The sequence below is a fragment of the Chiloscyllium plagiosum genome, unplaced genomic scaffold, assembly GCF_037043375.1.
Source record: "Chiloscyllium plagiosum isolate Xiang-an unplaced genomic scaffold, Cpla_swu_hap1 HiC_scaffold_25, whole genome shotgun sequence".
In the NCBI taxonomy this organism is placed as follows: Eukaryota; Metazoa; Chordata; class Chondrichthyes; order Orectolobiformes; family Hemiscylliidae; genus Chiloscyllium; species Chiloscyllium plagiosum.
Genome location: NW_028270163.1, coordinates 26,455,102 through 26,743,459, shown reverse-complemented (window position 1 = coordinate 26,743,459; position 288,358 = coordinate 26,455,102). Strand labels below are relative to the sequence as shown.

General features: G+C 40.2%; 3 protein-coding genes across 5 annotated transcripts; 2 read left to right on the top strand and 1 right to left on the bottom strand.

Annotated features, from left to right (window-relative positions):
• Positions 1-69,430: 69,430 nt before the first annotated feature.
• LOC122561921 (urotensin-2 receptor) lies at positions 69,431-70,745 on the top strand. The gene has a single exon (XM_043714244.2). It carries the CDS (start codon positions 69,596-69,598, stop codon positions 70,709-70,711), a length of 1,116 nt encoding a protein of 371 aa, XP_043570179.1. The 5' UTR covers positions 69,431-69,595; the 3' UTR covers positions 70,712-70,745.
• A 42,398-nt stretch (positions 70,746-113,143) lies between these two features.
• On the bottom strand, positions 113,144-258,435 carry ogfod3 (2-oxoglutarate and iron dependent oxygenase domain containing 3). 2 transcript variants are annotated; one of them, XM_043714605.2, is made up of 9 exons: positions 258,271-258,426; positions 249,929-250,143; positions 215,268-215,343; positions 202,055-202,097; positions 187,447-187,511; positions 186,916-186,972; positions 179,035-179,188; positions 153,545-153,668; positions 113,144-115,929 (listed from the first exon to the last, which is right to left on the bottom strand). In XM_043714605.2, the coding sequence occupies exons 1-9, from the start codon at positions 258,351-258,353 to the stop codon at positions 115,793-115,795; spliced, it is 954 nt and encodes a 317-aa protein (XP_043570540.1). In that variant the 5' UTR covers positions 258,354-258,426; the 3' UTR covers positions 113,144-115,792. The 2 variants fall into 2 exon arrangements, with proteins under 2 accessions (XP_043570540.1, XP_043570539.1); XM_043714604.2 differs by lacking the exon at positions 113,144-115,929 and adding an exon at positions 148,842-150,687 and having other exon boundaries at positions 258,271-258,435.
• LOC122562089 (hexosaminidase D-like) lies at positions 258,024-282,198 on the top strand. Of its 2 annotated transcripts, none has more exons than XM_043714601.2 (13): positions 258,024-258,159; positions 259,293-259,452; positions 263,285-263,394; positions 267,568-267,655; positions 268,154-268,318; positions 268,435-268,618; positions 271,784-271,855; positions 274,018-274,219; positions 276,610-276,692; positions 277,559-277,634; positions 280,270-280,374; positions 280,895-280,984; positions 281,143-282,198. In XM_043714601.2, the coding sequence occupies exons 2-13, from the start codon at positions 259,318-259,320 to the stop codon at positions 281,315-281,317; spliced, it is 1,485 nt and encodes a 494-aa protein (XP_043570536.2). In that variant the 5' UTR covers positions 258,024-258,159; positions 259,293-259,317; the 3' UTR covers positions 281,318-282,198. The 2 variants fall into 2 exon arrangements, with proteins under 2 accessions (XP_043570536.2, XP_043570537.2); XM_043714602.2 differs by lacking the exon at positions 258,024-258,159 and adding an exon at positions 258,269-258,443.
• The last annotated feature ends 6,160 nt before the right edge of the window (positions 282,199-288,358 follow it).

Sequence of the window (288,358 nt, the reverse complement as noted above, 5' to 3'; positions counted from 1 at the left end):
GAATTCCACAGGCTCACCATTCTCTGGGTGAAGAAATTTCTCCTCATCTCAATATTAAATGGCTTACTCTGTATCTTTAAACAGTGATCTTTGATACTGGACTGCACAGTCATCGATAACATCCTTCCTGTATTCACACTGTTATAATTTTGTAGGTTTCTATGAGATCCTCCTCATTCTTTTAAACTCCAGTGGATGTAGTCTGAACCAATCCAGTCTCTCTTCTAGCCCTGCCATTCAGTAATCAGTTTGATAACGCTTTTCTGCACTACCTACGTAGACAGAATGTTTTTCCTCAATAAGGAGACAAAAAGTGCACATAATTCTTTAAGTATTGTCTCACCAATGCCCTGTACAACTGCAGCAAGTTATCCCTGCTCTTGTACACAAATCCTCACGATTTAAAGACCCACATACCACTTGCCTTCTTCAGCACCTGCTGTACCTGCAAGATTACCTTCAGTGATCTGTTCATAAGGATACCCAGATCTCATTGGACCTCTCTCTTTCCCAACCTATCACCATTCATAAAATAATCTGTCTTCCTGTTTATACTACCTTACGCTAATCCACATTATACTCCATCTGTTATGCATTTACCCTCTCAGTCAACTTGTCCAAATCATACTGATGCATCTCGAAATCCTCTTCACAGTTCGCTCTCATGCCCAGCTTTGTGTTGCCAGCAAACTTGGAGATAATTATTTCCCTCATCCAGCCTGGTAATATAAAACGTGAATAGCTAGGGTCAAAGTACTGATCCCTGCGGTACCCCACAAGTCACTGGCTTCCATTTGGAAAAAGACCCGTTTGTTCCTACTCTTTGTTTCCTATCTGCCAATCAATTCTCTGTCCATGTCTGTACATGACCTCCAAGCCCATACTCTTTAATTTTACATGCTAATCTCTTATGTAGGACATTATCAATTGCCTTCTGGAAGTCCAAGTAAACCACATCCACTGGATCCTCTAATCAACTTTCCAACTGATTTCCCTTTTGTAAATACACACTGATTATATCAATCCTGTCATTGTTTTCCAAGTGCTCTCCTATTAAACCTTTTAAGATTAACTCTAATATTTTCCCATTATCAATGTCAGGCTAACCGGTCTATAATTCCCTTTTTTTTCTACCTCCTTTTTTAAACTGTGGGTTTACATTATCTGCCCTCTAATCCATGCCAACAGTTCTAGAGTCTATAGAATCTTGAAAAAAATGACCACCAACCCATCTATTTTTTTCTAGAATTAATTCAATATGTGCTCTGGGATGTAGATCATCTGGCCCTGGTTATTTATTGGTGTTTAAGCTCATCAATTTCGCCAACACCATTCCCTATTGATACAGATTTCCTGACATTAGATTTTGTGTTCCCCAACATTTTTGGGGTGTTATTTGTATCCTTTGTGAAAAGTGAACCAAAATATGTACCTGCACGGGTGCAGTTATGCCTGCCTATTTGTTGGTTACATGGAACATTCCTTGTTCCAATCCAACTCAGGTCCCCTCCAACAAATATTTCTTCAATACATTGATGAGATCATTGATTTTTTTTCTCTTCCTTATCCAGAATTATAAAATTTATCAATTTTGCTTCTAATTTCCATACTTCCCTCACCTTCAACTGGTCCATCTCTGATTCTTCCTTTTCCTTCCTTTGACATCTCAGTTTCTATTTCCATGGACACGTTGGATGCCAATTTCCAATACAAATCCATTATCTCCCATAGTTACCTTGCCTATACATCTTCACACCCTGCTTTCTGTGAGGAACTTATTACATTCTTCAACTTTCTCTGAGTCTATCTCTGCTGCATCTGTTCTGATTTTGCTTTTGTAAGGGGGGCCTCAGAAGAGTTATCATTTTCCTCAACCGAGGATTCCCACCATCATGGTTAACAGGCCTCTCATCAAGTCCAATCCATTTCCTGCACTTCTGCCAAAACCCCTTCTTTTTCTCCTACAACATCAATAGGGCCGTTCTGGTCCGCACTTCCTCCCCCACCAGGATCCACAACCAATTGTACCGAGTCACTGAGCTCATAAGTTTAACGAATACTGAGTTAGCCAATGGTGTCATATTTGAACTTGTAACATTCAATTACGCGCTTATCCATTGTCATTATCAACCTTCTCAACTTAGATATAGCTAATCTGCAAACATTATTCTATTGTCTCCAATGATGCAGTAACAGGGAGCACTCATTAATTGAGCTGTATTAATATATAAAGCCAAGAAAGTTGACGTTTTGGGTAAAAGCTCTTCATCAGGAATGATGAAGGGTTTTTGCCCGAAACGTCAACTTTCCTGCTCCTGGGATGCTGCCTGACCTGCTGTGCTTTTCCAGCACCATTCTAATCATGACTCTGATCTCCAGGCCTATAAAAAGCCAAGCCTGGATGATGAAATAACCAATCATTTCAGCATTCCTTAAGGCAGCTAGGGTAGGTGCAAAAGGAGGGGTAGCGATAAAACTTGTGAAAAGTCTTGGGAATGAGAAAAGATTAGAGAGCAAGATTTGGAATCATGGGCTCCTTTATCCAGTGAAATTTGACAACTTTCATTTGACATGTAACCTGATAGAAAATAACAAGTTGTCCAGTCATATCTATTACAGCTTTCGAAATCTGGCAGAGAAAGCCCATTTTCCTGAATTAACTACAAGATTGTGTGGTTAACAGTTGGATGAATGATATGGTTACAGTATGACTGGGAGGAGCAGGCTCAATAGTCCTTTGCCATTTACATGTATGGAGTTTTAAATTATAAAATGTTTAAAAATGAAAAACTAATAATAATATTTTGCAGTTATTCAAAAGGTTACATGTCAAATGGATGTTGTCAAATTTCACTGGATAAAAGAGCCCATGATTCCAAATCTTGGTTATCTAAATATTAATGCTAAACTTAAAACTTATGAACATTGTGATCTTAAAATGTTTCTGATACTTGAAGAGTGTTTGTTTAAATATGGTTTCAAAAGCTAAGTAAATATTACAGCTGATATGGATTCATGAGCTGAAGTGAAATGAGTTTACTACTTCTGAGGCAGCAAACAAAGTCTTACATAATTTTAAAATATCCAAATATAGTTTCTAAAATATCATAATCTGGTCATTTTCTCTAGGCTGTTAGTCAGACTTGTTTTAAGAAACTCAACAAAATGCATTTGCAGGTAGAATATTTCTGCAGCAGAAATATGAATCTTATGTGACACCCTTTTAAAACTAGTGATTTATTTCTAAACAAAAACATATTTGACAGCATATCATAAACCTTTGCCATGTGCTTAAAGTCATGTGTTTCACATTTTGACTCCATTATGGGAAAAGCCAACCCATATCATTTGATACTCAATCAACAAGAGAATTTATTTATTTTACAACTTTAGTTTATTTACTTTTTATTACTTTTCTGTGTGACAAATATGGATTTGGTTCATGAGAGTAAGTTAGCTTGTAAACCAAAAAGCTTATCTTTATTGTGGGAGACTGTTTATAGCCCAGCTTTAAACATTCCTATTTTAAAACCATCACCTTTCTTCAAGAAAAGATGTCAGCTACTTGACGACAAAAGAAAACATTAGTAATTGAATTCTTCCAAATGCATTAACACATTTTTAAAGAAAAATAAAAGATTCCTTTTGTGAGCAGAATAACAGTCACTGAAGGACAAAGTATTCCTTTCAATATTTCAAAATCATGGGATCTCCAACAATTATAGTACAAATTATGGCATCCTGCTCTCCAAATCTTGATCTCCTGTTCACTCCCATGGTCTCGAATATCCCTCTTTAACCAAACAACTACATTTTAAAAGGATTCATGGACTGTTTCAGTGTCATTTATAGAGAATTGACCTGTCTGTTGGAACTGGTTCTTTTCCCAAACTCTCCATAAAATTCACTAATTGAACAAAGCTATAAGAAATTTTCTCATAACCCCTCATAATCTTAACGAGTATCAGCAGGTCACTTGTAAAACTTTGCAGCTCAAGTGCCAAATTTCCTTTATAGCTGTAACTCATTACACCTCCTCCTTTCACTTTTTGTTAATTTTCAAAGACAAGGATAAGCATTTTAGTGCAAAATCATAATTCCTTTGTTCTTTGTGTGTGGACAATGCTGACAAGATCAAATACATTACCGACTTGACCAATTCTGAGCAAATGCAAGTTGGCCTCTTCTTTGAACTGCTGCAGTCGCTGAAGGTGTTGAATAGGAAATTTGAGGATATTCATATGCAATAATGAGGGAAATGAGATACTTGCCCAAGTAGAGATGGTGTGCAACTCAGAGGGGACCTTGGATGTGCTGCTGTTCCCATGACATTGCAGCTCTTATCTTCTTGATGTTAACCATCAATGTTAAGAGAGGTGCTTGAAAGCTAATCTCATTGAGTTATAGAGTCAAAGAGTCATACAGATGTACAGCATGGAAACAGACCCTTCGGTCCAACCCGTCCATGCCGACCAGATATCCCAACCCAATCTAGTCCCACCTGCCAGCACCCGGCCCATATCCCTCCAAACCCTTCCTATTCATATACCCATCCAATTGCCTATTAAATGTTGCAATTGTACCAGCCTCCACCACTTCCTCTGGCAGCTCATTGATACTACATTCTGTAAACTTAATTCTACTGTCACATTCAAACAGTAAGTTATTGACTGGACCATCTTAAACATTGGGGGCATCTAAAATTGGACTGGAGATGAGTTCTAAGTGGTCTTCCCCGAGGATTGGTGCTGGAACCCTTGTTTTTTCCAACTTATATAATTGATTTGAAGATGGGTACTGAGGGCAAAATTTCTAAATTTGTGAATGATTCCAAGCCAGGAAGAATAGGGAATTGTGAGGATGACACTAAGCAACTTCAGAGAGACATTAACAAGTTGGCCAAATGGGCAGACAGCTGGCTGATGAGTTTCACTGCAGAAAATGTGAGGTAATTCATTTAGTAGATGAAGCATGGAAAGATAATACAGGCTCAATAATACAACTTTGAGGGAAACACAGGAGCAAAGGGACCTCAGGGTTCAAGTGCATAATTCTTTGGAAGTGGCCAGGCAAGTTGTTGAGATGACTTATAGGATCTTTGGATTTAGACATCAAGGCACAGAGTATAAGCGTAAAGAAGTGATGTTACACATCTACAAATCATCGGTCAGACTACATTTGGAATATTGTGTTCAGTTCTGGGCACTTTATTTAAGGAAGGATGTTGGAACCCATGGCATAGGAGATTTCCAAGAATTTTACCAAGAATGAGGGATGTTGGTTACGTGAAAATAATAGAGAAATTGGACTCATTCGATCTGGAGCAGAGAAGATTCAGAAGTGGCCTTATTGAGGTGTTCAATATGGTGAACAATTTTGACAGAGTAAAGAAGAATATTCCGTTTCTACTAGTTGGTATGTCAGTAACAAGGGTACACAATTTCAAGATTGTCAGCAAAAGAGCCAAGAGTGAGATGAAGAGAAACTTCATTGCTCAAAGGAGTAATGATTTGGAATGTGCTGCCTGGGAGAGTGGTGGAAACAGATTCCATTGGAGGCTTCAGAAGCGAGCTGTTTGTATATTTGAAAGTGATGCTAAATTTAGAGGACTGCAGGAATAGGATTGGAGAATGGGACTAGCTGGATAGCTCTTCGTGAGCTGGTATTGACACAATGAGTCAAACAGCCTCCTTCTGTACAGTAAAATTCGAAGCTGCTATGATTTTAGAATTGTAGAATGCAAAGAAACTAAAAGTCACTGAAATCAGGATTTTCAAATACCAAAATAGTGCACAACAGTGTATCCTCAGAAACAATAAAATATGAAGAAGGGAAAGTTTGATTTCATTATTTATGTTGAATTTTTGTCTCCCATTTTATTTAAAGAGAAGCAACGTGAGTAGTCAGTGTCTTGTATTACTTAAGAAATAGAAGTGTTTAACAGATATAACTGAACTTGTATTGTTCCAATGGTTGGGGTTATGCAGCTTGCTTTAAAGTGAAATTCTGCACTCAGATTTGGATAAATGAAAAGGTTGCTTCACAATATATTGCTTGCAATGGGGTGAAGTGATCCTCCTGCCATGTTTCCAATCTATTAACCAATCCTTCCATTAGAATGGGTCCTGTGATATAGAGTCATAGAATTATACAGCATAGAAACAGGCCCTTCAGCCCACCATGTCTATGCTGACAAACAATCACCAAACTATACTTAACCCCACTTACCTACAGGGAGAAAATGAGGACTGCAGATGCTGGAGATTAGAGCTGAGAGTGTGGCGCCAGAAAAGCATAGCTAGTCAGGCAACACCGAGGAGTCAACATTTTGAGCATAAGCTTTTCTGATGATTCTCCTGCTCCTCGGATGCTGCCTGACCAGCTGTGCTTTTCCAGCACTACACACCCCACTTAGCTACACTTGATCCATAGCCCGCAATGTCCTGACATGTAAGGTGCACATCCAGATGCTTCATAAATGTTGCTGGAGTGTCTGCCTCCACCATCCTCTCAGACACTGGGAGATATGACTAACACATTTTCTTCAAAAGCACAGCATAGAAATTAGTTTCAAATAATTTGCACATTTTCTTAGGTGCTTTTCCTCCAAGCTTTGATTACATTCAGATTCACTTTGAAATCTTAGGTATAATGATGATTACCCATCACTAATATGCAAACTCAGATCTCCCTAGCTGATCAGACATTCAAAAGGATATGAATGGCTTCCTTCATCTCTGGCAATCATTTCCATATTTCCCAAAAAAAGTAATAAATATTTGAGGATTTAAAGCTTAAGAGGAACTTAGTCAAAATTTTGAATAACATTGAGCAATCAAAGTTAAGCAATTGTCAGATCTTCTGAGCACATGGTATTCCTAGTTTTGAAAGTTTTAGCACAGTGTTGACTTATGCCAATTAGAATTTTTTTACAAAAAAAAATAAAATGTCTCTTTCAGGCACTGTGGAATATATATTTTGATTTCACTGTTCGTGACACTGGCTGAGCGGTTTAAGAAGAATTTTTATTGTGACAATTACTTTGAATAAAACGATTCCTTTGTAATCAATTAAATGTATAAAAGATAGCAATCACCCCATACAAGCAATGAATCCAACTATCTACTTGCAAATGTCTACATTCCTAAATGACAAAAGAAGATTGGTTTAAATTGTAAACTGCTAGGGAGCAGGGGGACATTAACTTACAATTGTAACACTAACTAGGCTAATAATACCATAAGACCATGTGAAATAGGAACAGGAACAGAATGCTTGGCCCCTCAAGGCTGTTCTGCTATTTGATAGGATCATGGCTGATCCTACATTCCTTACATCCACTTTCCTGCATTTTCCCCGTAATTCTTAATTCCCTATTGATCAAAAATCTATTTATCCCAGCCTTTCCATCTCAGGTTCACTTGGCTGACCTTAGTGTCGGTGTGGTGGGATTGTCTTAAAAGTAAATGTTAAACAGGTTGAGACTCTACTCACTGGAGTTTAGAAGAATGAGAGGTGGTCTTATTGAACCAACAAGGATTCTTAAGGGGCTTGACAAGATAAACGCTGAAAGAATGTTTCCCCTCATGGGTCAGTCTATGACCAGAGGGCATAGTCTCAGAATTAAGGGATGCCAGGTTAAGACTGAATTGAAGAGGAGTTTCTTCTCTCCGATGGTTGTGAATACAATGCCTCAGAGAGCTGTGGGGGTACAGTCCTTGTGAACATTTAAGGTAAATCAGTTCTTGATCAGTTGGGGAATCAGGGAAAAGGCAGGAAAGTGGATGTGAGGGAGGTTGGATCGGTTATGCTGCTGTTGAATGGTGGAGCAGGCTCAAGGAATCAAATGGCCTACTCCTGTTCCTATTTCTTATCGCCTTATTGATGATGACAGCACAAGTCAGATAAGAGAATAAAGAAAAGTTAATGCAATCCTCAGTTCTGTATACATGGGTGTAGAATACAGAAGTTAGGAGGTACCTTTGAACTTAGTTTAAAACATTTAGTAAAAATTGACTAATAGTTTATACAAAGTATTTCCAAATGGCAAAGAGCTACAATTATTTCTGACTAATTTTATTCAGGATTACCATGGAATATTCAAATACAGGGAGAAAGTGAGGACGCAGATGCTGGAGATCAGTCAATAACTGTGGTGCTGGAAATGCACAGCAGGTCAGGTAGCATCCGAGGAGGAGAAGGAGAGTTGATGTTTCGAATATAACCCCTTCATCAGGAATGCGGGGGCGGGTGGGCTGGGTGTGTGCAGTGGAGAGGCAAGGGGGCTTATGCTCGAAACGTCAACTCTCCTGCTCCTCAGATGCTGCCTGACCGGCTGTGCTTTTCCAGTATCACACTTTTTGACAATATTCAAATACAGTCAAATACATTTCTGTAATAAGGGAATCAAGGAAACCATGTTGTGATAGTTTGAAATACATATCAAAACTAAATTAATTGTCAATTAAAATAAAATAATTTCTCCTTCTCTAAGAACTTCCATGCCCAGTAAATGGATAACAAAACCCAAAATTGAAATTTGCAAATTATTAAAATGTTCCATCATCCAATAATTATAACTTCTTTGCTTTCTATATTTGTTCATACATATTTATTAAAAAGTATTATATTGTAGAATTAAATCTATTTTTTGTGAATTGAAAATAATCAATACTTTTATTGCCCATATATTGAAATTAAGTAACTCATATAATATACAATATCAAATACGTTATTGAATTCATAGAACATTATGTTGATTTACTTCATGTCAGGACCAATAAATCATTTACTCTTAGCCAGATACTGGCAATACTATTTTATCATTTTAATCTGGAACATGATGATAGCAGATAGCAAATTGTACAGAAAAAGAAGATTTGGTGCATTGTAAAGTTATTATAAACTAATAGCCTTCAATAATTTGGTGTGCTTCAGTTTTGTCAATGTTATAAAATACTTTATAACTAATTTACTATAGCATTTGGAAGATTGTATTGTACAATTACTAATTAAAGTGTAAACTTAAACTGGAGATTTACTTTGTAATATTTCCAAAATATAATGCAACTATGGCACAGAACAAGGTGGAGTCTGAAACAATAGCTTAAAGTCAAGACTATAATTTTTTTATATTGTGACTTCAAGTTGACATTTGTGTTAAGCCTTAAAAATCCTATGAATGGCATTTCATTAAAAATTGAAAAATCATTCTTTGTAGCTACCTAGAAGATGGAACAAAAAGCAAAATCTTAAATTTAGCCACTATCAGAAAGCAACTTTTAAGAAGAAATACAATATAGAAAGTAGAGTTGAAAGTAAGTGGCTATAATCTTTAAATTGAATCCAGAGACACAGGGTGGAGTACAGCATAATTGCCAGTTTGTACAACATAGAAATGTAGCAAAGAAATTATCTTTAGCAGCCTGTGTTTTAACAGTTGTATACTTACACTTCTTTAGTTCTCTTCCTAAAGGCAAATCCAACCCACGTTGCCATGAATTCACCATCGATTGGGTATTGAGGCAGACCTTGAACCTACCTTAGCCATAGCAGGCATCAAACCCAGTGTTGTTTATTCCAATCTGATCAATACCTGCCACCCAACCAAGTGAACCAACCAGTCCACCAAGGAGTCCCAGTTGCTGTTCCAACGAGGACTTATTCAGAACTATAAATATTGATTTTGGAAGCAACAGTTTTCCTATCACCACATGGTTGACCAAGAATTTCTCCCACCTCTAACTCCTGCCTTTTGCACGCTTTGGAAAAATATGGAGATTGATACTCAATCTGCTCAACTGTTACAAATGCACTTTCCCGAGCTTCTGGCTCAGATGGAGCAAGGTTCCTGATTACACCACCACATATACAATAAAAAAGCAAAAATGATGATTGCAAATATGACATGATATTATACAAATGATTTATAAATGATTTTATAACACTGTTCGGTAACATCAGCATTTCATATTCATCTTCAATATGACCTTTAGTCTATTTTTGCTCATCATTGCAATAAAAACAAAGAAAAATAAATACTAAAAACTGTTGTTTAGTGGAGCTTTTGTGTTGTGAGGTCTTGCCTCTCCTGAAAACAATAAACGACTGCTATTTCACCGTGAATACCAATACAAGTGCACAGTATGGATATTTATTTCCTTGTTGGCTATTAATGTAGCAAACTCTTTTGAAGCTACCTAATAATGCAGCTACTAAGCTTTTTTCAACATTGTTATTTTTACTTTATACTGAATCTTGAATAAGCCCACGCCATATATCACAATAACTGCAGTGAAACTGTACCTTAAATATTAAAGCTAGATATAATAATAACAGAATTCTGAGTATCCCTCTAACGCATTTATTATAATCACTTAGACATCTAGTAGGCACATTCATGCAAAACAAATTATATTACATATGCTGTACTATACCTCATCTATGCAATAGACATACCCCAATAGGAGAAATAAAATAAAAGGATATTTGGCAATGTGTTTCATAAACTATGCAGACAATATATCAACCACAAACTACTCCTTGAAAACAGGAATTTGTGGTTGCCCTAGTTAGAAGTCAAAGCATAACAAAACCAGGATAAGCCAACATAATACAGTCCCAATTTTACAGACGATTCTGTCATTATTTTTAATGTGTTGTACTGATTTATATTATCTATAATGAAATATCGAAAACTACAGCAAGTGGGGAAGCGCAGCTGTTTGGAACACATGAGCTGTACCATCACACTAGCCAGACAAATGGATGCATGACCACAACTGGTAGGAGAGTGCAATTACAGCAAGGCAAGATCACACAGGCATTTTCAGTGCTAATGTAGAAACATGTACAGCCAGATTGCATGCAAACACAAGATATATATTTCTTTTTTTCCTGGAAAGTGAACGTATCTCCAAATTAAAGGAAAGGTACTTTATGATAATAATGTTTCAATTTAAGATATCGGGTTTATTTTATTCACTAGTGATTGACCTATTCCTGCTCCTGATCTTCAAACTATTATATTTTACTTTGCAAATTATAAAGAATAAAATAGGCTAATGCCCTATCAAACCCGATATGGTCGCAGAAATCAGACACTTCTGGTTTGCAGACTTCATTACTTCAGTACAGTTTGCAATTATTCAAGACATTTATATGTATAGTAATTGCTTATAATTGCAACTTGTTATATTAAAATGCAAATTAATTTACTTAAGCAAACAACATACGCTGTATGCTTGACTTCAGTTTTATTCTTTAAGATCACAAGGAAGTTTGGTATTGATCCACTTTTTGTAACCAGATTGCAAGTCTCTAAAGTGCTTCAGATTTTTTTACATTGCAAATGCAGTACTAATGTATGCAGCTTTTTAAAATTACTCAGTTAAAAAGAAGCAAAGTGCAACTAATGAAAATGTGAAATTATAACGGTATATGCTAGAAATCTTTAGCGTTTCCGATTCAAAAGATCAGTTTATTTTTCAAGCACATTCATCTTTATTAATATTGAATTTTTTTCCACCTGAATTTTCAGCAATATGTGCAGAACACATCATTGTTTTGATTTGAGGTGAATCATTCAAATGGTGAAAACACCATGATCAATATATTTCATAGCTCCAAAGCTACGTTACATTTGTTACAGTTTTCCACCTTGTCCAGTTTTAGTCCATAAATATCAGCATAATTTTGCTGCTGGCCTCAATCACAAATTCCTTCAGATAAGCATTATAACAAATAATTTTGTGATGTAAGGTGTGAGACGTATATACATTTTAATGCTACTTATTTTCACGTTTGTGTTGGAGTTAGTCCTGTTGGGTATTTAATATGTGCATCTGAAGGGATTTAATAATTAACTTGTTTGTATTTCTGCAATCATACTGATTTCTTTTAAAATACCGTATTAAGGGAATACAGTATGGAGATTTTGTTGACATTGGGAGAATTTATGAATGAACAAAGTAACAGTATAATGCATGAGGCCTTCAGATAGAAGATTCTGGATTTTTTGAGGGTGCTTAGAAGAAATACCCATAACTGGAAGGAAAAACTTTACACTTTCAGTTTGCAGTAGTTTTGCAGGAGTTTCAACTCAAGCTGAATGTGTGAACTAATTGTTCCTGAGAAAAGGAGATAGTTTAGGATGATTTTTAAATACAGTATTTCAAGGTGAGGATTTTAGTTTAATCATTCCAGAGCCGAAGTGATTGGTTAAAACCAGGAAAAGGGTTATTTAAACCTGAGAAAGTCTAAGCTTAATCTAGAAAAGACCATCAGCTTTTCAAAATGGGGCTTAAAGCAAAATTAAAATAAACCCTCTAGAAATTAAATAGAAGGGTGTGTGTTTGGTGTGAATACTTGTAATGATGCTGCTCCTTTAACAAGGTTATGTTGTCCTTGTTTTTTTTCAGAGAGATCATAAAAGAAACCGGTTCTGAAGAGTCTGGCTTTTGATGGGTTTTAGGGCCAATTTGATCATAGCTAACAGATACTGTCTCAGAAAAAAAGGCTTTCAAGTTTTAAAAAATTCTTGTGCAATTACAAGGGAGTGGCTAGTTCTCCCAGCTCAGCTTTTTTCTCTGGTTTGGTTTGATTAGCAAGCAGTAGTGTTGAAGCTGCTGGAACGATAGAAGCAGGTCCATGCTGGTACTCTCTCTCTGACGTCTCTCCTGTAAGACCCTGTGTTGGATTTTACCTTTTGTGCCAGGGGGTGTTCAGGGGGATTATTGCAAGTATTGGGAGCAGCATCATTAAGTTGGTATAATTTGTGGGGTTTTCAGACAGGTTACATTATTTGGTATTCTGTTCTCTTCCATTTGGTAATTATTTAAATAAATTCTGTTTTGTTTAAAACTAAGTGGGTTGACCAGCTGCATCACTCCCAGAATTTCTGTGTTACACTTGCTTATAACAACTGGGAAAGTTAGGGTCTGGGCTACTTTCTTCAAATGTTTTGAGGGGTTCTGGCCTGGTTTATAACAATACTGTAAAGAAATGTTTTTAGGATGTAAATAGCTTAATAGCTTGGCTTATTCTAAGTTAGCATCATTTCTTTCACATCATAATCTTCTGTTTGAAACCAAGTCTGCAGCATTACATATTTGTATTTCAGTTAAAGACCTTTTCAATAAAGGAAAAACGAAAGATCTATCGAGCTGGATTTCAGTCTTGGATCCGAATCTGCAGCATTAACATCAATTGGGAACAGAACAATTTAAGTATAATTTGAAGTTCCAATTAGATTAGAAATAGTAGCAAATTAATTATGTTAATTATGAATTGGAGTCACACCCATTTCTGAACTAGAGTCACAGAGATGTACAGCATGGAAACAGACCCTTCGGTCCAACCCATCATGCCGACCAGATATCCCGACCCAATCTAGTCCCAACTGCCAGCACCTGGCCCATATCCCTCCAAACCCTTCCCATTCATATACCCATCCAAATGCCTCTTAAATGTTGCAATTGTACCAGCCTCCACAACATCCTATGGCAGCTCATTCCATACACGTACCACCCTCTGCGTGAAAAAGTTGCCCCTTAGGTCTCTTTTAAATCTTTCCCCTCTCACCATAAACCTATGCCCTCTAGTTCTGGACTCCCCGACCCCCGGAAAAAGACTTTGTCTATTTATCCTATCCATGCCCCTCATAATTTTGTAAACCTCTATAAGGTCACCCCTCAGCCTCCGACACTCCAGGGAAAACAGCCCCAGCCTGTTCAGCCTCTCCCTGTAGCTCAGATCCTCTAACCCTGGCAACATCCTTGTAAATCTTTTCTGAACCCTTTCAAGTTTCACAACATCTTTCCGATAGGAAGGAGACCAGAATTGCATGCAATATTCCAACAGTGGCCTAACCAATGTCCTGTATAGCCGCAACATGACCTCCCAACTCCTGTACTCAATACTCTGACCAATAAAGGAAAGCATACCAAACGCCTTCTTCACTATCCTATCTACCTGCGACTCCACTTTCAAGGAGCTATGAACCTGCACTCCAAGGTCTCTTTGTTCAGCAACACTCGCTAGGACCTTACCATTAAGTGTATAAGTCCTGATAAGATTTGCTTTCCCAAAATGCAGCACCCCGCATTTATCTGAATTAAACTCCATCTGCCACTTCCCAGCCCATTGGCCCATCTGGTCCAGATCCTGTTGTAATCTGAGGTAACCCTCTTCGCTGTCCACTACACCTCCAATTTTGGTGTCATCTGCAAACTTACTAACTGTATCTCTTATGCTCGCATCCAAATCATTTATGTAAATGACAAAAAGTAGAGAGCACAGCACCGATCCTTGTGGCACTCCACTGGTCACAGGCCTCCAGTCTGAAAAACAACCCTCCACCACTACCCTCTGTCTTCTACCTTTGAGCCACTTCTGTATCCAAATGGCTAGTTCTCCCTGTATTCCATGAGATCTAACCTTGCTAATCAGTCTCCCATGGGGAACCTTGTCGAATGCCTTACTGAAATCCATGTAGATCACATCTACTGCTCTGCCCTCATCAATCTTCTTTGTTACTTCTCCAAAAAATTCAATCAAGTTTGTGAGACATGATTTCCCATATATAAAGCCATGTTGACTATCCCAAATCAGTCCTTGCCTTTCCAAATACATGTACATCCTGTCCCTCAGGATTCCCTCCAACAACCTGCCCACCACCGAGGTCAGGCTCATCGGTCTATAGTTCCCTGGCTTGTCCTTACCATCCTTCTTAAACAGTGGCACCACGTTTGCCAACCTCCAGTCTTCCGGCACCTCACCTGTGACTATCAATGATACAAATAAATCAGCAAGAGGCCCAGCAATCACTTCTCTAGCTTCCCACAGAGTTCTCGGCTACACCTGATCAGGTCCTGGGGATTTATCCACCTTTAACCATTTCAAGACATCCAGCACTTCCTCCTCTGTAATCTGGACATTTTGCAAGATGTCACCATTTATTTCCCTATAGTCGATACCTTCCATATCCTTTTCCACAGTAAATACTGATGCAAAATATTCATTTAGTATCTCCCTCATTTTCTGTGGCTCCACACAAAGGCTGATCTTTGAGTGGGCCTATTCTGTCCCTAGTTACCCTTTTGTCCTTAACATATTTGTAAAAACCCTTTGGATTCTTCTTAATTCTATTTGCCAAAGCTATCTCATGTCCCCGTTTTGCCCTCCTAATTTCCCTCTTAAGTTTACTCCCACTTCCTTTCTACTCTTCTAAGGATTCACTCAATCTATCCTGTCTATACCTGACATATGCTTCCTTCTTTTTCTTAACCAAACCCTCCATTTCTTTAGTCATCCAGCATTCCCTATACCTACCAGCCTTCCCTTTCACCCTGACAGGAATATACTTTCTCTGGATTCTTGTTATCTCATTTCTGAAGGCTTCCCATTTTCCAGCCGTCCCTTTACCTACGAACATCTGCCTCCAATCAGCTTTCAAAAGTTCTTGCCTAATACCGTCAAAATTGGCCTTTCTCCAATTTAGAACTTCAACTTTTAGATCTGGTCTATCCTTTTCCATCACTATTTTAAAACAAATAGAATTATGGTCGCTGGCCCCAAAGTGCTCCTCCACTGACACCTCAGTCACCTGCCCTGCCTTATTTCCCAAGAGTAGGTCAAGATTTGCACCTTCTTTAGTAGGTACATCCACATACTGAATCAGAAAATTGTCTTGTACACACTTCACAAAATCCTCTCCATTTAAACCTTTAACACTATGGCAGTCCCAGTCGATGTTTGGAAAGTTAAAATCCCCTACCATAACTACCCTATTTTCTTACATGTAGCTGAGATCTCCTTACAAGTTTGTTTCTCAATTTCCCTCTGACTATTGGGCGGTCTATAATACAATCCTAATAAGGTGATCATCCCTTTCTTATTTCTCAGTTCCACCCAAATAACTAACCATGCCCTGAGTTCATCTGCCTTCCATGTTAGGCCCCTTGTATTGAAATAAATGCAGTTCAATTTATTAGTCCTACCTTGTCCCTGCCTGCCCTGACTGTTTGACTCACTTCTGTTCTCAGCTGTACCCATCTCAGATCGATCTCTTTCCTCATTATCTCCTTTATCCTTGATCCTGGCACCAGGGAAGCAACACATCATTCTGCTTTTTCTCTGCTGGCCACAGAAACGTCTATCTGTACCTCTGACTACAGAATCCCCTAACACAATTGATCTCTTGGAAGCCGACGTACCCCTCATTGCATTAGAGCCAGTCTCAATACCACAAACTTGGCTGTTCGTGCTACGTTCCCCTGAGAATCCATCACCCCCTACATTTTCCAAAACAGTATACCTGTTTGAAATGGGTATATCCACAAAAGACTCTTGCACTAGCTGCCTAACTCTCTTACCCTTCCTGGAGTTAACCCATCTATGTGACTGTATCTGAGACTTTCCCCCCTTCCTATAACTTCCATCCATCACATACTGTTGCTGTTGCAAATTCCTCATCGCTTCTTTCTGTCTCTCCATCCAATCCACTCGATCTGATAAGATTCGCATCCAACAGCATTTATGGCAGATATAATCCACAGTAACCCTTGAATTCTCTTTAAACTCCCACATCTGACAACAAATACATATCACTGCAAAGGTCATTTTTGCTCCTTCACAATCTACAGACCCAGAAAATAACACCATCTTATTCCTCTACAAACACTGCCCAGGTTAAATTAATAGCTATGGCTTATATTTTAAGTTTAATCAAGAGACTTATCTCCAAAAACATATAATCAAGAAAGAATCCACTATACTCACTACTGCAGCCTTTCTCTTGGACAGACTTAAAACAACAATTAACTTATCTGATTCTGTGCTGTGAACTTCGCCCAACAGATCCTCCAAGATTAGTTGTGAATTTCACTGTTTGTTAATTTTCCCAGATGCACTCCGATGTCCAGCGATACACGAATTCAAACAGCAAAGGCGGTAACTGTGCAGGCTCTCTCTCTCTCTCTCTCTCCTGCACTGTCCTCACCATGTGCTTCCTTTGTCTGCTCTTCTCCCTGTTAAAACTGCTGTTGTTTTGACTTTTTTTTTTCAAAGTTCCAAAACAATGCAACAGCATATAAAACAGGAATTGCTGCTCCTGGAATTTGAGGAAATCACCTCCAACACCTAAAATACCTCAAAAAAAAGGAGCAGCTCTTACAGCCAGAAATTTTTCCCATCCTCCATCTACTCTGAACATATTTTGAAGGGACAATGTTTTCAAGAGTATGTGCTTGTCAAAGATTTTCATGATACAAAGAAGAATGTAGGCAATGCATCCATGTTTGTAGTGACTCACAATATTACACAGTGACTTTGTGAAAAAACAAAGATAGTTAAGCCAAACAATTTTTCACCAGGCTGAGATCTTGCTGTCTTCTCTCACTCTGGAACAATTTCATCTCAAAGCAGATTGCAGAGTATTTATGCAACAAACACATACCACTCTCATTGCTGAGATTCTTCTTTATAATTTGTAAAGTAGGGCAACAAAAGTAAGCAATTGGCCACTTCTTATTGGATTGAATTCACCCAGGGCTTTTGACCGGAATTTGTCATCATATTTGAATGATTTGTGATCTGACTGACTGAAGGTACAACACAACAGTTTACATCATCGTGCATTGCAGAGAGATAAAAATTTTAATTATCTGGTTATGTCAAAAGATAATCAGTGAAAAACACTCATCATTGATGAGAAGAAAGTCTTACCAGGTAATCATCTTTTCCTGTTTCTGAAATTGACATTTTCTGAATTGAAATGCATTAACACACATACTTAATAAGATACAGTCTGCAATCAATTACGAGTGAACATACTCTTTCAAAGCACACTTCTTTCCATCCTTTACTTTGTTGCAAGGTTGCGAGTCCAATTACAACTCCAGTGCAACAATGCAGAATCTAGGATGGCATTGCAGTATGATTGTGAGAGGTGAACTTTCAAGCATGTTCCCATTCAAATTGAGTTTGTATGAAAGTTTTATCTATGTTATTCAGCCTGAGGGGTCCTTCGCACTAGTCAATGAAAAGGAGAGAATTACTTGTGTTGAGGCTGGCATCACTCCCTTAATTAACAAACTATCTGGTCATTCACCTCATTTTCTGTTTGTGAAACTTTGCTATGTGCTAGTTACTCCTACAATAATAGAGATAGCATTTCAAAAATGGATGTAAAATATGTTGGGATGTGCTCAAATATATGATAAAGTGTTCTTCAAATCCAAGTAAATTCCTTTTAATTTGATGTGCAGATATTTTACCCATAATGAGTGCCCTGGCAACTGTTTCAGGAGTGAATTACAACAAACCATTTACAAAGTCAAGACACATCTGGAACTCATTGTCTTAGGTTATAACCTTATAAGTTTTAACTAAAAGAAAGTGTAAAATTAGGAATTCTAAATTGGAAAACTCACAAGTAAAAAGTTCTTAAGAATGGCCATTCAAGTGAATTTGGATTTCAAAATTATATGAATAACATGTCACTGTTTTGAAAAAGGCATCCTGTCTCAATTTTGCCTGATTCAATGATGAGTGGATAAGTGGATTATCCTCCAGACTGGAATTGAAGCAGACAGCATAACAGTATATCCAGCAGCCAGGTCTATAATCAAGTACACTTTTGGTCATGGAGAAAATATTAGGTTTAATAATGAATGACATTAAATAGTGAATATTCATAAGACATTGAAAGTTAGCAGAATGCATTCAAGAAACTGTTTTCCAAACTAAAATATACATAATACAGAAATAAAACCAGATGATTGGAATATAGCTGACATGATTCCAATTATTTAAAATCTTAGAAAAATACTTCATAAACCTGTCAACTTGGTATTTACAGTGTGACAAAAGATTGGAGTCTATCATAAAGCAAGCAATGCACTAATATTTCATTTGACTCTACCTAGAGATCCCGAGCCAAGTTGTGAAACCATTTATTGGATTTCTTTTGATAATCCAACAGAAACTACAGATTAGGATGTAGGCATTGATAATATTGTACCTATAGATTTCCGAAGGCATTAGGATCAATTTTAACAGCTGGCTAACAATAAAGCCACTCAGATTTACTTGCTATCATACAATTTGTCATAGGATTTGTAGCACGTTTTCCATGTCACCTATGAGTTTCATATGTTAAACAGTTTTACACTTCAGGTGAGAGAAAACATGTCAGCTCTTCTGCTGAAGAAACCAACAATCAAAGGCTACAGTGTGCCAGGAAATTCCAATGGTAACTCAGGCTGAGAGCAACGGCCCTAGATTTTGTGTGAGTCCAAAGGCATTCCAAAAAAAATTGAAAGAAGTTTCCTATGAGTAGCCTTCACTTTTTCCTTCCTCATGCTCTGCCCACTTGGACCTTGAAATTGCCTTGAGGGTCCTATACTTTTCATTGGAACCAAGTTGCATTTCTTGATAATGTTCTGCTAAATTCCAGAAACCAATCGAGCCAATTTAGTAAAGGATCTGGAAAAAATATGTGGGTTATGTAATATCAGGCAGTTCGTATTTGAAAATGTTAACTCACTTTCACAACATAATCTGCATCATCAAGATTTAAAGGATTCTTCCTGTGAGGAGATAATTAGTGTCCAAACCAGATCAGCTTCTTGTACTGTGAATGAGGTTTGCTGAGATGATCGTCTTGTTTGTTGGGATTTGTTGTCTGCTGATCTCACTCTTCCCTAGACTTTCAGCCCAACCAACATGTGAGTATTACATACTGTCTGAGACACAGTGGGATGTGGAGTAGTGATAAACATACTTCACTTATTTGAAACAATTTTATGAAGAATTTAATTATTGGGAAAAGAAAGCTTTGGGGAAATATTAAAAAATTCGGCTAGGACCTGAAATAGTTAAATGAAATCATGAGCTGGGCAGTGCCCATCAGGAATTAAAGAACTGTTCCTGGGAGGAGTTAATCAGTCACCTAACATGTTCTGCTTCTGGTTCTGGGTTTGTCACACAAACTGTACTGCGTGTTGATGTTTTGGGAGCTGCAACATGACCTTACTCATAGGTGGAACTGATGTCTTAGAAGAGACAATTATGTCTCTTAAATAAAATGGAACTGGCTTTTTAAGTAATGTTTAAGAAACAAACTCCCTGTTCATCAAGATTAAGTCTATCTTCTGCCTAACATATTGTGTTTGCATCCTTCCCCGTATGGTATCAATAGATGAATTCAGGTAAGAAAGAATGATGGCAATGGATCTACTCAAGTTATTCCACATTATAAGCTGTAGTATCAGAGTGGGAACACATCAGTATCTCTCTGTTCCTGTTAGGCAGACTAAGTTAAAAGTTAATCCCTTTTTTTTCTCCATCAGTTCATAGGATATGGGTATCACTGGCTAAGTCAGCATTTTATTGCCCATCCCCTAATTTCTACTGAGAGTCAGTTATGAGCAATTGCATCATTAGATTTGCAATAATAGAAAATTCACATCTGTTTTGCCTGCAAAATCAACTGCATATTTAGTGTCATTGGCTCAGATTAATTTCTAACTTGTAAAACTACATTTCTTTCTCAGTTGTATAGGAAAGAAAAATGCTTGGAGAAAAGGCAAAAACATGATCCTGGAAATGTAAAAACAATTCACAGGAATACGAAAGGTGACTTGAAGAGTGAAGAAAATTGGCAAGTAAAAAAAATGGATTACAAGAAAAATGATTTAATCACAGATGAAGGGGCCATTAGTTAAATAAGTATTTTGGCCCAATGTGAGTATAGATTCAGGTGAATGAGGCATCTGCTCCACCTTCCTAATGACAGCTATGAAAGTATTTGTGGAGCACATTGAGAGCAGGATGAAGTTCCTTTCCCCTCTACTGTATGTCAGATGTTCAGTCAAAGTAGCTTACTGAAATTAGACAAATTGGGCCTTCAATTCATCCAAATGCAGAGAAGGAATCCTTTAACAGATACACTGCCATACACTTCTATATTTTTAACACTGAGTGGTGACATGAGAATGCCCTTGTGATATAGTGGATTAGAATGCTCTTATGGCAAATTCTGAGAGCACAGGCAGGAACTTTTGTAAGTGGTAGGAATAACCCACAAAGCAGTTCATTGTAAGCACATTTGCTGATAAGGACAGAAGTGTGGGGTTCAGAAAAACAGTCTTTGGACTCGAAATGTTAACTCTTTTTTTCTCTCCACAGATGCTGACAGACCTATTGAGTTTCTCCAGCAATTTCTTTGTTTCAGAAGTGCAGAATTTAACTATCTTCAGAAGCAAAATATCACTGATGCACCAAACCTTGCGAAATGTGTCAAGCTGCTTGCGAGGCAGCGATGACCTTGACTACAACATATAATCCCATGCAAGTTGTGGCAGTTGATTGCAGGACTTGATGCAGAGTTCTGACAGCCTCACAGCAGAAAGATTCCATCCTTTTCATGTATCTCTGTTGTAATGGAACAATACGGGAGAATAGATGTTCCTGGAAGCATATAGTCTTTTGTTTATTCTCCCTGCCGTTCCCCTTGTTTCTTTCACATATTGTTGCTGATCCTCCTCATTTTCCAGTGTGGAATTATCAGAACGACACACAAAGAGAAACAAAAGAAACATTGCCAGCAACACTAAGAATACAGAAGACTAACAGTAACTATAAACACTTTAAAATCACCTAAGCAGCCAAAAGCCATTACTTAGTGTTTCTGTGTATAGATCTTACTTGCATTGAGCAAGTGACTTGTGCCCTGTTTGATAATGCAGACACTTTCATCATGTTTTCATTGACTCCAAGAAACAGCTAGATAAGCGAAACAACTCTCCCCACAGCTTTGCAACATGTTAATTGAGAGCAAGTGAGTGTACACCTTGCAAGACAAGAAAAGTAGATTTGAAATTGATTTGAAACTCCCAGATCCCAAGCCTGACTCCACAGCTGTCTCATTGAATGATCTGATTTTCATTCCCAGAGATCAGGCTGCCAGCTGGAGTTGGGTCATCAATCAGAGGGCTGCAGTAGCTCGGCTTGCATTCGTCTGTGGGACTTCATTCACGTCATAACAAAATAGTAAAATATGCAACAGCCCTCCATCTAACCTTCATCCCCCATAATCTATCACATTCCCCAAAACATTCACAATGCCACACTCTCATGCCACATCACACCTCCTTACCTACTTACCCACCCCATGGCTCCTTCATGCTTTCCATGAGTAATTAAATGCCAACTCATTCCAAGCTATGATATCTTCTCCCTTCCCCCTTCCCACCGACCAACCCCAACCACTAGCCTTTAACTTTACATCCTCCATGCCAATTAATCTAGTATCTGCCAGGGCTGAGAAAAAGAATGCTCTACCTATCTGTAACAGATTTCACTGTATTAGAAGGAATTCACAGAAAAAAGGCTATTTAACACATTTAAATTCATTAAATTACTAAATCTCTTAAAAATAAAAACAATCATTGCCATGAAATGTAGTAAAATCCCACTAATTACATCTTCATCATTCACAAATTTGTTTATCTTTGCAAAACATCTTGCATTCCATTCCATTCACTGGAAATCTAAAATTCACTCTTCTTCAATTTTCAGAAAATAAACTCAGAAAACTTGGAGGAAATGTCAAAAAGTGAAAAAGAAAATTGAATAGAATGTAAGAAATAAAATGAAGATATGGAGTATGCTCAAGACTTACTGAATTGTATTGTCTGGACAAAAAAGTGGATGTGGAACTTGTATCTATCTTTCTTACTAGAATGTTTACACATGGATTGTGTATTGTTGTTATAATCTTTCCATCCTTTTGGACAGACTTAGAACACAAGTAAGTATGACAAGTCTTTCTGTTCATTTTTTCATTTTACGTAAATTTTTCCAGTTGGATATTTCTGAATGTATTACTTGTTTTTACATTTTATCTTCTCCTGTAAGCTGTACAAATCTTTGGTTTTTTTTATTGCTCCAATCTATCCAATTGATTCTACTATGATATACGTTCAGCTTCTCTGAATTTGCCATTTGCAAGATCTTTCAAGTTTGGAACCCATGCAAATGGCAAGGGATGTTTTTGTAAGGTACTAAATCTCTTGTAAAAACAAAAATTTGAATTCATGGTCTCATGTCAAAAACAAATATCCATTGTATAATGCTTGGCTCTTTCAACAAACTGTGCATTTGGAGGCTCCCATTTTAAAATAATTACAGGTTGTAGCAACATTCAAGCTGTGCTAATCCAAAACTGATGGCCCTCAGACTTATGTCAACAATAGCTAGTAAAATTGCAAGCACTGATTTATTTCAACTGAGAGTCACAGCAGGCTGTTTTATTTTCTAATTTGAAAGAACGAGGATTAAAATGCCACGACAACTTGACAGTTCCACATCTTCTTATCCACTTCTTATACACACTAACATCTACTCTGAACAATCCCAAAGTGATACTTGATCTCTCCCAAAGGAGTATATGAACCATTCAAAGAACTCTGGTAGTTTTGAATCATCAACTCTTGGAATCTATCCCTTGGCACTTAAATGAACCTCTGCTGATTTGGCTAATTGTGCCTTTCATTATGCCAGGTGATTTCATGCCTGCACCTTTCTCACAGTGAATCTTCATAATAGAGTCAGAGAGTCATTGAGTCATAGAGATGTACAGCACAGAAACAGATCCTTCAGTCCAACCCGTCCATGCCTACCAGATATCCCAACACAATCTAGTCCCACCTGCCAGTACCCAGCCCATATCCCTCCAAACCCCGTCTATTCATGTACCCATCCAGATGCCTTTTAAATGTTGCAATTGCATTAGCCCCCACCACTTCCTCTGGCAGTTCATTGCACACACGTACCACCCTCTGCGTGAAAAGGCTGCCCCTTAGGTCTCTTTTATATCTTTCCCCTCTCACCCTAAACCTATGCCCTCTAGTTCTGACCTCCCCCACCCCACAGAAGAGACTTTGTCTATTTATCCTATCCATGACCCTCATGATTTTATAAACCTCCAAAAGGTCACCCCTCAGCTTCTGATGCTCCAGGGAAAACAGCCCCAGCCTATTCAACCTCTCCCTATAGCTCAAATCCTCCAACCCTGGCACCATCCTTGTCAATCTTTTCTGAACCCTTTCAGGTTTCACAACATCTTTCCAATTGGAAGGAGACCAGAATTGCATATAATATTCCAAAAGTGGCCGAACCAATGTCCTGTACAATTGCAATATGACCTCCCAACACCAGTACTCAATACCCTGACCAATAAAGTAAAGCATAGCAAACACCTTTTTCACTATCCTATCTACGTGTGACTCTACTTTCAAGGGGAACTATGAACCTGCACTCAAAGTCCTCTTTGTTCAGCAACAGTCCCGAGGACCTTACCATTAATTGTAGTTTACCTCACTTGGAAATACATGTTTCCAAGCATTCCAAACAAGTAAACTTCAAAACAAGACTTCAGAATCATCCTCACCATTCACAATTAAGTGAAATCATCATGGTTTGAATATACATTGGGGAGATACAATATAGAAACTAGATTAACTTAACAATTTTAGCACATGAAGAGATAAATCGGCTCTCCCTATTTGCATTTGATTCACAGTCGTTTTAAGGAATATATCTACAAAATCCATATGCATTCCTTTCCTCAAAACAGTTAGATTTCCTTTTCCTTAATTCCCATCTCATTTCTTATTCCTTTAATCATCCCTATATCTTTTGAAAGCTCAAATCAATCAGACATCCATCACTACTCATATCAAAGCATTTCATATTCTATAAACTGTGAAGTGCTTTACCATAAACTCCCTCCTATTTACCTGTATTTTTTTTTCACTGGAAGTTATGTTATATTTACAAGTTAATTGTGAATCCAATGCTTTATTTATTTCATTCAATATACTTTTCAGGATAGAAAAAGTGATTTTAAATTCATCTTTGGTTTTTCTAAAGCAAAAAAGAATGCTAATCCTTCTCATTTCCATCATCAAGGAAATGGATAATTTATGCTGAATTAATGTGTGATTTATTCAAAGCACTTTTGGATACTCTTTCTCACAGAACAGACAAAATACCAGAGTCAAATATAAGGCTTTATAGAGAAAAGTGAAATGTCAAGCACTGAAAAAAAATATAAATGAGGAGAGAAACAAAATAAAATGCATTGAAAAATCACAAGTGACTGTATAATTTATTACCATTTATGCACATAATTTTGCATTATGCAATTCTAACGGTATTAATAAGCCCAGCAATTAGCACCAGTAATGTTGGGAACATTCCGCATCTGAAGTAATTACTTCAATTTTTATGTTCCAGCAAAACTGAATTGAAAAATCATTTGAATCATGGAAAGGAGACAGGAACTGTCAATGATATGATTACAGTTGTCAAATGCTTGATACGTTCTTCTTACATTTCATATTCTGGGCTCAAGGGACATTAAGAAACATTGTCATAGAACAGATTGGGCCTCACACATACTTTTCACTCCTGTCCCATTCCCTTTCAAATTGATATTTAAAATTCCTCCCACTTATTTTTAATGACTTCTTTTATTGCCTGTTTATTCCAATAGAATTCTATTTAACTAAAACTTCTACCCTTCCAAAGAGACCCACACATTGCAACCAAGAGAGTAGATCCCAGCCAGTGACTGTTATTGTACCTATAAGTCTCACTAGCCCAATACAAGAATGGAAACTGCCGCTTAGACTTTCTCGAGTCAGAACAGGAACATGAAGGTGTGCCAGCAGAGGCAGGTTGTTCAGATCATTGAGTCTGCTCTGTCATTCAGTGAAATCATAGCCGATCTGATAATGCTCAACTCCACTTTCCTGCCTTTACCCCCCCCGAATCTTTGATTCCCTTACTGAATAGAAATTATATTCCAGGTTGTGATAACGTAAGGACCCAGTCTCTACAACGCGCTGCAGTAAAGAATTCCACAGATTCACTAACAGAAACAGAAATTGCTGGAAGAGATCAGTAGGTCTGGCAGCATCTGTGGAGAGAAATCAGAGTTAATCTTTCGGGGTGTGTGACCCTCCCTCAGAACTTGATGTGCTGGAATTCCATTCCTTTTCCAAATCCCTTGTTGCCTGGTTGGATTGAATTCAACAGCTTACAGCTTTGGTGTTCTATTTGATGCAGAGCTCACCTTTAAAGTTAATGTTCTCTGGAGCTGATCATGGACAGAGCCACACTATAACATGTACAGCTACTTTCTTGAACCACCGATGTACAAACCACCACCTGCCTCCATTGCCCTGACAAAAACAGTGGGTGCCAGGTTTAGAACATCGAACATAGAACAGTACAGCACAGTATAGGCCCTTCGGCTCTCGATGTTGTGTCGAACTTTTATCCTATTCTGAGATCAAACTAACCTACATGCCCATATTTTACTATTATCCATGTGCCTATCCAAGTGTCGCTTAAATGTCCCTCATGTATCTGACTATACTACCACTGTTGGCAGTGCATTCCACGCGCCCATCACTCTCTGCGTAAAGAACCTACCTCTGACATCTCCCCTAAGCCTTCCTCCAATCACCTTAAAATTACATCCCCTCAAGATAGCCATTTCCACCCTGGGAAAAAGTCTCTGGTTATCCACTCTATCTCTGTCTCTCAACATCTTGTACACCACTACAACATCTTGTACGCCTCAGGCGACTGACTGTGTGGAGTTTGCACATTCTCCCCGTGTCTGTGTGGGTTTCCTCCGGGTGCTCCGGTTTCCTCCCACAGTCCAAAGATGTGCAGGTCAGGTGAATTGGCCATGCTAAATTGCCCGTAGTGTTAGGTAAGGGGTAAATGTAGGGGTATGGGTGGGTTGTGCTTCGGCGGGGCGGTGTGGACTTGTTGGGCCGAAGGGCCTGTTTCCACACTGTAATGTAATCTAATCTAATCTAAAACTATCAAGTTACCTCTCATCCTTCTTCGCTTCAGTGAGAAAAACCCTTGCTCCCTCAACCTTTCTTCATAAGACATGCCCTCCATCCAGACAGCATCCTGGTAAATCTCCTCTGCACTCTCTCTAGACCTTCCACATCATTCCTATAATGAGTCGACCAGAACTGAACACAATATTCCAAGTGTGGTCTGACCAGGGCTTTATAAGGCTGCAGAATAATCTTGTAACTTTTAAACTTAATCCTACTGCTATCAAAAGCCAACACACAATAGGCCTTCGTAACAACCTGTCACCTTGGTGGCAACTTTGAAGGATCTATTGACGTGGACCACAAGGCCACTCTGTTCCTCCACACTACCAAGAATCCTACCTCTAACCCTTCCAAAATGAATCACTTCACACTTTTCCAGGTTGAATTCCATCTGCCACTTCTCAGTCCAGTTCTGCACTCTGTCAATGTCATGTTGCAACCTACAACAGCCCTCCACACTATCCACAACTCCACCAGCCTTTGAGTCATCAGCGAACTTATCTACACACCCTTCCACTCCCTCATCCAAGTCATTTATAAAAATCACAAAAAGCAGAGGTCCCAGAACCAATTCCTGTGGAATACCACTGGTCACCGAGCTCCAGGCTGAAAACTTTCCATCAACTACCACCCTCTGTCTTCTATGGGCTAGCCAATTCTGCGTCCAGACAGCCAGATTTCCCTGTATCCCATGCCTCCTTAGTTTCTGAATGAGCCTACCATGGGGAACCTTATCAAACACCTTGCTACTATCCATGTACACCACATCCATTGCTCTATCTTCATTAATGTGTTTTGTCACATCCTCAAAGAATTCAATAAGACATGTGAGGCATGATCTGTCCCTCACAAAGCCATGCCGACTATCTCTAATCAAGCTATGCTTTAATCAAGCTAAGCTACCCAGGTTTGTGGGGGATCTTTCTGGATTGGAGCCCCAGTAATGTACTCATAAAAGTTCAGGCCTGTATATTCAAGGACCGAACACAAATTAACAAATAGAAATCCCTAGATCAGTCATTATCTAGCCAACTGTAAATATGTTTGTTCTAGTTGTATTTATTTCACCGCACTGTACACAATGGAATCTTCCCTCATGACTGCACATGGCTGCAGCTGTTTAAGCTAATCGAGCACCACAATATCCAAATTTGTAATGAACATGGCTTTGATAATTTGACACTACTCCCATTTTGGAAGATATTGAAAAATATACGCCTTTAAGTACATCTTTCTCAAAACATGGCAAGAAAAGTACTTTTTAAAAAAAGGACTTTATTGATTCACAGGCTGTGGATGTCAAAGCCTATTTATTGCCCATCCCTAATTACCTTTGAGAAGGTGGTACAAGCTAATTTGTTGAAACACTGTAGTCCATATAATGTGAGTACATCCACAGAACATTTAGGAGGATTTTCAGGATTTTGACCCAGCAACACTGAAGAAACAATGGTATAGCTCCAAGTCAGGATGTGTGTGACTTGGTGATGATGGTGTTCCTATGTATCTGATATCCTTGTGCTTCTAGGTAGTATAGATGATGGGTTAAGAAGGTGCTGCTGAAGAAGGCTTTTGACATGTTTCTGCCACCATGTGTTGATGGTGAAGAGAGGGAATATTTAAGCTAGTAAATGGATGTCAATCAGGCAGGCTGCTTAGTCCTCAATGACTTTGAACATCTTGAGTATTTTTGGAGCTATGGGCAAGAATCCCATCACACTCTTGGTGTGGTGGACAGGCAGTGAGGACTTAAGAGGCGACCTACTCAAAAGAATTCCCAATCACTGACCTGTTCTTGTAAACACAGTATCTATATGCTCAGTCAAGTTCAAATTCTGATTAATGATTAATGCCCAAAATGTTGAAGATGCAGGTTTAAGTGATGGTCATGACATTGAATGCCAAGGGGAGATGATTAGATTCTCTTTTTTGGGGATTTGTGTAGCACAGATATTACTTCAACTTATCACCACAAGCCAATAACAAAGTTGGACAGATCTTGCTGCATTGAACAGTGACTGAGAAATTATAATGATGTCAGTTCCCAGATTCTGTACTGATGGGAGTTTCACACATTTACAACCAAAAGGACATTGAAGAAAGCAAAATAATCTATTTAGCTACCGGAGGAATTAACATAAATAAAATGTGATGTAAAAGAATTCAGAATTACTGAAGTAATTTGCCACCTGGTACTATTATTCAAGTTATCAAAGTGGTAACTCCAGAAAAGCTTCAACGTTTATTTACAGTCAATTCTACAATGTAGTCGAGATTCCAATATTGATTTTCAACATTTATTTCCACTTGTTTAGAAGAGAAAAAAACAGATGTCACCATGTTTATAAAATAATTCTTGAGAAATTATTTATAGAGTCCCGAGTAATGATGGTAGTCACAATTCAACACTGCTCAATGGTTTCTGGTCCAAGATATTTACTTCACTTAATATTTTAGTCAAACAAAATATACATGTTCTTGGATGATAACCATATTCCATTTTGGGTGATATGTATTTGTGGCTTAGTGTGGAGAAAGTGAGGACTGCAGATGCTGGAGATCAGAGCTGAAAATGTGTTTCTGGAAAAGCGCAGCAGGTCAGGCAGCATCCAAGGAACAGGAGAATCGACGTTTCGGGCATAAGCCCTTCTTCAGGAACAGGCTTAGTGTGGGCCAATATCAGCTTGTGTGGGGACTTTGCCTACACTTTAGCCTCTTAATATAAACAGTGGTGGTGTTAGATCCTTGAAGCTGTTTCTTAAACATTCAAACTTTTGAATTGTTGGAAATCTTTCAATATTTGTTCATTTTAGCCCTTAAAATATTTACATACCCAGAAATTAACTTGACTTTAATATGCTTTAAACGAAACAAGATTAATCATACTTAGAAAATGTGCAAACTCAGTTCATAAAAGCCTGCATATGTTTTCAACAGTTTCTACAAGGAACAATATCATGACAACTCTAAGCCAAAATAATGCCATTGATCATTTAGAGTTTTAAAAGGAATGAAATCACAAATGAAGTTTCATGTCTAAAAAGGTTTTCTAAATCCAAACATTATGATTGGTTCAATTAACCACCAGCAGTTAAATCAATCACACTGATTGGTTCAACTATGCAATTGAATAATTAAAAACTTCATTGAAAGCCAATTGGCCCATTAAGAAAATCAAATTACTTTTCGCCCCAAGGCTACCATTTTGGTTAATTGCTCAACAATCAACTTTTTACTCATACACTAAGAATCAGCCAGATACAGAACAGACAACAGACTGAAGCATGGAATTCAACTCAACGGTGATGTAAAGTGAATCAAATGTGATGTATGATTCCTGTCATTGATGTATGATCTGGTAATTGTCATGAGTTTTTTGATGCTTGTGATCTTCTTGAAGACACATCACCTGGATCTTTTTAAGTGCATGTTTGAGCTGGGTCCACAAAATAAACCAAAATGGAGACATACTCACCAGCATCATTGTTGAATGTGAGTATGAATCAAGTTTCATGAATAATGCTAATTATGTGCAGGGAATATTTTCAATTTTTCAATAATAGTAGCTGACATTTAAAAGCATTTAATGAAGTTTAAGTGCTGACCCAGATTATCACAAATAAAGAACAATTTAATGTAGGGGAATAAGCTGCTTATGTACATTAAGATTTCACCACAAAGCAAGTTTTTTTTTCGGGCAAGTGATCTGTATTTTATGATATGCCGTGCAACATATTTAATTCCAAACCTGGAATGTGAGGTTGCTGCTTTACTTCATTTATCTCAACGTAAGTTGTGTGAATCTTGTTATATTTTCCTCCATCAGTGTTCCTCCCATGTTAATTAATGCAGAAGCATTGTTCTCAGAAATACTATTGAGGTTTGGAGGCCACTAGCCTCCTCATTCTCCTGAACTAATCAATATTCATTACCATAAACATCAGTTCAGTTTAAGGCAGACACAATCTGAATGTCAACAATGTGAAATTCCTGAAGTATTTAAAAATGGCAGAGATTTTTTGTTCATTTTCTCTATATCAAAGCTAATCTGGATAATGGGACATGAGTAAAATATGATTGAAAACCTTTATCTATCACATTTTTATTAAATAAATGCAGTTTCCCTGACAGCTGCAGATTGAATTAACATGTTTCCTCAAAAGCATTGATTGGTTTAGGTTCTGAAATGCACTTTAATTTGTGGCATCATATTGCATAACCTGCTGTGCTACTGAACTAGTCATCTTCCAATAAAAAATGATAAATTTAAATTTTAGTTCTAAACAAAACATGTGAAATATAAAAGAAAATTTCAATGTTGCGGGAAAAAGTGCAAACAAGTTTCTATAAAATTCTCATGCTGGATATCATAGTGTATAGTTGGAAATAATTAAAGAAATTACACTCAATAAGATTCTGTGTCCTTTGCTGCACTCTTTTATTCCTGAAACCCTTAGAAAAATTGGGAACCTGCCATGCAGTGCATCATGGATATGAACCTGTATTTATCACTACCACATTAGCTCCGTGATAGCATACACATCAGTAGGTCACAGGTTCAAGCCTTCATAAGGTTTGAGCATCTAATCTCAACTATTGTCAAATGCAGTACTAAATAATGCTGTTGGAGGTGCTGTCCTTTAGCTAAGACTGTAAACAGAGATCCCATGTGCTACCTTGGGTGATTTAATAGATCGCATTACTCTATTTGAAAATGGCACAACTATATATTTTTCTGACGTGTTTACCATCCTTTATCCTTTAATGATTACTAAAACTCAAATAATCATACAATTCATTGTGTTTATGGGGCAAAGCAGTCAACAAATTGGCCACTACAATTCCCAATATTACAAAACTGACTACACTTAAAAATGTTTAATTTATCTATAAACCAGACTGGAACAACCTGGTGTTGAGAGTGGCTGACTGAATGCAATGGAAAACACGTTTTTTTTTTGTTTCCTGATTCCAACAGAAACATGCCCTGGAATTGTTTTTAATTGAAAATCACATCCCATTCTCATCTTGTCTCTGATCATAACTAAATTCCTGAGTGGTGTAAATAGTTTAGAATTCAATTGTTCATTATTTGATTATGTGAGTCTGCTGATTCTTCTCTGTGCTGTGTTCTATTAGACCAGTCTGGGTGTGGTGACTGAAAAACATAAACTAAACTGAAGGAAGAAGTTATCAATATGAGACCAGCATTTTAAAAGCACTATAATTAAAGCCCCTATACACAAAACAAAACCTTGTTTGTCATCTCAGATCTTCAAGGCATGAACCTTAAAAACTGGTGATGGCGATGAATAGTTTGGATGTATAAGGTAAAGCACATTTCTTTTTATCACCAGATATCCACCTCTGTCATGGGATGATGGAATTCAAGGTTCATACCTACCTCCTCATCTGGTGGTTGGACCATCTAGATGTAGCAGTAACCCTCAATTATCTTGCAGCAGAAGGCCACTGGATAGTTGAGCAGCTCACAGAAGCAATGCCTTCATTTGCAATGGTGATAACAGTTCTCACGTAATACCACAAACCAAATTATAATGTGATGATTGTGTTACATAATTACTCCCAGATATGCCAGAGAGTCCCTCACAGTCAAATACATGCAGATTGTGGTGGCAGCTCAGTTTTTTTAATACCACGTCTATATTGAAAAGAAAAGTGCAACTCATACATAAAATGCAACCACTTTTCAAAGCTGTGCAAGTTGAAGAAGAAGGTTTCATTAATTCAATACAAAAGGGAGTATTTTTCAAGATTGAGATGGTAAAGGATTTAAAGGAATGCTCAGTCGAGATTGTTAGCATTTGGATGTCATTTCTCATCAATTTTTGGAAAGCAGCGTCTATATTGAATGATACATTTTACCAGTACAATTTCACGCAACTTTCTCTGACTCGTACGACAGGTTCTCTTTAAGTTTATGATGACTCTATTAGTCTGGTTTCTGGAGTGGTCCCAGTTCTAATGCACTACCAAAATACCAACCTGAACCAGTTCAAATTTTACATAGTCAAAATCCTTATGGAAGAAAACATGTTTGGCTTTAAACTTGAAGATCCTATTGAGAATGTATCTCCTGACCAACGCCACTAACTGTGCACAGGACTGTCCTTTTTATTGTCTGGGCTTGGGAAATTAAGGAGTACTGTCATGATCCCCGTGTCAACAGTATGTATTTTTTCAGTTTAACAAAACTTGAGGCAGTTGTTTTTTGCAATTTGATAGGACAATTGAACAAATTGACTCATTGCCACTGATATCGAACTTAGTCATCAACCTTAAGGCCACCAACAAAGCTATCTTTCCACACCAAGGATTCACTTCTAATGATCCAAGACAATGGCATCATTACATGACTTAATAGTCTTTACAAAGATTGACAAGTGACAGAGACATGTTCAGTTACCACTAGAGGAATGAAGGCAGTATCCTGTAGCTTTTGTTACAGATGAAGGTGCATTTCAACACTATAGAATGCTCCATGGACTATGTCCCACAAAAAGTGCAATGCGGAGAAAATGTTCATTTAGTTTATCAGATGGAGTAACGTCACTCTCCAGGAAAGAGATAAAGTAACAGACGGTCCATGGCCATCAGATGTGATCATTCAACTTGCACAATATATTGTGACGCTCTTCAAGAACAAATGCACACTGGAGGCATCCGAGATTGACTTTCCAAAGTACAGAGTGACAGCAACTGGAGTAAATCCTAGACAGGACAATGGCAAAGCTATTAATGTATTGGAGCTGATATCATTCCTGAGTGTTATCACAAACTCATTTCCAAGTATGCAGAGATTGTGAAGCTTCTTCAAAATCTACTGCGTAACAATATGCAATGGAAATGGATGATCACAGTGTTTGAAACATTAACGGTCATGCATCTCCACCAGCTCTTGCATATTTCAACCCACCCTCAGAAACCATAGGTAACAATAGATTCCTCAGAAAATGCGAGTGAAGCTGTACTCTCACAGTCCATCGAAGGAAATGTAAGACTATTCCATTACGCCTATTGTCTGAAACAGAGCACTTTTCTGCTTGTGAATACTGACATTTAACGGTACATGTGCCTGTAAAGATAAAGAGTTGAACCAAAAGTTCCAGAGAAGCCTGGATATTGAGGAATGTACAGGATTGGATAAGGAATAAAAGGAAAGCATTATGATGGCTACCAAGGGCATAGAACACCAGAAATTTCTCCTCAGCTCAGTCTTAAAACGTTCTCTCCTTAAAAGTTAAACTAAGACCCCTGGTTCTGGCTCCTCCACCATCGGGAACATTCTTCCTGTATCTAACCTGCTTTTTCCTGTTAGAAGTTTATAGGCTATTATGAGATCTCTCATTTTTCTAAACTGCAGTGAATGCAATCCGAGTTGACTGAATGTCTCCTCATACGTCAGTCCGAGCATCCCAGTAATCAATTTGGTAAGCCTTTATTGCACTGCCTCTATAACAAGAACATCCTTTTCAGATAATGAGACCAAAACTGCACACAGTATTCCAGATGTAGCCTCACCAGTGCCCTGTATAATTACAGCAAGGCAGCTTCGTTGCTGTACTCGAATTTATAAAGTCCAACATACAATTTGTTCTTTACCGCCTGCTGCATCTGCATGCTTTCTTTCACCAACTAGTGTATGAGGATACCCAGGTCTCGCTGAACAGCCATTCAAATAACAATCTACTTTCCTATTTTTGTTATCAATGTGGATAACTTCACATTTATTTCCAAATTATACAGCATCTACTATGCATTTGTCCACTCACAACCTGTCTGACAGTATAGATGGGCTGGTCAGATGGATAGATCAATAGAAAATGGAATTTAATTCTTTAAACCAATTTTAATCAAATAGCAGTATTAAATGATTAAACAGTTTGATAGTCTGAGAGCTAATGTGTTGAAGGGGAAAATGTTTGAACAATCCATTTTTATGCTCCTGGGCATGGATCGATTCACCCCACACTCTCCAATCAGAAAAATAGCAGCCAAACCTAAGACTGGTTATAGTTTGCATGCCATGACTATTCTCAAAATGTGTAACTCAATGAGCATATCACAATGAAGGCAAAAGAAAGCTAAACCTTGAGGTAGAACAAAAGGGCATTTCAGCAAGTGAATGTTTGCCAGGAGACCAGGATTTAAAGTTGGGGATTTAGTTTGTATCATGTGGCTAAACTGCAGCCAGAACCTTGCATCAATGGGAAGCAAAACAAACTCAGTGCTTGCTCGGTATCAACACTTCTCTGTTGGATAACAACACAAAGGGTAACATGAGACGCTTGATAGTGCCAACAGCAGGATATTTGAAGGACACTGAATCAGGCTGTATTTGCTTTCCTGATCAATGACTGTGATGTTGGTTGTCATTACCTCATCAAGGTGAGAAAACATAGCTACCACCTAAGTTCGCAGATCACAGAACCATAACAAAATAAGAGCACGGGTAGACCATTCAGCGCGAGAGTGCGGTGCTGGAAAAACACAGCAGTTCAGGCAGCATCCGAGGAGCAGGAAAATTGATGTTTTGGGCAAAAGCTCTTCATCAGGAGCTTACCTCCAGCATCTGCAATCCTCACTTTTGCCTAGATCATTCAGCTGTTTGAGCCCACTCCATTATTCACTTTGATCATGGCTGGTCAACCAACTCAGTTCCCTGTTCCTTCTTTCTCCTCATACCCTTTAGCCCTGAGAACTATATCTAACTCATTCTTGAAAATGTTGCATGTTTTGGTCTCGACTGTTTGCTGTAGCAGAGAATTCTACAGGCTTACCACTCTCTAGGTGAAGACATTTCTCCTCATCTCAGTCCGAACTGGCACCCATGACTGTGACCCCAGGTTCTGGACTCCTAGATCATCGGCAACATCCTTCCCACTATTTAGTCCTGTCAGAATTTCATAGGCAGCATCAATAACCATTTCTGTACTTAGAGAAAATGGATACTTTGAATTCCAAGAATTCACGCAACATACATTTACTTCTGATTTACAATGGTTCAATGTTTTTTTAAATTTCAAACAGTTTGGTGTTGACTATGTGTGCCATTGACTATGTGTGCTGTTAGTCAAGTCTAGACATAGTTGCTGAGAAAGAAAAACTCAGAAAAACTGAAGCAACATCATTTTAGGCATGAGAGCAAACTTTTTAAAAGTACTGAAAATAAAGATCCCCCCCATACACACAACCTTTGCAAATCTACAATACATAAAACACAACAAATATGAAAACCACAACAATGATGGCTTTATCCAATCAGTTCATTAACGAAAATGTTTGGAAAATGGATAACAATTTCATGCAATTGGATTGTGATGCAAAACATGATTTATGTATTAATATCACTTTTAGAGTTTGCATTTTAAAACTGGGTGAGTTTCTTTTGTGAAAATTTTCCAAAAGAAAATTAGGTCAGACAGTTCTTCTACATGTGTCAAAGAGCATGGATTTCCTGAAGTATTAATGAGATATTGATTTACTGTGGTGATTTAGGAGAGGTGGGGTAAACATTTAAGGTCATGAGTTTGATTTTGGTTCAGGGTAATCAAAGATTAATCTTAGTTTAGGAAACATGGATATTAAAAGCTTTTAGGCAGTTTTGGAAAGAAATTTGACTGTAGTCAGAAATAAATGTAATTTGGCTCCCAGAAAGGAGTATAGCACAATTCAGAGAAAACACAGTTATATAATTATAAAAGTTTAGTTTGTGAACCTTCCAAACCAGGAGTGTTTAGTTAGAAATCTACAGGTTATTAAAAATTGAGAAATGCTAAGCTTTCAGTTTCATGAATATTCATGTAAGACGGTTTCACAGTTAATTGAAAAGAATTAAAGATAATCAGTTAAGCTAAATTTAAAGATTTGTTATTGAGGGATAATGTCTCCAGATTTGAATTTGTAATATATAACATGGCAAATGGATGAAACTTTTGCTGATATTTTAAGTTCTTCTGACTGTGTCACATACTTAGATAGCTTAGCTGTTTGTTTTCCTTCTTTTGTCTAATAAACCTCTGCTCTGTTATTTAAAAAAATCTGCAATCGAATTACCATCATGTTAACTAAACCTTTTTAAACATTATCTATCAAACTCATTTTCAGTCTGCGGTCTGACTAGTCCAATAATACCATGAGCTAGCATCAAAGTAGCATTTGGATGCTCCGAAAGAATGGGCCAAGTATGCCACAGATACAGGAGCACTGTTATACATTTTTTTCAGGACCCACACCAAGTATCCTTATATTTTTTACTGATTCAGAATAAAACTGATTATTAGAGTAAACATACTAGCTATAATTCACAATTCTGCAATAGTTCATGACCAATGCCAAGTGGCTATATCAAAAATGGATAGGTATTAGATTGGGATAACACACACCATTTTGTCATTAAACAAAACCTTAATTAGACCATATTTGGAATATTGTTTTGAGTTTTGGTGTCTGGAGAGCTATATCAAAGGCTCAGAAGAGGGCCACAAGAGTGCCATTCATCTTAAATAAACTCAGACAGTTTGAGGTTTAAGAAGGTATATCTATTCCTTTCAGAAATAGATAGATATAGAAATAATTTGCCTGAAGTATAAATGGTAGATGACTGAACTGTGTTCCTATTAATAAATTTGGAAAGATCAGTGGTCGTACATGGAGGGGCAGATCGAGCTTAAATGTTGGCCAATGTTCATTTTTATACAAAGCACAGTAGACTTTTAGAATGATTTTGTTGATGGAATGATTTCCATCTCTTTGCATGTATTCAAGACAGTCTGACAAGCTCCTAGGCTGGAGTTCACAATCTATAAAGCTGAAAGATAACTCGAGCCTGCACAATGTTCTCTTTATTGTACAAAGTATAACACAATAGGTTATAAACCTGAATCAGATAGATAAACATCAAAAGATATGCAGTAGTTGTTTGGCAGGACAGAAATTGAGTTTTTCTGGAAAAAGACATTTTGACAAAAATATTAATTTTGCACTCATCAGGACAATTTGCCAAGAAATGCTAAATTAAGGGAAAACAGCTGAATGAAAATGATGTCTGATATTATGAGGTTGGTTTATAGCACATGCAGCCTACATACACACAGGCATCAAACTGGAACTAAAATTCATTTACCAAATTATTCACTTGCGTGATGGATCATCTTTCTGATTTGACGGCAGACCCCTGTTAATGGCAGAAACTTTGCAGTGTGAAACAACTAGCTTCACTTGTTTCCCAAGCATTTGAGACACCTTACCCTTTCAGGATAAGTAGATTGGGCACTTTTCAGGACCAAGAACGACAGCCTTGGGCCTATTTATGAGTTTGAGCAATATGCAGTGAGGAATGATCTGAAGAGGAGCAAATTATGCTGGAATCTGGACAGGTTGTTCTGCTATAACATGTGTTTCGTTAATGTGAATTCGCTATAATGCAATTGACAAATTCGGGAACACTATTTCTAAAGTACAAACTTTTAAAGCGTGTATTGGTTATAACAATTCCAGCCCCATTAGTTTAAATTGTACTGTTATTACGTGATTTTCTGATAACACGGGATTGCACAAGAACAGAATTACCGTGTTATAGCAGAACCAACTGTACTGAAAATCTGTATTCTCTCCACAGATGCTGCCTGACCTCCTGTGATTTCCAGCATTCTTTGTTTTCAGTAACGATCTGAACTGTTAAATATTAATATTAAATTAAATATTAATAGTTTTAATATTTCAGTAGAAAGCTTAGACAGTGATAAATTGGCTTGGGCCCTATTTATGAGATAAAGCTAATTTTTTTTAGGTCAGATGCCCTACAGTGTGGAAACAGGCCCTTCGCCCCACACCGACCCTTCGAAGAGTAACCCCACTTAGACCCATTTCCCTCTGACTAGTGCATCTATCACTGTAGGCAATTTAGCATAGCCAATTCACCTAACCTGCACATCTTTGGACTGTGGGAGGAAACCGGAGCACCTGGAGAAAACCCACGCAGCCATGGGGAGAATATGCAAACTCCACACTGGCAGTCGCCTGAGGCTGGAATCAAACCTGGATCCCTGGTGCTGTGAGGCAGCAGTGCTAACCACTGAGCCACCGTGCCACCCCTAATCTTATGGCATGTGGAACTGTCAAAATCCCAGTGAATATCATTGACTAGTGAAGGTAGATGTGCACTACAGAGTAGAAATGAACCACTTGGCCAAGTTCTCAAATGGGACATCAAGGAGGGAGAGTTCATTTGGCTGCTGTCGTTTTTCAGCACCACATGATAAAATGCTAGAAACAGGACTAGACCATTTAACCCTGCAAGCTGCTCAACTATTGAGTTTGATCACAGCAAAAAATTCAATTTTATCCCAATGCTATATTTCAGCTTTCTTTCCATATCTCTTGAGCCTATTATAGTTAGCACAGAGCAATACAGAAAAAAAAAAGGAACTCTGGAAACTGCCAGCACACAAGGGTGTGTTTTGGCAGAAAACTTAAAACATCTGCTGTGGATTTAGAAAATGAGTTCACAATGCAGAAGTCAGTGCAATTACCTCCTTATTCTAAATGTATGCTGAATGCTCCAGGCTAACAGAGGGCTGTGATTAGATTTGTCTGCTTCAGGTAATTTAAGCATCATCAAATCATCTCTATAAATATTTATAGTCTATTTAAAACCAACATCTTTGGTTACTCAAATCCTAGAAAATTTGTGAATACAAACTTATCTGACCATATTCAGGCCATCTGTGCTCTAACCAGAATAAAATATATGGTGCAACATTGCCATCTATTAGTGTAATAACATATGACATAACAAGGTCATGATAACTACCTCAAACTTCATAAGCTCAAAACAAAGTCACCTGGAACTGCTGAACAACATTATGCAATAAATAAATATGGACCAATTTATTTTTTCATTCTTATTTGCTCATGGGATGTAGACATCACTGGCTAGACAAGTAATTATTGCACAGCTGTGAATATCCTTGAGAAAATAGTGCTTTTCCCAGTCCTTCTGGTGCAGGTACATTCAATGTGCTGTTAGAGAGGGAGGTCCATGATGTTGAACTAACTACAGTGAAGGAACAGTGATAAACCTCCGAGTCATGGTGTTGTATGAATTTTAGGGAAACGTGCAGATGGTGGTGATCCTTGTATCTTCTGCCCTTGTCCTCGGTGATAGACATTGGAAAGGGCTATTGATGGAACCTTGGTGAGTTGCCTCACAACATCTTGTAGATGTACTCACTGCTACCACTGTGCATAAATGGGGAATGGAATAAATGTTTAATGCAGTGAATGGGGTCTTACTCAAGTGGGTTACTTTGTCCTGAATGTTGTTGACCTTCTTAATTGATGCTGCAGCTGAACTCACTCAGGCAAATCGAGACAATTCCATCACAGTCCTGACTTGTGCCTTGCATGCAGTAAACAGATATTGAGAAGTCAGGAGATGTGTTACCTACTACAGAATTCCCAACTTCTTAGCTGCTCTTATAGTCATAGTATTGATATGCTGATTCAAGTTTAGTTTCAGGTCAGTGGTAACTCCCAATTTGTCCATAATGGGGAATTGAGTGATAATGATACTTTTGCATATCAAAGGAAGTTGGTCAGATTTTCTCTTGTTGGTGATGGACAGTGCCTGGCACTTGGGTGACTTGAATGTTATTTGACACTTTTCAGTCCAAACCTAAATGTTGTATGGGACTTGTTTCAATACAGATTGCTTTATTATCTGAGGAGTCACAAAATGGTGTGGAACATTGTTCACTGGTATATGTACATCCCTACTTCTTGCCTTATAGAGAAAAAGTCATTGATTAAACAGCTGAAAATGGTTATTCACTATTCTGAGAAACATCTGCAGTAATGTCTTGGGACTGAGATGAATGACCTCCATTAACAACAACCATCTTTATTTGTGTTAGGTATGATTCCAACTAGTGGTGAGCTCCACATCACCCCTCCCCACCCACCCCCGCCGCCATTCTCATTGACTCTTGGGCTTCTTGATGTCTCACTCAGTCAAATTCTGCCTCAGTGTCAAGGGCAGTCATTCCTTCCATTCGGCTCTTTTGTCCATGTTCAGACTAAGATGGCAATAAGTGCAAGAGCTGAGTGGCCCTAGCAGAAACCAAACTGAGTATCACCAAGCAGATTATCATTAAGTAAGTGTCACTTGGTAGCACTGTTGATGTCACTTACCCCATTTTGTCGGTGATTCAGAGTGCTCTGATGGAACAGTAATGTCCAGGTTGCTATTACCTGCTTCTTTGTAGGAAAGGTATGGTCCTACCAGACCATAACATGTTCGCTCATTACAGCAAGACAACCGGCGGTGGTTTAATCTAAGGGTCACCACACCTCAAGTGCAGTGTGAAATTGAGAAGTACAGTCCTTCACGGTAATCTCAGTTGGAGCAGTAATTGAACCCATGCAGTTTACATCACTCTGTATTGCAAACCAGCTATACAAGCCAACTGAGTTCACTGAGCCTCTCATTTTCAACCTTTTCAGGTAGATGATAGTGTTGTAGCTTTACTGGAGCAGCTTGGTTAGGGACACAGATAATTTTGGAACACTGATCCTCAGGACCAATGCTGGAATGTTATCATGGCACACAACCTTTTCAGTATCTAGTGCCTCCAACTCTTTCCTGTTGTCAAGAGGAGTGAATTGGTTTGGCTGAAAACTGGCATCTGTGATGCTGGGACCTCTGAAGATGCCAAGATCAGCATTTCTGACTGAGGATAGTTATCAATACTTCAGCCTTCATTTGGCACTGATGTGCTGTTCCCTCCCACCCCTATCATTGTGGATGAGGATATTTGTTGAACCTATTCCATCTGTTGGCTGCTTAATTGTCCATCATGATTCACGACTGGATGTGGCAGGATTGCGGAGGTTAGGTCTGATCTATTTGTTGTGAAATTGTTTAGCTCCATTACATATTTCTTCTGTTGTTTAGAATTCAGGTAGTCCTGTGTGTGGCTTCATCAGGGTGACACCTCATTTTTAAGTGCGCTTGGTATGTGCCTCGCATACATTCCTGCACTGTCACTGAATGAGGATTGACACCTCAATTTGAGAGTAATGGTGAACTGGGAGGTAGGTTAGGTCATGAGATCATAGATTGTGGTTGACTACAATGCTGCTGATAGCCTACAGCACCTCATGGCTGTTCTGTTTTGAGTTACTAAATCTGTTTGAAATCCATCCATTTAACCTCATGGTCGTGTCACACAACATGATGAAAGGAATCTTCAATATCAAGATGAATCTCGCTGCTATGCAGTGGCCACTCTTGCCACATAGACAGATGCATCTGTGGCAGATAGATTGGTGAGTGTGAGGTCAAGTAAATTTTTTTCCTCTTATTGGTTCCCTCACCACCTGCTACAAATGCAATCTAACAGCTATGTTCTTTGGGGAATCAGGCAATTTAGTCTGCAGTGGTGCAACTAAGTCATTCTAGGTGATGGTCACTGAAGTCTTCTAAACACAATATATTCTGTGCCCTTGTCACCGTCAGTACTCTTCCAAGTGGTGTTCAACAGAGGAGGAACCGATTAATGAGCCTAAGTGGGGGTGATAGGTAGTAATCAGCAAGAGGTCTCTTCTCCATGTTTGCCATGATACTGTACAATGCCATGAGGGCTGAAGGTAATGTTGAGGATGTCCAGGGCATTCTCTTCTTGACTGACTTTTAAAACACTGTGCCACCAATCCAGGAGATCTGGCCTGCCGTGGGGAACAGGACATACACAAGGATGCTGGTATCTGGGACATTGTACAGTATGATTCACTTACAATGACTTGAACAGCTCTTCCATTTCTGGCAGAAGTGTCCAGATGTTACTAAGGAGAACTTTTCAGGGTTGAATGGACTGTATACATTATTGTTGTTTCTGCTGACTAGGTCAATGTCATGTGGTCTATCTGGTTTCATTCCTTTTAGGCATCAAAGACTTTGTACAACTGAATGCTTTGATTGGTCATTTCAGAGGGTAGTTAAAAGTCTGTGAGTCTGCAGTCGCACATAAGTCAGCCCAGGTATGGACTGCAGATTTCTTTCCTTCAGGGGCATTTGTAAACCAGATGTTTTTTAAGGACAATTAATAAAGGTTTAATTGTTATCATTATTAACATTTGCTTTAAAATCCATATTAACTTTGGCTGCCAGATTGGGACTTGAACATCTGCTCCCTAGCATTAGCCTTGCCCTCTGAATTATTAGTATTTGATTATTTGATACAAAATACTTGCCTGAATAGTACTGTTCCAATTCTGATTGTTATCCTACCTCAAATGTATAGATGTATGGAATTTCTTATTTTGGCCATTAATAGTAATGAAAAAAATCAATGTCTTTGTTATCTGTGATGTGCGCTTGCCTCCAATTTGGTGTTTTATCTGATGTGGCAATGCCTATTTTGTCTCATATAACATGAGAAATTTGGCATGGACATCATGGTATTGAAGAATCCAACAGATATTTATTACAACTAACTATTTTGTACAAACACTACATTCATAGGCAAATAAGATTCTGGGTAAACAGTAAGCTATTCGGTTGCAACAGAGCATTGTCCTTTGAGTAGACTGTCTTGCCTCATGTGATCTGATGTAAAATGGAATAGAAAACTTTTATATCCTCAGGTCAAGTGCCATCATACCATAATGTCATAAAAGTACACTGTAAGAGACACGCTTAACAATATAAAAGTTCTGCAAAGGTTGAAAGTATCAGTACACTATGAAACAACACAAAAGCATGAAATTGTCTTGAGAATGTAATTTTTAAAATCATTTTGCAATTTAGATATGAAAGAACTGAAACCGACATGGTCATTCTAACAAATGAGAGACTTAACAAACAATCCACATCTTTTTCATAACATAATTTCAGTCACATCACACTGTAAACTTTTGCTATAAATTCTGTGTCTTACAATCTTATACTCCACAACCACTTGATGAAGGAGCAGCACTCTGAAAGCTAGTACTTCCAATTAACCCTGTTGGACTATAAGCTGGTGTCGTGTGATTTTTAACTTTGTACACCCTAGTCCAACATCAGCATCTCCGAATCAAAAGCATGATGTATATAATGTGGTTTGGTCTCCTGTAATAATCTCCTTGATTAGCTTTCAATCAAACAGAGAATTCTTTTCACAGATTCAAATTCCACCATAGTAGCCAATGAAGAATTTTTGTATTTCCCACCTCATTGGCTTTGTACTTTTTTTATACTTGTATTTCTCCAACAGGAGTTTACTCCGACTGCTGGTGAGCACAAATCATTTACCGTCAGTGCTTTAGGCTTCATAAGTATGCAAAGCAGGTGCATGCCCATCATTTTAATAAACATTATCAACTCGAATAATTGCTATTTGATTCCACTCACGTTCTTCTTGAATTACAAGGATGAGCTTAATTGATGACAATCTGTCTACGAAAGAAAATAAACTTCTCTAGTTTGTTTTTATTTAATCTTTTAAATTTTAACATTACCTAATATGCAAAGGATATTACAACGATGTGCTTCCATTCAGATGAACTAATGTTTTCTTTCTCTTTCTCTCTCCTTTATAAACTTGTATATCAAAGTGTTGGGCATGTTATCACATTAACTAGGCAAATGCAATCATTGCATTTGAAGTTGAATCTATTAGATGAAATGCCAGTAGAAGTACCAAGATCCTCAACAAAATACAGGTAATTACATTTACAGTGAGGGATTTAATATGATTTCCGTATTGATGAGGAAAACCAGATGCATTATGATGTTGAAAAAGTGGTGTCTGTTATTGCTGGAGGAGTGGACTCCTTTCCATATATACGTCACTCCTTTTATATCAAACTCTTCTTATTATTGCCCTTTAGCAGAGTCATTTTTGATCATACCAGCAGCAGAAAAAGATGCATATTTCATGACCAATTTTTGAAAAGGTTGTGGCAAGACATACTATGCCAAATTAAGAAATTACCTTAAATATACATTAAAGAGTAAAGCCAAATCACAAATTTGTTCAATCATGTAATATGGCTTTTTAAACTCTGAACATAATGACATAATGAATCCATTTAAAGAATCTGTCCAAGTTCTATAAAAGGTCCATAGACTTTCTGCTCTTCTTTACAGTAAAGAAGTTATATTTTCGTGACCAAAGCATGAAGTAACTATGATCCACTTCTGCAGGCATTTCAGGCAAACGTCAATTCAAATTAGAACACATTCTCTTACAAATACCAATACTTATTTAAGAATTTTAGCATGAGTTCCCACAGCATTTTTCACTGGATAAAAATGCACAACTCCCCATTCCACTACACTACACTTGGACAAGTTTAAGTTTCAGTCAATAGCGAGTTAGGAAGAAAGTCACCACTGCATTTGGCTTGGAATGCTGAGCTGGAATTGGGGGAAAGTAGTCAATATTCTTAACAGTTATCAATAATTGATACAATCATCATCCCTTTACCCCCTGTTGAAGAAAGTGCAGACTCACGTGTTATTTAAGAAGCGCATCATTACCATTGGCAGTGATGCTCTCAGTTTGTCAATATTCCACTGAAACACTCCTCTCTCTACAAGAATCTCGGAGTCCCTCTCCCACTGCAACTCCCAGGTCATTTCTTCTGCCCTCAAGCTCTTCAACCATGTCCTGAAACTCTATGCTACTTTCTCCCCATCCCACCCTCCTCTCACTTATCTCTCCACCCTTCAGGCTCTCTGCCTGTATTTCTGATGAAGGGCTTTTGCCCGAAACATCGATTTTACTGCTCCTCGGATGCTGCCTGAACTGCTGTGCTCTTCCAGCACCATTAATGCAAAATCTGGTTTCCAGCATCTGCAGTCATTGTTTTTACCATGCAGAATTAGCAGCCAATTACATTATGTAACCAGACCCCCACCAGAATCGGATACTTTGGGAAAGGATAGGGAACGTTTGTCAGGATAATGGCAAAACTACCACCATTTCTTTGAAGGAAGATAGGAGGCAACCAGCTATCGTAGGCCATGAAGCTTTGTTTAAAAAGTTGTCAAGTTTCATTTCTAATAACAGTTAGCCTTTCCCAATTATCAATGATACATGGGAAAAAAGAGACACTTTTTCAAACTGAGTTGGGACATTCTCAGTATTGATTAATCAAGTAATTTAGGATGACCTGGAATAGTAAGGACATTAGTTGTAGAAGCAGCAGTAGGCCATTCAGCCCGATGAGTCTGATCATGCCTGATCAGATTGTGGCATTAACTCTTCATTCACAGCGGCCCCTACAATCTTTGACTCCCATGTGTATCAAATATCTGTCTCATTACTCCTAAAATATATTCCTTGACAAATTCTCCACTGTCCCATGGGTAGAGAATTCCAAATATTAGCAACTCTCTGAGAAGACATCCTTCTTTTCTCTGTCTTAAAATGGGATGCAAGTTATTTTGAAACTGCTGCTTCTAGTTCAAGATTTCCCCATAATGGAACACATCCTCGCAGCTCTAGACTATCAGGTCTCTTTTAAATGCTTCAATAAGATCACCTCTCAATTTTCTAAACTCAAATGAGCACAGACCATAACGGTCACAGACAATCCCTTTAATCACAAGAAACAGGCTACTGCCCCTTTTCCAACGTAATTATGTTCCTCCTTCTATAAGGAGACCAAAAGAATCTATTACTGCAAGTGTGGCCGTACCAATACTCTGGTTAATTATAAAATGATCCACATTCACAGGAATCCGATTCACGAGAGAGGAAGAAAAGGACAACCAACTCCCATTCCTAGACGTGATGGTACAGAGAACACCAAACGGAGAATTCACCACAAAGGTATACAGGAAAGCCACACACACAGACCAAGTCCTGAACTACGAAAGCAACCACCCCAATACACACAAACGAAGTTGCATCAAGACACTATTCAAAAGGGCCACAACACACTGCAGCACACCAGAACTGCAAAAAGAGGAAGAGGAACACCTATACAAGGTATTCGCCAAAAACGGATATCCTCGCAATTTCATCAACAGATGCCTAAGGGAAAGACAACGGAACGAGAACATGCCGCAACCCAAAGGACTAGCCACACTACCATACATCAAGAACATCTCTGAACTGACAGCCAGACTACTGCGACCATTAGGACTTATAACAGCACACAAACCAACAGCCACACTCAGACAACAACTCACCAGAACGAAGGACCCGATACCCAGCATGAGCAAAACTAATGTAGTGTACAAAATCCCATGCAAGGACTGCACAAAACACTATATAGGACAAACAGGAAGACAGCTAACGATCCGCATCCATGAACACCAACTAGCCACGAAACGACATGACCAGCTATCCATAGTAGCCACACACACAGACGACAAGCAAAATGAATTCGACTGGGACAACACTACCATTATAGGGCAAGCCAAACAAAGAACAGCCAGGGAATTCCTAGAAGCATGGCACTCATCCACAAACTCCATCAACAAACACATCGACCGGGACCCAATATACCGGCCACTACAGCGGACAGCTGAAACTGACAACCGGAAGCGGCAGGGACAGGCCACTATAAATGCCGGAGGAAACACCACAGGAGCGCTTCACAGGGGGCTCCCAAGCACTGAGGATGTCACCTAGACAGGGGACGAAACGTTTGCAACAAAAACTTCCAGCTCGGCGAACAGAACCACAGCAACGAGCACCCGAGCTACAAATCTTCTCACAAACTTTGAATTATAAAATGAGTTTCCTACTTCTATATTCCATCTCCCTTGCATTAAAGTCTAACATTCTATATACTGTTGTATACATTGCAATGTCAAACCACAACTAGCTTGAATTTGGGGTAGAATGCTGTCACTATCTCTCTGGCTGGCTCTCAGGATGCACTTTGTTTACTGTAGTAGAGGAAAATGACTGTTGAGACTTAATAAGAGAGCTTTTCTTAAACAAGATTAGTTTATTGAATGATAGCAATCAGATATAAGTTACATTCATAAAATAGACTGTTTCATAGCAAAGAGAAGACCTTCAGTAACAGGTTCATCCTCTTAAAGATCCAAAATTGTTTGGCCTTCCCTGACCCAACTCCTTATGAGGTGAAAGTGAGTACTACAGATGCTGGAGATCAGAGTCAAGACTAGAGTGGTGCTAGACAAGCACAACAGCTCAGGCAGCATCCGAGGAGCAGGAAAATTGATGTTTTGGGCAAAAGCCCTTCATCAAGAATCCTGCACCACGTTTCCAACACCACTCTAATCTTGACTCCAACTCCTTATGACACCATCTTATCAACTGGAGCTTAAGACAATATTCTATATCAACTGTTTCTGAGTTGTTACCTTATATAACATTTAACTTCTTAATTACTTTCTATGACAGGATGCAGAATTTTTTTATAATTCACCAAAAGGCGATTCAGACCCCTCTATACTGCTGCATACTACAGTTTCCATTTAAATAATATCCTTCTTTTCTACTGTTCCCGCCAAAATGGACAACTTCAAATTTTTCCACATTATATCCCATCTGTGAAACTCTGTGTCTCCTGACAACTTGCTTTTCATCCTATCTTTCTAAGGTCAATGAATTTGATTACAATGTATTTTGCCCCTTCCGCTGTGATTAATACAGATTGCAAGCACTTGAAGCCTCAAGATTTATGTTTTCCCAGCACTTTTGTACTCTCATTTGAGACAGAAAGATTTAAAGGAGCTAATTGGATGTCAAAGTGAAGGAAAGCTGTTATCCCTCTAGAAATTCTATACAAGCTGTTACTTTGATTTTCCTGCCAGCTGCAGTGACTCAGTTGAAAGCACACTTCCCTCTGAATCACAAAATTCAGATTTCAAGGTCCTTTCCAGGATTTGAACACAAAAATAAAGGCTAATACTCAAAGGCAGTACCAGGGGAGTGCTGTACTATCAGAGGTGCTGTCTTTCAGATGAGATGTCAAACAAAGGATCCATCTGCATGCTCGGGTAGATGTAAAAATTCCCAAGTCACTATTCTGAAGAAGAACACACGAGTTCTCTCAAATATCTTGGCCAATATTTAGGCCTCAAATCAATACTACACAAACAGATTGTCTGGCTGTTATCACATTGCTGTCCGTGGGAGTTTACTGTGTGCGAATAGGTTGCTCCTTTATCTATGTTACAACAGTGGCTACCTTTCAAAATTACTTTGCTGGCTATGAAACACTTTGAGCCATTTGGAGGTTGAAAACAAATACATTAGAAATGCTAGCCTTTCTCTTTTGATGTTGCTTAATTTAAAATTTAGAAAATGCAAAAAATCTGCATGGATCTATTGAAATTGCTCAAGTAAAATTGTGGATAATCCAATTTTCTTCATTAAAAGAACTTTAAATTTTCATTTGATAGGTAACTGTAGGGATGTCGGAGTTATATTACTGGACTTCTAATCAAGAGGACCAGATGACTATCCAGAACAGGGATTTAAAAGGGTGTCCATAAGAAGAGTTTCAAAAGGTCTCCTAAATTGGACATAAATATTAACAAAATACATTCAAGCAGAAAGGCCGATTGTTAAATGAAAAATAAATCTGAGGCAAGTGACTTGTGTAATGCAGGTGCCAGCACATAGTTTTAACAGGTTCACCACAATAGGATTCAGGGACCAGAAGTCTGAACAGATTATTTCTGCTATCATTGGGTATCCTTTAATTATAAATTCAAAACACAATTTTCCATTTTACTGTGATCACCCCATCCAGCCAAGCTGAAGCCACACTGGTTGCTATTGTCTGCCCCAGCTCCACAAACCCTTTGACCTGTTTTTGATTTGGAAGAGCTACAATGTTTCATGTCAAAGTTATAACTGAGAAGGTCAGGGCAGCATACTTGATTCATAGGGGATCAACCATTTCTCCCTCTTCTACTGCTTGATTGAGTAGGTGCTGTTAGCTATTAGATTACCAACCAGTCAGTCAAAGCAAAACTCAACTGACTGCAACCATACAACTCAGGAGAAATACTTTATGTGAAATTATTAATCGGTGCAGCATGGTGCCTCAGTGGTTAGCATTGTTGCTTCACAGTGCCAGGGACCCGGGTTCAATTCTGCCCTTGGGTGATTGTTTGTGTGGAGTTTGCACATTCTCCCTATGTCTGCGTGAGTTTCCTCCAGGTGCTCAGATTTCCTCCCACAGTCCAAAGATGTGCAGCTTAGGTGGATTTGCCATTCTAAATTGCCCATAGTATCCATGGATGTGCAGGCAAGGTGCATTGGCTATGGGAAATGCAGGGTTATAGGGAACTGGGTTGGATGTTCTTCAGGGGGTTGGTGTGGACTCATTAGAACGAGTAGACTGTTTTCATACTGTAGGGATTCTGCAAGATAACTACTGACCATTATCTACTGAGGCCAGGTCTCATTTACATGCAGGGTCAGAGCCAGAGTGATAACACACTATCCTTTCAGATAGCTCATCCCTGCTCCAATTGAATTTAGTTAAAAATTATATGAAGTGGTCATTTGGTTGATCGCATTTGTGCTGTCTCTTTGAAAGTGTTGTCTTCTTATTCCCCATTGCCTTTATTTGTTTTTCCTTTTCAAGTAATTATCCAGTTCTGGATGTAGGTTTGCTCACTGAGCTGAAAAGTTCATTTCCAGATGTTTTATTACCTAGTAAGGTAACTAAACATCTGGAAGTGAGCCTTCCAGCTCAGCAAGCAAACCTACATCCAAAACTTCAACCTGAGCGACAAATCTTCTCAAAACTCGCTAATATCCAGTTCTGTTCTGAAAGTTGCTGATGAAACAGCTTCTATCAACCCTGCTGAACGTGTAGCGCTTCACTCTCTCTGCACCAATCACCGTTTCACCATCAAACCCGCTGACAAAGGCAGGGCGGTGGTAGTCTGGAGGACGGACCTCTATGTGGCAGAGGCCGAATGCCAACTCTCCGCCAGGTTCTACCTCCCCCTTGCCCACAACCCCACATTGACCCATCATGCCAAAGTCACCTGCACTGTCCGTGCTCTCATTGCCTTTGGTGATCTCCCCTCCATTGCCTCCAATCTCATAGTCCTCCAGCCCCGCACTGCCTGGATCTACCCGCACCCCAAGAACCACAAGCCCAACTACCCTGGCCAACCTATTGTCCCAACATGCTCTTGCCCCACCTAACTTATTTCTGCCTATCTCAACTCTATCCTCGCCCCCTTGGTCCAGACACTTCCCACCTACATTTGCAACACTAAACACACCCTCCATCTCTTCAGTAACTTCCAATACCCTGGCCCCCAGCACTTTATCTGCACTATGGACATGCAGTCCTTATACACGTTCATACCCCACAAGGATGGCCTCCAGGCCCTCTGCTTCTTCCCCTCCAATAGCCCCATCCAGTCCCCTCCACCAATACCCTCCTCCACCTCGCCGAACTGGTCCTTACCCTCAATAACTTTTCCTTTGACTCCCCCCATTTCCTCTAAATCAAGGGGATGGCCATGGGCACCCAGATGGGCCCCAGCTATGCCTGCCTCTTTGTTGGCTATATTGAACAGTCCCTCTTCAGTATGTACACAGGCACTGTGCCCCAACTCTTCCTCCTTTACCTCGATGACTGCATTGGTGTAGTGCCCTGCACCCAGGCTGAACTGGAGCAGTTCATCAACTTCGCTCACAACTTCCATTCTGCCCTTAAGTTCACTTGGTCCATCTTGGACACATCCCTCCTCTTTCTTGATCTCTTTGTTTCCATCTCCGGCAACAGTCAATGGACAAACGTTTACAAAAAACCCACAGCCTCCCATAACTACCTGGGCTACACCTCCTCCCACCCAGTATCCTGCAGGAACGCCATCCCATTCTCCCAATTCCTCCACCTCCGCCGCATATGCTCAGAAGAGGAGGCATTCCACTTGTGAGCATTCCAAATGTCCACCTATTTCAAACAACATGCTTTCCCCACCTCTGTCATCCAGACAGCCTCCACCACACCTCTTCCATTCCCCATTCCACTGCTCTAAACCCCACCCCCTCCAAATGCAATAAAGACAGAGTCCCCCTTGTCCTCACTTACCAACCCACCTGTCTCGGCATTCTTGCATCATCCTTAAACACTTCTGCCAACTCCAACTAGACACCACCACAAAGAACATCTTCCCCTCCCCATCCTTCTCTGCCTTCCAGAAGGACCATTCCCTTCAACAGTTCTTGGTTTCCGCCACTCTCCCCACCAACTCCACTCCCTGAATCCCCGGGTACCTTCCCCTGCAACCAGAAAAGAACCAAAACCAGCTGGCACACCAGCCCTCTCACCTCCATCCAGGGCCCGAAACTGTCTCACCTGGAAGGACTGAGGTTCACCTGCCTTTCCTCCAACCTAGTTTACTGCATCAGGTGTTCCCGATGTGGTCTTCTTTACATTGAGAAGACAAAATGTAAGCTCAGGGAACGTTTCACAAATCATCTCAGCCTGACCCTTAAGGGTTGACCTGACCTCCAAGTCACCGCCCATTTCAATTCTCCTTCCCATTCTCTTTACGACATGACCATCCTCGACCTCCTTGATGGCGAATCAGACTGCAAATTGGAGGAACAACACTTTATCTTCAGCATGGACATCCTACCGTCCAGAGGACTCAACATTGAGTTCTTCAATTTGAAATGACCTCCCTTCCTATCCCCTGGCTCCCTTCCTGGCCCCTCCCTTTCATTCCTCTGATCAACTCTTCCTTCCAGCTCCCAACCAGATCACTGTTCCCATCGACCAACCAGATCATACCCTCCACCTGTGTTCATTTATCTCTACCTCACCATCCCGTCCCTCTCCCCAACCAGAACCCTCCCCTACAACCCCCCCCCCCCACCTTTATCTACAGCCCCCATTACACCCAACCCCACCCCTGAAGGGTTACACTCAACACGTTGACTTGTCCACCTCCTGGTGCTGCCTGGCTTGCTGTGTGCTTCCAGCCTCCTGCCTGTCTACCTTGGATTTCAGCATCTGCAGTTTTTTTCTCTCTATCACTCACTGTATGAAAAATCCCTCAAAATTATATGCCTTTTCATTTAAAATTCACTCACAGGATATAGGTGCTTGGAAGTGACCAATACTGCTTCACCAATGTCTTTTAAGGAAGGGAAATTGCTATCTTGACCTGGTCTATCCTGTATTTGCCTCTTCCAGTCCCACACCAAGCATCAGTGAATTTTATGGCTCATACAGTCCTATTGTATTAAACAAGCAGAACCTTCTCAGGACCACTAATGTTGTATAATAAATGTTGGCTTTGCCTTTGATTCCCATATCTCCAGGATTTTTCTTTAAAAAGCTGCAGACATTTGTTAAAAATTATTCATTCGATATGGATATTCCCAGTTAGGTTGGCATTTCCTGCCTATCCCTAATTACCCTTGAGAAGATGGCAGTAAGCTGTCTTTGAGAGCACCTTGAAACCTATGACCTCGCCCATCTTAGAAGGTCAAGGATGGGAACACCACTACCTGCAAGTTCCTCTCCTAGCCATTGACTTGGAAATATTTTGTCATTCTTCACTGTTGCTGGGTCAAAATCCTAGGACTCTTGCTCAAAACACTAATGTACCTAACCTACAAGGACTACAATGGCTCAAATGGGCAGCTCACTGCTCCATTCAAGAGCAAATACCAATGAGTATCAAGTGTTTGCCCAGGAAATGTTGTCCACATCCCGCGAATGAATAAAAACAACCAGTGAATTATTTTGGGCTGTTCTACACGTTAAAAAGATGCTCATAAAGATAAATTATTATTATTCATATACAATTATACAAAGATAATATACACTTTTACAATATTATTGCATATTTTCTGTAAGAACCTCCTGCTCCCATCATATGCCACTGATCCAGGCAATGTATCTTTCATGATTAGTATTTATTTTTGAATTGATTGGTGTACCAAGAATACACTGTGTCATTTTGTAGAATTTCATGCAACATACATTAACTAAATTCCAAGTGCATCATCTAGAGTGAAAAGGTTCAATAAAGATTGCCAGAGCTTCAATGAGTAAGACTAAACATTTTTCATGGTACCTTACTATTTCAGTATCTTCTTTACCCAGCTTCACCAGCTGTGCTGAGCACAATCTAAAATCTATTTGGCTTAGATGAATTTCGTAGAATCATTAAATCCCTACAGTGTGGAAACAGGCCATTTGGCAATAACAAGTCCACACCAACCCTCCAAAGAGTAACCCACTCTGACCTATTCCCCTACCCTATTATAGGCATTCCACATCTACCCCTGATTAATGCACCTACCCTACATATCCCTGAACACTACGGGCAATTTAGCATGGCCATTTCACCTAACCTGCACATCTTTGGATTGTAGGAGGAAATCAGAGCACCCAGAGGAAACCCACACAGACAGAGGGAGAATGTGCAAACTCCGCACAGACTGTCACATGAGGTTGGAATTGAAGTCAGGTCTCTTGAGCTGTGAGAGCGCAGTGCTAACCACTGATCCAACTTGCTGCCTCAATTTGTGGCTTATTTTTTCTTATACATTTCCTCAAAAAAAGTAACATGCAATCAAACACTGATTTGAATATCTGCACCATTGACATTGAACACATCTGCATCATTAATGCTGGCATCCTGCCAGTTTTGTGCCAAACAGGATTCTGGATAATTTTGTTTCATCAGATTGCAGCAACTGCCAATGATGTAACATATCTCTATCTCCGAAAATCAAAACTAATTCCGATCTGTTTCAATGGGCTAGACATCTATGTTGTACTCTAGTCATTTCGCAATCTTTTAGTCATTGGGTTGATCATATCTACTTGGCACCACCACATTTCTGGGATCTTGCCAAGTGTGCACTCATGTAAATGTCCAATCTTAGACAACAACCATTAGAAGGCAAATCACATACTGAAGAGCACCGTAGCTAAACGGAATCCTGTTTTCATCTTCTATCTACATGTGTGTACTTTCTGCACAGAGGTTACTGGATAGTGATCAAAAACCAGAATCCTTCAATGCTTTCCTTTTCTTCTTCATTCCAAGGTCTCTGAAGCCCAACAGTTGTCCCAAATAAGATCACAAACTTGGCAAGTTTAGTAATACTGCTGCACACACCCATTGTAATCTGTCTCAAAGACATCTGTCTGCCTTTTTGTGCCTATGTTGAAGAATTCTGAAAAAGATTAACCTTTTGTGCAAATATGTTTAAAGTATGCGCAACAGTTCTGAAGCCTATTGAGCCTAATCCTTGAAAGAGACCAGATATAATAGTCTTGCTTTTTCTGAGTGCCAGTAATAGTGAATAGTCAGTCTAAAAATTTGAAAAAGATAAAAATGAAATCTTTCCCAGTCTTTGAAGGTAACCTTCCAAAGTCCCTTGGATATTTGATCCTGACCAGTTGCATTCCACAGACACAAGCAGATGATGGTTGAAATCTCCTGATATTTGGGGTAAGACTAATGTATTCTTCTGCTTTGCCATCTGCTGAAAGATCTCTATTAGCACACAAAAGATTGCACAACTTGACTTTCGGATGATGGGGAGGTGTCAGTGTTGGACTGGGGTGGACAAAGTTAAAAATCACACAACACCAGGTTATAGTCCAACAAGTTTATTTGGAAGTACAAGCTTTTAGAATGTTGCTCCTTCATCAGGTATCTGTGGAGTAGGATCAAAGGACACAGAATTTATAGCACAAAATCATAGTGTCATACACTGATTGAACAGACCTAGATTGCTGTTAAGTCTTTCATCTGTTAGAATAAGTTGCAAGTTTTAATTCATTAATATGTAAATCCCAGAACTTCCTTTAAGTCACTTTCCTGAGATAATTTAAGGTTTTATAAAAAAGGTTGACATGCAATCTAACTCAAGATTAGAATGCAGACTCTAACCTTACACCTTTAATGAGATGTCACTTTTTTTTATAAAACCTTAAGTAATCTCGAGAATGTGACTTAAAAGAAGTTCTAGGATTTACATATTACCACCTTATCGCAAAAGCCCTAGACCAACTATCCTCAGTTGCTTCAATGACTTCCCTGTTATAATAAGGTCATGAAGTTATCCACAGATGATTATGTATTTAGCACCACTTGCAATTCCTCAGACAAAGAAGCAGCTGAACCGAAAATTTAAAGAGTTAATTCTGAGTTCCAGCAATAATTTCAAATGTACATTGGACTGATTAAGTGACAATTAATAGTTACCAAACACAAGTGCCACGCAATGGCCAACTCCAACAAGACCGCACACAATTATCTACCTACAACACTCAATGACATTGCAATTGATGTCATCAACCCAAAAGCAGTTTGGGGTCACCATTAAGTAGACATTCAAATGAAATAACCATATGAATGCCATTGCTTCAGAGTTCAGATAGTTTGTAGCTCATACTCTAATTTTCTAAATCTGTCCTAACACCTTCAAAAAAGGAAAAATTGGAAGTTATGTGTAGAGTGTGGTGAAATATTCCTTTTCAACTGGATGACTGGAATTACAACACTTTAAGAAAATTGGCATCATCAGGATCGAGCATCTCTCCACCACTAGAATATCATAGCCCAAGGCGGTAACCTATCACCAACTTCTTGGCTGAACCAGAAATAGGCACAAAATGCCAGTCTTGCCAGTCACACCCACATGCTACAGAAAAACAAATAAAGTCTAGAAATCTAAAATTGATCTCAATAAATTACATGCTTAGAAGTATTTAATTCAGATAGAAACAAACGCTCAAATCCCACAGAATAAATATTTGTATTTCAATATGAAAATCAATGTTTTGCCTAGATGATCATGGATTACTTTCTTATGCACTATTTTGAACTCCAATGAAAGTATTCAGTGATGTGCAATAAACTTTAATATCCAAAACTCAACACAATATACTTATCAAAGTGATAACATATAACACAAGTGTTACAAGATGCACAGTAAGAAACGTGTTAACCAATGTCACTTACTTTTAAAACAATATATCTTGACTCAATCGTAGCACAGGAGGAAATCATTTTGCATGTTATATCAAAGCTGTTTCTTTCAGTTCTCCTGCTCATTCTCCAACTTCTGCAGAAAATGCTGCAAACATTTATTCATCTCCATTTTAAAAGCTACTTTGGATTCAATTTCAATCTAGGTAAGACTTCTGAGTTTATTTATGTAGAAACAACTTTCCCCTTCTTTTGTTGAATGATCATTCTTAATGTATCTTCATTCCCAATAATCAAATTTGTTTTTAAAATGGACCTTCCAAGCTTGAATTCTCCTTAACTACTTTGTTCCTGTAGGTATTCCAATATCTCTAGTCTCTTCCCTTAACTGCAGTCGCAAACAGTCCAGATATCCATGAGACTATAAAAAACAGGAGCAAAAGTGTGGCCATTTGTCTCCTTGAGTCTGCTCCACCATTCGATCATGGCTGATATGTTTCTCAACCCCATTTTCCTACCTTATCCCCACAACTCTTGAAACCTTTACTAGTCAAAAGCCTAGCCATCTCTGTCTTAAGGCCACTCAATGACTTGGCCTCCACAGCCCTCTAGGACAGTGAATGTGCAGATTCACCACGCTCTGGCTGAAGAAATTTCTTCTCATCTCAGTTCTAAAGACCCATCACTTCACTCTGAGGCTGTGCCCTTAGGTTCTAGTCTCTCCTACTCGTGGAAACATCTTCTCCATGTCCATTCTCTCATCTCAGTGAATTGTTGCATTAAAGTAATGATTCTGAAAGAGTTAATGTTTAAATTGTGCTGAGGTCAACTTAGTCATCTGAGGTGACACACAGGATGGAGAATCAATTGGATTCTGGCACAGTCTCCTAATGAAAACACACATTTTCTCTATCTCTTGCTAGCAATAGTCAATAAAGCTAAGAGTTAATATATACTATGTCGTGATATAACTGTATCTTCCAGCAGTCCATGATCATGGTGATAAAAAGCACTGAACTATTCTCCAAAATTGAAAGAAAAGAGAAATAAGGGAATGATCTGATGAAAGAATAAAATAATTGGGATTGGTCTTAAAGGACATAAAGAAACTTTCCATATCAAGCCATTTTACTATGTTTAATTTAATTTGTGTAATTTAGAATTAGTATTGAAGTTTCCTCTAATTTTCATGATAATTTTACTAACTATCAACTGTTGAAAAACACCTTGCAAATACATTTACAGATCTGACCTTGAATTAAGCTTCTCTTATTATCTCTACACGACCAACCTCTATAGCCTATTTTAGTAAATACACTTCAATTAAATGTTAGTGGATTCATTGAACTTCCAACAAAGGGAAAAGGTTTTCTTTTATTTCCAACTGTTTCAGGAATCTGGCCCATGGTTCCAATACACTCTGTTCAATTCTCCAAGTGGTACACAAACATTGCTGCTGCCTTCCAAATAAATATGAATAAACATTCACAGGAATTACAATCAAAAGTTCATCCAACAGCTGAAATTCTGCAGCCATGAAGCTACAGAACAAATTACTTCTGGACGTGTGGGAGTTGGAGTTGGATCTGCTGCAAAATGAATCCCTACTTTTGCCCCAATTATAAATTTGGGCCTAATGGAGATGGGTATGTATTGCCTTAAAAGATGCAGCTGCTTTTACTTCATTTGAATGGCGTTATATTATATCTCAATTATGCCTTGACAGTGTTGGGTTCAAGGGAAGCAGAACGCCAACTCAATGAGATTCAAAATGAGGCAAGTTTTACAAAATCTTCCTGTGGAAAAGTTAGCCCACATGTACTTCTGAGAGTGGGTTCAACTAATCCCCACCTATGACCTAAGGCAAGTTCTTCAGCTGCAACGTAAATAGCACAGGTGCCTTTGAGAAGTATACAGCAACTAGCCTGGGTCAGGAACAAAAATAGCTACTGGATAGAAATGTTGCCAAAGATCTGCCTCCGCTGTGGCTGGGAAAAACGAATTGATCTCCCACAAATCATGATAGTATCAACTTACAAAGTGCTTCATTTTGAAAAAATTAACCTTTCCATGGTAGTCTCTCAGAATAAAGATTACATTTACTCATGGCACGAATCTGCACATGGAGTGTTTTTGCAAGAGAGGCTGTTGCATGGCAGCTACAGCACAGTTCTGGCTGATCAGGAAATTTACCCACTCGTGCTGTCTGCATCAGCCATATCCGGAGGACTTACACATTGATATTCAATCCGTTCAACCTGACAAGCTTCTGCATCTGAGACAGGGACATGGCTACTGCACCACAAGGTCTCCGACAACTAAACCAAAGATGTAATTAAAGCAAAAAAGAACTGACTGCTCATTTGAAGTCAAGTTGCATATTACAGTAAAATTAACTGCGCAGCTGAATTTTTTCAGTATATTTACTCTCAGCAAACAGTAGCTGATACATGAACACTAACCATATCAATATTCGTGAAAAAATATGTACCATGTGTTAAACTGCTAGTTTAATGGCGATGCTAATCTGATTTGCTTCTGAGAGCACAGTGCTTTTATTAAAACACCACACGAAATTTGGTATTTATATGGTTAGAATTCCAATGATAATGTTGCACTGCACCAATTCCAGGCCAATACACACAACAGTCTAGAGATGTAGAACTTTGATTCTGGAGCTAGATTCTTATTGCCAAATTGAGCTTGAAGCCATTATTCCCGCTGGAACATATTCACTGCAGAATTCATAATTAAGACTTAATGCCAAAAATAACACTAAACACACAAGAATTTAAGAGGTCAAAAGGAGAACAATAATAAAGCTCAAAAAAAACACTGAAGTACGGATTTAGAAATGGCGAGAGTCGGTAGGAGCATTGAAGAAACCAGGTGACATTAGATTTATGGAATTCCTTCTGCCTGAGTGAAGTTGTGTCCGTCCATTTATTCAAAATTAAGGAGGGGGACAACATCCAATAAAACAAAGAGATTAAGAAATAACAAATGAACTTTCACAGATTAAATTGAATTGTTCGGTGCTTGTTATAGACCAGCGGAGACCTGAGGGACTTAAGAGCCTTTTTCTATGTTGTAGATATTTACGACTTTAAGGTTGATCAAAGGCCAGAAAATGCTTAAAGGGGGAGTCTTAAGATTGCACCAGAATTTAGACTTTTGTCCCCTCGCAGTTTAGCTCGAAAAATCTTTGCATTATAAATTGCCTGATATGAATCACCTGACTGTAAATAATAATGACATGACAAAGTTAATGGTGCATTTGGGACCTTGGTGAACATTTGGACGAATGTGTGTCCTCTTACACTGGGGAGTCCCAAATTAAAGAATTGAACAGAAAAGTAATTAGGATGAATTGAAGACAAAACAAGGAAAAAAAAAGAAATTTTGAATAAAGAACAAGTAAGAAAAACAATTAAATACTTTGTTTAGAGGATCCATATATTGAATTAACTAACCTAAAGCAAGATGAAACCTATTGATGTTTCTACACAATCCAGCTCTGTCCCAACAAAAATGATGAATATGCCATTGAATAACCTTCTTGAAAGATATAAATATCTAATTAACGATTGTCTTCGGTTTGATTATTAATCACAATATGGGACATAAAAGATGGTAGATGACGGTTATTGTTTCCCAAGGAGGACAGTAGATTATAAGTGTCTAAGCTAGATGAATGAAATTTAAAAAGGAGGATGGATTATCCAACAAGCCTGAGGTCCATTGGCACCCTACCAACAGAGATCTCAAGAGTGTGGTGCTGGAAAAACACAGCAAGTCAGGCTGCATGCGAGGAGCAGGAGAATCAACATTTTGGGCAAAAGCCCTTCATCAGGAATCAATCCTCACTTTCGCCTAACCAGAGATCTGGCTGCTGACAGCAGTACTATGTGGCGGCAGCTCTAATTACTTTGGAGTCTTTATATGAACTAGAAGTGCTACCCAGGAAACTGTCAGCTAACCTGACTGACCAATGGGGTCTACAGCCAGTGCCGGTACCAGAACAGAGCAATGGCCCCTGCTGAGACTACAGGCAGTCTCCAAGGTGGACAAAACTGTCTCTCAGACTTGAAGGTAAGTTTACTTTGATTTTGATAAGGCAGTGCTTAGAGGGCCCATAAGTGGGGAGAACAGTGTGGTTGGGAAGACATAGAAAGGAGTACCATCTTGGGGAAAATGGTCCTAATGGGCATGGGGCACCCCTAAAAGGCCCCTTCTTTTTCGACCCAGTGCACATCGTCAAAGTGGCCAGGCTGCCTGCCTTTATTCTGCCTTTTTTGGCCATGTGTATTATAGTGGCAGAGGTGGAATGAGGTTCTTATGTTTTCATTAATGGCCACTTGAAGACCTTGATAGGTCTAAGGGTGGACAGAATGCCCGATGACTTAGCTGCCCTCTGTAATATGGAGGTCAGATTAGGATGGATTGGTCAACTGCTTTATTTTATATTTTATGTGTTAAAATCCACGACTGGAAGGGCCATAGTATTCACCCTATTTTTGTTAGGCTTTGACTAATTTCTTTTCACAGTCTGGAATCAGTGGTGCAGAGCTTTCCCTCACAAGGTTAAATCCATGGTGCAGATTCTATCTGGAGTTAGGTTGAGCATGAATATCAACACATTTGGACTTGACAAGTGTTCTTTTCTCCTTTCATACCATCTTATGCAATAGGCTGTCTTTGCAACTTTTTCACAGTGGTCGGTGTATCTCCAACACAAGCACTGTGAATTAATACTCATTCTTCTTTCAAAATTTTATTTCAGTTTTCATAAGGCCAACACAGCCTAATATATTTTTCATGCAGGACAGATTCAAATATTGGTTGTTTTCAATCATAATTTTGTTTAACCCGGATAAGTGGTTCAATTTTCTAAAGAGTTCCAAACTGTCAACCCAGATATTCACAGCACGGATCATTACCCTACAATTTCCCTTTCACTGACATTATGTTTAACCTGACCATATTATATTCAAACACAACTTTACAAGGAGTAATTTGTTGTGAATATTAGTTAATTCCTTTCAAAGAACTGGGTCTGGGAACTGAGATGTTTTAGTAGAAAGTTTCATAGATTTTAAATGGTCAGCTCGAAAACATGAAGTCGAACAGGCCTTATTAATCAGACTATAAAAATACTATGGTACAATCCAAATATCTGAATCCTTGACATCCTCGTTTAAATATTTATATATGTATTTTGGTAGTGCTTGTGGTTTAATACAGCCTTCCCTACTCAGAATTACATTTCTGAAAAGATTTACATTCTTTTCTTTACCTCCTTGAATGGAATGCTGGATGGACCATCATCATTGGCTAGATTCTGTTAAATTTGGAAACACACTTAATATTTCACTGTCATTGATAACCTATTATTTTGCTGATTTGTCACTTTAGTCAGACATCAGGCATTCTGGGATTAATAATCTTCTAACAACATTTGGATTTTAATGTGTTTTAATGTTTGCAGTATTACAAGGATCCTCTAAAACAATGTTTCAATAATTCGTATTTTCAGAAACAATTAAATTTTAAACTTTACTGCATAATTGTTGGACTAGGGTGGCCTTGTTATTCCCAATCTATTGTTACTTGATGCTCATCCAAGTTTTTTTTTGAAGGTCTCCAGTGATTTATGATTTCCTCCACTGCTTACAGAAGTTTTGAATCATGACAAACTTTGTGCTCATAAAACTAATTTCACTGTACTGGTAATTCCACTGATACTCAGATACTCATGGTATCTGATGCTCTATTAAGAACAATAACGCTGATTAATCCATTTCACTGAGTATCAGTGAAATGGGTTCATTAGCATTATAGTTCTTCACAGAACATCAGATGCCAAGAAGACTTCTAGAAAATATCTTCTGAATTATGTAATTGCTCAGGGGTAAAATGTACAGCCTTCTTATGTAAGCAAGGGCTACAGTCAAGCCTATTCTATATCATCACTACAATACAACTAAAAGGATTGAAGCAGATCAAGAGATTATTGAATCAAAGAAACTCAAATAATTGTATTAAGCGGATTACCTAAAACATTCAGTTGTATGTACTTTGTAGTAGGGACTACACAAGTTGGAGAACCGTGAAGCCCCTCTTTGAGTCCCTAGCGGACTGGTGGGAAACAGTAAAAGGGAACATCAAGAGGTTCTTCATCCTCAAAGGTGTTCAGGAGGTGAGAGAGAGGCGGGGAAAACTGTCCCAGCTCCAGGAAAGTATGCAGAACCTGTTCCTGCTGCAGACGATGGGGGTCGATGTCACGGAGGACCTCAAGGAGGTGAAGGGCCAGCAAGCCTCGCTCTTTGCCTCGGAGGCCTCCAAGATAATCGTCCAGTCCAGGGTCCGCTTAGTGGAGCAGGACAAGACGTGCTCACGTTTCTTCTTCCAAAAGTGCACGAAGAGAGCTCCGTGCTCAGCAGCCTGAAAGAAGAAGGTGGCTCGATAACGTCATCTCAGGCTGACGTCATGAGGATCAGCAAATCGTTCTATGCCAGTCTGCATGATGCGAAGCCAACCGACAGTGCGGCCTCCCAGTCGTTCCTGTCCTTTATCATGGAAGTCTTAGTTGACAGAACACGGGAGAGGCTGGACCAGCCGCTAACTCTGGATGAGCTGACCAAGGCCCTCGAGTCCTTCGAAAAGAATAAAACTCCCGGAAGCGACGGCTTACCGGTCGAGCTCTATTCCGCTCTGTGGGTCTTGATTGGCCAGGACCTGCTGGAGGTGTATGTCAGTATGCTTCTGGCAGGTACCATGAGTGAATCCATGAGGAAAGGCATCATCACCCTCATCTACAAGCGGAAGGGGGAGAGGGAGGAACTCAGAAATTGGAGACCAATCTCACTGTTGAATGCGGATTACAAAATTCTGTCAAAGGTAATCACCAACCGGGTCAGGTCTGCTCTGGGGTCGGTGATTCACCCTGACCAAACCTGTGCTGTACCAGGCAGGAAGATCGCTGAGAGTCTCGCACTCCTCAAGGATACGATCGCCTACGTGCAGGACAGAGGGTTGGACACCTGCCTGATCAGATGAAAGCCTTTGACAGGATATCACACAGGTATATGAGAGATATTCTCTCCAAAGTGGGCTTTGGGGAGGGAATTTGCAATTTGATCAGACTGCTCTACACCAACATTGTCAGTGCAGTCTCAATCAATGGGTGGGAATCAGATAGCTTCCCAGTCAGATCTGGAGTCAAGCAGAGCTGCCCTCTCTCTCCTGCCTTGTTTGTGTGCTGCATAGAGCCATTTGCTGAGTCCATCAGGAAGGATGCGAGCCTGAGAGGGGTGACTATTTCTGGCAGTGGGAGCCTGCAGGTCAAGGCCTCCCTGTACATGGATGATGTCGCTGTTTTCTGCTCGGATCCGCTGTCCGTGCGCAGACTCATGTGCATCTATGACCAGTTCGAACGGGCCTCGGGGGCCAAGGTAAACCGAGGCAAGAGCGAGGCCATGCTCTTCAGGAACTGGGCCGACCAATCCTCGATCCCCTTCACCGTCAGGACCGACCACCTGAAGGTGCTGGGTATTTGGTTCAGTGAGGCTGGGGCATGCGCCAATCTTGGGAGGAGCATATCAGCAAAGTGAGGCAGAAACTGGGCAGATGGAAGTTACGGTCGCTCTCCATCGCGGGAAAAAACCTGGTCATCAGGTGTGAGGCACTGTCATTGCTGTTATACGTGGCACAGGTTTGGCCTATTCCTAGAACCTGTGCCGCTGCAGTCACTCGGGCCAACTTCCAATTTATATGGAGGTCAAAGATGGATCGGGTCCAAAGGGACTTGCTGTACAAAGATCTGGGCAACGGGTGAAAAAATACACCCAGTGCCGCCCTCACCCTGATGGCCACCTTTCTGTGTGGCTGCATCAAGCTGTGCGTGGATCCCTGGAACGCAAACACCAAGTGTCACTACGTACTGAGGTTCTACCTGTCCCCGGTGTTGCGAAGGATGGGCCTGGCCTCGCTGCCGCGGAACACTCCGAGTAGTTGGATCATTCCGTATCACCTGTCCTTCGTGGAGAACTTTATGAAGAAAAACACCTTTGACCACAAGTCCATCAGGAAGTGGTCAGCACGTAGTGTCCTTGAGACCCTTCGGGAAAAGGAGAGGGTGGATCCTATCGAGCGGTTCCCTGAGCAGACTGTCAAAGCCAATTGGCAGAATGCCTCATCGCCAGAACTTTCCAACAAGCACCAAGACATGGCTTGGCTGGTGGTGAGAAGGGCTCTGCCTGTGAGATCCTTTATGTACGCCCAGACTCTCAGCCGTACCGCACGCTGCCCTCGAAGCGGCTGAGGGGGGGATGAGACTGTCACACACCTCCTTCTGGAATGTGCCTACGCAGAAGAAGTCTGGAGAGGAATGCAGTGGTGTTTGTCGAGGTTCGTCCCAAGCAGCGCCGTGACGCGGGACTCCGTGCTCTACGGCCTGTTCCCCGGGACGCACACGGAGACGAACATCAACTGTGCCTGGAGGATCATCAACTCAGTGAAGGACGCTCTCTGGGTGGCCCAAAACCTGTTGATCTTCCAGCTGAAGGAGTTGACCCCGACTGAGTGTTGCAGACTGGCACATTCCAAGGTCCAGGACTACATGTTGAGGGACGCGCTGAAGCTTGGGGCAGCTGCTGCAAAGGCGCGGTGGGTAAAGACCACCGTGTAACATCTGCCTGCTAAGAAGAACAGGGGGCCCACGCAGTCATTTGGGCTCTGCTGACGCCTCAGCTAAATATGTAATCGTACAGTCCTGTAAATAGGAATGATTACTCTGTCTCTGTATACCAAGAAATGGAATGTTTACGGATGTATGGCATGACCAATTGTACAGATCATCAAAATATTTTATGAATAAATATATTTTTGAAATAAAAAAAAGTATATACTTTGTAGTGAGGTGATGTACAATGTGAAAAGCTAAGAACGAGCTAACATGCATTCTCATTACATGTTTAGCCTTTCTAAAATCCCACGATGTTTCACAGAGATGGTACCAAACCAAAGCAGATACTGAACCAAAGAGGGAGATGTTAGGAAGGAGCTGTGAGCAGAAGGGTGAAGCTATTGTTGTTAATGGTGGAGCAAATGGCATCAAGCATAAGTCAACAGAGAGAGGCATTTGCAGTTTGCAGAGGAATGCTTGGCTAGGAAATGTTACAGAGCTAGGAAAGCCAAACATGTTCTAAGTTAGCAAATGCAATAGGAAACAGCCCTTTTGATATTTATTCGTGGGACGTGGTCACCGATTCAACCAGTATTTATGACCCATCTCCAGTCATGCATAAGAAAAGATGTGATGACACAGCTTGTTGAACCACTGAATGCCATCAGGTCAAGGTACTTGCAAAATGCTGACAGGAAGACATTGACTGATTTTTTTTACCCAATTATAATAAAGGAATAGAAGTAAATTTCTAAATCAGGATGAAGCATGGCTTGGAGAGAATTTGGAGGCAGTTGTGGTTCCATATGCCTCCTTTCCTCCTGCTTCCCAATAATGGAGAGCTTGGTAGGTGCTGTTGAAGAAAGCATTGTGTAGGTTGGGATTCAGGCAGTAGAGTTTTGGATAAGTTCAAATTTATAAAGTGTGAAAGATGGCAGCCTGCCAGATGAGAATTGGAATAGTCAAGAATACAGGGTGAGAATAAAGATGAGCTGAGGAGTGAAGGTGGTCTTAGTGTTAAAGCAGATTATGATCGGAAGCTCAGCTCAGGATCACATTCAACACAAAAGTTGCCAATAGTCTGGTTCACTACAAGTTGTCAACAAGTACAAGGTGAGCAAGGTTTGGTACGGACTAGGATGTGTTATACAGAAACAAGTTTTCTTCTGAGTCAATTTCTCAGGATTGAAGGTGATCTGCTTTCATTTTGATTGGATTGGTTCTGAGATGACTGAAAATGAACATCCTGTCTTTTGGTCAATCACAAACCAGGGTATCCCATGAGCCAGTGGGATTTTTTTTTAACCTATTCAAGGTTGATTTGAGACTTTCTAAAGTGTTTCTGTTGTCCTCTTGGGGTCTCCTGTCCCAACCAAGTTGCAAGTAAGACACATGCTTTAGGAGTTTGGTGTCAGGCAGAGATGGTTTTGAGTGGTTAGCACCTCAATGCTGGGCACTTTAGCTCAGGAGAAGATACTGCTGTTGGACTTTGTCTTGCCACTGGATTTGCAGGATTATGAGAATACAGGTTGGTGGTATTTCTTCAGTTCTTTGAAGGTTGTCCAAGTTTCTGGAATGTATAAAGATGTGAACATCACTGCTAGCTGACAAACAATGACTTTAATCCTTGGGTTTGAGACCTGGTTCTCAATTACTCTTTTCTTCAGTCTGAAGTCTGATGTAGCATTATGGATTTCATCATTCATGTCCTCATGCTGACAAGGAGTTCCCAAAATATGGAATTAACTGACAATTCTTAAGATGCAACTATTGTTCTTAATTAATGTATGCTCACTCTGACACTATCTTGGAGCTTAGTTTCTATGTTTTCCCTGAAGCCAAGCAGAACCCAACACCCTCTTTGAACCTTCCAACATCCTCGAACACCGGACTACTTTTCCAACCCAGCCCTGACTATGATCCCACTGAAGCCAAACTACTCCTGACTGGACCATCCACTCGAATAAACCCCAACTCCCCCTGCATCACTTATCATCCAACCAACACCCAACAAACCTGACCTGCCTCCCCCGGGGCCCTGACTACATTCCTATCCTTAGCACCCCCCAGATACCGACTACTTTTTCCCCATAAGCCACCCAACTGCTTCAGTGATCACTCCCAATCTGATCTGCTTACTCTCTGATCCTGTAACTAACCCCCAATCTGACCCAATTACCCTCACCGACCTGAGGAACCCCATGATTGTCCAAATTCCACCACTCCCAGCTTGATCCTATTAACCCTAGACTTGGCTGTCCTACTGACTAGACAACTACCCCCCCCCCCCACCCAAATACCCTGCTAACTCCTGGAATAATCACCCCCTCCAAACTGACCTGACCAACTCCACACTGTGGAACTACCATCCATCACTCTCATCCCCACCTCTCTAAACCAAACCTACAGACCCAACCTCACCAATCAAATACCTCCACCTACTTACCTGCCAATGAAGCCCCTCACCATCCATCTTCCACCATCCTCCCTTACCCATCCGCCTCTCACATAACCAACAATCCAGTGGAAGACAAAAAAAAGCTACAAAGTATGTTTGAAGTTCCCCTTGAAGCATGGCAGCATGGATCTTAATGACTGGGAGGACCTTATAACCAATCTTTCAACAACTTGCCTGTCAAATTAACTTACTTTGCATGCAAATGCCTTGATGATGAAGCAGGGCACATGCAACATGGGTGCTGGGGAAAATATAAGCACTAGTGTGGGGGTAAAGAAAAAAATGATGAGGCAAAGCAGTGAGAGAAAATAAAAGGCAGCAAACCCTGCACCCTGGATCCCACTAACATTTGCGATGCCATACCCCATGTGCGATGCCCTACCCCATGTGCGATGCCATACCCCATGTGCGATGCCATACCCCATGTGCCCCAAAGATCATTGGAATGAGAATGAGCCTCTCCATGAAGACCTACGACCTTCGCCCTGAGGAGATGACACCCCTGAATTGAGGAGCCAGTTGACCTCAAAGACTATGCAGCTTACCTTTTATTAGGCGAAAGTGAGGACTGCAGAGTTTCCATCAGAGTGGTGCTGGAAAAGCACAGCAGGTCAGGCAGCATCCCAGGAGCAGGAAAATCGAAGTTTGGGGCAAAAGCCCTTCATCAGGAATGCCCTTCAGAGGTGATTACCTCTTATTGACCTACAACGGTTCCGATTCCCTGCGGCTCTCAAATTCCTCGGTCCTTCTCCTGGGTTTTAAACGCACCTCCATGACCTCACCCCTGCTGAAGTACTTTTGTACCAAACCACCCCCCACACACCATCTGCCTCTTCCTGGGAAAGATCTTGTTGTTCCAACTCTGTGCTCCCTGTGGATTTCTGCCTCCCCTGACCCCCGCATTGCAGATGGGCCCTAAACCCTACCTGGCTCCTGGTCTCCATCTGTGACTGAGTTGGGCTTCTCGTTGTCTCTGGCTGGACGTTGGTCTGCACCTCCATAAAAGGAAGTCTGTTTGGGCTGTGTGTTTGTTTCTACCTAAAAGGCGAATCTTGAGAACTATTGTCGAAAATTACATCTCACTTTCAATTTCCAATTTTTAGTGAAACCCCTGGCTCAAACACTAAAATAAAACAAAGAACTGTGGCCGCCAGAGATGAGACAAAAAAAACAGAAATTGCTGGAGAAACTCAGCAGGTCTGTGCAGTGTTAACGTTTCTAGTCCTGTGACCCTTATTCAGAATTGATTAATTAAGCACTCATGATTCAAACGCTCTTTATTTGATTGGTACATCAATCACAGACCCCAGATATGGTTTTATTATACATAAACTATGTTTATTGAAATGATGGACTACAATTGACACAGTATTTGCATTCTGCTGTACGCCATCTTCACCTGAATTCTGTTAACAACGGTTTGGTCAGCCACAGGGAGATGTAAAGACTGCCAAGTGTTCCTGCCCAGTGTGGAGCTGAGCTGGAAGTTAGGACAGGGAGAGAGTTAAGGAGGAGTTAACTGCAGGGCTCTGTCTGACGCAGTGAGCAGAGAGCTGCTGTGTGAAGTTCCATCTCCAGCCATGTGCATGCTGCCGCCTGCCCGGGACAACATGTATCCCAACAGCTCGGAGAACCTGACAGCATCCGACTCCCCGTCCAGCCTGAGGGCGAAGGACGAGTTGATGCTCACCTCGGCTTTCGGCACCGTGCTCTCCTTCATGTGTGTGGCCGGCCTGGCAGGCAATGTGTACACGCTGGTGCTGATGTGCCAGTCCATGCGCTCCGCCGCCTCCATGTACATCTACATCGTTAGCCTGGCGCTGGCGGACCTGCTCTACCTCTCCACCATCCCCTTCATCGTCTGCACCTCACTCGCCAAGAGCTGGTACTTCGGGGACCTGGGCTGCCGGCTCCTGCTCAGTCTCGACCTGCTGACCATGCACGCCAGCATCTTCACCCTGACCGTGATGTGCACCGAGCGCTACCTGGCCGTGGTCAAGCCGCTGGCCATGGTCAAGCGCTCTCAGGGTTACAGGAAGGCGATGGCCGGGGCGGTGTGGTTGCTCAGCCTGTTCCTCACGCTGCCCGTGACCAGCATGGTCAATCTGCAGGAGAGCAGGAGGGAGAATGGCACTGTGCGCAGAATGTGCGCCCCAACCTGGACTGGGCAGACCTACACCATTTACCTGACAGTGCTGTTCAACACCAGCATTGTGGCGCCCGGGGTGATCATCGGCTTCCTGTACACCCAGTTAGCACGGACCTACCTGCAGTCCCAAAGAAACACTCTCTCCAAGAGAGGCAACAGCAGGTCATCCAAGCAGCGAGTGGTCCTCATGATATTCGGCATCGTGGTGGTTTTCTGGGCGTGTTTCCTGCCTTTCTGGGTCTGGCAGCTCATCCGCCTCTATTGCAAATCCTTAAAGCTGACCCGGCGGACAGTAACTTGTATCAACTACCTGATGACCTGCCTGACCTACAGCAACAGCTGCATTAACCCTTTCCTGTACACGCTGCTCACCAAGAACTACAAGGAGTACATGAAAAACAAGCAGAGGCATTTTCAAAGGTCGGCATCCGCATCCTTTAAAAGGCACGCCAGCCTGCGACCGTCCCTAAAGTCCATCTCCTCCTGTAACCAGACCAGCAACTCCTCCGAATCAATAGCCATGGGTCATTTGAAAGGGTCGAAATGACTCTGTTTATAAGGACAAAGAAACGTGCTCGAACGCTCAGGTAAGTAAGCAACTTTAATTCAACTTCAGGCTCGGTTGTCGCCCCTTATATACAGGTGTACAGGAGAGAAGCAGAATTCCGGCACTAAATACAATACCAAAGAAAAGCAACACGGAACTTGAAGGGTTATTTTTCTAAGTATGTCTATATCTCGTTACAAATCACCACATGGAAGACTCATAATAAGGTCTGAGTCCGTTTTCTTTAAAGTGCAATTTCTGAAGATTGAAACATGATCAAATCGAAGAGATAGCTTTTGCTGTAACTCATCCAAAATCCCACATCAATGAACTTGCACTTTCAAGGGAATTTCTCTGTAACATATTCGTTAACACTTGCCTATCTTTATTGGATGAAAGCAATGCTAAATAAAGCCATTCAGTCCCCAAACTTGGTATTTTGCCATTTAAAGCGAACAGCCTTTCAATTAAAACCGGGAAAAGAAAATTCCACCCTAAATATATCTTCCTTTGAAATGGACTTTTCATGCACTCAATAGCTGGGCTGTCTTATGCTCCATCGTTTACTAATCAACTCATTTAAAATACTTTGTACTTGGAAAAAAACAAAATATCAAGTGTCAGTCAGTTGTTTAAGATTTATATCTGTCAGAAAATTCGGCCAAAAACAAAATGAAATTGACAACTTAATTTCAAATTGTGTTTTCATTGCTGTTAATCTGCAATAATGTAAAGCTGCCAACTTAAACTATTTGCACAGATCACACACGTTCAGATTGCAGTAAAATTTTGATTAACGTCACCCGAATGTAAGATTGCTCTGCACACATTTGAGCTCCTTCATTATTTTTCTGCCTCAAATGATTACAGTTCACTTTAGCTAAGGGCAAGTTATCTGTCCTGTCCCAGTAATTTGAACAACGTGTTCTCAGAACTTTTATTTCCATCACAGTTGGGAAATTTTGCTTCATAACAATTTTTCCTTCATAGTACAGTTTTAGAAACATTTCCACAAATAATCTGATTATATGAATAGGGAAGTCCACACTTCAAGTAATTTTCTTTTCCATGCTTTATCTTGGGCACAAAATTTCTAAAATCTTCATAAATAATATTGTGTATTGGTTTTCCCAATATCCTCTTACGATACCCACTACTGGGTTATAACTTTCAGCAAGTAACACAATAGAAAGATCATGGCTATTGATGGAAAACTCCCATGTTAAAATTCAGAAGAGGATTCTGCACAACTCAACTAAATTATAATGGATATGATATACTCAATGTAAAATAATGAAATGTATGTATTGTGACTGGAGAGGATTACTGCTTAAGTACCACATGATATTTTCGTTTGAAGGATAATTTGAAATGCAAGACTATGGTTTCAATGGAAAACTAGCATAATTTTTTTACTGAGATAGTTTTTTGAAACATTCTATCACGAAGATGGTTTTATTCTACCTTATAGCGTACATTTTTAAAATAAGCAATATGCAAACTGATCATAAAAATAACATGAGGGAAATGTGTCAACCTATTACCTAAAGTACAGATTGCTCACAAATTATCACTGTTGTCAAAAATCTATTTCTAACATCTTAAAAAAAGCAACGTTTGCATATTATATTCAGGTTCCAGCTGAGGAAGAAAATACATTATCCCCCAGGAAGACTGGTCAAGGTATCACCCAGCCAAACTATCAAGTTTTATTACTGATTGAGGCCAGAAAATATAAGCAAATTGCTTTAAAAGGAAAAGGGTGAGTACTCAAAGATCATAGACCCTGGGTGACAAGAGAGCTAAACGTTTTCAGTAAAACAGGAAAAAGAAGTCAGTTGTAAAGCAGAAAGTAATTATTATGGAAAGTATAGGGAGGGAATTGAAAAGCAAATAAAGCAGAGATTACAAAAAGAAAAAAACAAGAATAAACATTAAATTGAACCCTAAAACATTTTGTATTACATGAATGTAACTACTGATTAGGGGAAATATTAGTTCTATTAAGGAACTAAAAAGAGGAAGAGGCATGAAGCATGGTTAAAATATTAAATGAGCCTTCATAAAGGAAGGTGAAGATGCAGAGGTTATACTTACCATATTATTTTGTGAGGGATTAAGGAAGGATATTGATAGCTAGTAAAACAGAATTAGCATGACTCTATGTTGCTAAGTTAGTAGGTCTGGCCACAATGGCTCCTTCCTAAGTTAATGAAAGAAGCTGAAGTGTGGAAAAAAGCGAGATATTGGTCACAGTCTTTCTGGCTTGTTTGGAAATAGGAACAAAGCTAGAAGACTGTAGGTTGCCAATGTTATATCCCTATTCAGGAAAAAGGGAAGGGACAAACCAGGAATCTTTGAGGCAGTCAGCCTAAAAGCAGTCACAAGGAAAATTATTTGAAACCATTTTCAGGGTCAAAGCAAATTATCATTTGAAAAACACATTGGTTAATCATGGAAAAGCAGCATGTATTTATTAAAATCAATTCATTTTGACTAACATGATTCAATTTCTTTAATGGGGTTAAAAAAGGTTGATTAAGATAGCATAGGAGATATTGTTTGTGTGGACTCTGACAGGGCATTTCACAAAAAGCCATACAGGGGGCTTGTTAAGAAAATAGAAACATGGAATTAAGAGCAAAAATAGCAGCATAGATGACTGGTTTGCAATGAATTAATGATTTTCAAAGATTGAGTTTACACAAACAATGTCGATAGTTGTTCTGTAAAGAATTACAATATTCAAAGATGACATAAAACTTGTCAGATCAAATCTTATTTGGAAGTAGGAGAACCTGCCAGGAGATCTCACATGTTGTAATCGTGACCATCTTCAAGGAAGGTGACAGGTCCACCTGCAATAACGAGAAAGGAATTTCCCTGTTGTCAGCCAAAGGGAAGGTTATCACAAGAATCCTTCTCAATCACCTTCTCTGTGGCTGCAAAGCTCCTTCCAGAGTCTCCAAGTGGACTCCATCCTCTAAGGGTCACAATAGACATGATCTTCACCACGTGATGGTTACTAAAGAAATGGGAGGGAACTATACCAACTATTGTACATTACCTTTTTTTTGACTTAGCAAAGACCTTTCACACAGTCAACCAAGAGGGATTATGGAGCATCCTCCTTCATTTTGGCTGCCCGCAAACGTTTGGCATGTTCCACTGCCTGCACCATTATGGCATGCAAGCCATGATCCTAAGCAACATATCCATCATGGATAATTCATGTTGGGACAGGGGTCAAGCAAGGCTGTGTCAATGCACCAATGGTCATCTCAATCTTCCATGCAATAGTGCTCTACCTCAACCTTAGCATGCTTCTCTGTAGGAATGGAGCTAATCTGCAGAATAAATGGGAAGCTGTTTAACCTCCACTACCTGCAGGCTTGTTTCAAGGCCATTGCATCCTGTGTTATTGAACTACAGTGCGGAGGCAATGCTTGCTTCTGTGCACATTGGGGATACTGAGCTCTAAGCCTCTGTCAATATATTCAGTGAAGAGTAAGAGATCGTGGGCTTACACGAAACAGTCATAGGACAAAAGTATTCTACCGAAATGCCTCTTAAACCCCAGTTATCAAATTCACAAATCAGGCCTTGAACAATGTGGAACACTCACCATACCTCGGAGCCTACTGTTGACAACGGCAGACATTGACCCATGAGATTGAACATTACCTTAAATGTGCCAGCAAAAACTTCAGCTGGAGAAGAGAGAGTGTTTGAAGACCAATACCTGATACATGATGCCAGAAACCCAGTACCAAGCTCATGGCCTACACAGCAATAGTGAGAGCCCCCCTGTCCTGTATGGCTCAGGAGTGTAGAATATGTACAGCAGATACCTCAGGATCTTACAGAGGCACCTTGAAAAGGCAGCTTCCTCTGGAACATCCTGCAAAAGCATTGGCAGAATCGGTGTGCAAACATCAATGTTCTTGCTCATACTGATGTCCCAGCGTCAAAACACTAACCACGCACAGTCAGCTCCATTGGTTAGGCATCATTATCCATGTGCCTGGCTCAAGATTCCCAAAACAAGTTTTATATGCAGAGCTTCGGCATGACAAACAAGACAAAGAAAGCCAGAAGAAATGCTTCACGGACACTGTCCAAGATTCCTTGATAAAGTTCCACATCCCCATTGACACCTAGGAAAGCTTACACCAAATTCAATTCAAGTGGAGGGAAAAAGTCTGAACTGAGTCTCGCATTTGACAACAAGCTGAAGTCTGGGGTTGACAGAGAAAGGACTGCATGGCAGCTAGGCATATAATGCTTTCTTTCCCTGTCCATGCATTGGACTCTTCAGTCACCTGAGGACTCACTTTTAGCGTGGAAGCAAGGAACCATAAGCGCCTGCCAAGAAGGGAAGTGATGGTGATAATTGTAGACTTCGGATGATTGGCAGAAATGGAGAGAAACATGGAAGCTGGAGATCAATGCAGAGAAATGAAAAGCAATTTACTTTGTAAGAACTAACAGAAAAAGCAAGCATGGTACAAATTGTATGATTTTATAAAGTACAGAAGAAGAGAAATCTTAATGCCTGTCTGCACAAATCATTAAAATGGTCGGGGCAGATGAATGCAAGTGGTTAAAATACATGGGTTTATAAATAGAGATATAGATTAAGAATGAAAATAGAGAAATCTAGAACAGTAATGGTGATCATGAAACTCTCATTGATTGTTATAAAAATCCATTGCTTTACTAATCATTTTGAAGGGAAGGGTATCTATCATCTTTACCAACATGTGACTACTGATCCACAGAAATGTGCTTGACTCTTAACTGCTGTCGAGGGCACTGCCAACAAATTCTGGCCTTTCCAGTGATTCCCAGATCTTATCAAACAATTAAGAAAACACATTATTAATCATGATTAGGCGTGGCTAGCCTCTGCTACAGCATTGGTGACAATTCTGGCACCGTGGACTGGAAAGTTGCAATGAGAAAGGTCATTGGAGGTTTAAAAAGACTTGCATTTATAAAGGACTTCCCATGACCGCAGGTCATTCCAAAATGCTTCACAGCACTTGAAATGTAGTTCTTGGTGTATTGTAAGAAACACAGCTGGTTGTTTACTCAAAACAAGTCCCCACAAACCACAGTGTAAAAATGATCAGCCGTTATTACTTGGTGGAGCTGATTGACAGAGAAATAGGAATTAACAAAAAATGTTTATGACATAGAAAAAATCAACCTGGCCTATCGTGTCTAATGGCCTAAAAATGAACCACTCAATCTAATCCAACTTTCTAGTATTTAGTCCGTAGCTCTGCGGGTTATGACGCTTGATAAAGTGGAATAAGTGTGCTTCTGACACATTTCAGGTATAGAATATGTTTGAAAATCTGATTTGACTACTGAGAGGTGGTGAACAAAATATAAATAATAGAAGCAACAAGGGAGTATAGAAAGTGGCTGGCAGCTAACATAAAGATATCCTAAAATCTTCGACAAGCACACAAATAGCAAAATGAGGAGTGAGGCTGATTTAGGAAAGGGGATTTACACAAAGAGGCAATGGGCATAGCTGAGGTAGTTGCAAATTACCAAAGAAGGTGTGATGCAGGCCATGGACAAAACAGAGTTGATTCAATTGCTACAAGTGTTTACAGTTGACAAGGTATTGGATTGAAATCTATTGGAAAGGTTGCCTGTGCTTAAAGTTGAAAAGGCATCAGGACTGGAGGAGATGCAATCAATAATAGAGGGAAGTGAGAGTGGAAATTACAGAAGCATGAATAATAATTTCCTTACATACAGAGGTGGTGATAATCAACTTGAGAATTGAAAACTTTATGCCCTTGTTCAAAAAAGGTGCAAGGACATTTCAAGCAATGTGCAGGCAGGTCAGTTTAATTTGATGGGGTGTAAATTTCTACTGGGAATAATAGGACAATATTTCAAATTAAGGAAAACCAAATTGGAGTTCATAAAACAAACCTGTACTTAACTAAATTGATGGCATATTTTAAAAAATTAAGAGAAAGTTGATCAGGGTTATAACGTTGATATGCTGTATATAGACTTTTAAAAGACACTTCACACAACAGACTAATGAGGAATGTCAAAGCTCCTGGGATAAAAGGGACAGAAGCAACATGGATGGCTAGGTGTTAGGAAAGAATGAGTTACGGTCAAAAAATGTTTTTTTAACTAGAGTTTACAATGAAATTCCCATGGGTCATTGTTAGGATCTTTGTTTCTCCTTATTCACATTAAGCTTGTGGTACAGGCCACAATTTCAATATTTGTGGGTGATGCAAAACTTAGCAACATTATAAACTTGAGGCAGACAGTGTTACTTTCGCAGGATATTGACCGCTTGGTGAATGCAAAGAAATGTGAAGTGATTCATTTTGGTGGAAAGAACATGAAAAGACAGTTCAGACTAAAGATTACAACTGTAAAAGGAGTGCAGAAGCAGAGAGTGTTGTGTAAATGTGCATGAGATGGCAAGATCGATTCGGGTTAAGGCAATACAGGTTAATAAAGCAAACTATGTTCCACACTAATAGGCACAGAGTGCATGATACCAGTTCTAAATCCTACATGTTCTCTGAGCTCCAGACTTTGTACATGGTGGTGATGTGGATTCTCCCCTTGATTAGCCTGATCTGCAACAATTGTCGTTGTAAAGTAATGTATTACTCAGAGGATTGTGAACTTTTCACATGGTGACAGCTGGATCGGAAAGGAGTTTCCCATAACACGGAATGTGTTCTGTAAATATTCCAGTCACTTTCACTGGTTACATTTACAAGCTGGGCCCAGAAAACTAGTTTTGAATTCATGTTCATGACTGTAGCGTACTGTGGCATGCCTCTGGTGATCATTGCCTTTGCAAGCTGTCCAGAGTAAACTCGAGATGGGATTTTTTGTTTAGCAAAAATGCTTTTATTATTCAGTAATCTCATTTTTATAGAACACAAACAATGATTGAAGGATTTGATAACACAATAACTTCAGAATAACATTTCCTCATTTATTGCCCCTAATACTATAGCAGGATGTTCTGGATTGCAGATTTGGGTTGTTGTCATTGCAACACAGCAAAGCTGAAGAAAAATGGAAGTGTGTGTCAGGAATCACCACTACAATCCTTTCTCTCCCTCCCCTAATTGCCTCCTGAAGACCTCAGGGTTGTGAAATGATCTGAAATGCTGTAAGCAATACTGTAACCACCCTCGTATTGCTAACCCTGGCAGGTCAGTATCTGTAGAGAGGACAATACTTGATGTTGAGATAGGCTGGGATTTTTGTTTTACAGCAAACAAGGGCAGGACTTATACAATTAAAGGTGGTGCCTTGGGTAGTATTGTGGAACAGAGTGCCTGGGGCTTTGAAGTTTGTATCTTACATAGACAGGGTGGTTAAGAAGGCATTTAGCATGCTTGCCTTGATTGGTCAGACCTTTCAATATAGAAGTTGGGAAATCATGTTGAGATTGTACCAGACATTGGTGAGGCCTCTTCCTGGAGTACTGTGTCCAGTTCTAGTTGCCATTTTATAGGAAGGATATTAATAATTGGAGAGTATTCAGGAAATATTCATCAGAACATTTCTGGGAATGGCAGGCTTGAGTTATGGGCAAGAGACTGGATAGGCTGGGATCATTTTCATTGGAGCGTACGAATTTGAAGGGTGACCTAATAGAGGATTTTAAAATCTTGAGTCTATATGGTGAACGGAAGGTGTTTTTTTCCCTAGGGTGGGGTATTTCAGGACAAAGGGGAGTATTTTTAAGGTGAGAGGAGAAAGATTTAAAAAAGATATGAGGGTCAACAATGTTTTACACAGAGATTGGTTAGCATGTGGAATGAACTGCCAGAAGAAGTGGTGATGCAGATACAGTTACAACATTTAAGACATACGGATAAGTACATGAATAATAATGTTTGGAGTGATATGGGCGAAGCACAGGCAAGTGAGACTAGTTTACTTTGGGATTATGGTTGGCATGGACTGGTTGATGCGAAGGTTCTGTTTCTGTTCTGTATGAATCAATGACAGATGAATATTAGCCAGGATAACTACTTGGTCTCCTTCAAGATAGCTTGCAGTATCTTTTCCACAATGGAGGTCTCTGTTTAGCGTAACTGGTGAAATATGGCAGCCTCACAGTGCACCACAGTGTCAGCAGTGTGCTGGAGGGTAAGCTGAAGTTTATTTGTTTAAATTCTGGAGTTCTTGAACTCAACCTTGTAACTCTAGTACAGTGCTTTCGAGAGAATCACAGCTGACACAGGAAAGATGAAAGGACTTCATAAATCAAGAAAAGATTCATGAGAGTTGTAAATAAATTATATGAAAAACAACCCCTTTTGTTGACTATCAAGTAACAAGAGATCATAGATTTGTTTTTAAAACTTGCATTTATAAAGCATCGTTAATGCAACAAAATAATAGTTGGCAATAATTGCCAAAAGATATTGAGGGCAGAGGAGAAAAGGTTAAAGCTGTGAGGATCTGGAATGCTGTACTAGAAGCCAATTCTACAAAATAATTGTAAAAGGGAGGTAAACAGCTCCTTTAGACAAAAATCTTGCAGACACAAAGTGAAATGCAAAGTCTAAGAATAACTGCTCCTCCAAAGGGTCAGGACAACTTCACCTCCCAAATAGCCAACTGGGCTCTTAAATTTCTATGATCGTACGGTTTCTAATATGAAGGCCATCCACTTTTTTGAATTGAAAATGTTGAACAGAGAAAACTCCTGCAAAATGCACTTTACAGGAACGGCAGAAGCCAATGGGAGAATAGGCAATGTCCTGGTGTTTATTTGGTTTTATACGTATATATGTATTGAAACAATTAAGCTTGACCTCTGCTCTATACTCTGGTAAACAAAAAAAACTTAAAAGCTCAAATATAGCTTGAAAAATAAACACTTGCTTATGTACTTTGTTTATTCATGAAACTGGTTTGAATATCAGATAAAATTTCTTTGTATAGAAATTAATACTACATTGAATATAACCCAATACGAAGCAATGAAAATGTGTTCAATTAGCTTCTCCTACAATCCATCACAGTGTTTCAATTTTTAAAAATACATAATTCAGGTCCACAGTATTAGATTATATATGCAAAAGCTGAAATTCTGAGTGCACGTGCATGATAACATTTACATTTTTACAGTGTTTTGCCTGCAAGGGTGATAGTCAGCATGTTGCACACATGTATGTGATTCAGAATTTGACGAAGCCCAAGTCTGTTTGATGTTGGTATTTGGGATCTCTAATTGACACTGAAAAAGAAAGTTGTTCTGGTGTTCAGGGATTGATTTCAGTGCAGAGTCAGGCAGACAGTGGAGACTTGCATTTATTTAGAAAATAGCTAGAGAAACTCACCTGCTCTGGCAGCTTTTGTTGAGAAAGAGTTAACATTGAGTCTGATATGACACTTCTTCAGAACTGAAAGGAGCTGGAAAGTTGTGTTTTTTATGATGCTGATAGTGGGGTATAAGGCGCCAGTTGCACAGATGATTTGGGTGCCTAGAGCAAAAGACAAGGGAGTGCTAATAATAGTAAAGAAGTGATGGAGATATTAAATAGGTGTAAATAATAGGCGTGAAAGGAGAAAATGGTTCCGCTTTGCTGAGAGCAAAGTTAACAAGATAAAAATAAGATTGTTCTGAGGAAGGTTCACTGGACTTGAAACATTAACTGTGCTATCTCTCTCCATGAATACTGCCAGATTTGAGTTCCTCAGCGATTTCAGGTTTTGTTTCTGATTTCTAGCATCTACGGTTATTTTAAAATACAAATGAGACACAGTTGTGGGAGGAAAGGGAAGTGTAACAAAAATTCAAAAGTTGTGGAAACTCAATACTCAGTCCTAGGAGCTGTAAGGTGTCTCAGTGAGAAAATATTAGTTATCTTGCATTGAGCTTCATTGGAACACTGTAGCAGGCCAATAATGGAAATGCCAGTATGGGAGCAAGATGGTTGATGATTCCAGACATGGATAGGAAATTGTTTCCTGCCATTTAACCGGAGAGTTGGAATAATAAGTATTTACTCAAATTGGCAGGATTTGTTCAGTGATGTGCTACAGGCATCTGTGTTGTTGCCTCAATTATTCACAGCATTCATCAATACCTTGGAAAATGGCATAAAAAGCCAAAAGTCTCCAAATTTGCTGATGACACAAAAATTAGGCAGCATTGTAGACAGTGTTGACAACAGCGTAAACATTTCACCAGGATATTGATAGATTTGGTGGATGGGCAAAGCTGTAGGAGATGAACTTTAATAATTAGCAACTTTGAGGATATCCATTTTGGACCAGAAAAGGACAAATCAAGATTTTGCTTTAGAAAGCCCAGTGGAAATACAGTGGAAAGCCATCAAACTTTAAGTGTTCAAGTACATAGCTCTTTTAAATGCCACATACATGTGCAGAAAATGGTTAAGGTGGTTAATGGAATGCTGAAGTTCATATTGAGAGGGCTGGAGTATAGGATGCAGACATTATGCTGCAGTTACATAAAATCCTCGTTAGATGCCACTTAAGAGTACTTTGTGCAGTTCTGGGTACCACACTCAGGAAGGATGTTTTAGCTATGGAATGAGTTCAATAAAGGTTTACAAGGATAATACCTGGACTTTAGGAGTTAAGTTATAAGAAGAGATTTTACAAATGAGGCCTTTATTGTGCAGAATTTAGAAGTTTAAGATGTAATTTAATTGAGGTCTTCAGGATATGAAGAGGGAAAGACAAGGTAGATAACAGTAAGTTACTTCAACTGGTTGAAGATTCTCAAACCAGGGGACATAGTCTCAGAATTAGGACCAGGCCATTCAGGAGAAATGTTGGAAAGCACTTCTACATGCAAAGAGTAGTGGAGGTTTGGAATTTTCCTTCTAAAATGGTTGTCAATGTGAATTCAATTATTAAATTTAAATTGGAGATTGACAATTTTTTATTAAGCAAGGAGATCAAAGGATATGGGCCCAAGGCAGATATATGTAGTTAGGCCACACATCAAAGAGCCTTAGCGAAACAAGTCAATGCAAATCAGGGTAAAACACTCCATTAACAGGCAATGGCCACCTGCAAGAGAAGACAATCTAACAATCACCACATATATTCAATAGCATTACCATCACTGAATCTCCCTCTCTCAAATTTCTGGGAGTTATGTTTGACCAGACATAGGAACTGGACTTGCCATACAAATACAGACTATAGAAGGAGGTCAGAGGTCAGGAAACCTGCGGCAAGTAACTCACCTCCCGATTCCACAATGCTTGCCTACAATCCACAAGGCACAAGTCAGGAGTGGGATGGAATACTCTCCACTTACCTGGATGAGTGCAGCTCCAAAGATAGTCAAGAAGTTTGATACCATCCAGGACATAGCAAACCTCTTGATTAGCTCTGTATCCAAAAACAATTACAGCCACTATCAACGTTCAGTAGCAGTATCATGTACGGTTTACAACATGTAATATAGAAATTCACCAAGGCTCCTTGGACAGCATCTTACACACTCATGACTAACACCATCTAGAAAGATCCATGGGAACAACACCACCTGCAAACTCTCTTCCAAGTTGTGTACCATTCAGACTAGGAAATATATCTTCATTCATTCAGTGTTGCTGGGGCAAAATCCTGGAACTCCCTTGCCAATGGCATTGGGAGTCTGTTAACAGCAGGTGGACTGCAGCAGTTCAATGCCACCTTCTCAAGGGCACCTAGCAATGAACAATAAATGCTGGCCAGCCAGCAATCCCACATGTCAAAAATGATTCAAAAAAGTCTCATTTGCAAATGTAACCCCAGCAATTGTTACACATCTAATTGCAGACTGCACCTGGAATACTGTGCACAGTTTTGGTCTCCAAATTTGAGGAAAGACATTCTGGCTATTGAGGGAGTGCAGCATAGGTTCACGAGGTCAATTCCTGGAATGGTGGGACTATCTTACGCTGAAAGATTGGAGCGACTGGGCTTGTATACGCTTGAGTTTAGAAGGCTGAGAGGGGATCTGATTAAGACATATAAGATTATTAAAGGATTGGACACTCTGGAGGCAGGAAGAATGTTTCCATTGATGGGTGAGTCCCGAACCAGAGGACACAGTTTAAAAATAAGGGGTAGGTCACTTAGAACAGAGTTGAGGAGAAACTTCTTCACCCAGAGAGTGGTGAGTGTATGGAATGCTCTGCCCCAGAAGGCTATGGAGGCCAAGTCTCTGGATACTTTCAAGAAAGAGTTGGATAGAGCTCTTAAGGATAGTGGAATCAAGGGTTATGGAGATAAGGCAGGAACAGGATACTGATTGACGATAATCAGCCATGATCATAATGAATGATGGTGCTGGCTCAAAAGGCAGAATGGCCTACTCCTGCACCTATTGTCTATTGCCCTTCCAGGGTGGTGGCTCACTGCCTTTGTGATCCCCTGTGCTCTGTGGCATAAGCTTATGAAGGGATTTGCGTAATTTGATCCAGCAACAGGGAAGGAATGGTGAAATCCACCCTGGTCAGCATGGCATTGCATCTCAGAGGGCAACTTATAAATGTTTCCCTTGCAGCTGATGCTCTTATTCTTCCAGGTTTATAAAGTGCTCTCAAAAGATAATTGGCACATTGCAGTGTTGCACCTTATAAAGGATACGCACCAGGTGTGTTGGAAGTAAGTATTTAAGGTGATGGATGGGGGTGTCAGTCAAGTGGACTGCTTTGTCCTGGATGGTGCCAAATTTCTTGAGTATTATTGCACCTGCTCTCATCCAAGCAAGTGGAGACTATTCCACCACAGTCCTGTCTTGTGACTTGAAAATGTTGGACAGGTTTTGGGTAGACAGAAGATGGGTTACACCCTCTGGAATTCCCAGCTTCTGATCTGCTTTATGGCCATGGTATTAAAATGATTGGATCGATGTTTGCTGATTTTAAAGATTCAGTGATGATGTACCATTGAATGTCAAAAGAACTCCTTATATTCTCTCAAGGTGGAGATGGTGTTTGCCCAGTATTTATGTGGCCTAATAACTGCATGAAACAATCAGCTCAAACCTGAAAGTTGACAAGATCTCATTATACGTGGATATGAACTGCTTAGGTGTCTATGCAGGGACAAAAGGACAAAAGTGAGCATCCTACATGTGACATTATGATGGAGAGGTAGGTCATTGATGAAGCAGCTGAGGGTGGTTAAGCCTAGGACACTATTCTGAGGAACTCCTGCTTAGGTGTCTTGGAGCCACCAACTACAATCATTTTCCACGTGCCAGGCATGACCTCCAGCTGGTGGAAAGATTTCCCAAATGCCCATTGACTTTGATTTTGCTCATTTCCTCCTCACTGCATTCAGTCAAATGCTGTTTTTATGTCCAGGGTAGTTATTCTCAAATTGAATAGCGTATGTTCAAGTGTAGATTTGTACAGCCACTTTGAAACAAAATTAAGGACAAAATACTAAATATTATTTTGTTAAAGCGGAGTTTCTCCTCCAACTAGTAGATTTCCCATGATCTTTAATAGTAGATTAGGTTCTCTGTATGATACAGAAATAGTTTGTCAGCTATTGAATGTGAAGTAATGTAAGCAGTCACCTTAGGGGTACAAGACGCATTTGTTCTGCCTCATCAGGCCATTAAAAGGTCAACTATTTATAGATCCCCCAATCAAATGAGCTAGGGTTCTTATCCAATTTATGACTTGATCCAATTCAGAGATTTTTATTGATGAGGACAATTAGTTACCTAATGTTTATTTTTCAAAAATAGTGCAGATATCTTGTATAAGGGATTTAAAGTTGCAATGACTCATTATAAAATATTCTTAACATACCAAAGTTAAAAGTCCAAACTCAATCCTATTTTTATATTTTTTCCTTCTACAGTATTTGCAATTTCCTCCTTACATTGGGGTTCTTGAAAATATATGCCCTGCCAACTGTATGATTCCTCCAATAAAGTTTTGCTACAGAAGTACCTAGGAGAAAGTGAGGACTGCAGATGCTGGAGTACCACAGTTGAAAAATGTGGTACTGGAAAAACACAGCAGGCCAGGCAATGCTGCACCACATTTTTCAACTACATAAGTACCCATCAAGTTCTGCTATGATTATGTATTTTAAAAAAATTTATGCAGAGAAAGAATCACTGATTAAATGATGATTAGATCATTAGAAATAGAATTATGTCTTTGAATATTTTCAGAATATCAGAACATTTTGGGAGCAAGGCAAAGTATGGTTTGAGGTGAAGACAAGATTAGATTACTTACAGTGTGGAAACAGGCCCTTCGGCCCAACAAGTCCACACCGACCCGCCGAAGCGAAACCCACCCATACCCCTACATCCACCCCTTACCTAACACTACGGGCAATTTAGTATAGCCAATTCACCTGGCCCTGCACATCTTTGGACTGTGGGAGGAAACCGGAGCACCCGGAGGAAACCCACGCAGACACGGGGAGAACGTGCAAACTCCACACAGTTAGTCGCCTGAGGCGGGAATTGAACCCGGGTCTCTGGCGCTGCGAGGCAGCAGTGCTAACCACTGTGCCACCGTGCCGCCCATTAAGCTGGTCCCTGCAGAGCTACAAAATAAATGCTCTCTCTTCAAAGCTCTGCACAACAAATAAGTTGAGAAAGAACAATTTCTGGAAGTTCTTGCATAGAAGAAATAGATCAGAGCATAATAAGCCAGTTTTGGAATTCTTTCTTCGTCCAAGAAATCCCATCTTCGCCTGAAGATATTAACCTCTTACTCAGGTATTGCCTTATACCTTCTCCTAGACTTGCTTGTCCAATATCAAATGCGACTGGAACTAACAGACATGAAAGGTCAATGTAATCCTACTTTCCTTCTTGATGTAGCAAAAACCACAGAAAATAAATTGGAAAATAAATAAGATAAGCCCATTTTCTCGACTGCTGAAGAAAAACGTTTTAGCATTTATTCAATGTACAAATTGAATTCCTCTTTTCTTCCATGATGTGCTGTACCTGTCTTTGTAATTTGCCTCAGCTTATTACTCCACAAATGGATGCTTTAGTAACTGTAAACTTTACAAAATGATATCAGGAATGAAGCAGGAAATACAGAATTTGTTTTATGGGAATTTCAAACATTTTTGTACATCTTTTTGAAACATTTCAAACATCAACTCTTTGCATTATATACTGATGACATTTTCAAATGGTGACAATCTAGATCCACATCACTGTTCAGTTTTATTGTTAGCACACAATTTGGCCTCAGTTTTGGGAGCGAATGTAAATCATTAAAAATCAACTTAAGCTAACATGTACAGATATTAATGCTAACAACTAAAAGCTAACCATTTTATCACAGTAAGTATAATAATAGCCACCACCTTAAGTCTTTCCTAATTACCATTTTCAATGTTGGTTAGTGATCACTGAAATATCTTCAAACTTGCATCTAGTAATTGCATTTCAACTGTCTTTGAAATCAGGAGAAGGGTTACACACACTGAAAATGATTTTTAAAAATGGTGTTTAAATCAGGGAATATATCTTGGGTAACATCGAGCTTAAGTTTCAAAAACATAACATTACAGGCATGATTCACCTAAGCAGTTCCATAGTTTTGAGATCGTGGATAGATTTTTGATTTATAATTGACTAATAATAAAATTGTGAAGTAATAAGACTAGAGTCCTTCCCCTTTTGACTTGATGATGTTTAAATCACTTGTTTCCTTATTGATAGCATTAAAAAAACATAAATTTTGGGATTAAAATAATGATCAGCATTTCCATGAATGAAAGCAGATTCTGCTGTTGCAGATAGAGTTAACAGGAGCCCATACTTGCAGCGCTCTGAGGTTATGATATTGAAGAGCTAACTCATTCTTAACAAATATATCAGCAAAGTAAAGAAAGCCTAAGTAACAAAGTCCTATTTAATTGCACAATGCCAAATACACAGTTTGTTTCTTCTCCTCCTGCATCGTGGAGAAAATCTCATGAGGATACCCTAGTATTTTACTGAAGTGAAAAACCCCAGAGTCTGCTAGAATATTACTCTCATAGCCAGAGCCACATCCAGGTGTGGATTATCATGAGCTGACATCTACATTTGAGCTCATGCTTGTTGGGTCATGATCAGGAGTAAGGAACTTGTTGATTTTTCCTCCCTCAGTCACAGGCTCTGAGGCCAACTCTAAAAATGTTTGAAACACCAACATGTCAAAGCTAAGTATTTCATCAGAGATCAGGATTTCATTCGTTACTTATTTGTCTTGTCACAAGATAAACTCATTGCAACAAGGGAAGCCTGCTGCAGATTCAGGTCTGATTGTGGTGACACTGATTTAGCCACATGTTAGTTGCAAATGTCTTGCCAAAAGAACAAGTACTTCCTGTGTACATTTACTTAACTACCAAGATCGGTAATCAAGGAAGCAAAGTTTTCAATCAATAAAACAATTCTATACACTCTATTCTACTTTTTGCCTTAACAACTCATCCACTATACTGGCTTGTGCATCCACAGACCATTCAAATATGTATGGTCATCACTCACCCAAATAGCTCTGACCATTACTTTTCTTTTAAATTTACTAATCAAACTTGTAATTAACTGCACAATCATTAGGTAGTAATATATTGTGGAACTCTGGCTGGGTTCAGTTAACCACAATTGGATTTCTGGTTCACATTGTAAAGTTCTGCAGCAAAGTCCTTGAACTTTAACCTGCCTCTCTACAATCTAATGAACAATTTTCACAAGAACTAAAGCCACTGACACTAGTTTTAGTAGACCAAAATAAGTTACTTTGCAAAAATGATTTTGCTTACTAAATTAACAGAAGTTTGACTTGAGATTAGCTTTGTAGTTTCCTTCATACGAGTTAATTTTATTTAACATCATTGTTGTCACTAGCAGATTTTAAAAAATTGTCACAAAACTCTAACTTTGCCAGTTAATGGTTTCATTGAATGTCCTAATTATAGTCTTCTATCGAAAATTTTTCACAAACCACTGAAACCAACCTCACATTCGATAGTGGGAGAAATTGAGGCCCTTCCTGATGAAGCGCTTCTGCTCGAGAAATGCTGATTTTCCTGCTCCTCGGATGCTGCCTGATCTGCTGTGCTTTTCCAGCACCACACTCTCAGCTCACATTAGATAGTCCAAATTAAGAGATATTTTCCAGTTGCTCAGCTGACAGTAGGCAGACCAATTAGTAGGTATTGTTAATGCATCTTTGAATAGGTGAAAATTCTAGTACACTTCTGTTCAGTGGTATTGGCTGTGAAAAAAAAATTCACAAGATGAATAGCCTCAGCATATTTAAAGATGGATTGTTTACCAGAGTCTGAGGATGGAGAAGAGCCAGAAAAGTGGTGGGCTGCTTATCAAAGCTACAAAATGCTGACTGTGATGCCATGAAGTTAACCACAGCTAATTCAAATGCAGGTAGCCATTCAGCCAATCTTAATTTATCAACCCCGAAAAACAAATTGTTCCTGCTTCTGTAGTTTTAATTGGTCAAGTCTCTCGCTATCTTACCAAGAGGTTCATTTATGTATTATGAGTTTCCAGATGGTGTTAAATATTCCCGACACTAGTAGCAAAGATGATTTTGGTACAAAAGGAGGTAATTCTGCTCATTGTGTCTATGCTGAATCTCTATTCTAATCAGTTGGCTTACTCTCAAGGTTGGATTTGTGTTCAAGGTTTGACTTTTTGCGTGTTTCAGATTTGCAAATAAAATAGGCTACCAAGCATGACCGAGGTCTCAGGTTTGTAATTCTGTAGCCTTACAAAGCTTTATAATTGTAATTATCTTTCTTTATTGGCTGCTCACTGCAAGCTCCCAACATGGGGGCCTTAGCAAGAATTTTCTTCTCATCGCCACTGATCACATCTGCATAAAATCTGTTCAGAAGCAATGCTGGACTCAAAACAAAAGCAAATTTTGTGTATCCCACCCCCTTCCTAACCAGGTCTGTACAGAAGATTAAGTAAATTTAAAGCAGATTTGAAAGTTGCTTGACCCAGTTTTGAGCAGCTGTTCTGGACCAAGAGTTCAAGTGGTTTCTGTTCTCTGCTGGGTTGAGAAACACTTAACAGGTCAGCCTCAATGAAAGTAAAACAATAAAGACTGTAAATCATCTTTTAAACAGAATCCTAGGAGAGTGCTTTGAAGAAAAACTATCCCACAGATTTTGTTTTCTATACAAGTTAAAGGCATGGTCTGGAAGGAGCACTAACTGAGTTGTGTTTTTCAAATAATTCTTCCAATCGCATTTCTCCAAGGCTTTTTGTGTTATGATTAAATTAGCACAGGAGAGATAATGATCATATCACCAGGCTAAAAAGTTCACACACACACACAAAAGTTTAAACATTCAGAAATACAAACCACAGCAAAATGAATGCAGAGTCCAATTCAGGATGGGCTTCAATAGATGCAAACTGTAACAGCAGCTGGAGAACTATGATGGGGATAATTAGCTGTTGAATGAATGTTAACTATTGATATTTATGGTTTTTGTGAAGTAACTTATATCGAATGCGTGTATATTCAAACTATGTCTGTGAATTATGACTCTCACCTTGTAAACTTGAGTTGGCAGATTGCAGGAGCTCAGCAAGCATCTGCACACAAATCCCCATACCACTTGCTTATATCATCATTAGGAACAAAGCAGGTAGGAGCAAATGTTTGCCTACATTATGAACATAATACCATATTAAGCCCCCAGAGCATTCAATGAGATTTCGAGTAATTTTAAAACACGTTATACCTTCAATGCAGTATGAACCATAACAGGAAGGATTTCTGAATGAATGCCAAGACCCCAGTGCTGGGACTAAAGTGAGTTCTGAGCCTGCACTTGCTAGCAATGGATTAGATTTAGCAGTTTTCCGATAGGCAGCTTTTAAATTGGCGGCATCTAGGCATATCATCCTGTAAAGGGGGACTAATCCAACCTGGCCAATTACCATCAGTCCACTCTTGATCATTAAGGCAATGGAAAATGGCCTCCAACTGTGCTGCAAAATGTGTTGCTGGAAAAGCGCAGCAGGTCAGCCAGCATCAAAGGAGCAGGAGAATCGACGTTTTGGGCATAAGCCCTTCTTCAGGAATGAGGAGGGTGTGCCAAGCAGGCTAAGATAAAAGGTAGGGAGGAGGGACTTGGGGGTGGGACGTTGGGAATGCGATAGGTGGAAGGAGGTTAAGGTGAGAGTGATAGGCCGGAGAGGGGGTGGGGGCAGAGAGGTCAGGAAGAAGAATGCAGGTCAAGAAGGCGGTGCTGAGTCTGAGGGTTGGGACTGAGATAAGGTGGGGGGAGGGGAAATAAGGAAGCTGGAGAAATCTGCATTCATCCTTTGTGGTTGGAGGGTTCCTTGGCGGAAGATGAGGCGCTCTTCCTCCAGGCATCGTGTTGCCATGGTCTGGCGATCAACAGTGCTGTCAAGCAGCATTTGCTCAGCAATAACCTGCTCAGTGGTTTGGGTTCTGCCAGGGCCACTCAACTCCTGAGCTCAATGCACCCTTGGTTCAAACATGGTCAAAGGAGCTGAATTCCAGAGATGAGGTGAGAGTGACAGCCCTTGATACTTCAGCCAAGTGTGGCATGAAGAAGCCCAAACAGAAATCAATGAGAATCAGGAAGAAAAGTCTCTACTTGTTGGAGTCAAGGAAGATGCAGAAGATACAGAAGCATGAACACACACAAACAGGTTCAAGAATAGCATATTCCAAACTGTTCTCAGACTGCTAAATGGACCTGTCTACTTTCAAACCTACTGTTGGTCTTGCTTTGTGCACCTCCTGTGGAGTTATAATCTTGTCTGTCTCACTCTGTCTAAGCACCCTATAATCTGCATGTCCTTGTTTGTTATGATCTGCCTGTACTGCTCGCAAAACAAAAAAAAAACTTTTCACTGTACTTAGGTACATGTGACAGCAATAAATCAAATCAACTCAGAAGGTGATGGTTATTGGAGGTCAATCATTTCAACTCCAGGATATCTCTACGGGAATTCCTCTGAATCGTATCCTAGGACCAACCATTTACAGCTGCTTCACCGATAACTTTCCCTCCATCATAACATCACAAATAGGGATACACACTTCTCATTACATAATATGCATCACTATTTGCAACTCTTCAGATAGATAAAACTGACTAGCCATGTCAGGACACTGGCTACAAGAGCAGATTGGAAACTGGGAATCCTCCAGCAAGTACTTCACCTCCTGTCTACTCAAGGTCTGTCCACAAGGTACAAGTCAAGAGTGTGATCGAATATTTGCCACTTGCCTGGATGGGTGCAGCTTCAGTAATGTGAGAAACTTGACAGTATCATAGACAAAGTAGCCCACGTGATTGGCACTACAGGTATTCACTCCTTCTATCGGGTTGTGATTCATTGTCGCACCAATGGGCATCATTGACAGGATGCAATGCAGAAATTCAACAGCACCTTCAAAACCCACAACAACTATGATCTAGAAGGGCAAGGGCAGCATCACTTGCAAGTTCCTCCAAGCCACACAACACCTTCGTGTTTTCTCACTATTATTGGGTCAATATCCTGGAATTCCTGTTCTAATGGCACTGTGGGTGTCCCTATACCAAATAGACTGCAATGGTCCAAGAAGGCAGCTCACCAGCATCTCTTCAAGGGTGACTATAGATGGCCCAGCCAGTAAAGCCCACATCCTGTGAATGATTAAAAATAAATAATGTTCATGGACAAGAGCAAATGGCATTTGTTTGCTTGTTGTTCATGGACTACAGGGCAAATGAGTAGAAATTACTACAATAAATTTCACAACTTCTGCTCTGGAAAGTTGTTTACAAAATGGGGTTTGCCAGAGACTATTACAGAATAGACTTCAGCTTGCTTCAAGTCAGTTTATAGAACATAGAACATAGAACATAGAACAATACAGCGCAGTACAGGCCCTTGGGCCCTCGATGTTGCGCCGATCCAAGCCCACCTAAACTACACTAGCCCACTATCCTCCATATACCTATCCAATGCCCTCTTAAATGCCCATAAAGAGGGAGAGTCCACCACTGTTACTGGCAGGGCATTCCATGAACTAACGACTCGCTGAGTGAAGAACCTACCCCTAACATCAGTCCTATATCTACCCCCCCTTAATTTAAAGCTATGCCCCCTTGTAATACCCGACTCAATACGCGGGAAAAGGTTCATACTGTCGACCCTATCTAACCCCCTAATCATCTTGTACACCTCAATCAAGTCACCCCTAAACCTTCTTTTCTCTAGTGAAAACAGTTTATGGTGTTCTTATTAAATTAGGAAATGTACCCACATCAGACATTACAATAAAATCTTAAATTGAGTGGTGGCATCAATGATTCAACAAGGTGATCAAGGATAGAGCTAGCATGTTGGAGAAGAAAGTATTGGAGCCATTCATATCTTACTTTGCACATATCTATCCATGCCACACCATGAGGTGTAAGACACTGGCCAAACTTAGGATAAGCTCCAGCTTAAACACACTGCTCACCAATATCAAGTGAATATGTCACAGCAAAGCAAGAAGGTAAAACAAAAGCACACTTCAGCAAACAAGCTCACACAAGGACAGCATGATTTGAAGTTGGAGATTGGGTGTGTATCATCTCTACCCAGACTAAAACAGATGAAGTGGCTGTATGATACCAATGGATAGCTAACAAAATGAAGCAGAATATGAGATTCTTGACAGCAAGCAGATGAGCATATTCTGAGCACAATATTTATTAGAATATGTTTTATTTTCCAATGAGCATAGTCTTGTTGATTATCAGCCTCATGGATCGGATTGTGTAACTACCAGCTCAAATTCATGGATTGAGCACCAAAATCATAAGCCTTTGTATCTCAAAGAATATGTTTGTTCCAAGACTATTTACATTCTGAAAGTTCAAAGTCCTCAAAGTTTTTTCCAAGAAACCCTTCAATGTACATATGTTTATTGTTTAGGGTGGTTTAACATAAAATAACATCCTTTAGATTGTAAAGGAGAAATATGTTTAGTTGTTTCTTGTTTGATTATGTGTGTCTGCAAACTGTTCACGGTACTGTGTGCTGTTAATCAGAAGTTACAAAGAGTTGATGCCCCAGTACCAACCCTTGTGGCACCATTCATGACATCCTGTCAGTTTGAGGAAGAGTCACTAATTCATAAGCTCTGCTTCCTGTAAACAGAGCTTCCTGTATTCATTCCTTTAAGTTATCTCTTCAACATCAGGCTTTGTTTATGCAAGAACCTTTGAAGAGGCACATTATCAAATGCCTTCTGGAATCTAAATACAATACATCCATTGGTTCCCTTTTATCTTCTTGAAATAACTCCAATAAGTTAGTCAAATATGACCTTCCTTTGGGGGAAAAGACATGTTGGCTCTGCCTGATTGTGTTGAACTTATCCAAGTGCCCTGCTATAACATCTTTAATAAATTGAAATTATTTTAGAAGCTATAACAGACATCAAGCTGTAGAATCCTGTGTTCTGCCTCATTCCCTTAGTTACTAGAGTTATTTTCCAATCTAAAAGAATTCCAATCCCTGAATCTAATGAGTTTTGGAAAATTAAAACCAACACATCAACTATTTGACTGGCTACTTCTTTTAAGAGTCTAGTGTCAACTCACCATTCCAACTATTTACTCAATACTGACTAACTGGTAATTGTAATTCACTTGAGTTTCTCTCTCCCATTCTGTTCCTAATTTACAACATTTTTCAAGATGCTACTTGTATCCTATCTAATGAAAACACATGCAAAATATTTGTTCACTTCATTTGCTGTCTCTTTACTCCCCCATTAATAGTTCCCCAGACTCATTTTCTATAGGACCAATAGTTCGGAATATAGAGAATATAGAACATGGTACATAACAGCACAGGAACAGGCCCTTTGACCTACCATGTCTGTTTCAACCATGATGCCATAAACTAATCCCATCTGTCTGCATATGGTCCATACCCCTTTAATCCCTGTCTGTTCATGTTTTTGTATAAATACCTCCTAAACATTGCTATTGTCTCTATTTTTACCACCTCCCCTTGATGATGGGTTGTAGGCACCTACCACCCTCTGAGTCAAAAATTTTCCTTGCACATCTCCTTTAAACCTTTTCCTTCTCATGCCCAATAGTGGTTGATATTTCTACCCTGGGAAATAGGCTCTGACTAGCCACCCTATCCATGCCTCATAATTTTATATACTGTTATCAGGTCACCCCTCAGACCTTCAATGCTCGAGCAAAAACAATTCAAGTTTTTCAACTTCTTCTTATAGCCAATAAATTCCAATCCCGGCAACATCCTGGTAAATCTCTTTTGCATTCTCTCCAAAGCTTTCACATCCTTCCTATAGTGCAGCAACCAGAATTGCACATGTTACTCCAAATGTAGTCTAACTAAAGTCTTAGATATCTGCAACATGACTTGCCAACTTTTATACTTAATACCTGCGCCAATGAAGGGAAACATGTCATGTCCCTTGTTTTTTTACCTGATCCACAGTGTTGCCACTTTCAGGGAGCTATGGAGTTGCATCCCAAGTTCCCTTTGTATAAACAATGCTCTTAAGGGTCCTGCCATGTACAATACACTTTCCTCTTGTATTTGACCTCCCCCAAAATGCATCACTTCACACCTGTCCAGATTAATCTCCATGTGCCAACTCTCTGCTCAGCCTTTCAGCTGATCTGTATCCCGCTGCATCCTTTGACAACATTCCTCACTATCCACAACTCCATCAATTTTTGTGTTGTTTGCAAATGTACCAAGCAAACCATCCACATTTTCATCCAATTCCTTTATATTACAAATAACAGGAGTCTCAGCACCGTTCCTTGTGGAACATCACTGGTCACAGCCCCCCCCCAATCAGAAAAGCACTCCTCCATAACTACCCTGTCTCCTATGACCAAGCCAAATTTGTATTTAACTTACCAACTCACCATGGATCCCAGCCCAGTCTTCTGGACCAGGAGGGGCTTTATCAAATACTTTACTAAAGTCCATGGAGACAACATCCACTCTCTGACACTAAATCATTTTTGTCACTTGCTCAGAAAACTCATATTTGTGAGACAAGACCTTCCCACATAAAGGGTGGTGACTACCCCTAATAAGTCTGTTCTTTTCCAAATATGAATAAATCCTGTCCCTAAGAATCTTCTTCAATAATTTCCCTACTACTAATGCAGGATCACTGGTCTGGATTATCCCTGTTGCCCTTCTTAAACACAGGAACAACAATGACTATTCTCCAGTCCTCCCGTAAAGAGGATACAAAGATCTTTGTCAAGGTCTCATCAATCTCCTTCCTTGTCTCCTTTGATATCCTGGGATAGATCTTAATGTTTGTGAAGACACCTAACACCTCCTTCTTAATATCAAGATGTCCCAGAGTATCTGCTCATCCATCTATTATCATCTTTCTTTTCCTTGGTGAATACTAATGCAAAGTACTCATCTGGGACCTCATCCACTCTTTCTGACACAATGCATAAACATCCTCTTTCTCCATGTATACTTTGTTAATTCTTTTCTTTTTTATCTAAAAAAAAATTTAAAAATATTTTTGGCTAACTTTCTCTTGTAATCTAATTTTTCCTCATTATATCTTCGATTTTATTTTCTGTTCTGCCACAAGTCTTTGCACAATATTTTTTAGATTAGATTCCCTACAGTATGGAAACAGGCCCTGCAGCCCAACAAGTCCACACTGACCCTCCAAAGATTAACTCACCCAGACCCATTACCCTGCCCGATATTTACCCCTGACAAAGGCACCTAACACTATGCATTAGTGCATGGCCAATTTACTGACCATGTGGGAGGAAACTGGAGCACCAAGACATGGGGAGAATATGCAAAATCCACACAGAAGTTGCTCAAGGCAGGAATCGAACCCAGGTCCCTGGTGCTATGAGGCAGCAGCACTAACCACTGTGCCACCCCAGTTATATATCTTTAACATTTTTTTTTAGTTAACCACAGATGACAGGTCCACCCCTTAGAGAATCTCTTATTTGTGGGCATATATCTATTCTGCACTTTTTGGAATATCCCCTGAATGGTTTACCAATGCCTCTGTATTGAGCCATCCTTTCACCTAACTTGCCAGTCACACTTAAACACAACCATCATATTCTGGTTGCTGCTACTCAGGGCCACTTACACAAGGAGGTCAGCAATTAATTCATTGGTCAAAAACAGGTCAAGTATAACCTGTTCTCTGGGTTGGTTGCATTGCATGCTGGTGTAAGAAATTGACCTGAAATCATCAATGAATTGCTCATCTACACTGTTTTCTCCCCCATCTGAAATTTCCAATCTATGTGAAGAAAAGAATCTCCCATGATAATTGCTGTACCTTTTGACAAGCTCTCATCATTTCTTCCTTGATATACTGTTCTACCATGTGATTATTGTTAGGGCCTGTACACAACTCCCACGAGTGACCTCTTGCCTTTATCATCCCTCATCTCTACCTAAATTGCTTCTATATCCTGTTTTCCTGAAATACTGCCATCCGTCTCTATTGAGCTAATATGATATTTAATTAACAAAGCCATTCCTACACCCATTCCTAGCTTCCTGCCCTTCCTCAATGTCACATACACTTCAATACTCAAGTCCCAATCTAGGCCATGCTGCAGCCACGTCTCAGTTACAGCCACTAAGTAATACTTACTTACCAATAGATATTACTAATTTGTCTGTTTTGTTTTGAATGTTCCATGCATTCAAGCCCAGTGTCTTAAATTTTGTTTTTTAAATTTTTTTTTAAACTTCTAGTCATATCTGCTGATTTGCTCTTAGATTTGCATTCTCTGTCCTTTCCAGTCATTGTCAGTTTATCATATCCCATATTAACTCTTTCCTCTATTGCATTTTCTCACTCTTTGATTCACCACAACATCCCAAATGTGGACTCTTTCCCCCAACTTTTTACTTTAACTCCACTCTAGATCATGAATTACATCGTTCGTAAGACCATCAGGTCTAGACCATCAGACTGGCATAGATTCCACTTTCTGTAGTACTGGTGCCAGTGCTTTGCAAACTGAAACACTTCTGCCAATCTTTCAGCCATGCATTCATCTCTCTAACTTTGTTTACCCCATGCTAATTTTCAATGGCTCAGGTAATCAGAAGTTGTTACCTTTGAGGTCTGCTTCATAATTTAATGTCCAGCTCCTCATTTGGGTTACGCACCTATGTCATTGGTAGTTACATGGATGACAACAGCTGGATCTTCACTCTTCTACTCTTCTCCAGTCCTGAGCAGATTTCTTGAAGTCCTGATGAAGGGCTCTGGACCAGAACATCAATTCTCCTGCTCCTTGGATGCCTGACTTCTGTGCTTTTCCAGCACCACAACACCACAGTCGTCTGGGCTCACACTCTTTGCTGCAGGAAACTTTGTCAATTGCCTTGGCTCTGCTGTCACCCACTCCTACTACATCCTTATTGTATCCACCCATTTGGATAGTTTCCTCCACCTTGGTGCCATGGTCATTTCACTCATCCATTCCACAGTCCCCACTCTCATCCAAACCTGTTAGATAGTTGCAAAAGCTGACACTCCTGTGATCTGATCACAGTTACACAATAATTTTTCCCTTGATCATTATGAACTACTAATAGGTATTAAATATAGTGAAATACGTTCAGGTGACAATGTAAGTTAGCATGGTAGCCCAGTGGTCAGCACTACTACCTAACAGCACCAGGGACCCAGGTTTGATTCCAGCCTCGGGTGACTATCTGTGAGAAGTTTGCACATTCTCCCGTCTCTGTGTGGATTTCCTCTGGGTGCTCCGACTTGCTCCCACAATCCAAAGATGTGCAGGTTAGGTGAATTGGCCATGGTAAATTGCCCATAGAGCTCAGGAATGATCAGGGGTAAATGTAGAGTATTAGGGTCGGGGAATGTGTCTGGGTGGGTTATTATTTGAAAGGTCGGTGTTGTCTTGTTGAGCCAAATACCCTGTTCGCACATTGTAGGGATTCTATGATAACCAACTCATTGTCATTGAACAAAAATACTTTAAACTGAGTTGCTTAAATTAAAATGCATCCAACTAAAATATGGAGAAAGTGAGGTCTACAGATGCTGGAGATCAGAGTTGAGTGTGTGTTGCTGGAAAAGCACAGCTGGTCAGGCAGTATCCGAGAAACAGGAGAATCAACGTTTTGCGAAGGTCTCCTGAGGAAGGGCTTCGGCCCAAAACATTGATTCTCCTGCTCCTCGGATACTGCCTGACTTGCTGTGCTTTTCCAGCAACACACTCTCAACTCCAACTAAAATGTGCCCATTACTGTGATTGCATTGCCTTGTTCAGTACTGTAACAACATTTCTCCAAAGTATTCCAGGTCATAGAAATTATATCATCTTCTTTGAAAATACTATTGTCCTATGTTCCCTTGTACAGTGCACAGCTATTGATATTGTTTATGTAATTACTTAATCACATCCTTCCATTACACCAGAAACACTGTCTACCACTGAAATATCCAGACGTTTGAGTCCTGCTATTGTTACAAATGCAAAACATTGCAGTACGGTTATGGTTTAAACTATCTCTTTTAAATTAAGGTGAAATACAATGTCTTAGAATAAGGTTTGGTAAATCATATTGAATTCTGCCTGTTGAACGATCCACATGATTTGGGTCTTATGGGGACAAAGGCCAAGACCAAACACCATTGAAAACAATTTTGCCAGTTTTCACTTATTGACACACAAAAAGGGGCAGTGGACTCATCTGGATACATACGGTCACTCCAGAGAGATGCCTAGAGATGAGACTAAAAACAGCAAGCTTAGGGAAAGACTATTTCCAGATTTACTACCAAACAGAATGCTTGTTTAAATCTCTATAATTCTTGCTTCTTCAGAGACTGGGGAATTGCCAGAGCATTAGTGCTGAAAGCTGAAAATGTGTTGCTGGAACAGCGCAGCAGGTCAGGCAGCATCCAGGGAACAGGAGAATCGACGTTTCGGGCAGAAGCCCTTCTTCAGGAATTCCTGCAGAAGGGCTTATGCCCGAAACGTCGATTCTCCTGTTCCCTGGATGCTGCCTGACCTGCTGCGCTGTTCCAGCAACACATTTTCAGCTCTGATCTCCAGCATCTGCGACCTCACTTTCTCCTCATTAGTGCTGAAAGTCAATTTAATTATACTCTGATCGTTGAGTGGAGAGACTACGAAGAACAGCACTGGAAGCCTCACTCTGGTGTAACAGGGAGAAGAGGCCCTACTGAATAGCTAGAAGGAGTTCAGAAATTTATCTATAAAAGGTGCCAAGGGTATGGCATAACATGGCAAAAATGGTTTCTTGCCAGAAATGGCATGAAACATCAGGATCTGGGGAACATTCTGGATATAAAGCAGAGTCTCAACAACTCAGTGGAAGTCCAGGGCTAAATGTGTCAAGAATACTTGTTTATTTCTGAGAAGTCATCACCATTTGAATAGGAGAACTACTGAAAATCGCCCTTCAGATCAAGTCCTAACCAGTTGTGAAGAATTCACCCACAGGACAGCAATTCATTGTTTTATCTGAGAACTTACTCAATGAGTCCATGAAACAGAAATGTCTTTCCAATCTCAAAGTTAAAAATCATAAAACACCAGGTTATAATCCAACAGGTTTATTTGGAAGCACTAGCTTTCGGGGCACTGTTCCTTTGTCAGGTGGTTGTGGAGATTAAGACCATGAGATAACAGAATTTTTAGCAAAAGATTACAGTGTCATGCAACTGAAATAATTAATTGAACAAGCCTGAATTGTTGCTAAGTCTTTTATCTTTTAGAATGGTTTACAGGTTTCAGTTCAGTAATATGTAAGTCTCAGAACTTCTTTTAGGTCACCTTCTCGAGATAACTTAAGGTTTTATAAGAAAAGGTGACACCTCAGGTCCAAACGGCGACCATCGACACCACGAACTGCCGGCTCAAAGTGGAGAAGATCCTACGTCCACATCATGGTTTCTAATCTCAAACTTGGTTCAAGGTCTTTCATGCCTTTTAGTTTTATAGTGATAAACGTTTGCCACATTATAATAGAAATTTGCAGTACCCATTCATGTTTTTTTTAAAAAGGCTCCTTTAGCATTATCTACAATGAAAAGAAGATCAGCTTTGCAGAAGTTTTGACAACTGAAAACCCATAGTTCTCTTCCCTGAAACCTCTCCAAATAAATCACATCTTTTTAAGAGGGAAAGTAATCAACTAAGGCAAATCTTAACATAGATGGAACTGAAAATGTCACACTTATAGTTAATACACAAAATGACGAGTGACAACTTTGATATAACATGCAACTTTTATATAATTTACTTTATAAAAAATGTTACAGCCATCTGCCATTTCCAACTAAGAAACATTGTTCAATGTGTCTAAATTCAAACTTGACACTTTACAATCAGAATAGAGTGATGAATGATGAGTTAATCATTTTAAAGTTTTATATCAAGAGGATTACTAAAAAGTTGAAGTGAGTTACTGAAATACAAATAAACAGAGTTCTAACCATTAAATTTAATAGTTGAAAACCATGCTAATATTAAAACCATCTTAATATTAAAAAGACTATAAAACTTCACTCTCCTGAAACATCTCAGTTTTTTTTAATGAACAAAACAGTAAACACAATACCATTAAACAACCTCTTAAGAATGCAATTTCCTATCAGTGACTGCAAGGACATAAGATAAAATGTATAACATGTAAAACCAAATACATAAAATACTCCACTGAATCTATAAAGTGTCAATAATTTTAACACGTAAAATGAGATTATGTATTTGAGCACTTTATGTTGACCAGGGTGTTAGAAAGGAGGAAACTACAGGCCAGTTAGTTTAATATTGCCAAAGGGCCTTAAACAGCACCTTCCTAAACCCAGAACCACTTCCATCTACAAGGACAAGGACAGCAGAGACATGGGAACACCACCACGTACAAGTTCCCATCCAAGCTACACACTATCCTCACTTGGAAATTCATCGCTATTCCTTCAGTGTCACCGGGTCAAAATCCTGGAGTTCCCTCTCTAAGGGCATGGTGAGTCTACCTAGAGCATATGGGCTGCAGCGATTCAAGAAGGCATCCTTCTCAAGAGCAGTTAGGATCAGGTAATAAATGCTGGCCAATCCAGTGATGGCCATGTCCCACAAGTGAAATAAAACCAAACATTTTCATTTTGAATGGATGTTTACATGCCATTTTTTTTTGACAGATCATGTCTTGTCATTAAATTTGAGAACTCACAACCACTATCTTTATGTTCAAATTTAGGAATATTAATGTGGAATCGTGATGCATTTGTTTATTCAGAAAGCTTTTATATTTTCTATTTTATTATACAAGACATTACTATTCAATTAGTTAATCTGAAGTACAGAAGTGCACACACTGCCTAAAGCTTTAGATTTGCTGCTCCCAGGGGAATCTCAGAGTTTGCAATTCACAGCTGCTTTCTGGCACTCCCATTGCTAATAGGCCAACTTGCTGCCGTGAGGGTGACTTGAAATGACAGGAGAAAGAAATGAAATCAAATGCAAAGTTTTGTCTATAGGGCAGAATATACGCACTGAAAAGTCAGAAGAGGAGATATAATAATTTGCATTGAAAGAATATCTCCGATAATTATCTTTTCCCTTTAATATACAGATTCTGAAATGACTACTTAATTTGTGAATTTTATCAGCTTTTGGCTTTGAGGAAATCTGTATTTTCTTCCATCAGTTCCATTTTTTTTATGGCTGTATTGTTCCATTGTTTACAATATGCGTTATTTCTCGTTACCTCTTTCTCCTCTTGACTCCTAATTGGACCCATGACCACCACTTGCATCACACCCTGCCAGCCACCATCCATACACCAACCCCATGGAGAGCAAAACTAAGAGAAACAGCTGAAGAATTGCTGTGGAAGTAGCATTTAGAGTCATAGAGTCTTGGAGATGTACAGCACGGAAACAAACCCTTCGGTCCAACCTGTCCACGCCGACCAGATATCCCAACCCAATCTAGTCCCACCTGCCAGCACCCGGCCCATATCCCTCCAAACCCTTCCTATTCATATACCCATCCAAATGCCTCTTAAATGTTGCAATTGTACCAGCCTCCACCACATCCTCTGGCAGCTCATTTCATACACGTACCATCCTCTGCGTGAAAAATCTTTCCCCTCTTACCCTAAACCTATGCCCTCTAGTTCTGCACTCCCCGATCCCAGGGAAAAAATTTTGTCTATTTATCCTATCCATGCCCCTCATAATTTTGTATAACTCTATAAGGTCACCCCTCAGCCTCCGACGCTCCAGGGAAAACAGCCCCAGCCTGTTCAGTCTCTCCCTAAAGCTCAAATCCTCCAACCCTGGCAACATTCTTGTAAATCTTTTCTGAACCCTTTCAAGTTTCACAAAATCTTTCCAATAGGAAGGAGACCGGAAATGCACGCAATATTCCAACAGTGGCCTAACCAATGTCCTGTACAGCCGCAACATGACCTCCCAACTCCTGTACTCAATACTCTGACCAATAAAGGAAAGCATACCAAACGCCTTCTTCACTATCCTATCTACCTGCGACTCCACTTTCAAGGAGCTATGAACCTGCATTCCAAGGTCTCTTTGTTCAGCAACACTCCCTAGGACCTTACCATTAAGCGTATAAGTCCTGCTAAGATCTGCTTTCACAAAATGCAGCACCTCGCATTTATCTGAATTAAACTCCGTCTGCCACTTCTCAGCCCATTGGCCCATCTAGTCCAGATCCAGTTGTAATCTGAGGTAACCCTCTTCACTGTCCACAACACCTCCAACTTTGGTGTCATCTGCAAACTTACTAACTGTACCTCATATGGTCGCATCCAAATCATTTATGACAAAATGACAAAAAGTAGTGGACCCAGCACCGATACTTGTGGCACTCCACTGGTTACAGGCCTCCAGTCTGAAAAACAACCCTCCACCACCACCACCACCACTCAAAGGTCTTCTACCTTTGTGCCAGTTCTGTATCCAAATGGCTAGTTCTCCCTGTATTCCATGAGATCGAACCTTGCTAATCAGTCTCCCATGGGGAACCTTGTCGAACGCCTTACTGAAGTCCATATAGATCACATCTACTGCTCTGCCCTCATCAATCTTCTTTGTTACTTCTTCAAAAAACTCAATCAAGTTTGTGAGACATGATTTCCCACGCACAAAGCCATGTTGACTATCCCAAATCAGTCCTTGTCTTTCCAAATACATGAATATCCTGTCCCTCAGGATTCCCTCTAACAACTTGCCCACCACTGAGGTCAGGCTCATCGGTCTATAGTTCCCTGGCTTGTCTTTACTACCCTTCTTAAACAGTGGCACTACTTTTGCCAACCTCTAGTCTTCCGGCACCTCACCTGTGACTATCGATGATACAAATATCTCAGCAAGAGGTCCAGCAATCATTTCTCTAGCTTCCCACAGAGTTCTCGGGTACACCTGATCAGGTCCTGGGGATTTATCCACCTTTAACCATTTCAAGACATCCAGCACTTCCTCCTCTGTAATATGGACATTTTTCAAGATGTCACCATCTATTTCCCTGTATTCTAAATCTTCCATATCATTTTCCACAGTAAATAGTGATGCAAAAATTTTCATTTAGTATCTCCCTCATTTTCTGTGGCTCCACACAAAGGCTGCCTTGCTGATCTTTGAGCGGCCCTATTCTCTCCCTAGTTACCCTTTTGTCCTTAATATATTTGTAAAAACCCTTTGGAGTCTCCTTAATTCTATTTGCCAATGCTATCTCATGTCCCTTTTTTGCCCTCCTGATTTCCCTCTTAAGTATACCCCTACTTTCTTTATACTCTAAGGATTCACTCGATCTATCCTGTCTATACCTGACATATGCTTCCTTCTTTTTCTTAACCAAACCCTCCATTTCTTTAGTCATCCAGCATTCCCTATATGTACCAGTCTTCCCTTTCACCTTGACAGGAATATACTTTCTCTGGATTCTTGTTATTTCATTTCTGAAGGCTTCCCATTTTCCAGTCGTCCCTTTACCTGCGATCATCTGCCTCCAGTCAGCTTTCGAACGTTCTTGCCTAATACCGTCAAAATTGGCCTTTCTCCAATTTAGAACTTCAAATTTAGATCTGGTCTATCCTTTTCCATCACGATTTTAAAACTAATAGAATTATGGTTGCTGGCCCCAAAGTGCTCCCCCACTGACACCTCAGTTACCTGCCCTGCCTTACTTCCCAAGAGTAGGTCAAGTTTTGCACCTTCTCTAGTAGGTACATTGAATCAGAAAATTGTCTTGTATGCACTTAAGAAATTCCTCTCCATCTAAACCTTTAACATTATGGCAGTCCCAGTCGATATTTAGAAAGTTAAAATCCCCTACCATAACCACCCTATTATTCTTACAGATAGCTGAGATAGAACATAGAACAGTACAGCACAGAACAGGCCCTTCAGTCCACGATGTTGTGCCGACCATTAATCCTCATGTATGCACCCTCAAATTTCTGTGACCATATGCATGTCCAGCAGTCTCTTAAATGTCCCCAATGACCTTGCTTCCACAACTGCTGCTGGCAACGCATCCCATGCTCTCACAACTCTCTGTGTAAAGAACCCGCCTCTGACATCCCCTCTATACTTTCCTCCAACCAGCTTAAAACTATGACCTCTCGTGTTAGCCATTTTTGCCCTGGGAAATAGTCTCTGGCTATCGACTCTATCTATGCCTCTCATTATCTTGTATACCTTAATTAGGTCCCCTCTCCTCCTCCTTTTCTCCAATGAAAAAAGTCCGAGCTCAGTCAACCTCTCTTCATAAAATAAGCCCTCCAGTCCAGGCAGCATCCTGGTAAACCTCCTCTGAACCTCCAAAGCATCCACATCTTTCCTACAATAGGGCGACCAGAACTGGACGCAGTATTACAAGTGCGGTCTAACCAAAGTTTTATAGAGCTGCAACAAGATCTCACGACTCTTAAACTCAATCCCCCTGTTAATGAAAGCCAAAACACCATATGCTTTCTTAACAACCCTGTCCACTTGGGTGGCTATTTTAAGGGATCTATGTACCTGCACACCAAGATCGTTCTGTTCCTCCACACTGCCAAGAATCCTATCCTTAATCCTGTACTCAGCTTTCAAAATTCGACCTTCCAAAATGCATCACCTCGCATTTATCCAGGTTGAACTCCATCTGCCATCTCAGCCCATCTCTGCATCCTGTCAATGTCCCGCTGCAGCCTACAACAGCCCTCTATACTGTCAACGACACCTCCAAACTTTGTGTCGTCTGCATACTTGCTGACCCATCCTTCAATCCCCTCATCCAAGTCATTAATAAAAATTACAAACAGTAGAGGCCCAAGGACAGAGCCCTGTGGAACACCACTCACCACTGACTTCCAGGCAGAATATTTTCCTTCTACTACCACTCGCTGTCTTCTGTTGGCCAGCCAATTCTGTATCCAGACAGCTAAGTTCCCCTGTATCCCATTCCTCCTGACCTTCTGAATGAGCCTACCATGGGGAACCTTATCAAATGCCTTGCTGAAGTCCATATACACCACATCCACAGCTCGACCCTCATCAACTTTTCTAGTCACATCCTCAAAGAACTCGATAAGGTTTGTGAGGCATGACCTGCCCCTCACAAAGCCGTGTTGACTGCATTTAATCAAGCCATGCTCTTCCAGATGGTCATAAATCCTATCCCTCAGAATCCTTTCTAACACCTTGTAGACGACAGACATGAGACTTACTGGTCTGTAGTTGCCAGGGATTTCCCTATTTCCTTTCTTGAAGAGAGGAATTAAATTTGCCTCTCTCCAGTCCTCAGGTACGACTCCAGTGGAGAGCGAAGATGCAAAGATCTTCGCAAGTGGCGAAGCAATTGCATTTCTCGTTTCCCAAAGCAGCCGAGGACAAATCTGGTCCAGGCCTGGCGACTTGTCAATCTTAATGTTTGACAAAATTTTCAGCACATCTGCTTCCTCTATCTCTATCCATTCCAGCATGCACACCTGCTCTTCAAAGGTTTCATTCACTACAAAGTTGATTTATTTCGTAAAGACAGAAGCAAAAAACTCATTTAGGGCTTCCCCTGCCTCCTCAGACTCCACACATAAATTCCCTATGCCATCCCTGATCGGCCCTACTCTTTCTTTGACCATTCTCTTATTCCTCACATAAGTGTAAAATGCCTTTGTGTTCTCCCTAATCCGTTCTGCCAAGCCTTTCTCATGCCCCCTCCTGGCTCTCCTCAGACCATTTTTGAGCTCCTTCCTCGCCTGCCTGTAATCCTCTAGAGCTGAGCTTGACCCTAGCTTCCTCCACCTTATGTAAGCTACCTTTTTCCTTTTGACGAGAAGCTCCACTGCTCTCATCATCCAAGATTCCTTTATCTTACCACTTCTTGCCTGTCTCAGAGGGACATATTTATTCATCACTTGCAACAACTGTTCCTTAAAACAGTCTCCACATGTCTATAGTGCCTTTACCATGGAACAATTGCTCCTAATCCATGTTTCCTAACTCATGTCTAATCGCATCATAGTTTCCTCTTCCCCAATTAAATATCCTCCCATTTTGCCTAATTCTCTCCTTCTCCATAGCTATGTAGAATGTGAGGTAGTTGTGGTCACTATCACCAAAATGCTCTCCCACCATAAGATCTGATACCTGCCCCGGCTCGTTTCCGAGCACCAAGTCTAGAATGGCCTCTCCCTTCGTCGGCCTGTCAACGTACTGAGTTAGGAAACCCTCCTGAACACACATTACAAAAACAGCTCCATTCAAATCTTCTACTCGAAGGAGGTTCCAATCAATATTGGGAAAGTTAAAGTCACCCATTACAACAACCCTACTACGTCCACACTTTTCCAAAATCTGCCGACCTATGCTTTCTTCAATCTCCCTGCTGCTATTGGGGGACCTGTAGTAAACACCTAACGAGGTGACTGCTCCCTTGCTGTTCCTAATTTCCACCCATACTGACTCGGTAGGCAGATCTTCCTCGACAATGGAAGCTTCTGCAGCTGTGATACCCTCTCTGATTAGTAGTGCTACACCCCCTCCTCTTTTTCCCCCCCTCCCTATTCTTTTTAAATGCTCTAAACCCTGGAACATCCAGCAACCATTCCTGCCCCTGAGAAACCCATGTCTCTGTTATGGCCACAACATCATAGCACCAGGTACTGATCCATGCTCTAAGATCTCCTTACAAGTTTGCTTCTCAATTTCTCTCTGACTATTAGGGGGTCTGTAATACCAAATAATGTGATCATCCCTTTCTTATTTCTTAGCTCCACCCAAATAACTTCCCTGGATGTATTTCCGGGAATATCCTCCCTCAGCACAGTTGTAATGCTATCCCTTATCAAAAATGCCACTCCCCCTCCTCTCTTGCCTCCCTTTCTATTTTTCCTGTAGGATTTGTATCCTGAAACATTAAGCTGCCAGTCCTGCCCATCCTGAGCCATGTTTCTGTAATTGTTATGCTATCCCAGTCCCGTTTTCCTACCCATGCCCTGAGTTCATCTGCTTTCCCTGTTGGGACCCTTGCATTGAAATAAATGCAGTTTAATTTATTAGTCCTACCTTGTCCCTGCCTGCCCCAACTGTTTGATTCACTTTTGTTCTCAACTGCACTAGTCTCAGATTGATCTCTTTCCTCACTATCTCCCTGGGTCCCACCCTCCCCAACCTTACTAGTTTAAATCCTCCCAAGCAGTTCTAGCAAATTTCCCTGCCACTATATTATACCCCTTCCAATTTAGGTGCAATCCGTCCTTCTTGTACAGGTCACTTCTACCCCAAAAGAGATTCCAATGATCCAAAAATGTGAATTCTTCTCCCATACACCAGCTCCTCAGCCATGCATTCATCTGCTCTATCCTCCTATTCCTGCCCTCACTAGTCGTAGCACAGGTAGTAGTCCAGATATTACTACCCTTGAGGACCTCCTTTTTAAATTTCTGCCTAACTCTCCCATCAGAATCTGAACCTTTTCCCTTCCTATGTTGTTGGTTCCAATGTGGACAATGACGTCTTGCTGGCCCCTCTCCCCTGTGAGAACATTCTGCACCCTCTCTGAGACATCCTTGATCCTGGCACCAGGGAAACATCACACCATTCTGCTTTTTCTCTGCTGGCCACAGAAACGTCGGTCTGTGCCTCGGACTACAAAATCTCCTTACACAATTGATCTCTTGGAAGCCAACGTACCCCTCGTTGCATTAGAGCCAGTCTCAATACCAGAAACTTGGCTGTTCGTGTTACATTCCCCTGAGAATCCATCACCCCCTACATTTTCCAAAACAGTATACCTGTTTGAAATGGGTATATCCACAAAAAACTCCTGCACTAGCTGCCTACCTCTCTTACCCTTCCTGGAGTTAACCCATCTATGTGAATGTATCTGAGACTTTCCCCCCTTCCTATAACTGTCATCCATTACATACTGTTGCTGTTGCAAATTCCTCATCACTTCTATCTGTCTCTCCAACCGATCCACTCGATCTGATAAAATTTGCATCCAACAGTATTTATGGCAGATATAATCCGCAGTAACCCTTAAACTCTCTTTAAACTCCCACATCTGACAAGAAGTACATATCATTGCAAAGGCCATTTTTGCTCCTTCACAATCTACAGACCCTCTTATTCCTCTACAAAACACTGCACCTGGTTAAATTAATAACTATGGCTTATATTTTAAGTTTAATCAAGAGACTTATCTCCAAAAACATATAATCAAGAAAGAACCCACTGTACTCACTAATACAGCCTTTCTCTTGGACAGACTTAAAACAACAATTAACTTATCTGATTCTGTGTTGTTAACTTCCCCCAAACCGGTTCCTCCAAGATTAGTTGTGAAATTCACTGTTTGTTAATTTTCCCAGATTAACTCCGATGTCCAGCGACACATGAATTCAAAAACAGCAAAGGCCGCAACTGTGCAGGTTCTCTCTCTCTCTCTCTCTCCTCCACTGTCCTCTTATTTTCTTAGAGCTTATTCCTCTCTGCTAGTGACCAGTTCATTTTCACTAAGGCATCATCAGCCTTTTAGTTCCTCACTCAAAATAGTCATTATACAAGGGTGACCTTGAAAATACAAGAAAATATCCAGTCAACACACACACACCTAATTGGTATTGGTTTATTGCAAAGAGAGGCATAAACGTAGGGTGATATTTGTTCCTCCTCCTTCTCCCACTTCCCCACACCCCCTTCCTGAGAACAGTCTCTTGGTGGAGACTGGTTTGCTGAGCTGGGATCAGAAATCAACCATGACACAGTTTTCTCTGTATGGTCCTGAGTCACACCATGGAATGTATTTGGCACAATATCAACGGGACAGCTTCAACATTAAAAAAAACATATAATATTTTTCAACAAAATCTATTACAGAGGACAAGCACATTGTCCTCCCATATTTGAGACTTAAATTCAGACCTCCTTGAGAACAATGACATGAAAATCCCATTTCTCTGCCAACTATGAAGGCTCCTGAGTAAATTAAACTTATTCAGCTTTCACTAGATAACCCATAATAGGGCACAAGTTATAGTGCACTCAATGCGGCTATGATAGTGGGAATCAAAAAGTGCTATTTGTGTAGCAGGCAAAACATTGGATGGTAATTATAGAGAGAACCTTTTGGACCATCAAGCCTTCCCTACCTATTTAATTAACCATGGCATCAAAGGATTTAGTCATACATTCTCAGACTATTCCCAAACCTTTAATAAACCCTCCTCCATGTACATTTTTCATTTATTTCCTTACTTCAGCTTTGCCTTTTTGCACAATTATCATTGTTATGATCTAACATGTTGGGAACAGGTATTTTCTGAATTCGCATCCAACTACCTTGAATCAGAATCTTAGATCTAAGGCTGCTTGTTCTTGATTCTTTGACTAGAGGAAAATCATTCACTAGCTGTATTCAATGACCTTAAAGCAATCTCACTTAAAATTCTCATCCTCAGAGGATATAACTCAAGATGATTCAATTTCATATTAGAGTCAAGTTGGTCTATTGCAGAGATCATCTGAGTGAATTCGCTTTCTCCGAGATTAGTTGATCCTGTAACATTAGACACTCAAAATTGAACACAATTGTTCAAATGAGACATGGTCAGAGTTCTATGTAATTGGAGCAGTACTGAATTATATTGTTGGCTGGATTCAGACCCAGCATAGATATCCCTCACCTGTGTATCAATGTGAATATCAAAACTAAAGGGCAAAGTATCACCAAAATGGATATAAGACCATTTATACAGCATGGAAGTAATCAATTAATCAAGTTGATTTTTGTTCACTTCCGTAATTGTTATGTTTCAGGTCCCTTTGGATTGCACTCAAATTTGTGCTTCAAAGAATATTTTTTTTAAATTAATACCACAACGAGTTCATATTTATTAAAAAAGGTTGTCATTGTTGCAGAATATCTGATTTCTGGACTGATTGAACAGTCTGTCAGTAAATAAAACAATATTATTGCATTTTAATTTAAATGACTTCATTTCCTCTCGATAAAGAATGTCTGACTTACTTGGATTCCCTGGTTCCACTCACCAACCAGACTCATGCATCCTTCAGACACTTGGCTTCAAGTTTCGAAAGGTCAATATACGAAACACAATTTGGAGTTGATTAATTTGAATCTGAAGATGGCGTGTAGCAAAGCAAATTCCAATTATCTTTCACCTATGTTATTTAAAACCCATTTAATCCTTTGCGCCTGTGTAATAATTGGGTGCAAAGTAAAACAACTCTATTGTGCAATTTTTAAACCAATGTAGATTTGTACAATGCGTGTAACTTTCCTCCAGAATCCTTCAAACTAAACATTTCCAGTATCTTTTGAAGTATTTTATCTTACAATAGAATGTAACCCAAAAATAAACTTTACAGAATTAACCTTGGTTGATTTATTAAAACAGAATTGTTGTATCATGTTGTTCAACAGTGAAAGACTTATAGATTATGCCTGATTCATGCTTTTCAAGTGTAAAATATGGGGTTTAATTATTTCTTAAATGTTCTTTCCATTTTATGAAAACTAGCATCAATTTTGTAATGACAGGTTCCCTGCCATAACAGGAAGCAAATGACAAGATTACAGCTGAGGAGATGATGAATCATTAAGTACCGTGTGTGTTGTTTTCTGCATTATTTGCTTTAATCCATAAACGTGGAAGGAGAATGGAGGATCTGCTGCCAGGTGGATTTTTATGAAACGTTCAAATGTCTGAGTGGCATAATTTGTTTCCTCCTGTGACAGGCTGTTTGTGGGATTAATCATGGAAAGCTTGTTAAGTATTCCTCGACTCAAAATCTGAAACATTCAGCCAGCAAGAATTAACAAATTATGAAGTATTAGGTGAGGTTTAATTAATTGAAAACGGTGATACATTTGAAAGGTTATTGCCAATTCCCATTTCTCCTTTATGCACATAACTTTATTTATTCCAAAGTGTAGACTCAATGTAAGACAACTCAATGGAGTGTTGTTATTTTTAGTTAAAGGAGTAGAAACGTGTCAACCGCTAGAAAGCGGACAACTAAAGATAACCTTGAAGTCAAACCTCTAAAGTAAATCATACCACTAGTTTTGTATATTAGCATCAGGAACATATTCTTTCAAATACAGTTGAAGATAAAAATAGATGGAAATTGAAGACTGAAGGTAGAAACACAATAGGATGAAGACGCAAAATTGGTAGCATATTTTAATCTCCATAAAGACCTTCAACTGAAGTGATTCAAACTTGCAGTTAATAGCTAAATGAGCAACACAGTATTCCACTTTATCCTTTTAAAAGATGTGGCATTGCTGGTAATGTCAGCATATGTTGCCCATCCTTAATGCCCTTGAAAAAGCAGTGGTGAGCTACCTCCAGAAACTACTTCAGGTCATCTGGTGTAGGTACACCCACAGTGCTCTTAGGAAATAAATTCCAATATTTCTGAGTCAGAGTACAGCCTGAGGGGTTCCTGCAGGTAGTGGTAATCCCATTTATCTGCTGCACTTGTCCTTCTATGTGTGGTGACTGTGGGTTTGGAAGGTACTGTTAAAGTAATTTATTATATATACTATGCTACAAACTGCTGCTACTGATGTGTGTCAGTGGTGAAAAGAGTAAATATTGAAGATGTGGGCGAGGTTCTGGTCAAGTGAGTTGCTTTGTCTGCTTGGTGTTGAGCTTCTCAAGTATTGTTGGAACCACACATCCAATTAAGTGGACAGCATTCCAAAACACTACTGATTTGGGATTTATAGATGTTGAAGAAGCTTTGGAAAGTTTCTAGCCTCAGACCTGCTCTTGTAGCCAGAATATTTATTTGGCTGGTTCAATTTAATGACATGTCAATGGAAGCACCCAGAACATTGATAGTGGGAGATTCATTGATAATAATGCCACAGGTCACAGGTCATGGTTACATTCTCCCTTTTGGAGACGGTCTTTGTCTGGCACTTGTGTGACCTGATTGTTACATGTTATTTATCAGTTCAAGCCAATGTTTCACAGGTCTTGCTACATACGCACATGCTGCTTTCATATTTGAGAATGTATTTGAAAACTTGTACTATAACAAATGACTAAAAACCACTAAACCTTTTCCAAAGGCAACTTATACTTTAAAGCCTAGGAACATTCCTATTATTATTCCACTATAGGACGGCCCAGTCTAGGCTGATGTTTGAGAATAATTGGGCCCCGACTATTCTGAGAATTGGCAGTCCATAAAAGTTGTTTGGTGATCCCAGTATTTAACTGACAGCTGAATGCACAAAATAGAAGATGAGATCGGTCAGTGAATCCCTCTCTGCCACTCAGTAGAATCACGACTTACCTTCTACTATATTTTCTTACTTTTAACCCAGATACCCAAATTTTGCAGCAGGACTTCTTTACATTTGTAATTTAGTCAACCATCAGAAAGATCTATTGTACCACTTGTAGAGAAGGTAGTTTGATTGTTAGTTGTTTGCTGGATCTGGCGATGAATCTTTATTGAGTCTTGAAATGTATCTTCATTTGAAGACAGATTTCATTTCCTTATCCAATGCATAATTTTATCCTTACTGTGCTGTTTATCAAACTCTGGAGATGATCTTGGTTATCATTTTCATTTTAGGAATCTATAGAGATTTTAGCTAGCCCCAATTTAAGGATAGTGAGTAAGTCATACTAACACTGAAAATAGCACAGTATTTTTGTTTTAGAACACTTGTGTGCTGGTTCATTTTCATCTCAAATAATTGTGCTTCACTAAGTATTTGCATGTTGCTGAATTTTTCAGTGTTTCTACTAAGCAGTTACATTTTTGACAGGGTAACAACTATTTATGCTGCCAGTGGGAAGAAATGAAGTTTAGATTACTGTATGTGTTTAATAAACTATCACATATATTGCAAAAACATTTGGTTTCCATGACATCTCACTTTTATAAATAATTACTTAATCTGCTTTTTACAACTGTTAAAAGTTAAATTCTTACAACCAATTAAAACATTTGTTATGTTTGTTTTCAGTTTTAAATGGTAACCCATCTTGATTCTGGAATCAATCTTGGATATATTTCCATTTAACTAGACAAGGTGGCTTCTCGAAATTCTTACTTTACTTTTTTTCACAAATAACTGAGAGTTTACACTAAAAAGAGAAAGTATTTTGAGGAGCTATATTTTCTTGCTATTAAGTGTTTTCTAACTGCTGGAGTCTTTCCATGACTACTCAAAGTAATAATTACAAAACTAAGCAAATAAATTAATCTTTTAAACCTGATGCTTGATTTGAACTCAAATCAAAGTAGTGAAATTGAAGCTAAATATTCAGAATCAACAAACCTAATTTCTTGAATAAATTTTCTCTTCGAAGAAAATACAATCGAGGAAATTGAAATTTTCTTACCTGCCTAATGTTTGGTTGAATTCAACACAAATGTATTTAGAATAAGTGATGTTTAATACTTCAAGTTCGGCATGAAAGAATCTCTGAATAAAGAGTTCAATGAATATCATCAAAAGAAAGAGGTCTATCATCAAAAGCATTTCATTTTGCACTCATCAGGACAGATGCAAAAATGTATCAAATTTAAAAAATGGTACCAATATATAACCACATGTAAAAAGGTTGGATGCCAAATTAATTCAGTTGGTTAAAACATTCAATATGTGTGGATGTCGGGTAACTGGGGCATTTTAGCAACAGATGAAACCAGTAGGTTAGGAGTTAAAAGCTCTTCAAATGCCATTGTGTATCCAATGGAGTTGTTGATGATCAAGTTATTAATATCTTTAAAGATTTTAAGGAGGGCATTTCTTACTTTGCTAAATTTCAGATGAAAATCTTTTCTGGTGCTTTAAAATATCTGATATGAAATTAATAAGTCAGCTTCTACCTGGGTCTTAGTAGACTAGAGTCCAGCCCCTTACTCTCATGTAACTACAAATTATTCTCCATAGGTTGAACTTGTCATGGAAGTGTAGATTATTAACTTATCCAACAGGTGTGCTTTGGATGTCACATTGAAGAAATTCTGTTCCAGAGTTATCTGAGCTAGAAATGCTTGGGCACCAAAGTGGAATTGTTCCTTTCCTTGAAATGAATATCACTTCTGTCTATCCTCCATCTACAAAGCACAAGTCAGGAATGTGATGGAATACTCATTTACCTGGATGGGTGCAGCTCCAAAAACACACAAGTAGTTTGACACCATCCAGGACAAAACAGTCTGTTGACTGGCCTCACATCCACTTCTTCCACCACCAACACTCAGTCACAGCAATGTGCACTGCAGAAATTCACCAAGGCTCCTTAGACAGCAGCTTCCAAACCCACAACTACTTCCATCTAGAAGGATAAGGGCATCAGATCCATGGGAACGCCACCATTTGCAAATTCCCCTCCCCGCCACTTACCATCCTGACTTGATTTGCTCCCTTACAGCATTGTGGTTCTACCTTAAGCAGCAGCTCAAGAAGGCAACTAACCACCAACTTTTCATTGGCAACTAGAGACTGTCTATAAATGTTGGCCTAGGCAGCGATGTCCACATCCCATGAATGAGTTTTTAAAAATTTAATGCCAAACTCAAAGAGACAGCAACTACACTGCTGCTGTCATTCTTAAATATAGAAACTATGTAACTGCCTGGATAGATTATTCTGATGTTAGTCTTGTATAGACAGAATTAGGGAAAGAGAACAGTATGAAGGGGCCACTACCTATTTATTATCATGTGGTAAATGGAGAGTTAAATACTTTTCAATAAAGAACATAATTGCTCAGGCTGTTGGCAGGACTGTTTGAAAAGATTTATTTAACATGGGTTTGTTTCATATAGGAAAACTTGAATTAATTAAGTAGAGCGTCAAACATTAGACACTAAACACTCATTAATTATTCTCAGATTCATTCAGCAAATCTACTCTGGCACAAACACTGACAGAGGTCAAATATGGCACTTGTTGCAGGAACTGATCCTGACCTGAAGGCTTCACAATAGATTTGGAATGACAACCTGATGTCATTTTTAATGAATAAACATCTGAAAGGTGACCACACTTAATTTGAAAAAGCAAATACCTGATACTCTGATTAAAGAATTGAAATAGCTTAATAGAAGTCCAAAATGTGGTTCTAACAGCAATATACTACCAGATAATACTCAGCCAGTTAACACTTTCAACAAACTCATGAATATCAATTGAACAGCAATGTTAAATGTCATGTTTCGCTGTCATATCATAATTGCATAAAGACATTTGGTGTTTATATAATTTGACAGTGACACTCAGCATTATAACATTAATAAAAAAAAACTTTAAATAGAAACTAGTTCAGGAACACAGTTAAAGCTCTATGACCATGGATCCAAGCCAATTTTCAATAGTGTAATACTTCCTCCATATTTGGTTTTCAATCTAACTTAAAAATCAATGTTTTTGAGTGTATAACTGATTTACTTGTTTTTGTTTTTGGCAGTTTATTTCTAGGAGTTGTTCTTCAAGGCCCCAATCAGTCTATGATAAAGAAGGATCTTCAATGGCATGGGCAGGGTCACAACTGAATGACACTGTGATGGCATATCTTGTACCCCACTCTACCTTTTCCACGTAATGAAGATTTTCTGAACCAGATGTGAAGAAAGAAACGCGACCTGCAGCATGAAAAGATGCAACAATTAACTCAGATAAAGTTGTAAGACATGTGTTTACATTTAAAACCACACTGAAAATACTGCTGCTATCTTCATCATTCAAACATCAATATATCCAGAAAATGTCAGGTTTTATTTTACAAAGTACTACTGGAGAATACATGTCACCTTGAACTATTTAACTACAGGTGAAAATATGTTTAACGGTTTGATTGTTTCCGAAGACACATATCCAAAGAAGGCTGAAAATTGAAAACCTCTCAAAGATTACATTCTTTTGACTGTGGTTTAGTTCATATTAACTAGCGTCCGATTGTGTCTGCTTGAACAAAACCACAGCCACATACCAATAACAATACAGAAAAGTTATATCAAATTAAAATGACTGAAATCATTACAACAGCCGCGCATAGAGAGGACTAGAGTTGCACTGATGCTAAATAATTATATAGAATAAGGACAATAGGTAAGTAACTTGCCCCTCCGTTATCTTCAGAGGAAGACAAGAAACTATATTGCTTACCAGTGGTTTGACCACAGAAAACTGTAGTACACATTTAAAATGTGGTAAAATAATGCAACAGTTATAACAAATATTGGTATTTCAATGCAAAGGACTGTTGTGCTACCTACAGACATCATGGGTATTGGAGAATATCAACTCAGCAAGGGGTCAAGTTCGGAAACTTCAACCCCTATTGAATGCAGTGCTAGCCTTGGTTCAGTGGCAGCACTTAGGCAGAAGGCCGTGGTTCAAACTGAAAGCCACAGCTGGAGACATAATCCGAGATAGCACGCTGGTGAAGTACTAAAGAAACACTGCTCCACTAATGAGATGGTTAACCAACCTTCCCCCACAGTCAGCACATCCTCACCTTCACTTTCCCAGCTAAATGATAAAAGATCCCACGCCATGAGTTAAAGAGATGGAGAGTTCTCCAAGTGACCTTGCCAATATTTATTATCCAACAAACATCACTGAAAAAACCATGAATACATGGTGAAATACCCTATTTCTGGATGTTGATCTGTATTGAACACAGATTGGATTCTACCTTTCCCTGCATTAAAGCAGGTACACTCCACTTGTCATTAGTTCCAAAGTGTCATGATATTCCTCTCCAATGCACAGTTCAATCTAGTAACTGTAGAGATATCTTCAATGCAAAGTCATTGTAGTTTCATGAATGTGACCTCAGCGTTTTTAGTCAGTACAAATTATAGAAGTATCAATAGATGAATATAGGATATTGAATACCACTTTGTGCTGCATTTTGTCATTAAGTGGTTTGAAAGCTTAAACATTGCATTCTGCACCTCACAACAACAGTTTTGTCGTATAGCATGCATACACCCTCAAAATGCACTAAGGACTGTGCCTATTTTACAAACAGCTACTTTCTTTTTTCTTCAGTCAGTCATGTTAAGAGCTTGCAGATGATGTTTTATGCCTAATACTTTTAAAGATAACAGAAGATTAGAACAATAAAAAATAAACTGGCCAGTCCTGGAATTTATAACAATAATCTCACTTCTGATGTGAACAATTAACAGAAAACTGGCAGTACAAGTGCTGTTTACTTTAAATAACCTTTGGAACAAGGGATTTCTTAAATTTCAATGAATTTATATTTAACATACTCATGTAATTTTTCAAGTTATATCTAGTCTACTATACAGAGATAAAGGCATATTAAATTTTAATAAAAGTTGACACTTTAACAGATATAATATGAATTAATATTAGCAGGACTAGAGTTCAAATCTCCAAAACTCTTGTACATATTTTTAGTCAGTAAAAGAAGTACCGACTTTATAAAGTTACATGAATGTAGACCAAATGCAGGGTTATTCAAAGCACAAAATGGAGTATGAAGCAAAGTTAATGAACAGTGACCTTTAATTCTAGAAGTAAATGTAATCCATAGTATAAAACTTCATAACAATATTATTATGCATTGTGATTGAAACAGTGTCTCGGCAAGGTACCTGTTCTTGACAAAAAAGTTAATTTGATTTTATTTTGAACAGTTGAACTGCTGAACAGAGAGGCAGCTGCTCAAATGGATCTTCTCCTAATTCTTTAAACTCTTAATTTAATTTTGTTTTGTCATTGGAAATTAGTAACAATCTGAAATATTCAAGGTTTTCAATTGTGATGTTGATAAAGGTAGATTTTCAAAGTAAAACAGCTAAAGTCTAAACGTATATTTTGACCCATCTCCTGGATATAACTTTGAATTGAAAGTTAGGAAATGATCAAACTATTCATCTCCTGTCTTAATTCCATCATTATGGAAAGTCTACACATTATCAACCCTGCTGAGCCTCCATCAAACAGTGTCAATTGCCAGGTTTATGCACTTTATTCTGCAGACTTAAAGATATACTCCATGCGTTTTGAGAATAAAATACATTCCAGAGTACAAAACAGGCTCAGCGCAGTTTGTTTACTGAGGTGAATATGCAAAAGGTTTTATTGTTACACTGCCACGTTTCTTACTTATTCCTTCAAACTCTGATAGGACGAGGAATGGCTTGGCTTTTTTATTCATTTCATGTTATGTGGAAATGGCACAATGTAGTCTGGGGATACTGGTGTCAACAAATTTAACTTATTTTCCTAAAGTCATTTTAGGAAAACGAGGTGTAAACATTTCTGATGAATAATCTTAACTGCTTTGTGTTACTTCTGTGCTTGTATTGATCATGGGCCCTGAGTAGAATTTACAAGTGTTGTTGAAAAAAGTCTTGAGCAATGTACGCACGAACTATTCATGCTGTTTATCATGTGTAAGTACTTATAGAATGTTGACCTAATACTAGAAAATCATCACAAATGCATACAGCAAAGCAGTCAGTCACCCAATATTCAATGTGCTCTTTATGTCTGATTAAAAGCTACCTCCATTTCTCATGCATTCTTCAGGCAATGACTAACTATTCCTTTCAGAAAAGGTTTTCTTACACCAGATTTCTCCCGGTCAAGACCAAACCATTTCAATTCCTCTGTAAAATATTGCCTTTTTTTAAAATCACATTTGTACATACTTGTGAAGAAATGAGCAAGTGAGTAGATTAAATGATCTCCATGTTATCAATTCTTCCACCAAGAGAAGTACATAAAAATTGTCCCTGCTGACAACAATAGCATTTTTCTCACTTCAATGTGTCAAAGTTAAAGTACTCATTGGATTATAAGTTATGGATCTAAAGCTACATTCTACTACTGTTAATGCAAATTGCACAACATCTTTAAACAATGATCTCATTCGACGTAACAGCACTGTTCACCTCCATCAACAGTGACCTGGCAAAGGAAACACTTACCACACTTTTAGAACAGACCATCACACACACACCAACTACCATCAATCACATTACCAACGAAAACATCATGAAGCTAGTGGACCTGTGCCTCACCACCCACTTCACCTTCAACAACATAGTCTACAAACAAACCAACGGCACACCCATGGGATCTCCGCTATCAGGATTCGCAGCAGAAGCAGTAATGCAAAGACTAGAACAAACAGCCCTACCAACCATCACACCAAAAATCTGGGTTCGCTACGTAGATGACACCTTTGTCATCACAAAATGAAACAAGATAGAAGAGACATTTCACATAATCAACAACACCTTCACAGGCATAAAGTTCACCAAGGAGGAAGAAATCGACAACAAACTCGCATTCCTGGACGTCACAGTCGAAAGAAAGGACAACGGAGAACTACAAACCTGTGGATACAGAAGACCTACAAACACTGACCAAATACTTATCTACACCAGCAACCATCCCAACACACACAAACAAAGCTGTATCAGAACACTATTCCAACAAGCCACCACACACTGCAGCACAGACAAACTTCGGAAAACAGAGGAGAACCACCTATAAAAAGTATTCAAGAAGAACGGATACTCAAAAAATACAGTCCGCAGATTCCTCAAGAACAAACCACGACAAGCAGACCAAACACAGCCAGAAACCCTAACCACCTTACCATACATCAAAGAAGTTTCAGAAATGACAGCCAGACTACTAAGATCCCCTCGGAATCTTAGTAGCATACAAACCCACCAACACTCTCAAACAGAAACTAACAAATTTAAAAGACCCATGGACAAAACCAACGTCAACTACAAAATTCCATGCAAGGACTGCCACAAACACTACGTAGGACAAACAGGAAGAAAGTTAGCCACCAAGATACACGAACACCAGCTAGCCACAAAAAGACACGACCCTCTCTCTCTCATAGCCCTACACACGGATGAAAAAAACCACCATTTCGACTGGGACAACACATCTATCCTGGGACAGGCTAAGCAAAGACATGCCAGAGAATTCCTAGAGGCCTGGCACTCCAACCACAACACCATAAACAAACACATAGATCTAGAAACTATCTATCAACCCCTCAGAAAACGAATAGGAAATGACATCACCACAAACCCCAGGAACCCCCATCCAGGAGAAAGATATAAATAGAAAGCAGGAGACAACAGCTTCACTTCACTTGGAGGTCGCCACTGATAACTTTACCTAGCCAGGTCATGAAACGTCTGGATATCAAACCCACAGCTCAGCGAGCAAACCTACACCCTAAATCTTTAAACAGTAATGGCTTATTGTCCAGTTGCCACCTCTTTTTTTTTCAATTTTTCTTGAATATTTGAAAAAAATTTATGAATTTTGGAAAGAGGTTAGAATAACTAGTCAGAGCTTGGGTCAGGCCATCCTGTAATCAAGGGGCTTTGACAGGAATTAAACTGAAAACTTACAAAACATCACATTTTTAAAGATTGATTTCTGAGCTCATAACCTTGTCCTCCAGAAAATTCTGAGCTCATTTATGGAAGAAATTGGAACACAATAAAATACAGTTCTTGCCAACAACAATGAAGAGGAAAAGATCCATGGATACATCAAAAGTCTGTTAAAGACACAGGCATCCCATACAATTAATTCCTCATTTTGGTAAAATATCTGAAGATTAAGAATACTTGGCAAATTAAACACCAAATGCTTACAGAAAACTCAGTTCCTTTAAAATACTTTTTTCAAAGGAATGGAAAATCTTATGAATTTATTTTTGTCCTTTTAAAAATTAAATGATCTCAAGTAATCAAGTATAATCTCCAACATTGTAATATAGTAACATTGTAATATAGTTAAAATCTTGAATCTGTGCCCATTTACCTTTACTTACCATCATCATAGACTTAGGAAGATACATATCAATTTTTCATTGCAGTTTATCAGATATCCTCTCACTGCCACCTAGTGTTACCACTCTATTAGGTTTACTGATCAATACTGATTTTCAGAGTCAAGGATTATATAAGTACAATTTAAATAGGAAAAAATATTATATAGAACAGTTCAAATATTTATATATATGATTGATCTTGCAGTATCGTATTGTGGTTACAAACATCACTAACAATAATAGAACATCAAGATTTTAAAGAAACCATGATTCTCTGTTCTTTTTGTACAAAGCATCATAAAATTGTTCAGTTCAAAAGGAAGTCATTTTTGCATTGGATCTTTTCATTTGGTTGCTCTTTCCCTACATCTTGCAATGCTTTTTTCTTTAAGTATTTATTCAATTCCCTTATGAAGGGTGATTTGTTTTAAACAATAAAATTACCAAATAAAGCAATTGATGTCAGCATTTCACCAAGTGCACCAATTTATTTTGTATCATTACACCTTGGCTATGGGAAGTCCTGGTTATTTTCTTTAACCGGGCAAAGAAAATAATTTGATTTGCACACAGCTCCTGAACAATTATGTTTGAAATTTAGCGAGATTTGCATTTGTTAGTGGCAAACTGTTTTGCAGTAAAATTTAGAGAGCACATTTGGTGATTTGAAGCAGTGCTCAGAATTTTAAACATTTTCGCTGCTTCCTTGGGTGACCAGGTATGGAAGTGAAAAATGAAATTTGTTGGCTTGTTTGTTTCCTGGGCTGCAACTCTACAGAAACCGCCAGCCTTTTGAAGAAAATGAAGAAACTGGAATCTAAACATGTTTATATTGGATGTTTTCTAAAAGTGAAATGGAGACCTATGAGAAGTAAATGTTTAGGTTTTGCTGTAAAAAGATGCTTGATCTCACCTGTTACAATTTTGAGTCTTGCCTGTAATATTAGCAATTGTTTGTAACATTTCTGAGTTAGCAATAAGTGCTGCATGATCATTCCTCAGCTTTTACCTGCTGGAGCATCCATATTGGTCCTAGAGGTAATTTTCATTAAACAGGGTTAACAGGCAGAGATGGGGGTGGAATTACCGTCTGAAATTCCAGTATCCCAACAACTTCACTTCAAAATAAAAACCTAAAGTGGTGAATTTCGAAATCAGTTTTGAAAATAGTAAACACAACTTTGTCGGATCAAGAATGTTTGTGCAGTTCATCCAATATGTTAATGCACCATCCGCGCAGAGTTAAGTAAAGGCACTTTAAAAAGGAAGATAATTTGCTGCCAAACTCCACAAATAAATATACAGATGCAGTTCTGTTTCATAATATTTTGCGTTAAACAGATGCATTGTGTTATACAAAACTAAAATCAGTCATAAGTGTTCTTACCATAGTTTTCAAGAGTAAAAGGAAAGAATGCACTTTCCTATGGAGTGCAGCACAAATGTTTAGTCCAGAATTCAAGTCTTCCTATTTACTAAAGAAGATATGCATCCCCCAGCAGCAGTTTAAGAAATGAAGCTTAGGGAGCCAGTCCCTTTACAGTATTTCCAATATGGTTAGAATTAATTAACTTCATTTCCATTCCCTTCTGATGTGTGAAGATAAACTTGTCACCTCACATTATGATGTTATAGAGAGGTAAATAGAAACACTAAACACCAAAAAGGTTAGTTCTCTGTTAATAAAGAAGAACCGTGGAGCAAGAATACTTCCATCCAATAAATGTACTGGAGGAAAATATGTCAGCTCCAAAGAACATGAAATCCAGAAATTATCCAATTTCAAGGAGGTTCAGAAAAATAGAACTCCTGAACCCACTTCATCTATTTCAGAAGTAGATATCTGCTCAACTCTCTGCTCAGTTCAACCTTTTCCTCCCATCTCAGAGTTAATCGGAAAAGCTAGAATAAGAACTGAAATGACTTTGGTGCAGCTAATTTCATTTCATTGTACTGGTGTTAGTAATTGTGTAACAGTAGAATGATAACTTTCTATACTTCATAAGTCTGCTCCACACTGGTATTCTGCTCCTCTCTCTAAATTGATAGAGCATCTTATAATGTTAAGGAGGGAATGCTCATGTGCCATTTACTTTATCAGTCCTCAAGTTGGCTTTATCACACAGCTGTTACAGCACAAGAGGCCACCATTTGGTCTATCATGACTGCACCAACTCTCCGAATGAGCAATTCACTCAGTGCCATTCCCCCGTTTCTCCCAAAAACCCTGACATTCTTCATTTTTAAATAAAATCCAATAATAATCTAAACGTCTCCTGGTTCAATTCCATTTGCCTCCATCACTTTCTCGGGCAGCACGTCCCATGGTAAGTAATGAGTACTGACCCTCGAGCATCTGTTAGGATTCATAGTGAAAACATAGAAAGAGCTCCAACATAGCAGCTCATGCAACATCAGCACCATGGTGGTTCAACACAACCAGGAGGACTTACACATCTGTGAATAGTCCACTCTGCTCTTTGAGTCAGTGCTGCCCTTCAATAAAGAGCGTGGTTTAACTGATTCACATCAACTCTTCATTCCAGCATATCCCCAATTATCTTTCACCCTTTTGATAATCAGGGATCTATCCACCTCTGCCTTAAAAATAATTAAATATTCTGCATCCACTATCTTTTGACAGAGAATTCCAAAGACTCTCAAACGTCTCAGAGAAGAGGCTTCCTCATCTCTGTTTTAAATGGATACCTCCTTAATTTTACACTATGACCTCCAGTTCTAGATTCCCCCACAAGAGGAAATATCCTCCCAATCCCCCTTTGAGGAGCAGGCTACTGAAAGGAGAGCAAGGGGACCATGCCTGTCCTGAAAGGGAATTTGAGATGACACTCATCTTGCGAGAAACCCTCCACTCTGCTATCCACAACTACACATGGAGCAGCAAGGACAGCAGTTCATGAGACTAACAAATCTTTATGTTTATCTCCTGTTTATTCACAACCCGTAAATCCCACTCCCACTCCCAGAAAGAGCTCCACATCCAGGTCCAATTGTAGCACCACATGAAGTAACACCTCTAAGAACAAAGACTCCAAATCCTTTTAAGAATTTTTTTTATATTCACTCGTGGAACGTGGGCATCACCAGCTGGGCCAACATTTATTACCTGTCCTTTGCCATTGAGATGGAGAATGCGCTATCAAGGTGTTCGTCCCAACCCCCCACCAGTACAGAGGCATTCACCCGAAACCCATTGAGAGTAGGCTCAGGGTCATATTCTGGTAGCATAGCACTGACATGCAGCAAGTTCCTTCACATGATGGGCGGGCCCGTCTGCCTCTCTCAGACCATAACAGTTTAAGCAAAAGGACAGGTTTGCTACTGCAACACAGCTACGTTTAAACTAAATAGCGGGGGGGAGGGGACAAACTGGATGTTTAAGAAGGAAATTGAAGGGAAAGTTAGAACAAGGAAAGTCAAGAAAGACAACTGTATCAATGAGGCAGAAAACTCAGAAAGGGATCATGCTGTAAGGTTGAGTGAAATAGGAGTTGATGGGAAGGGTGAGGGCAGTCACAAATTAAAAATACTATACATGAATGCACGAAGCATTAGAAATAAGATGGATGACCTTGAGGCTCTTTTGGAAATTGGCAGATATGATATTGTAAGGATAACTGAGACATGGCTTCAAGTGGACAGGACCTGGGAAATGAATATTCAAGGCTACATGTGCTATCGTAAGGACAGACTGACGGGCAGAGGGGGTAGGGTGGCCATGTTGGTAAGGGATGATATGCAGTCCCTTGCGCGGGGGGACCTAGAATCAGGGGAAGTAGAGACAGTGTGGATAGAGCTGAGAAATACTAAGGGTAAAAAGACCATCTTGGGAGTCATCTACAGGCCCCCAAACAGTAGTCTGGATGTCAGATGTAAGTTGAATCAGAAGCTGAAATTGGCCTGTCGCAAAGATGTTACTACAGTTGTTATGGGGATTTCAACATGCAGGTAGACTGGGAGAATCAGGATGGTACTGGACCTCAAGAAAGAGACTTTGTGGAGTGCCTCAGAGATGGATTCTTAGAACAGCTGGTGCTGGTGCTGACCAGGGAGAAGGCAATTCTGGATCTGGTATCGTGTAACGAACCAGAATTGGTCAGGGACCTCGAAGTGAAGGAGCCATTGGGAAGTAGTGACCATAATACAATAAGCTTCAATCTGCAATTTGAGAGGGAGAGGGTGCAATCGGAAGTGACAATATTTCTTTGAATAAAGGAAATATGGAGCTATGATGGAGGAGCTGGCCAAAGTTCAATGGTGCAATACCTTAGCAGGGATGACCGTGGAGGAACAATGGCGGATATTTCTGTGTATAATGCAGAAATTGCAGGATCAGTTCATTCCAAACAGGAAGAAAGATCCCAGGAGGAGGCATGGGTGGCCATGGCTGACGAGGGAAGTTAAGAAACATATAAAGTTAAAAGAGAAAAAGTATAACATAGCAAAGATAAGTGGGAAAACGGAGGACTGGGAAGCTTTTAAAGAACAACAGGGGATTACTAAGAAGGAAATACGCAGAGAAAAAATGAGGTACGAAGGTAAACTGGCCAATAATATAAAGAAGGATAGTAAAAGCTTTTTTAAGTATGTGAAAGGCAAAAAAATGGTTAAGACTAAAATTGGGCCCTTGAAGTCAGAAACAGGGGAATATATTACGGGGAAACAAAGAAATGGCAGAAGAATTAAATTGGTACTTCAGATCTGTGTTCACTGGGGAAGACACAAGCAATCTCCCTGAGGTAACAGTGGCTGAAGGACCTGAACTGAAGGGAATTTATATTTGCCAGGAATTGGTGTTGGAGAGACTGTTAGGTCTGAAGGTTGATAAGTCCCCGGAGCCTGATGGTCTACATCCCAGGGTACTGAAGGAGGTGGCTCGAGAAATCGTGGATGCGTTGGTGATTATTTTCCAGAGTTCGATAGATTCGGGATCAGTTCCTGCGGATTGGAGGGTGGCTAATATTATACCACTTTTTAAGAAAGGTGGGAGAGAGAAAGCATGAAATTATAGACCAGTTAGTCTGACGTCAATGGTGGGAAAGACGCTGGAGTCAGTTATAAAGGATGAAATTACGGCACATCTGGATAGCAGTAACAGGATAGGTCAGAGTCAGCATGGATTTATGAAGGGGAAATCATGCTTGACTAATCTTCTGGAATGTTTTGAGGATGTAACTCTGAAGATGGACGAGAGAGATCCAGTAGATGTAGTGTACCTGGACTTTCAGAAAGCTTTTGATAAAGTCCCACATAGGAGGTTAGTGAGCAAAAATTAGGGCGCATGGTATTGGGGACAAAGTACTAACTTGGATTGAAAATTGGTTGGCTGATAGGAAACAAAGAGTAGTGATAAACGGCTCCATTTCAGAATGGCAGGCAGTGACCAGTGGGGTACTGTAGGGATCAGTGCTGGGACCGCAGCTTTTTACAATATATGTTAATGATATAGAAGATGATATTAGCAATAACATTAGCTGATTTGCTGATGATACTAAGCTGGGTGGCAGGGTGAAATGTGATGAGGATGTTAGGAGATTACAGGGTGACCTGGACAGGTTAGGTGAGTGGTCAGAAGCACGGCAGATGCAGTTTAATGTGGATAAATGTATGGTTATCCACCTTGGTGGCAAGAACAGGAAGGCAGATTACTACCTAAATGGAATCAATTTAGGTAAAGGGGCAGTACAGAGAGATCTGGGTGTTCCTGTACACCAGTCAATGAAAGTAAGCATGCAGGTACAGCAGGTAGTGAAGAAGGCTAATAGCATGCTGGCCTTCATAACAAAAGGGCTTGAGTATGGAAGCAAAGAGGTTCTTTTGCAGCTGTACAGGGCCCTAGTGAGACCACACCTGGAGTACTGTGTGCAGTTCTGGTCTCCAAATTTGAGGAAAGACATTCTGGCTATTGAGGGAGTGCAGCATAGGTTCACGAGGTCAATTCCTGGAATGGCGGGACTACCTTACGATGAAAGACTGGAGCGACTGGGCTTGTATACCCTTGAGTTTAGAAGACTGAGAGGGAATCTGATTGAGACATAAAAGATTATTAAAGGATTGGACACTCTGGAGGCAGGAAACATGTTTCCGCTAATGGGTGAGTGCCAAACCAGAGGACACATCTTAAAAATACGGGGTAGACCATTTAGGACAGAGATGAGGAGAAACTTCTTCACCCAGAGAGTGGTGGCTGTGTGGAATGTTCTGCCCCAGAGGGCAGTGGAGGCCCAGTCTCTGGATTCACTTAAGAAAGAGTTGGATAGAACTCTCAAGGATAGTGGAATCAAGGGTTATGGAGATAAGGCAGGAACAGGATACGGATACGGATCAGGGGCACCCCGGGCAATGATGGTACACACACAGGGTCACCCAGGGCAGTGATGGTACACACTGGGTCACCCTGGTCGGTGATGGTACACACACAGGGACACCCAGAGCGGTGATGGTACACACACAGGGTCACTCAGGGCGGTGATGGTACACACAGAGGGTCACCCAGGGCGGTGATGGTACACACAGTGGGTCACCCACGGTGGTGATGGTACACACACAGAGTCACCCATGGTGGTGATGAGTCAGTAATGGACTTATTTTGCCCAAAGAACATCATTGTGATTCTTGCTCCATAATATTGCAAATGCAAAATGGCAATGCACTTAACGCAGAAGAAGGTGTAATATTTTAGAATAGACATTTACTTATAGGTTTTATGGACAAATTGCAAAACATTCAAATGGCAGAATCGGTAAAATTACCCACCTCTGCTCCAATGGGTTTATCTTGCGCCTGTAAGTTTTGAGAATATTCACCTTTCGTTTGTCATTTTATTTTTATTCTGACCCAGTTTTAATTCTGCATTCTCAGGAGTTTAAATGTTGCTTGCATTTGGAATCAGTTGTACTATTTGCATTTGTCCCTTCCAGAAAGATATAAGCACACAAAAGGGCGGGCTCTTTCTCTGTTGTGCCTCAACATGCCACATCACTGTGGCCAGTCAGTCTTTTTTAAAGAAATACTTTATTTTTCCATATTAAAACTGTTTAAACTGGTGCCTTAAAATAAAACACAAGAGTCTATGAGCATACAGTTACAGTCTAAGATAAGGGGATATAATCCTACCTGAAATACCACTGCCTAATGGAAGGAATACAGCATGGTTACTGTCCTTTGGCTGAACGTTAAAACAGAGTGGGTTTGTCTTTTTGTTACAGTGGCTAAGATGGGTGTTAAAGGTCCCATGAATCTCTCCTAAAAAAAGCAGAAAATTCTCTGGCATTCAATTGACATCTCCCTCAACCATCTTTGCCAAAGGCAAATTAATTTGCTCTTCATCTGAATGATGTTTTGTGGATTGCTTTCATTTCAAAATAAATTAACTGCATGTGAAACACTTTGAACCCTTTAGGGAATATGATAAATCACTTACATAAATGTCAGACTTTATTTCTTAGAGGAAACTAGTATGTGGGAATGCGAGACTGAGCCGTGAACATGAGACATACTTTGGAAAGAGTTAGTAGACACTAAAAATATGGATGAGGAGACTTGGGAGGGGGGGCAGCGGGGTGGGGAAGAAAATGAAAACAGAGCAGAGAGAGTCACAGAGTCATAGAGCACAGAATCAGACCCTTCGGTCCAACCAGTCCATGTTAAACATAATCCCAAACTAAACTAATCTCACCTGCCTGATCCTGGCCCATACACCTCCAAACCCTTTAAACAAATGTCTTTAACATTGAAATTGTCCCCACATCCACCAAATCCTCAGGAAGTTCCTTCCACACACATACCACTTTGTCGAGAAAATTTGCCCCCATGTCTTTTCTTAAATCTCTCAATCTCCTATGCTCTAGTGAAAAAAGTCGCAGCCTTTCTTTAGATTAGATTAGATTACATTACAGTGTGGAAACAGGCCCTTCGGCCCAACAAGTCTACACCGACCCGCCGAAGCACAACCCACCCATACCCCTACATTTACCCCATACCTAACACTACGGGCAATTTATCATGGCCAATTCACCTGACCTGCACATCTTTGTGACTTGTGGGAGGAAACCGGAGCACCCGGAGGAAACCCATGCAGACACGGGGAGAACGTGCAAACTCCACACAGACAGTCGCCTGAGGCGGGAATTGAACCCGGGTCTCTGGCGCTGTGAGGCAGAAGTGCTAACCACCGTGCCGCCCCAAACTTTATAACTCAAAACATCCATACCCGACAACATCCAAGCGAAGAACTCTTCAAATTCACAAAACAAAGATCAAACAGTACCAGAAAAGCAGTTGCTGAATGAATCAGCAGTGCCACTGATTTCCCTTTACCTCTTAAAATTATAATTTAATCGGTTTCACAAAATAGAATTACTCATGTATCACTGCAGTAGGAATCTGGAGCTCACTGCCTGTAAGAGTGGAGAGACCGAAGCCCTCATAACATTGTAGAAATAATCAGATGTGCACTTGCAATTCCAAGTATTAAAAGGCCATGGGCCAAATGCTAGGAGAAAGTGAGGACTGCAGATGCTGGAGATCAGACTCAAAACGTGTGGTGCTGGAAATGCACAGCAGGTCAGGCAGCACCCGAGGAGTAGGAGAATCAATGTTTCAGGCAAAAGTCCTTCATCAGGAACCTAAGGCATAAAAGGCCATTGGCCAAATGCTGGAAAATGGGATTTAGAATGGTTAGGTGATTGCTTTTGACTCGCACAGATATGATGGGCTGAAGGGTCTTTTTCTGTACTGTGGATCTCTATGAGTATCACTGCTATTGGTTCCTAATTTGATTAAGTCTGCAGCTTTGATCTACTTGACAGTAAAAACATTTTCCCCAGTCCAGAGACTACATCATGTGTACAACACGAGGGCTTTTCCACCAAATGATAAACTACATTTCAAATCTATTTGGATGAGGGAGGCAAATGTTTTGTTAGAAAAACATGAATTAAACTGCGACCATTTTATAATCACAATCACTTTGATGATAATCAAGGTTAGAAATACATTAAAACTCATTTCCACAGGTAATTTACAGCTTAGATCTTACGTTATTTGTCAACAAAAAAAAGTCAAACTTTTCCATCATAAGTGGTAAAAATCAAAACGTTTAAAAGGAATATAGTTGCATTTGCAGGAGTATTCAAATATTGAAAACATAAGTGGCATAGATTTGTGCTTTCTGTTAACTTTTATGTCACATACATGAAAACCTAGCACTACGCCATGGCTGAAGGTATCTTGTAAAATTCTCAAATTACACCATCCTGATTTATTCATGCTACATAAAATGTCTGTTCACCTTTCCCATTCAAAAACAGAAGTAATGACAGGAGACAGATAGGACAAGCACAATCCATAGCTCACCCCAGTTCTCTACTGTCTGCCAGAGGATGATTTCAGCTCCTTGGCATATCATACCAAAACGTCAAGATAAATGTATTTACTTAATTGCCTATGGACAACATTGACATAACTGCTTTACTCTCACATAAATCAGGTTTCACACATACTTGAAACTGTCATTGCCCAATGTAATCCTCGCTGAAGGTTAAAATAGTATCCTATATTCTCCCAAAGTGTTTGGATGACTCAGGGCCCTTTAAAAATGGCCGTTAGGATCTAATTCTTATTCCCATTTCTGGCAAGTGTAGCCAGCATGGCATGGGGATGTGGGTGTGGATAACCAGCCCACCTTTACCAATTCCATTGTGGCAGATGGCCTTTAAATTCCCCTGCAAAATTTGTGCGTTGAACTAATCCCGTAAGCAGCCAGGGTTGACAGGCCCATCAAATGTGTTGTGAATCACAAGGAAACACCAGTCCCAAATGGGGAGCCCCCTGAAAATATAGCCATTTGCTTTTGGAACTTTTTTTGTCTGGCAAGTTATTTAAAGCATTCAATGTTCAAATGCAATGAGATCTGGACAATACCCAGACTTGTAATCATTGTGAGTACAAGAGTAAACAGAGGCTAGGAATTCTGTGGTGAGTAACTCACCTCCTGTCTCCGCAATGCCTACTCACCATCTGAAAGCCACAAGTCAGGAATGAAATGGAATATTCGCCACTGGCCTGGATGGAATATTCGCCACTGCAGCTCCAACAACACTCATGCAGATTGACACCATTCAGGACAAAGCATTCCACTTGATTTGCACCAAATCCACAAGCATCCACGCCATCCACCCCAACACTCAGTACCAGCAGTGTGTATTTCTAGAAGATGCACTGTAGAAGCTCAACAAAGATCCTCAGACAGCACCTTTGAAACTCACAATTACTTGCATCTCAAAGGACAAGCAGATACATGGGAATACCACCGGCTACAAGTTGCCCTCCAAGTCACTCATCATCCTCACTTGGAAAATATATTGTCATTCCTTCACTATCACTGCATCAAAATCTTGGAAATCCCTCCCTAATGGCATTGTGAGTCTACCTACAGCACATGGACTACAGCAGTTCAAGAAGGCAGTTCACCCCCCACCTTCTCAAAGGGAACTAAGGATTGGTAGTCAGCAACACCCATGAGTGAATAAAAAAAAAAGCTATTTGCTTTGAAATTTTTTAAAAAACTGTCCTTTTAGTTTCAATAAATAGATGCTTGAATTTTAATTCCGAAATGCTTTTATTGCAATGGTTGATCACAGGTTTCTACTTTGCAAGTGATAATTGATCCTTACATTGATCAGCATTGTGAACATGCTGCGATATATCAGAATACAATTCCCATTGGTAACAGTACTATTACACATTCAGAACTAAAGAAAATAGTACTTGGGAACTCTAGCATCATGATCTGAATTGATTTAGCAGAAGGACATTAGGTTGTGGGCAAATAAGACAGTTAGAGTCATAAAGATGTACAGCACAGAAACAGACCCTTCAATCCATGCCGACCAGATATCCCAACCCAATCCAGTCCAACCTGCCAGCACCTGGCTCTTATCCTGCCAAACCCTTCCTGTTCATATACCCATCCAGATGCCTTTTAAATATTGCAGTTGCACTAGCCTCCATCACTTCCTCTGGCAGCTCATTCCATATACATACTATCCTCTGCGTGAAAAAGTTGCCCCTTAGGTCTCTTTTATATCTATCCCCTCTCACCCTAAACATATGCCTCTAGTTCTGAGCTCTTCCACCCCAGGGAAAAGACTGTCTACTTATCCTATCAATGCGCCTCATGATTTTATAAACCACTATAAGGTCACCCCTCAGTGTCCAACGGCTCCAGGGAAAACAGCCCTAGCCGATTCAACCTCTCCCTGTAGTTCAAATCCTCCAACCCTGGCAACATCCTTGAAAATCTTTTCTGAACCCTTTCAAGTTTCACAACATCTTTCCGATAGGAAGGAGACTAGAATTGCACGCAATATTCCAACACTGGCCGAACCAATGCCCTGTACAGCTGCAACATGACCTCCCAACTCCTGTACTCAATACTCTGTCCAATAAACGAAAGCATACCAAGCGTCTTCTTCATTATCCTATCTACCTGTGACTCCACTTTCAAGGAGCAATGAACATGCACTCTAAGGTCACTTTGTTCAGCAACACTCCCCAGGACCTTAATGGTGTATAAGTCCTGCTAAGATATGCTTTCCCAAAATGCAGCACCTTGCATCTATCTAAATTAAACTCCATCTGCCACTTCTCAGCCCACTGGCCCATCTGATCAAGATCCTGTTGTAATCTGAGATAACCTTCTTCGCTGTCCACTACACCTCCAATTTTGGTGTCATCTGCAAACTTACTAACTGTACCTCTTATGCTCACATCCAAATCATTTATATAAATGATGAAAAATAGTGGACCCAGCACCGATCCTTGTGCCACTCCACTGGTCACAGGTCTCCAGTCTGAAGAACAACCCTCCATCACCACCCTCTGTCTTCTACCTTTGAGCCACTTCTGTATCCAAATGGCTAGTTCTCCCTGTATTCCATGAGATCTAACCTTGCTAACCAGTCTCCCATGGGGAACCTTGTCGAACGCCTTACTGAAGTCCATATAGATCATGTCTACCATTCTGCCCTCATCAATCCTCTTTGTTACTTCTTCAAAAAACACAGTCAAGCTTGTGAGACATGATTTCCCATGCACAAAACCATGATGACTATCCTGAATCAGTCCTTGCCTTTCCAAATATATGTACATCCTGTTCCTCAGGATTCCTTCCAACAACTTGCCCACCACCAACGTCAGGCTCACTGGTCTATAGTTCCCTGGCTTGTCCTTACTGCCCTTCTTAAACAGTGGCACCACTTTAACCAACCTCCAGTCTTCCGGCACTTCACCTATCGATTGTGACTATCGATGATACAAATATCTCAGTAAGAGGCCCAGCAATCAATTCTCTAGCTTCCCACAGAGTTCTAGGGTATACCAGATCAGGTCCTGGGGATTTATCCACTTTTATGCGTTGCATGACATCCAGCACCTGCTCCTCTGTAATATTGACATTTTTCAAGATGTCACCATCTATTTCCCTACATTCTATATCTTCCATGTCCTTTTCCACAGTAAACACTGATGCAAAATACTCGTTTAATATCTGCCCCACCCCCTGTGGCTCCACACAAAGGCTGCCTTGCTGATCTTTGAGAGGCCCTATTCTCTCCCTAGTTACCGTTTCGTCCTTAATGTATTTGTAAAAGCTCTTTGGATTCTCCTTAATTCTATTTGCCAATGCTATCTCATGTCCCTTTTTTGCCCTCCTGATTTCCCTCTTAAGTATACTCCTACTTCCTTTATACTCTTCTAAGGATTCACTCAATGTATCCTGTCTACACTTGACATATGCTTCCCTCTTTTTCTTAACCAAACCATCAATTTCTTTCATCATCCAGTATTCCCTATACCTACCAGCCTTTCCTTTCACCCTGACAGGAATATACTTTCTCTGGACTCTCGTTATCTAATTTCTGAAGGCTTCCCATTTTCGAGTCATTCCTTTACCTGCGAACATCTGCGCCCAATCAGCTTTTGAAAGTTCTTGCCTAATATAGTCAAAATTGGCCTTTCTCCAATTTAGAACTTCAACTTTTAGATCTGGTCTATTATGACAATATGGAGAAAGTGAGATCAGAGTCGAGAGTGTGGCACTGGGAAAGCACAGCAGGTCAAGCAGCATCGAGGAGAAGAAGAATTAATGTTTCGGGCATAAGCCCTTCATCAGGACAATATATCAATTTCAAAATATTTTCAATCATTATTCTTCCATGTGCCAAGGGTGACGATAGCAAGGCTAGCATTTGTTACCCATCCTTAATTGCCCTAGGTCCATTTTAGAGAGTCAATCACCTTACTTTCAATAGGGAGTCACATGTAGGCTAGACCAGGCGGTGTACTTCCCAAAAGGATATTAGTGAACCAGTGGGTTTTTTAGAACATTAGATGATAGAGAGTACTTTATAAAAACGTTTACCACTGCTGAGACCAGCTTTATATTCCAGATATATTAAACAAGCTTAAATTCCACCAACTGTCATTTTGGGATCGGAAACTACGATTCTAGATCATAAGGCTTGGTCTCTAGGTTACGGACCATTGATAATACCGCTATGTCACAATCTCCCACTGATTATAATGATGCTGACATATGTTTTGGAGTTTAACTCTGGCTTCACTGGTTTCCGCGGCTTCCTTGAACTCACCAAAGTGAAGAGGCAATGTCAATTGAAGGGTTAGTAACCAAGACTGGGAAATATGCCAATGCACAGCTGCTTTCTGACCGGCTTGTGTAAAAGGCTTTCTTCAGAGTATTTGTCCTGAGAGGTTATTTTACCCACTTCTTAAGAGTCAGTTCATTTGGAGTTCTCGTCCATCACATCAGCACGTGTGACATTTACTCAAGACCTCAGAAGAGAGCCCACATGACCATCAGTTGCATACCCGCAGCAACATCAGGAGCAGCGATAACACCTTTAGTATTCCATCCTGTTCACAGACCTGTGACTCTTCAAAAGAGATTGAATCAGCAAAGGAACATGTTATGGGAAGCCCTATCTGTCACAGAAGATGTACTGGCAGAGGATAAGGGTCCTCACTGTTGTGAAATGTCAGTGTTTCAGCAGAGTCAAGGCCTCTGTCAGCTGGTGGCAAGCATTCTTTTTCCAGAGGGAAATAGCCCTGGACCTAGGGGAGATTGGTATGACATAGGCACAGGTTTAGGGTGAGAGGGGAAAGATATAAAAGAGACCTAAGGGGCAACTTTTTCACACAGAGGGTGGTACATGTATGTATTGAGCTGTCAGAGGAAGTGGTGGAGGCTGGTACAGTTGTAACATTTAAAAGGCATTTGGATGGATATATGAATAGGAAGGGTTTGGAGGGATATGGGCCGGGTGCTGGCAGGTGGGACTAGATTGGGTTGAGATATCTGGTTGGCATGGACGGGTTGGACCGAACAGTCTGTTTCTGTGCTGTACATCTCTATGACTCTATGACATTGGAAAAAAAAATGAGGGGAGTGTCAGTGGTGGATGGATAGGGTGAGGGATGGGTGTGTCCATAGGTAAGTTGGTGTAAACAGTAATGTACTGAAGTAGGTTTAAGGAGACGGTATGAGGAGTGATGGTCACACCTGGATGTAAATGACTGTACCCTTACCTCCAGCATTGCCTCTAATTTTCTTACTGGCTGCGCTAGCCTCTGAAGCCTGTGTGTGGCAGTGACTTCCAGAACTAGAAGTCAATGTCATGACTGACAAAGAAAATTACACTGATCACCATGTGCGGAACATCAGAAGGGATGGACGCTCAAAGACACATACCTTTGAGGGAACACCTTCCCTGCTTGGGTCATTGAAATATTACCTTCATTATATCCACAAGTGTGGCCCCATACTCCTGCACCAATCTTGCACCAATTCAAACTCAGCTTCTTTCTCCCATCAAGATCACAGAACCACAGAAATGCAATGGCACAGAAAGAGGCCATTCAGCCTATTTTCTAAGATCCAGTCTTTTCCATATACCTCTGCTCATTGCTTCTATTTAAATAATCATCTTGCATGCCTCAATTGAGCCTGCCTCCACCACACTTCAAGCAATGCATTCCATACATTTACAACTCACTTTGTGGAATTATTTTTCTTCCTGTATATTTCCTTCTTTTGCATAACACTTTAAAACTGTGCCCTTTAGTTCTCAACATGTTTCCAAGTGGGAACAGTTTCTCTGTATCCATTCCATCCAGATCCACATGAATTTGTAAGCTTCTATCTGATTTCCTCTCAGCCTTGTCCTGTCCAAAAAAAGCAATCCCAACATCTCCAACTTATCCTCATAACTGCCCAGTCTCATCCCTCAAACCACTCTTGTAAACCTCTTCTGCAGTCGTTTCAATATATTCGCATCCTTCTGATAGTGAGGCGTTCAGCTATAGTACTGTGTACAGTTCTGAGGTCTAACTCGTGCCTTATATAAGCTGAGCATAATCTCCCTGCTCTTGTACTCTATGGCCCTATTTATGAATCTTTGAATGTTGCATGGTTTATTAACAGCTCTCTCTCCTTGTCCTGCCAGCTTTAACAACTTGTGCACAAATACGCCTTGCATATTACATGCTTGGCATATCACCTTTAAATACTGGAGTTGAAACCCTGTCATGCCCCTGGATGCTAACAAGTCAAGAGGTCCAGAGATCATATGATAACGCAGTGGTTGGGTTTAACAAGTTAATAATAGATAGGCTGCAGAGATTTCTAGAGTTCTCGCAACTAGTGGAATACCCTCTCCCTACCCAGTCTCACTCCAACCTAAGCATGTCACTAAGTTAAAATCCAGTCCACAGGCACAGCAAGGGAGAACAAAAACAAATCAGAAAATATTAGGACTAAAAAAACCCAGTAGATGGAAATAAGTAGATAATACCAAAAAAGGCATGAGAATGACAAAATATGACTGAGATGAGATGAGAAAGAAAATAATAGGGTAAAAGAAAATTGAATTGTTTAAAAAAAAGTCAACCATAAACTAAACTGAGCACAGAAACACAGGGAAAACATACTGTACTAGCAGAAACTGCAGGCTACAAAGCAACTGATAGAATTCACTGCTCCATTTCCAGCTTAGAATTCAGGTTTCCTAACAGATTGGACATAGCACAACAGAAAAGCTGGATTGCATTAAAAGACAATAACATATTCTGGGTTGGCGTAGCACAGTAAATCTGGATTTTAAAAAAACATCTCAACTCAGAGATATGCCAGTGTCCTCTGTATACATCATGTAAGATTACAAATCTGTATAAAACCAAGGCATTTAACAGTCTGATTTTATAACCTATTTATGTTTCTTATTGCTTGGGAAGAGAACAGTTCAAATTCTCACAAGGCAATTGTGATTCTACAAGCAGTTAGATCACACCATGCAATCAAACAGTGAAAGACTGATTCTGATAACCATAACACCAAGGATGTCAAAACGTTTAAATATTACAAGGCATCAATGGATCACCTATGTCATTGCATGAAGACAATGTTGTTAAGTGGCCCACTGCTTCTCCCTACTTTCTTGCTCTTGTCCTGTTCCTCCTAACTCCCTTCCTTCAAACTCTGTTTTGACCAAATTTAATATACCAGTGGTACTGTTTACAGCATTGCTGTCGCTTTGGGCAAAACTGAATGACAGAGAGTAAGCATTTATATAAATGAAGAACATACATTTACAATTTTCATATAATAACGTAAAGGAAGAAAATTCCTGAAAATTGTTTAATAAAAATGGACCCATTCTGAATAAGGGTGACTGGACCTGAAACATTAACTTTGCTTTCACTGCACAGATGCTGCCAGATCTGCTGAGATTCTCCAGAAATTTCACTTCTGGTTTCAGGTTTTCAGCATCTGCAGCTCTGCATTTCATTTTTAAAAAAATGGATTTTGCTGTGACAGCGATTATAAATTAGCAGATTTTATGTTTTGACAAAATAGAAGCAGCCCCACTGTTACAAAATAATAAAGCATTTGCCTCATTGAAGTAATTATTCTGGAAATTAATTAATTAAATATGCAGAGAAGATCGATTCATGGTCATTCAAACAATCCTGTTAAAATCATTACGATTCAGACATGTCATCTCAAAAACTTTCCTCATCCACACCCAAAGGAATTCAATTCTTAGTAAATTTTGAAGGACGATATTTATGATGAGGACACAAATTGTTCACTTCCAATAAGTTAAATCAGCAGGTTTTTCTATGTTTGAATAACAGTGAATGATGTTGCTCTTGCAAGAACAACATAATTTCTTATTTATGAGTGAAGAAAAGAAAATGCATTTGACAGATTACAAAAGTTGGGCTAAACTAACCATAGTTTAAAATAGAGGTGACATGAACAGAATGCTGACGGCACATAAAATCTTTCGCAATACAACTTAATGTAACAAATTCACACTTAAGTGTTAGAAATGTAGGTTCTTTCTTCTTTCAATGTATGTCACATGTCATGAGGATCTTACAATATTGCCTCTGCCTGGGTAAACACTTCCTCAACACCTACATGTAGTTATGATGTGGCGGTGCTGGTGTTGGACTGGGTGGACAAAGTTAAAAATCACAACACCAGGTTATAGTCCAACAGGTTTAGTTGGAAGAACAAGCTTTGGGTGCTCTGCTCCTTCATCAGGTAAATAAACCTTTTGGACTATAACCTGGTGTTGTGTGATTTTTAACTATATGTAGTTCATGTTTAGTTACTGATGATTGCTTTAAAGATTACTGGAACTGACTGCCTCACAGTTATCTGTGAAATCACCAAATAGATTCTGGCCTCGAGAATATACTAAATTCATAATTAAAGAGTTCATTTGAGGGTTTGGTCAATTTTTATTCTCTAGACAATGCAAAGAGTAAAAAAGAAGAAAAAGCTATTGCATCCAAACACTGAAATAGACAGCTTATTATACCACAGGTTAAAAACAGGATATGTGCTCATACATTTACAGCATAGTAATAAATATTTCTGTCAAAAGCTTTACTTAGAAAGAATCAATTTTAAAAGCAAGCCAGCTTGAGAATCCTGGCCATGAGGCATTTTATTGTGGTCAGAGATATTAATTTGGGATTAGTTAGAAATGTAAAATTAGACTATTGAGGACAAGTGAACTTATTTTTTGTTCATAATTTATTGTCATCTAATCACATTTATACCTATAGCCTATGAAGAACAAAACTCTTGATCATGCAATTCCAGTAAGAGTCTTGATTTCATCAAGCCTATTGTGACAAAATGCTTTTTAATATTAACAGTGAATGGAAATATTATAGTACTTGCTGATATTTATTTCCAAAGTACACTATGAATAGGCTCAAGCTTCATTTGTACTGTGGACATTTCAATAGCAACTTCATTTATTTCATATTTCAATCAAAACATACGCTAGGAAATTTCTACAATTTCTGTGGACAGCAGTTACTCATTATCTTTTCTTTACCCCATGGCTCCTGATAAGTTAGTAGCTTCAAAACCTTCAGAAGTGTCTGGCTTCGCAGTTAAATGTCAAACTGTACAAAGTGGTAGGTGTTTTGAAAGCTCCAGAAAATAAAATGATGCAAATTAATTTGTTTAAACAAATATCCTGTTCCATTCAGGGAACTATAGTTGACCTAGTGAGTGAGGAATGGGAAAGATATAAAAACATAACAAAGAACAATCAACAAGGATTTCAAAAGGGAAGATCGTGCTTGACCAACATTATTGAATTATTTGAAGTAGTAACAGAAAGAGTACAATGAGTAATGCAGGAGATGTAGTACTCATAGACTTCTCAAGAGGCCTTCAATAAGAAACCACATTGTAAAAGCATGTCATTGTAGTTGGAAGTATGTGGATCTGGATGAAATTTTAAAAATGGATAGCAAAGTGGCTATAATACAGGGACAAATATTACTCAGACTATTGGAAGTTGGGAAATGGGTGTATAACAGAAATTTTTCACAGGACCTTTGCTATAGAGGATTTGTGAAAATTATTTGGACATGGAAATCAGAAGTGCAACATCAAAAGTTTTGAATCACAACAAAGTGGGCAGTACCATTAATACTGAGGAGAACTGCGACAAAATAGAGCAAGATGTATGGAGAATGGATGTTTCAATGTCAAACATATTTCCATACAGATAAGTTTGCAATGTTTCAAGAAAAAAAGTAAAGCATTAACAAACTTGCACAATAAGTAGGTAAATGACTTGGTAGGAAGAATAAAGTGAAAGCTGACTTTTGGCAAAGAAGAGTCTGTGCTATACAGATTGCAAGTGGATAGGACTTGGAAGTACAAGTATTTAAATCATTAAAGAAGTGGGTCAAACAAAGCTGTAAAATGTACAAAGGAAGTATTAGAGTTTATTTACACAGGAGCAGAACTCAAAGGCATAGGTTTACTTAAAACATATATAATACATTGGTCTGATCACAAATAATACTCTGACTGCAGTTTTGGCCTCCATACTACAAAAAGGATATAAGAACACTGGAAAATATGCAAAGGTTGCCAAGGATAACACTGGGAATGATATGGTATAACTATCAACAAAGATTGAATAGGTAAATTTTTTTTCCCTAGAAATCAGGAGACTAAGATGTGGATTGTGCAGAACATGAGCATTGCTATAAGAAACAAAGCTTTTCGCATTGCAATCATTAGGACCAGGTTGCAAGAAACCAGACTTGATAAAGAAATTCCAATTCATACAGCATGGGAAAAAAAAGGTGTTGTCTGATGTCGTTTCAGATCTTTCTAAAAAAAGGATCACCGGACCTGAAACTTTAACTCTGATTTCTCCCTACAGATGCTGCAAGACCGATGAGTTTTTCCAGTAATTGTTTGTTTTTGTTTTTCTATTTAATAATTGTTGTTTAACAGCAGAATCACATCTAATGGTGGACATAGTGTTCTGAGGCTTGTGAGCATGAGCTGTTCAAGTACAACCAATATGCTCTCCATTGCATATTGTCAATGAACTGAATTATTTGATATGGTCAGCCAGACACTGAGATGTACAGCCTTCCTACCTAACTAGCACCACAATGGTACGGAAACTCATAGATCACAATTCTTATTTTTGTGGTTGGCAAAATGTCTTTTTCGTTTGATGGCAGCACCTTTTTAGTGGAGAAAATCACTTGCAGGTTTATTGCAAAGTAGCAACATCAGACAGCGACAGCAACATCAGACATTTCACCTGCTCACTTCACTTTTGAGACACTTTCCCTTTCCAGAGTAAATGGAGATGGACTAAGCACCATTCAGGGCCAAAACGTCTATACATGGACCCTGTCATGAATTTTCACAAAATAAATGGTCATTTGATTGGAGTTGCTCTTATCATGCAGGAAAGTTTTGCTTTGCCGTATCTCAGCATAGGTAGACAGGGTAGTTAAGAAGACATTTAGCATGCTTGCCTTCATTACTCAGAGTTTTGAGTATAGATGTCGGGGTGCCATGTTTAGGTTGTACAGAACATTGGTGAGGCCTCTTCTGTAAAACTGTGTGCAGTTCCGGTTGCCATTTTATAAGAAGGACATTATAACATTGGAGAGGGTTCAGAAAAGATTTACCAGGATGTTGGAGAGAATGAAAATAAAAGGTTATTAGAATAGGCTGGATACGCTGGGATGTTTTTCACTGAGGGAGGTTGAGGGACGACCCGACAGAAGTTTACAAAATCATGAGAGGCCTAGATAAGCTGAATAGTAAGGGTCTTTTCCCTAAAATGAGAGAGTTCAAAACTAGTGGGCATATTTTTAAGGAGAGAGGAGGAAGTTTTTAAAAAAAAACACACGAAGGGCAACTTTTTTACATAGTGAGTGCTTCGTGTGTGGAATGAAGTGGTGGATGCAGGTGCAGTTACATTTAAAAGACATTTGGATAAGTACATAAATATGAAAGATTTGGAGGGATAAGGACAGGTAGGTGGGACTAGTTTAGTTTGGGAACATGGTCACTGTGGACTAGTTGGCCTGAATGCTGGATGACTTTATCAATTTTACACAGGATGGCATTCAATAAGGAATTAAGGAAAAAATTCTTCAATTAGAGAGAGGAACTCAAAACACCATTACATGGTGAAGTAAATAGCATAGATACATTTAAGAGGAAGCCTTAGGAGAAAAAGGTAGACTGAGAATGAAATGAAGTAAATAGAGTAGAAGGTAGTTGTGAGGTGCATAAACATTGGCATTGCAATGGAAAGGTGAGACTAGAGCATGCTGGTTGTAGTTGTTTACTTCATTGGTACCTGGACAGTGTGAATGTGGCAATCTAAATAATGTCTAAAACAGTGACAATCAAACTCATTCCATCATGTATGAAGTTCTGAAAGTTAACCACAATTGCACTAAAACTTGAAGCCAGAACTCGCCAGAAATGAGCTCAGAAGAATTAGACAAATCTCTCATTGAGTAGTTAACAATTTTACATTTGAGTTGCCTACCATGCTTCAATTCAGAACAATCTGGGCTGAAAGAAAGATGATGAACCACAGAAAACTAACACAACAAAACTAATGCAAAACAGCAAATACATAGCCTGAATAGGAATGGCAAGTGGAAAGAACAAGACCAGTAAATGAGATGAGGTATCAGAAACATGAGAAAAGCAATCTTTTCAAAGTGTGCTGACTCTACATTTTTGTATTTACTTTATGCACGGGGATCCATGGTCTCTCAGAACTGTGTGGCTGCACAGCCAGCTGGAATATGGCAGGCTGGGACAAACAGACCATTCCTTTGCGCCGGTCCAAAGATGTGCAGGTTAGGTGGATTGGCCATGCTAAATTTCCCTGTAGTGTCCAGAGGTGTGCAGTTTGCAGTGTGAAGTGTGAATTTAGCCATGAGAAATGCAGAGCTATAAGGACAGGGAATGGAGGATGGGTGTGGGTGGGATGCTGTTTGGAGGATCAGTGTGGACTCAATGGACCAAATGGCCTGCTTCCACAGTCCTTAGTCCTTTAATGGCTGCAGATAAAACAATTCACCAACATGGGGAAATGAAATATTACCCCAGTTTTTGCTTGTCAATATTGATGTCCAAACACACATCACATGACTACAAACTTACATGGGAACCATTATTCCTAAATTGCAATACTATTCAGCTAATAATGCAGCAAAGAAAAAATAATAACTAAGGATAGGAGCAAGCACAAAATGAATGTTGTACTGAGTCTCTGTCTTCCAATGCCAAGGAGCATCACACATCATTTACATATCAGGAAGTAACCTTCATCACTAAAATGTACATAAATGTTTTACTCTTGACCAGCAAAGCTGTTTCACATGTAAGAAAGCATTACATACTATAATAAGCCATCTTTTGGCTAGTTTGAGATGCCCATTGGAACTTTTTAAAATTATATCTTGTAGAATTCTTTCTTGCTCTCAGTAATGCTCAAGAGTACTAGGTATTTCTTTCAGGTTACATATGGAAATTAATATCAAGAAATAAACAAAAATCTTAAACCTTCTTTCTACCATTCTTTCTGAATACTGACTTAAGATCGACACGTTAAGTTAAAGATTGATGGGCACAGAGAGAAATGGAGGGTAAGGAGAAATTGCCACAGTATTTTATTAGCAAATAATAGATGTACCCATACCACAGGACTGAAATATGATTCTTTAGTGAAAACTGCTTTATCTTGTGCTTTAAACCAACACTGCTACCTGTGATTCTGCTCTGGAGTATCTTAGTCTGTGGGTTTCTGCTCATATACTATCTTTAAGGCGGCTTGCTCATTTGCTCTGAGTGAGGCTCTTCAAACTCCTTTACACTCTTTATTTGCATTGCTACATGGTAGGTTATAGAGTTATATAGTCATACAGCATGGAAACAGACCCTTCAGTCCAACCAGCCCGTGCCAAACATAATCCCAAATTGAACTAGTCCTACCTGCCTGCTCCTGGGGCCCATATCCCTCCTAACCTTCCCTATTCATGTTTCCATCCAAATGTTTTTTAAACGTTGTAATTGTACCCACATCCACCACTTCCTCAGGAAGTTCATTCCACACACATACCACACTGGGTGAAAAATCTGCTTCATGTTCTTTTGGGGGGGGCAGATTTTTAAGGCGAGGGGAGAGAGATTTAGTCTTGAAATTCTCTTAAGTGTAGCTCACTAGTGTTGGGTCTAAGACATGTTCATTCTAGGCTGATATCTTCTTTCTTCCTGACATTGCTCCTACCTCATAAGCTACACCTTCATGATTTTCATCAATCTCGCCATATCTCATTCAATTTTCTGAACTAGCCTGATTGTGAGAGCCTTCTGGGAGACATTTTCTATATCACTTGGGTTTCAGAAATTGGTTTCATAAACCACTATAAAGCAGAATTTATTGATTCTTGAAGCAAACAATAAACAGAACAGGAATTTCCCAATATCACAATAGCTCAAATATTTCAAACTAAGAGGAATATAAGGTATTTGTATTTTCAATGGGACTTGTATTAAAAATAGTGGTTAATATTTGTCAAAATTTATTTTTAAAATTGTTAATTTTAGAACCACGTACTAATCGTGTAGATCCAAATCAAAGGTCATGACAAAAAAAAATCTGAAGATGTTGGAATACTGAAACAAGAACTGAAATTGCTGGAGAAACTCAGCAGATCTGGCAGCACCTGTAGAGAGAAAGCAGAGTTAACACTTTCGGTCCAATGACCTTTCTTCAGAAGTGGTCATGTCAATTCTTCAAACAGAACCCTGGCTGTAGGTCAGACAAATATAACTCATATTGGTAAAAGCCAACCTAAGGACTATTCCCACAAAGCTTTATTTGAAACAAAGCATGGTCAATGTAGTGTGGACACCCAGGAAGAGTGTTGCATACCTGGATGAAGGTGGATACTGGAGGAGTTCTCTGAAAAGATGAGCTAAAATAGGTTGCTGACTTTGCACATTATGCTAAGACAATGAAAATGCTGAGACTTTTTATTAACTCTGCTCAGTCTGTGGTTTGGAAAGGAAAAGTATCAAATAATGCAACCAAAAGACATTTTTGATAATGTCACTGAGATTCAGTAGCCAAGGGAAACGATAGGAGCTGAAAGCGTATGGCTTCCATTTGTATATGGAATTGTTCTCATTGAGCTCAAAAACCCTGAACTGAAGTATATACAGCATGTTACTGGTCAGTATTGGGAAGATGTAGGGAGGTGGGTAAGGACAAGAGGCTGACTGAGATTTGGCGATGTGGAGATGAGAGGAATGGGAACTGAGGCAGGGCAGAGGCAGCTCAAACTCTTTAAGGTGTGACTGACAGGCTATCCCTCATGTGACTGGAAAGAGGAAGCCAAACATAGACTTGAATAATTCTCCCTGAGAAGACTAAACGGTATTGTGGTGATAATCTGTAGCAGCAGTACTGAAAACACTGGTAGTGCCTGGATGAGAGAAGCTGCAGATCCAGATATTTTAATGAATCAATTAATAATTGGCAATGGTTGAATTTACGGTGGGCTGTTTAATGAGAACATTGCTGATTTATTTTTATTTACTTTTTCATGAGATGTGACCATCAATGGTTAAGCCAATACTTATTGGTTTATTCTAATTACTCATACAAACAAGAGTAGTGAGCTGTCTTTGGTTGCTGCTGCTCTTATGGTATAGGCACACCCTCAGAGCTGTTAGGGAGCGAATTCCTGGATTTTTGATGGAGCAACTGAAGGAGCAATGACAAACGTCCAAGTCAAGCTGATGTGTGAGTCTAGGGGAATTTGCAGGTGGTAGTGTTCACACATACCTACTGCCTTTGTCATTTTAAATTGTGGAGGTTGCCAGGTGTGAGTTTGCAAGGAGCTGTTGAAGGAGCCTTCACAAGTTGTTAGAATATTGTGGATTTCATCAGCTGCTGAAATGGAATTTCTCTTAACTGTCAAAATGTGAGTACAATTTTCCGAGCAGCTTCTTGTGTATAGATTGGCCTCAAGACCACTCAGTGAGATAGAAGTTTGTAATAAAATGAATTATTTTTCCATTTAGTCATTACGGAGCATCAAGCAGCCTTAAGGAAGGGCTGCATGCAGAATTGTAATAATGCTGTTTTGACACAGAATGGGATTCAACTGAGTGGCCTTTTCACTTACCTCCAATATACAATAAAGAATATCGTAACACCTGTAATACCTTTTATTTGTTAAAAAGCAAACATACATAGAGGATGGAACCAGAACCCAACTTTCATATTAATGAAAGATTCATACCCGCTCTGCCACAGATATTCACACCCCCACACTCACTCCACAGCTCTCTGACAGGTTTATCTACCAGACTGCATTACAATAGATGGCTAAGGATAGGGAGCAGGGCATCGCTGGTTAAATTCACTTTAGCATTTTAATTGTCTACTCACCCTATTTCCACTACAACTCAGACAGGATTAAACATGTTTTATTTGTTCAAAAACACCTTTAAGATAGATTCTAATTTTGATTCCTATGTTCAGCAATATTTACACACTTCCAATGCACTACTCTGAATCTTAATCTAGTAATGACAGTAAATTTATTGTGCCTGCAGCCCTGTATGCCCATAACTAATGTGCTAGGTTGGTTATACATTTACACTTTTAGCTAAACAGTGCAAATATTAGACCTTCATGAATTGAATTATTCATTCACTGTAAAGCTACTTGATTGAGTTTTTTGAAGAAGTAACAAAGAAGATTGATGAAGGCAGAGAGGGGGATTTGATCTAGATGGACTTCAGTAAGACATTCGACAAAGTTCCGCATGGTAGACTAGTTAACAAGGTTAGATCATTTGGAATACAGGAAGAACTAGCTATTTGGATTCAGAACGTTCTCCAAGGTAGGAGTCAGAGGGTGGTGCTGGAGGGCTGCTTTTCAGACTGGAGGCCTGTGACCAGCAGTGTGCCACATGGATCAGTGCTGGGTCCACTCTCTTTGTTATTAAACAAATTATTTGGATGTGAATATTGGAGGCATAGTGAGTAAGTTTGCAAATGAGACCAAAATTGGTGGTGTAGTGGACTGAGAAGAAGGTTACCTCAGAGTACAATGGGACCTTGGTCAGACGGGCCAATGGGCCGAGATGTAGCAAATGTGAGGTGCTACATTTTGAAAAGGCAAATCAGGGCAGGACTTATACACTTAATGGTAAGGTAGTGTTGCTCGAAAAGAGACCTTGGAATGCAGGTTCATAGTCTTGAAAGTAGATTCATAGGTGGATAGGATAGTGAAGGCGGCATTCGGTATGCTTTCCTTTATTGGTCAGAGTATTGAGTATAGGAGTCGGGAGGTCATGTTGCAGCTAGACCATTTTTAGAATACTGCATTGAATTCTGGTCTCCAGCTAAAGGAAGGATGTTGTGAAACTTGAAAGATTTACAAGTATGTTGCCAGGGTTGGAGAATTTGAGTTATAGGGACAGGCTGAATAGGTTGGGGCTGTTTTCTCTGGAGCGTTGGAGGCTGAGGGGGGTGTCCTTATAGAAATTTATAAAATCATGAGGGGTATGGATAGGCTCAATAACCAAGATCTTTTCCCTGGGTTGGGGGAGTCCAGAACTAGAGGGCATAGGTTTAGGGTGAGGGGGAAAAGATTTAAAAGGGATCTAAGGGGCAACCTTTTCACACAAAGGGTGGTACATGTGTGGAGTGAACTGCCAGAGGAAGTGGTGGGAGACTGGCACAACTGTAACATTTAAAAGGCGTTTGGCTGGGTATATGAATAGGAAGGGTGTAAAGGGATATGGGCTAAATGCTGGTAAATGGGACTAAATTGGCTTAATATATTCGATCAGCATGGATGAGCTGGAACGAAGTGTCTGTTTCCGTGCTGTGCAGCTTTATGACTTTATAACACAGGAATAATAAATTCAAACAAAGAATGGCTAAATACAACAATAGCTACCACAGATAGTGTTTAATCACAATATTTTTCTTTTAGTAGAGGAGAGTTAGTGTGGTACACAGGGAAATTATATGATAACAAGAATGAATGAATGGAAGTAATACTTTGTCCAATAGCAGCTGAAGGATTTTAACTGAACATACATTCGAAGGGAGAACATCTTTAAGCCACTAAGTTCAACTGGAACAGCAACAGCCAGAGGATTCCATAATGTAGGAATGTTTGTGTTGAAGGTTGGCAGGAGGAGAGATGCCCTGTTCTGTGAGGAGGCCAAAAGACCAGTTCACAGCCTCACCTCATACTATGTCACACTGTGGAGTGTCAGGTATTAAAAGCACCTTACCATTCATTTGCATGTATTCCAAGCTACTAATAATAGTGGAATTACTGTTCTTATATAGTATCCATTGAAGTAGCATTGACAGCAAAACAGCCATTTCAAACCAACAAAATCCAAACAGAAAGTAATTAGAAAACTGGATTGAATTACCAAGGTTCTGAGAGTCAGATTACAAGGATGGTATCTGACTCACAGGTGACAAGCTTATTTGGAATGCCTTTGCTATCCCTGAGCAGCTGAAGTTAATAAAGATTCGGAGATGCCGGTGTTGGACTGGGGTGTACAAAGTTAAAAATCACACAACACCAGGTTATAGTCCAACAGGTTTAATTGGAAGCACACTAGCTTTCGGAGCGCCGCTCCTTCATCAGGTGATTGTCACCTGATGAAGGAGCGTCGCTCCGAAAGCTAGTGCTTCCAATTAAACCTGTTGGACTATAACTTGGTGTTGTGTGATTTTTAACGAAGTTAGTAAAGATGGTGTTACTAATTGTCATCTGGTGTACAGGGTTCCAAGCGTTGAGCTAGCTTATTGCAGCCAAGGTGAAAAATTCTACAATTTTCCTGTTTGTCTAGTTTTGAGGATAAAGAACACACAGACTTGCTGCTCTGAGGAACTTGCTACAATCCTTCCTGAAAGGCTGCAGGTTGGAAAGCAAACAGCCTTTGAGTTTTTTGCAAGGGAGGCATGACAACTTGTAACCTACCAGCCATGCAGATCAAGGGTGACAATGTAAAAACTTGGTGCATGCTCCCCCACTTCCATTCCCCATTACAGCTGGATATGGGTCTGCAAGGGTTAATATTTGATAGCGTGTAATAAGCATCACCCATTACAATGATGTCACGGCGAGTCTGAGAGAAGATAGTGTCCTGTCAATACACAGTGCATCATCAATGACATAAATTCAATAAATTACATTTTATCTACTCTTTGTTCGACCAGAAAGTGTCTATTCTCAAGCACACTAATCCCCGTAAATCCCAGAAAACCCACACATATAATAAATTTCCACCACGTATATAATGACAACAATGGAGCAACTCGGTCCCAAGCCATTGTCTGCACCTCCAGATTGCCTGCAGTCTCTGAACTCAACAGGAGGCTCCAGCAGCATTGTTTTGTTGAGAATACGGTACCAATAGCCTACGCAGCTTCAAGGTAGGCCATACCTTAATGGCAATTTACACAAAAATATTGCTGCAATGTAAATTAGCATGAAATGAACACAAGGGGAAAAAGAGGATTCCATAATGGTAGGAATGCTTATGTTGAAGGTTGGCAGGAGGAGAGATGCCCTGTTCTGTGAGGAGGCCAAAAGATCAGTTCACAGCCTCACCTCAGACACGTCAGTGCATGAAGACACCTTCAGAGTTAATAACCCGGCAGCTGTGGAAAAGTAGTTCAATTGCCTTCAGGTGAGTGGACAATGTCAGTGAATGTCTCTTCATAAGACATCTACTCACCTTTTTATCCATGATGTGGAGGTGCCAGTGTTGGTCTGGGGTGGACAAAGTCAGAAGTCTCACGACACCAGGTTATAGTTCAACAGGTTTATTTGAAATCACAAGTTTTAGGAGCACAGCTCCTTCAACAGGTGAAGTAGGGGGAAGCACACAGGCACAAAATTTATATGCAGAGAGATAATGACAAGCTAATTCCAGGTAAGGAAGAGTGCCAAATAATAAATACAATGGTGTGAGTGGAGCGTCGACAGGCTGAAGAACAAGTCTTTGCAGGTGATCAGAAGTGTCAAAAGGTGTGAGTAAAGTATCAACAGCTGAACAAGTGAAGGGATGACCTATAATCCAACCAAACGTACAGAGAAAATCAAAAATAGGATGGTCCTGGAGACAAACCAAATGGCTGGAATAACATGATAGATATGAGTCGCCTGATGAGGGTCTAACAAAAGTAACAAGTAATCCAAAACTGTACAAACTAATTAAGGTAGAGAGATCATAGCAATTTATCAAAGTGCTGGTGCCAAAACAGTACAGTAAGGAAGACTTTACGGATACAGAACAGTGTGGTGGGGCCATATGTAGCATGACAAGAACCCAACACAGTTGAGGCCATCTTCATGGGGCAGAACTTGGCTTTCTGTTTCTGCTCGGCAGCTCTGCATTGTTGTGTATCTTGGAGGACCCGAAGATCAGAAGCCGGATATCCTTGGCGGCTGAAGTGCTCCGAAACTGGGAGGGAACATTCTTGTTTGGCGATTGTTGCGCAGTGTCAGTTCATCAATTGTCGTAGCATCTGCTTGGTCTTGCTGATATACCATACCTCGGGGCATCTTGCCTGCAGTGTATGAGATAAACAATGTTGGCCAAGTCACATGAAGACCTGCTGTGTACTTGGTGGGTGTTGTTCCCACATGTAATGGTAGTACCCGTGTCGATGATCTAACACGTCTGGCAGAGATGGCAGTGGCAGAGTTGTGGGGTTTTGTGGTCACTGATCTCCTGAAGGCCGTGAACGATGGTCTGTTTGAGGTTAGGCAACTGTTTGAAGGCTAGGAGGAAGTGAGGACTGCAGATGCTGGAAATCAGAGTCAAAGAGTGTGGTGCTGGAAAAGCACAGCCGGTCAGGCAGCATCCAAGGAGCAGGAGAATCGACATTTTGAGCATAAGCCCTTCATCAGGAAGGAGGCCTCATTCCCGATGAAGGGCTATGCCCGAAATGTTGACTTTCCTGCTCCTTGGATTCTGCCTGACCAGCTGTGCTTTTCCAGCATCACACCCTTCGATGCTGTTTGAAGGCGAGAAGTAGGGGCAGAGGGATGGCCTTGATCAATTACCTTGCTATTATCTCTCTGCACATAAATTCTGTGTCTGTGTACTTCCCGCCACTTCACCTGATGAAAGAGCAGTGCTCTGAAAGCTTACAATTGCAAGTAAACCTGTTGGACTATAACCTGGTGTCATGTGTCTTCTGACTTTGTCCACCTCTACATCACAAACTTTCGTGCTGCTCAATACATTACAGGACCAGTCACTCCAGTAGGAGCACTCCCTGATACTCAGGACTGACTCCTTCATCCAGTCACGTAAACAATCAAAGCAGCAAGCCTCACACTCACCTCTTGTTCAGTTGCAGAAGGTACATCACCCAATTACTGTGCAATGCACTCCCTGACCTTCTTCTCTTTCTCTTGCAGGAGAATAGGAGAAGGCAGAGCTGAGTCTGCATCTCCAGAGGCCGATGAAAGAGTTGCTGCCCACATCATGGGGAAACATACTTTACACAGCTAATGGGTAGGATCTGGAGTACACTGCCTGGGATTGTGTTTGAGGAAAATTAAAACATGGTATTCAAAACGAAATTGGATAATTTCTGAAGCAAAAAGATTTGCAGGTCCAAAGGAAAAGGCAAGGTATTTGGTCACTTGAGCAGCTCTTACTAGAAGCTAGTACAGACAGGCTGTAATCATTGCATGATTCTATCATGGTGCTGTCTGTGACAGAACCTATAAGCATCCAAAAATTGCTGTGAACATTAACAATGATGGCAGGATCTTGTCTTGTGTTCACTGTGAACTAGTGGCCAGCTTCATCCCGCTATCTGACATGATCAACAAGTTGCTGATGAAGAATCCATGGACCTCTGGCTTCCCAACCAACCACCCTCCAATAAGACCTTCTCCTTCCGAGTGCCAGATTTCAGACACCCAAGAACTGCCAACTGCCCAACACAGCAGCCCAATGAGAGAGAGAGACAGAGAGAGAGAGAGAGAGACAGAGACACAGAGAGAGAGAGAGACAGAGTGAGAGAGTCATAGAGATGTACAGCATGGAAACAGATTTTCCGGTCCAACCCGTCCATGCTGACCAGATATCCCAACCCAATCTAGTCCCACTTGCTGCCACCCAGCCCAATTCCCTCCTAACCCTTCTTATTCATATACCCATCCAAATGCCTTTTAAATGTTGCAATTGCACCAGCCTCCACTACTTCCTCTGGCAGCTCATTCCATACACGCACGCACCCTCTGCGTGAAAAAGTTGCCCCTTAGATCCCTTTTACATCTTTCCCCTGACCTTAAACCTATGCCCTCTAGGTCTGGACACCCCCACCACAAGAAAAAGACTTTGTCTATTTATCCTATCTATGCCCCTCATAATTTTGTAAATCTCTATAAGGTCACTCCTCAGCCTACGATGCTCCAGGGAAAACAGCCCCAGCCTGTTCAGCCTCTCCCCATAGCTCAAATCCTCCGACCCTGGCAACATCCTTGTAAATCTTTTCTGAACCCTTTCAAGTTTCACAACATCTTTCTGATAGGAAGGAGACCAGAAGCTCTACAGATCTGACACTCACACAGATCAGTTCAGATACTGCCATTGAATATACCTTGGAGGCTAATATAGAGTTTTTTGCCCCAGCTGACTGCATGGCTATGACCCAGATGAGTTCTGCTCCAGGAGATTCAGATGAAGACTTCAATAGGGAGTCAAAGGGGAAGCACTGATGGGCATACAACCAAGATGCTGCGGCATTGGCTTGCCAAATAGATGGCATTCTGTCACTGCTAAGGAGCATGGAGGATCTGATTCTAACTTGCCTTCTTCACAACCTTTGCTCCATGTCCCAAAAAACCAAAGTCACTGTCAGTGTTAACCCTCTGTTGCAGCCATTGTATGGATAGATCAACTTGTTCTGTGCATCCTCCCCCCACCACATCACCCAATCCCATGAAGTTCCAACAATACTGTACACTCTGACAGTTTCAGGGGATGTCAATAGAAGAGAAAACTGACCAAAAACAATTATTTTACTTCCACAACCTGGATTTGAATCCACCTGACAGGATGAAGTGATCTCGATCAATTTTACTTCACTTTCAACTAAACAGGAGCCAACAACATAAAAGTACAATTCTCATTAAAATGTGGAAAATGTAGAAATAAACATTAATCGAACAGGGATACTGCTTTGAACTTACGATTATTTAAGTTAGCTGAGTGAGGGAAAGTATAGGAAGTTTTCCACAGTAGGTTTGATAGGACTTGAGCTGAACAACACGGATGTTGACAAAATATGTTAAAATATTCAATTCTTCAATAATGGAAGATGAAGACCATAAAGTCCAAAATACAAATTTTAAAGGATTTTACATAGGTTGTAAGAGTTGAGAAAATGCCAAGAAAATTTATACCTAGCCGAGGCTCCACAGTTCGGTTGGCAAGTTCATCAACGAACACAAATCGTCCACCACCAAAGTCAGTCCTGTAGTCAGAGAGGTACAGTAGTGAAGTGTAGTCAAATGATCCATATGTCACCTGGGAAAAACACCAGAACAACTCATCAAATCTCAGTCCTGTTTGAATTCCTGGGAAGAAAACATCATTTAGCATTATCCGGTGTAATGAGTTGGAAGTGTTTTCAGCTCATCTGTCAAACTGTCAACAAACTGTGTGCAACAGCATAAATGTTCATCCCCTGCAATGTGATAGTCATAATATGAACATACTTTTTTATAAAACTGTTTGCAGTAAAATAACCTTTTGAAGAATTGCCCAGGTATAGACTGAACTGTCATTCGTCATTTCACTGCTGCTTATAGGATTTTACTGAGTGAAATCTGCCCTTCAGCATTGGTCCACTTTACAAGAACTACTGTGGAGCATTTTGAGGCACCTAGGTCTTTCCAGTTTATTAGACAAGCAATTTAATGTAATATGAATGCACGTTCTTCTTTGTACATTATCGGCATTAGTTGAACCTTAACATGTAGCAGTTGTAGAACTGGTATGGTCAGGTAACCATGTTTTCAATTTTTGAGTGTAAAAGATGTGTGCAATATAGGGAAACAATACTTCAATATTCCTTTAATATATTTGATATTACACAATAAAAACAAAATCAGCCTGGAAAGAATGCTTTAAGAACTGCAATATTATGAACTGAATGATTATTGCAGAGTTATGGACCAGACCAAACGCCCTCAAAATACATAAAGAAGATCGCCGTGACCATAACTCTTTCTTATTTTAAAGGCAAGTGTCAGGCATGGCATTCCAGATGCAATTGATTGGTCAAATTACCAGTCTGGAAGTATAACACACTTTATTCATACATTATAGTTAAAATACAACAAAAGAAAGAGTTGGATTAACTTAACTCTACTAGAAAACTTAATAGAATAGCAGATTATTTAACTACTAAACAGTAACTGTTTCAATATAGTAACCTTCCTTAAATACACCTTTGACAAAGGCAAATTTAGTAAAATAGACCGTCTCACATGTAATTCTCAAGTCCAGAAGGAAAAACATCAAGTGAAAACTCAGACAGTAGCAGGAAGAGATGCCCGGCAGCTTCCAAACCCAGCTTCAAGACCATGGCATCTGCTACTGAAAAACTAAAACTAAAAATCCTGGTTCTGTGGGAGCTTGACCCCACCCATTCAGGCTGCTTCTATTGTTCTGATTTAGAAAGCACCCCAGGGCCTCACAAGCTTATGTTCTTTCAAGCAGACTGCCCAGTGCCTCTGTCCCAATCCTTCTTCATTTAAAAAAAACACAGAAAAAATATACCTCTTAAAGCCATTGTATCGTCACATGCAGTCTTGTCAAATTCCTCTGTCTGTTTTTCTGGCAGATACACTGAGTTATTAATTTAGAGCCTTCCTTCCTTTTACTTCTTTTTATTAAATGAAGATAATAAAATGATTTATTCCAATTGAGGTTATGACAGCACACTGATAACATCAGAGATAAACACATCACTAAAATCAGTGATCTTTTACATAAGAGCACAGCTGTGGGACTCTAGAAAATAGCAGTAGAGATACAAACCTAAATGAACATCCAAAAAAGTGACGGAGAGCACTGTTGGCAGTACTAACAGCTGCAACCTCTCAATAACAACCAGCTCAATGATGTGCTTGTGGCCTGCCAGGAACCACCAGCTCTAAACCTCATTATAAGTTTGTTCAAACATGGACGAATGAGCTCATGTCCAGAGGAGAGGGGAGAGTGACAGCCCTTGATATCAAGGAAGTGTTCACTTGGATGTGGTATGAAGGATTTCATCAAAATTGAAATCAGTGGGAAGCAGGGAAGATTTTCTACACACTAGAGTCATACCTGGCACAAAGAATGACAGTTGCAGTCATTGGAGACCAGTCATCTCTGCTCCAGGACATTGCTGCAGGATTTACTCGGGATATTGTTTGAAGCCTAGCCATCTCCAGTTGCTTCATCAATGATTTTTCCACCATCAAAAAGTCAGAAACAGAGATGTTTGCTGATGATTTCACAATGTTCAGCACCGTTTGCAGTTCTTTAGATTCTGAAACAGTTCTTGTCCACATGCAGCGATACTTGGATGATATTCAGGTATGTGTTGATGAGTCACAAGTAACATTTGAATGACAACTGCCAGGCAATGACTATTTCCAACAAGAGAGAGGCTAACCACCTCTCCTTGATATCCATCAGGATTACCATCACGTAATATCCTACTATCAACACCCTGGGATTACCATTGAGCAGAAACTGAACTGGACCAACCAAATAAATACTGGGCTACAAGAGCAAATCTGAAGCTGGGAATTCTGCACCACATCCTGAATACTAAAAAATCCATTCCCCATGGATAAAGCACAAGTCAGGGTAACTCCCAACAACATCTAAGAAAATAATAGACTGCTTGATCATCAAACTATTCACCACATGAAACTTTCACTTCTGCCACACTGGCACCATTAGCTCCAGTTTCTACAAGATCCAAGTGGCAACTTGTCAAGTCTTCTTCAAGATTGCCTTCCAAACCCATAAACTTTACCATCTTGAAGAATAAGGGTAGATGTTGTATGTGAACACTGCGACCTGCAATTTCTTCTCCAAGTTATACACCATCCTGATTTCGGACTATATTGCTGTTGTTCTTTCATAGTCTCTGAGTCAAATCCTTGAACTCGAATAACTCTGTGGGTGCACATACACTACATGGTCTGCAGTTGTTCAAGAAGGCAGTTTGTTGCCTTCTCCTGAAGGGCAAATAAACATGGACAATAAATGCAGGTCTCACCCAGGACACTCCCATCCCATAAATAAAACTTTATAAAACAAGCTACAGTCTGTTCAATAAAACCCTCCCTTGCATCTCAGATTTTTGAATTCAGGTTTGACCTGTTTTTAAGTTTCATGTTCAGAAACAATGCATCACTCTCACCTTTGCCTAGACAGAAAATACATTTCTTTGACTTCAAAGCATCTCTGATTCAAATGCTTCTGAAATTGGATCACAAATTTCCCTCTCTGAAATATGAGAATTCTATAAAGAATTCATTTTCATTTGCCTTTAGAATCAATGTAGAAAGGGTTTTATCTGTTTTGTAGAAATGAGGAACAGAGAAAGATAAGCATCAAAAGCATTAGAAACAAGAATGGCCCATGGCAGTAGCAAATGGATTTCATGCTGGGAAGTCAGCTGTGTGCAAAAAAAAAAGCAGGAATATTTACCCAAAGATAACAATCTGTTAGAGCTTTGGCAAACTTACAAAAATGTCAAATTTGCAATCATGAAGAACACGTTAGGACGCAATGGAGCAAACTAAAGAATAAAACATGCTTGAACCATTTTTTTGAAGGAGCAACAAGGTTCTACTCACTGTTTCCTGAATGAGAGATTGGAAGAAGACAGTTGAGAGGAAGAGACATTTAAAAGGAAACAGCTGGTGCCCAAGCAGATGTGCCATTAGTGACTCATTTCAATATGTTCAACACAGTTGTGCAATCCCAACAGTTAAAATTCCTGCATTGATAAGGGAATCAAGGGCTAAACATTCACATAAAATACACATCCTTAAAAGAAAAGGAAATCTTATATTTTCAACACATCTCTCAATAACATCTAAAAACATTTCAAAACAATTAATTCGTAATGTAGTGACTTCATGTAATGAAACAGACAGAGCCGCAAACAGCAATAAGATAAATGATCACTTAATCTGTTTTGAGAAAGGGATAATCCAAGGCAGTTTCAGTTCCTCCTTTATGAAAAAAATATAACTTTAGTTAATTTTAAGTATGATTTGAAAGAACTCCAACAATTTGCAAGTTTTGAAAAACAAACTTGGTATCAGTGCCAACTTCCTGATTTACCTTGCATTCTCTCCTACTACTGTCAACCTGGATGTGGTTCTGCAGGATTGATCAGAACTGTTAGGGAACTTCTCAGTTTAAAATACCTCTCCATGTTTTTGAGGTTCATTGTGTTCATTTCTCTGCAACTACTTCAAACAAGGTTTAGGGATAATATTTAATAAAGCATTGTGAAAAAAGAGGCAGAAGAACCCTGCAATTTTGCTTATATCAAAATTAAAAATACATTACTTTTCTAGCATAAGATAACATAGTTTAACATCAATTCCTGGTATTTTAGCCAGTTTTAGCACCTTTTTCTTGTTATCTTTTGATATACAACACTACATGATATCTACAAATTTCAAAGTGCGAGCGTTGACAGTGGTTGGCATCTGGATGAGTGTTCTGTCACTGTGACCTCTTTGCGAACCCATTCAGTCCTCACCTATTCACTTTCTCTCTCACACATTGTCACGACTGTGTGGTTTTAATTTTACAGACTTGGGGGAAGAAAATAGACAGGGTAGCATATTTACTTTAAAATGCATGAAATGCTTTCAAGGTAGCACTCCCATTCTGCTGGAAGGGTTTAAAGCCTGTAAAACTGTGTCATCTTGGCATCAATCACAAAGATGGACATTTGGAACTTGATTAATCTTGAAAAATACATTAGGTCCTTCTAAAGGTGTGAGAATTCAAAGTTCCCAGGAGAACAAGTGACAGAAAAGGACAGTAGCACAATAAACTCTTTTGACCAATGGAACAATGCCTCACTGAAATTAACATAGCAGCGATTTTCCTTTGTTTGTAATAAAGACATGATTTGAAAGCATTTTGTGCAAAAGCACTCCGAAAAATCTTGAGAGACACCGTCAGAGAGGATTTTGGACAGAAAGGAGCACACAAGGATGAAGACTTTCAGAAATCAACAGCTATTCTACCAAAAGAAGCCTCAACAATCTGTAAGGACTGTATTTGCAGAAGCAGTGAGGAACAAGATACCTCTCCAAATTCCTGTTGCCCCTGTGGATCTACCATACAAACAAAAACTAAGTGTTCAACTATAGAAGCTAACTCAGCTGCTGAATCTTACTTCAGGTTTCAACTCCGTTTCAGATATTGTGTTATGAGATATTGTGTTACAGGTCAAATTTATTAACTCAGTCATCAGCACACTATATTTTACTGCATTTTCACACCTGATCAGCCCTGACTACAAGCAACATTTGCCGTCGCATACAGAACAATACCATCCCCATCAAGTCTCCACGAAACATTATAATATTAATTAGCCCTTACCAACCATCTCCTGGACCTGAATAGATTCCCCGATTAGTAAGTACCTGTTAAATACCTTTAAACTGAACTAATATCCCTAAAGAAACTAACTGACAAAACAGCGCTTCCATGAAATTACACGAATGAATGAAACTCATACCGGCAAATAGTAAACAAATTTCACAACCCAGCCGCAGTAATCAGGTTAATATCCTTTGTTCTTTTATTAAGTACAGGTACAATTTCTAATTTATTTATAAAACCATAAGATATAGGAATGGAAGTAAGGCCATTCAACCCATTGAGTTCACTCTACCATTCATTCATGGCTGATGAACATTTCAAAGCCACTGCAAGATTAAGAATTTATCAATCTCTGCCCTGAAGATATTTAACATCCCAGCCTCCACTGCGCTCTGTAGTAATGAATTCCACAGGCCCACCGCTCTCTGGCTGAAGGAATGTCTCCTCATTTCCGTTTTAAATTGACCCCCTCTAATTCTAAGGCTGTACCCACAGATCTTAGCATTCCTGCCTGACGGAAACAAATTCCCAGTGTCCACCTTTTCTAAGCAATGCATTACCTTGTAAGTTTCTATTAGATCTCCCCTCAATTTTCTAAACTCTAATGAATACAATCCCAGGATCCTCAGCCGTTCTTCATATGTTAGGCCTACCATTCCAGGGATCATCCATGTGAATCTCCGCTGGACATGCTCCAGTGCCAGTATGTCCTTCCTGAGGTGCGGGCCCAAAACTGGACACAGCATTCTAAATGGGGCCTAACCAAAGCTTGAAAGAGTTCAGTAGCACATTGCTGCTTTTACATTCCAACCCTCTTGAGATAAATGACAACATTACATTTGCTTTCTTAACCATGGACTCAACCTGCAAGTCAAATTTAGAGAATCCTGGACTAGCACTCCCAGATCCCTTTGTACTTGGGCTCTATAAATTTTCTCACCGTTTAGAAAATAGTCCATGCCTGCATTATTTTTTTCCCCAAGTGCAAGACCTCACATTTGCTCACATTGATTTTCATCAGCCATTTCTTGGTCCACTCTCCTAAACTGTCTGAATCTTTCTGCAGCCTCCCCACCTCCTCAGAACTACCTGCATGTCCGCCTAACTTTGTATCATTGGCGAACTTCGCCAGAATGCCCCCAATCCCTTAAAGTGAACAGCTGCAGCCCCAACACTGAACCCTGTGGGACACCACTTGTCACTAGCTGCCATTCTGATAAAGAACATTTTATCCCAACTCTCTGCCTTTGGCTAGACAGCCAATCCTCAATCCATGCCAGGAGCTCACCTCGAACACCATGGGCCCTCACCTTACTCAGCAGCCTCCGGTGAGGCACCTTATCAAAGGCCTTTTGGAAGTCTAGGTAGATAACATCCACTGTGTTTCCTGGTCTAACCTACTTTACCTCTTCAAGGAATTCTAACAAGTTTGTCAGGCATGACCTCCCCTTAACTAAATCCATGCTGACTTGTTCTAATCCGACTCTACACTTCCAAGAATTTAGAAATCTCATCCTTAATGATGGATTCTAGAATTTTACCTACAACTGAGGTTAGGCTAATCGGCTTCTAATTTTCCATCTTTTGTCTTGATCCTTTCTTAAACAAGGGGGTTACAACAGCGATTTTCCAATCATCTGGGACTATTCCTGACTCCAGTGATTTTTGAAAGATTACAACCAATGCCTCCGCTATTTCTTCAGCCACCTCCCTCAGCACTCTAGGATGTAGCCCATCGGGGCCAAGAGATTTATCAATTTTTAGACCTTTTAGCTTTTCTAGCATTTTCTCTTTTGTAATGGTTACCATTCTCAACTATGCCTCTTGACTCTCCTTAATTATTGGGATATTACTCATGCCTTCTGTGAAAACTGGCACAAAATATTTATTAAGTTCTTCAGCTATTTCCTTATCTCCCATCACTAGCCTTTCTGCATCAATTTAGACTGGCCCAATTTATGCTCTACCTATTTAGAGCACATAGGCCTAGTATTTTTACTAACTTAAAAGACAAAAGGACTAACACTTCTTAATTATGCAAGCAGATCAGACAGACATGATGCCACAACTTGGCATCATTGGGCAGGATTGCTGGGGACATCGTCTAAACCAAACAGTCACTGACAGTTCTTTGGGGTAAGAAGCTTCCTCCTTGGAGTCGTGATCTAGTCCATGAACGCAATCCTGAATCTTTCATGAGGTGGCTATTTTGTTTCAAATCCCCCGCATCTAGACCTCAAATTGGCTAACATAGTCTATGCCAGGAAATTACCCAAAGCAGAAAATTGCCAACTACGTGTGAATTAGGGAGATCGTGAGTGACCCTGGAAAACCAAAGCTATCACCCTTGGGAAACAGAGGGACTCCAGCACTCTATATTCCCAGTATCATTTTTACGACCCCTTAAAACCAGGAAAGTAAAGATCGAAAAAATGGATATGTGAGGTGGATGTGCGTGGACCTGCAACCTCTGAGAATACAGACAGGTGCGCTAAAGAAACATCTCACCCAAAGAAAGGGCCAATGAAGAATGGGATAGCCTAGACTGGATAAGAGGAAGACATATGCTCTATCCCTGGGACGGGATACAAATTCTTAACATTATTGTAAACGAGAAGGATGTCGCCTACATGAGGCAGTCAAAGATGTGCTTGGAGAGTACAAGCAGAAGCTGCAAGCTGGCTGGACAGCAATAAAACATTGGGTAGAAGGGTATAGTCGGCATAAGACCGATTGGACGAAAGTCATAGGTTGCTGTCAAAAACCCACAGAAGTAGTCACAGAATATGAGTAAAGGTTTAGGAAGACCTGGAAAAAATATGCAGGAGTCCCAACAGTACAGGATGACAGAGATTTTGAAGGTTGTGCTTATAGTCCACTGAAGTCTGCTTTTTTGGCTGGATTTAAACCTGAGCTCACTAAAACGTTAAATTCACCATACCGGACTGGGATCAGAGGGCGACGAATTACCACGAACTGGTGGACTGAGCCCACCAGCTCAAACAAGGTATGGGTGTCGAGTTGTGAGCCCTTCAGGCAGGACAAATGAAACAGACCCCCCAGTAACCCTGAGAAGACACAAGACAAATGCTCAGGGAAGTGTCACTTCTGTGGGAAGGAAGGCAATTGGGCCAGGGGGTGCTGACAAAAAGGACAAAGGAGAAATCACCTAAGAAGCAATGAGGAATAGGAGACCCTGGGAGCTGGGAGTAACACCAATCTCTGAGAACAGTTCAAAAAACTAACCATCCAGCAGCAGCAGGAGCTGCTAAAGTTGACAAAAAACTGGAAGAGCCCGCCCTGTGCCCCTCTACATTCCTACTGGCTTTACGTCAGCAGAGGGGAGATGGATTGTATGTGACCATGAGGGCAGGGCAATCTGGACACTGAGTGCCTTTTGGACACAGGAGCAGAATTGACATTCCTACCCAGAAGATTCAACAATAGAAGCTAAAACAGCTGCTGAATCTTACTTCAGGTTTCAACCCATTCACATCAGAAAGAGAAATGTCAAAAAGAAACATGCACACAATCAGAGAGACATTCAGTATGCAAGTAGATGCTGCAGTCCGACTTATTCGCATCATCAGACATTCCAATTTGAACTAGTCCCATTTGCCAGCATTTGGCCCATATCCCACTAAGCCCTTCCAAATCATACACCCATCCAGATGCCTTTTAAATCTTGCGATTTAATGCCATTTAAATACTGTAATTGTGCCCACCTGCACCACTTCTTCCATACACTCACCACTCTCTGCTTGAAAAAGTAATCCCCTGAAATCCTTTTTAAAACTTTCCCCTCTTATCTGAAACCAATGTCCTCTCGTTCTGAACTCTCCCACCCTGGGAAAAAGACCCTGGCCATTCAGCCTCTCCCTATAGCTCAAGCCCCTCATCACAGCAACATCTTTGTCAATCTTTTCTGTACACTCTCAAGTATAACAATATCCTTCCGATAGAAGGGCGACCAGAATTAAACACAGATTTTTAAATTGACCTCACCAATCTCCTGCACAGCCACAGCATGACATCTGAGCTCCTAGGGAGGAGTGGGTACTGCAGATGCTGGAGATTAGAGTCAAGATTAGAGTGGTGCTGGAAAAGCACAGCAGGTCAGGCAGCATCTGAGGAGGAGGAAAAATCGACGTTTCAGGCAAAAGCCCTTCATTAGCCCTTCATCACCAATCGGGAATGAGCATTTCTGATGAAGGGCTTTTGCCTGAAACATCGATTTTCCTGCTCTTCAGATGCTGCCTGACCTGCTGTGCTTTTCCAGCACTACTCTAACCCTGATCCCAAATCCTATACTCAATGTTCTGACCAATGAGGTCCAAGCATGCCAAATACGTTCTTCACCACCCTGCCTTATCTGTGACGCCTCTTTCAAGGCACTATGCGCCTGCACCCCTAGGTCTTTTTGTACGGCAACACTCTCCAGGACCCCAATATTAACTGTATAAGTCCTACCTTGGTTTGCCTCACCAAAATTCAATACTTCATATTTAGCTAAATTATACTCCATCTGCCACTCCTCGGCCCATTGGCCCTTTGATCAAGGCCCCATTGTACACTGAGATAATCTCCCTCAATCCACTAAATCACCAGTTATGGTGTCACCTGAAAACTTACTATCCATACCTCCTATATTCACATCCAGATCATTTAAACAAATGGTGAAAAGCAGTGAACCCAGCACCAATCCTTGTGGCACACCACTGGTCATAGGCCTCCAGTCCAAAAAGCAACCCCCTACCATCACCCTCAATCTCTAACCATCAAGCAAATTTTGTATCCAATTGGCTAGTACCCCCGGACTCCACGTAGTATACCAGTCAACCATGCAGAATCTTGTTGAACACTTTGGTGTAGTCCATGCAGACAATGTCAACCATTCTGCCTTCATCAACCTTCTTTTCAAAATAACTCAATCAAGTCAGTGAGACACTATTCCCCATGCACAAAGCAATGTTGACAATTCCTAATCAGTCTTTGCCTTTCCAAATGCATATAGACCCTGTCCCTCAGAAACCCCTACAAAAGTTTATCCTCCACTGATGTAAGGTTCACCAGTCTATAGTTCCCTGGCTTTTCCTTACAGCCTTTTGAAATAGGCACCACATTAGCCAACATATTATCATGGTGACTGCTCTCTTTTCCTTATTGATCTTTAATCTATCTTTTAACTAATAACTTCATGTTTATTACATAAATACCTATCAGTAAATAACTACAAAGAGAGGAGAGGGGTTTCAAATGGTGGAGTAGGGCTCAAAAATGGAGGAGAGACACTGAAAAGCATACAAAGAATATGCAAATTGGAGAGAGATGCTGCAAAGGGAAGAAATCATCTGAGACGAGAGTGTGCGGTCACCAAGGAGAGAAAGCAGTTCTAAACCTTTCAACAAAGAAATACTCATCTAACTGGGAATAAGAAAATCAAGGTCATGAATTTGTTGCAAATTAATGTGCAGTCTCTAAACTAAAATGAAGGAGATCCACAGCTACTATATGGGGGAAATGTAATGGATACAATTGCCATGAACACCATGCCAATTAATATTGAACTGTTTTATTTCATGAAAAACTGTTCCTGAGGCATCTAGGAAATTAATGTCTTCTTTGTACGATGCTGTTTGAGTTTAAGAGATTGTTGGAATTTTGATTAACTCTTCTAATTCTGCTTCTGTGCGAGTTCAAATTTTCCATATATCTTCCCCATTACAGAAGATGGTGTCACAATGTGTCTACATCACCTCACAAAAGAATGAAAAAAGGAGTTCCTGAATATCAAAAAGTAGCCCCCAAGCAATCTCAAGAGTCCTCAAAAATGAAAATGCCTGGCACAGATCAAACAGCAGTCTCACCAGCCTGTCTAAGTCGACAGCGTATTTATTAGGGCTTGAGAACAAACCAGAATGAAACACAATTCAAAGCCTGAAAATGGAATCTGATTACAAACCCTTGAGATTTACATATAAATTGAACCACGGCTAACAACTGAATAATGTCAGTGATCAAGAGAGAATAATTGCAAATAGCACATAAAACATTTGGGAAATTATAATTATGAGTTCACCTTCCAGGGCACCACTTAGCAATTAGAATTAAACTGAACAGTCCAAAAAATACTTATAAACTCAAATCGCTGAATCATAATTATATCTTTGACACTAATATACAGATAAAACTACTGCAAAATGCAATCAGCTTGTAGGTGTACTTTCAAGGAAACCTCAAATGGCTAGAACATTTGGAATTTACGTCTTCAGCAATAGAGAGATTAAATCATAAGGCTGCATATTTAACATTTACAGTTAACCTGATCAGATTTTCAAAAGTTAATGTTACTCACTAACAAAACCAAGGAGAGCTTCCATATTCTGTTTTGTTTGAAAATCAAAGAAGCAGCTTATTTGATAAGCAGCAATCACAGAGAAGATTGCCTCTCGTGATCCCATTTACCCTGGGCAATGATATTTCCACATGTTTCTTAAGGGTCAGTGCCTCTGCTGTTACCAATTAAAAAATGCACATAACCCATAGATATTGAATGCTATATATACGTTACCATTTTTCCAACCAACACACTAACTTCCAGCATTGACATGTACTACATATGCAGGACAATATGAAGCAACTTGAATAACCAAATTTTCAAATAGCAGAAGCTGAAATTTACCAAAACCAGCTAAGTGCTTGTGGAGGGTTTCTCTGTGAAATCTTGCAAGTTTTCTTGTGAAAATTTCCACTCCTCTCCTATTATGAATGTACAATATCTGTAAGGCCATGCTTTCATTCTATCTTTCACTCACTAACAACAAAAGTCCTTGCCACTGCTAGAATCTTCTAAGATTTGCACTATTGGTGCTATATTTAAAATCCCTGCTGTGTACCGGGTCAAACACTGAGAAATGGAGCTGCTTTTCTCAGTGTGCTGCTGCACGAGTCTAAAACACTTGGCTAAGAAAGGGAAGTTGATACATTGCTTCCTCAACAAAGGCCTGGTAGATGGCAAGGGCAGAGGACAGGACGGGTATCCTTTCGTCAGGACAGCCACAGGAGACCCAGTTACCAGAGCCTGCCAGCCTGGTCTGAAGTTGACAATATACTAGTTTGGTCTGTTCAGATAAATGCCCAGGAATGCTGTAAGATGTTTAATGATGTTCTGCACTCCCCCAGGAAAAGTGCCACTGACCTCGCTCTGCTACCTTACACTCACTCCAACTCTACTTTTTTAATTCATTCATGGGACTGGGGTGTAACTGTTTGGCCAGCATTTATTGCCCATACCTAGTTGCCCTTGAGAAGGGGTAGTGAGTTGATGTTTTGAACCACTGTAGTCCCAGTGTCATAGGTATATCCACAATTCCTTTGTGGAGGGAATGCCAAGATTTTGATCCAGCAACAGTGAAGTAACAATGATATTTTTCCTAGTCAGGATGATGAGTGGCTTGGAAAGGAATTTGAAGGTAGTGGTGTTTCCATGCATCTGCTGCCCTTGTCCTTCTAGATGGAAGCAGTTGTAGGTTTGGAAGGTGCTGTCTCAGGATCTTTGGTGAATTTCTGCAGGGCATCTTGTAGATGATACACACTGCTGTGAAACAGCGTCGGTGGTGGAGGGAGTGGATGTTTGAGGATGTGATACCATTAAAGCAGGCTGCATTATCCTGGATGGTATCAAGCTTCTTGACTGTTGATGGAACTGCACTCATCCGGGTAAGTGGGGATTATCCCATCCCACCCCGACTTGTGGCTTGTAGATGGTGGATAGGCTTTAGGGAGTCAGGAGGTGAGTTACTTGTCACAGTATTCCTGACTTCTGACCTACATCCATAGCCATTGTATTTACGTGGTGAGTCCAGTTGAATGTCTGGTCAATGGTAACTGTTAGGATGTCTATCGTGGCATCATCAGTGATGGTAATACCATTGAATATCAAGGGGTAGTGATTAGCTTGTCTCTTATAAGAGATGGTCATTGTCTGGCATCTGTGTTGCATGCATGTTACTTGGATATTGTCCAGATCATGTTGCATCTGAACACAGACTGCTTCAGTATCAAGCGTCCTGTATGGTACTGAACATTGTGCAATCATTGACGAACATCCCCCTTCTGACCTAATGACAGAGACAAGGTCACTGATGAAGCAACTGAAGATAGCTGGACCGAGGACACGACTTGAGTAACTCCTACAGAGATGTCCTGGTGCTGAAATAACTGATCTCTACAACCAAATACCTATGTGCTGGATAAGACTCAAAGCAGCAGGTGTTTGTCCCTGATACCCATTGATTTAGATTTTGCTAGGTTCCACTGCTGCCTCCATCTTCCACCAAGACTCATGGTCTACCACTTTCACTATTGCATATTGCCTCATTCAGTCTCACCACACGCCAGCAGCCCGCACCCGCACCCACCCTCACCATCACCACCACCACCACCACAAACACCAATATCTCTGCATGCTATCTCTGCTTCTTACTCATACACTCAGGATACCCCACTATCACTGCACCATGACTAAGAGCTGTACCAACAATGTCCATCTCCCTCAATCTCACTCTTTGTCGCAGAGGGATCCACATGGTCTCCACCCTGAAGAGACCAGCACCTCAGGCATCATCCACTCATTCACGGGAGGGAGTAGCCACAGATCCCAGAGAGGACTCACTGAAAAGGAGGGTTCCTGCACCTCCACCAATTCAGATTCTGATACTATGGCTCTATCTCGAAGAGAGTCGAGAGTGTGGTGCTGGAAAAGCACAGCAGGTCAGGCAGCATCCAAGAAGCAAGAGAATTGACGTTTTGGGCAAAAGCCCTTCATCAGGAATGAGGCTGTGAGCGGATGGGGTGGTGAGATAAATGGGAAAGTGTGGGGCTGGGGGGAAAGGTAGCTGAGTGTGCAATAGGTAGATGGAGGTGGGGCACCCTGCATAGGCCCCAGCTATGCCTGACTCTTTGTCAGTTATGTAGAACAGTCCATCTTCCACAGTTACACTGGCACCATTCCCCACCTTTTCATCTGCGACAGTGATGACTGTATCAGCGCCACCTCATGCTCCCACTTTAAAGACTGCAATTTCCCTCCCACATAGTCAATGATGCACTCATCCACTTCCCGCACCTCCCCCCCTCGAACCTCACCCCTTCAACTGTAACAAGGACAAAACCCCCCCTAATCCTCACCTTCTACCCCACTAACCTCCATCTACAACGCATCATCCTCCGCCATGTCCGCCACCTATAAACGGACCCCACCAGAGATAGGTTTCCTCCCCATGCCTATCCACGTTCCATAAAGACTGTTCCCTCCACGACTACCTGGTCAGATCCACGCCCTGCACCAACCTACCCTTCCCTCCCAGCACCTTCCTCTGCCACCGCAGGAATTGCAAAACCTGCGCCCACACCTCCCCCCTCACTTCCATTCAAGGCCCCAAAGGAGCCTTCCACAATCATCAAAGCTTCACCTGCACTTCCACATGTCATTGACTGCATCTGTTGCTCCTGATGTGGTCTCCTCTACATTGGGGAGACAGGATGCCTACTCGCAGAGCGCTTCATAGAACATCACCTGGTCACCTGCACCAACCACCCACACCGCCCCGTGGCCAAACACTTCAACTCTGCCAAGGACATACAGGTCATGGGCCTCCTCCATCGCCACTTCCTAACTACCCAATGCCTGGAGGAAGAACACTTCTTCTTCCGCCTCAGGATCCTCCAATCTCACAGCATCAATGTGGACTTCACCAGTTTCCTCACTTGCCCTCCACCCACCTCATCCCAGTTCCAACCTTCCAACTCGGCACCGCCCTCATGACCTGTCCTACCTGTCCATCTTCTTACCCATCTATCCGCTCTACCCTCCTCTCTGACCTATCACCATTACCCCCACCTCCATCTACCTACCACCTTTCAGCTATGTTTCTCCCCAGCCCCAACTCCCTCCCATTTATCTCACCACCCCCTCAGCTCACAGCCTAATTCCTGATGAAGGGCTTTTGCCCGAAACATCGATTCTCCTGTTCCTCAGATGCTGCCTGACCTGCTGTGCTTTTCCAGCACCACACTGTCTAATCTCCAGCATCTGAGGTCCTCACTTTCACCCATCTGGAAGAGAGTCAGGAGTACCTGATGGTGAACACACACCAACATCTGGCCAAGGGAGAAATGCCCAGAGTGCTGGCAGCCGGAGGACGGCTGGAGACCCAGCACCTCCTCACGCCCAGGCAGCAGAGTACCCTGTGCTGCAGTCCATTCAGAATGCACAAAGAGAGAGAGGAGCAGTGGGTTGGTTTGACTGAGACACTGCCATGCACAGTCACGTGCAAACATTCTGTCGGCAGGATATATGATAGACACCTGCATTCCATTGCTCTAGCCATTGGTGGGAGCGAAAGGTGACAGAGGGGTTAGGGACATGATTGTCAATGACCACCGCTCCTCATCGTGGTCTATCATCCCACCTTTATATAGGGAGATGCCCTTATTAATAATTATTGTCTGCTCTGTATTTCATCATGGTGTCTCCTATACCCACATCTGACTGCTCTCATTCCCACCACAGAAGTGGCCCCTGATAAACCTCTTGACTTTCAGTGAACAGATGGCCAAGGACTGACCTCGTCTATCCTGTTGATCAAATTGGAAAGATAGTGTTTGAGTGACCAGACCCCTGACTAACCTCTGTGCAGCTCCTGACTGACCTACCACTAATCTCTGGACTGGATGTATGGATCTGCAGGACTGATGGTGGCACACTCCCGAGACTGTAATGATATGCAGGGAGAAAGTGAGCCCTCGACTCTGACAAACCTAGTACTCTCTGACTGACAACAAAATCCTTGGACTTGACGGAGGACTATCCCCCTCAAACTTTCAGACATGATTATGTGGTTGAAGTACGGGCAGGATGTTTGTCAGACATGCGGTAGGTGTAATACTGAGGTAGTACAGGGTCATAAAGAAACATCTCCTTACCCATCACTGGTCATTGCTGACAAACATGACACCTGCCTAGCTTTATGTCAGTGCTAAAAGGCAAGGCAAGGCAGAAGTACTGCGAGGAAGTACATTTTGAATGAATGAATCGGCAATATGTAAAAAGGCAAAGCACAACAAGGCAGCAATTCTGTAAGTACCAAAGTAGGTGCGTTCAGATAAGGTTCCCCAAGGGAGACTGGTTAGCAAGTTTAGATCTCATGGAATACAGGGAGAACTAGCCATTTGGATACAGAACTGGCTCAAAGATAGAAGACAGAGGGCGGTGGTGGAGGGTTGTTTTTCAGACTGGAGGCCTGTGACCAGTGGAGTGCCACAAGGATCGGTGCTGGGTCCTCTACTTTTCATCATTTATATAAATGATTTGGATGCGAGCATAAGAGGTACAGTTAGTAAGTTTGCTGATGACACCAAAATTGGAGGTGTAGTGGACAGCGAAGAAGGTTATCTCAGATTACAACAGGATCTTGATCAGATGGGCCAATGGGCTGAGAAGTGACAGATGGAGTTAAATTCAGATAAATGTGAGGTGCGGCATTTTGGGAAAGCAAATCTTAACAGGACTTATACACTTAATGGTAAGGTCCTCATGGATGTTGCTGAACAGAGACACCTTGGAGTGCAGGTTCATAGCTCCTTGAAAGTGGAGTCGCAGGTAGATAGGATAGTGAAGAAGGCGTTTGGTATGCTTTCTTTTATTGGTCAGAGTACTGAGTACAATAAGTGGAAGGTCATGTTGCGGTTGTACAGGACATTGGTTAGGCCACTTTTGGAATATTGTGTGTAATTCCGGTCTCCTTCCTATCGAAAGGATGTTATGAAACTTGAAAGGGATCAGAAAAGATTTACAAGGGTTGGAGGATTTGAGCTATAGGGAGAGGTTGAAAAGGCTGGGGCTGTTTTCCCTGGAGCATCAGGGGCTAAGGGGTGACCTTTTGGAGGGTTATAAAATTATGAGGGACATGGATAGGATAAATGGATAAAGTCTTTTCCCTGGGGTGGGGGAGCTCAGAACTAGAGGCCATAGGTTTAGGATGAGGGGGAAAAATATAAAAGAGACCTAAGGGGCAACATTATCACGCAGAGCTGCCAGAGGAAGTGGTGGAGGCTAGTACAATTGCAGCATTTAAAAGGCATTTGGATGGGTATATGAATAGGAAGGGTTTGGAGGAATATGGACCAGGTGCTGGCAGGTGGGAATAGATTGGATTGGGATATCTGGTCAGCATGGACGAGTTGGAGCGAAGAGTCTGTTTCCGTGCTGTACCTCTCTATGACCCGATAACTGCAGTTTGAACTTTAAAATATAGACTTATTTATCAGAACTAATTTTAATTTCTCTTTTTCTCTTATAGTAAAAATGGAAGCCCTGCATTTAAGTTTTCTTCCAACTCAATTTTTCAAGGAAAGCTCATCACCCCAGTCAAAAATGAATACAAATAAAAGAAATTTAGTATTTCTATTTAAGATAATTGATATAAATCCACAACCCTACCACAATGTCCAAATAAGACTATAAAATGAATGTTAGGTATCACAAATTGTTTGTCAAAGTGTGTACAAAAGTACTGCTTACTGAGTGAAGTATTTATCTTACGGACAGTAGGAAACTATCACGAGAGGTCCTTGATACTACATTTAATATAGATCACAAATAATAACTTTCAATGCATTTAAGGGTAATTTGTCCAGACAAGTACAATGAGAACTGAAGAAACCTACAGCTTTTTATTATTTGAAAGTCAGCATTCAGAGTAAACGTAAGACCATAAGATAGAGGAACATTTGGTCTATAGAGTTTGCTCAGCTATTCGATCCTGGCTGACATGCTTCTCAACCACATTCTCCCACCTTCTGCTGCAACCGATGATCCTCTTACTAATCAAGGCCCATCTATCTCTGTCTTAAATACACTTATGGAACACCAGCTGCCATCCTGATAACGATCCCTTTCTCCCGACTAGATTAGATTAGATTCCCTACAGCGTAGAAACAGGCCCTTCAGCCCAACGAGTCCACACCAACCCTCCAAAGATTACCCACCCAGACCCATTTCCCTTTGACTAATGGGCAATTTAGCATGGCCAATTCATCTGACCTGCACATGTTCGGACTGTGGGAGGAAAACGGAGCACCCAGAGGAAACCCACGCAGACACGGGAAGAATGTGCAAACTCCACACAGACAGTCACCCAAGGTTGGAATCGAACCTGGGATCCTGGTGCTGTGAGGCAGCAGTGCTAACCACTGAGCCGCTGTGCCGCCCACCAGCTCTCTGCTTTCTGCCAATCAGCCAATCCTCTTATCCATGCCAATAACTTGCCCCTAACACCAAGGGCTCTTATTTCCCAGTTTAAGTACAACATCTTTGTCAAAGGCCTTCTGGAAATCCAAATAGATCCCGTCCATAAATTCTCCTTTGGGACAGCATGGTCGCTATTTCTTCCAAAAATTCTAACAGATTTGTCAGGCATGACCTCCCCTTGATGAAGCTGTGTTGACTCAGCCCTATTTTACCATGCACTTTGAAGTACTCCGCAATCTCATCCTTAACAATGGACTCCAAAATCTTGCCAACAGCCGAGATCAGGCTAACCGGCCTATAATTTCCTGCCTTCTGCCTCCCTCTCTTCTTAAACAGAGTTTTACATTAACCACTTTTCAGTCCTCTGGGACCTCCCTAGTGCTCATGATTCATGAAAAATGCCTCCACAATCTCCTTAGCTAATTCCTTCAGAACTCTGGGTTTTATTCCCTCTGGTCCAGGGGATTTATCCACAGTCACCTAATACCTTTACCTTAGTGATAGCTACCAAACTCACTCACCTGACTGTCTCAAAGTTCTGGTGTACTATCGGTATCTTCCTCCATGAAGAAAGATGCAAAGTACCTGTTTGGTTCATCCACCATTTCTTTGATCTCTCACTACTTCTCCAGCCTTATTTTCTAGCAATTCAAAGTCCATTCTTGCCTCTCTTGCCTTTTAGGTATATAAAACAAAACTCTTGCAATATTCTTTCAGATTACTAGCTATCTTAATCTCATTTTTCATCTTCTTCCCCATTATTGCATTTTTAGTTATCCTCTACTGGTTTTTAGCAGCTTTCCAATCCTCTGGCTTCCCGCTACTCTTCATGAAAGTGTATGCTTTATCTTTTGCTTTTATACGGTTCCTGACTTCCCTTGTCAGCCATGCTTGCCTCATCCTTCTTCAAGATGAATCTCTGCTACGCCTCCTGAATTACTTGTGCCATGGCTACTCCACCACTGTTCCTACAAGGCTCCCTTTTAGTCAAGTTTGGCCAGCTTCTCCCTCACATCTTTGTAGTTACCTTTAGTCAATTGTAATACCATTATATTTGATTCCAGCTTCTCCCCTCTCAAAAACTGCAGGATGAATTCTCTCATATTGTGGCTCCCTAATCAAGTCTGCCTCATTACACATCAGCAAATCCTGAATTGCCTGGTTCCTCGTGGGCTCTGCCATAAGCATTCACCAAAAATGTCTCTTCAACAACATGTATCCAACAGGCACACATTTTAGTGGCAATGTTCCATGCTTCAACATCAGTCAGAAATATTTCTCTTTACCTTACCAAGGGTTCATGAATATGCCCAACCTTAAGTACTTAGTGCCATACTATTTCAAGAGGTACACACAGCCAATTCTGAGCCTAGAAGACCTTTTACAATTGCCATGTCCCAGCCACCATTGTAATAGCTGATGCAACAGAACTAAGAGACAAGCTTACTCCACAAATGGCCTAAGGCCCTGGAAATGAACTCTCGCCTCTTAATCTTGACCAAGGCAGGTTTGACATATTACCTGCTCCCAGCATTAATCCTGGCCTGGCTGCTTCCAATTCCTAAACCCAAATCTTAATATGTTTCAGCCTCTAAATTAAGCATTATTCTTCCTCAGCCTTAGCTGTGGGAATTGAAACTATTCAGGTACACAGTTATCCGCTGCTGAAGACGAAGTCTGGAATTTCTTCCACGGGACATATATTGTGATACAGGCTGTTATGTAGTTCATAAACTGCATTCCTAACAGAGGTGTAGCTTTGCCCAGGAGTTTAGGCTTTTCCTGCAGGATGTAGCTTCACTGCAGTTTGAGAGCCACGAGCCAGTGCTGGGAGGACTGCAGAGGCAGGGAAGAGCACCAGCCCCTCAGACTGCTTAACAGGTCCCTTCACCTTCCCCTCACCCCCCTTCAAACTGCCACCTCATCTTCCCCTCCATCCACCCCCAGAGCCAAACAGCTAGCACCTTCTCTGTACAGGCCATTGTTTCCATTCAAAATCAATGCAAAATATTTCATGTCCCTAGGCGGGAACCTCTCACCCTCTAATAAAAGCCTCCACAAAACACATAATCAGACTGAAAAAAAAAGAATTCTGCCATGTGAAAAAATCCTTCCAATACATATATAAAACAGAAATTGCTGGAAAAACTCAGCAGGTTTGCCAGCATTGGAGAGGGAAAGAGAGTTACTGTTTTGAGTCCAATCTGACCCTTCTTCAGAATCCTACTAGTTTGTGTCAGCAAACTAGAAAATACATCAAAGTCTGAATCTAGATGTAATATCTCCACGTTTGCAGATAACACAAAACTGGATGGGAGGATATGCTCGAAGGAGGATACAGAAATGCTTCAGTGTGATGGAGGGATGGAGAGTCATACCAGACTGGAAACATTAACACTGGTTCTCTCTTCACGGATGCTGCCAGACCTGCTGAGTTTCTCCAGCATTCTCTGTGCTTGATCCTGTACTGGAGAGAAGAGCCTCACTTGTGGAAGTCGTGGAAAAGTCATTTGTGCCTTGTGCTGATGTAGGTGTGTTTTTGTCTGGTTTAGTTCCAGCAGTAAAGATGCACAGGCCCTGAACTGTCTCAGCCCCAGGATATCCCTGCAGCAGTTTTCAGGGGAAAGTCCCCAGCCTAAACATCTCCTGCTGATTCATCATGGACTTACCCACCATCATATGGTCACAAGTGAGGATGCTCACTAAAGATCACATAACACAATGCTCAGCACCATCCCCAACACTTCAAGTGCTGAATCAGTCCATGTCAACATGCAGGAGGACTTAGACAGTAAACCAAAAACCAAAGGATCCATGGACACTGGAAATCATAAACAAAACCAAAAACAGAAAGTGCTGGAAAACCTCAGAAGGTCTGGCAGCATTTGTGAAGAGAGAACAGAGTTAACGTTTCAAGTCCAGTGACCCTTCTTCAGAGCTTAAGCTCTGAGAGCCCCTTCTGAAGAAGGGTCACTGGACCCAAAACGTCAACTCTGATTTCTCTCCACAGATGCTGCAAAACTTGGACAGTGCTCATATTTGACTTGTAAAGTGACAAGCAATGACCTTCTCCAATAAGTGAGAAGGTCCCTCACCTTTCTATGGCATTACCATCACTGAATCCTTCACAATCAAAATCCCAGGGGCCAGAAGCTGAACTGGATCAGCCATATAAATAAACAAAGAACTTTGGGGGCTTGAGATCTGAAACAAAAACAGAAATTTCTGGAGAAACACAAAGTGATGAAGAGTCACTGGACTGTACATTAACTGTGCTTTCTTAACAAGTCTGGTAGCATCTCTGCGAAGTTTCTCCAGCTGTTTCTGCTTTTGTTTCAGCCATATAAATACTGTGGCTATAAGAAATGGTCAGAAACTAGAACTTCTGTGGTGATTAACACACCTTCTGACTCCCCAGAGGCTACCCACCAGCTACACCATACTAATCAATATTTTCCACTTGCTTGGATGTGTACAGCTCCCAATAACACTGAAAAGGCTGAACACTATCCTGGAAAAGCAGCCCAGTTTACTGGCACTTTTTCCATCAAATTATAGTTCATCCCTTGCACCACTGACACAATGTGGTATTGGTGTGTACTATATACTTAATGCTCTGCAGCAATTCACCAAGAGTCCTAAAGCAGCACTTTCCAAACCTGTGACTTCTGCCACATAAAAGGACAAGGGCACAGACGTAAGGAACACCACTGCCTGCAGTTTAGCCTCCATGCCACATATCATCTTGACTTGAAACTACACTGGTGTTTCTTCATTGTCACTGGTTAAAGAAACCTGGAACTTCTTTCCCATGCATTGTGGGTGTACTTGCATCACATGGAGTGCGAAAGTTGAAGAAAGTGGTTTGTTCACCTTCTCAAGTACCATTTGGGATAGTCAACAAAGGTTGGCTTCGCCAGCAACACCAAAGTCCCGTGAGAAAAGAAAAAAAAGTCTCCAAAATAGGTTAACTGCATGCATGCAGGCTGCTGCAGTCATCGACAAAATAACAACTAACATCACTTCAGAAGTGATATACTAATTCCAATAATGCCTTGGAAGCACAGAGGCATGAATAGTAGCTAGTAACTGCAAGCTCTCTCTTCAAAAAATCTCCTGCCAACTTGTGCCAATTTGACTTAACCAAAAGGGGAATGTCTTTTTAAGGGAACAGTGCAGTCCATATCAAACAAATGGAAACTCTTTGGACTTTTGACTCTTGGACACACTAACAGGTTTAACACTTGACAGTTACATAGTTAACCACAAATACCCTAAAAGTGATAGGATTCCACTGAAATGTATTGCATAAAATTGTCCAAGAAATTATCTTTTCAGAAATATAGCCAATATGGCAAGTTTCTAATAGATTGCCTTTGACTGGGAAAATCCTTTCCCCAAGTGTATGATATTCATATGTTTTCATTTTAAACCAGGATTGTCTATGGTGGTACATATCAAATTAATAGATCTTTCCGAAGTAAGGCATTTAAAATCTGGAATACTTTGATCATTAGCACAATTGAAAATTACACTGTAGTCTCACTGTGATTTTATCATTTGAGGCAAGAATTTGGTTTAATTAATGCAGGCCACACAGTCAACATTTTCAACTGCAGTAATAGCATTAACTATCATGTATTTATTTGTTCATTTCCCTTTTCAATTCAATTGACTCCACTTATCTTAATAGCATTAAAAATCAAACAACACCAGGTTATCGTCCAACAGGTTTAATTGGAAGCACACTAGCTTTCGGAGCGACGCTCCTTCATCAGGTGATAGTGGAGGGCTCGATCATAACACAGAATTTATAGCAAAAATTTGCAGTGTGATGTAACTGAAATTATACATTGAAAAATTGATTGTCTGTTAAGCCTTTCATCTGTTAGAATACAGTGATAGTTTCACTTCTTTCATGTATAAATCACAAAACCCTTTTTTTTAAAGTTGCATTCTCGGGTTAGCTGTTAACAGTGGTGATAGCTAGACAATATGTTGAAGGTGTTAGCCCCCTGTGTTCTCTGTCTATGACCTGATGTTTAGACTGATTCTAATCTAAAAAGTGAGATAACAGAGTTCTACATGAATGTATGCAGGTTTTGAGCAAAGTGCAATGTAACTCTGCAAATACAAATTCACCACACAAAATATATGTGTGCATGTGGGTCTTTGTCTGTTTATGTGTGTGTGTCTGTCTGGGATGGGGTTGTGAGTGTGAGAAAGTGCGTGTGTGCTTGTGTGTGTGTAGTGAGTGCAGAGTGTCTTAAATCTGTGAGGGGGTGCATGTGTGGGAGTGTGTGTGTCTATAAGGGTGTGTGTGGGTGTCTGTGTGCGCGTCTGTGTGTACCTGTATCAGTGTGTATGTGAGGAATATCTGTGTGTGTGTAGTGCAACGGTGATCACCTGTAATGTGACATGAACCCAAGGTCCCGGTTGAGGCCCTCCCTATGGGTACCGAACTTAATAACAATTGCACTTAGCCACTGTGCTTGTAGGACTGAAACAATTCGCAGTTACACACAGCATTGTAACCATAGTTTGTTCCAGACTTTTGAACAGACCTCTCAAATGTTAATGTCGATCATTATTTCCGCACGTTTTCTCCAGCTGTAACACTGTATTGCACACTCTGTTCCATTACCTGATGCACTTTGTGCTGTGTGGTCTGCCTTCAGCACAAAAAAACACACTTTCCACTATATCTCAGTACACGTGACAATTCGGCGGGTCAGTGTGGACTTGTTGGGCTGAAGGGCCTGTTTCCATACTGTAAGTAATCTAAAAAAAAATTTATTGTGCTTGTGATACTGTAAAAATAGCAAACATGGGTGGCACGGTGGCTTATAGGTGGCTCAGTGGTTAGCACTGTTGCCTCACAGTGCCGGGTTCGATTTTACCCTCGAGCAACTGTCTGTTTGGAGATTGCATACTCTCCCCATGTCTGTGTGGGTTTCCTCCAGGTGCTCCAGTTTCCTCCCATAGTCCAAAGATGTGCAGGTTAGGTGGATTGGCCATGCTAAATTGCCATAATGTCCAGGAATGTGCAGGCTAGGTTGATTAGCCACAGGAAATGCAGGGTTACAGGGATAGGGTAGGGGGTGTTTCTGCTTAGGATGCTCTTTGGAGGATCAGTGTGGACTCAATGGGCCGAATGGCCTGTTTCCATGCTGTAGGTATTCTATGATAACAAGCAACTCACTAGAAAAACGTCAATTAGATAGCCCAGTATATTACATTATAGCAAAACAGTGATGTGCTGCTAAACAGGGCTTCTGTCATTAACCTGAAGAGCTATAAAATAATATTACTTGTTAGCAGTTTGACCACCACCATCAAGCACAATATTTTGGCATCAACAAAGTTCCTGTTCAGTTGCATACCTAAAGCATACAAGAAGCCAGAAAGAGACAGTGCAGGACTTGTTCCATAATAAGTAATGGCTAACGTTATCCTGGTCTCAAGTGGAGTAAGTGTCGGAGCAGGTTTGGAGAGTATCTACTCCAGTTCTTAATTCCCATGTTCCTATGTAATGCATGTGCACCTTCTTGCACTGCAAAATCAAGTTGGTCACAACAGCGAAATTTTAAAGGAAACAATAAGCATCATTAAGTTTTCCTGTGCTTAGCTTGGATCTAAATAAAAATCAAGTTATTTCTGACTAACAGCTCAATTCTGAGATATTTGTTGTACTATTTTCAATGAGTTTCCAACAGTTTAAATATAAAAGGCATTGTATTGAAATAGACTATCACTTTATCAATTGTACAGCATTCATTATGCCATCATTCACTCATGAACAAACCTTTCTTGTGTGCAACCACAGAACATGCTGTACTGCACATTTCACAGAGGCTGAAATATGAAAGCTCTATTCAATCCATGAATTAATTCTAAATTGGTAAGCTTTTCATGACAAATCAAGAGATCATCCACTACCTTATCAATGTGAGGATGCCAATACTCATCATGCATTGTCTTGGCTTCAGTATTGTTCATCCTTGAGAAAAAGGTGGGCTTTGTGAGGTGCAGACGAGTTGGATTAATCCCGAATGATTCAGCTATTACTTGCTGAATACGCCCTCGCACATCACTGCAAAAAAATAATCAATGCATAATTAAATAAAATCGTTAAGCTTTGGAACCTTTGAAATTAAAATCTAATTTTCATCTAAAACGAAGGTGACCACTGCAGCCATTTTAGGTCCCAATTTCTTCCTTTTTACAAACCATTTCAGTCTATGAAAGATATCCTGTATAACAATCAGATGAAGCAAGTTAAAATTTATCAGCGTCATCATATACTAAATACTTCAACTGTTTTCACATAGTACACAGTATAGCGGAAATCTGTCTCCAAGAACTGTAGATGCTGGCTGAAATAACTCCACAGAGGCCAGTATCCCATCACTAAGTCACCCTTTATTTACACATGGAGTGCCCTTGAGCCTGATCCAGTTCTCAGAGTGAACAGAATGTCAGATACTCCTGTTCTTTTTTTTTTTATGTCTGACACTCCAGTTCTCTTTTTTTCATTTTAACCCCCACACTACCGCCTAACTGTGGTAGTGCTTATTTTTTCCCCAGCACCCATGTTGTGCGTGTGCAGGTGTGAGACAGAGTGAGAGACACAAGGTGTACGAATCTTTATTCGATTTCCACCACCAGGAAGAAAGGAAACACCCGAGCGGCCAAGATACTCCTGTTCTTCTCTGTCAGCCAACGCTCCCTGATTGGACCAGATTAACAGTCCCAATTAGGGAACTCATTTTCTATAATGTCCATCTGGCTGACCTCATTACAATCATTACACTGCCAAAACAAATTGTTCATGACTGAGCTGGACAGAATCTTGAGATCTGTGGTACGAACAAAAGAGGAGTCATTGGTAACTAGCTGTTTAAAGAGGCCATGATTTAACAGAATGGTGAAATAGACTGAAGACTCAAAGTGTCTCAGTCCTTTATGTAAAAGCTTATGAAATGCACCATTATGAAAAAGTGTTGTTTTAGCCACAGAATTTACATCACACTAGTTTGACTTGCACAGTTTACAGGATATTTGTTCATTTCAAAAATTTAGTGCAGCTTGACTGTCAAGTATTGAAACCTAATTCCTTTACACACTGTTAACAACAGAAAACTTTGTTGTGAAGCTATTGAAAAGAAAGACTTGCAAACAAGTACAAAATTTGTATTTTAAATTGATTTTGGAAGCATGTAGAGGCAGCTTTCTGGCATGATTTTACATGGAGCCAGTTCATTTGGAATGTAAAATAAGCCATTGAGCAAATGTTTTTGAAGCTGTGTTTGATGCTAACCAGATTCATAAAATGTTACAAAATATTGTGGCAAATTTCTAGCATTGCCGATAAATGTAATAGAAATTTTCCATTACAGAGTTGAATCCCAGAGAATAGCAACACTTCCTGCCCTCCATACCTTTAATCAGCAGTGATCCAGCACCATTACTTTACAGTAGTGTGCACAAACCCAGAGATATTAGCACACTCATGAAAAATTTATTTTCTTCTTATTTTGATATTTGACTTAAGAATTTGCAAGTATGATGCCTCACAAATTACATACTAGAAGGACAGATAACCCTCAGGAGGTTAATCAGAGTGAGGAACTGAAAGAACTCCAATGTGCTAAGTGGAGATAAAACATTGAAACTTTTCATCCTGTATTCATCAGAACTGGGATGCAAGAAACAGACATGAAACAAGAGACATAATTTTGTACAAAAAGAGAAGAAGGTCACTTTGTGTGCTTAATATAGAGATACAGCATTTCACAACTATTGGGGCAGCACAGTAGTTAGCACTGCTGTCTCACAGCACCAGGGACCCGGGTTCAATTCCAGCCTCTGGCGACTGTCTGTGTGGAGTTTGCACAATCTCACTGTGTCTGCATGGGTTTCCTCTGGTTTCCTCCCACAGTCCAAAGATGTGCGGGTCAGGTGAATTTGCTATGCTAAATTGCTCAAAGCATTAGGTGCATTAGTCAGAGGGAAATGGGTCTGGGTAGGTTACTCTTCGGAGAGTCAGTGTGGACTTCCATACTGTAAGGAATCTAATCATCTAATCTAATCTATCCTGTGTGATAAAGGATACCCCGATCAAATCATCACTCATGATATATCGTTGTACATTTTGCCCTGAGAAGTGTCCAGTCTATCTCATGTTACTGGAAGGGGAAGCTGTTTCAAAAATGTTAACAAGAAGCGCTCGCTGTCTCATGCTACCACTTCCCAGTCAATCCATGAGCACTTTCCTTCACTGACAAAGTGCTGCCATAAAATCTAAAAGAGTTTTTTTTTAAACCTATCACATAAATCAGTAATATAGTATTTCAGTTTCAGTGCTGGTATGATGCCAGATATGTATACCGTACATCCCAACAGCAGGTGGACAGCATGAAATAGCACTTCCTGTTAACCAATCACATAGCAGCCAGCTTATCATTTTCAACTAATCCATGCTTGCAAGCCTTAGAAATGAATATCCACTATTAGATGTGATTCTGCTGTTGGAAATTTTGTATTAAATAATGCGGATAGCGCTAAGAATTACCTTGGAGACCAGTTTAAGGTCATCAACCATGCCTGTAGCATATTGCTTTTTTGTAGCTACATATATAAATCCGCAGGAACCTGTTTTATGTTGGCAAAAAATCCATCTAAGAGCGGCATAGTGGCTAGGGTGCCACGGTGGCTCAGTGGTCAGCAATGCTACTTCACAGTACCAGGGACCCGGGTTCAATTCCAGTCTTGGGTGACTGTGTGCAGTTTGCACATTCTCTCCGTGCCTGCGTGGGTTTCCTCCGGGTGCTCCAGGTTCCTCCCACAATCCAAAGATGTGCAGATCAGGTGATTTGGCCATGCTAAATTGCCCATAGTGTTAGTGCATTAGTCAGGGGTAAATGTAGGGGAATGGGTCTGGGTGGGTTACTCTTTGGAGGGTGGTGTGGACTTGATGGGCTAAATGGCCTGTTTCCACACTGTAGGGAATCTAATCTAATTTGTACATACATTTTAGTAAAGGAGTTATAGAGACAGCCAAACTGCATTCCCATGGCAATACCCTGACCAATCAGAATCGACCTGTCAGCTCTGAGAATTTAAAATAGACAATTAATAGTTCTGCTGCATCTCCGTGCCAATGATGGTCCAACCTACCAGCACCCTCCTCTCAATCTGTATAAATGGTGTCTCTTGTTTGAAATGGTTTCCTTATGAGTAGTTCTGGTAAGTATAACATTTTTAAAAATCGATTCTATTATGTTTTTAGCAATATTTAAGTTTGTACTATCAAGAACTTAAAGTAATTAATATCAATAAAGAAAATGTATTCAATGAACTTAAGAGACTAAAAGCTAACAAACCTGCTGAATCAAATGGCCTCTATCTTAGTGTTCAGAAGAGTTAGCTGGGAACAGAGTGGATGCACTAGTTACAATTTTCCAAAACACTCTCCTTTCCCAGCAGAGTGGAAGCTTACAAGTGTATCACTAGTATCAAGAAAAGGAAAGAGACAGAGAACAGGAACCTAGAGGCCAGTTAGCTTGAGATCACTCATTAGCAAAATGCTGGAATTTATTATAAAAGAAATTTTAACAGTGAGTTAGGATGTAATAGTAGGATCAGCTTTGTGGTTTTCTAAAAAGGGAACCATGTTTGACAAATTCACTCAGGTTTCTTGAGGATATAACTTTTAGAGTAGTTAAACAGAAATTAGTCAATGCAGCATAGTTGGATTACCAGAAGGCGTTCAAGGACTCATGGAATTAGGAGGAATAAGTTCACATGCATGGACAATTGGTTAATGAACAGGGAGCAAAGGGTAGCAATAAAGGGGATAATTTCATATTGAAAGGCTCTATCCAACAGAGGCTCCAACTACTTTCAATCTACATTAGATGAAGGGTCCAAGATTAACTTACCCATGCCTGCAGATAATACAAAACTCAGCTGGAATACAAGCTGAGTTTGAAGAGGACACAAGGAATCTAGGTAGGTTTAAGTGGACAACAATTTTATAATTGGAGCAAATTGTGGGAAAAAGTCAAGTTGAAGAAGCAGATTTTTTTTAAAAAGATTTACTAAACTTTTAGATGTTGATATTCAGAGAATTGGAAATGCTTGTGCAAGGAATACAGAGTTATCGATAAGAGGGGAAGTGACATGCTGGTCGTTACTGCAGGTAAATTTTAATTCAAGAACAAGGAAGCATTGATCCATTATTTTTGTAACTTTAGTGAAACCATACCAGCAGTATTGTGCATCATCCCCATAGCTCAGAAAGGATAAAGCTTAGGGACAGTACTACAAAGATTCACTGAATTTGTTCCTGGGATGAAAGGATTATCCTGTGATGAAAGGTTGAGTAAATTGGAACTTAACTCTCCGCTGTTTAGAAGAATGAAGGAGATCTCACTGAAATATACCATATTCAGGAGCAGCTTGACAGGACAGATATTGACAGGTAGCTTTCCCTAGATGGGAAGTCTAAAGCATAGTGGCACAGTCTCTGGGTCAATACTTTAGGGCTGAGACGAGGAAATATTTCTTCAGAAGTAGGGCTTTGGATCTTTGGAATTCCATTCACCAGAGGGTGGTGTATACTGCGTTGTTGACAATATTCAAGACTGGGGACATATAGTCTCCTCCTGTTCCTGCTTCCTATACTTAATTGAATCGCTTGATGGCTCGACAATACTAATTTTGTACATCGATGGCAATGTATTAGATTTAAATAGTATACTTTTTTAAGCACTAAATTTGCTTCTCCACTTTAGTTGCTATTATCCTCCCCATCTGAGTTTATTAGTGAAGGTTATTTGAGATTAAATGTTACTGCAGCACACAGCACCTTGAAACAAATGGAGCTGTCCTGTTTTAATAAAAGCTAAATGCTGTAGTATCTATAATTATTTCTCAGTATGGGAGGCCTTTTCTAAGTACGGTCCAGGGTGTGCTGAATGTTTGAAGTGTAATGTCCAGTTAAAGATTTTGAAAGGACACATTTCAATCTTAGTCTGTATAAATTTGTATAATTGTACAACCATTCACTAACTCTCTCACGATCAGGTGTACTTGTGAACCACAAACAACTAACCTTTTGGCATTTGGAAATAAGTATGGTGCTGGGTCGGGATACATACTTTGATAAACTAGATAATTTCATAAAGTAAGGGATTTTTTTGTGAGGTAAGCAACAGGCAGCAACAACATGAGTCGCATCAACCAAAATATAAGTAAGAAATCATGCTGAACATCCAAAGTCTTACCATTTCTATTTCATAGAAAATTTAAGTGTTTGTGAAAAATTGACGCAAGATACGAAGAAAGAATCGGCCCTAAAAAAGATGAACAAGACCAATAAAGAACAGCAACCTCCTATCGCTCTGAACTTGTGAAGCATGGATCAGAATAGGTCCTTGAAAATTGCTGGGGTGGTTGCATTGTGTGCTGAAATGCAATGCATATGTACTTACTAATGGTAAAAACATACTTTGGGTTCAGAAACAATTTCAGAGCAACAGCTGGCTTGTGTCACTACCTTATGAAACAAAACTGCCAAGCAGAGGGAGGTGGTGGCTCGGAAGTCACACAAAGACCTTGATAACAAAATGACCAGCTCGCAGAGGTTCATCATCAGACACCAGAAAAAAACACAAGCATCCATTATGTCACATTGGCGACATGGATAAAATATCCATCGATTTTAATATGTCCAGTTATCAAACTACAAAATGGATAGGTTCAAAACAGTTCTAGTGAATTGGACACAAAGACAAGAAGGACATAAGAAGGCAAGATTCACGATGGTATGACATGTGGCCAATGGAACAAATTTAAAGCCTGTGGTAATTTAAAAAAGTAAAACAATGCCAGTCATCAAGTTCCCTGCAAGTGTTTCTGTGCATGTTCCTAACAATGGTTGGATGAATGAGGGTGGAGTGGAGATATGGGTCAATAAAGTGTGGAATAGTCCTGATTGCCTGCTCTAAGTAAGCAACTCTTCAGTGTGGAATATGTTCAAATCCCAAAGAACCATTGAGCTGAAGAGACACCTGTGAAGAATGAATATCCATATTGTAGTAAAACCAAGGGCTCTAACATTCTCTAGACATGTGCCTCAACAAGCCAGAGGAAAACGGAGCTGAGAATTATGAGATCAGCCACGATCTCATTGATTGGTGGAATGGACACACCTGCGGAATGGTCTACTTCTGCTCCGTGTTTCTTATACAAGGATCATTTTTGCACCAAATGGATAAATCGACAAAGAAAAGATCTTTCACAAGAGTGAAAATACATATACTGTCCAACTAGATGTTTTGTGTGGCTTCATCATCAAATCATGGGATGCACTGAATGCACCATATCATCAAATTGTTCACAAACTGCACAGCACCTAATTTAATGGACGAAAAGGAAAGTGATTCAATGTGAAGAAATGATTCTGAAAATGAATGCTCCAAATCTGATCAGGAGTAGGAGTCTTACAATGCAACCATCACTGAAACAACTAGGAATTAACTGAATGTACTTTTTGCACTGGGCACTGAAGACAATGAGTCTGACAGTTCAAAGTTTGTGAGAAGATTAGTTTTAAAGCACTTTGACTGCAATTAATGGCATCCTTGTAGAATATGTTAATATTTGATTAAAATGTGTCAGAGTACTCCAAAACCAGGTGGTTCACATTTTATTCTCAGACCCTGTTTATCCAAGGTCTTTTCAAGGCTTCAAGGGTCGATATAAACATCATGATTGGCATCATTTTCTCCTCCTGCTATTACAAGATAAGAATTTTCAAATAATAATTATTATAAAATTGATCTGGGAAGTTAATTTTGAATTGACTTTTTCTGGAATATTACTTACATGAATGGCCAACAGAGCGGGACACCAATGTTAAAGCCACAATTATCATTTCTTAACAGAGAATCAGCTAGAGTCAGGGCCTGCATAATGGTACTGTATTGATCTCAACACAACAGTAAAGTTCAAACAAGCATCTGAATGTCAATGGGAGTTTCAGATGAATAAGAAGCAAAATGTAAAACAACACTGGCCACTAGTATCAATACAAAGTCAGATATTAAATATTTCAATAGAAGGGAGGAACTGAGAAAAAGTTGTTTATCAATGGCCTGTTTCCACATTGTAGGTAATCTAATCAACAACAAACTACTTCAATGGGTTGCATGCCATCTGAAAGCAGTGATATATCAACATTTAAAGCCATTCATTTTTTTCCTATTTTTAAGATGTGAGTAGGGAACAATCAATAAGGCTCAGGAAATAGATCAGGATTAGTCTGACAGCTATTGAAAATTGAAATTACTGCTACCCACTGCAATTGCTCAAAATTCAATGGGCCTTATAACCTTGCTCAAGGCCGAGAGAGAGAGACAATATGTTTTAAAAAGCAAGAGATGCATAGATTTTTTTTGTCCTTTTTGAAAATTAGGCTAGTACAATTGCAACATTTAAAAGACATTTGGATGGGTAAATGAATAGGAAGGGTTTGGAGGGATATGGGTCAAGTGCTGGCAGGTGGGACTACATTGGGTTGGGATATCTTGTCCTCATGGACGGGTTGGACCGAAAGGTCTGTTTCCATGTTGCACATCTCTATGACTCTACATAAGGCAATGACCAGTATACACAGTCTCAAAGCGGTCAAGACATGACTGAGAGGAGGGAACGAGAAAGAATGAGAGGAGAGAGATATTAGTTAAGGAATAACCATGTACAGCGTCATTCTTGCTACTCACGTAAGTAATCAGGATATTTCAGGTGTGTTACCTGTAGAGTGCGAAGTCCTCTTTATCAAATATATCCTTTATTTGCTCTCCAAAGTACCTGCAAATATAATTTTAAATTAACAGCAGGTAAATATCCTAACATACATGCTCCCTTCCGTTAAAAGCGTTTAATCATTTTAAAGAGCCTCACAGCACCCAATTTCTCCTCCCAGCCTGCATATCACTGATTAAAGTTACGACTTATCACTCTATTGAATGGTCTTTGGCTTTATATCTTTAAAACAATAAAAGTTCCAGTTAGGAATGCTGTCTGTTTGTTGCTTAACAATTTTGCTTATCAGTATCTTTCTTTAACATTTAATTGGACTCTTCATACATAACCTGCCCTCCTGAGTTCACGACAGGACATAACCAGTTCCAATTTCCAGTTCTGTTCACTATCATATGAGACATGAATCTCGGGTAAATGTCTAGTGACACCTTGATCAGACTTAGCTCAGCCCTTTAGCTTGCTGAAACTATCAGCGAGAACACATTAAGAATTGAGCGGAGTGCAAACAGCAGATCTTACCTATAGATATTAACAAATTGTTTCCCCATTGATAGTGCTCCAGAGTGCAAATCGAGAATAGAGGCCTGAAAGTAGAGAGATATTACAACAGTTGATGATTTGAAAAGCCACAACAAAATTTGTCCCTCCCTTTAAACTCATTACCAACAAATGATATCTACTGAAAAATATACCGCTGTCACTGAAATTTGATTAATTTCTATTTATTCATGACCAGAACATTTCATATAGTCCTGCCAGACATTTAACACTGATTTGCCTGCTCAAGGTTAATTTGTGAACATGCATAAAAAAGGAAATAACCAATTCACTTTGTTAATTCGTCTAGATTACAGGATAGAAATAAAGCTCATGAAAATAATGTTTAATAAGCTCATAAAATTAATATTGAAATTAAGATCCATGGTTGAAACAAATGTTTAACATCTGAAAATGTAAAGAGAAAGCTGCTTTTGATGTTGGAAATCTGAAACATAAGCCAGAAATGTATGTTTCTCTCAAAAAAGCACAGGTCAGAGTGGGATGATGCCATGCCCTATATCCTTGCTGGTGTTTTACCAGTGATAGAGAGATGTTGGCCAAGCCATAAACCCTTGAGCAAATTAAAGTAGCGAGAAGAGATGCCCATCTTACAAAACAAGGTTACATCTGATAGTCTGGCTGCAGGTTCAGGAAAGGTGGTTCCCACATGTTCAAAGTTTTGTGCCCCAGAAAGGACTCCCACAGAGGAAAGGATTACCCACTTGAAACTCCTATCTTTCTTCTTCTTCCTCCCACCCTCCTCGGACTTCCACTCATCACTCCCTCCCCCCACACCAGGGTCTGCCTGCTTGGTTCTGGCATTGGTTATACGACTTCCAGACCAGCCTTCTTCATGGCTCCTTGTCAGGGACTGACACAGTCCCGGCAATGGCCACAGCTCCCAGTGGCGCTATGGGACCTGAAGATCTGCTAGTTCTTGATCATCTAGAAACTCTGAGAGGCGGAACATCCTCCCACAAAAAGCCAGCAGACTGCCTGAGTGCATATAATCTAGTGGTGGCTTCCAAAGCCAGTTTGAAGTGAGTAGTCCCTAGTTTTGCAGCTGGAGCCAGGGCTGCCCCCAACATCACCACCACATACAATCCCAGCCCTTACCTAAAATCTTCCAGAAACATTAAACAGGTCAGAGAAAACACAGAAACAAGTATTTCAGGTTGATAAAGTGTTCCTATCAGTTTGTTCCACAGATCGACTAACTGAAGGTTCTCAGTATGTTGTGCTTTTGTCTATAAGTTAGCTAAAGCTCCTAAAGTTACTGTCAATTGACAGTGTCCACTGACACTGAAACGCTAGCCATATGCCAATCAAACCATTCTAAGAAACTGCAAGACCAGCATGTATCTTAAGTAGATCAGAATGTGTACAACTTTGCTAGCCAAAGAAATCAAGGAGGCTCTCTATTTAAATACCAAATAATACCTTGGTGTCCAACATGATTCTTAATTCCATGTACAAATAGAGCAAAAAGAATATAGTCTTTGCACGTTCAGTTGAATATCCAGCAGTGAGATATTATCAGGCTCTTGTCAACAGAATTCCAAGACTTCTGGAACTCTGCTAGTAAATTTGAAAACCAGAGATTAAATAATGCAAGAACTCCACAAGTAGAACAGGGCACTAGAGATACAACATAAAACACACTTATTTTCCATATCCTGATAATATATCTGAAGTGTATTCAGTTTCAAATCTAACTTTAACATTGTGCATTTCATCATCAACAAATACTTCTGATCTATTTTGCCTTGAAAAGGAATATGCTTTCGTTTACCTCAAACAGTACGGATAGTCATAAATAAAACAAAAACTAACAAAAAGTATGAACCATTTTGCAGCTCAGTGATGACACTAGAATAATAAGTATTATTTCATGTTATTTCATTCCACGTCTATTTTAAATAAATTGCTCAACTGGTTATTTTTGACTTTATAGTCTCATTTTCTTCCCTTCATTTCTTCAAAAGACACATAGCTTCTTCCAAATTCCTTGGAGTAACCTTGAGTATTCACTTCCCTTTGGTTCTACTTATCTACATGAAAACATTTGGTTTCATTTGCTAGCATTCACGTTGTTTTCAGTTTTCGCTCTCATTCAAACTTATGTCCCATCATTAGCTACAAGCATCATTTGTTCTCCACACTCTGTTCTCTCAGCCATTCTTCCAGTGTCAGGCCGGACACAAGAAGGGTTCATTTAAAACCTCACGACCAGGCCAGCTGGAAAAGCCAAAGCCCACCCGCTGAAGAAAGCAACCATATTCCATTTCACCAGAGGGAAGAACATGCAACATTTGACAAAGTTCATTCCAACCAGTTGTTACCCAATAACTGAGTATGAAAGTTAGTCTTAAAGTATCTGAGTGCTATTCAACTTTGGTCTAAATCAGAGGCCAGCCTCATCCTGATATGGGTGTTTTAGCAAGAGTTAAGAGAATTAATCCATGTTTCTCTCCTTTGCCTGATCTACAGAAAGCAAATTCAATGAAATAGAAATCAGATAAGTTCTTTAACAGGTCGGGAATGCAGCACATCAAGTTACTGAAAATTAGCTCATTGTTCTCCAAGATGAGACATAAAAGCAATGTTCTTCTTTCAACAAGTACATATTAAAAAATCAATGGTTAGTCACTTATTTTATGTTGTTTGGGTCCATTGCTGTTTCAGTTACCACACTGCTACACATTTTTGTCCAATTTTCCCACTATAAAAATCGTTGGTACACCTGTCTACATTAGTATGTAATATAAACGTGTGTGTTGTTATCGTTGAATGGCCCTGAGGTGACATAAATGGTATAAGCCAATCGCCCATTTATTGTAGAACCTGCCTGTTTAACATGCTTCTCTTGCAAATGTTGACCAAACTGTTTTGTAAGATTCCTATTTACTGCACTATTGCTGGAGATATTATATTATTCAGGAGGGTAGTAGTTAAACAACACATAGACTGCAATCACTTTGAAAGGTCATGTATGAAAAGTAATTAAATGGAGGCGCATTTGTGATTCCAAAGTTGCACAGTGAAATTGGTCACTCACAGCATTACATATCTTGTTTATTTTGTTTGATACATCATGTGGGACATGAAGCTTGATATTTTAATTGAGGCATCTCTCATCAGTATGTAAACATATTAAAACTTTGTCAGCTATAATTACTATCCATAAGGTCAGAGTACAATACTGGGTAACTGGGAGTTGAATGTGTGTTGCTGGAAAGACATAGCAGGTCAGGTAGCATCCCGATCGCGACTCTGATTTCCAGCATCTGCAGTCCTCACTTTCTCCTACCGGGCAACTGGGAGACAAGAAAGAAGACTGGCAATTATTTCTCTTTGTTTGAATGACTGTGTTTCATTAGAATTTCAAAGAATGAGGTGGAATCCAAATGAAACTTTAACATTCTAACAGATATACAGATTAGATGCAATGGGGTTGTTTCCCTTGGTCGAGAAGTTTAAAACCAGGGGATACAGTCTCAGGAGCTTTTTGTTTGGGATAAGGGTGCCACTGGTTTATCACCTAATTGGAGGAAAGTAATTAAGAGTCAACCACATTTCTATGGGTCTAGAGTCACATGTAGGGCAGACCAGGTAAAGATGGCAATTTCCTTCCCTCAAGGACATTAATGAATGAGGTGGGTTTTTCCAAACATCACCAATGGCTTTGTGGTCACCATTAGACTCTTATTTCCAGATTTCAATGGAATTCATATTCCACCATCTTGCATGGCAGGATTCAAACCGGATTCCCAGAACATTACCTGGGTCTCTGGATTAACAGACCAGCAATAATACTAAGAGGCCATTACCTTCCCATGAACATTGTGCAATCAATGGCGAACATCCCCACATCTGACCTTATGGCACAGAGAAAGTCATTGATGAAGCAGCTGAAGATGGAACGGCCTCAGACACTACCCTGAGGAACTCCTTCAGAGATGTCCTGGAGCTGCAATGACTTACCTCCAATAACCACAACCATCTTCCTTTGTGTCAGGTATGACTCCAACCAGCAGTAAGTTTGCCCCCTGATACCAATTGTTCCAGTTTTGCTTGGGCTCCTTGACGTCACACTCAATCACCTGCTGCCTTAACGTCAAGTACAGATACTTTCATCTCACTTCTGGTGTACAGCTTGCTCATGTCTCTATATTTGGACAAAGCTATTTTAAGGTCTGGAGCCATTCCATCAGTCTGCTGTAAAATTATTCCTGCATTGGTTCTAGTATAGCTCAGGAAGCTAACACAAAATAAGATTAGATTTCTCCATTGTGAGGATGCATATTGAAGCCTCCATTTGTACCAATTTCCTAGTTAAGACACAATTGCAAAGGTTAACAAAGGTCATATTAGGCAATGTTCAGATGTATTGGCACATTATGCACAAGGCACTTACTGGATTATAATTCCAAATCAAACAATCAAATTACTCATATAAAACTTGGACGAGGGAGTCGAAGGGTGGGTCAGTAAATTTGCAGATGATATGAAGATTGGTGGAGTTGTGGATAGTGAGGAGGGCTGTTGTCGGCTGCAAAGGGACTTAGATATGATGCAGAGCTGGGCTGAGGAGTGGCAGATGGAGTTCAACCCTGCCAAGTGTGAGGTTGTCCATTTTGGAAGGACAAATAAGAATGCGGAATACAGGGTTAACGGTAGGGTTCTTAGTAAAGTGGAGAAGCAGAGGGATCTTGGGGTCTATGTTCATAGATCTTTGAAAGTTGCCACTCAGGTGGATAGAGCTTGTAAGAAGGCCTATGGTGTATTAGCGTTCATTAGCAGAGGGATTGAATTCAAGAGTCGTGAAGTGATGTTACAGCTGTACAGGACTTTGGTTAGGCCACATTTGGAGTACTGTGTGCAGTTCTGGACGCCTCACTTTAGGAAAGATGTGGACGCTTTGGAGAGGGTGCAGAGAAGATTTACCAGGATGTTGCCTGGAATGGAGAATAGGTCGTACGAGGATAGGTTGAGCGTGCTAGCCTTTTCTCATTGGAACGGAGAAGGATGAGGGGTGACTTGATAGAGGTGTATAAGATGATCAGGGGAATAGATAGAGTAGACAATCAGAAACTTTTTCCCCGGGTACAACAGAGAGTTACAAGGGGACATAAATTTAAGGTGAAGGGTGGAAGGTATAGGGGAGATGTCAGGGGTAGGTTCTTTACCCAGAGAGTGGTGGGGGCATGGAATGTGCTGTCTGTGGGAGTGGCAGAGTCAGAATCATTGGCGAACTTTAAGTGGCAATTGGATAGGTACATGGATGGGTGCTTAAGCTAGGACAAATGTTCGGCACAACATCGTGGGCCGAAGGGCCTGTTTTGTGCTGTATTGTTCTATGTTCTAAAACACAGTAGGGATGTGCCTGATTGTGCATAATAGTCCTCCGTCTTTTAGGTTAGGAGCACCTGGTTGTATATGCTACTGTGATTTGACTGATTAGCCTTGGTGACAAGATAGCAGACTCACACCTGTGGGACAGGTATCACATGAGAAATGAATGCAAGTTAGTCAATATTCATATTCAGATGGTCTTCTTTGAGGCACTATCAATCATTTCCTATAAAGCTATGACAGCAGACCTGCAGGAATGACAGCAATGGTCGATTTATTTTAACAATCCAAACAGGGCTGCTGTAGTTCCACTCGAGACAATATAATCATGGGTTTTCATAGAACTCTGCTGCTTCAATGATTTCATGAACTTGGTATTATATCCCTTCTTATATAAAGTGTTTGAAATTAGTTATGTGTTTTAACTTGTGTTTAAAGCCTCTAAGGTAATGAAAAATGAACATCAATGCATCCATTTATTTGGAACAGTTTTGTTATTACTTAAATACTTAACTTTGTTCAATGGATTCAGAAAAACATTTCCTATTTGTAACAATACTTTAGAGAATTGGAAAACACCATCAGCACTTTTAAATGCCAATTTCAATTACATGATTAAATTGCCCAATGGTTTGCCCAGTCTCTGCAATACTACATACACAACTAAATAAATTCTATAAACAGACATTTCTGCATCACTGAAGTCTATCCAAAAAAGGATTTATAATGATATTAATTAAGGAATCTGCGAAGACATCTTGGCACAGAACCTATCCTCTCCAAGACTGGCATTACGGATTCAGAGGGAGGGAGGGAAAGAAGAGAACCTTTACTAATCATTTCTAATTTAACATGACTGTAGGATGTTAAAAAACAAACACAACTGATCTGAGGGAAACAGCAGTGAAATGTTTAATTATACTATTAATCTTCGACAATTTAAATCGTGTTTACCTTCCAATCACATTCAGGAGAATATCTACTGTAAACATATTAAATTTAATTTAATGAAGCTGATGCATGCAATGTAATAAAACAGGAATGATAAAAAAGACAAGAAATTATCTGACTTTTTCATTAGAAAATGAGGGAGGGTAAATGAAATGTAAAAAATGTTATGTCAGTGTTAGAAAAAAGTATTTTCTTTCTAACACTGACATAACATTTTTCACATTGTACAGACTGCAATTTTATTTGTTCACTGATCAAGACTGGAACAGTATTGAAATGTTTCTGATCTCTTTAATAAAAACAGAACAAAAACTGGATCATGTAGAAAAGTTTAACAACGCAGCAGCTTTTATCTCTGACAGCCAAATGCAAGCTACTTGAGTGGAATTTTATGAGTGAGATCTTCAAGGGTGTGAGCTTGACAACAATTTTCAAGGTTGCATCAATGGCCCATTTATTTGTTGTACTTAAATTTACAAGCACTTGTAACCCCTAATTGCAACACGAAAAGCACTCAATAGGAAAAATAAAATTGTTGTGTGCAGTATATAAAAGATAAAATCAACAGAACAATTACAGATAAATTCAATGCCATGATGGGGCTCACTTTTTTTGAAATACTGAAGTAAAACTCAAAGCTGGAGAAACTCACCAAGTATGGTAGCATCTGTGCAGAGAGAAACAAGGGTTAATGTTTCGAGTATAAGAATAGGTCAGGTACCCCTTTCTCCTCAACTGAGGATTGCATCCTATCATGGCCGACAGAGCCAACAACCGCATCCAATCCATGGGCAGCACAGTGGCTCAGTGGTTAACACTGCTGCATCACCAGGACCAGGGTTCAATTCCGGTTCAAGGCGATTGCGCATGTGAAGTTTGCACATTCTCCGTGGCTGCATGGGTGTCCTCTGGGTGCTCCTACTTCCTCCCACAGTCAAAAGATGTGAAGGTTGGGTGGACTGACCATGCCAAATTGCCCATAGTGTGCAGGGGTGTGCAGGCGAGGTGGGTTAGTCATGAGAAATGAGGAATCACAGGGATGGGGTGGGTCTGAGTGGGAACCCTCAGTTAGTGAGGACTTGATGGGCCGAATGGCCTGCTTCCACACTGCAGGGATTCTACGATTTTATTCTATGATTCAATTTCCTGCTCTTGCACTCTCATGTCTTCCTTTCCCTGCCAGCATCAGAATAGAGATTTTCATGTCCTCACTGCCCACTCTCCCCACCCCCCACATTAAAAGGAATATCCTCCACTATCACCCGCCCTATAATGCCAGTATCAAACATATCTTCTCCTCCTCTGTCACAATTCCATAGGAACTGTTCCCTCCACAATATACTGGTTCACTCCTTCACCATCCCCACTGTCTCATACCTACCCCACAGCACCTCCTCATTCAATCACGGAAGGTGCCCTTTCACCTCCTCCTTCCTCACTGAACAAAGTTCAGACACTTCTTCCAGGTGAAGCAGCAATTTACTTGCATTTCTGGTTTACTGCCTTCACTGCTCAAAATACAGTCTCTTCCTCATTGCGGAAACCAAACGCAGATGGATGCCTGCTTTCTGGAACACCTCTGCTTAGTCCACAAGTATGACCACAACGTTACAGTGACTTGTCACTTCAACCTTGTCCTTATGCTCACTGTTCTGTCCGAGACCTGCTGCATATTCCAGTGAAGTCCAATGTTGCTGCAAAATCTGCCAGTTAGACACTTCAGAGCCTTCAGGACTCAACATTAAGCTCAATGATTTCTGACAATGAACTTCTCTCCTTTTGATTAAAAAAAATGTTAATTCCCACTCTTCCTCCAAAAGCCACCATCTGTCCCCCTACCCTCTACTACCTTATCATGCTTTTCAAGGCTTTGCTTTCAGTCAGATTCCATTTGTATCCTGTTTAATGCACCTACTCTGCACCAATACCTTGCCTTCTCTGCACCAATACCTTGCCTTCTCCCAAAACCATTCTCACTCCCTTTGTCTTTTGTCCTGTGACACCTTTGACATCCAATCTCCCTTAACTCTTCTCTGACCTGCCCTTTGTTTCCACTTGCCCATCCCCACTTTTCAACAGTACAAAACCCATGATTTTTCCACCTCTCTTCAGTTCTAAAGAAGAATCATTGGACTCAAAATGGTAACTCTGTCACTCTCTCCATAGAAGCTGGCAGATCCAATGAGCTTCTCCAGCACTTTATGCTTTCCTTCAGTGTTAAAAATGTGAGTTCAAAAGTTTATTGACATCCCCCTCAAGCAGATGAATTTTCTGATAACTTGTGACATTTTTATACTAGGATTTGAGACAAATATTTTTCTCAGAAAATATTTCATTTCCATCTCAAAGCACAGATTGTTCTGTTATAAAGATGATTTATCTAGGATACATTAGGAAAGAATAAAACCAATGTTCATGCTGTGAAACCCACATTTAAAATTACTACATGTTTGCAATGAGTTAACATTTTCTGGCACACATTTTTAAAAAAATACATGTAATTGGAGTCTCCCAGGTTCTGGCACAAATTTGCAATTTGATTTCCCATTGTCAATCTTGAGGGACAGCTAGAAAATTAAAACAGACAGCTAATTGGCTTAATCCATGCAATGGTCGGGATAGAGTAAGCATTAGTTTCCCTCTGACTGCACTCAGTCTTTTAGTCTTAACTTCTTGGGGAAAAGGTGGTTTGGAAATGGAGTGAAGTTTTAGAAGAGCATGGAGGTGTGTTAGTGGGTGGCACACAATATAAGCCTCGTCAAATAAATATAACTCAACGCATTTCTATTATTGCTCAGTCCTTTGAATTGTTGTTGTGTCGTCAAAGTCTTACCAGACCATAGGGGCTGCTCTCTTATTAGAGAGAAGCAACTGGTGGTAATTTAACCTGAGGGCCACCAGACCTCAGACGAGGAAAGAGCTTAAGAAGGACAGTCCTTCATGATAACCTCAAACCGGTGATGGGAATTGAACCTATGCTGCTGGCATCACACTGCTCTGTAAACCAACAATCCAGCCAACTTATCTAAACCGATTCCAAGTCCTTTGAATATAGGAGTTGGAATGTCATGTTGAGGTTGTACATTGGTGAGGCTTCTTCGGAATACTGTGTCCAGTTCTGGTTGCCCAGTTATAGGAAGGATATTATGAAGCTGAAGAGGGTTCAGAAAAGATTTACTGAGTATATTGCTGAGTGTAAAAGGTTTGAGTTATAAAGGAAGGCTGGATAGGCTGGAACTTCATTCACTGGAGCATAGTGAGTTGAAAGGTAATCTTAGAGAAGTTTAGAAAATCATGAGGAGTACAGAGGGGGTAATGATAGTTGTCTTTTCCCTCAGATGAGGAATATCATGTCGAGGCAGCACATTTTTAAGGTGAGAGGAGAGAGATTTAGAAAACACATCGGGGCAATTTTTTTTTACACAGAGTGTGGAATGAACTTCCTGAGGAAGTGGTGGACGTGAGTACAACTACAACATTTAAAAGACATTTGGATAAGTACATGGATAGGAAAGGTTTGGAGAGATTGAGCCAGGAGCAGACAGGTGGGACTAACTGAGTTTGGGTTTATGTTCGGTATGAACTGGTTGGACCGAAGGGTCTGTTTCCATGCTGTATGACTGATTATATGGCCCAGTTAACGTTATATTTTCTCATTAGGAAAACTGACTAGAACTTGAAAAATTATTTCAAAGGACCATCAGTCTATTTCACTTCATGTGGTTCCTCGTGTTTTCTTGAAAGCATCTGAATTTTATTTACAAAATGAAATACATTTTATCAACCCATCCAATATATTCATAAGTTCTGGTTTTTCCAGCTAAAGAGACAATGCCGATGCCAGAGCAAACAAAAATGAATCAACATTCCAATAAAGAAGTGAGCAAACCCAATGACTCCCCCAAGTGCACAATATAGCTCCATTTCATAACAAGTATGAATGCAGGAGAGACTCCATTTGAAAAATGGTGTGTTGCTGCAGTGCATATTTAAGACATAGGGGCAGAATTAAGCCATTTGCCATTGAGTCTGCACCATCATTCAAAGAGATCATGTCTGATCTAAAATTCCTCAACTACTTTTCTGTCTCTTTCCCCATTAGCTTTGATTCCATTACCATTTTGAAAATATCTGTATATCTCAGCCTTGAATATACTTAATAATCCAGCCTCAACACCCCTTTGTGGTGAAGAATTCCACAGATTTATGAACTGCTGAGAGTAGAAATTCCTCATCAATTCAGTCTTAAATGTACAACCTCTTATTTTGATATTAGGCTGTCTGGTTCTAGAATCTTCTACAACAGGAAACAACTTTTCTGCATCTACCTTGCCTCTCATTCCTCTAAACTCCAAAAAGTTATCTTCTCTACAATCATTCTCACGCCCTTTGCCTTTTTTCTATGACACCTTTGAGCTCCAATCTCCCTTAAGCGTTCCCTGACCTACACTCCTCTCAACTTTTCAACAGCATAAAATCCATGACTTATAAATCTCTTCAGCTCTGAAGCAGAGTCATTGTACTTGAAACATTAACTCTGCTTCTCTGTACACAGAAGCTATCAGACTGACTGCATTTATCTAGCATTTCCTATTCATATATCACATTCTTTAACATCAGAATCACATTTGTATTGCCTTCAAAAGTTAAATATAAGCAGTGGAGGTTGGGTTACGGGGGCGATGGTGGCATTTGGGGAACAAGACGAGTAAGTATCAAAATCGAGAACAGTGTTCATGGTTTAAAGCTGTTAAATATAATGTTGACTCCTGGAGGCTATAAAATTGTGTTTCTGGATCTGCAGCCTCTCTACTCTTGGCAAATTAAAATTGCTCAAACTATGCCAGTTGTCCAGAATGTTGTGGAGCTTAATGTTGTCTTGCTTTTCTGTCTGAGGGGGGCACCTGGGAGGAGAGTGCAGTGCAAGGTAGATCCAGTTCCTGACCCGAGAGGGAGATCTGAACAAAGGGGAGGCATTCCTGCTCCTCTTGACGCATAAGGAGTGCAGAGAAGGCATCTGTATTCTCCTTGAACTTGTTCTCACTTGACTGCAGCTACCTTAGGCCCAGGACTCCAACCTGGCCACAGATTAAATAATAAGCACATTAAATCCATAGCTTCAATCTTTATTACTGAACCTCCTAGGAGTAGATTGGCTACCCATGCCTCATTCCACTTCAGAGAAACCATTACACTGATGGGTGAGAGCTACATTCCCAATGCACTCAGAAGATCTGGCTCATTTAGCCTCATGTCTCCATTCAAACCTAACCAATCATCCACATTAAGATTTCTTTTCCTTTGGAAGCAGTGGGGGCAAAATGAACAGAATGTTCCAGATGTGGTCCCATGCAAAGCCTGTCATAGGATTGAGAATGGTTCACATCCAATGGTAACATCACCTTATCATTATGAGTTGAATAAGGTTTCTCAAAAAGATATTTGAACAAAGTGATACTGACAAATTAAATTTACACTGAATAGACTTCCTACATATTCCAGTTTGATTCTGGTTCTCACCAGTTAACCTTGCTTGCATCACAACTAAATTAGGAATGGTTAGAGTCGAAATTGAAATAGATCAAATATTCCACATATAATCATCATTAAACATTGATTGTTATTTAATAGCTAATGTATTCCCATTCATTATATTTCAACACCTTCACCGGACAATATAAAAGAATGAGTAATTTACTTTGTGTTACATAATTAAATCATAAAACCTCTTCCATATAAGTTCAATTTCCGCAGTCATTGCCTCAACATTGCATTCTATGCCCGCTCCACACCAAATGGCTCAGTCACTGACAAGCCCATTTTGGAACATTTTATTTTCTCTACACTGAGCCCTCCACTTATATCCAATCCTTTTCTTTCTATTCCAACCATGAAAACAAATCTCCCCTGAATCACATACAACTACACTTTCAGACTCTTAATTTTGACATTTTATTTGTCATCATACTTCTACAGTCATAGACATATTCACACTAGCCTTTCTCCTCTCTCCCTTTAATGTCTTTGCCTCATTTACTCCCCCAAGTACCAATCTAACATAGCTCCCACCTTCATTTCCTTAAAGAGAGCTGGTACAAAACTGTTCAACTTGGCAAGGTTAAGGGTACAGGGGAGTTAATTTGGATAGTGAATGAAAACTACATCCAGAGAGGTCACAGGAGAGAGGCAATGGGAGTAGAGATTCACTGAAGGAGGAAGGGACATAGAGTCATAGTCATGGAGATGTACAGTATGGTAACAGACCCTTCGGTCCAACCCATTCATACTGACCAGATATCCCAACCCAATCTATTCCCACCTGCCAGCACCCGACCCATATCCCTCCAAACCCTTCCTATTCATATACCCATCCAAATGCCTTTTAAATGTTGCAATTGTCCCAGCCTCCACCACATCCTCTGGCAGCTCATTCCACACCCGTACCACCCTCTGGGAATGACAGCCTTAAATATGAAGAGGAAGTGGAGTCAATCGTAACTTTGATTTCTTTCAGCGCCATCATGCTTATAGGTTCACCCAATGATGAAAGCCACAACTATCATAATGAATGCTAAGGGAAGAGAAGAAGGATCTCGGAGGCACAGCCTGGAATGACTTCTGTATGGGAGAGAAGTAATAAGTTGATTATCTGTTCATGTTGAGTACAGTGCAAAACTGAGAAGGACACATTACTCTCAAATTGCCAGGAGAGTGAAAATTACCATTGGAAGCAAAGACTTAATGACATTTCCATGCTGCATGACTATGACTCTATAACATGGAAGAGAAAGAGAAGGAGAAGGTCTAATGAACCTTTGTCATCAGTTGTAGCCCACAAAGCAGCAATGTGGTACAACACCAATCTGAGACCACTGCTGAATAGCACATGCTTTGGACTCATTCTGTTAAGTGATGTTACTTTGGATCTGACCAAAGTGAGTGCACATTTGGATCTCATTTCTTCAATTGGTCCTTGGGACCAATGAATATTGAGGTGCTGTTAATGCCGACAAGATAACTGTTGTTGATTAGGTTATTCCACAAAAATTTTCTGCATTATTTCATCCTGTAGGAGGTTCTCTTGAGGGTTTTTTTTGTTTGTATCTTATTATATTTCACAGCCATATAAGTGGAGCACTCTGTCTTCACTGACATATATACGAGGCTCAGAATGATAAAAACAGAATATGCTGATCAGCACATGCTCATTCTAAGCTGCACAGTGTGTGTAACTACTCCAAGGGTCCTCGTTTGCAACAGTGACTTTAGTTCTGCCACACAGGTACCTCAGAAGTCCATGCAGTAGAAAACAAATGAGCAGGAATACTGCTCAGCAGATTAAAGAGCAACTGTAAAAAGAGAAATAGAGCAAACATTGTTGTGATGACATACCATAGACCTGAATCACTGGGCCTGACCTTCACCATCAAAGCAGGTTGGCTCAAATCAGGAAATTTCCTGGCTCAGCACAACCACCTCAGGAAATGCCCTGAAATGGCACAGTTTTTATTCCTGGACGGCAGGTTTTGGAGACAGACAGTCAGGTCTACCACCCCCAGATGGGGCCACAATGGGTGCCATGTACCAACATTAGTTGGTTAAAAGTCACATCTCAGTTCTCGAGCACTTTATTTCAGTTGCCTTTAAAAGTATTAGGTCTTCAAGCACACACTCCTCACCCTTATTACTCCCTATGCCGGATCCATGCTAATCCACCCCACTGGCTCCTCAAACCCTCCAAGTCACTCATGCCCAATTGCCATTCATCCATTCCATAACAACACATGTTCCTCAATCATCTCAATGGTTTGCTCTGTGCCCAAGACAATCTTGTGCCATCTCATGACCCACACCTCCCACACATTCCTATGGCCACCTCTAAGCTGTATGTTATCTTCTTGTCAACTCATGAACCCCCAATTATCTCCTTGGCTCCTCATAGCCATTGCGCCAACATGGAACCCAACACAGGTTCATTCCTTTGAGATTCAAATTACTCAAGTGAAAGATGGGGAAAATAGTTTATGTAGCAGGACATGATTTTCAATGCTCCATGCCAGAAAACCCAACTAAGTGTGTCTTATTTACATCCAACACACAGAATCTTGAGCTAATATTTCAGGCTCCTGTGTTTGTGTGTAGAATCTGGAATAAAAAACAACTTTGAACTTGGCATCCAAGTAAAAATACTCTCAACAAATCACGGAATACCATAGTATAAAGTCGGGATGTAGTCTTAATTGTTACTTAAGCATGAAAAGTTTAAAAACAAATCACTTACCCCGCCATCTGATCCTCCCAAGGACAGCCCTTTCTTTGCTATACTGTAAACAGAAAATAAGGTCTGAGTTCACAAAGTGCTCTTACAATCATAGGAATGCTGGCTGGGTGTACATATTTATTGACAGATTTACATTAGTTTATTCTGTGTGGTCAGTACGACATTCAATGGAGTCAAGGTCAAGACTTATGTAAGGCTCATGTTTCTTTAACAATTCTTCAACAAAAGTACAAAAGAGATGTAATCCACTACTTCTTTGCAACTTCATTTTTAATTAATCTGTGGTAGAAAACAGAATACTGAATATATGCCCTGATAAAATAGCCCCATCAAATAATGAAGAAAAACACTAAATCCGAGATAATAAGCTTGAAATTTCTAGACTAAGTGTGTGGAAACAAAAAGTTTTTCAAAGGAGCTAAAAATTTGCCGTGGAAATTGGTTCCACTGGAATTACATCCTTCAAAACTGACCTGCACTAGACAAGATATGCTTGTCCGAGTCAACAAGTGACTACATTCTCACAAGCTGGAATACAGATTAATGGCCATTCCAAATTATTGCCAGTATAATTCTTTTCACATTGATAATTACTTAGTGAATGTTATCCAATTGCACAATCACACCTAATGATGGACATTGTGTTGCGAGTTCTGCAAACATAGGCTCATTGGATACAGTCAGTACCGTGCTTACAAACAGCCAAAGGGACATGCTGTTTGATATGATCCACTAATCAATCTTTTGAACGTATGAATGTATGGCCCACATTCATCACAATGTCACTGAAATTCATATACCACATTATTATGTGCGCAATAGGCAGATTGTCTTTTTGTCTTGGAGACAGCATTCTATTAATGGTGAACATCACTCAGATAGCTGCTGCATAGTAGCAGTGTTATACAACTAGCATCATCTGTTGCTCAATCCTTTGAGAAACATGGTAATTTGAAATAGACAGGGCAGTTTTTAGGAGCAAAAGCGATGGTTTTAGGCAATATCACGTGTTTGAGTGATATACAGCAAGAAGAGCGGTTGGCTAACATGGTGCCACTGTTTAAGAAAGGTGGTAAGGACAAGCCAGGGAACTATAGATCAGTGAGCCTGACGTCGGTGGTGGGCAAGTTGTTGGAGGGAATCCTGAGGGACAGAATGTACATGTATTTGGAAAGGCAAGGACTGATTAGGGATAGTCAACATGGCTTTGTGCATGGGAAATCATGTCTCACTAACTTGACTGAGTTTTTTGAAGAAGTAACAAAGATGATTGATGAGGGCAGAGCGATGGACATGATCCATATGGACGTCAAGAAGGCCTTCAACAAAGTTCCCCATCAGAGACTGGGGTTAGCAAGGTTAGATCTCATGGAATACAGGGAGAACTAGCCATTTGGATACACAACTGACTCATAACATAGAAGACAGAGAATGGTGGTGGAGGGTTGTTTTTCAGACTGGAGGCGTGTGACCATTGGAGTGCCACAAGGATCAGTGCTGGGTCCACTACGTTTCATTATTTATATAAATGATTTGGATGTGAGCATAAGAGGTAGAGTTAGTAAGTTTGCAGATGACACCAAAATTGGAGGTGTAGTGGACAGCAACGGGATTTTGATTAGATGGGCCAATGGGTTGAGGAGTGTTGCTGATCAAAGAGACCTTGGAGTGCAGGTTCATAGCCCCTTGAAAGTGGAGTCGCAGGTAGATAGGATAGTGAAGAAGGCATTTGGTATACTTTCCTTTATTGGTCAGAGTATTGAGTACAGGAGTTGGGAGGTCATGTTGAGGCTGTACAGGATATTGGTTAGGCCACTGTTGGAATATTGCGTGCAACTTTGGTCTCCTTCCTATTGGAAAGATGTTGTGAAACTTGAAAGGGTTCAGAAAAGATTTACAAGGATATTGCCAGGGTTGTAGGATTTGAGCTATAGGGAGAGGATGAATAGGCTGGGACTGTTTTCCCTGGAGCTTTGGAGGCTGAGGGGTGACCTTATAGAGGTTTACAAAATTATGAGAGGCATGGATTGGATAAATAGACAAAGTCTTTTCCCTGGGGTGGGGGAGCTCAGAACTAGAAGGCATAGGTTTAGGGTGAGAGGGGAAAGATATAAAAGAGACCGAAGGGGCAAGTTTTCATGCAGTGGGGTGGTGTGCGTGTGTGGAATTGGCTGCCAGAGGAAGTGGTGGAGGCTGGTACAATTGCAACATTTAAAAGGCATCTGAATGGGTATATGAACAGGAAGGGGTTGGAGGGATATCGGCCGGGCGCTGGCAGGTGAGACTAGATTGGGTTGGGATATCTGGTCGGCATGGACGAGTTGAACCTGAGGGTCTGCTTCCATGCTGTACATCTCTATGACTCTTTAAGTGATCTGGTCAGGGTCACCATTATCCAACAGGATGGCTTTGATGTGCCATATTTCAGCATCAATGTCCCACAGTGAACAAAATAAGTTGTCAATAAGGTCAATCTCAGTGTGTGGAACTGTAGGTATCCCAATGCTGTACTAACCAGTGAAGATAGACAGTGGTTGAGAACTTCCCAAGCCAATTTCTCACATGGCACATCAAGGAAACACAGCTCATTCAACTGGCCTATTTCAAATGAGAATTTGAGCACAGGATGGAGCCTGGTAAAAATTTCTTCGCACTTGACAAGTAGCTGCAGATTCACAAACAGCAAATGTACAAACTCCGTATCAGAAATACACAACGCGTAGGAGGTTAGATTTGATGAACTAATTTGAGGATGTGAAGAATTTCACTGACAACCACTTCAGGATTGTCATTTGGGCACGCAGTGTGGCATCCTTGCATGTGCTGAAAGCTAGATACACGACAACAGTCTTTGCAGTCAGAAAGAAAATATACACAGATTCTCCCTATTCAATTCAACAAAATAGGTCAAATCCATTGCTATGAAGGAGTCATATACAGACAATAGGCTTCTCTCCCTCAAGAGCGAAGTTAACTTGTTAGGTTTAATAATCTTGCAACAGCTTCACAGTCACGTTTACAGATAGAAACACTCTATTTTGCAGACATTTTTAAAAAGCTTTGGTGAGATTTTAACTCAAATTCCCATGATTACTAGTCCAGCATTAATAGTTCTGGAACATAGCAATTGTGATACTGTACCACAGAAGGCTAACAGCAAAGATAGAAAGTATACTTTTTATAACGATGTGTTCAATGCATAATCTAAAGAAATTACTCCTCTCCTAATTCCTTTTCATCCAAGCTATACAGAATTATTTAGTTAATGTTATCCATTTGTAGAATTGCATCTACTGATGGTCAGAGCATCCTCAGTGCTACTGAAGATTGGCTAATAGTATATATTTATTAAGATCAAACTGAAATAATTAAATGAAATCTGGGAGACAGTGCATCTTCCATCAAATACAACCACTTTCAGCTAATTCAGAAGATGCGGTTATTTTAGAATATTTTTAAACGCAATGCTAAAGATGCTAAGTTTAGGCTGTAACAAATTGTCAAGTTCTGTGCATGATTAATAAGATTTTTGTTAAATGTCAATTTTAAGTCAAACCCATCATCAATCTACAAGTCAATGGATAAAAGTACAAGTATCGTTTTTAACCAGGTCTCATGTCAACTGAACTATCAGTAGTAAAATTATGCCCTGACAAAAGGCTTCAAAAAGAAGGCTTCACTGCCCTAAAAGTCTAACAGAACAAAAACAACATATAGTTGAAGAACAATCATGAATAAAGGCTGGGTCAGCTGCTTCAAGGCAACGGAGTTAAATTCTATTTTATTACTGTCAATATTAGGACGATGATGAGTGTTTTGGGATCACATTCACCAGTTTAGGTTGCTTAGTGAAGTCTGAAACCCAATGGCCTCAAAAATGACAAGTAAAATAAACTAAAAGGAATTACAATGGAATTCAGTGAGACATGAAACTATATCCAATAATTCTTCAGTGGCATGATAGTGCATTTTTGGCAGTGAGTGACTTAAGGAGGAAGTGAACTCTCTTGCTTAATACTGTAAATTTTATTTTCGAATGGATCAAAATGCATTTTTATGATACATTTGAAGTGTATGATGATTCAGCTTTAATGAATAGTGACCTAAATAAATTACCCATACTCTAAGACATAAGCAAGATACTTGCTTAGGTATCAACAGCATTCACACAGACATGACATTACATTACCCACATTTATCATACAAAGTTACCTTTATAAAGGATACAAGATAGACTCCTTGAGGATAGTGACCTAATTTAACCATAACCAGTTAAGATGATACTCTTGCAGTTCCCTGATGATGAGTCTCCTGCCAGCTATAACCTGTACTAATTTGTCTGCCTGCAAATGGTTTTGTTCTACCATTGATGGCTGGATAGGTGGTTTGCGAAACAGTGACACCAACTGCATGGGTTCAATTCCCACATTGTCTGAAGTTACCATAAAGGATTCTCCATCTTAACTTCTCCACTTGCCTGAGGTGTGGTGACCCTCAGCTTATAACCACCACTAGTCATTTGCTTCTAATGAGACAACAGCCCGATGGTCTGGGAAGACTACAGTGACTTCAACTTTAATAAAAAACATTAAGCAAAGTTCTCCATGTTTCTTCATCTTTGCCTTTGTGTTAGACATAAAGAACATATGTCTACATAGGGGGAAAGGGCTGTATGAAACAATTCTCGAAAAACATAACAAACTTCCTCGCTGGAATTCACATCTCTATCACTTGTTGCAGAGCCTCGCACTGCAGAAGGCAGACATGTCAACTCCCATTCACACTCTTTTCATAGAAGCCTCATGAAAGTGTATTTCTGCCTTTGGCTGACAGCGCTCCATAATTGGAGTAATTTACTTTCTCTAATATAGCTGCAAACTCAACATATTACAGTAATTTATATACGAGTCAGCATGCTGTCAGAAATGCTGCCTTAGAAGTCACAACATGAACAGAGTATTCCTGGGTCAAAAAAGTTGTCTGTCTGCTCCAGTTAGCAATCACAGAGAAACAACACTATGATCACAATCATCTACATGAGCAGCACATATCTGTTACAGCCCAGAGAGTGAAATGCATACGAAATAAAATGAAAAATTCAAATTACTAAACCCTTGAAGCAAATTTTCCACAACTAGTCCTTACAAGGTTGAGATACCTTGACACGGTCCTGTCTCCCTTAGTCCAAAAACTCCCCATCTACGTTCGGGACACCACCCACTCCCTCCACCTCCTCCATGATTTTCGCTTCCCCAGCCCCCAACGCCTTATCTTCACCATGGACATCCAGTCCCTATACACCTCTATCCCCTACCACGAAGGCCTCAAAGCCCTCTGCTTCTTCCTTTCCCGCCGACCCAACCAGTACCCTTCCACTGACACGCTCCTTCGACTGACTGAACTGGTCCTCACTCTGAACAACTTGTCTTTCCAACCCTCCCACTTCCTCCAAACCAAAGGAGTAGCCATGGGCACCCGCATGGGCCCCAGCTATGCCTGCCTCTTCGTCGGATATGTGGAACAGTCCATCTTCCGCAGCTACACTGGCACCACCCCCACCTTTTCCTCTGCTACATCGATGACTGTATCGGCCCTACCTCATGATTCCATGAGGAGATGGAACAGTTCATCCACTTTACTAACACCTTCCACCCTGACCTTAAATTTACCTGGACCGTCTCAGACTCCTTCCTCCCCTTCCTAGACCTCTCCATTTCTATCTCGGGCGACCGACTCAACACGGACATTTACTATAAACCAACCGACTCCCACAGCTACCTAGATTACACCTCCTCCCACCCTGCCCCCTGTAAAAAATGCCATCCCATATTCCCAATTCCTTCGCCTTCACTGCTTCTGCTCCCAGGAGGACCAATTCCAATACCGAACAACCCAGATGGCCTCCTTCTTCAAAGACCGCAATTTCCCCTCAGACGTGGTTGACGATGCTCTCCACCGCATCTCCTCCACTTCCTGCTCCTCCGTCCTTGAACCCCGCCCCTCCAATCACCACCAGGACAGAACCCCACTGGTCCTCACCTACCACTCCACCAACCTCCAGATAAATCATATCATCCTTCGTCATTTCCGCCACCTCCAAATAGACCCCATCACCAAGGATATATTTCCCTCCCCTCCCCTATCAGCGTTCCGGAAAGACCACTCCCTCCGCGATTCCCTCGTCAGGTCCACACCCCCCACCAACCCAACCTCCACTCCCAGCACCTTCCCCTGCAACCGCAAGAAATGCAAAACTTGCGCCTAAACCTCCCCCCTCACTTCCTTCCAAGGCCCCAAGGGATCCTTCCACATCCGTCACAAATTCACCTGCACCTCCACACACATCATCTACTGCACCCGATGTGGCCTCGTCTACATTGGGGAGACAGGCCACCTACTTGCGGAACGTTTCAGAGAATACCTCTGGGACATCCGCACCAACCAACCCAACTGCCCCGTGGCTGAACACTTTAACTACCCCTCCCACTCTGCCAAGGACATGCAGGTCTACCCCTAATCAGTCCTTGCCTTTCCAAATACATGTAGGTCCTGTCCCTCAGGATTCCCTCCAACAACTTGCCCACCACTGAGGTCAGGCTCACTGGTCTCTTTGTGCATGGGAAATCATGTCTCACTAACTTGATTGAGTTTTTTGAAGAAGTAACAAAGAAGATTGATGAGGGCAAAACAGTAGATGTGATCTATATGGAATTCAGTAAGGCGTTCGACAAGATTCCCCATGGGAGACTGATTAGCAAGTTAGATCTCACGGAATACAGGGAGAGCTAGCCATTTGGATACAGAACTGGTTCTAAGATATAAGACCACCTCGAAGGTGGTGGTGGAGGGTTGTTTTTCAGACTGGAGACCTGTGACCAGTGGAGTGGCACAAGGATCGGTGCTGGGTCCTCTACTTTCCGTCTTTTATATAAATGATTTGGATGCGAGCATAAGAGGTACAGTTAGTAAGTTTGCTGATGACACCAAAATTGGAGGTGTAGTGGACAGCGAAGAAGGTTACCTCAGATTACAACGGGATCTTGATCAGATGGGCCAGTGGGCTGAGAAGTGGCAGCGGGAGTTTAATTCAGATAAATGCGAGGTGCTGCATTTTGGGAAAGCAAATCTTAGCAGGACTTATACACTTAATGGTAAGATCTTAGGGAGTGTTGCTGAACAAAGAGACCTTGAAGTGCAGGTTCATAGCTCCTTGAAAGTAGAGTCGCAGGTAGAGAGGATAGCAAACAAGGCAATTGGTCTGCTTTCATTTATTGGTCAGAGTACTGAGTACAGGAGTTGAGAGGTCATGTTGCGGCTGTACAGGACATTGGTTAAGCCACTGTTGGAATATTGCATGCAATTCTGGTCTCCTTCCTATCATGAAAGGATTCAGAAAAGATTTATAAGGATGATGCCAGAGTTGGAGGATTTGAGCTATAGGGAGAGGCTGAACAGGCTGGGGCTGTTTTCCCTGGAGCGTTGGAGGCTGAGGGGTGACCTTATGGAAGTTTATAAAATCGTGAGGGGCATGGATAGGATAAATATCTTTTCCCTGGGGTGGTGGGAGTCCAGAACGAGAGGGCATAGGTTTAGGGTGAGAGGGGAAAGATATAAAAGAGACCTAAGGGGCAACTATTTCACACACAGGGTGGTACATGTATGGAATGAGCTGCCAGAGGAAGTGGTGGAGGCTGGTACAATTACAGCATTTAATAGGCAACTGGATGGGTATATGAATAAGAAGAGTTGGAGGAATATGGGCCGGGTGCTGGCAGCTGGGACTAGATTGGGTTGGGACATCTGGTCGGCATGGACGGGTTAGACCGAAGGGTCTGTTTCCATGCTGTACATCTCTATGACTCTGTAAGAAGTTGGAGAGTCATACAGCATGGAAACAGACCCTTTGGCCCAGCTTGTCCATGCCGACCAGGTTTCCCAAACTAAACTAGTCCCAATTACCTGTGTTTGGCCCATATCCCCTTAAGCTCCTCCTATTCATGTACCTGTCCAAATTTTTTTATAAATGTTGTAACTGTACCTGCATCTACCACTTCCTCTTGTAGTTCATTCCATATATGCATCATCCTCTGTGTGAAATGGTTGATCCACAGGTCCCTTTTAAATCTTTCTCCTCTCCCTGTCAACCTATGTTTCTAGTTTTGAACTCACCTCCCCTATGGAAAAGACCTTTGGTATTCAACTTATCTATGCCCCTTATGGTTTTATAAATCTCTACAAAGTCACCCCTCAACCTCAAACACTCCAGAGAAAACAGTCTCAGCTCATCCAGGCTCTCCCTGTAACTGAAACCCTCCAATCCCTGCAACATCATTGTAAGTTTTTCTGCACCCTCCACAATTTAATAATATCCTTTCTATAGCAGGGCAATGAGAACTGTATGTTGTACTCCAAAAGAGAGCTCACCAATGTCCAGTACAGTCACAACAAAGTCTCAATTCCATTACTCAATACTCTGATCAATTAAGGTATGCGTGCCAAATGTCTTCTTCACCAACCTGTCTACCTATGATGCCACTTTCAAGAAACTATTTATCTGAACTCCTGGGTATCTGTTCAAAAACACCTTGTAGCAGCTTTCTAGCTGCTAAAATACAGATACTGATTTGGGCAAACAGCAAGGGATTATGGGAACGTTGGCCAAGTGAAACTCTGCAATCACAAAAACCCACACACTGACACAGTGCAAACACAGCAGCCAGATACTAATGACCTTACTTTAATATAAAAGGCAACAGTTGTCCTGGACAGATACCCCCAAAACGTACTCACTAAACAAAGGACAGCACAGAAAAAGAAGCATCAAGTCCTACTGCACAAAGAAACTGACAGTTGCATGCCATTTAAATTACTGACTTTTATTTCAAACTATTAAGTGTATCTCCCTGATTGGCCAGAACTAAAGAAAGTTCCAGAAAACCATCTAAAAACATGGGTTCACCTGCAGACCACTCTCTTGGAACCACACTCAGAGTCTCTGGAATTGTCTGCAGTCCTCCGAGGAGACCGGCATGGCAAGAGGCAATGACCAGCTGAACCATCCAAAGAGAGAGAGACAGAGAGGAAGAAAGCAGCTTTACAGACCCAGACACAGAGTCACAGAGACAGCAACTGTGTAGATTTACAAGAGACCTGGGAAGTATTGTATCCTTATGGGGCCAAATAGGATTAGGGAACGTATGTTTAGTATTAAGATTATTGTAATTTTGTTTCTAATAAAGTGGGACTGTTATGCTTTTGTACTGGCTTGTGTACGTATTGATTTGACTGCTTTGGTATTGAGGTATTTGGTATTGGCATCTGGGCAAATTCATGTATAACATTCTGATCGGAGTTATCTGTAACTTGTTTAAAAGTTGATCCACAGGTCCCTTTTAAAATCTCTAGAAAAAGGCAACAACTCCCCCGCACACTGCCATTAACTGAGAGTCCTACCCTGGTTTGTCTTACTAAAATGCAACACTTCGCATTTATTTAAATTAAATTCCATCTGCCACTCCCCACCCCACTGGCCCAGCTGATCAAGATGCCATTGGACTCTTAGATAACTGTCTTCATTGTCCACTATACCACCAATTTTGGTGTCATTCGCAAACTGACTAACCATGTTCACTGTATTCTCATCAAAATCATTTTTATAAATAACAAACAACAGAGGGCTCAGCACTGATCCCTGCAGAACACTGCTGGTCACAGGCCTCCAGTCTGAAAAACCACCTTCCACCATAACACTCTGTCTCCTGAGCTCTCTCTGATGTTATGATAGAATTTTAAGAACATTGTTTAAAAACCAAATAAAATGTTACTGAAGTATAGCCAAATCATGGAGGTTCAAGAAGAGAATACATTTCGTTCATTATTGGGCTGCTATGTTTAAAATGCAAATGAAAAACACAAACTCAGTAATTAGGTCCTTGCTGTATATCCTGACATCAGATCCGGTGTCAAATCCATATCCTCAGATGAGAAAAAATGACAAATAATATCAAATCCAGTTTGGAAAGCAGCAGTGTCTTAATAAAGATTAACCAAACTTTCCAAATGAAGCATTAATCAGGATATGAGAACCTCACCCAAATTAATACTTCTGGAAATGGCAGGGAAGCTGAACAAGAGGGGAAAGATTCAGCATCTCAAAGATCTCATTTAGGATAGGGGTTCTGTGAATATTTTCTAAGCAACTATTTACTGAGAAAATTATCATTAATTGCAAGCAAAGTGTACAATAGGCCGTGCATAAAAACTATTGGCATTGATAGTATTCCGTATAGGATGAAGGCAAGTGGCCTGAACAATTGTCTTCATTCAAAACTGGGTGGTACGGTGGCACTGCTGTCTCACAGCGCCAGAGACCTGGGTTCAATTCCCACCTCAGGCGACTGTCTGTGTGGAGTTTGCACATTCTCCCTGTATCTGCGTGGGTTTCCTCCGGGTGCTCCGGTTTCCTCCCACAGTCCAAAAATGTGCAGGTCAGGTGAATTGGTCATGCTAAATTGCCCATAGTGTTAGGTGAAGGGGTAAATGTAGGGGAATGGGTCTGGGTGGGTTGTGCTTCAGCGGGTCAGTATGGACTTGTTGGGCCGAATGGTCTGTTTCCATACTGTAAGCAATCTAATCTAATCTACTCCACAAAACTGGAATGTCCAAAGTTGTTTTATCAATTCCATTTTCACACCAAATTTAAGGCACTTTATGTACAATGTATGATCTGGAAAATCAAGCCCAATGCACCAAGTATTGCATATACTTCAGAGCACTCTTGATTCCTCCCTCCCTAAATTCATTGAAGGGTAATTGCAAACAAATGTTACTCAAAGCTGAGATTCAATTCCACTTATTTGCTGAAAGATCGGTACTCAATTCCACAAATAAACCACATTATAAGTCTCACAAAGTAAACAAGACATAATTCAAATCAGATTTCATTAGAGTAGATGCCTTTTTCCCCAGTATTTAAGGCTTTTAATAAAGGAAATCCATCCTGTTTCCAATGAATAAATGACGTGGACTAACTCTTCTGACTGGGTTACCCAGTATCTAGGACCCCCTGAAAAGTCCCAAACTCTGTGTTATAGTCAGAAACCTCAGGGAGTTTTGACTTACTTATCTTTATAATTACTTTATGAAGGAATTAAGACCTTCTCTAGCTCCTTATGAACTCTTAAACTGACCATCTTCTGCTGGCTCCACACTGATCTCCACCTAGTTATAAATCCTAACAACGCCACGAACATCTCAAACCCCTTTCCTTCATCAGGAATTCTGATGAAGGGCTTATGCCCAACATGTTGATTCTCCTGCTCCTCGGATGCTGCCTGACCTGCTGTCCTTTTCCAGCACCACACTCTCAACTCTGATCTCCAGCATCTGCAGTCCTCACTTTCTACTAGACCCTATTTGGAAAGGATACATTCCAAGAAAAAAGAACACAGAATTACGGATAGGACTCAACAAAATTTTGATAATGAAGAAAACAACAGCACGAAATAAAAGCGCTACTTCCCCATGCCAAATGGCTTCCAACCTGGGATCTTAAAGAATATAGATGAGAAAACTGCAATACAAAATTATATCCAATCACCCATAGTTCTCTTTATATGGGAACAGTTACCGTGGAGTACAAAATTACATTGACACTGTTATTTATAAAAGATGGAAGTTGGAAACTAGGGAATTATAGAACGTTTAACATAATGTCCATTGTCATAAAATTGCTAGAATCGATGTCTAAGAATGGGTAACTGAATTTCTTGAAATTTTTCAGCTGACCAGAGGGAGCCAGAATGGATTTTTAAAGGGTAGTCATGTCAGATGAACGTGATTGAAGCTTTTGAAAAGGTAACTGAAATAAACAGGAAGCTGTCCACACATATTATTTTGCAATAACCTCCAAGTGGCATTTGACAAAAGTTCCTCATAAGAGACTGTGAACAAAAATTGAAGTGCATGGAAATGAATGTAAATTTTTTGACCCCAGAGTAACTGGGTGAACAGAAGAAACTAGTGTGTGGGAATAAAGGGCAGGAACTCCAACTGGCACAAAGTGATTCAGGGCGCCCCAACTAAGAGCTGTGTCAGGCCTCAACTATTCACTGTTTTCATTAACAATTTAGATGATAGGATCAAAAGCCACATATCCAGTTTTGTCATTGACATAATAGCAGCATATATAGAAGCAAAAAATGACAGAGGAACATTAATAGATTCAGTAAATGGGCAAAGGAATATCAAAGGAATTTCACTGTAGCAAATGCAATGTCATCCAAGTGGGGTTTAAAATTGATAGAACAGGATATTTTTTAAATGCTGAAAGACTCGAAACAGTGGTGATCCAAAGAATTCCAGGAGGAAGCTGGCATGTACAGAGATCATGATGGATGGAAAATATTTTTGTTTTAGAAGTGTCAAGAATGTTGACTATCTCAAAGACTAGAATACAAAGCGGCAAACGTAACGCTATAACTTTCCAAAATCCTCTTTGGAGCATATGCAAGGTATTGGGAGCAGTACCATTCTTTAGAACAATTGTATTGATCTTTCACGATATGCAGAATATATTTAACAAAATGATACTCAGAGTTATGATAAGAGATTACACAAACTGGTGCTATATACCCTTGAAATTAGTAAGGGGTCATTTGGTTGAAGTTTTAAAGATGTTAAGGAAAATGATAAGGTGACATGAGGAAAAATATTTCTGCTGGTTGAGGAAATTAGAAAGAGTGGGCACCGTCCAGAAATTTGGAGCTACACCTTTCAGAAATGATATTAAAAAAATACTTCTCCTCAGAAAGGGTTGTTGAAGTTTGGAGCTATTTTCTGACAATGCAATTGATGCTACGTTAATTGCTAATTTGAAATCTAATAATTTTTTGTTAATCAATGATATTGAGGTCAATGGCCAAAGGCAGATAGACTGAATTAGTTCAATAATCAGCCAGAACCTTATTGAATGACAGAACGGGTTCAGTGGGCTAAAAGGTGTACCCTCTTCCTATGTCAGCCATCCATATCTTAATGTATTCAATTTCTTCCCTCTCCACCAAGCCTCCTTTATAACAACTTAAGTACTCATGCTTTCCATGTTTTGTACATAATTTTACCAATCTTTACTATCTTAATGGTTTTTCCATTATTTTATTCAGTAATCATCACAGGGATTTTACCAGTCATTTGTAAAGTTAAAATCCTGTACCGTAACATCTTCTCTGCCTCTTCTCGATTCACCACTGTATCCGTCACTGCCCTCCCACATTTTGTCGGAGTACAAGCTGTGAAACAGAAAAAGGTTGACAATCAAAACAGAAAATCTCAATGCAAAGTGGTTCAATTGGCAGATGATATATGAGTCACAATCATTTTCTTAGTTTGCAATTTAATTAGACTTAAAAATACTCTTTATTCCAAAGAGTAGGTGCTTCTACTCTTTGAAATAAAGAGTGTTAGTTGATTATTTCAAAGGATTTTGCATCATTGGATTTGAAGCATTTCACAGGAGAAATCATTTCAATTGGATTTATTCTCATTAACTCCAATTGCAAAGTTAGCCTGAACAATTCTGACAGCCTGAATTCGAAACTTCAACTAATCAGGCATTATTTCCACCCATTCATGGTTGCACATGTCCTTGAGGCAAAATGTTTTCAGTTGAGCATTTGTCTTCTGAGAGTTGTGGCTGCAGTTTTACTTCCAAAACAAAATAAAAAGTTATGTACAACAAGTTAGCAAAGTACAGCTTTCAAATTTTTTTTAAATTTTCCTCACTTGCGTTCTCGGGAAAGATTAGTTGGTCTCTTATGTTAACTTTTACACTTTGAAGCTTCACCACAAAAAGGCACTATATAAAAACAACTTTCTTTCATTAGCTGTGCAACAGTTTGGCATGTCCTGTGGTTGTGAAAATACTACAAGTTTTACGTTCCTTTCTCTATATGCCTATTAGGTTTGATCTCCCCACTTCATGTAACGGAAGGTAAAGAGATGTCTTGATCATGAGGCTACATATTGTGAAGATATATCAAGCTGCTGTTGCTGGTGAAATGAATGCCTAGATTTAGATTACTAGATTCAAGCTAGGTCCCAGAGTTGTTGGGTCGTAGTGCCACATTACATGAAGGGAGGTTTCCTCACTGTGAAGGTGAGGCTGTATTTTCACAAGGACCATTCAATGGTTATTCCTGGCAAATCAGTGGGAGATTTAGATGTCTGCTGCAGATGAAATGGTGAGAACAACATCACATAGATAACTCTTATTTTCCTTCACCACCTTGTGCAGGGAGCAAGTCTGACAGCTCTCCTATTAAATGGGATGTAATTGCTCATTTCATAGAAATTAGCTGCAAAATGTTACTTCCCTATAACTAAAGGTGAAACAAAATCAGAATAATCAAAAACTGTGTTCACTAATCACAGTTTCTGAAATTACGTTCAGAAACAGCTTTCACTGTTTTGTCCACTCAAATTACTGTGTGTGTTACTCAATCAGTTTTTACCTTTTGACTTGATCTGTTAATAAATACTGTACAGGGTACACATTTATTACAGCTGGTGCTAGTATTCCGCTTATTCAATTGAGAACTTGTTGTTCTTTTATTAACCTAACCCTGTTACAATAGGTCAAATCCTTGAACAAGTATTCTTTCTCACTTTCAAGACTATGCAATTAACAAGTAACATTATTGGAATGTGCGAATAAGATCTGTACTTGTTAAATGAAATAAATAATAACTACAGTGAGTCATCGTGAAGCAAAAAGGACATAACCCAGGAATTCGATGTGGTAACAGTCCTTGAAATAAACACATTGAGAGAAGTTACAAACTTGCATATAAAGAATTTGATAACAATTTAACTTTAAGTAGCCAACAGAAAGACCCAATGTTAAAGAAAGCAGACATCACAATACCCTCCTTTCAAAGGTGGGGATAGCATGTTATTTAATTGTTGCTTAGTGACTACTACATGTATCAAATATAAACTTACTTATTTATTGGTTACCTGTGACAAGGGAGTTCAGTTAGCTCATTTGATTGAAAGCCTGATTTGCAATGCAGACCGATGACAAAAGCCTGGATTTGAGTCCCGCTACAAAGTCATAGAGATGTACAGCATGGAAACAGACCCTTCGGTCCAACCCGTCCATACCGACCAGATATCCCAACCCAATCTAGTCCCACCTGCCAGCACCTGGCTCATATCCTTCCAAACCCTTCCTATTCATATACCCATCCAAATGCCTTTTAAATATTGTAATTGTACCAACCTACACCACTTCCTCTGGCAGCTCATTCCATACACATACCCCATCTGTGTGAAAACGTTGCCCCGTAGGTCTCTTTTATATCTTTCCCCTCTCACCCTAAACCTATGTCCATTAGTTCTGGGCTCCCTCACCCCAGGGAAAAGACTTTGTCTATTTATCCTATCCATGCCCCTCATAACTTTGTAAACTTCTATAAGGTCACCCCTCAACCTCTGACGCTCCAGGGAAAACAGCCCCAGCCTGTTCAGCCCCTCCCTATAGCTCAAATCCTCCACCCTGGCAACATCCTTGTAAATCTTTTCTGAACCCTTTCAAGTTTTACAACATCTTTCCGATAAGGAGAACAGAATTGCACGCAATGTTCCTACGGTGGTCTAACCGATGTCCTGTATAGCCGCAACATGACCTCTCAACTCCTGTACTCAATACTCTGACTGATAAACGAAAGCATACCAAACACCTTCTTCACTATCCTATCTACCTGTGACTCTATTTCAAGAAGCTATGAACCTGCACTCCAAGGTCTCTTTGTTCAGCAACCATTAAGTATATAAGTCCAGCTAAGATTTGCTTTACCAAAATGCAGCACCTCACATTTACCGGAATTAAACTCCATCTGCCACTTCTCAGCCCATTGGCCCATCTGATCAAGATCCTGTTGTAATCTGAGGGAACCTTCTTCGCTGTCCACTACACCTGCAATTTTTGATGGCTAAGGATTCTCCTCCTATCCTCTCCCTTCACCTCGGGCATGGTGACTCTCAAGTAAAAACACTACCTGTTGTCTCTGATCAGAGTTTAGTCCTATAGTACTCTGGGACTACGGCAACAACAAATAGTGATTGGACCAAAGAGAGTCATACAGCACAGAAACAGACCCTGTGACTCTGTGCCCCCTGCACCAGCTCCTCAGCGACATATTCATCCGCTCTGACCTTCTATTCCTCCTCTCATTAGCACATGGCACCAATAGTAGTCCAGATATTATTACCCTTGAGATCTTGGTTTTAATCTCCTTCCTAGTTTCCTGTATTCGCTCTGCAGGACATCATCCCTTTCTCTACCTATATCATTGGTACCAATATGCACAATGACCTCCTGCTGGTCACTGTCTCTTTTCACAATATTCTACCCCCTCTCAGAGACATCCTTGACCCTGGCACCAGGAAACAACACACCAACCTGATGTCTCACTGACAGCAGCAGAAACATCTGTTTGTGCTCCTGACTACACGGTCACCCAATATAATCGACCGCTTGGAACCTGACATCATCCTCATTAGGGTGATTCAACTGCAGAATATAAGTTTGATTAGAAAAACCCAGGATTTTTCACAAAGTGGCCATGATCAGAGGACTGGGCACATTGAGCAAAGCATGATATACTTCCCAAAGACTGTGCAGCAAAGGATTTTCAGACTAATTTCAGGATTGAGGGCCTGCGCTATATGGTGAGATTGAGGATACTGGCCTACGTTCGCACAGCTAGACAAATGAGATGTCTGACAGAAATATTGGGCTGTTAAAAATTCAAACATATTCCTTCACTTAAATTTCAGCTTTCAGAAAACAATGAAATTTAAAATTAAGTTTTTCTTAAAAAATCGTCACTTTGTTAACAATTAATAATTACAATAAGTACAATTTAATTTATAGCTACAATATAACTGTCTAAATGCTCTGACACCTTCAGGCATCTATGGATTTGTACACCAAAGTCCCTTTGTGCTTCAGTACTCCCTAAGGACCTACTATATATTGTATATATCCTTTCCTTATGAGACCTACTAAACAGAATTCATTCACACTTATCAAACCTACTAACGATTCCTTCTACGTTCACATCCAAATCATTAACATACAATACAAACAGCAGGCTTCCAATCACATAACCAACCCTCCACCATGATTTGGAGATGCCAGTGTTGGACTGGGGTGTACAAAGTTAAAAGTTACACAACACCAGGTTATAGTCCAACAGGTTTATTGGAAGCACTAGCTTTTGGAGCGCTGTTCCTTCATCAGGTGGTTGGGGAATATAAGCTTATTCTTATATAACTCTCTGAAAGCTATTGCTTCCAAATAAACCTATTGGACTATAACCTGGTGTTAGGTGATTTTTGATTTATTTATCCTCATATCTTCTGGAACCTCACCATGCCAAATGAAATTCCCAACAATAATGTCTTTCTCCTTCATGAACATAGATGACAAAGGTTCATTTAAGAGCATATCCACGTCCTCTGGCTCCACACACAGATTGACCCTTTGGTCTCTAATAGCCCCCACTCATTCCATGGTAATCTTCTGGCTCTTAATGTATTTATAAAATGCCTCAGAGTTTTCCTCAATCTTATCTGACAAAGATATTTCCTGGTTCCCCTTTGACCTCCTAATTTCTTTTTCAAAGCCCCTTCTGCACTCTCCATACTTTGAAGTTCCTCTCCTGTTTTTAATGCACTGAACCTAACATTTGCTTTCTCCTTTTTCTTCATCGAACCCTTGATATCCCTTGACATCCAAGGTTCTCTGCCTCAGCCTCATTCCTGATGAAGGGCTCTTGCCGGAAATGTCGATTCTCCTGCTCCTCAGATGCTGCCCAACCTACTCTGCTTTTCCAGCACCACACTAGACTCTGATCTCCTGCATCTGCAGTCCTCACTTTATCCAAGGTTCCCTGGACTATCTGCCCTTGCCCTTCACTCTTAAAGGAATACGCTGGCCCTGAATTCTCAACATACTACTTTTAAATCACTCCCACTTTTCAAATGAAGACTTACCTGCAAGTAGCTGCTTTCAGCCTATGCTTGCCGGATCCTGTCTAATGGTATTGAAATTTGCCTTCCCCCAATTCAGTCACTTCGTGCAGAAGTTATCTTTATCCCTTTCCATCATGACTTTGAAACTTACAGAGTTATGGTCACCTTTCCCAAAGTGCTCACTCACTAAAACTCCAACCATTTGACCAGCTTCATTCCCTAAGATGAGGCCTTGCACTGCCTCATCTCCAAAAGGCAACCAACTGCACAAAAAGCTCTCCCAGATGTAATTTAAAAATTTCACCCTATCTAATTCATTCACACAAAGGTGATCCTAGTTAATGCTAGCAAAGTTGAACATTGTGTGAAAACCCAAAACACCATTTTAATTATGTTTTCTCCTGATAATCAGATCATGAGCCCCACACATACCAAGTTTGTGTAGCAAGCACATATCAACATAAAAGAATAATTAACAAATCCAAATAAGACCAGGTTCCACAACATAGCATGATTTATTTCCTTAATTAACGTTCTGATTTCCCTCAGGATGCCGTGCATAGATTCTAATTAGCTGCTATGTAGAATAAAAGAGCAATAGACTAAATGCTAGGTGGCATCGCACTTCTTTATAAGAAAGATCATATTATTTTGATTCACACAGTGCAATTTTATGAAGTGCCAATAGCTTTTGCTAAATAACTAAGGAGACAAAAAAAATGAAAATGTTTCAGGTAGCCATTTTTATATTTATATTTTTATTTCCACAATAATATTTTACAGTTGCAAAGATCTGCAATATGACATATTTGAGCAGCAATTCAGGTTTTGAGACTTGTTAACCCTGCCAAGTAAAATTCTATTCCATACTGTCAAACAGCACTCAATCTCATTTCTTATTTTCACAAAGACAATTACAGCTCTGTTTTAATTTTGCTCTCTAGAAGATAATTTATATTTCTCCTCTATGGAAGTCATATAGACTTTGACTGCATTTGGTTAGAACAAGTATCTAAACATAACCTTACATCAGTAGTAAGGAAAATGCTTGAATCTATTATAAATGATTTGATAAATGGACACTTGGATAATAATGATCAGATTGGGAGTCATCAGCATGGATTTGTGAATGAGAAATTGTGTTTCACCTGAGGGTGTTACTAACAGAAATGTTCAGGAAGAGTCAATGGATGAAACATACTTAGATTTTCAGAAAGATTTTGATAAAGTTCCCGACAGGAGGATGTTCAGCAAAATTAAATCATGTGTGATATAACATATGGACATGGATTAAGGGTTAGCTAACATGTAGAAAACAGATTAGGAATAAACAGGTGTTTCTCTAATTGACTGGCTGTGACTAGTGGAGGAACATAAGGATTGGTACTTGGGCCCAAGATGTTCAAAATATACCAATAATCTGGATATGGGGACCAAATTTAATACTTCCAAATTCACAGATGATACAAAACCAGATGAGAATGCATGCTGTGAGGAAGCTAAAAAGTGGCTTCAAGAGGATTTAAACAGACCTAGTGAGCTGACAAGAATGAAGCGTTGAAGAATATAATGTGGAAAAATATGAGTTTATTCACTTTGATAGGAGGAACAGATGTGCAGAGTATTTTGTAAATGGTAAGAGATTAGAAAGTGTAATTGTCAAGAGACTAGAATATCACTGTCAATAAGTCACTGATGCCTATCATGCAGGTGGCAAGAAATTAGAAAGGCTAGTCATATGTTAGCCTTTATCACAGGAGGATTTGAGTACAGGAATAATTAAATCTTGCTTCAATTGTATAGAACCTTGATTAGCCAGCACCTGGAGTACTATGTACAACTTTGCTGCCATTACTTTCAGTCACCTTTCGTTCCCTGCAGAGATGACAAACTAGCCACATATGGTTCACTTGTTATGCATTCTGCACATTCTGGATTAGTGGTACTGGAAGAGCACAGCAGTTCAGGCAGCATCCGAGCAGCAGTAAAATCGACGTTTCGGGCAAAAGCCTTTCATCAGGAATACAGTAGGCCTGCAACGGAGTTAGTACCAACGCTGGAGGAATGAGACCCTGAAGTAGCCAGTCAATGACTAGTTAATGGTCTCAATGGCGGGGTTAATTAATTCAGGACAAGTCGGGGAGGCAGTAGGGTTCAGATACGTCACCTCAATTAACTAAATACCCATCTCACCTTCAAGCTTTCCATAGGACAGGGTAGAAGATTCTGCCATTTGTTTGTGCTGAGAGAGACCCTTGATGTATAAATGTGGTGCAAATTTATTGGTCATGTAAAAAACTAAAAGTTGACCACTAACATTAGAATTTACTTAATATTGATTTTAGTTTGTCTGCTACTGTTATAGTCTTGCCTTGCAACCTTTTACGTCAATGCAAACCTCTTCTTAAAAGTTATTGGCTTCTACAGAAATGGTAAAAATTCAGGGCTCTTGCAGGATACAAATCCCGATGCTGGGAACAAGCCACTGGAATTTGCCAAAATTTAAACAGACAAGATTTCACACTTGCTTTAAAAATCAGCATGGCTATTTTTCTTGCTCAAACATTTCTGGAGACGAGTGACCGGTCTGTGCATGTCTTGCTATTGTTATTAAAGATCATTTAAAAGGTGCTCACAGAGGACTCGGGAGTAGAATTGAAAGCAGACATTAAAAAAGTAGAGATTAATGAAGTTTTAGCTGAACACCTGAACCTTGAAGAAGAGAAACCGATCTGTGGTCGAGTTAGTTCAAATTCAGTTGCAAATTAAATAACTGGAATTCAAAACAAAACTGACAAAATTTAAATTGGAAAGGGAGAATAAAATAAACAGATTCAAAGACTGTAACTGGAGAGAAGAGAAAGTGATGGAAAGGGAAAAAACTAAGAAAAGAAAATTTTGAATTCTCTAGAGAAAATGAATCAAGGCCATTTAAACTTGACTGATAGAAGCATTGATTACGTGAGTAGGGAGTGTCAGGAAAATATTGTGGCAAAACAAACATCATCTCAGTTTTAGATTTGATAAGGAATATTCATCTAGCGATTAGATTCACTGAAGAAAGAATTGAAATGGAGTTAGCAGTGCCTGGGAAAATTATTACAACTTGTTACAATGGCCAAAAGAAATTTGGATGGCCAGTGTGATCATGGGGAAAGCATGAGAAGTATACTCCTCTCTTTCAGATGTACAGACTCATGATTATATATTGCGAAGTGCTGTTCTCAGAAGCTGTTCTCAGGAAAATATTTAGACGAAAAACCAAGATTTTTGTGGAATTTGCTAATGGAAAGGTAATTATGTCAATGGATAATATCACAAAAAAAGGCTGAAATAGATTTTGTTCATGAAAGAACTTTGGGAGTAAGGTATGACCTCAAAGACTAAAACATTTTAAGGCTAATAGCAGACACTGTAATGATTTATGATTGCAAATTATCTCACAAGCACATGAGGAGTAGTAAAACTTTGTTAACAAACCCATACACAAACTGGAGATATTAGAAATTTGATAATGAACAAAACATTAATGAAAGTTAGGTCTCAGAATCTATGAGCTAACTAGAAAAGAGTTTCATAAATTTTTTTATTCTATCAATCATCGATATAATCTTGGAAAAGCTCAATAAGGAGATTTTACTCAACAGGAGAATGAATTGTTGGAACAAAAGAAGCGCTGTTAACCCTGTATCTTCTGGTCAGGAAATGTGAAAGTTTAAATCATGGAAACAAATTTACATACAAAATTGAGGATAATGGTGGGAAGTTGGGACAATGGAACAGACTGACAACAAATGGTTAATGGTAATTAAACAAATTAAAGTTGTCTGAATTATACCTGCAGACTGAACCTGAACAAGAGCTATCAAAGCAGTTAGCAGCTGAACTTGATGTTAATGATGAAACAATGGAAAGCATTACTTTAAAACTGAAAGACTCAGTTACGTCCTATAATACCTTGGAGCTACAAGGAAGGGTTTGCGTTGTTGATTGTGAATTGTCATCACCATGTGAAGAGAGGTAACTCAGGTCTGGATGTTTTCCTCCTCCTTCTGAAGAGAGCTCAACGGGTCTTTTGCTCTATTAATTTGTGCTCCTTCCCTCTTCCCCAGTCCTGATGAAGGTTCTCGGCCTGAAACGTCGACTTTCCTGCTTCTCCGATGCGGTCTGATCTGCTGTGCTTCTCCAGCTCAACATCTACTTACCCTGGCTTCAGCATCTGCAATCCTTACTGTCTCTAACTCAGGTCTCCTCTTTTTAACCCCATCTTGTTTAGTTACAAAAAATATCCCGAATTATTTTGAGCATGCAGCTACTGCACTTCAAGTCAAACACAGTATTGGTCAAAATTAAGGAGCCAATTACAAGGTTTTCTTGAGTAAAAGGAAGAGGAAATTTGTTACTTACTAACCCTGAGAAAAATTGTACCACATAAACAAATACTATCAAGTTTAAAAAGGAGAGTGTTTGATATGGATGGGAAGAATAAAGGCTACACAGTTTTAATGTTCTTAGAGTCCTTGAGATTTTTAATCTAAGACTACAGTTGTCTTTATTGCTGACTTGTATCCTCAGCAGAGGTGAAGAGGTAAGGCTTTTAAAGATCTTTCAGTTTTTGTTGAATGTCAGTTTTCCTCATTTGCTTTATCACATAATTGTGTCCTCTAAGTTGGTGAGAGAGTTAGTGAGCTGCCAGTTCTTGTTTTATAAATTAATTTCCCTTCCCACTACTCTGCTACTCAAAAGTATCTACAAAAATATGGATAAGTTGTATACACACAAATCTGACTCCACTGTCTTTCCAAGTTGAACAGCTGCAGTTAAACCTTTGGTGTCCAACATGTGCACTTATCATGCAAATTTCTGGACACTGACTCAGTTGCCTGGTTTCAATGTCTTTAGATGTAATGGTAATTTCAATGCAGTTGATTTTGTTTATTGCACATTAGTCTCCTGGACTCACCTCAATCTGTCATGATCATATGATCATGGCAACCATTTAAGTCAATATTTGTCCTTCTTCAAAACCCATTTTAGTCAATGGAAGGTCTCCGGTATAACAATCAGATAATGGAAGTTAATATTTGATTGTCCATATTTACTGCCGTCACAACAAAGTTACAACTTTGAAATGATGAAGCAGTCATTGTTGTGAAAAAAGAATTCGGCAAAACTTACGCTCGTAGACATGTACACCACCGAAATAGGCCATTCAGCCTATCATGTTTGCACAGGTATAGTTGAAAGTGAAGGTATTATCTGAAATCAGCAACACCACACAGCAACACTATGAGATCAACCAAGCCAGGATATGAAAAAACTGTAAAACAACTAAAAGTGAGAAAGCAGATTTGCTTTGTTGCTAATGGAAAATGTAGTGGATTCCAAGCTAAAGCCACAGATTACTGTAATACCATAACTACAAATGGTAGTGAGACTTGGAGATAGTTAAGGGGATTTGGCCCCCAAAATATTTTGGCACGTAGATAATGTGCATTCCTCTGGTATTCCACCCCCATCCCCACCCCCAATTTAAACATACGATTGACATTGTTGGGATCCTTGATGAGATCACCAAATAAATGTTATTATCTGATTAGGGACCTGTAATTCTTATTGTTTAAAGTAGACAAAGTTTGAGATCACAGATACTCACTAAGAGAATAAAACAACAAGATTCCATTGAAAAAAAAACTTTGTTGTACAAGGTTGTAATAGCAAAACTATCCACTTCTACTATATATGTATAGAATTTATACTCTCACATCCAAACTTAATATGAGTTTAAAAAGTGCTAACAAACAAAATATATAGTCAAACATCCTTCAGAGCACAGTAAAGAGCAGACATGGCCAAGGCAGATCTTGTGAATTCATCTGAACCATAGACATACAGCAGGTCATCAAATCTCATTAAATAGTAGTCTCCTTCACAAGGCATCAGAGTTCTTCACAGCCAAAGAGATTCGCTTAAAGTTGTTCTATCACAGACTGCATCAATGTCTACTGACCTCCTGGTGGTTGAACCTCTTTCTACCAGGACCTGGATTCTCAAAGCTACATTCCAACAAGCACTCACAGTGCAAGTTTCTCAACTGCACCAAACAAATATTGTTGGTGGGCTTCCTTCACCCACTCTCAATTATCAAATGGTTTTCGGGACTTTAATGAGCCACCAGTTCCTCTGAGCCAATTGTAGAACGTTAGCTGCAGAGAGACATCTTCTTTGGTTGCTCCTCTCTCTCCCCAACACAGATTTAGTGGCTCTGTGCTACCTTCTCAGCTCCTCAGGACTTCCCCTGACCTTTGACTGCTGCAGCTTGCAACCAACAGTAACTCTGCTGCCAGGAACCCCCATTCTCTGCTCTTAAGTACCTGAATAACCCGGAGTCTGAAGGTCACAACCTTCGGTTTCAACTACCTCCAAACAATGGAATGGATCCCCCATAGGAACCCATTCGCTGTTCCCCTGGCCTAGTCTCCACAACACACACACACACACACACACACACACACACACACACACGTTTTTGGCATCTCCTCAGCTGTTAAAAAAAAAATGCCACAGAGTTTTGTATAGCTTGTCACTCTGCCCATAGCTGACATATGTGCCCTGTCAGGAGACAGAATTTTCACTGGAATCCAAAGCAAGGTCAGGTCACATTTCCCAACATTGCCATTCAGGGACTGACAAATAGTCATTAATTATGATCAGAAGAAAAATTTTGAATTGGCAGATTTTAAAAAATTCTTAGGTAGTTGAAAATCTATTTCTTCAGCTTCAACGGTTTTATGAAAATCCAAATCTGGCTTGCATTAATTACAATGAAATTGTAGCTCTTATAATTAGATGAAAAATACAATCCACACAATACAGAATTTAATTATTTTAAAATATGGTTCAGATGGTTTGTCACTAAAAAGGGATTTAAAATAATTATGACAAACTGGTAAAATATGGATTATCGACTTTCAACTTTCATAAACTGATTTTAATAGCTGAGACCTTTAGGGACTAATGTACTTTTTAAAAAAGGAAGAAATGTCGACCTAAAAAGGTGACAGCAATGATCTAAACCATAGATAGAGGCCAGTTCAGGAGATCAATGTGAATTAAACAAAATCATCTGAATTGAAAATGCCATTTCATTGAAAGATGTTGAAACCAGTCAATTGAATCAAGAAAATAAAAACAAAGTACTGTTGATCCGAAATAAAAACAGAAAATGTTGAAAAAACCTCACCAGGTTCAGCATCTGTGCAGAGAGAAATATTTCAATTGTTCACCCAGAAACACAGACATTACTTTCCCAATATGGTGGGATTAAGCAAACAGTATAAGCAGTGTTGTGAAGATGATGAGCATGATTTTAAGATACTATTCCCAAAGAATATACAATGGCCTGGCACACTGTGTGAGGAACAGAAATTAATTCTCTGAACTACGAAGCTGATTTCATGCTAAATGTTGTAACATTTGCTAACTTGTTAAACTAGGTTGATCAAAGGAGGTCAGTGTCAGTAACAAACTGGTTTGAGAATAGAAGGGCAAAACAATGCCCCAGATCAAATGAATCTGATCTTGAGAGGAACGGAATAGAATGGGTCCTTAAAAATCATGGGAATGCAATCTGTATATATACACACAGGTTAGTGGGTCTAAGCAAACCCTTAATCCAGCACAATTTCATACACCTCACTTTCATTTTATTACCCATACAGAAAAATCCACACGGAGATTCATTTCAGGTATATTGCTCCTTCATTTTTAAAACATTACAATGAAAGAATTATAACAATGGAGAATAGATAAATCTAATTTTAATTAAAATGTGAGAAAACGATTCCAGTGTAATTAGAAAAAGTTAGAATTGGATATGAGTAATCACCAATAGCTAGTTAGTATAACTGATTTACGAAATTAAGTAGTCTGGTTTTATGGCAAAAGTTCATGATTACGTTTTTGGGAGTCTTTCATCAATGTCAGCAGTATTACCAGTTCCCAGTAACTCATTGCCAGACAGCAGCTAAGACACCTGTAAGTCATTTGAGTATAGCCTAGATGAAATCCCATGGATCTCCAAGTGCATAGTACCCAAACTGCAGACTAGAACAGTTCAAAACATGTTCAAGTGAAAAAAATGAGATGTACAAAGATGAGATTGACAGCAATACTAGCATGGTCAAAGGAACAAAATTAAAACCCTATAGCAATTTTCAAAAGTCAAAAACCAAGTCCCCAAAGGTGGTTTTGTGCATGTCTATGACAGTGGATGGATGGTTGAGTCTGGGGTAAAGTTACAGGTTACATTTAGTGTGTGAATAGGTTTCCTGGTGGCCTACATAAAGAGTGCAGCTTCTTAATGTGAGGCTCTCATGTTATTGATAAGATCAAGAAGTGCTTGCAACAACATAACATCCACACTGTAGTTATTCCCTGATGTGTAATGGTCATGGTTCAAATTTTAGACATACACTGCAACAAGCCATTTAAGGATCATGTTCACAGTGAATGGAATAGGTGGATGGGTGACAGGGTGAAAGCCCTTCACAACAAATGGAGGCTTGCATGCTACCCTACTGGATATTTTGTGTTGTTTATCAGATCGTGTGATGCTATTAGTACACCAAGTTCCACGATTGTTCAAAAGTATGCACAAAGAATTCACTTTAATGAAAGCAGAGAGAAACGTTTACTTGTAAAGAGATAGCACTGCAAACGCAAGTGTCACATTTGATTGATAGTGGGATCCTTGCAATGGTGCCAGGCCAAAGTGACTCACAATGAACTCAATAAACTCTCTGCATTGGATCGTAAAGAAAAAGAACAACGATTTTAAAAATCTTTGATTGTGGTTGAAGATATTTTTGTATAATTACTTTATTCAACAAACATGCTGTACCAATTTAAAATTATATACCAGCTTCTTTTGTACATTTCAATATTGTGACCGCCCATACTGGCAGTTCACAGTTTATACATAGCGTATAAGTTGTCCCATATTTTAGGAAGAAGTTTTGGTGGCTTCAAAAACTGATTTATATATGTGATCAATGGTAATTAGTTTTTATTTATCCACAGCACTTTCTATACATGTTCCTGATTAGCATGTATCTGGTGGTCTGTTTGTTACTTTCTGACTCCCAGGGCTGAATCTTGCCAGAAATCAGCTAAATGTAACTTCTGGTGAATTTCATGGTAGGTTTCTCTCCGCGAGGCCTAGTGAGTTTTGCAGTGGTTTCTTCCAAACTATGCCTCATTACTAATAGACCAAGTCTCTAAGCAGTGGTTTCCACTCCTTATGGATGGAAGAACTCATTACTGCTGGGATGTCCTAGCTACCCTGGCACTGGTGCCATCTTTCAAGCTCAGCCATGCACTTGATCAAGACTTGGCAGTTGGGAGCACACATCTTCTACCCCACCACCACCCTAACTATGTATATAACACTAGAAGAACGATAAACCAATGCTTCTCAGGATGTCTGCAAGTGCACAATGATCTAGCCGTACAGCTAAGCCATATCCCATCTTACAACTCTATCAAAATCAGAGCTACTCTTTCCCTCATGCCCAGTATAGTCCAGCATTTCTCATGGTTCAATCAGGCATTGCCTAACAGAATCATCAGTCATGGTCACAGAGGATAGTCCATGTCTCCCAGTAACGCTCTTTGAACCAAATCAGGAAGATGAGTTCTTCATAGCTATCAACATCACGCTAGCTCCCAGGGTACCTGACTCAGACCTCTAAGATGTGATAGCAATGATCACACATCAATTGCACATTGATGGAACAGAACCCTTTTCTATTGAACTTAGCTACTTTATAATGTGAGATGTGTACAGTCTATCATGTCCTGCACCTGGGAGAAGACAGTGATGTTGCCTATTGCCCGGGCTGCAGCACTGAACTGGTCATGGAGAAACGAGATAAAGTGGCCTGATCTGGCACACATTGTAACAGTAACACCCTTGATACATTTGTGGGACTGAAAGTCCCCAGTGCTCCTAAACTTCAAAAGTTCAGTTGTCACCTCGACACTCGTTGGGAAAGAAGGGCCACTGATTCCTAAGTTCCCACTCCTCCAGCCGGCAGAGCTCTCTGACAGCCTGTGGTGACACTGTACCTCACTCATCAGAGGAAATGGCATCAAGGACAAAAGAGTCTGCCCCTCTTGCACCTAATCAGCATCCTGAGGGTACTTTCTGCTGTGACTTCCACTGGACGCTACTGGCGCTGGATTTCCTGAGGCTTCTGTCCCTTGTATATTTCTCTGTACCTTCATTGTAGTAACAGCAACAATAACCCCAGCAGTGTCTGGGTCTCTCATTCTTGCTTACAACGAACCTGTGTGAGGGAATAGAGGCAGAATAGGTTCTTAATAATGTGGGTGATGTGAATGCTGACTGCTCACAAATGGCAGTCTAAATTCTGCTACCCTGTCAAAGAGGACCACGGAATGCCTCTATATTGTACTTTGACATTGGATCTTACTCTGATTAATGCAGCACCAATTACTTCACAAAGAAACAGTAGGTGCTGATGTGTGTTGAGTCCCTCTCAAATGTGGCCTAACTAAAGTTCTCTACAGTGGTAGAGGTGGATAGAATAGAATACCCAAGACAGACATCATTGCAGGAAAGAGCATGTTGGAGAGTAACGGCAGCTCAAGGTGAGGGGGAATGAGTGTGTACCCCCCGTGTCATGGTCAGGATTATTTGAGGCCAGGATTTGTATTCTACACAGTCGGACATTGTGTGCATTTCACACACACGATGTTATGATTCCAGAAGACTTCAGTCTGTACTGTGGATGCGCCTGATTAATGCAATTGTCTCTTGAATGGCCTAATGTTGCTCACAAATACAGCCTGCATGCTCAGACAGAGTGAGAAAACACTGACTCTATCCACTCCATTTGTGGTAACAGCAATTTTCCATTTGCAGTGCACATTTATGAGTCACCATGTCAGTCAACTAACCATGTTAAAGCCCCTGGACTGATATCAGACTGACTGTACTAGGACCCTCTCACTGACAAGAGGTTCTTCCACGGACTGAGTACGACTCCCCTTAGACTTTAGCCATTCATCCAATTGACCTGAAGTGTGTACTCTGCACAGGTTGCTAGGCGAGGCTGTAGTTGTAAGACTGACGTAGCATGGTGCCATACTGGAACACGTCCAGCCCCTTAACCAATGACTGCTGACAATCACAAGAAGTAGTTGCCTAGCTTTGTGTCTGTACTATAAGTGGGTTCACTTAATGTATATTGTTGATTTTTTTTAAAAAGTCTGCCTGCCTGAATTCTGACTTCCCTTTTTAGCTATCTCTTGACTGAAGGGCTATGAACATTCACATTCTGGCTAAGGGAGCAACACACAAAAAGGAAGGGGGTGGGAGGAGTCAGGGATGGTGTGAGCATCGAAATGTGCACAAAGTGTGTGAACACTAAGTGAGCAGGCCTGAGATTCTGCCTGGTTAATTCCATGAATTGGTGTCTAGTAGTATTCATTTTAATGGTAAGTGCTGATGATCTCCCAAGTGCGACAGTGAACTGCAGGACAACATCGTTTGGAGATGTCCACGATGATACGGTCAAAGCTGGTCCAATCAGATGCCAAGGGCCATGAATGTGGGGTGTCAGCAGTCATGGCCCATAAGGTATGCCCTAAGATGCTGTTGCTGGGTGTCCAAGGTGGAGGTCTGAAGGAGCAAGTGGTGAACCGGAATCGCCCAATAATCACTCTGACTTCCACATCATCTAGTTTCTTGTCAATGAATGGAAGAAGAATGGGAAACTGAAATTAATGAGGCAAGATTAGGTAACAATAAGATTTTAATTGATGCAAATAGGCCTCTGATTGCTCATTAGTGAGAGTCACTTCTCACTATTCAAGACTTGATTGGAAAATGGGACTTTATTGCTCTCAACATCCACAGGAGGCTCGCTTGCCATTGCAAGTGATTTCTCCAATGTTCTTACCAATGTTCACATCCCTCAGAGCTGGGAAGATTCCACCCCCAGTATCATTTCCAATAAAGTGTGATAGAGTCTATGTGAAGAGTATTAAAACACAGTAGAGTTTCTGTAGTCTCAGCTACATACATAAACTATTGTAACCAAGACCAAAATCCACACATATTTTCTCTTTCAGATCATCAAATTATCAAAGTTCTTCAAGGACTGGTAAGTCCACATTCTGGGATTGGCCTATTTCCCAGAACAGCCTGCGTGTTCCACTAATCCAACTGAACATTTATCAATTTACCCACAGCAGTCAGTCCCCCTCCTTTCAAACAGCATCTGCTGCAACACTAGTCTTTCAATGTGCCTGACATTTTGCCTTATATTTAGTGGAATTCCAGATTAAATTCTTTGCACTAAAGATAATTGGCAACATGCTCAATCATTAAAAACTGTTTGTACTTCATTTGTTGAGAAGACATTTCAGATTTACGGCAACACGTGATACTTTGTCCTTCTGGCTGCCACTTATTCCCCCCCTCACATTCACTATTCAAATGATTTAGTTGAAAAACAGTTAGAATGGCAAAAGTGAAAATATCATGGAAAGACAACAACTGTAATTGAAAGACTTGGCAGATTTATCATTTATGACTAAAACAAACAGCAGTATCCTCATTCCTGTCAGTTACTTATAAAAATAAATAAATCAAAATGTCAGGTCATGTTTTTTCTTCAATAGAACAAACTATTTTTTAAACAGCTAATGTATGTGTGACAGAAGTCAGGGACAAGAACACTTCATACAACTCAACAAGCATCAATCCCCTGACACAAAAACTCTTTCAGCATAATCTTCAGTTGCACTTTTTAAAAGTTCCATTGTTTTGCCTCCACTATCCTGCTGGACAGACTATTTAAAATTTTCTCCATTAATGCTTTCAAATATCTGTGTTAAATTTATTTTCACGTACAGGTTGTTCTGGTACAACGCGAAAGTTACGTTCCTCTGCAACCTTGCTCTATCGATAACTGCGCTATGGAAAACCGCTGTAGAAAATCATGCTGTAGAAGATTGCACCAGTTCAGCAGGAAGTTTGCAGTGTCCAAACAGCGCCCACAAATCTGTCACTCGCTTTATAGCCAATTCATTTTGATGAAACGCATGTTATACCAGAATGACCTGGGTTCACTTTATGTACATTTTTGATATTATTTTTTAAAATCTGTCTGTTTGCATTCTGAGTTCTCTTTTCAGCACATTGTGACACCTGTAGTAACCATGTGGATACATACTACCTGGTCACAAACAATTTCTTCCGACTGAAATGAGAAAACACTGCAAACACTCCTTAAGTCAGGACAGTGTTTTGTTGAAAGGTTGTCAGCCTGACATGTTGAACTGACGTTTCCCTCCCCACCAGAGTGTTTTCAGTATTTTGTATTTTTATTCCAGGTTTCCAGCATCTGTCATAATTTGCTTATAGGCTCATCTTACTAATTAATTTTATCAAACATTATACATACTCCTCTACTCAGAATTTCAGGTTTTAAGGTTTCCCATTCTCCCTCTCCCAGACCTTTCAAAATAGCATCTCCTGCTTTTCTTCTACGAACCTTGTGCACTTCAGCCATTTTCTGGAATGCTTAGAATCTCATATTATTCCCCAGCTCCAGCCAGCCAGCCAGCCAACTCTCTCCCTCGAGCCCTTCTTCCTATTTACTGCTTCCTTACCAACACCAGTGAATGCGCCTGATCAGGCTTCATGCTTTCAGGCATTCTCACTCAGACTCTATTCCTTTACCAAAGGAAACCAGATTTTGGATATTAATGTTCCTGCTGGGTGTGTTTTCATGTGGGGACACGTATATTAAGTTGAATGCCAGCTCACCATCTTCCTGCCCAATCTCGAACTGACCCCACCCCCATAATGTAGATGGTGGTTGGGTAGGTGCCAAAACTGGCAGCCCATGACCATGTGGAGATAAATCATTAAGGAGCAACTGAGCTCATTTAAAGCTCAATAATATGCACAAAATGTGCCTGAGATGTACAGTCAGACAACAATTGGCAGGCCAAGTCTCAATGCCTGCATTAACAAAGGTGGGAAAGAAGGTATCCTGAGTGCATTAAGGTCCACCCAACCTTCTTCAACACCACTAGCCCAACATAACCTGGATCGGAGACTGCCTCCCCACTATCTTGGATGCCTCACCACCCCAAAGTCCCGGAATGTGCTGGTGTATTACAGCACAGATTACAGATCCAACAGGCTTGTACCTTCAAGATACTTACACAACATCAAAATATGTGGGGTTCAGGTAAAAAGATATCCACCTTGCCTTCTATCACTGTGTGTGTAATTAAGTCAGGGCAGTTAGTCAGTTATGTGTATGTAATGTACCGTAACACCAGCAAGCACAGAACCCAGTTTGTGTGCGTAAGTCTATGATATCACAGACATGTAAATAATTAGTATGGTAAAAAAGCTTCAAGATATCTGATCTAACATGCATCTGATCCTCTATGGGCTAACATGTACAAGACCACAAACTATATCACTTGAGGAAGTGGTAACATAGGCACAATTACAACATTTAAAAGATACTTGGATAAGTACATGAACAGGAATATTGGCCAGGAGCGGATAGGTGGGGTTAGTTTAGTTTGGGATTATGTTCGGCATGATTGGACTGAAGGATGTGTTTACATGCTCTATGACTCTATGACTTACATTCTTAGGGCAACGAAAGAAAAGGTTCTTTGCACCGATTCGGTTTCAATAGTCTCTTTAGGATTCAGAACAGTGGGAATGGATGTTAGAACAGTTGCCTGCTCCTCCTGTAGGATGTAGGAGGCAAGGGTCACCACTAGTGTTCCCACTGATTTCATCTACGGGAAGTACACCCAACTCCAGATCCTTGGAAATAGGGTTTAAATTAGTTTGGCAGGAGAATGGGAACCAGAGCTACAGATTAGAGGAGAGGGTAGTTGTTGAGCAGAGAGAAATACACTGCAGAGTGTCTGTCAGGAAGTATATACAGTTGATAGGGCAAAGGGATGGGTTAAAATGGTGTCTGTTTCAATTAAGGCATGTCATGAATAACAGTGATAAATTTAGAGCATGGATCAGTACTTGGAGCAGAAATGTTGTGGCCACACTGAAATGTGGATTTCACGGGGGCAGGAATGGTTGCTGGATGTTCAAGGGTTTCGATCTTTTCAAAAGAAATGCGAGGGTGTGAAAGAGGAGGGGGAGTCGCATTGTTAATTAGAGAGTGCATCACAGCTACAGAAAAGGAGGTTGTTGAGGAGGGTTTGTTTACTGAGTCAGCATGGGTGGAAGTCAGTAACAGGAAAGGAGCAGTCACTTTATTGGGTGTTTTCTGTTGACCCCACCAAATAATAAGAGAGATGGAAGAATATATTGGACAGCAGATCTTGGAAAAGTGCAGATGTGACAGAGTTGTTGTTACAGATGACTTTTAACGTCCCCAATATTGATTGGAATCTCTTGGAGCAGAAGATCTGAATAGAGCCGGTTTTGTCAGGTGTGTCCAGGAAGGATTCCTGACTCAATACGTCGATAAACCAACTAGGGAGAGGCCATATTGGATTTGGTGTTTGGCAATGAGCCAGGCCAGCTGTCAGAACTCTCAGTGGGAGAGCATTTCGGTGACAGTGACCACAACTGCCTCATATTTACCATAGCGCTGGAGAGGGATAGGAACAGGCAGTATGGGAAGGTACATAATTGAGGGAGGGGAAATTACACTGTTATTAGACAGGAGCTGTGGGATCAATTGTTCTATGGGAAATACACAACAGAAACATGGAGGCTGTTTAAGGAGCACTTGTTGCAAGTGTTGGATAACTTTGTCCCACTGAGACAGGCAAGGAATGGTAAGGTGAAGGAGCCTTGGATGACAAGAGAAGAGGAGCTTCTCGTCAAGAGGAAGAAGGAAGCTTACTTAAGGTTGAGGAAGCAAGGACCTGGCACAGCTTTAGAGGATTACAGGGTGTCTAGGAAAGAACTCAAAAATGGACTGAAGAGAGCTAGGATGAGGCACAAAAAGCCTTGGCAGGAAGGATTAGAAAAAATCCAAAGGCGTTTTACATGAGGAATAAGAAGATAATCAGAGAGAGGGTAGGGCTGATCAGGGATAGCGGAGGGAACTTGTGCATGGAGTCTAAAGAGGTAGGGGAGGCCCCGAATAAGTTTTTTTGCTTCAGTATTCACTAGAGAGGGGGATCTTTTGATAGTGAGAACACCGTGGACCAGGTTAACAGGCTTGAGCAGATTGATATTAAGGAAGTGGATGTGCTGGAAATTCTGGGAAGCATCAAGATAGATAAGTCTCCAGGGCTGGACCAGATATATCAAAGGTTACTACAGGAAGCGAGAAATGAGATTGCTGAATCTCTGGCAACGATCTTTGCATCCTCACTCTCCATGGGATTAGTACTGGATGACTGGAAGGAAGCGAATGTTGTTCCTCTGTTCAAGAAAGGGAATAGGTAAGCAAGGTACTGGAAAGGATTCTGAGAGATAGTCATAAATCCTATTTGGAAAAACATAGCTCTATTAAAGATAGCCAGCACGGCTTTGTGAGGGGCAGGTCATGCCTCACAAACCTTATTAAGTTCTTTGAGGATGTGACAAGCAAAGTTGCTGAAGGTCGAGCTGTGGAGATGTGGTGTATATGGATTTCAGTCAGGCATTTGATATGGTTCCCCATGGTAGGCTCGCTCAGAAACTTAGGAGGTATGGGATACAGGGAAATTTGGCTGTCTGAATACAGAATCAGCTGGCCAAATGAAGACAGCAAGTGGTAGTGGAAGGAAAGTATTCTGCCTGTAGATCAGTGACCAGTTGTATCCCACGGTAATCTGTTCTTGGGCCTCTGTGCTCTTTGTAGTTTTTATAAATGATTTTAGATGAGGAAGTGGAAGGGTGGGTTAGTAAATTTGCCGATGACACAAAGGTGGGTGGTGTTGTAGATAGTGTCGAATGCTGTTGCAGGCTACAAGACATTGACAGGATGCAGAGCTGGGCTGAGAAATGGCAGATGGAGTTCAACCTGGATAAGTGCGAAGTGATTTATTTAGGAAGTGATTGAATTTGGATGCTGAATACAGGGTTCAAGACAGAATTCTTGGCAATGTGGAGGGTTAGAGGGATCTTGGGGTCCACGTAATTAGATCCTTCAAAGTTGCCACCCAAGTTGACAGGGTTGTTAAGAAGGCATATGATGTGCTGGCACTCATTAACAGGGGGATTGAGTTTAAGAGCCATGAGGTTTTGCTGCAGATCTATAAAACCCTGGTTAGACCACACTTGAAATATTGTATCCAGTTCTGGTCACCTCATTATAGGAAGGATGTAGATGCGTTAGAGAGGGTGCAGAGGAGATTTACCAGGATGCTGCCTGGATTGGAGGACTTGTCTTATGAAGCTAACTCAACCTCTCTTCATAAGACAAACCCTCCAATCCAGGCAGCATTCTGGTAAATCTCCTCTGCTCTGCCCTGCTCCTACTCTAATTTCCTGCCCTCTGCAAAGACTAGAGATACTCAGAGAGCCCACTGTTTGTGAGAACTGACCACAATTACATCAGGGGCAGTATAAATCAAAGCTAACATCACCTACAGCAGAAAGGAATGTTTAAGAGGGCCACATCAATTGTTGTAAACATCCCAGTGAAATAAATGCCCCTAGACACTGCTAATCTTATTTGACATTAATCAGTCAATGATGTCCACAGGTGTTAGAGAACAGCACCAGACCACACTTGCTCATAAATCATACTTGGCCGCATTATGTTGTAAATAGAATGGAAATGTCCCCAGTGAAGACGCACAAATTCCACATACAGGAGACATGATTACAAAACGAGAGCTTAACCAGTTAGGAGGTAGTACCTTCTCACACTCCAGTAGTAGAAAACTCCCCCTCCAAATAATAAGCCAAGATGAGGCGATATCAGTGAAAACCATTCAAGCTGTAACTTCTAGATTAAAGAAAGGGGTTAAGACACAGATCTTTCAGTTTTCATAACAGCAGCAGGCGGGGTGATGTCGGTGGACAGTGAGATGCTCAGGCAATTCTGAAATACTCAATCAAAATTTCTGTATCACAATTTTTGAATAATTCTGTTTTGAATTTATGTATAATAAACAAATAGCTGCAAAAATAATCTGGTTCAAATGCAGTTCAGTCTAATCTTGTCATATTAGCTATGACGTGCTAACCATACCGCTGTAAAAATGTCTAATATTATCAATCCAACTCCTTCTAAAAGTACAATAGATGTTCTTTTGTTAATTTAATCCATAAAAGAAGAACCATGAGTAAATACAATCTTCCACAATGGCCAGGGACATTCTATTGATGTCTTTAATTCTGATCCCAGAAGAATTTGGCTCATGCTATTTTGCAGAAACAAATTGCAAAAGTGGCAGCAAAGAAAAGCAAAATCTCAGTGGCAGACACACTGAAGTGAGGAAGGTAACTTTTTTTTTTTTTAGATTAGATTACTTACAGTGTGGAAACAGGCCCTTCGGCCCAACAAGTCCACACCGACCCGCCGAAGCGTAACCCACCCAGACCCATTCTCCTACATTTACCCCTTCACCTAACACTACGGGCAATTTAGTTTTTTTTCTTTTTTTTTCATGGCCAATTCACCTAACCCCTGCACATTTTTGGATTGTGGGAGGAAACCGGAGCACCCGGAGGAAACCCACGCAGACACGGGGAGAATGTGCAAACTCCACACAGAGAGTCGCCTGAGGCGGGAATTGAACCCGGATCTCTGGCGCTGTGAAGCAGCAGTGCTAACCACTGTGCTACCGTGCCGCCCACAACTTGAAGGTTATGTGCACCGGATGAGCTAAGTGATGATATCTGACAGCAAGCAGAAACCAATATTCATTTCCTCCACAGACAGCTTTAAATTTAGCTTCCTATTTGATGCCAAGTTCTTAAAAGAAAACACAAAATTGACTGTCCTCTAAACTGTGGAAAAGCAGATATGTAAAACATGCAACTTTACTCTAGTAGACACCTTCAGGCTTCTTTCTTGTCTCCCAGAAATTGCCTCCTTAACATGTAACAGTACTATACCTTGGAAAAGGTTATATCGTGGGAGTAATACGGTGAGCATCCCATAAGAGAACAAACCTATCCCCTCCTAGTGGGCACAGCATCTTTTTAAACATCCTCAGAGAAGTGGGGACAGTGGTTGGCAGATTCAGGGGCGGCCAATGGGCCGAGACCAAATCGAGGAGGGAGGGGTTGGGGACAAAATGGGAATGGCGGCCAGCAGGCCGGGAAGCCGGGAACGAATCAGGAGCGGTCAGCGGGCTCGAAGCGAAGATGGCTATTGGTTGGGAACCAATGGAGGCCAGTCAGATCATGTGGAAGCCCTTACAGAAAGGCTGAAATGTGTATCTTTTCAGCTTTATTTCTTAATTTCCTAATTGATACTCATACCATGTATACCTATAATGTAGTGTAACCTTTTTTTGGCTGTATATTTTTCCCTGTTCTTTTTTTAAAAACTTGAGCACACATGACAATAAACTTAATTCTATTCTATTCAATCGAGAGAGACACTTCCACAATGAGTATTCAAACAGAGCATTAGATTGCAATTACTGCCCAAAAGTCTCAGCCTTGGCTCAGTTGGAAGTCAATGGTTGCAGGTTTAAACTGACACCCAAGACACTGCTTTGCAGTCCAGACAGAGTGCGACATTAGCAGACTTCCCAAAGAAGGACAAACTGATGCCGCGTATACTCCCAAAAGGAAGCAAAATGTAATGTTGACTTGCCGTTATTTCACTTTATTTTTCTACCTCAATGAAAAATGTTGCTGCTATTTTCATACTTGGTTCTAAATTAGAATTGTCCAGCTGAAAGAAAATAACTGAAATATGAGAGAAAGGAAACCATCCAAGAGATTTTCCTTTGAGAGAGTAATCAAGAACACACAAACCCAATTAACCTCAACACGGTTTAAGAGAACCATCCTGACACATCAAAGAAATAGCAAAAACAATTTAATATGAAAAGAGACAAAATACTACAGGAAAATGGGATCTGTGAAAATATATTAAAATATTACCAATGTCAAGTAGGAGCTGATACCTTTACCCTCTATACAGTCAGAGAGTGCACATATATTGAACTGGAGATAGAGCTATAGAGATGTAAAGCATGGGAACAGAGCCTTCGGTCCAACTTGATAATTTCAACTAATCTAGTTCCATTTGCCAGCATTTGGCCCCATCCCTATAAACGCTTCCTCTTCATATACCCATCCAGACAATGTTGTAATTGTACCAGCCTCCACCACTTCCTCTGGCAGCTCATTCCATACGCGCACCACCCTCGCCTTGGGTCCTTTTAAATCTTTACCATCTCACCTGAAACCTATCCCCTCTAGTTTTGGACTCCCCTACTTCTTAGAATCCAAATGTTTACCAAGCATATGTAGAAAACACACTATTTTAACAAAAATGAAAAATGTAAACAGATGGGATCTTTCACAATCCAGAATTTTAACATAACACGGCGTGTTCAGCTTTCTTCCCGAGTGTTGAACTATAAATTAATTCAGTCTGTCAGCAGACCAAAACAGATCCTCCGTTTAGATTTCCCATGCTTACAGAGAGTGTTCATCCCCAGGAGCTCTAAACATACACAGTTCATCTTTATTGTGATAAACTCAGCAATTCATTGTTTTGTGCTCAAATTCGTTTATTCTTTCTGTGGACCTCAAGACAACCAAACTCCTTTCATTGATCAGTCTTTTCTTCCCTTTATAATCAAAAGGTTTTTAAAACCCAAGCTTTATGTCACCTAAGCCTTGCTTCTTGATTCAATTTGGTTTCGTGACAATATTTTCCATGTCAGTTGTGGTCTGCAATGGGGACCTGGCCTTTCTCTTATGTTTCTCACTTAAAAGCAACAGGAATCAATATTTGTTTCTTTTCACGCCACATGCTCTATATATAGAGTGTCCTTAAAGGCCAAATTCACTTTGACGTCAGTGAGCACAATACTTGCGTTCTTCCTGGTTGAACTGGAATTATAATACTGTGTAATATGTTTGTTTTTCTACAAACTGTTAGGCTGCCTCACATTAGGACAATACAAACCAAATGGCTCATATTATGTACAATCTTTTATATTAATATTCTGTAAAATTTTTGATAGGTCCCAGAAAATTGTTTAGCTAAAAAACAGTTGCATTTATTTGGCATAAAACCTCATTTTCAAATATTAAAACAACAACTTGCATGTATTATATCTCGATTTTTAACATTAAAATGTGTCTCAAAGCTCTTCACAATAAGGTCATCAAAAGTGTCCAAGAAGCATGTATTAGGGACTGTCACAACCTTGGTCAAGGAGGGAAGTTTTAAAGATTGCCTTTAAGGAGGAGATGGAAAAAAAAAGATGGAAATGTGGGGAGGTTTTAGGAGAGAATTTCAAACAGTTGGATTTGACAGTCGCTGAATGACAGCTGTCGATGCTGCAACCATGATAGCGATCAGAGTCGCAGTTTTGGAGAGTTGGGAAGGTTGTAGTGCTGGAAATGAGTCAGAGATATGGAAGGAATGGGCCATGAAGAGATTTAAGTAAAAGTTGAGGCACTGGCTGACTGAAAGGCAGCAAGGACAGAGATGACGGGTGAGCAGGACTTCCAAGACTGTGTCTGCGCATTGGTGAATTGAAGATGAGCACCATCTGAAGGTGACAAGGAAATGGATAGGAGTTGTGGTCTCAGATGAGCAGAGGCAAGCAACATTACAGATATGGAAGGGTGCAGTTATTGTAATAAATAAAACACAAGGCCAGGAATCTAGTCCAAACTGAGACAGTAGCTGTGGAATTGGTGGTAAAGGTTTGAAGTTGGTGACAAGCGCCAAAGTTGATGGCTTTGATTTTAACCATGTTTAAGCTGAAGGAAATTGTGATTCATCCAACACCGGATTTTGGACAAGCGGCATGGCAATACAGAGACAATGGTGGAGAAAGGCGATTAGATGGTAGATCTTGATGTCATTCACTCATGCAAATAATGTTGTCAAGCAGCATTTAAATACAAAAGAGGATTAGACCAAGCTTTGGGGGACACTGAAAGGGAAGTGTTGATGGATGGAGTGTAACAGAAAGCATCTGGAGATAGGAAGCCATGGCTTTATAGACAAGAGATGATCCAGGCAAGAGCAATTAAGGAGCTAGGTAATAGAGAAAGCCTTTGAAAAAAACAGAAGGTGGCATGCTAATCCAATTGGAGACAGCAGAGAGAATAAGGACAATGAAGATCAATAATGCATCATGGTCAAATTCATATACCATGTTAAGTGACATTGTATAAGGTGATTTCAATTTTGTAGCAGAGCCAAACCACCATTGGGTAATGTTAACAGAACATTTGTAGGAAGATATACATGCATTTGACAAGTGACAATATGTTAAAGAATTTTATAGAAGAAAAATATTCAACTACAATATACATGCCAATGATAGCCCAACCATTACTGAATCTTCCACTATAAATACCCTGGGTGTCACCACTGACCAGAAAGTGAACTGAACGAGCCATATATCCACATCAATATAAAAGAAAATCGGAGGCTAGGAACCCTACAGTGAATAACTGATCTCCTGATCCCCAAAACCTGTCCATCATCTACAAGGCACATTTCAGAAGTGTAATAAAATACTTCTGACTTTCCTGATAGCTGCAGCTCCAACAACACTCAAAAGCTTGACACCACCCAGGACAAAGACAGCAGATACATGCGTACACCAATACCGGTAAGTTCTCCTTGAAGCCAGTAGCAATCCCGATTTGGAAATATATTGCTCTCCTTCACTGACACTGGATTAAAATTCTGGGACTCCCTCCCTAAGGGCAATGGTGATTTACCCATAGCACAAGGACAGCAGTGGTTCAAGAAGGGAACTCAGAACTACCTTGTCAAGGCACCTGGGGATGGGTAGAAGTTGTTGGCCAGCCACTGATGTCCACAACCCACAAAGGAATAGAAGAAAAATAATCAGCACTCTCTTCTCATACTGTATAAATTGGTGTTCCATTTCCAAATCTGGTTCCTTGTATGCTAGTCTTGATACTTGCAAGATGAAAAGGTTTAATTTGATGTCTTTATCAAAACGACAAGTAGCTTCTTGTATAAGCATAGTGCATGTATGCCTCAAAGCACGGTGGCTCAGTGGTTAGCACGGTGCCTCACTGCACCAGTGACCCAGGTTCAAGTCCACCCTTGAATGGCTGCCTGTGTGGAGTTTGCACTTTCTCCCCACATCTACCTGGGTTTGCACCAGGTGCTCCAGTTTCCTCCCACAGTTCAAAGATGTGCAGATTCGGTGGATCTGCTGTCCTAAATTGCCCATATTGTCCAAAGATGTGAGATCTAGGTGGGTTAGCCATGGGAAATGCAGGGTCCCAGGGATAGGGTAGGGGTTGGGATGCTCTTCAGAGCGTTGGCGTGGACTTGATGGCCCAAATGGCCTGCTTCCACACAATTGGTCTTCTATGATTCTGAGTGTTAGCCACAGCTATTGGCCACTCACTTTTCACCACCAATCACAACCATTCTTTGTAATGTTTACACTCAGGAACTAAAGCTTCTATCCTTAAATATCTATACAGCAGTAAATGTACTGCCGTGCATCGAATACTCTTCCTCTTTTCTCTAGATTTTCCACAATTTTTTTGTTCAACAGGTTCATCTCGTTAGATCGACAGTTCAAATTTATAGCTAGGGAAGCGCTGTTGTGAAAAAAAGCACAATAACCCCACCGTGTGGACACTTTCTAATCTATCGCTTTATTATTTCTTCACAACATCAGAGATCCAGGGGACAACAGGGAGAACTTTTGCAATCTGACCTGAAGTTTAAAGAAAGGTTTGCATTAATTAATAACCACTTTGTTAGTAAAATCAAAATATTAGGATATTTATGTACAAACATATTTTCAGTTACTGGTGTCATACCATACAATGCAATTGTTTAGCTGCAGGGAAATAAAATTCAAATTGTAACATTATATTCATTGCATGGAGGGATTGAGATGTTCGATTTTCGGGGTAGATACTCTTCATTCGTAAAAAAAACTACAAAACCAGATTGCCTTTAATTTCTGAACATGATGAGGAAAACCTGCTTATTTCTGGGATTATAGTATCTTGCAACAACTATGTTTTCTATTTATTCAATCTGGTTATAGCTGTTGATATTTGCTGTGCAATATTTTGAGGCTTAAATAATAGTTAACTTCTAATACCAATAATTTTTATTACAAGACATACTGGACCCAGAGCGGAGCTAACGGGGAGGACTTAAATACAACATGACCGCAGTGGTTCTGTTGTAAATGAAAAGGCATTTGCTGCAGAATATCTAGAAATGGCTTCAAACAGTTTGTGGAGGTGCCAGTGTTGGACTGGGGTGGACAAAGTTAAAAATCACACAACACCAGGTTATATCACAACAGGTTTATTTGGAAGTACTAGCTTTCAGAGCGCTGCCCCTTCATCAGGTAGCTTCACTAGGTGAAGGAGCAGCACTCCGAAAGCCAGTGCTTCCAAATAATCCTGTTGGACTATAACCTGGTGTTATGTCATTTTTAATTTCAAATATTTTAAACAGCCATTGAGCTAAGGGAAAGGTGTGCTAGAATTGACAAGCTTTCTACTTTCCCTGCTTGTCTCTGATGAAACTCCTCCTCCATCTGCTTCAATCATCAACAATGACTTACATTTTTACAGTATTAGTAAGATATCTCGAACTACTACTATTTGTGCAAAGGGCACAAATGAACACCAAGGAGAAGAACAAAGAAATTTGGAGCTAAAAGTAAAATGATAGGGAACAACTTTAAAAGGAGCTTTTGGTAGAAGAGAGAGAAATAGCAACAGCAGCAATCAAAATGGGAGGAGAGCATCTAAAACAACACATGACATTGGTGGTATGGAGAGAACAAGGCACAAGCTGGACTCAAAGGAAGGGAAGATATACTGAAAGACCTCCATATTATGAAGGACAAGTAATGACTGTCGTGGAGACCACACCCAGAGTATTGAGAGCAGTTTTGGTCTCCCTACCTAAGAAAGGATGCACTTGCTTCAGAGGGAGTACAATGAAGGTTCACTTGGCTGATACCAGGGATGGCAGGATTGTCCTGTGAGTAAAGATTGGTTCAGCTGGACCTATATTCACGAGAGTTACAAGGATGCAGGGAATCAGTTTGAAAGGTATAAGGTTCTGATAGGGCTGGACAGACTAGATGCAGGGAGGATGTCTTCTCTGACTGGGGTCACAGCCTCAGGATATGGGGTAGGCCATTTAGGACTGAGATGAGGAATAATTTCTTCACTCAAAGGGTAGTGAACCTGTGGAATTTTCTACCACAGAAGATAATGGAGCCCAAGTCACTGGATATATTCAAAAAAGATCAATTTTAAGGGCATCAAGAGGTGAGGGGGAGAAAGTGGAAATAGGGCCTTGACACATGATCATGGCTGATTACCTATCAGATGGGTGAGCAGCTATAGAATCATAGAATCCTCCCAGTGTGGAAACAGACCCAACAATTCCACACTGATTCTCCAAACAACATCCCTCCCAGACCTATCCCCCTAACCTATCCCTGTAACTCTGCATTTCCCATGGCTAATCCACCTAATTTACACATCCCTGAACACTATGGACAATTTAGTATGGCCAATCCATATAACCTGCACATCTTCGGACAGTGGGAGGAAACTGGAGCACGCGGAGGAAACCCACGAGGACACAGGGAGAATGTGCAAACTCCACACAGACAGTTGCCCAAGGCTGGAATTGAACCCGGATCCCTGGTGCTGAGAGGCAGAAGTGCTAACCACTGAGCCACCATGCTGCCCTTCCTGAAGGGCCAAATGGCCTAATCCTGCTCCTAAGATGATCTGCAGAGAGAAGGGAGAGGAATACTGGAAGATGAATTACTCCTTCAGAGAATCAACACAGACAAAATGGGCCAAATGGTCTCCTGCTGTGTTGTAACCATTCTGTGGCTCTATTACTCTCTATCTAATCCATGTTAAAATCAAAATCAGCCACAACATTCCATTGAAAACAGACCAATACAGCATTAAACTAACTTTGTTTTTCCAGCAGTTAAGATTTTTAAATGCTCACTATTCTAAAATATTTGTTGTAATAATATCCGATGCATAACGGAATATGTTCATGCAAAATTTCACATCTTTAGCCTGCATGCAGTCGCAAACTCCGTTCAGATAGTGTCACTGTGGAGCAACCTAACTTACCAAGGTCTAGCAGCTACAAAGACCAATCTTTTCACTTTGTATTGTAACTTTCACAGACCAAGGACATCTGAAAGTGCTTCACGGCCAGGGAGTTTTGTAATATTGTCATGGGTGGTATACAGCAGTCAATTTGCCTACATCAAAGTCCTCGAAACAGCAAGTGAGATAAGTGACTGCTTTGCCTGCTTCAATGGTTTTGAATGAGAGAGAAATGTGGACCAGAACGCTGTGAACCTCTTTCAACAATACCACGCAATCTTTTACATAAATCCAATCAGAAAAATGGGACCTTGACTTAAGGTCTCATCTGAAGCATGGCATGTTTGACAATACACAGATGCCAGTCCAGATTATGCACCCAAAACCTAGATTGAGATTTAAACTCAAAACCTAAATTTCTTGCCTTGAAGGCAAAAGTTTCATAACTGGGTTAGTTCATTTTAAAAAAAAAATTTGCACCATAACAGAGCTCCCAACTGTGCTAACAACACCTTACAATCTTGTACTCATGAATTTGCATTTGCACCTGAGTCACTGCATCTTACTTTCCAGAGACTAATGAAGTCTCTGATCCCATCCAATATCCTATAAAAGCATGTTATATCTATAACTTTTAAGCATATAATTGTGTTGGTTTGCAAATTTTTGGAACTGGCTTTTGTTCTTAAAAATGAACAATAATGAACTGCAAAAGAGAGTCGAGAATATCGGAATGTTACAACTTTGCCTATTGAATTCACCTAAACTACAGAAGTGGAAAACCCCTCCTTTCATCAGACCTGAACCATTTTCATTTTAAACGAGCCAATCACATCAATTCTGAACTGTTCTTCCTGAAGAAGGATTACTGGACCAAAATGTTAACTCTACTCTCTCTCTCTACCGTTGCTGTCAGACCTGCTAAGTCTCTCCAGCTATTTTTGTTTTTGTTTCATAATCTAATACTCCTCTATTTCTAATTCCCACCCAAATAGCATTTCAACAATAAACAGAACCACCTCCCCCATTCCTCCCCAACAGCATCACATTCTTTTACCTCTATATGCTTTTCAACCCTGATTGATCCAAGCCCCTCCTTCCATAATATGCAATCTTTACTTTTAGATCCTCCCCACTGTGCAGGTAAATTGCAGCATGTATACCAATTCTTCCTCCCCTCATCACTAACTAGGACAATCACACCGACTTCCACACTCCTTTCATCGAGTACCTCCCAAAAGCATCAAAATGGGGCCTGAGAAACCATTTCATCCCAAAGATGAATTATCCAAACAACTTCCATCTCTGTCACATCTGCACTCAGACTGAATTCCATTAGATACCTATTTAAATTATAATGACAGTTTGCTAGAATGGCCACCAATTTATAATCACTTGTCATCCTGCTACAACTTTTCCTTTAATTAACATATTGAATCTTAAAGATTAATTGAAATAATAATCCACCTTTATCATATGTGCTTATTCAAAGACACTATAAATAATCTAATTACTGACACCTGGGAGATCAAGAGACAAATATGAAGAGGAAGTGAGAACTGCAGATGCTGGAGATCAGAGCTGAAAATGTGTTGCTGGAAAAGCGCAACAGGTCAGACAGCATCCAAGGAGCAGGAGAATCGAAGTTTCGGGCATGAGCCCTTCTTCAGGAATCCTGAACAAAGTCAGGATTCCTGAAGAAGGGCTCATGCCCGAAACGTCAATTCTCCTGCTCCTTGGATGCTGCCTGACCTGCTGCGCTTTTCCAGCAACACATTTTCAGCACAGATACGTAGAGACCTGGATAGAGAAGAGTAACTGAGAGATACATGGTGAAATAAAGATTCGTGTCAAGAAGCAATCATAATCACTAAATATAAAGTTTGTAGAGATACCAGACTAAAATAATTCACCGCCCCCACAACACAGACAGGCACCAGGAATGTGTACCACGTTCCTTCCTGCCCCAATTCCAATCTACCAAACAACCCCCCCGCAACCCGCCCTCCCCCCCCACAGTGATGTCGAACCAAGTGATTTCTCCCTTCCTGTAAACCCCTTCGGAATCACCAAAGTGACGTCCTACTGAGGGGCCATGCTCCCCACACTCTGATAAATAGCACAATTTCAAACTCAACCCAGGACCATTCATTATCAAGACCACAGAATCATTTCCAAGCCAACTAATCTCCATTTTCCTAGACATACAAAAAACAAAACTGCAGTATTTTCTCCATTTTTTTAACTTGGGTAAGGAACAACAATGAGTTTACAGAAAAAGAATGACACACTATGAAAACAGCCTTCCTCTCACAGAGAACTGGATAGGGCCCTGGAATTCAATCTAAAGCACTCAAGCATCCAAAATAAAATTAAATTGTTGTATTAAATTGCTATAAATCAATGGGCACTGATGTTATTCTTAGAGGGCACAAGTATCTTACAGTTAGAAAACAGCATATCTGACTCACTGTGAGCATCTCTAAGGGATTCTGCTGGTAAATGAAATCAATATTGTGTCATTTCCTATAAAGGGATATCATATCCAGATCTTTTAAGCATAAACTTGTGCTGCTATGCAGTCTTTTGGAAGTGGCTGTTGTTCTTAAAATGGACAAAGACGGGCTGCAAAAGACGGTCATCGAGGATATAGGAATATTTCCAAGTATTGAATTCCCTTTAATTACAGAATCAAATCTCCTGAACCATTTTATTTTCAAAACTAGTCAACTATATCAATTATGATTTGTTCTTTTCTTTATATCTTGGAAAAGTGCACTATTCTGGTTAACTGCATTTTCCTTGTGTGTTGTGGGTATCATAAGTAAGTGAATGGCTTAGCAGTAGATTTTCAGAATCAATGTGCGAATGAATAATCTTTATTGAAAACCCACCAAAAGCTGGCAGCTTATTATTTAAATTGTCCACACATCCAGAGAATAAGAAACACACACATCTTGCTTTTCAAACATGATATTCATTACAGCCAGGAAGCATAAAAGGGGCTTTAACATTTCTCTCTCACCCTACTGTAACAATTGGAAGGAGCAATGAATTCAAATTGAGAATGGCAAAACCATAACTTTCAGCATCTTTGAGACGAGATTTAAATTCTTGATCTTTTCACTTGAATGATTTATGGATGTAATTAAAATTATCTTTTAATTTCACAATGCAGTTGAGTGTTTTAACATTCCAAAATACATTTTCTTCAAGCACTATGATATCTTGAATCCACAGAAACTGTATTTGAATTGAATACATATGAGATTCTAATTATATAGTGCATCCAGCTGCAACAAACTACTTGGTCAAGCCATAAGTATCATATTATAGCCAAGGCCAGCTTTATGTCATGATAATGTACATTTGCTCAATGTGGGAGACTTAATAACTGAGAGCACACAACATTAACCATTGCAAATATTTGAGCTGTTTTGCCTTGGTCACATGAACAACATACAATTAAATTGATTTGGTCTCACAAAGACTATGCAATTAAATTGAAAATGGAACTTCGTCAGTGAATAATATACCTGCAAATCGCTTGTAGTTTTCATAATCTTTGGAGCATGGTATCTCAAAAAATATTCTATCCAAAACATCAGCCTGGCGAGCAAGCACTTCTTTAAAATCATCCTCGTGCAGATAATCCCAAAGCAAAACCACACAAAAAGCAGTAAACGTGGTAGATGTCAGAATTATTAACCACTTCCACCAAGTCGCTTGCTTGGACTTGTTCTTTCTCACACTGTAATTAGAAGAAACATTGAATGCATCGATAAACTTCTGTTATTCCCTTTCCAAATTACCAGTCCCTATGTAACAATCAATTGTGTATACTGAATGTACCCAGCAATCCTTAACATAAATTCATTTTATCATCATCTGTAACAAAAGGGAGAGAAAAGGAGGCAAAAATGGGGGGTACGTGAAGCAGGGTAAGAGAGAAAGATGAAAGGACAGGCATCAGTAAGATCCATAAGAAGGAACAGAGTGTGATTTTTGGAAGTTTTTGGGAAAGAAGAAAAAGCTGGGGCAAGCAGGAAGTTAGAGGGAGACTGAAAACAAGAACAGCAGCCAACAATACGCAGACTCCGAAAAAAAAAGATGTAAATGAAATGGTTGTGGGGCATTATCAGCCTTCCACTCCATTTCCCTAAATATCAGCTAATGTGATCATCAAATCAGAGCTGCACCTGACAGAACTGAGATTTGGGCTAACTCAAGAACTTCTACCACTTTAAAAAGTCTGCAGGAATCCAAGGCCATCCTGAAGACTCTCCTCACTCTATTTCACCCAGCCCTACTGGCAGAACCTGATATGTCTCTTCTTAGCTGTTTCATGAAGGGATTGTTGTTGCTCCTCTCAGCTATGCTGTGTCATATCAAATTCTACACTCTAATTACTTTCTGGGTAAGAAGATTCCTCAATATCGTTGTTGGATTGATTACTGACTGTCCTATCCTTCTGCCCACTTTGGACTTTCCAAAAGTGCAAACACCTTCATCCAGATTTCTGCTGACATAAGGCAAGAAGCCCAAAATGAGCAATTTCTGTACTGTGCTGAAAAATGTGTTGCTGGTAAAGCGCAGCAGGTCAGGCAGCATCCAAGGAGCAGGAGAATCGACGTTTCGGGCAAAAGCCCTGCCCGAAACGTCGAATCTCCTGCTCCTTGGATGCTGCCTGACCTGCTGTGCTTTTCCAGCAACACACTTTTCAGCTCTGATCTCCAGCATCTGAAGTCCTCACTTTCTCCTAGTTTCTGTACTGTGGATGTCACATTTTGCTGTGTGCATTTGAATCTGGTGCCAAGTGAAGGGGAGCTTGAGACATCCAAGAATAATGATGTCATCAAGTAGAATACGCAGCCAATCACACTGAAAGATTTGCATATAAGAAGAGTATAATGTGGAAAAATGTGAGCTTGTCCACTTTGATAGGAACAATTGAAAAACAACAAACCTTTTAAATGGAGAGAAACTGCAGAAGTGGGTTCCCATGTACATGAATCACTAAAACTTAGTACGCAGGTACAACAGGTGATTAGGAAGTCAAATGAAATGTTGTTGTTTATTGCAAAGAGAAATAAATAGAGAGGTTTTCTACTTCTGTACAGGGCATTGGCATGATTACATTTTCGGTAATGCATAAATCTGCTGGCCTTCATTAAGAAATGACATAATTGCATTAGAAGAAGTGAATAGAATGTTCGCTCAATTGATTTCTGGATCGAGGGGTTTAGCTGATGAGGAAAGGCTGGACAGGTTGGGCTTGTATCCAATGGAGTTTAGAAGAATGAAAGGTAGTCTCATTGAAACATTTGATATTGTGGGGATTGGAAAGATAAGATGCTAAAAGGAAGTTTGCCAAGAACTCGGGGACAAAGTGTAAAATAATAATGAATAATTTAAAGTAGACATTAGAATTTTTTCTCTCGGAGGGGAGGGGTCATAGGTTTGTAGAATTCTCTTCCCCGCGGAATACTGAAAGCAGGGTCATTGGATATTTTTAAAGTGGAAATAGAAAGATTCTTGACCAACAAGTGAGTTGAAGGACTTTGGGTTGGAAGGTGGTGGAGGTCATCAGAAAAATGAGAGACGATGGCACCATCAGATCAGCCGAATGTAGACTTGAGGGGCTGAATGGTCTACTCATGCAGTTAATTTGTCTGTTTTTATATTTGGTAAATCTAACTGAAAGCAAAATAAACATACTTCTAAAGAAAAATAATTAATGCCATTTGGGAAAAAAACACTATAGATTTTAATGACTTAATTAGCCTGCAGTGTGACTTTTAATTATTTGCTTCCCCAAATCTCTTTGCTCATGAACCCCATTAAACATCATATTTGTCCAGACATATGTGGCTTCCTCCCAAATTATACCCACTGGAACTGAACCCAGTCAATTATGGTCATTGAAACTCCAATGCTGTATTTTTGTACCTTGTTGCAGTCCTCCTCTATAGTAGTTACACCAGTCTTTTCTTTCTTGAATATGTGCGTGCATAAAGTCACAAAGACTGCCGTGGTTTAATTGTGAGAACAAGCATGGTTTAAATTTGCGAGTTTGGTGCATGTCACTTTAAACTGATGCCACCAAAGAATGGAGTTTGGAAACACAACACAAAATATTTGAAGATTAAAATATCCTGTTCATGAACAGAAGACAAAGATAAACAATTTGAAAAAACACGAAGTTTAATAATGTAAGTCTTAAGTGGCTGCTTTGCCAGCCATTGCGAATTTGTAATAATAATAATATAAGGTTATTTTATGCTCAACTAATTAGGAGTTGTTATATTCTTGAACATTTCTGGCACAAATAAATAAATGAAACACAAATACAACCACTCAATTTGGTGTCATCTGCAAATTTCAGAGCTTTGTGTAACTTGTGATGGGGGACCAAATCAACAACTTAATTTGTTTTCACATTAACTCATTATTTGAATTCAACAGTATGTACTGTTCTTAAAAATACATCTCCCACTGGACCTGTTCTAATGTCTCCACTACTTGTGCCAACTTGTGGTGCTGGACTGTAAGCATCACCTTTCCTCCCAGGTTTGCTGAAATTTGTATTGTTTGACTCAGATGCAGCACCTGTAGGGTTTGCAGATTCACCCACTTAGTTATCTCAGGACCCACCATACTGGAGTGGAAGAAAGCCATCTTCAATCATAAGGACTGCCTCAGAAAAGAAGGGGCTGTTTCAACTCCTGAGTCAAAAAGTGGTGAATTAGGTCGTACTCCAGGACTCGAGCATAAAAACCAACTAAGGAAGCACTGCTCTTTCAGAGGAGGGATTAAGCAGAGGCCTCTTTTGACTTTTCAGATAGCCATCCATGATCCCATGGAACTATTTTGAAGATCCGGGTACCCCGGTTTCCTCCCACATTCCAAAGATGTGCAGGTCAGGTGAATTGGCCATGCTAAATTGACCATAGCTGTGAGGTGCATTAGTCAGAGGGGGGTGGGTTACTCTTCAGAGGGTCGGTGTGGACCTGTTGATCCAAAAGGCCTGTTTCCACACTGTAGGGAATCTAATCTAATGTTTAAAAAAAAACAACAGGAGAGTTATCGCCAGCGTACTCATTAACATTTTTACCTCAATTAACATCACAAAAACTGATCACAACACTTTGCTGTGTGTGGGCTTGCTGTGTGCTAATAGGCTACTTCATTTCCTATGTTCTAAGAGCGACAATACTTAGAAGGTATTCCACTGGTTGGAGAGGTCTTTGGGACCTCCGCTGATTGTGACATTTTCTGTGTAAATGAAAGCTTTTCACTTCTGCCCGACTGTCATCACAACATTGACAGCTGTGTCAGCTGCAAGTATTATGGCCCCTGTTACTACAGCAGTATTTTTAAAAATAGTAATTCATAGGATGTGGGCGTCACTGGCTGGGCTAGCATTTATTGCCCTAAAGGCAGTTTAGAATCTACCTTATTGCTGTAGGTCTGGAGTCACATGTAGGTCATACCAGGTAAGGATGGCAGTTTCCTTCCCTAAAAGACATCAGTGAATCAGATGTGTTTTGCCTGACAGTTGACAACAGTTTTCAAGGTCATCACTGGACTCTTATTTACAGATTTTTATTGAATTCAAATTCTACCATATGGCATGGCAGGATTTAAACCGTGTCCCCCAGAACATTACCTGGGTCTCTCAATTAATAGTGTAGTGATAAAATCACTAGCATTAACTCCTCTAAAGTGGTGCTCTGAGCTGTGAGGAGTGTTTTGAGCGATGACCATTATGTTATGTCTCACAGTCAGCATACAGTATTCCTCGAAGGAACATACTCAGAATATTAGCATTGAAATGTGTCATGTGACCAAACAGCAAAGAGTTCTCAAAGACTGTCTTACTTAAGGTCTCTTGAAACATGACATGCTGATGGAACCATAACCAAATAGCTTAATGTGAGTCCGTAACCCATCAAACATAGGAACAGGAGTAGGCCGTTTGGCCTCTGGAGCCTGTTCCGCCATTCAATAGGATCATGGCTGATCCAACATTCCTCATGTCCACTCTCCTGCCGTTTCCCCAGACAGTGGTGTTCCTGTGAATGTAATGTGTAAATACTTGAGGTGTTGTAAACGTCTGTTGAATCTTTCAATACCATGCTACTCATGCTTAGTTTCTTATGTTACAAGAGACAGCATAGCAAGAGCCACATCAGGAATCATCATTATCATGAGCAGTGGTATTTATCCATAAAATACTCCAATCCCTTGGTGGCATAACTTCCAAAGGAAGGATATTACTAAATTGGAGAGGATTCAGAAAAGATTTACCAGGCTGTTGCTGGGAATGGAGGCTTGAGTTATGAAAATAGGCTGGATAGGCTGGGACTTTTTTCACTGGAGCGTGAGGTGACTTTATAAAGTCATGAGGGATATAGATAGAATTAACAGCAAGGGTCTTTTCCATAGGGTGGGGAAGGGGGGCATATTTTTAAGGTGAGAGGAGAAAGATTTTAAAAGGACAATGTGGGGCAACATTTTTTACACAGAGAGTGGATCGTGTGTGGCATGAACTGCCAGAGAAAGTGGTAGATGGAGGTACAGTTACAACATTTAAAAGACATTTGGATAAGTAAGTGTATAGGAAACATTAGGATGGACATGGGTCAATCATAGTTCAGTGGGACTAGTTTAGTTTGGGAACGAGGTTGGCATGGACTAGTCAGACCAAAGGGTACTTTTCCATGCTGTATGACTCTATAAATGAAGTCTAACCAATCTACAGCAAGAGTACAGTTTCTTCATCCCTTTAACTAGCATCAATTTCTGTGAGTACAGACTGCTGTACTCGAAGATATAGCATTAACAAAGAAGACAAAGTTAATTTCTTTTCATTGGAATTTAAGTTATTTTGAGGCAAAATAAATTTTAAAGCAGCCTCAATAAAAAAAAATCATGCTGAAGCCAACATTTACGCTGACAGAGAACAGAAAGCCAAAAATGCTATTCTTTCCTGAGAGTTGATACAAAAGTTACAACCTTTCTCAGAACACCAGCTGCTTAATCTGTTCTTAAAATCCATTGGCACAAAGTCAAGACCACTGTTATAATTTACACTGAATTAAAGGTATAGTCCCAACACTTTTAATGTGGGGTCACAAATAGCAGAAACCTTATTATGCAATAGACAAATCGCAGTGGTACCTTTACTGAATTATATTTGTTCAAACAGTATATGCAGTTCTAATTTATAGATCAAATTGATCCTGAGAAAAGGGTACTGAGGAGGCCATCATTAAACAGGGCCCTCACAGTAATAACACTCATTTCTTTCTGTGGACGATCAGAAATATCCAGAAAAGATTCTTAAAGACCGGCTGACGATAAGATTTCACCTCGGGATTAATAGATGCCTATTCATGTCACATAGACAGCAAACCCAAGAGTCTATTGACCGGTGTGGCAGAAGATTCTCCAGCGAAGGGCATGGGTGTGACTTTTCTAAAGCAGAACCAGAGAGGTTCGTTGAATTAATCGTCACTTCCATTAATCATCACCTCAGTACTAATCAGTGCTTGAATCCCCAGTCTTTAAATACCAAGTATAACAAAACAAAGAACTGTAGATAAAAGCAAATTACTGTGGATGCTGGAATCTGAAACCAAAAGAGAAAATGCTGGAAAATGTCAGCAGATCTGGCAGCATCTGTAAGGAGAGAAAAGAGCTGACATTTCGAGTTTAACTGACCCTTTGTCAAAGCTTTGACGTCAGCTCTTTTCTCTCCTTACAGATGCTGCCAGACCTGCTGACATTTTCCAGCATTTTCTCCAAAGAACTGTAAATGCTGGAAGTCAAAACAAAAGCAGAAATTGTGAGGAAAAACTCAGCAGGTCTGACACCATCTGTGGAGAGAAATCAAAGTTAACGTTTCAAGTCCAATGACCTTTGTGCTGCTCAGTATTTGAATCCTAGTATTTGTTCTTTCACTGCTGCCCAGTTTTAGATCCTGTTTGTATCCCCAGTACTACCCAGTGTCTAAGTTCTCAGTATTGTGCAATATTTGTATCCCCAGTGTTGTCCAGATTTGAAGCTTCACTGAAAAAAAATGCTGAAAATCACAATGAGCCAGGCATCATCTGTGGACAAACAGCAAGCTAACATTGAGTCTAGATCACTTTTCATCAGAGTTGATTTGAAGTGAAGTGTTGAGAAGACAGCATATAAGCAATAATGAGGTGGTTGGAGTGCTGGAGGAAAAAGGATGTTCTTACTACAGATTAAGTCATCCGTTCCCATTGCACACCATTTGACTATTCAGTATTGCAAGGGCATGTCAATGTTCAGTATTATACAGTGTTTGAATGTTCAGTACTATTCACTGTTTCAATATTCAGTACTGCAGTGTGTTTGAATGTTCAGTATTATAGTGTTTGAATATTCAGTTTTATGGAGAAAGTGAGGTCTGCAGATGCTGGAGATCAGAGCTGGAAATGTGTTGCTGGAAAAGCGCAGCAGGTCAGGCAGCATCCAGGGAACAGGAGAATCGACGTTTCGGGCATAAGCCCTTCTTTAGGAATGGAGAATGTTTGTCCAGCAGGCTAAGATAAAAGGTAGGGAGGAGGGACTTGGGAGAGGGGCGTCGGAAATGTGATAGGTGGAAAGAGGTCAAGGTGAGGGTGATAGGTCAGACTGGGGTGGGGGCGGAGAGGTCGGGAAGAAGATCTCAGGTTAGGAAGGCGGTGCTGAATTTGATGGATTTGACTGAGACAGGGTGGGGGGAGGGGAAATGAGGAAACTGGTGAAATCCGAGTTCATCCCTTGTGGTTGGAGGGTTCCTAGCCGGAAGATGAGGCGTTCTTCCTCCAACCGTCGTTTTGTTGTGGTCTGACGATGGAGGAGTCCAAAGACCTGCATATCCTTGGTGGAGTGGGAGGGGGAATTGAAATGTTGAGCTACAGGGTGGTTGGGTTGGTTGGTCCGGGTGTCCCAGAGGTGTTCTCTGAAACGCTCTTTGAATGTTCATTATTATACAGTGTTTGAACGTTCACTACTTATACAGAGGTTAAACGTTCAGTATTATACAGTGTTTGAATGTTCAGTATTTGGGGCTGCACAGTGGCTAGCACCGCTGCTCTCACAGCATAGAGACCCGGGTTCAATTCCCACCTCAGGCGACTGACTGTGTGGAGTTTGCACGTTCTCCCCGTGTTCTGCGTGGGTTTCCTCCGGGTGCTCCGGTTTCCTCCCACAGTCCAAAGATGTGCAGGTCAGGAGAATTGGCCATGCTAAATTGTCCGTAGTGTTAGGTAAGGGGTAAATGTAGGGGTATGGGTTGGTTGCGGGTCGGTGTGGACTTGTTGGGCCGAAGGGCCTGTTTCCACACTGTAATGTAATCTAATCTAATCTAAATGCAGTGTTTGAATGTTCAGTATTATGCAGTGTTTCAATGTTCAGTATTATAGTGTTTGAATATTCAGTTTTATACAGAGTTTGAATGTTCAGCATTATACAGTGTTTGAATGTTCAGTATTATATAGTGTTTGAATATTCAGTACTGCAGAGAGTTTGAATGTTCAGTATTACAGTGTTTGAATACTCAATACTGCAGTGTTTCAATGTTCAGTATTACAGTGTTTGAATACTCAGTGCTGCCCCTTAAGTCGTCAGTATTGCAGAGTGTTTGAATACTCACTGCTACTGCTACTGCTACCTCTGCCTGCCTGCACTCTGTAGTGTTGTACCACATGAATACTGTACAGTCTGTATCTACAAGGAGCAGCAGCGCTCGGTATGTAACTGTACAAGGAGTAGCAGCTCCGGCGCTCGGCCGCGAAAGCAACATCTCGGCCCCCGGTCCCAGTCCCTCTCCTGCGGCTGCAGTACCCAGGCTGTCTCCTACCTCAGGCGGCCTGGATCCTTGAATAGGCCGCTGCTGCTTTTCTCTTCCGCCTTCTTGGAGGTTGCTCTCTTCAGGGCCGACATGGTGCATTAGGGAGGAGATGTGGGTGTTTGCACTGCCCACACCGCCAGCAGCAGCCACAAGCAATCGAGCAGCTGCAGGGGAGATCTCAGGCAAGAGCTGGAACCTAGGCTCAGTTTTGCATCCGCATGAATGTAGCACTCTCCCCCCCCCCCGCAAAGCGACTGCTTTATGAATGTAACAGGACTGAGCAATGACCCTTTAATCTCGCCAATCCAGAATGCAAGTTTTCAGCCTGGGGTTTGGAACTGGGTGAATTTGGGCAGAACAACTGGGATTGCAAAATAAAATCAAACTAAAACAAAATTGGGGCACCTCATCAGAGAGGGTGGAGTAATGTTTGCCTTACTGTTGGGTAAAAATAATATCTGTCAATAGACTAACTTGTGAACTATTCGGGGCAGCCTTTGTTTGGGTGTTCAGGTGTTCTTGCCCCAAGCTTACACTAGTTATAAGATGCCAGTCCTACTGTCCAATCTGGGAGACCTTTAGGCGCAAGTGGGACATCCTGTGGCATAATCCTCGAAACGAGTCAGCCTTTCGTATTACCAGCTTGACATAATTTCTACAATCTCTCTGCGTATTTTACATCCAGTATTGGGATCAGTTTTAAAATAGGCCCCACTTTTCCATTGAGAATCTTTGTCAAGACTGACTGTATGTTGCACCTAACCACCTTACAATACAGAGATATCTTGTCTCTGAGCACTACAGTCATGGTGAATCGACTGCACTAGTTTCAATTTGGTTGTGGTTGTATTGAAATTTGTTTTCTGCAAGTTATAACTGACATCAAAATTACTGAAGGGTTCTGCTACACTCTTATGGGCAATACTTGCATACAAAATACATTGCCACAGGCAAATTTAGGTTTTAAAAATTGTCACAAATAATGATATAAAAACAGAATAATTCTGCTGTGTCATTATTTTCTCTCACAGGCCACAGACTTTGTATGTTTGAAGAATGGCTGATAGTCTTGGAGACAAGCCAATGGAGGCAGACAATGGGATGAGTACACTTAAACCTCCACAGACAGGTTTGAAACTGGTACATCTCGATTTGAAAGGAGCACCACCCAGGGTCTCCTATCTATTAGAGGTGATTTATGAGTCACAGTAGTGGCATTTTAATATTTCTTTTCAGTGATTATACTTTACAACAAAATTAAAGTCACTCTAACCTGAAAAATGGTTTCAGTAATGAAACTGAAGACTGAATTTTTAAATCAAATTTTAAACAAACATTTGCCTGAATAGTTAACTATAATTATTGATATTTTAGCATGGAAAATGTTAATAAAGCATTCATTATGTTGTAATTAACATATATTATCCAATTTTGGCTGTGTCTCAGAGGATGGCATTGCCAATGAGACTATGCAGGAGAAATATTTACCACCTGGAATGAGAAACTTCAATAATATGGATAGACCCTGGTGAACGTGGAGCTATGTCCATTGATCATTAAGAGAATGTTCAAAAGAAGTGTTTAAGTTTATGAGGTTTTAATGTTGTAAACAACATACAAACTAGGGAAGGAGCTTTACTAGATCTGGTTTTGGGGAATGTGCCTAGTTAGGTGATTGACATTTCAGTGGGGGAGCATTTTGGGAGCAGTAACCACAACCCTCCAAGTTTTAAGTTCCTTATGGATAAGGATAAAAGTAGTCATCAGATTAAAGTACTGAATTGGGAGAAGGCTAATTACAACAATATTAGATCGGAACTGTTGAATGTAGATTGGCGGCAGCTATTTGATGGTAAATCCACAGCTGGCATATAGGAATCTTTGAAAGGCCAGTTGATTAGAGTTCAGGACTAGTATGTTCCTGTGAAAATGAAGGAAAAGGATGGCAAGATAAATTGAGAGTTTATACAGAAAGAAAAAAAAGGAGATGCATAAGGTTTAGGAAACTGAAGACAGACAGAGCCTTCAAACAATACAAAGATAGCAGGAAAGAACTCAAACAAAGACATAGGAGGGCTAAAAGGGGTCATGAAATGTCTTTGGCAAACAGGATTAAGGAACATCACAAGGCATTTTATACATATATAAGGTGCAAGAGGGTAATTAGGGAAGGTAGGTCTACTCAAGGACAAAGGAGGAAATTTAAGCATGGAGCCGGAGGAAATAGGTGAAGTCCTTAATGAATACTTTGCCTCGGTATTCACAAAGGAGAGGGACATGGTGGATGGTGAGTCTTGGGAGGGATATGTTGATGTTCTACAGCATGTTGATATCAAAGGTGTTGGGTAATTTGAAAGGCTTTAAGGAAGGTAAGACCCAGAACCTGTTGGGATCTATCCCAGAGTGTTGAGGGAGGTTGGTAAGGAAATTGCTGGGCCTTGTACAAAATCTTTGTGTCATCTTTAGTCACAGGAGAGGTTTGAGAGAACTGGAGAATAGCCAATGTTGTTCCTTTATTTAAGAAGGGCAAAAGGGATAATCCAGGAAATTACAGGCCAGTGAGTCTTACGTCAGTGGTAGAGAAATTATTGGTGAAGATTGTTAGCAATAAGATTTACTCACATTTGAAAATGTATGGACTTATGAGCAATGGTCAGCATGGCTTTTTGAGGGGAAGGTCATGTCTCACAAACTTGAATCAGTTTTTGAGGAAGTGACAAAAATGATTGAGGGCTGGGTAATGGATGTCTATACCAACTTTAGCACGGCCTTTGACAGGTTCCTCATGACAGGCTGATACAAAAGCTGGTAAATGGATACAGAACTGGTTTAGTCATAGAAGACAGAGAGTAGCAGTAGAAGGGAGTTTTTCCTCAGTGGTGTTCTGTGGAGATCAGTGTTGGGACCTCAGTCATTTGCGATATATATCTGAATGTGATTTGGAGGACAACGTAGGTGGCCTGATTAGTAATTTTATGGATGACGAAGATTGGTGAGGATGGGGATAGTGAGCAAGATGACTAGAGGATACAGCAGGATATAGATAGACTGAGACTTGGGCAGAGAGATGGCAAGTAGAGTTTATTCCAGATAAATGTGAGGTGATGCATTTTGGAAGATCTGATGTAGGAAGAGAATATACAGTAAATGCAGAAGCCTTAGTTGCACCAACATACAGAAGGATCTAGATCCACAGTTCCCTGAAAGTGGCAACACAGTGGATAAAGCATATGGCACGTTTGCCTTCATTGGTCAGGATATAAAGTATGAAAATTGGCAAGTCACGTTGCAGCTGTAGAGAACTTTAGTTAGGCCACATTTGGAATATTGCAAACAGTTCTGGTTGTCACACTGCCAGAAGATTGTGGAGGCTTTGGAGAGTCTCCAGAAACAGTTTACCAGGATGTTGCCTGGTTTGGAAGCTTTTAGCTATGAGAAGAAATTGGACAAACTTGGTTTGTTTTCACTTCAATGTTGAAGGACGGGAGTTTCCTTGATAGAAGTTTCTAAAATTATGAGAGGAATGGATAGTCTGAGTTTCTTTTCCCAGTGTAGAAATGTCAATTATTAGGGGACATAGGTTTAAGGTACAAGGCAGTAAGTTTAAAGGAGATGTGAGAGGCAACTTCTTTTACATGGAGAGTGGTAAGTGCCTGAAATGTGCTGCCGGAAGAGTGGTAGAGGTGGATAGAATAGCAATGTTTAACAGGTATTTTGACAGATATATGGATAAGTAGGCAAAAGGTTTTTAGTTTAGAAAGGCATCATGTGTCGGCACAGTCTTGGTGGACCTTGTGCTGTACTGTTCCTTATTCTCTTTGTTTTTTTTAAATCATGGGAAACTATTTCTACTGGGCAGTAACTTAGTAACTCAAAGTCTAAGTCGACACTAGACTAGGTAACACTGTTCACTGTTGTCAATTTCTAAGATTCTTGTGATTAATGTGGCCAACTTGAAAATTACAAAAGTATAGTGTAATCCCAATTCATGTTGTTTACATAGCCCCAAGTCAATTCATGCAATAAGTTAAACTTTGCAACCAATGATATGTTTTGATACGTTAAAGGAAGAGATTGCATATTAATGAAATAAATTGCAATCAAATGGATTCCATTAACTTCCTTTGTACTTAATGAGCAGAGTTTTTGCACGGATATGACTTGTTATTCTGAAGCCGTTGGTGAGTTAAAATTGCCTTACAAAAAAAATTAACTTAAAGTTTACTATCTAGATATTTTCTGATTAATGTGAGGGCGAATATTATGTCTATTCTGTACATCTTGTAACAGAGCTGTTAAGTTTCAACCTTTGCAATTTAACCTCACCACAATGGATAGTAAAGAGATTAAGTAATTTGCATGTTTAGTTTTATTCATTCAGGGGATGTGGGCATTGCTAGCATGGCCAACATTAATTGCCCATCCCTGTTGCCCAGATGGCACTAAAGCATCAATCACATTGCTATAGATCTAGAGTCACATGTAGGCTAGACCAGGTAAGGATGGCAGATTTCCTTCTCTAAAGGGCATTAGTTAATTAGATGGGTTTTTATGGCAATTGATACTAGTTAGATAGTTGCCATTGGCTAACTTTTGTTACAGATTTTTATTGAGTTTCAGTTTCACCATTGAACATGTTTGGATTCTAACAAATGTTTGCAGAATATTAGCCTGGCTTTCTAGATGACTAGCCCAATTACATTACCATTCGTACCACCCCTGAAACTGGTGACTTACACGTGTATGCACATCTGATTATGAGGTCGTGTAGATTTTTAACATGTAATTCTTAAAAAACACACTTAGTAATTTAACTTTGATCCTTTGACCTGCTTTTCTCACAATATTAAAGATCACCTTTCATTACTGAAAAGTTTTGTTTCATAAAATTGTAACTTGATGTAGTCTGCCTTCTAAGGAGCTAGCACAAGTACAATGGGTCAAATGGTTTCTCTGTGCTCTGTGATTCTGTGAGCTTCTGAAATTTCAATTGAAATAGCTATATTTCAATTTTCTGTTGTAGATCTTGCCTCTGCTTTCTCACCTTGGTGCAGATGGTATTCTACTGGAGTATGAAGATATGTTTCCATATGAGGGAAAGCTGCAGGTGTTAAGGTCCCCAAATGCCTACAGGTGAAGTTTTCATAAGTGAATTAATATATGACTACTCTAAGTTACTTTGTTTTTCTTCTAATTCATAAGGTGCAATGGAATTTTAATTACTTCTTGCTTCACAGTTTCCTGGTTCATTGGAATGCTGTTTATTCTCTGGCTGCATAAACCTACTTCCCACTATGGTCCTTTTTGGGGAACTAATCAGTGGTTTCTTGGGTGATGAATGTTATTGTAGAATTCCATTTGCAGAATTAACAGTGAAGACCATGGATTCTTCTTGCTTAAGCATTGTTTAATTTATTTGTGCACTGTGATATATTTGTCCTCATTGTAAGTAGATGGAATAAAAAAGAAGCAATAAAATATTTTTGAAAACCAGAACAGTACAGGAATGCTAAAATTCAAACCATCTGTACGACGGAGAAAAGGGTAGTAATTGTTTGGCAAGTTGATTTTGATTAGGTAATACATTGTAAGGAAGAAAATAACAGGCTAATATAAACTCTCCAAGCTCCCAATAATCAAAGAAGTGTATACAGTTTAAAGATACCCTTTTTGCTTGCAGACAACAGAGCCCTCTTTATGAATCCCTTTCACTAGCATTAATAAGCCAATTTACAAGCTTGACTTATTATCTTAAATTGGTTGTCTTTTTCTACTGACAACAGTATCTTGTTGGTGGAAACACTACCTGTGAAGCCAGTGGAGAGTAGTAGCATGAAACAGCCAATTTAAGAGATGTTCTGCCTTTAATAGAGCTGAGTACTATCACGTATGAATATCATAGGCTACTCATCCCAGTGGTTCACTGACCAAATCAAATGGTATGCTCCACCAGCTGCTCATAAACTTTAGAAACTGTCCGCCACCAGGATACACTTGCAAAATCCAAAACAGAATATTTACAGTAAGATGTGACTTTAAACAATCCAGTGTTCATTAATAGCTACACTAACAATTGATTTCAGTAGAATACCCAAACGTTGTGTTGATAAATGCTTGCTGCATTGTAATCTAAGTGTTAAAATGTTTAAACCTTTCATAATATAATGTCATTGTTAAACTAAACGCAACTTCTACCATGATGTTCAGTGTACTGACTGGAACAAGGTCAGCTAGGTGGACCTCAGAATATGAGTTCCTCGACTGGACCAAGTTAACATTTCCAATCAGGGAGTCTCAGCTGACAGATGTAAACAGAAGTGTCAGGGGTTCTGTTCGCTTAAACAGATAATTTTGAGCTAGCTGGATCAGGTCATGTACTATGCACGTGTAAATAAAGGGTGACTTGGTGATAGGAAACTGGCCTTCATTGGAGTTATTTCACCCAGGGTTTTGCAGACTTCCTCACTCTGTGGCCCTTTAAAAATGGTAGTTGGGACTCAGAGTGGGTCTGAGGGTTGTCAGGCATAAGTTGGTACAGCCAGTATGAGATGCCGTAATGCTTAAGTGGGAAGAATCAAGCTTTGGCCTGAACTAGCATGGATGGCTTAAGGATTCAGGGGGGATATAAATGAGGATATGCAAGGGTTTGGGCTAGAGGGCCTAAAACGTTAATATGACAGGAAAAGATTCCTAGAAACCAAGACGTACCGAGTTTTGAGAAGATTTGTAGCTCAGGTTGAGGTTCTGGATACAGGTTTGCTCGCTGAGCTGGAAGGTTCCCTTCCAGATGTTTCATCACTATACTAGGTAATACCTTCAGTGGGCCTCAAGCTGAATCATCAGCAGTGCTTCATCCAGAAATGCAGTTCCAGCATTTTGGGATGTCTCACCTTGATTGTGAAATTCTCGTCCATTACCTCTGCTTTAATGAATTCCTGTGATATGTGCCCCTATATTCTTTACCGTTGGAATTTTCACTTACACACACACACGCGCGCGCACACACACACACACACCACCCCCCCCAATGGACCGCCGGGACGTGTAGCCTATGATACCCCTACGTGGTAGTACTCAGCCGTACTAAAGGCAGAACATCTCTTAGATTGGCTGTTCCATGCTACTACTCTGTCCTGAATATTAGTACAATGTTAGCTATATATGTTGTTCCGCTATTAATAAATGCTAGTTGGAGCACTTGTATGCGCCAGCTAAGAAAACAAGCAAAAACTAATCAACAGACAATATTTTAAAAAACAGCTGACAGCCTGCCTAAAACAAAAACACATCAGACTTGACTCGGTATACTGTGTTTAAAATGCTCCATGGCCTATTTTTCCCTGTCTCCATAACCATCTCCAACTTTATCACATTTTGAGAACTTTCCATTTCGCCAACACTCTTTTGAACATCCCCACCCAATTGAAGTACCATCATAAATTGTAAATTGTGATGTTTAGATGCTATGCTCTGCAATTTCATCCCTAATTTTTTTTTTTGCCTCTTCACCTACTTCCTCACTTATGGCCATTCCTGAAACCCACCTTCTGACTGAACCTATTCCAGGTTGGTTCACTTTTTGCAATGACTTATTCCAAGCTTCCTTAAGGCATTGTATGATACTACAACAGTAGTATGAAAATGTTCAGAAGTACTTTACTGGATGGTGTCCATGCTAAAGTAGACAGAAAATTATGTGGGGTCAGGTGTTATGAGAATACGTCAGATGGCAACTTAAGTTGTTCACAAGGACAATGCAATGAATATAATCAGTTAGGATTTTCAGAAAGCTTTTCACAATGATCTAAAGATTATAAAGTAAGTAAGGATTAATGTAGTTATTGGCACATAAGCTTATTGATTTACAGGCTGATTTAACAACAGAAAGCAAATGGTAGTGATGTCAGAGAAAATATCTGTTGGAATTTAGCAGGAATTTATTCAGCGTCTCTTGCTATTCAATTGTTTTCTAAATATTATGGGGCCTGCTATCAGTAATTTGTAGTCACATTAAACTTTGTGGGCAGATGCTGAACAAAAGAATTATCAGAAAATATTTATAAGAATGTTGCCAGGGTTGGAAGATTTGAGCTGTAGGGAGAGGCTGAAAAGGCTGGGGCTGTTTTCCCTGGAACATCAGAGGCTGAGGGGTGACCTTACAGAAGTTTATTAAATCATGAGGGGCATCAATAGGGTAAATAGAGAAAGTCTTTTCCCTGGGTTGGGGGAGTTCAGAACTAGAGGGGAAAGGTTTAAAAGGGGCAACTTTTTTACCCAGAGGGTGGTGCATATAATGGAATGAGCTGCCAGACGCAGTGGTTGAGGCTGGTAAAATTACAACATTTAAAAGGCATCTGGATGGGTATACGAATAGGAATAGTTTAGAGGGATATCGACAAGTGCTGGCAAATGGGACGAGATTAATTTAGGATATCTGGTCAGGATGGACGGGTTGGACTGAAGCAGCTGTTTCTGTGCTGTATATCTCTATGACTCAATTCATGCTCATAAGATCTGAACAGATGAGCTGAGGAATGATGGATTTTAACATAGGGAAGGGAATATCAGGCAACATATATGTAATTTGCTGACCATTTCCAGACTGAGTTGTCACCATTAAAATTGCAACAAGGAATATCTGTGGTCCCTCATTGGCAGGTTTGAAGCTGAGGACTCTTGAGAAGTGCAGCATATAGCCTGCCCTCCGTAATCCATCTCCCCTTTTAAGGGGGGAATGGGGAAGTGGTGGGCAGTACACATATCCACAGTCTTTTGAGACCCTGAAGTAGCCAATTAATGACCCATCTAAGTGCCTCATCCTGCAGCATCTGCGTGGATTCATTAAGTGTGATAGTTGCTTTGGTTGGTTTCTTTTCCCACTTTACATATGACAAAATTCATGGGCGGCACGGTGGCTCATTACTTAGCACTGCTGCCTCACAGCACCAGAGACCCGGGTTCAATTCCTGCCTTGGGCGACTGTCTGCATGGAGTTTGCAAATTCTCCCTGTGTCTGCATGGGTTTCCTCTGGGTGCTCCGGTTTCCTCCCACAATCCAAAGATGTGCAGATCAGGTGAATTGGCCATGCTGAATTGCCCATAGTGTTGGGTGCATTAGTCAGAGGGAAATGCGTCTGGGTGGGTTACTCTTCAGAGGATCGGTGTGGACTTGGGCCAAGTGGCCTGTTTCCACACTGTAGGGAGTCTAATCTAATCAATCATCGATAGAGGTGCCAGGAATTGAAGGCATATTCAGAGCTGCAGTTTGTGTTGATGGTCAATAATGATTTATTTTTCTCATTGCAGTCCGTCAGAAATCAAAGAAATCATGAATCTTGCCAGAGTGCTTCATTTTGAAGTAATTCCATTAGTGCAAACCATTGGCCACATGGAGGTGAGTTTAGAAACAAACTAAAGAGGAAAGGTCACATGGGGCTAAATCTCAAGAAATTTCCAAAGAGGATGGATGAATAACTTTATTGTAAATAATGCTGCCTCACAATTGAATGCATAAGAACACATTAATTAGTATGTGACTTAAGTTATCTGTCCATTAGAACTTAGATAACTGATAAAATTTGTTTCATCTTGTATCTAACACTTTGCATAATTTTGCAGTGTTGGTTCATGCCTTAAGTATGGTATGTTAGTCTAACCTCTGGTTAAACCTTTTTTTAATACGTATTGTGAAATCCTGTGCTCCAAAATGTGATTCAGCCTTGATGTATTTCAATGTAGTTGTACTCTGTCAGTTTGGGACTTGGAATTCATATCCACTTAACTACTGGAGAATAAAATAACCCATGAGAGATTTCTGGATATAAGATCCTGTTATTTTGATAAGTTGAATTACCACTGATTGATACTTTACTTTTAAACCTTGTTCTTACAGTTTGTGCTGAAACATAAAATGTTTTGCCATCTTCGCGAAATGAAAGGATTTCCTAACAGTCTCATTCCTCATAAGAAGGAGTCAATGGAAGTAGTAAAATGCATGATTGACCAGATCATGGCAATACATAAAGACTCAAAATGGCTGCACATTGGATCAGATGAGGTACTACAATTAGGTGGAAGGTTTGCTGTGTAGTTTGCAAAAATATTGTTTGTCCTTGGAGGTTAATTGTTTACCTTTCTTAAGATAAAAATTGTTCATTTCTATGTTATTTTTAGGTTTATTACCTTGGTGAAAGTGAAGAATCTAAGCAATTATTTGCACAAACTGAAACTACTGCGGACAGCCTATTTCTGTCTCATGTGAAAGCAGTTGCAAATTACATTGTCACTAGCTACCCTAATGTGAAACCCATCATTTGGGATGACATGCTCCGGAACATCAATGAAGAGAAACTTAAAGGTATTGTTGCTTTTGCAGTGACTCCATTTAAACTAAAACTATAAAAGGGAAAAATACACTTTGCTTTAACGTCAGCTTTTCAGATGACCTGATTCCCAGCACAATGCATGTGGTGTAGATCAGTTGAAACATTGAAACCCCACGATAGATTCAAAACAATGTTCCCTTCTTTATTGCTGTCATACCCAACCAGTTTGTCTACAGAGAGTTCCCATTTATACAGCAGAACTAACAAAAAGTTGATCAGGCTTGCCCACTTGCGATCCAAGACATAAATGTGCCAGATAAATCAGAGAGTTGTGCTATGCCAATGATACCACACCAGCATTCCATGTCAAGGAACACCTTTAAGCTTTGAATAAATAAACTTTCATTTTGATGGTCAAACCAAACCCTACACAAACATGAGGAAGACTAATGCCATGGTCCAAAATATTGTTGTACTACTAACAGTCAGTGTTAATGGACCTGCAGTAACAAATGATCTGTCATTTGTTGCTGAAATCAACACGTGCATTGCATCAATTATGTCTAGACTGTGTATGTAAGAGTCTAAAGATAGCCACTTGACAGAAAATCCTGAACTGTGAGATAGCTGAATCCTCGGAGCACTGCTCTACAGTCGTGAGACCTGGACAACATATGCTAGACAGAAGACCAAACAGGATACATTTGACACAGCATCATTTTATAAGTCCCAGTCGCCAACACAAAGAGTGTGCTAATTTCATCAGTACACTCATTACTAAGCCAATGATGGCTATAATGACTTGGTCATATTCAGTGGAAGATGGCTGCATACGCAAAGACATTCTATATGGTAAGTTGGCACGGAGTCAATGTAGGTACTTATACAAAGATTCCTGCATGTGAGAAATTCAGATGGCAACAGTGACACAACTGTATGACAACACTGAAGGCCAAACAAAGAGAAATGGAAAGTTCATCGAGCTGAGAAGGTGGCCCAGAATAAAAAGATGCCAGTGAATTCCATACCTTCACAGCAATGTGACTCCATCTATAGCTAGTGCAGGAGAGATGACCATGCCGGCATGGGGCCCCTGTGATACATGAAGTAATGATTAACAGTTAACCATCAAAGCACAAACCAATGTCAAGATGGAAGGATGCCAGAGGCTTATGCTCCTCCATTATTACTATTTGAGTGTTTTTGCCATCACTTTAAATACATTATTTTTTGCTCTGACTTTAAAAGAAGGAGAAAGACTTGCACTTCCCAGTATTTCTTTAAACCCTGAGGATATCCCAAATCATTTTACCAAGAATTAATTATGTTAGAAGTGTAGTCATTATTGTAAAGTAAAAAAAGTGGCAATAAATGTGTACACTGCTAACTCTCACAAACTCCAATGTTGTAACAACTAGATAATCTGTGTTTGTAATGTTGATTTAGGGATAGAGATCACCTTCAAATTTGTAGCATGGAATCTTTTACATCACCTGAGATCAAATAGGGCCTCGATTTAAAGTTTCAATCAAAATATTAGATTTCTAGGCTATAGGACTTTATTGACTGGAGTTCAGAAAAATGAGGAGGTGTGTCACAAAAGCTGCAAAACTTTAACAGGACTGGACAGAGCAAACACAAGAAGGGTATTGCTGCAGACCAGAGAGTCCAGAACCAAGGGTCGCAGTGTAAGGAAAAAGGGTTAAGTCATTAAAGACTGAGATAAGGAGAAATTTCTTCACTCAGTGAGTGGTGAGCTGATGGCATTCTCTGCCACAAAGCAATTGAGAATAAATCTTGAATTGTTTCAAAGAGGAGATGGATATACTTCTTAGAGCTAAAGGGACCAGAGGATGTGGGAAGAAAAACGGGAACGTGGTACTGAGTTGGATGATCATATTGAATGGCGAAGCCTCCTGGAGGGGACAATGGCCTATTCCTTCTCCTACTTTCTCTGTTTCTATGCAGAAATCTCTGGAATGGAACTTGAAACCAAACTTTCTGACTCAGAGGCAAGAGTGACACTTTTTTGAGCAGACTTTTGCCTTCTTTGAGTGTTGCAGAGATGTTTATGTGTTGCTGTTGCAATACCACAAGATGGAAACAAATGTGCAATTCCTCTGGAGTGAAAACTTTCCAACATAATCTCTAAGAATTTGCTGACTTTTCTTGGTACATTACATCTAATCCACAACATTCCTCACATTTTATTCTGTAAGCTTTCCTTTCACATTTTTGATTGACATACTGCGCTGTGTGATCATCTTTTGCCCAGTTTGCTCGTCCTGTAATATTTTGTCATTGGTTTTCTGTTTGGTTCATTGTCTCTTATACGTTTTTACAGTTTCAGAATTCATACACGAGGATATCAATTTAACTCAGTACTAACTATAACCTGTGTTTGAGCTGCTTAAAGAAAGTTAAAATAGCATTTCAATTTTTATTTTCAAGAAAATGCCTGTTTTGGTATGAAATGGTATAAGACCATTTCTCCAGAGCAAAAAAAAATGCTAACTCCCACAAACACCAATGTCATAACGACTAGATAATCTGTGTTTGTAATGTTGATTCAGGGATAGTGATCACCTTCAAATTTGTAACATGAAATCTTTTACATCACCTGAGATCAATAGGGCCTTAATTTAAAGTTTCAACCAAAAACTAGATTTCTAGGCTATAGGACTTTATTGACTGGAGTTCAGAAAAATGAGGAGGTGTTTCAAAAAACCTGCAAAACTTTAACAGGACTGGACAAAGCAAACACAAGAAGGGTATTGCTGCAGACCAGAGAGTCCAGAACCAAGGGTCACAGTGTAAGGAAAAGGGGTAAGCCATTTAGCACTGAGATAAGGAGAAATTTCTTCACTCAAAGAGTGGTGAGTCTATGACATGCAACTTCCACAATGGTTTCACGGTTATCATTACACTAGATGTTTGAATTCCAGATTTACTACTGAATTCAAACATCACCATCTTCCATGGTGAGCTCTGAACCACCGTTCTCAGAGTTTTACAAATCCAGTGACATTACCATCTGGCCCATCTTAAGGCAATCCTGCTGTTCTGAAGTTTATATTTACTCTGTGTCTGTCTCAGCTCATCAGTGGAAATTTACACTCTTAATTTAAATTCTTTTTTCTGGATTATTTTAGTTTTTCCTTTTAATGCAAACCTTATTCCTTTTATATCCCATTTAGAATCCATGTTGAGTCAGTTTGTTGAGCTGATGATTTGGGAATATAATGCTAATCTTGATGTTGACAGCATGAGTAAGTAAATGGTTTTGTTTTCAATATCTATAACTAATCATAGCGGTGTGAAATTAGGCAAGAGTTTCTTGGCATTTTTCAGGATTGAGTAAAGACAGTGGCATGAACTGGGCATTTTTGTATATTGTGACATTTATTTTTACAGAAGTAGTTCAAAATTGGGAAGTTGTAAATTTATATTCTAAGTTTAAGTGAGTGACTTATTATCTATGATGCTAATGAAAAGGGGTAATACAAAATAAAGACTAAAGTGGTGCTGGAAAAGCACAGCAGGTCAGGCAGCATCCAAGGAGCAGGAAAATCGACGTTTCGGGCAAAAGACCTTCATCAGGATGAACAGCTATTACCCGAAACATTGATTTTCCTGCTCCTTGGATGCTGTCTGACCTGTTGTGCTTTTCCAACACCACTCTAATCTTGACTCTAATCTCCAGCATCTGCAGTCCTTACTTTCACCTAGTACAAAATAAAGTCAAGCTGTGCAAATCTTACTTATAAGTAAATAAAGTATGCATCGAATAAGACAAGGCATTCCCTGAACTTCGTATCTTGGCAGAATGTGTCAGGTGACAACTTATCAAAACCAAACTGATTTAGGATAGCTATATTATTTATATTTTTAAATATGTTTTCTTACCCATTATAAAAAGGCTTCCACCGAGAGCATTGCATTGATTTTCTGAACCAGTAAATACCAACTATTTTTACAGACTGCTTCCACAGTTACTGTTTTCAAGAGCAAAATACTGCAAGTACTGGAAACCTGACATAAAGTCACAAAATGCTGGAAATCCTCAGCAGCAGCTTTAGTGCATAATTCCTAGAAAGTGGAGCTGCAGTCGACAGGGAAGATTAGATTCCCTACAGTGTGGAAACAGGCCGTTCGGCCCAACAAGTCCGCACCGGCCCTCCGAAGAGTAACCCATCCAGACCCATTTCCCTCTGACTAATGCACCTAACACTGGGGCAATTTTAGCATGGCCAATTCACCTGACCTGCACATCTTTGGACTGTGTAAGGAAACCAGAGCACCCGGAGGAAACCCACGCAGCCACGAGGAGAACATGCAAACTCCACACAGTTGCCCGAGGCTGGAATTGAACCTGGGACACTGGTGCTGTGAGGCAGCAGTGCTAACCACTGAGCCACTGTGCCACCCTACTGAAGGTGTTTGGCATGTTTGCTTTTATTGGTCAGTGCATTGTCTATAGGGGATGTGATGCCATGTTGCAGTTGTGCAGAACATTGGTTAGGCTATTTTTAGAATACTGCGTTCAATTCTGGTCTCCCTGCTATAGGAAAGATGTTAAACTTGAAAAGGTTCAGAAAAGATTTACAAGGATGTTGCTGGGATATGAGGGTTTGATCTATAGGGAGAGGCTGAATAAGTTGGGACTTCTATCCCCCTGGAGTGTCAGAGACTTTAATGAAGTTTATAAAATCATGAGGGGCATAGATAAACTCTTTTACCTTGGGCAAAGTAGTCCAAAACTAGAGGGCACAGGTTTAAGGTGAGAGGGGAAAGATTTCAACGGGATCTGAAGGGCAGCTTTTCGTGCAAAGGATACTGTGTCTATGGAACAACCTGCCAAAGGAGGTGGTGAGAGGGGAAATATTTAAAAGGGTCCTAAGGGGCAACGTTTTCACACAGAGTGGGTGTATGTATGGAATGAGCTACCAGAGGAAGTGGTGGAGGCTGGTACAATTACAACATTAAAAAGACATCTGGATGGATATATGAATAGGCAGGGTTTAGAGGGATATGGGCCAAATGCTGGCAAATGGAACTAGATTGGTTTAGGCTATCTGGTCAGCATGGGCGAGTTGGACCAAAGGATCTGTGTCCCTGCTGTATAACTCCAAGACTAGGACTAGTGAGAGAAACAGTGCTTACATTTTTGCCCCTTTTGATGGCATTTATCTTTTTTTTAAAAAAAAGTCAGTTTTCTTCTTTCCGTACACTAACCTTTACTGAACCTCTCTACTTGTTCAAAAATATCTGAAATCATTGTCCCACATATTGCCTGTTAATAGGTTGAGAACAGCTTTCCCCCAATTAGATTTCATGCTTAAAGATTTTGAAAATTGATTTTCATCTATGTAAATAAAATAGGACAAGTTATGTCTCATACACCAATGATATTCTGTTTGTATTCACTTAGTGCTTCAAATTCAAAAGTACCAACATTCTGGATTTTCTGTTATGTGGTTTGCAAGTGCATTTAAAGGAGCCACTGGTGCAGCCCAGTCTCTAACACCCATTAGCTATCACTTGGCTAATCACCTGCAGTGGCTGAAAGTGACAGAAGCTCTTCAAAGGGATTCAATACAGTTGCATGGGATAGCACTCACCGGTTGGCAGAGGTATGTGAAATAGAAAAGGTTCATAAATATGCCATTGCTGCTATATATTCACCACAGTCTAACAAGTACACTTACCATCTTTGTGTTTTGCTGTGGTTCAGTTTAATCATTTTAATTGATTTGTGATTATCTTTACTGTGCCAAACAATGTTAAAGGATGTAATGAATCTGAAGAGAAAACACTAGTTTAACAAATATATTTTGATTGAAATTCCATGGTAGAATATTGATAAATATATTTGTACATAATTCTGCTCTCTACTATTTCAAAATGCTTGGCTCTTAACTGCCAACCAAGTCACTCAGTTGGGACAATTAGAAATGGGCAACAAATGCTGGCCTTGCCAGCGATGCCCATGTCCCATGAAATAATAAAAGAAACAAAGATATTAACCTGAATATTATAAATAGTTCAACTTTAAAATGGTAGACTTGCATCAGAGCTGTCTTCTGCATAAAATGTGTGCAGTTTTGGTTGTCTGAAGAACCAATTTTATACTCAGATTATTGTGTGTTTTACAGTTATACAAAAACAAAGCATTTGAAGTTAGAGATAATAGCAATTTGCAAGAGGATAGCATTGCTGTTATCCACATTCATCTCATCACATTTCATGATTTGTGGATCATTTTTATTAGTTCTTGACCCTGTGAAATAATTCTGATGTTTCCAAGAAATTGAAAATCTATCTATGTTGTGATGTAAGTTGTGCGAATTATATACAATTGAGGAGCATTTATCTTAGAGTTTGGATTTTGAAATTGTGGCATGTGGATTTGGTCTGTGTCTGTGAAGGGGTTTTATTATTGCTGTGTACTTATGTAGCCATGACAACATGTTTTAAAACAGGGAATGAAAGATTTTATGGACTGTAATAGGGTTTTGTTTAACTTAGGAGAGTTTTACAAACAAATAAACAAAGTAAGCAGTGGTAGATCGGGTTTTAGTAAGGCAACTCTAGATTTTTTTTGGATTACAGGAAACACCCATAGCGTGTTGGTTCTGATTTACAGAGGTCTTGGCTGGAGCTGAATGTATAAAACAATTCGTTCGGCACTGTTCAGAAATAGGTTAACTCAATAGAAGGAATGTAGTTTGAAATTTTCAGAGCGGAAGTGTTTGGTTAAAATTCTGAAGGGGTTATTTGAAGCTGAGAAAGTTAAAGATTCATTTTAAGAAGAGACCATTACAATCTCTAAACTGGGAATTGGAGTCACAGTTAGTTCAAGCTCTATAAATGTGATAGAAAGGGGGATTTTCTATCATGTGATTACTATAAAGAAATACTATGGGGATTAATGGAATTGTATTTTACTGTGTGTTTTGAAATTTTTATATATACATTATATGTCACTAGTTTGGTTTATTCTATTTTGTTTTGTGCGTAATAAACTAGTTTTATTTTTGAAACCAGATCTATAGCATTGCATGTTTGTGTTTCAGTGAAAGACCACCTCATTAAAACAAAAAAAATTAATTAAGCTAGATTTCAGTTGGTATCTGACTTGTTCGATAGTAATATCAGCTAAGATCTTAACAATGCATAAGTTCTAGTTTCATTTTTGTTCTATTTCTGGTGATTTATTCAGACTAATGCAGAAATTTGCTATTTTTAAGTGAGGAATCTTAATGCAGGCAATTGGCAAAACTGGCTATATTTTTCAAGGCAGAAATTAAGAGATTTAAGACACAGTAAAAGATAATTTGATCGTCCCAACAGAGAGCTGTGTCAGTGACAAAGACACCCTGCCCTTTTCACCACTCCCAGCTCACCCTTGCTGGGTCTTGCCTGACTGACCCTGGTGAAGCCATGAGTCTAGATTAGAGTAGTGCTGGAAAAGCACAGCAGGTCAGGCAGCATCCGAGAAGCAGGATCTAAACTCTGATTTCCAGCATCTGCAGTCCTCACTTTTGCCTGGTGAGGCCATTCCCATTTGCTGCTTTGCTATTGCCTTCAGCCTCACTCTTGGTTCAGGGCTTCCTGTGGTCATAGCAGTGGCTGCCATTCCAGCAGATGTGCTGGCTCTGATGAGCTGCTAGCCATGTACTCTTGGAAGTGAGACACTCTTCCTGAAGTCAAGAATATGGTGCTGGACAAGCACAGCAGATCAGGCAGAACCGAGGAGCAGGGAAATCGATGTTTCGGGCAAAGGCCCTTCATCAAGAATGAGGCTGGGAGCTCAAGAGAAGGCCCTAAGAGCCATGATAGATGACAGGTAAGTGCTCGAATGGGATTTAATCTCCTCAGGGCTCTCACCAACGTGACATTGTTGCCTCACACCCTCCATTCGGTAAATGGAGACATTAAGTTCATCACAATAAGATTGAAAAACAAAATAGAGACAAAAAAAAGTAATTCCTTCCATATTTTCATTGTTTTGCTTTGCAAGATATGATCATTTCTCCGTTTTGTGTGAGCTACTTCCTGTGGGACTTCCATCCTTGGCTGTTTGTCTGCAAGCTCTGAAAAACGGTAAGGCATATTCATAAAAATGTATGTACAAAGATCTTTTAAGTAACCAGTGGCTTTCTGAGCTACTTCATTATGGAGACCTTACCATCTAATCTGCAATTGTCTACAGATTTCTACACAGGGAATGATTTGCTTTCCAAGGATAGATTATCAAATATTGATCATTCGGAATGACTTCTGTTTATCATGATATAATTCCTGGTTCTTTGTTCAGAATAAACAGCTCAGGTAAAGCTCAGTTCAAGAGTACATTTATCTGAGTTGCAAACATAAGCTGTAGACCAGTAATTCTCTATTGTCTTGTACAGATTTTAATGCCTTTAAATAAACTTACAAGAGTTGCCAGTCCCACGAACTACCAGTGCAATTTCAATCCTGGCTACTTTGTAAAGTGAAATAAATTCTTGAGATAGCCATCAACAATATGCATTCCATATCAGACATTTTCAACTTAGCACTATAATCCTTGCTGTAGGACCACCTTAAATTTGAGGTACATATTGAGCAGCAGTAAGGGTGGGAGTATGTTTGGACAAGAAACGTACTGTAACAATGAGTATATGAAGGCAAAGCTGCATCAGGTGAACTGAGAAACCAGGTTAACAGGTCAGTAGACTTGCAGTGGTAGATTTTGTGAAAACTATATCACATATGGTCAAAATTAAAAATGCTCTCCACTTTCTTTTAAGTGGTTACACAAGGAGATTTTTGTTATACCTTCACTGTTCTGCAAACAGACTTTTAGGAGAATGGAGTGGTTGTAGAATTAATTCAGACTCAGATCAAATTGTTTGAACCTGGAAGGCTGCTCAAAATGTCTTCATTTGGTACTTCCAAAAAAAAATTACCTCTGTGTTTCAAATCAGGTGTGTTCTCTGAAAAGGAAGAGGACTTTGTGAAAAAATGTCTTGGATTCAAAACATTGAAAATTAACTTCATAAGGTAACTGGCCAACAGACTTCATTTGAATACTCTGTTGTATTTCAAATACAGTAACAAAATGTGAAAGATTAACTGTTAGAAGCAATAATACATACATTATTTGTATGAAAAGTCATATATTTCATCTGGTTTTAGTTTGAAATTAAATCCACATTATTTATTAATGCTTTAGCAAATTCAAACAGGCTAATGTGCAGACATCTATTATGAGAAAGATTTAAAAGAAATTGTAGATTAACTATGATCTTACATCAAACAGGAGATGCAATTATAAGTTGGAGTCTTTTAATTTGGACTAACATTATTAAGAGATGACTCAATAGGATGGTTTTTGGTTCTGAAGGCTTATGAAAAGACAGATTGGTGTAGCGATAGATTAGGAGGAGAAAGTGAGGTCTGCAGACGCTGGAGATCAAAGCTGAAACTTTATTGCTGGAACAGCACAGCAGGTCAGGCAGCATCTAGGGAACAGAAGATTCGACGTTTCGGGCACATAAAGTTTCAGTAGCGATAGATTAGTCTCACTGGTCAGTAAGGTATTAGCAAGAGAGCACAAGTTCAAGTCAATCACAAAAGGAGTTGAAAGGGAGCTAGTAAAAACATCTCAGCATGGATGGTGGTTAGAATTTATAACCTTCTGGTATTTATAGGAAAAGCTTAGACCGAAATGAAAGTTGTTTTAACCTGGAACAGTTCTTTCATTTGAATCGCTACAAACTGCTGGTTAGGTGAATCCATTAACTGTTTTAGAATGGAGTCCAATAGTTGCTTCATTCAGAGAAATATTAAAGTACATAGGGAAGCAACCCAGAGAGTGAGAATGGAAAAGATGCCTCATGCAGAAAGATGTCAATACAGGTGATAACTAAAATATTAATAGAATATTTTGTGGTATTGCAGATGCAGCAAATCTTTAAAAGTCATAGAATCATAGAGATGTACAGTACGGAAACAACTTGTCCACGCCGACCAGATATCCCAACCCAATCTAGTCCCACCTGCCAGCACCCGGCCCATATCCCTCCAAACCCTTCCTATTCATATACCCATCCAAATGCCTTTTAAATGTTGCAATTGTACCAGCCTCCACCACTTCCTCTGGCAGCTCATTCCATACACGCAAAACCCTTTATGTGAAAAGGTTACCCCTTAGGTCTCTTTTATCTTTCCCCTCTCACCCTAAACCTATACCCTCTAGTTCCGGACTCCCCCATCCCAGGGAAAAGACCTTGTCTATTTGCCCTATCCAGGCCCTTCATGATTTTATAAGCCTTTATAAGGTCACCTCTCAGCCTCCGATGCTCGAGGGAAAACAGTCCCAGCCTACTCAACCTCTCTGATAGCTCAAATCCTCCAACCCTGGCAACATCCTTGTAAATCCTTTCTGAAGCCTTTCAAGTTTCACAACATCCTTCCTATAAAAGGAGACCAGGATTGCATGCAATATTCCAACAGTGACCTACCAATGTCCTGTACAGCTGCAACATGACCTCCCAACTCTTGTACTCAATACTCTGACCTAGAAATGAAAGCATACCAAACACCTTCTTCACTATCCTATTTACCTGTGACTCTACTTTCAAGGAGCTATGAACATGCACTCCAAGGTGTCTTAAAATGCTAATTATTATTAAAGCCAAAATTGGATTTCTGTTCTCATGATTAGACTTTAGTTCAGTATGTTGTTATGAGTTTGTAGTGATTAAAATAATGTGGTAAAGGGCTAGATTTACAGTTCCACTTGGCAGGTATGAACGTGGTGGCTGTGGAGGTGGCACAGAAAACCAAGAAAGTGGCAGATCCACCACCAGCTGTGGTCACCAGTGAGCCAGTGGGGACACACTCAATCACTGCCCACTGAAGGGTCTTAACTTGCCACTTCCAGCAATTACCTGGTGGCAGCGAAACCCATATGGCATGTTACTCTGTGAAAGCTGTGTCAGGCAGGGAGGGTGTGCTAGAAAGACTTATTTAATGCATGCACTGGGCCCTCCCCAAGTGTTAATGCTCACCAGGTTAGTGCCAGCCCTCCTTGAACTCCAGCCCTGTCTCTCACCTTTGCCAGGGGCTGACATGACCTCCGTGCGCATGCAAAATTCGAACCCAGCTCAACTCACCTCCTCAGACCCACAGTGTCGTACCAGCTGGTGCTGCTAATTACTGGAGACGGGCCTCTGACTGGCCAGAAGTTCTCTGAAGCTGGATTACATGAGGGGACAGAGTGCCACTTCAGATATACTGACTGTGGACAGCCATTTTTCTGATGGATGGCATCACACACACAAAAAAAATCTCTAACCTCTAGAATGTGAAAGACATTTAATGGTGTTGGAACTGAACAAAGGTACAAAACTAGTCTTCCGTCCAGTAAAATTGGCCAATTTCTTTAAACATTTTTATGATGGAGCATGTTGCATTGATTTCAATAGAGAGACCAGGACCGCTACACAAGAATCAAAATCTTTGTTTGGTACAGTAATTTTATTCCTATACTGTTGCTACATCAGATTAATACAATGCAATATTGATGAGAATCAGGACAAATTTATTGTAAAGAAATAAGATTTGACAAAAACAGCAACAAGAGCCAGTTAAACAATTAAATACATTGGAAGGTTTTGTATTTCTCTTTCAGTACCGAAGATGCTGGCAGTTTTCCAGGCAGTGATGTATTCAACCGTGTGACTCAGATAATCACCTTCATGCAGGAGTCTATTGATAAACTCCTTGAAGAAAATATGTAAGGGTTGGACCTTTTGATCTTTTTTTAAAATTGTATAATATTGATAGTGAACACATCATTTTTTTCGGTCAAAGTGTAGCATTTTACTTCCCTTGTGAGTTTAAGGGTGAACTCCTCAGGGAAGTGGAACTTTTGTCCATCACTAGAATACTTTCTGACCCTGACCAAGTTTCTGAATAATTTATCTGCATGCAAAAACTGGGGCCTGGAGCCTCCACTGGTGTATCACATGAGACTGGGGCTATACTCTTGCTGAAGCCTACCCCAGGAAAATGTAGCTGTCTAGCTGCCTTGTTTGAAAACAAATGTTGAGGTCTGTTCCACGTCATGGTGTCACCCTTTGGGATAGTTTTCACACATCCTTCTTCCAAGTTCTTTTGCCCAAGATCTCCTCTGATGATCACAAAATATTGGATGCTGGGTCCTCAGTTTGCAACTGCGTATAATATAGTGACATGAAAACGTAATGACAAAAAGTACACAATATCCTTCAACCCTCCTACTTTTTCTGAATTAGATACATAAAAGGATGGTTCAGTAATTTTCACCGAAAGAGGAAGTTTGTTCATCCCATTATAGTTCGGCATTTTGAAGGAGAAGTCAGAAGGTATGTTTGCATGAAGTTTGCTACTTTGCATATTCATCAAAAATCTTGAAATTCTAACTATTGGTCATTATGGTTATTAATCTGAAATTGCAGCAAAACTGTTACCTGATAAATGTGATTGCAGTGATGGCTACTAATGGCTAATGACCACCTTCTAGGGTACATGCACATTGGAAGACTGCTGTAAGTGAGCTGAGTGCAGCGCTGGAGAAAATCTATTACCCAAATACTGTGGAAGAGTGGCTAGAAGAACATGTTTATCCCAACTTGACAAAGTTGCAACTGTTTGTGAAAGACATGGATGAAGCTTTGGCATCAGGACATTTGAAATAAAAATGTAATTATATTGATTGATTTTTAAGGATCATCACATTGAAGTCATTAATTTGAATGCATGACCTCCTTTGGTTTATAGTTAGCTTTATTCAAGGTAATGAACAAGGACAGGAGATTTAGCTTGAAACAAGAACAAAATACTTAGTTCTTCAAACCCATCGCATCCATATTGTTTACAATCCATCCTAGCTACTTTATCTCTTTTGAGACGGAGAGTCCTGCATTGAAGCTTTAATACTAACTAAAGCTGGGTTTCCTCCGGGTGCTCCAGTTTCCTCCCACAGTCCAAATATGTGCAGGTTAGATGAATTGGCCATGCTAAATTGCTCGTAGTGTTAGGTGAAGGGGTAAATGTAGGGGAATGAGTCTGGGCGGGTTGCGCTTCGGCGGGTCGGTGTGGACTTGTTGGGCCGAAGGGCCTGTTTCCACACTGTAAGTAATCTAATCTAATCTAATCTAATCCACAACTCAACCCTCAGACAGTAATGTCTAGCCTTAGCAGCACAGACTATTGTTGAGCAATTTGGTAATCTCAGAAGAACGTGAGTGAGAACAGCAAAAGGCCATTTGGCTATTTAAGGCGACCTTGCCATTTCAGAACACTATGGCTGACCTCAGTCAATACTGATTCCTAAAAATTTCAATTATTTTGCCCTTTTTTTTGAATAGTGTAAAACTAAATCACTAATAATTAGGTTTATCAAACACTCTAGATCAGTGAAGAGTTAATTCCTTTGGCTTATTTAGAAATGGATTAACTCTTTTAAGTATAAATGTGAAATACAGCAACAGAGGTTGGCTTGCAGTTGTAAAAACTGTCATAAAAATGTTGATGTAGACACTGTACTAATGTAACATTATTAAAAGCATTTATGCAATTTCTTTTTAAAAAACATTATTTTACTTCTCATAATAATTCCGTGTAGATAGGTCAAAATAGGCAAGATTGCTTTGGTGATCAGATAGTCTTTTCCACAGGGTAGGCGCGAGCTGTGAACTGGGACTTTGTGGAAATCCTGATGGAGCTGACTTTGAGGGAACTGCCTGGGGAAATGAAATTTCCAAGAGGCATTCACTGTGTCTGGCACTCTCTAAGAAAGTCCCTTCGAGATTCCAGAGGGTTCCAACTCACTTAAACTAAATAGTTACCCCAAAAATGTTAGAGGATTAAAAAGCTTACTCAAGCTCTTCAGTGTCTAATAAACTTCATCCTGACTCACCAGCAACCCCCAACTACACTCTGAACCCAGCTACCCCAAGACCTGACACCCTCCAACCCTGACCAGACCCTGCGGGACACAACACCCCTAAAACGATACCACCCCCAACACCCTGACCCCTCTCAATGCAACATGTGCCCATCTCACCCAGACAAGACCTACTTGACTTGATACTCCATCCACCCTGAACTGCTGGAATCCCTCACCCATTTTACTGTAATATTCACCCACATGTCACCCTACCCCCTCATCCACCTGCCATCTGGAATACTACTCTATATTAACTGCCCTGTGCAGCCCTACCCCCAATCCAGCTGGCCTCCTAACCCACCTTAAACCTTCACAGAAATGTATAGAAAAGCTCAGCAGATCTGGCAGTATCTGTAGAGAGAAATCAGAGTTAACATTTCAGGTAGAATTACTCTTCCTCGGAACTGAAGGTAGCTAGAAAAATGTTTGTTTATATGAAGATAGTCTGGGGTGAGGCGATAAGGAGGGAACGAAATCAGAGTTAGGTGCTTACCCACTACTTTTTCTGTCCAGCTGTTTTTCTCTCTCTTTGTGCTCTATCCCCACCTACCATTTGCTCCTTATCCCCTCCCCCACCCTATCTTCTGCATATAAACTGACATTTTACAACCTACCATCAGTTCTGAGGAAGGGTCACTCGAGCCAAAACATTATCTCTGTTTTCTGTCCACAGATGCTGCCAGACATACTGAGCTGTTCCAGCAGTTGTTTTTGTTGCTGATTTACAGCATCTGCAATTCTTTCAGTTTTTAAATCCACATAGACCTACCAATCTACAGCCTAATACATCTGCCACTCTCAGACCAACCCCCTCACCCCAAACCCCCAGTTTAATTCACTAATGTTCTTTCAGAAAGGAAATGTGTTGTTGCTACTTGCTCTGGCTACCTGGGACTCCAGACTCTCAGCAACGTGTTTGACTCTTTACTGCCCACTGAAATGGCCGAGCAAGCCACTCAGCTCAACAGCCATAAGGGATGGGCAGTAAACGCTGGCTGAGCCAGCCGACATCCCATGAAACAAAAAAAAAGTAAATTTCCTTCTCACAGTACTCTAGCTGTCAGCTGTCAAAGTGGCTGCAGGGCATTTAAACGACACAATATCAGGGCAGTTAACACTACTGCAAAGGATGTGGTTTCCACGCCAGCTCCAATCCACTACTAGCTGTGATGTTTTCTGGATTGGTCGCTTCTTTTTCAGAAAGGGAAATTCCAGGGTAGAGCTCATCAGGAGGTAAATGCGCACTTTTTAGTCTGATCAGTGTCATAAAAAGAGTTTCTGAAGCTGATCAGAATTTGTGGACTAACATAAGTTGTCATAACTCAACTATTGAACTGAATTGTTTTACATTTCCATCATATGTCTCGACAATGAAATTCTATTTCATAGACACAAATTACTCCTGTAATCTGAAGGGTGACAGTTTATGTTGGTGCAGGTTATTTTGTGCAAAATTCAAAGTTGGTAATATCTGACAAGTTTCTACATTGAAATGATAGGTAAAATACCAAGAAATGTTTTCTGATTAATCATTTTTAAGGTAATAGCAATGTGTGGTCTTATTTGCCCAATTGAAGCAAAATGGAGAAAGCTGGGGAAACTGAACACACACACACACACATACACATATTCATAGAGCATTATTTATTTACATGCAATTCAAAAACTTTTTCTATTATTTTCAATTTTTACTTTTCTAGTACCTCTGTATGTTGAGGATTCTGTATCATTTTGTTGCAGTCTTTTGGAAATAAAGGGGATCTAACATCCTTCTCATTTGAAAATGGCTGCTGGGAAATGCATAAGAAATTGTTTTACCATGGCAATGGTATTTGGCCTCCTCTGGATACATCTCCAAATTGGTGCAGAGCAATGTGAGAACTTGGTACCTGAGGTATTCGGTCTCCAATCTGTGTTTTTGTGTTCTTCAAGGATTCTTTTCTAATTTATTAGTAAATGTATGATGCTGCAGAGGCTACACTTGTTGCTTTGAGAAGGCTATGGTGGTGGACCACCACCTTGAACTAATGCAGTCCGTGTGATGGTGAGCAACCAGCAATTGCCTGCCTTTAAATTGTATGGATGCACACCAGTCTTCATTGTAAGGCTGGAGTGTCATCTAGTGAAGCTTGAAAAATGTCCCCATTAACATAAAATCATAGAATTCCGAGAGTGTGGAAGCAGGCCATTCAGCCCATCGAGTCCACTGACCCATCCCATTCCTGTAACTATGAATTACCCATGACTAATCCACCTAACCTATACATATAGAACATTATAGTGCAGTAGAGGCCCTTCAGCCCTCGATGTTGTACTGCCCTGTGAAACCAATCTGAAGCCCATCTAATCTACACTATTTCATTCTCATCCATATTCTGGATCAGTGGTGCTGGAAGAGCACAGCAATTCAGGCAGCATCCGAGGAGCTTCAAAATCGACGTTTCGGGCAAAAGCCCTTCATCAGGAATAAAGGCAGAGAGCCTGAAGCGTGGAGAGATAAGCTAGAGGAGGGTGGGGGTGGGGATAGAGTAGCATAGAGTACAATAGGTCAGTGGGGGAGGAGATGAAGGTGATAGGTCAGGGAGGAGAGGGTGAAGTGGATAGGTGGAAAAGGAGCTGGGCAGGTCGGACAAATCTGGACAAGTCAAGGGGACAGTTTTGCTGGAGGTTAGAAACTAGGATGAGGTGGGGGAAGGGGAAATGAGGAAGCTGTTGAAGTCCACATTGATGCCCTGGGTTTGAAGTGTTCCGAGGCGGAAGATGAGGCGTTCTTCTTCCATGCGTCTGGTGGTGAGGGAGCGGCGGTGGAGGAGGTCCAGCACCTCCATATCCTCGGCAGAGTGGGAGGGGGTGTTGAAATGTTGAGCCACGGGGCGGTTTGGTTGATTGGTGCGGGTGTCTCGGAGATGTTCCCTAAAGCGCTCTGCTAGGAGGCGCCCAGTCTCCCCAATGTAGAGGAGACCACATCGGGAGCAACGGATACAATAAATGATATTAGTGGATGTGCAGGTAAAACTTTGATGGATGTGGAAGGCTCCTTTAGGGCCTTGGATGGAGGTGAGGGAGGAGGTGTGGGCACAGGTTTTACAGTTCCTGCGGTGGCAGGGGAAAGTGCCAGGATGGGAGGGTGGGTCGTAGGGGGGCGTGGACCTGACCAGGTAGTCATTCTCATTCTCATCCATTTTTACCTTATTCTCATCCATATGCCTATCCAATGACCATTTAAATGCCCATAAAGTTGGCGAGTCTACCACTGTTGCAGCCAGGGCGTTCCACGCATCTACTCCTTTCTGAGCAAAGAAACTTCCTCTGACATCTATCACCCCTCAATTTGAAGCTATGCCTCCTTATGCTTGCCATCACCATCCGAGGAAAAAAGCTCTCATTGTCCACCCGCTCTAACCCTCTGATTATCTTATATATCTCAAGTCACCTCTCAACATTCTCTCTAACGAAAACAGCCTCAAGTCTCTCAACTTTTCCTCATAAGACCTTCTCTCCATACCAGGCAATAAGCTAGTAAATCTCTGAACTCTTTCCAAAGCTTCCACATCCTGCCTATAATGTAGCGACCAGAACCGCACACAATATTCCAAGTGTGGCTGCACCAGAGTTTTATACAGCTGCAACATGACCTCATGATTCCAAACCTTGATCCCTCTTCCAGTAAAAGCTAACAGACCATATGTCTTCATAACAGCCCTATCAACCTGGGTGGCAACATTGAGGGATTTACGCACATGGACACAGATCTATCTGCTCATCTACACTACCAAGAATCTTACTATTTGCCCAGTACTCTACATTCCTGTTACTCCTTCCAAAGTGAATCACCTCACACTTTTCTACATTGAACTCCATTTGCCACCTCTCAGCCCAGCTCTGCAGTTTATCTATGTCCCTCTGTAACCTACAATATCCTTCGGCACTATCCACAACTGCACCGACTTTAGTATCATCCACAAATTTACTAACCCATCCTTCTATGCCCTCATCAGGTCATTTATAAAGATGACAAACAGCAGTGGACCCAATACAGATCCTTGCGGTACACCAGTAGTAACTGAACCTCAGGATGAACATTTCCCATCAACTATCACCCTCTGTCTTCTTTCAGCTAGCCAATTTCTGATCCAAACCGTTAAATCACCCTCAATCCCATGCCTCTGTATTATGGGCAGTAGCTGACCACGGAGAACCTGTTCAAATGCCTTACTGAAATCCACATATACCACATCAACGGCTTTACCCTCATCCACCTGTTTTGTCACATTCTCAAAGAACTCAATAAGGTTTGTGAAGCATGACCTACCCCTCACAAAACTGTGTTGACTATCCCTAATCAACTTATTCCTCTCGAGATGATTATAAATCTGATCTCTTATAACCTTTTCCAACACTTTACTGACAACAGAAGTAAGGCTCACTGGGCTATAATTGCCAGGGTTGTTTCTACTCCCCTTCTTGAACAGGGGAACCACATTTGCTATCTTCCAGTCTTCTGGTATTATTCCTGTAGACAATGATGACATAAAGATCAAAGCCAAAGGTTCAGTAATCATCTCCCTGGTTTCCCAGAGAATCATTGGATAAATCCCATCCAGCCCAAGCGATTTATCTATTCTCACACATTCCAGAATTCCTTGTGAACCTCAATCCCATCTAGTATCGTAGCCTGTTTCTCAGTATTGTCCTCAACAACATCGACTGAACAGTATGGGCAATTTAGCATGGCCAATCCCCCTAACCTGCACATCTTTGGACTGTGGGAGGAAACCAGAACACCCAGAGGAAATCCTAACAGCCACAGGGAGAATGTGCAAATCCCACACAGACAGTCGCCCATGAGTAGAACCAAGTCACTGGCACTGTGAGGCAACAGTGCTGACCCCTGAGCCACCGTGCCATATGAATTTGGAACATAATCTTAGCAGGACTTCTACACTTAATGGTAAGGTCCTAGGGAGTGCTGATGAACAAAGAGACCTTGAAGTGCAGGTTCATAGCTCCTTGAAAGTGGAGTCGCAGGTAGATAGGATAGTGAAGAAGGCATTTGGTATGCTTTCCTTTATTGGTCAGAGCACTGAGTACAGGAGTTGGGAGGTCATGTTGCAGCTGTACAGGACATTGGTTAGGCCACTATTGGAATATTGCATGTAATTCTGGTCTCCTTCCTATCGGAAAGATGTTGTGAAACTTGAAAGGGTTCAGAAAAGATTTACAAGGATTTTGTCAGGGTTGGAGGATTTGAGCTACAGGGAGAGGCTGAATAGGCTGGGGCTGTTTTCCCTGAAGCATCGGAGGCTGAGGAGTGACCTTATAGAGATTTACAAAATCATGAGGGACATGAATAGGATAAATAGACAAAGTCTTTTCCCTGGGGTCAGGGAGTCCAGAACTTGAGGGCAAAGGTTTAGTGTGAGAGGGGAAAGATATGAAAGAGACCTAAGGGGCAACTTTTTCACGCAGAGGGTGGTACGTGTATGGAATGAGCTGCCAGAGGAAGTAGTGGAGGCTGGTACAATTGCAACATTTAAGAGGCATTTGGATGGGTAAATGAATAGGAAAGGTTTGGAGGGATATGGGCCGGGTGCTGGCAGGTGGGACTAGATTGGGTTGGGATATCTGGTCGGCATGGACAGGTTGGACTGAAGGGTCTGTTTCCATGCTGTACATCTCTATGATTCTATATGCAAAAGAAGAATCCTTAATGTAAAAATAAAGTAATTGATGCAAAGTATAAGGCACACGTTAAACTCTGCTAAAGTTCACCTTTTACGATGGAGTT

Coding starts and splice junctions, on each gene's coding strand:
- LOC122561921 (XM_043714244.2), top strand. CDS start 69,596: ATGTGCATGCTGCCGCCTGCCCGGGACAACATGTATCCCAACAGCTCG.
- ogfod3 (XM_043714604.2), bottom strand. CDS start 258,353: ATGTCGGCCCTGAAGAGAGCAACCTCCAAGAAGGCGGAAGAGAAAAGC. Junction 187,512..202,054: donor TGGGAGGATCAGATGGCGGG/GTAAGTGATTTG, acceptor CTCTACTTTCAG/GCCTCTATTCTCGATTTGCA. Junction 186,973..187,446: donor CAATTTGTTAATATCTATAG/GTAAGATCTGCT, acceptor TTATATTTGCAG/GTACTTTGGAGAGCAAATAA.
- LOC122562089 (XM_043714601.2), top strand. CDS start 259,318: ATGGCTGATAGTCTTGGAGACAAGCCAATGGAGGCAGACAATGGGATG. Junction 263,395..267,567: donor AGGTCCCCAAATGCCTACAG/GTGAAGTTTTCA, acceptor TTCTCATTGCAG/TCCGTCAGAAATCAAAGAAA. Junction 280,375..280,894: donor AAACTCCTTGAAGAAAATAT/GTAAGGGTTGGA, acceptor TTTCTGAATTAG/ATACATAAAAGGATGGTTCA.